A 288,358-nucleotide genomic window follows, 5' to 3' on the forward strand; every position below is an offset into this window, starting at 1 on the left:
CCGCGAGATTTATTGGTCTGTAACGCACGGCTTGCCGGAATCATTAAAGATCGATAATTTATAGCTATCAGAACGCTTCTGTTTTCTAGAAAACGATCACCCCGCCGAGATTAACGAGGCTCGCACAAAGGATACTTTAAACGAAGTAGAAATTTCGATGACCAGTTTGCGTTGGGATAAAATTGACGGAACATTTCTTAAGGGAATTTTGTATAAATTGCTTAGTTACTTAGAAATATATCGAAGGTGTGTATTTTCTTCAAATTTTCTTCCTATCAATTTTTACAGGAAGAGTAGTCGAATACATGCGATATGTTTGATTATAATAGATAGATATAATTCATGATTATTACGTACATATTATCTTGTGATAGAATGTTTAAACGAAAAAATCTTTGAATTTTACTACTACGGAAATATTATCATGGCAGCCATGCAACAATATTTTTGCAGGCACTTTTATGAACAGGTCATAACTTCTAATAAATCCATTATTTTCATTTGAAAAAGATTCAATATGTATCCGGAATCTTATCTAATAAAGTAACAAAACTTCAAATTGATACGTTAAACATCTTTCCTTAACAAGATTTCCCAAGATCGCCACATTTTATCATTGCCACGCGAGTCTAGCTCGTTAACAAAGTACAATCTCAAGTGTTGATACGCAATTCCTCCTCACATTTCCATCCCTATTGGGCTATTTAAGCTCGAGTCGACGTCGGAAGGATTTAGAAACATAGAACGAGGTTTTAGCATCGGTCGGACGATTGTACGTGCCATTAGATACTAGCCGTCTACTCTAGTCGGTTTTACGGTCGAATCGAGAGAGCGGACCCGATGTTCGATAAGTTTTTTCACGTAAAGCCATCGTCGGTTCGATTCGACAATATCGACGCGCGTCCTGTTTCACGAGAATGATCGTCCTCCGAACGAAAAATCAAAGTGGACGTTAAGATAGTCCGGCATTTTGTTATCTTTACGGCCAGCCAATCTGCCGACCATGATTCTCCATCCACTTGGCTGGTCTATGAACGCATGCAGGCGGGAAAACGAGCTCAGGTGGACAACGCGATTTCCAAAGGTACACGACGATACTCTCTGGTTCCCCGTAAACGTTTTACGACACCGAGTTATAATTATTTTATTATCGTCGATCGTAAACGATCGGGCAAGTGAAGGTAATAATATGCAGTAAATACCTTTAATGGACAGCCTGGGACCCGACAGGACGTGTTAAGACGTGGCCGCCGTAAAACAGCAGGACGTCGACATGTTTTCCTGCATCGATCCTCGATTCGCCTCGATTCAACTTAATTTATCTCGAGTCCTTGCAAATGGAAGGAGGACAGGGCTGTGCGCGCCGATTGTCGACAGGCGATTTATACCGATTTTCTTGGTAAACGCGCCGATCCATTCACAGCGAACACGCGGACCTCTAATGTCCTGGCTAATTAAGTACCTATTCGTCCTTCGAGAAAATAATTAGCTTTATGCTGCGAGGTGTGCAACGGTATTAAAAACATTCTGTAATATCTACCGAAAGTATAGAAAAATTCATAATTCGATCATTAAATTAAAATTTAACATTTTTATCTTATATAGATATATATAAAATTGATATATTATTAATAAATTATATATATTAATAAATATATATAATCTGTTTTTTAGGATCCGCAGAAAAATGTTGCACAAACCTGCCAAAAGTTCACGGTATGTGATTAGTCTTTATTCAATGTCTTGGTTTCCTTTATTTACGCAAAACTTGAACAGACGTTCGATCCGCGGAACTGCTCCGAGAACCCCTGCCGCTCTATTCACAATCACGGATTTGATTTAGCGGTGGAGAGGCAATATAATGTCTCTAACGAGAGTGTAGTATAAGGATAAGGGTAGGAAGCCGAATAGAAGAGGCGGCGAACGAGCTGAAGGAGGACAGCGCATAATACCATAATGCCAAACCAACACAGTCCCGCTCATCAGTATCTTTGATTAGAGGCTCTATCCTCCTGATTTGCTTCTAATAAACCCGTGAAATCGCCAGGGGTTCGTGCTATCCACTGGGCATGTGATTCTTGAGGATCCGCTAAGGAGGGTAACCATTTTTATCGATAAGCCCGGTATCATTTGAAATTATTAAGCAGCTGGAATTACACGGGGCGAAACTCTCGAAACGGAAGTCCGTGAATGGCGGATGAAACGAATCCCGGGTGGATCTGTTCTTCCTGATTACGCAAATGCGAGAAATTATCGATAATTCATCTCTACTTTGGTTAATTCTTTGTTTTGAACATGTTTTGAACTGAAAATTTGGAGACGTCTCAGGGACTTTCTACGTGTAACAGATTTATTAAATCCATTCGAATCATACGCGAAGACGCAGTAAAGAATATTCAGGGCGGAAAATACAGAGGAGTTGTTTCAAGCAACAGAACAAGAGTGAAAATTTCTTCACTGAAATTCTATCGAGAATCTACGGGACGTTGATGACAAGTTGACGAATTAATGAAGAACTTCATAAACTTTCAAACTAATGTTCCATAAAAGGAAGATTCAACACTGCAAGCATCGATCTGTTCCAAAATTTGTCGCAGCAGTATAAATTGTAACGAATGTTATGGACTCGAGGAAGAAAGGTTTCACATTTGATAAGCCCGGTTCGATTTAGGAATAGCCATCTACCAATGCCTGGCTGGCAAATATTGCGGCGGAAAGTTGGCCAAGTTACATCGTAATTTCCAGGTTGAAAGTTCCAATACGGCGGCCGTTTTTTCCGGCGCGTTTCGAATCTGAATCCTTGGAAAGCGAATGAGCCTCTTTCGAGGAGAGGGAAACGAAAGGAGAGTGGGTTGACGGCTGCTCGAAGGCAGCATTATATACACTGGGAATACCTCCCGCTGGCTGCAGAAATCACTGGCGGGACTTAATAAGCGTGGAAAGAGCCGAAGAGATAGAAGATAGCTAGCCGGATGATGCGAAAACTTTGCTATATTAGCCGCTTTGGCGATCCGTAGCGCTTTTGCCACGCCGCGGAAACTTGCGGGATACGGGCACGCGTACCAACATATTCTCTCTCTCTCTGCCTTTTACACCCGTATCGAACGCCAACTTCCCGTGGAATATGTTTTCCCTCGGACTTTCGACGAAGAAACGAAATATCGCCTTCCTGTATGGAGACCGAATATTTGTGCTTCTGATTCTAATCGAGAGGAAAGCCGCACAGAAGTTCCCTGTTTCGCTTTAAACCACCGAAATTAGTAGCTAGTCTAGTTCGTGGGATTTTCTTTTTGATTTCGTGCTTATCACGTTACCCTGAAGTTTTGTTTTGAAAGTAACTGAATATCGATACAGAGATCAGAGTATAAAAAAAATATGATTAGCGATGTATCGTAAGTAATACTTAATTTGTATAATCGAGCAGAAATATTAGACTACCTATCGAATTTAAAGATACTTGTTATTATTTTAATTCAGTTACTCTAACCATTAGGCAATTTCTATGTCAAAGTTTTAACAGTTCACGCGCTAGAATTCTTCTGATATCAGCGAATGCCCGAAAATATTTCAGCTAAAGCCACAGGAAGGCGTTACTAGCTGATTTTCTTCCAACTCCGGCAAAACTTGCGACGTGTTTCCTTGCTTTTAAATCCGCGAATCCCACGCGGCTCGTATTTAAAAGGTCACGAAAAGAGAGGAGAGGACGGGGAGGATCTTGACTCGGACCAGACTTTATCAGACGCCTTTTCTCTCTTCCTTTCTTTCCGTTCTTTCAGTGGCAAGAAGTTAATGAACGACAAACACTCTCGCTCTCAGTCTTTGATGCACTGGCGTCTTGGCCCACGCGTCACCATAATTACGTCGTGCACGCACGCGTGTCCCATACTGCGTGATCGGGGTGCTAAGTGCATTCGCAGCTTCTTCTAGCCTCGCTATTCCACCGATGCTGATTTCATTTCTCTTCCAACGATCCTCTCACTTACTCAGAATTTCATTTTCATATTTTTTCTTAAGAAGAGGTAGATGATATCTTGTATACCGAAGTACAATTCCAAAATATGATTTTTTACAATACTTTTTTGAATACGTGTAAATCAAAGACTAGCAATATTCGCGCAGATATTTAAACGACTAATTATTCGTATATTGGAAGCACGGAGACCGTAATGATGTTTCAAAATTTTAGTGCGACTTTTAAAAATATTCGAATATTCAATATTTTAATTTTTCGATATTTTGACCTAGTAATCAGTGATTCATATCTCACACCATGTAAGTAAATCTCAGTATGTCGTGAAATAATAAAGTGTTAAAGTGTCGAAGGCGGAGCATAATACTAATAAATATCAAACATCGGATAACCGTATACATTCTCTTATACGTAATTAAAATCCAATACTCGTAACACAATCGAACGAATAAGTAAAACAGTATGTATAACCAAAAAAAAAAAAAAAAGAAAGAAAAATTGGCAACGATATCATTCGTTACGATCATTCGAGATCAGTGCAACAAGTTACGAAGGGTATATCGGAATGACGTTATGATGTCACGATGACATCATTGTCCGGGAGATCTGCTGCCGCTGCACCGAACGGAGTCGGCCAACGCTCCAGACAGGATATTATCGCGGCAGTCATTCGCTAATTGATCCACCGTAGTGTTTTATTTTACGCCGTCCAAACGCGGTTCTCAATATCTGATTGATGCTCGGTTTAGAACCAGCTGTGCACAATATCGTCTTATCTGTAATTGCATTACTTCGATCCTACATTGTAATTATGCTTGTCGCGCAGATGTCTCTCTGCTACGTGGTTCATGCAAATTTTTCAGCTTGCAAGATTGAGACGTTTGAGCTCTGTTCATGTTGCATTCATTGAGAGACGATCTTCCGTCACGGTTGTTTCGCATTCGTTTCGATAATATCAGTTTTCTTAACTTTTTAATTATCGGCTACACGATGCATGTCACAAGATAGAATTGTGTCGTTGCAACTGTCTTTGTGCGTATATGATATGTATAAGGTGTTGAGTATAAGAATGTAAGATCTTAAGAGTTCAGAATACTTATTAAAACTCCGGAACATAATTAACGAGTAAAAAAAAAAAATTGTATGTGCGAGTATTGGCAAATGCCAACGTAACAAGTAGATAATCTAAATGTTTAGAGGTCTGTTTGAGAAGAGAAATCGATCGAATATGATGTTAATTTAAAAAGAAGATTGATAGACGCTTCATCTCGAAGCGGAGAAATGAGAACCGTTTCAGTGACGATGCTATTAATTCATAGAGTTCATAATCTATTAGTTACGTTAGCGGAGGAGCGTTAACGAGTGTAATGGCAGCACACGCCATCTACGTGTCATTTAATTCTGACACCCTCACACCATCGATGATCTCATGCCGCGAGCCGACTTGACTTCGCTTAATTGTTTGTTATCATTACCGAGCGCGTGCTATTGAAATTAATGTTGATCTGTCTCAGTTAACATGTGCGCTCCCATAAAACCTGCTTCCGGCGCGTTGGCCCAGCTCACTTGATGGAATTAAGCTGCATGCGTCTCGTGTCGACGCTTGTTCCCCTGAAATAACCAGTTTTTCGACAGGCATCCGCTTTTCGATGTTACGTTCACCTCGACTGCGCTCAATATGCTTGTTTGATTGGGTGCGTACGACTACAGTTTACTTAAAATAAATTACCTGAAGCAATTTTATTTTTTCATTTTATTTGCTTACAAGAGAAATGCAATTTTAATTTGTCTAAATTTTATAAAGGCAGCAATTCATAGCGGACTTCACCTTCGTTCTCCGTGCAGGAGTTTGTTCCCGATCAGTCAACTGAACCCTGAAGTCGTTTCTGGTTGAAGTTCATCCCGTTGATCTCAGAGAGAACTTCCTCTCATTGATGGACGATAAACGATTCTAATCTAACGAGACCAGCGAGCCAACGCATAATATGGTCGTTGACCCTCAGCCAATGATTCTGATCTCTCGACACCAGTGTGTTATTTGATCGTTTGAACATCGAAAATTGTAGAAATGCAAGCTATTGTGCGGAAGTAAATAGCTGCGTCTACAGAGATTCTACTGCAATTTGTGTTCATTTTCCAACTATGAAGCCAATATTTGTATTCATAGATATTTCACACTAGTTCCACGTTTTCTCTTACATTTGAATTAATTTACATGTTTATCCATTTGATTAAAAAAAGGTTTTAATTTATGGTATCGCACGAACATATAATATATTATACAAAATATATTGTGCTCAATGAGAATATTCATTCGACTATTATATTATCGTGCTCACTATAGTCGTTACTTTATACTCATACCTTTTTAAGTTGGTGATTTTGTAAAATATCAAAGCAACCTACATATTCTTAAGTACCACTTCGCAACCCATAGATAGAGGAATTCGATATGTATAGGTACAAAATTGCATAAAAGGACGAATATTATTCGACATTCGTCAAATATGTAGATACAGTACATACTCGTACACGATAGCTAGTGAACGACATTATCTTGAAGAACAGTTTTTCCGAAGCTGATAGGACAAACCTGATTGGTCTTGCAGAATCCAAGTACATATAATTTGCTTTTATGACTCGATAGCTTCGCGAAACGTGTTCCCAACGACGAAATCGTTGCCGGAGGAATCAGAAAGTCATTCTTGATATCGATCCCAGACGAATCCAAATGGACAACCCACTCGCGATATAATTTAATGATCATCGAAGGTTTTTCAAAGAACGTGGAGCAGTGTTGTCCGTAGCGCTAAAACCGGCTATCGCGATCGGACACGTCCGCAACGGACATACATAGTCGTTGATCGCAGTTTATTACGAATCGGGCACGGTCCAGATACGGCCGATCGTCGTTACGTGTGCTGCTCGATCGACGATATTATTACAGATTGCCTGAACGGCCTGTGAAATTCATGATGAGCCGTTTAATGGCTTTCGACAGCCGCGAAAATGATCCATTATGTTTCGACGCAGCAGCTTGGCCTTTGTTGATCAACCTCGAGCATCATCGATGCACGAGAGAGCTCTATTAAACTGTTGGTGCAATGCTTCCTTCATAGTCGCTAACAGTTCTATTCTGTTAACCTGGTAAACAGAAAAATTGAGTTGATTCGACGAAATCGTTTACGTAATTCAGTTGTACCTCCGGTATTTGAATTAATGGGAATAAATAATACGTAATTCGAATAGAAGAATGTGAAACTTGTTAAGATTTTCGAGAGCTTTGATACTTTCAAGAGTTATCGAAGCTTAGAAACTCGAGACAAAATTCAAAACTTACCGATAGTCTGCGGATATTTATGGAAATTCATTGTTTTATGAGCACAATTTAAGAAATAAAAACCTAAACGACGATTCGTTTCATCTATTAAATAAAATATTACAAAGAGTATTCCACTTTAAATACTTTATATAATATATTTCTACGAATTATATGCATAATAGACATTTTTATCTTTGCGTTTCTTATACTTACTAAGAATTTCAAGAGTTTTAAATATTCCGAATTATTTGAAATAATTTTGCTGTTTCAAATACACAGGAACCGCTTTGAATTTAAAATTCAAATGGGCCCGCCGCTAGTAGCGACGCTATAATTGTAAATGACCAATCACATGAAACGTCGAAGATGCGAAACGTCATTTCTAAGATGGCGAGGATATTGATGACACGTAGAATTTTCTCGCGATTGAATGTAAAATTTGTGACGTTTTTTTAAAATGTTCCGTGTATGACTATGTGTATATGTGTGCTTGTGCTGTGAGCTGATTGCTGCATATGGACTGATATTTAACCGATACAACGTGAAATATCAGGTACACTCTCTTTAATATTAACCTATACAGTAAAGGTTAGATTTCGTTGTCATGTTTATAAATGCAACATAAGAAAAATTAATACAATAAACATGTCAATGTATTATTATATTCATATCTGTAAACTTTTGCCATTATTTGAGTTTGTTATTGTTCAATTCTGCGTACGAAAATTTCTATGTGATTTAGAAAGAACATACGCTGTATGTACATATATATACATATTTAACAGTTCAATTATCACTGGACTTTTGATAATATAATTACAGAAGTGCAGATTCGATAGACAATTATTTCACTTGTCAAGTATTATAGAAAGCATTATACTTTGGATATTTTATATACGTTTTCATATTATGTGTATTTTGTCGTGTAATTTTGCACTTCCAAATTTCCTCTAAAGGAATACAAATTCGCGCTCTAATTATCACAATTGACGATTCAAATATGTTTGATAAGATCGATGGAGTGAAACGTTTCTTTCTTTATTCTTTCTTAGGATCTCTATCTATTTCCAAACTTTTAAGCGTTCCGTTTTTCTATTGTACTTTTTCTAGCGATCCATCTCGGTGCGCGCGCATAATTAGACTGAGTTATCGGCGCCAGATTCGGGGACAATGGCTGTATAAATATTCTCGTCGGGAGCGGTCCACGTACGTGGGCAGATGCGTCTTGCGGATACAGGGTGGTCCTGACTAAATGCAACGTGGATCAGAACAAGGCCGACTCGTAACGAGCGCGTCGCGAAGCGCCTGTTACGGCCACGCTTGATGCACGACGATCTGTCGCGTTTTTGACGCGAGTCGTTACTTGCCACTTCACAGGCCATCGCCGAATTCCCTTGCGTTTCGTGTACGCGTTGCGATTCCACGATCTTTCGTCGATCCTTGTCATCTAGCAATTCTTTTAACCAGCGAAATAATAGTGTCTCACGTGTCTTCAATAAATCCAAGATATTAACGGATCAAAGACCTGTGTAAGTTACTTACAGCTTAGGTTACTGTTATGCCTTACCATATGTTATGTTACGTAACTGAAATCTAAAAGCGTAATAGTTCTGAAAGAATTTATTTATGTGATGTAAGTACAGATGAATGCTCTATTTATCTGGATGTCTGAAGATAAACGGTTTATATAATAGACATTCATTGATTCTGCCCATTACGATTTTTTATTCAAATAGATGAATTCATTTGATAGAAGTTCAATTCGTCCTAATAAATAGAGATTTACTATAATTCTTCTTTATAGGATATTCTTGTAAGTAGTCCCGCAAAGTATTACTCTGTTTATTAGGGTGCTGAGAAGAACTTAAATACTTGAAATAGGTTGAAAATGATCTGCTGAGAAAACAATCGTTTACTAAGTAAGTATAAATTATCTAATATATTAAACACCATTTCAATACTACTTGCACTGAAAAAATCTAAGAAAATATAAACCTCATTATATCTGCGTAGCTCCATCGATAGCTTCACTACTTCTTAAATACAAGTTACGCTATCAAGAACTCTGTGTTTGCAATCTTCAATGTGATAAAAGCTATGTAAAAATCTAATTCCATTCTCGCAACGAGAACCATCAACGAGATAGTGAACTGATCGACACATGAAAGAAAGAAAAGCTGCAACCATTAATAAACGTGCAACACGACATCGTAGGTGAAATGGTAACTCATGCTGGGACCGGAAGAGGAACGTGGTTATAAAATAAATGTAACGAGTCCTGTTCGATAGTAAAAGGCTAATGAGAATAGGTGCGTGCGAATGCCGTGAGACAACGCCCCAATTAACATAACGCATCGTGCGGAGACATTTATTTATTTATATTCGTCTCCAGAGAGTGGTGGAGGCGGTTGGTGGAGGGGGCGGGTCGAGCTTTATTTATGGTCTATCAAGTTAATTAATAACGCTCTCTATCCTCCGTCTCTCTCGTTCTCTTCTCGGGCGTGTGTACGACTCGTCGTCGCATGGAAAAATTAATTCGGTCATTAACGGATCGTATCCGTAACAGTATGATTCGTGTCCCTCCTGAGTCTCCCGAGACGACCGAGAAAGATGAGTTCGGGTCCCATGGGCGTTTTCAGAAATATCGATTAATCAACGAAAGGGAGAGGTTGTGGATACAATTGATGGCTTCTACGGTCTCTATCGCTTTGCTTCGGCTCTGACGTACAATTGAAAAGAAAAACAGGCAGGATATGGCAAGGGACAAGATGATATAATGTGATACAGCTCGGGTAGATTATTAGTGGATTAATGAATGTTATAGAAATGCTTTTAGCATCTCGGTTAGTTGCATAATTGATAGATTTAATTGATAGATACGTATACCGATGAGATGCTGGAAATGAAAATTTCATATATACAGGTGATTCACTGTATTACTAGAAATTTATAAATAACAAGATACGAAGGATCTGCGGTTGATTGTCTTATTGTAAAATACAAACTACCAATTTCCAATTTAAAAAAAAAATGGATTTTTGATATAAAGCGTAAACGAAGGGAACAGGCTTGTTAACAAGTATTATATTTTTATCAAGACTAATTAAAAAAAGAAAAATAAATCAGGTGATATGGCAAAACGAATTAAGTAGTGAAATGGATATCGAATAATAATAATATATAATATAATAATAATAATTAAAAGATAAGATAAGATATATTAAATATAAGAATATTAAATAATAATAATTATAAACGATAAGAATAATTAAAAACAAATATACAATGTCTACAGATAGCCTTAATATTAAATACAAATTGGAAATTTAGAATTCTGCACGAACGTATGGCGAGGGGTAGAATTTATTTCGCAGGCGTAAAAAATGATGCCCACTAATTGCATAAACCAACAAGTGTAACCCAATCCAAAGTGTCTCCATAGTCAAGAGGATGGATAATTACCATGGTACGAGGCCCGAAATGCCGGTGTAACACGATCGGGCCACTTCTCGGGAAAGAAGGACCTTTTCAGACGGCCGTTTGAATTCGGCTGACCTTCCCTGTTCGAAGGATACTATCTCCTTTAAACCGTAGAGCCCTCTATAAAACAAAAGTCCTCGTGGCCTCTTAATGACCCGACCTAGCGTGTTTCTCGAGGTCGCGGACCACGAATGCGCTACGTCGTAAAATATCGGACAAAATCTTTCCATCGACGTCTTTCATCTTTCTTTCGACGACGTTCATGGCAAGATCTCTCACTTCTTTTCTCTCTATTTTCCAGTTAAACGAATTTCCATTAGAAACGATCGTTGGATCGTAATAAAAAATAAAGATTGTATAGTATATATTTATCGAATCAGCGACGTGTAATCGGCGTTTTGCAACGTTTCGCGTGATGTTTCATGTTATGAAACGTCATTTAAACGTGGAATGAAAAGAAATCGTGTATAATAGAGATCGTATGAATCTTGCCGGCGGAATAAATTCTGCAATTCGAGATGGAAGTCGTAACAATTTTTTCTCTTCGGATCCGGTTATTTTAGAGTAACGTTCAAACCAGCCGCAGAAATGTCGCACCTTCGGTCTTAACAACATGATAGAGTGCGAGCGACAGCCAACTTTATCATTCTTGAGCGTGGTGGGTGCGTTAACTGCGGTGCACGCTAGTATTTTGCTGGCCCTATTAATAGATACGTCTGTGTCTATGTAGCCGCAGCATTACAGATATTAATAGCCCATAAATTCAACGCTATTTCCACAGGTAAAAGTTGTACAGCAAAAACTCGCAGGCAATTCTTTGCTATTTCGCGGAAGCTATCGTTCAACTGATACTGACAATAAGCGACGTACGGACAAGCAAATTACATTTCTGACGAACTGATTTCTGATATGATTTTAATTGTTATTTGGTATTGAATAACCAAAATACTAATTATAATATCGATTATATTTCAAAGCGATCATTGAACAATTGTCTCTAAAAATGAAAATTTTTAGTGACGAAATAGCGAAGGATGTAGATGTTCTGCAAAACATAATAAATAACACGTTATTAGGCTTCAAATGTTTTTATGTAACATGCGAAAATAAATACAAATCACTTCGTAGGAGGACACTAACGAATGAATCTTTAGTAAATGCAAAGAAAATGCAAGTGTCTCAAATGACTATCAGCATCCAGCGTACTAGTACTTTTTAAACAATCAATTTATTATTCAATCAATTTGTGTAAAAGTAATAATCAAGTTATAGAAGGAAAAATCACGTGAAATTACGTAAGCGAACTTTGAATCCTATTAGAAATAGATAAATCCACAAGCATCGTATTAATTTACACACGAAACGCACTAACCGCCGAGCCAACAAAAGCATGAACAGCGTAAACAGATTTCACTGTTCATTAAAATCCCCCGATTACCCCGTCTCATTACCAAAAATACTCCAACGACGTACGCCAATTTCGTTAACAAACATCATCTTCACGCTCCTCTCTAATACTTTTCGCACCTGCAACAGGACAGGTCTTCGAAGAAAGGTCTACTGTTGCAGACATGTAGTCCGCGACGGAGGGGAACATAAAAACTCGGGTTGCTGGCTTTTCGATGGAGCGTCGCATTTTAATTATTTCGCTAGGTTTCGTGATGACGGTTTCGCGGGGGAGCGAGGAAAGGCAGGCAGAGGTTGTGCACTGGGCGGACACAATGGGGTACCGTCGAACGAAGGTCTCGCGGTTCTCTGCCGAGCCCTGGTATAATGTTTTATGGCTGCGATCAGCCGTAGAAGTATGAAGTGTCGATAGAGCGAGGCAGAAGCGAAGAGCGGCAAAGATCAAAGGGCCTATAGACGCCGCGTGGTAGCTCGGGACACGCTCACCCCCCTCCTTCCAGCTCTCGCGTGTTCTCTTTCTCCTTTGCCGACTGGATGAGCCTTCTTGCTCCATCCACATCGTGATTTCAGCTATTCTCACCGTCCTCCTCGCTCCTCACGAGACCCGCTCACTCCTCGGGCAAATGTCTCTCTCTCTCTGTCTTTCTTCGTTTCTTTTTTTTCCTTTTCGTTTTTTCGCCTTTTTCCCCTATTTGTTTCCTTTCGCGTTCGCGATGCTTCTTCCACTTCTTCTTCGCGACCGCGACCGCGTCCAACACTTTTTGCATCTTTTTCCCGAAGATTCCGTGCTTCTCGCGAGGCCATTGGTTGGTCATGCAGTTCTCGAAGATCTAAGATTCTAAATGGAAGAATTCTGAGTTTAAGTGGTTGTCAATGATAATAGTTTGAATGTGCGACGATAAGCGAGAAACTAGGAATGAGTAGCTAATATTCGATAGCTTTTGGATGATTTGTATCGTATTTGTATTTTAATATCGGACGTTTTTAGATTTTTATTTTGCTAATGTCGTAAGTGATTGGTGCATTAAGTGGGTTGTGAAACCTTTACGTGATTTATTCGTCGGATAAAATGATAAATTACTATAAATGAAGAATGTGGAAGGGTCAATTTGCAAGTTTGGATTGCAAGTTTGCAATCGCAGTGTGTATTTAACATACAGAATTTCTTTCTAGAAAAATGTTGCAAATAAGAATTGATTTACTCAGGAATCCATCTAGTAGTAAATTTTCAGAAAATTCCGGAAATATTACCATCTTTTAAATTAAGACATTTCATCTGTTTAAAAAACTTTCAAAAATTAACTTGCTAGGAAAACCTAAGAATTTTATTGTTAACAAAAAATTTGCAGCAAGTTGTAAGAAGGTTCTTTCAAATTTCGCCGAAGGGAAAGTTTGCTAGAAACGGTTGAGGAGTGGTAGAAGACGTCAGAGCTTCGTAAGTTGCGAATTCGTTCTGACGACGGAAACCCCGGCCTGAACGTCGCGTTTCGAAACTAATAACGGCCAATTGTCGGCGTATCGCGTACCCGGCGTAATTGGAGGAATAAATTGAAAAATTAGCAGAACGGCTCGGTAGCTCTGAGTCATCAGAGTCCCTCCAGATCCGCCGGTCTGCCGATAATAACAACGACTGGAATGTCAAACGGTCGCTTCGGCCTGCAACGAGCGGCCTAACTCCTTCATTTCCCCGCAAATTGCGAACCTCGTGTCCCCTTATCGGCGTCGCTTTGCGATCTGAAAATTTCATCTCGTCATAGGTGACGTGTAATTACAAACCCAATACGGATTATATACTTTGAGCAACCTATTTTCCAAATTTCAGTTTTATATCCGATTCGTCTGAATCACCTCCAAAGAAATTACCGACAATATAACTATGGAGTTTGATAAAATTTGTCTCCACTAACGAAACTCTTCCGATTATTTCATTTTATTCTCATTTTTCAAACTACAAGTTTTCCATCTGTAACCTCAAACCTTAAAGATATACGTAAAGTATTACATTTTTCTTAGTTATGTTCGTGAAAGTATGAAATTGTATAAGAATTTGCGACCTAATGATCACAATCAAAATTATACATATATAATTCTATCGTTAAATTTGAATTTCAGGTTTGCTAATCATCTACCAAGAATTCCATCTGGAAATAATTAACAAACTTCTTCCAAATTCCCTTAACCATATATGTAATTCTCTTTTGATTCAAACAAAAAATTCAAAGACACTGGGGACACTGTTTACCTTGTAAACAGTGCAAAGTCTAACCGCGAAGAGCGAAAGGGTCAAGAACCCAGTTGCTAATGAGCGGAGGAGGCATCTCTAGTCGCAATCGCATAAATCAGGGCAAAAGGGGCAGAGAACGACGAAGAGATGACAAGGGGAGGGGGGAGAACAACGAAGAAGCAAGTAGGAGAGATAGAGAGAATACGTCGGGCAGGTACGTCGTATACCTGGTGGGTTCAGGAAAACATTGACACGACACGAGGCAACGCACCCGTCCCGCCGATGACACAGCGGCGCACGTGCACTCTGAGTAGTCGGGCATAAATAATACAAGACGCGGACAAAGATGCCGCCCTCTTGACCATTTGTTTAAATTAAAATTATCCCTGGACCGAGCAGAGTTCGTCTCCTCTGGTGTCCGCACGCCGGCTCTTTTATTATAATTGTTAATGGACGCTTGTCTATGCTGCCCCGACCACCTCTGCACGTGGCCTATTCGCGCGCTGATCCGCTCAAACCTCCAATCTGCGTTAATTTGTTCGTTCTGACGCTTAATTTGATTTTTTGGCGCCTATGGTTCTTTTGCTATCGTAAAACATAATTTATAGAGTGTGCCTTTGACCATTATCAATCTGTTTGCAGAACGTTGTTTTTAAAACTCTAACGTTGTTACTGTTTAATGTTGTTGGATCACAGATGATCTCCTAGGGTATAGGTTGACTTGCATAATGGTTCCCAGTATTTCATAATAATTTTTTTACTACGTTTTATGCGACGAGATTTACCAATTGTACGTATCGCGAGAAACATACAAATTAAACTCGAATACCTTTGAGCTTAGAACTTGTCATCGACTCGAAGAACAAGAAAGCCCGAATACTAAACTTTCGAACGGTCTAAAACCAGTGTACCCTGTTAAAGCCATTATTCTTGACGTATCAACATATCAGAACCGTAGTAGAACCGTCATGCTGTTAAAATCGAGACTTTTATTGGCCGAGGAGATGGGATGCCCCGGTATAGTTATCGAGAAAGCTGATGACATAAAGATGGGCCAGGATCAGGCTGGAAAGGCAACGAGGTTGAAATAGAATCATCAGGAATTCCGGGCATGACCTTAAATCGACTCCCCGATACCAATCTCTATCGATAGCCTCTCGCTTCGAGGAATCAACTGGATCCTGAAAACACGATAATTCGTCGAAGACTTTATGACGGTCATTTCAGACGTCCTGTCGATTCTCATTCGTGGCTAATTGAACGTTTTCTCACAGGGTTCTAGCGAGCCAAAACAGAAACGAGTAAAAGATTCGTGACGTTCTTCGGATCCTCGAATCACCATCACATTCGCCGATCTGCTCGCGTATGCCCAAACTAATTTTCCAATTAGCAACGAGTGGATTAACACCGTTGTATAAAATTGAAATTCGAACGAGCATTGCGACTATCATATAGTGTCGCTATCTTATAACTGACTGCCGTGGTGCTGAACCACGTTAAAGTTTCCGTATATCTAACGATCGGCTAGTAGAAGCTAGACGCTATCGGTTAGCCTGGATCACAGAACAGTTTTGTAAAAACCGTGCTAGACCTGCTGGAATCTTTTTACACGGGGGAACACATTAAAATACGCAATAAGTAATTAAGAGCTGATGTTACTGTTAATTAAACATCGTTTTCGCTACGATGTTACAGAAAGTCAAGTCGACTGGAGTCTGAAAGTAATAAAGAGGCAAATAGGTAGTTTCTTGCGCCCGGTAATTATATCCATATAAATATAACGCTTCCTTCTATGGTAACGGCTGATGCAACATATTTTCTGTGATATTATTTTCATACAAAATTTCTATGGACGTCGAAGTCAAAAGTTATATCATGAATAATATTGTGTATTTCTAAATCCCAGTTATAATTGTCAATCTATATAAGTGAGACGAATAATAGAAGCGCAAAGAATTGGAAACTCGATAAAAGTAAATCAATTTTCCACGTCTGTGACAGTAGGCTGATTTAGGAATTTTTGTATGTTTCATCCTTATCAATTCACCACACTAGATCAGACATTTTGTCGAGAATCTAATTTGTAGGAAATATTTGTCTGATGATATAAAACTCATAAGCATAAAACTCATTCGTGCTAATGAAAAAAAAAAAATAGCAGACAAAATTATAAAGTTAAACGCAATATAATTGAAACTGTCTAACAACAACCCTTTATCGACGTAAACCGACGTTTCATTCAATATGACGTTCCCGCATTCGGCGAACTTAATTCCAGCAAAGCGTGGAATCTGTGGGAGAGATGCGGGCAATCGAGAGGAAGACAGCCAGAAAAATGTTCTTCGGAGCATTACTCATAGCCCATTGAAGGAACTATCCAAAGGCAAGCAAAGTCTTCAGAAAACACGAACGTTAACGTGGCCGTGGCCATGACGCATTGGCGCGCAAGAAAAGCACGGCGGGACGACCACGGAGAACAGAGTTGCTCGCGCGTTCGTTCTTCGTGGCTCGAAGAGTAAATAGCCCGACAACGGATCCATTCGAGGAGCGAATAAACGGGGGATCCAGTACGATTCGATTGGTCGTTTAGTAGAACGATCACACGCCTGTAAAATGCGAAACTCGTTCCTACAAGATCCGAACGCAGCACTACGCGCAATTTACCTCCTGCTCCGGAGCGCGGTAAAGCACTTTACACCGGGGTCTGGAGCGGTTTTATCGAATTCTGATCTCCTCCCGGTTCCTCTGTCCTTCACCGCCGTTGAATGTGATCCGACTGATAGGCAAACACGATGCCAGATGTTGGGCCAAGGCAATTTGCGCAACGATCGATTTATGACGGTCATATACGTGCACGATGTTCGCTGCTTTTCCCGTTTAATGGAGCTCCAATAAAGTCGTTCCTCGACGAGGCCAATCGCGAATTACAACGGGTCCTCGCGGCGATTGCTTTTTTCATGAAATTTCCAGAGGTTAGACGGAGATACCACTGGACGATAACAGCCGCAAATATCGTGTTTCAACGAACGTTGTTTATGAAATTTGAAAATCCCCGGGAATCAGGATTTTCGTTAGGTGTGTTTTTGGGTCCGATTAACGACGTGCTTTTCTGACGAGAATGACTGACAGTAGGGACCAAGGAATAAGATTTCAGAAAATATTAACACCGCAAATGGCTTCGCGTGTTTTCGATTCAGCGTCATTAAAATATATCAGGCGTTATCTTTCACAAAAGTTTTAATGAAATTCTTATTTATTGCAGAAAGCGTAGCTTGTGTTCTTAATCCACCACATGCTAACTGAATCATTTATGTTCAAGCTTCATTCTTTCGCTTTTCTAAACCTTCAAAAAGCATGAAATTTTGGGATACTCAGCAATGTCTTTATTAGATTACCATTCGTCGAATAAAACGTTTGAAACTTATTTCAGTGATACAGTAATTCCGAAGGAACAAATACAATTTTGAAATTTCGTCGGGATTATCTACGATCGCAAATGAAAGTCAAACTTTTTCATCAATCGATATCAATGTTCTCCAAATTGTTTCACTCCACTATTCGTTTACCTTCGCGCAAGAACTTGCACTATCTCTGGAGATCATATCATCGTTGTAACCGCGCGCTGTATGTTCTGTTAAGTAACGAGACAATCCCTCGAATAGCATAAAGAAACGTTCCACGCGATCATTCACTATAATAGGAGTTGGCGAGCACTGTTCGAATGGAATGATAGATCGGCATGGCGTTGATCGCATCGAGCCCGCGACGAGAATCCGTCAATGTCGTCGGGTGCGGGGAGTTTCCGTGGCCCTCCTCGTTTGACACGGATACCTTTTCTTTCCCCTTTCTCCTGTTCGCCTTCTTCAGAGACTTTGTCTTAGATGCTGCGAGAAGATACCGCGTGGAAGGTGTAATGGATCGCCACACGACCAGCCGCCCCAACCCCCGTAAGGAACACCGGCTGAGATCGGTCAGATTACAGAGAAGCGGGGCATAATGTCCAAACAGTTGCTCGTCAACAACCGTCTAACGGTCCTACAAAACGTCTACCATTGCCGATCGCGCGGCCGACAGTCGAATTCCTCGAACATCGGCCGATCGAGAGCTGAAATCTTCACAAACTGTCTTGGATACCGTTACGAGGCTCCACAACATGGGCCATCGTGGAAACAGGCGATGTTCGCGCCGATTCCAAGCTGCTCCGCCAGTAAACCAGATCCCCCGTGATCTGGAAACGAAAATTTTACGGTGGCAACCGTGGTTCGTGTTAACTGGCTCGTCTCTCAATGAGATCTTGGATTCCTCTGACATGACGGTAGGCTTAAAGGCTTACTTCGCTGAATTCGTATTGTGCGAACCATTGAGCAACTTAGATGAATCAGTAACAGGAATATTAGCTAAGTGCGACGCGCAGATTTCGATACAACTTTCTAGATTCATAGTGTAAGTTACTTCCAACGTATCTGTTTAATGCTACGACGATTAGTAACGTTACGGCCATTCCATATAAGGCTCAATCTTTTTTTATTGTTTATTTCTAGCGAAATATTCGAAGTTACTGAATTTTTCTACAAACATAACAAAAATCATATTTCATTAATTTTTGTCGTAAAAGTCGTACTCGACTCTAGTCGATAGTTATGATAATATTCAAGGTTCGAAACTAATGCATCTTGATTAGGACAAAGACCCTAATTTATAAAATGCTTCTACTATATTGCTACTATATGAGGGCCATCATCGACAAAGAAACACGACACCAAGCCGACTTAAAAACCCAGCGAAACCCCTTCGAGTCTAACGAACTTAACAGCAGTACAAACAGCAGTGCAAACATAACCAAGAGTCGATTTAGACTCGGGAAATTTAAGAACCTTCCAATCCAACGGTAGAGACATGGAAGCGTTTCAATCCAGTATAGGGCAGCTGAAGGGATTAATAACCAGGTAGAAGGTAGCGAGAAAATCAAAGCGTAGGATTGGTGTTCACGATGAACAGGCTGAACTATCCCACGGTCGAGCTTCTCCTCCCGTAGGATATTCGATTTCGGTAGCTGTGGCTCGCGTTCGTACGGACTCTACGTAGTAGGAAAACGATGGACGTGGATCTGCGGAAAGACGTGGCACGCCGCGCCGTGGGTGTGTGCGCGGATGGGACGAGGAGATCCACGAGCACACGGCCGGAAAAGGAAGAGGAGAGGGACTGGTAGAAAGAGCAAACGAGCTGTGGAAGATGAAAGAAGGACGGTGGTATCTCGTGGGTCGTAGTCGAGAAGAGCGAAGAAGGAAGAAATAGTGGTCGTGGGTCGAGGGGGGTGAGTTGGAGGGCGGGTGGGTTGGGGGGAGGCAAGAGAGACACAGAGGGAACTTGTTATGCTTTGAGAGATATGGCGGAGGCCTGCGGAATACATAATTTTGTAAAGACAAAAATGCTGCGGTCGTGCCTCGGTGGAGTCGCATTTTTCCTTGTTTCACGAAATGTTCAGGCTCGCCTTCCCTCCCACTCCCTCTTTTCCGTTCGTGGCCTGCTCCTTGTCCAAGCTTCTCCCCGCGCATCATCCCTCTCTCGTTCCTCTAGTAATGCGCCGCGGAATGAGAAACGTTTTGTAAAAAATGTATCCGCATCTTCGCAACGCCGCGGCTCTACCGTCCATGTCCTTTTCCTTCTTCCGTTCTCTCGTTCTCCCTTCCCTTGCTGTGTATGGGGTAACATGCTGCACAGAATCGTGCGCGTGTTCTTGGAACGCGATCAAATGAATTCTGATGCACTTGAAGCGTTCGTTTCGCTGTCGATGAGGGAAACATGCGGCACGGCACGTGCCATTCGACTTTTCTAATCTCTTCAATGGCGGAGCAGATTGAACACCATTGTTACTGATTGATCTTTATGGTGTAGAATTAGCTAATCTTGCCTCTCTCTTCTGTTCTTCGGATAAGAACGTGTGAATCTAGATTGATTTCCACCGATGAAATTTTTATATGAATTCGTGAAAATAATTCTTAGTTGTATCAGCCTTGAAAGTAAACATGTACTTCATCCAAATCACATCGTCGAAGTGAACAATTTTTATTTCTTATAAGCGGACGAAATTTCAATTATAGAGGGTTAATTATTAAAAACCGTGTTCTTCGTTTCAACATACATTACATAAATAACAATGACGAATATCACGACCAGAATATCCAGGTGATGTTCTTCCGTACGATACACGTAACGAAAAAGTGCAGCGTTGTATTGATAGCGCATTAAGATTTCAGCTTCTCTCACGTTTTCCTCGTTTCCTGTAGGTCGCGTGGGTCGGGACATATTTCACGATTTACAGGCTAAAGGACACACATTCCCGGACAATAATTCTCGAACTGAGATATCGGTGGAGTCGTAAAGAACGACAAACTATTGTCTTAAGGACAAAATGTAGCCAATAAGTGGTCGTGCCACGGAAATAGGCGAAACGCGTTTAACGGTCCTTTTCTGAGGGAAAAAAAATTTCCATAAACTCCGCCGATCCTTTCGTGTGATCTCCTAGTCCCTTCCTCGTCGTTGGAGTCTGTTCTCTCTTGTCCCCTCTTACTTTCACGCATAGTTGAGATCCCTAACTGATTTTAGTGGTTTCCCTTTGACTTTTTGACGTCTTACAAGGGCCGACAGCCATTCAAATACTTCTGTAACCGCGCGCGGGGACTGTCGCCGCCATAACTAACCTAGGATAACTCTCTGGGAACTTTGCCTCTCTTTCTCTCCGCCGAATATTCGCCATTGCTCTCTCAACTACCGCTCCTTTTCTGCATCAACTTTTGTTCAGGGTTAAAACGGTCCGTTTTGTGGTTAGGAAAACTGTTAGGGTACCATGAATTATTGGAATTTGATTGTCCTTAAGTTCTCCAGCAACGAAGGTTGGACAACTTTGGCAACGTTGATAGGATCAAACATAATCGTAGGGCTAATTAGGTATCGTTATGTTGCACTTAAAGTTGTGAATAATTGATGAAAAGTTCACTTCAGCGTTACACATGATACTTTTATGTTAAATTATGATTTAAACGTTTCTGTAGGTATATCTGTAGCTCTTGTTAATGTCAATGTACGAAAAATGTATCTTGCAATATGGTTTCTAAAAGTTTTTAAGTATATTTCATTCTTTTACGTACAAACGATATCGAAAATTGTGATATCGATAATCGAGCTTCTAAAAATCAGATTAATTGAAAACTTTTCGTCAATCGTAGCTACAACAATGATTTCCAAGGAATGTTATTTAACGAAACTTCTCATTACCGAGAATCTTAATACGTTCCTTCTAACTGGAGGAACCGCCTCAACTTATTGGCAGAAGAGCAAGCGCAATAATTCGAAACGGCTCGATCTTCTTCAAAAGCGGAACTTCGACGATCCACCGAACTACGGTGGAACTTTTCTAGGTCAAACCCCTTCGCGTTCACATAACCCACTTCCGTCCAGAGGTTTTCCAACCACTTATCCGCCCTAACACGACGGTTCTTTCAACACAGAGAGGAGAGGATAGACGGAACGAAACGAAGGAGACTGAAAAGCTGAAACGGGCAAAGTGTGTCCGTGAGATTCAGAGAAACGCGAGTTCGCCTCGCAACTGTGGAGTTTGCATTCTGGCACGTATAGCAGTTTTCAAGATGGGTATTTGATAGGATGTGGACACGTAGGCTATGTATACGCGGCGACTCGGTAGATTAGGATGATATAATTACAACATTAACATAAGTCACCGGACAGGCACGGCCGCGGAATAGTAATCGTGTCGAACACGTGTGCGCGTCATCGCTGTTTCGTTTTACTGCACTTCGTTTCTAGGGACAGTGCCGCCTCGACGGGTTCACGTGCGTTTTCGTCGGCTGGATATCCTTCTCTTAAATACCGAGATATTTATCGCGACGATTCGCGCAGTCGGCCACGGTCAACTTGTTTTCTGAATTTAATCGTTCGACCATAATCACCTACTATGCATAATTATTCATCAATTGGGCTTAACTACTTAACTTGATATCAAAGTTATAGAGAACCTTTGACAACGATTACTCGGAGTAACTTTAGCAAATGGGAGCAAAGACTGATCAGCCTTTTTCAAATTAATCGAGATACTGCTGTAAAATTTGGAAGATATATCAGAGAGGATTATTATTTTTGTATTGTTTAGTTACTCCAAACATACTTGTGTACACATAGAAAATTTTAATGGTTTAGTTTCGTTTAACATATTGGGAGAATCAATCGGCGTACAAAGAAACTTTGTCATTTTACGAGAAGCGCAGTCATCTTCTTTTTATTCTTTTTCTTGTGATCGATATCTTTGTTACATTATGTTTCTTCAGACCCTTCGGAAGGATATTCGTGAACCTGAAAATAGCGATGCAGGTGGTCGAATGGCATAATTCTATTAACGCAGCAAACATTTCAAACAAGTTCTAAAGAGAATGGGCATGATATTTCAGCCTTAAACTTGATCCGTAAACGCGATACGTAGCTCGAGCAGCAAAGTTGATACAAATTCTTTCATTCGATGAACGTGGGACGAAAAATTTCCGCGATTCACCGGCTCGTGGCCCGTTGCAAGCGCGGTCGAGCCTGTCGCGTAACAATTTCCAAATTGCCGTGAAATCCGCGATCCAAACGTTCCAGTGGAGCACAAAGAAAAATCCGTTCCGCAGCAACAAGCAACGAGCCAGAGAAAACAGAGACGAAAGAAAAAGGTGGAAGCGAGGAAGATAGAACGGAAGGGGAAAAAAGAGCGAGAGGAAGAGAGGAAGGAACACCATGAAATCAGGAACCTGACTGGGCATACAGCGTTCGGAAAGTTGGTGAACTGATGAAGCAGTCAGGCGATCATAAAAGGTAGGCAAGTTGAGCGTTGCCTGATGAAGAAATAAAAGTGTATACCTCCGTCTGGCCCCGCTTCCCTCTGTCCACGGTCCAACCGGTCGGAAGGTACAGAAAGCACCGAGATAGGGTTGCGGAGGCAGGCAGATTTCGCTCCCTCTCTCTTTTTCTCTCCCTTTCTGGGTTTATCCGAGTCACCGATCGCGTAGATTCCGAGAAGCAGCCGAAACAATATCATAACTCGTCGGCCCCGGGAGCCCATGGCCGTAAATAGAAATGCCTGATACCGCGAGAGAGAAGAGACTCGCTGGCTGCCCCGGCTGCTTCGTATTCCACCCGCGCAAACGGGGCTCCATGATAATTATGATGCGTCTTGGAGTCCCGCGCGATCGGTTTTTGATGTGGTTGAGCCGCCGAAACGGTCCCCGGTACCGGTTCGCCTTCATTCGTGATAGAAATTTCTGATCGATCTTCGCTAGTTCCACATTTTTTCGGCGGCTCCGCTTGAAATAGTATGGTTGGTGTTTCTTCGTATGATAAATTATTCTCTGAGGATAATGCCCTCCGATCGTTATCGATACGCGGAGGAGAAACTAAATGGTTTCGTGGAAGTACGCTGGCAAGATTTAACGATCGGGAATATTAGAAATCGCTGTAAAATATTTATTACCTTATTATTTTTTATATTAAGTTACACGCAGGGTTAATTAGTTCCGAAGAAATACATCGTCGTTTCGTTGGAAGAATACTGAAACTAGGAAATTCAATTTTTTAGCAACTCGATACATACCTGATAAGACAGAAACACGACGAATGTAATTTCAATCGTGATACAGTTTGATGTAGTAAGAGCAGTCGTGCAGGGATGGAGTTATTCAAAGGAAACTGGATCGTTTTGGCGATGCTTTCATAGATTCTGGTCCCTTTGACGATTTTATCCATTCTCTACGGTCCGAATCTTTCAACATTCGCCACGGACAGCTCCGGTTGGCTAGCTTCGGCTTTCAGGACGAAGAATAGACACTAGAACCACGGGTTGCGCTCGCTTAATCCGCGAATCGAAGCTTTCATGCATAATTCATGGCCGCGCCTTCGCATCCCCGCTTCTCCACGCGGCGTCTTTTGAATCGGAAACTTTTGGAATTCCCTTCCCGACGGGAAATTTATCGCGCTTACGGCATTTACGTCGCCGAGAAAACTCCGCGTTTTACACCTCCGTGCTGCCCCCAAGAAGAAGAACGATGCAACGTTGTATGAGATCTATTTTTCTTTCTTTTTCCTTTCCTCTTTCTTTTTAATATGTTGCTAGCAAAGCATTTTTGGCGCAAAGGGAAAACATTGTTTCGTTCAGCTGAAAAATAGAAACTATTTGGATAGAGTTGCTTCAGAGGTCGGGCCGTTTCACGGGTTTCTATTTTTTATTTTTTATTGCGTGTCAAAATGCGATGCACTCGCCCTAAAGTACTTGAACTTCATTTGAATAATTATGACAATTAATGAAACACGAACTTAGCATTGTATGCAGCTGATTAATCGTGTATTCTTACGTTTATTTGTTACAGCACCTTTGATGAACACCTTTTGGATTCTGACCAGTGAATGCGCAGTACGAGTAAGTAACTTGTATGTATATTTCTCGATTTACTTGAAGCTAAACCTCAAAACCTGTTAAAAAGATTCGATTTAACCACCGTCCTGAAACTCAAAAATAGAAAACAAATCATTTTCCATGTTTAAAAACGCTTTATTTAGCGTATCAATCGCTCCATATAACCTTTCATTCTTGTCACAATGCACATCGTAAGAAACGCAGGTATCGAACTCTAAAAGCTCCAATAAAACCATCCTAATATATTTCCTTTCTTTTTTTTTTTGTCTAAACGGCCATAAATTTTCAAATAACACAAAGCAACCCCAGTGAGGGTGGTAGGAAGGAAAAAAGGTCGTGATTAATATTTGAGAATTTATTGGATGACGGTGTTGGATGTGCACACCGCGTTAATCGTGGAAATCGACCCGAATGGACCGAGTACCGCGAGACTGATTCGCTGATACAATTTAGGCATGCGGGTGTGAGGCCTTCCTCCCCTTGACTCGGTGTCAATTTCAATTGTCCGTTGAAGAGATTGATACGGGCGATTTTGGCTGGCTGATAGCAGTGTCATTCAACGACAGGAGCACGTCTCCCATAAATGCAGAAAACGTCGTTTCTGTTCCGGAGGACTCGAGAGAAGTTTATGGGCACGTTTTTGGTGGCCGCTTTCGGGGAACGATGATTTGGGTAATTCTCGTTGGACGGAAGATTTCGGGGCCCGATTAAGCGGAACGACTGATGAAGAGACTTGGAAATCCAGCTCTCCGGCTGAAAGGTACTGCGTACTTAATAAAGATGATGACAGTCGCGAGAGCCTTTGTGAGAGCTACTCGTAAGGCCTACTAGGCTCTTCTTTTTCGTGGAACCAACTTGTACGCTTGAAACAGCTCTGGTAAATAAAACCGGCGATAATCTGGCCAATTATCTGATCTAAATCTGGCGAGGAAGTAATTTTTATTAGACATTCTCTCGTAATAATAAGCAGTTGGCCCTTGTACGTGCCTGTGTCTATGTTTCTTATCAAGTAAACTGATCTACGAGCGTGTAATAGAGCTGGATTCAGGATCGATCGGGAAACGAATCGGTGAAACGAGTCAATACTAAGTTCATTAGAAAGTTTTCAGGGTAAAAGCAGTGTAAGAAACTGTAAGTGTTTGTCAAGCCTCCATTCCCATTGTCAGTGAGCCTTTTTCACGAGCGTGGCTAATGGATTTATGGTCGCAAAATTCGCCGACCAGACATGTCTCGCCTTCGTACAATTTCGGAGACGATATTAGCATTAGAGAGACGAGCAAAGTCTGGCTGTGGGCAAGGTATGGCCCAGGTAGATCATCCTACGCGTTGCTCCAACAACGACAAACCACACCCGCCTTTGGACAATGGGTGACGCACTCCACCGTGCCCCGCTCGCCTCCCTTTTTCTTGAATTATGGCTTAGCTGCTCCTTTCGCGCCGTTTCAACTATCGTTCGACCACCATTCTGCCGATCGAAGATCTTCGAATTACGTATGCTTTTACGAAGTCTCACAGCACTGAAACAGGTAGATCTGTCGAGAAATTAATAGAGGTAGATAGATGAGGTTTATGAGTTTCTATTTATTGGAATTCGCGATATTAATCGATTCTCGGAGATGTTCTTATTATTGTAGTTTATTCCTTTCATTTTTCTACTCAGCCTTTATTTCTCTTTGTTTCAGGAGTTTATGATACTATGAGCTACATCTAGGAATGCGTGTAAAACAGATTTGAGAAACTTATGTACCAATGTTAAAATGCGGCATTTGGCTGGAAATTTAGAAGTTTCGGATCTTCACTATCAATAAATAACCGATCGAAGTAATTTTTCTGTCGACCTAGGAAAGGTCTAATCGATTCTATTCAGGACAATCTTTCAATACTGACTCAAACTTCTCAATCTTCTATTTCCAAATTCTTGCATTCTTTACGAAAAGAAGATTCGTAATTTGCAAACTTTGTGATATTCGTGCAATTACCTAGCAATAGAAAAATCGAATGTAATATTTAACATATGAATTGTGTACGATAAAAATGTGAATATTTCAGTATATCGACGCTTTAGCTCATCACAAATATGATATGTATTGGATGTAAATGAAGACGCACGGATTAATGTCTTTTTAATTAATCATTAGTCAAAGATATAAGGAATAATGTACGCCATGACAAATGTTTTTCTATAGCCTATGAAATAATGATAAATTAATACGTTGATAGTTGTACCAGGGCTCCTGTTGATTGCGCAATTACTCTGGCTGTGATTTAGCATCAGCGCAACTTTACGCTCATCGAAATGTCGTCAGGTTCAACTTATAGATTGTTTTGCATCGCTCGAGATTAATGAAGTTTCGTTGCCATTACATAATTACTGTAAAGATTTTTATTGTCCCATCGTATATCATAATCGTTGACATTCAACGAACACGTGCAAATCATATCTAAATGCAACTTGTAACTCTGAACTGTTTCTCGGATAAATTCTCAATGATTATGCAAGTTATATTTGACTTTCGAAATGTCAGGGAATGGAAGAAATTTAGGAATTTAAGGTTAGTTATATCAGTAACACACTGTTCTACAACTAACGATACGTTCATCGAAATTTCTTTTCCGACAAGCGAGGGAAAATTCGTTTTCTACAAAATCTACTGCGAATACCGGTAATTCTTCAAAAGAAAAATAAGCTTAGGAAACATACAGTCCACGCTATGTCAAAACCGCAAATGTGCAGATTTTCCCAATAAAACATAGGCTGAAGTCTTCCTTCCTCTTCCTTTAATTACATAAATTAAAATGGCAAATACGAAGTTACAACGATGATTACGCTATGAAGGTTCACTCGTCTTCAGGATTATTCGATTATCCTTTATTCAATCGCAAAGATCCACTAGCTATTTACATAATCTTCTATTCCTGACACCGATGTCTTACAAGAGATATGAAGACGATGCGACGTAACCTTCGATTTCCTCCAGGAAGTTGATCAAACAGAAAGAAACGCGAAGGGAAGAAGGAGACGAGGCTTGATTACATTGGAAAAACAATTTAGCATGAGCGTGCAGTACAGTGGCGCGCGGGGCCATCAAGCCATCACTGTCACGTCGACAGGCGACTATCCGCGATCTGCACAATAAGTCAATCAGCGGGTCGATCAGAAGTAGACAGACCTCCAGCCGCGCGACGTGAAACTCCTGACAAATGATTCTGCCGATACGAGGCTCGAACCGGAGCCAGTGACGTCTTCATATGGTCTCGCGGTGGCCGTATAGCCCGGTCGCTTGTCCGTCACACAAATCGCCTGACCAGCCTTCCAAGATGTCACCGATTTATTTTACGAGATGGCCCATCGTCCTGGACGCGCCGCGCCCCCTGTTCACGCTTGTATTGAGTCCTTACGCGACGCGTCCCACGGACTCCTGATATACACCGACACGTATCGATGCTTTATTGGGATCCATTACCTTTCTACGGCCGCTATAAGTCCTCTCCGGTGGAACGCGGCTCCGGATATCGGTACAGGTTTCGGCCTGGGCCCCGGGGACAAACCGGGGAAAAAAGGAAAAGAAAGTCATAAGGCATCGCAATCACGTTCTTCGCTCGAAAGATCGAACACTCAGATACAACCAAGATTTCGGCCATGCTTCCTTGCTTCTTCGATGATTCCGACTTCTCGGTTCTTTCTATTGCTGTACTATTTTATCTTCTCTGGCAGCGTCGCTTCGCAGGATCGGTTGATAATCTGTATGGAGCATTGTTTGAGATTGAATGACGCGTATGGGACAGGTGTTGGGATTCCTGAAACTGCTAGAAAGTTGGTGTTGTATATATCTAGATGCAGGGGAAATTGATTTTCAGTAGTGATATTATTCGGTCCTTTTCGGTATTTTCGGATTCAGTGGAAAATCCAGGGGAAGTAGGTATATTTCTTTATCCTCGACATTTGTTGCATATTTGGCATTTTAGATATAAGAAATACATATTCTCAATTCCTTATGACGTTTACGATGTGAAATTTACCTTGCGCTACACCGTCGAAGGATTAAATTGTTAGTTTAGAAATTATGTAAATGTATTGAAATTTCCCATAATTGCAACTATTTTCTAGCGTGATTATTCTTCGTTTTCTCTTGTGTCTACATATTTTAAAGTATCTAGAACAATTCTTCCCAAAATTTCAAAAGAAAATGTACAGGGCTGATTGTCTCCTATTAGCACAATAGAAGAGTCAGCCGGATGACAACTGCCCTTTTCCATAAAACCCAACCACTTTCTAATAGCACCAGGTTCTACAAGCAAATCGGTTGGCTTGGTCGAAGCGAGAAGCCTACTAAATGCAAGAATGCCGAGAAAGTGGTGAGGACAAAAGGTGTGGGACCGGCCAGGCAATTTCCTGGTAGCCCCAGCCGGAAGACGGTCCTTGGAACAACCCTTAATTACGGCCAGCAATTAGAAAATTGCGTCAGCCCAACCTAGGCGCGATTTATCATCATCTCTTTCGAACTATCGACCTGTCCGATTCCCCTGTCTGCCCTCAGCGTGTCTTCTCGGGATTGCTCTGGATTTCGAGTCGATTTTACCTGACCAGAATGAACCAGGTAGAGAGAGAGAGAGAGAGAGGGAGAGAGAGAGAGAGAGAGAGAGAGATCGGAAATTGCAAAAGTAGCGAATAGAAAGGTTTACACAGGTACGAGACCGGGATGCAACTTTCGTTCCCGTGGTAAGAAAAATTGCCGAACATATTTCACCCGTGCTTCCCGACGGGGCTCCTAACTCTCGATGGCCTGGCCGATATTCGTCCGGTCTTGGAGAAATAGATCGACGATCGGAACCATTATTCAGAGGCGACCGCTCGAAAACCAGAGGACGGATTATGCCGGTGGATCTCCGGGTAAATTGGATCGCATTAGATGCACGCGGGAATTAATGGACTGTGTTATCGAGGGAGCAGGTTGGTCCAAGAAGAATGTGTGACGAAAAAGTTTGAATTATTTGGAACTCGATGGCTTATTAATCGTGTAAAACTTGGTTATTTGATTACTGGTAACAGACTTGTATAGGTGAAATTTGATTTCTCTGATATTTGAATTTTATTATATTTTGTTTCATCGTTTATTAATAGGGCACATTATAGAAAAAGAAATGTATTATCTTTATTAGGAAGATTTATAATAAAAATATGAAAGCCATCGTTAATAATCCAAATAATTATGCGATGTTTTTATATGAGTTTAACTGCGAAAAAAGCGATATAATGAAGAAGACTCAAGACATTTCCCATTTCGTGTAGACAATTTATTAATGGAGAAATTATTATAGAAAAACTGTAACATATTCGTTCCAACAATTCCCAAATGTCAAATAATAATTCTCTATATTGCTTAAGAATATTTGTTAAGAATCCGTTGATTTCTTAATTCTCTTAGTAAATAAAATAAACGAGCAAGAGATATTCCGTGGTTCGAGAACTTCGGATCCTGAATCGACTGCTATTTTCCACAACATTCCTAGTCGGTCCATTATTTATCAAGTTTTGATATATTCCTATTTATTATAATTTATGCGCGATCAAGCGTGTCCAGACTGACTAAGAATACCGGTTTCTATTAGCAAGATTTAAATCACGATGTCTAGCGGTGCAATTTATCTCGACCACGATTCTTCTTCGTTTGAGGAGTATAGGTATCCACAAAGACAACTTTTATTGCTTTCTTAACACCTTCCAGATGCCCGTACACTTTTAAACAATTCGTATGTATATCTCCAATTCCCGTTGATTCCCAACGACTGCTGAGTCAACATATACAAATTGCTACGATTTCATAGGTGTCTATACAAAAACAAGAAACAGAGAAAAAAGAACAAAAAATTAAAAATGTAGAAGTCTGCCACAAATGATGGTTCCCAAGCAGTAATGTAGTTATTGCTGGGTTACAGTTGCTATGAGAGATAAGTGCATATCTACACTTTAATTTTTAAATGATACATTTTTACAAGTTATACATTACAGGAAATCTAATATACTTGAACCTAATTAATCAACATGTAAATGTAAATACTGCTCCTAGCCACTGTACATATCCTTATTATCTCTGCCCACGCGTAATTTTTCGCATCGACATCGTGTCACCAGGCCGTGTAGCGCGTCGATTTTCAATCTCATCCGGGTGCAGCGCGGCGGTGGCATCCCGGCTACAAGAAAAATTGATACGTGGGCCTCTAATGGCCCAACAAAAACGGACCCAACAGGGACGCGACAACAAAAGCGTATGCATATTATGAATGGATGGACGAGGCGAAGGAGGAACGGATGCCAGAAATATATTGCCTCGGTGCACCCACTCTCTACGAGTTGCACACGTGGTCTCGACACAGGGGAGAGAGGGTCAAGGGGGAGACAGAAAAAGCAGGGAGGAGGTGTAGAAGCGCGGAGAAAGAAACGGAGACAAGAAGAAAGAGAAAAAGGCGGGGTCCAAGGAAAACAACAGAGACAGAAAGAAGCAGAAAGGGGAAGAGAACAGAAGAAGAATCAGAAGAAGAAGAAGAAGAAGAAGTTGAAGAAGGAGAAGAAGGAGGTGGAAGTAAAGGAAGAAAAAGGAGGATAAAGTTGCGAAGCTCGCGCATCCCTCCTTTTATCTGCCTTTGTGACGAGGAACAGGCGAGGCCTGCACGACAGAAAATTAGTAAAATCCGGCGGGTAGCGCGTGGAACTGTCTGTCCTGGTGCCCAGAGTCGGATTTATAAGGAGCGAAGCCACGATTTATGCCGGGGCCTTGGTTATTTATCGATTTCGATGGTGCACGCGATATCGTTGCACGGATATCGATACGTTCTTGCCTCGAACTCCGGTCCTGCGTTTCTCTTTTTTCCTCTCTCTTTCCCACTCTCGTTCTTCCTTGTCTTTTTAGATTTTGTCTTTTTAAGTGATTTTCAGTTTTCCACGTGTTTTTAGAAAGTGCCTGCACGTTAGCGGAATACGGTGATCGAAGCGTTGAAATTTAGAAAGGACAAATGAAAAGGCCGTATATTCGAAGCAGAAAATTTTGCCGGCTGCCACGACAAAATCCTATAAGCTGTCTATCGCGTTTCCCGAGTTCCTCGGAACTTCGGATTTACTTTGACCCGTAAAATTTATCCGAAAACTCAGCGGGAGCTCGTATCGGGAAAGGAAGCGAGGAACCACGCAATAAGGAGATGGAATAAGTTTTCAGTCAACACGTTGAATCCCTAAACACCTTATAAGTCTTTGCTTATGCGATATCAAGAACCAATAGCGGATGCTACCTTTCCCCTGTAACTGTTAAAATTACGTACCATTGACCGTATTGTACAACCTAATATATCAGCTCCTGTCTTTCTGCCGTTCTAAACATAGAGTTCCTTAGACGACAAGAGAAACAAAAATGTATTATCGCAGAAATCTCATATCTTTTAATTGTGAACGATCGATGAACCGTGTCGTCGATTCGATTATTCGAGAACGATGTTCCACTGAAAAGCTAGTTGCAGACGACTGAATAACGCGGCAGTCATCTCTCTGTCCTTAAAGGCCTTCCTCTTCGAGAGAAATCGTCCGTCTACTTTTTCTACGATAGATTAATGCCATAAACGGGGGAGCCTCTCTGAAAGACGAAAGATCAGGCCGATTACCCACAGTGAACGGGGCGCAGTGTTAGGGACGGGAGTGGTTTGCCGTGCAATTATTAATTCCAGGAAATCGATAAGCTCAAAGAGCTCCTCCCGAAGCCGCGCTTGTAATTATTGCCGGCAGAGTAATAGGAAGAAGAAGAGAGCAAGGAGCAGAAGGCAGCCCTCAAAGCACAATGCCACCCTCTAATCACGCATCGACTTATCGACAAGGAGAAGACTGAGGGCTCATGTTTTACCTACACCTTAGGACGTCAACAGTTCTTCCAGTCTGTCTCTAATAGCCAACCGTTCGACCGGGCTCAAACTACAGGAAGCATTTTCTTCTCCGTTTCACGCCAGTTTTAAACGAGCCACGGACGAGTTTCAAGCCGAGCCATGCTTCATTTGAATACCTTAGACCTCCATCGATGTCACCTAAGTATGGTGAAATTTTGAGAAAATTGCTTCTTCTTCCATGGTATTGGAAAAGTGTATAATCGCTTTTAGATTTGATGTTCTAGATTTGTAATCGAATTCAAAGTTCAGCTTCCATGCTTTGAAAGAAGTTGGACGATGTTCAGGACATGTAAAATTGCAACAAGTTTCTTATTTGAGTAGAAGAGAAGTTTCTGGGAACTTTGGAAAGAAGTTTGGAAACGTGTGGCAAGAGCTTAGTAACTTGGTTTCAGCTAGTTAACCTTAGTTTTTGTTTCTAAATTACGAACGGCTCCGCACGTGTCGCGTTCACCTTATAATTAACAATTAGAGCATTTCTTATATTTATGAATATTCATGAGGAGCGATGCTAAACGGTAGTAAATTCGTTAATGTGATTTCGCGGAAATTTATATCAAGTCGTAAACATGTCAAAAATCTCGAGCTAAAATGGTGATACATTTATGTGCAAAAGATATTCTTGTAATTTTTTATTCTTTATAAATCGCCAATATCTGTGATATAATTTAAAATTATTTTATAAACTTACTACATTCATATACATATATTTCTATTACGTTTTATTGCCATTCTATTAATGTCCTATTTTCATATATAATTAAATTCTTTCAAAGTAATTTTTTTAACGAGCAGAAAATAATTTGAATAATTTTGTGCATTGAGATTAATTGCAGTGGACAATAACAATATATTTTCAGCCGCTCATTGTTGATAACGATGAACGTTAATTAACGGATCGATCGCAACGTCTCGTTAAAAATGTCCAAAGTAAATCTCTGGTTTATTATCCGGAACGCTTAGCTTTTTACGAAGCTAGTCGGCAGACCCTTCGATGGCTCCGCGCCAAGCTGTTACCGGGCGATTAATGCGTATTTGTGTGTATTTCGTAAGGATCCTAGAATCCAGTAACGTCAAGTTATTTTCTCCCCGGACACGATTTTTCTTCGCGAACACTTCCATAACGAATGTCTTTGCAATTATGATTGTCTGTTTTCGAAGTAAAATCTCAGCTGCCACGGTAGTAAATTTAAATAGCTCGCGAAATATTTTCAAAATGTACTAGATTATATTATTCATATTTACATAGTTGGAAAATTAGAATTCTACGGTTAATTATTGTAGGTTTTAGATTTGCGAAAAATTGGAGAATATGGGAGAAGAAGATAGAATTTTACAGAGCAATTCTACTAAGCTTTAACTCATTGTAAGATATTCTTTTTATATATATACTTCTAAACAGACGTATTGCAAACTTTCTGATGAATTTCTACGTATTAAAATTTTTAATTTCATACGTATATCTGAAGTAGGTATTTATATACACGTATATTTGGTCGTGCAGCTAAATAGTCAAACAAACTGATGAATAAATATTAATTAATATGCTTGGAACAATGACTCATTGTACAAGATTTTAATACAGGACGCGCCACGATGCATGCCTTGTACAGGGTATATTGCACATATTCAAAAGAATTGTAATAAATTTCTGCGACTGCAATTACAGCTAATTAATGACTTGTGGGAATGCCTGTTGTATAAATCATGCGTGTTACTGCTGTCGCTGACGGATGAATCATTCCTTAATATTTATTTTCGCTTCAAGGATAGGGTTGTAATCACCAAAGGAAATGAAGTTTGTAATTTTTAAACGAAACAGTGCACAATATTATTATTCCGAAACTGTTAGGCTATTTATTTCATAAATTAAGTATACGATGTGTTCCGGTATCCTATTAAATTTATGCTAGACTTTTAAATATTCTTAGGATCTCAGAAACGGATTTCGATAATTCTTGCTTCCTTTGTATTCACGTTTTGTCCTCTTGATACTATTAATCTTAGGATATGATCAACGACGAAAAGTATGAACTTTTATTCAATTATCTACATACAAAATGTACTAGTCGCATACGTAACTAGGAATTTGCAATTAGTTCACTACGTGTTAGATTGCAAATAAAATTTAATTCTGTTGTTTATGAAGTGCACCTCTATACGATGACTAATACCTCATTCTTTACATTTTCACGTTACACCCAGCATTCCGCTGAAAAATAGTTAATTGACTATGAAGTTACTAAAAACACTGAATATTACCCAAGAAGATAATACCAATTCCCATTAATAAAGATTCACACGGAATAAAAATTCGTTCTTACAATTTTCCTCGGATTAAATAACAATTCTACTAAACATTTGCGGTTCAGTTTTTACGATAAGGGGAAGACAAAGAAAAATAAAAATATCAAAGATCGGATATTGATAGTGCGTTTAAAGAGCTTGAAAGGTAGAAAAGAAACGGGAGGAATGTTACGATACCGGAAGCTGAGTGATAGCGGTTGCGATATCGGTCGCCGTACGACCTCTAGGAACGAGCCTCTGACCACGGTGGGCCCTGTTCTCTGTGGCTGTGGCACGGTGTGCCCTATAAGAAGTGATCGTTACTGCACGCCGCCCTATAATCTACACGGGCTAATGACGTCCATTACGTTACTGCGCGCCTCGGACCGCTCGCGTCGTCCGCTCCCTTGGCCACGGTCCCGATGCGCGACTCGGTGTGTTCTCGTGCCTGTACCACGGCAAAGAACACACGGAACACACGCTAGGATTTCGCACCGTTCCGTAGAGTAATTCTCTGAGAGCACAACGACACACGGGCCATGTGATTTCTCGAACGATTTCAATTTTCTGCCAACGCTGTATACGCTCCCCTTCGTCTCTTACAACCTCGAAGTCTTCTCGTTCGCGCCATCTCGACCTTTAATCGACTTTAGGTTGAAAACGAACGCCCTAACGTCGTTTCTGATCATTCGGTGAAGTTGTCTTTGACTCGCGCCATTTTTATGGCTCTTTTACCCCCTGCCGGCGGCACCTTTGCGACGCCATAATGGGAACCGCTGAACCTAACGCTTCGACACAAAACAGCTCGTTTTAATTCATCCGCGCGTCTGACGTAGCGTCCATTAAAGGCGGCGCCTTTCTAGGATCCTTTATATCCTTCCCGCTAGCGTTTCGATGGGAAATATCGCGCTGTTCGTGGATTACTCTACCTACGAAAGCGAAAGGGTGAAATTTCGAACACGAAGAAGGTAAAGAGGAAACTTAATCGTATTCCCTTCTTATCAGAACGACAACGTGGCTCATCCGGATTGATCGTGGAGCAACGTTCATGCTTCAACTGGAGAACAGTGTCTCCTTCCTCCTTCTGCCTGGCGCGCTTCGCTTCCACGCCCTATTCCATCGTCCCTCGACAGCCATAACTCGGTCGAGCGAAACAGAGGAGCGCGCGAGCGAGCGAGCGGAATCTGTGTGTGGCCGCGCGCAGGCATGTATAAATACGCGAGGAGAGCCGCGTATAACAAGTTATGGCAGATAAATTTATAGCATCTCCAGTGAAACGCCATTACTTTAAATGCACCCCTCTCCGTGCCGAGTGCGCTATCCTTCGCGGTCCTTCGTACTGGCTTGTCTTCCACCTCTGGCCGCGTCCCACAGCTCCGTTCGCGGTGTGTATCGGCTTTTACGATTTTTAAATAGCCCGCGCGAATACCTTCGACGTTGCAGGAACCGCGCCTTTTGTCCGGTCTCGATCCACGGATTTCAATGATCCCTATGGATCCCTTCCACTCTGCTCTCACTGGCTGCGATTTTACGGCCGGTGCTTCAATGCCGCTCCACTGTTACTGTATCTCGAACGCAGTTCCCAAGGGAACGTTTCAATGTGTGCCACTTTTTGCTACGTCGTAAAGAGTAATGACGATGATCGCGACTTCGTTGCGTCACAACACAAGCTGTTCCTTGCCTTGCTACCTTTTGCTTGTTTTGATGCCTCAGCATAATAGTTACACCTTCCTTTGATGATTATTCAGATGTTTAATCGGACTTTGTTTGAGTATTCGTGATAAAGAACTTGTAGGTTTTCTATTTATCTTTACAGGAAAATGATCAATTATTCGTAGAAATTTAGTTAGGTTTACTGCGATGTATTTTTAGAGATTTTGTGTTTATTAGTTTTTTCCCTACATATCTTTCATTCTAATTTCCTCGATAGAAATTTTTCGTTATAATTTGCAGTAGCTCTAACGTTGCTGTTATTATACAGTAACTCGCTAGAAAGTGAGTACTACACTTCGGAACCGGTCCTTGTTAGCCTTTTTCGACTACTGTTTATGGGTGACTTTGATCCAAACTTGATATTCTTTAAATATCTTTTTTCAAGAGGACCGCTACAAATAATTATGCGGCTTCTCTTGCATTTATTAAGATTCTGTTATACCGCAAGAAAATATTTCTTTATTTATGTATATACGCAAAGAAAAGTCGATTTTTAGTGTTTCAATTATAACATTAAGAAAAAAAAAAGAAAAAAGAAAAAGAAAAGAAAGAAGAAGAAAAAATAATATAAGTGTGCAATCGAAGAATAGTATAGGTTCAAAGAAAACTGCACAGATAAATTCGTGGGCGATAAGTCGAGAGGGTCGTGTCGTTGGTTGAAAACCCACCCCGTTCGCCGCTCTTCGCGAGAGTTCAAAGTTCAACCTCCATAATCTGGCCTAATCATGGCCCGGTGCCCCGAGTCGCTAACTTCTGTGACGTGTGCCAAGTCGTGGCGGGGATTCAGGAAGAGAGAGCGAGCAAGAGCTGGACGAGGGTTGGCGGGGAATATGGCGAGGGATATCAGTATCGCTGCGAGTAGGTTGCCAGGCGGGAATAAACCGTTTATCCCATATTATAATTAGTTAAATTCTTCGGGACGTGGAGGTGTCTTTACACGTCAGTCAGCTCACTTCGCTTCCAGGCTCACCCACCCCCGAGTCCCCATCTTTCCGCCTCCTTCTACTCTTCCTCCACCGCCTCCTCCTCCCTCGACGTCGTGCGATCATCTCCAACGCAGACGAGCCAGCCGTTCCGACTCAACTCGTTCGCCTGGCCAGGTCGAGTAGGGATACGCAAGATATTAAACTATCTGAAAATTAGTTAAATCTTGTTTAAAAGTTGGCCGGAGAAGTATTTGCTAGCGGAGAAAATCGACAGCGGCTGCTGCAATGCGGCGATCTGACGCGCGTTCCCTTCCTTTCGCCGATGTTTTGTTCTTCGATCTCCTGCCACGTGTTTCCGTTCATTCCTCGTTCCAGTAATTCTTCTTTTTATTTTTCTACGAAAGAAACGAAGAAGTTCAAAATGTCGATCTATACGAACTCGACGCTTTGCGTTTAGCTTTCGTCTCTTGACATTATTGATCGATGCGAATTGAATACTTCGTTGTTTGATTGCTTGCACGGCTATAGCGACGCGGGCTGTGCCTTTCTCTAAAGAAATGTTCCTCTGCTAAAGAAATGTATGCATCTACAGTGCTACGATAAAGCACGTTGTTTAGCTCTTAACGTGGCCATATAGATCGTCGATAATATTTTCTGGTTTATCTATGGCAAAAGTTTGAAAAGTCAGCGAAGAAGAGACGAGACAAGGGGAGAGCAGCTGTTTTCGGCGAGACGGCACGGCGGCGTGATAATTTATTCTAAAGTCGTAGCGGTTAAAAATCGAAGAGCCCGATTGGAATCGGAACGGGCGAACAGGACGAGCCGAGCACGCGTGTAATCGAGAACGTCCAATTCTGAACGAGAGATTAACACGGTATTATTATTCTGACAGGATTTTAATTTCGTCCGCGGCGAAGCGATGCCCCAGCTCGCCCGTGAGAAGTTCTCGTTCGGTTTTCTGTGGAACGTGACGCGCGCGCGGCCATCAACTCCGAGGTGGGTGTATCGATATTGACGAGGGTGCAGGGCGTGACGTTTCCAGCTAGAAAGGCCAGAAACACCCCTGACTGCTTCTCAGCGGGGGCTGCCCACAAATTATAACTACTCGACGTGATGCTAATCTGGAGAAAGTTTGGAAAAGCAGGCTTGATTGATTTTAATTTATACGCGTCGCCTTGCTCGACCAGTCTATGCTAAATCCTCGGAAATCTGTCGAATTCAACGCCATACGCTCCTCAGGAATTCGGACCAGTTTTTCCAACAAAAAGATCTTGTATCTATGCAAAACGCTGCTATTAAAGAAACCTGTTCTTTCAAATTTTCACCTAAAATGCTGATGCAGATACAGGAAAGTTTCTCTTATAATACAGTGATATGGAAAAATGGAAATGTTTCGAGTAGATATAAAGATGTTTGGTATTTTTTTTAAATTCTGTCACTGTCCAGTAAAGTAACTACGTTGTTCGATGGAAATATGTTGATTAACCTATAACAAATAAAATTGGTATTTTATATTATCCATATATTTTTTCACTATGCAATCACTGGATTAAGGAAATGCAAAGCAACTTATTACGCAATCTAACAATTCTCGCAAAACTAATGAAAATAAAGCACAAAAGACGTTAAATATTACAATAGTAGCCTCTGCAAGACGCTAATTCTTGACAAGTCGTCCTCGCTTCTACACCTCTGCGAAAGAGAAAGAAAAGAAAAGATTCGTTTCACAAGATAAAACTAACCACTATACGATGTTAATCTCATTGGAGCACGTATCGTGATCTCGGAGCGGCGATCGGTTGGTGCGAAACGTGTGATTCGATCGGATTTTCAGGTCCACTAGATGAGAACCAGTTCCTTCGGTAGTTCTTTCCTTTCCTCGCTCCTCGCATCGATAGAACTCCCCGTTGGACAAATCCGCACCCGCACGCAACGATCGGATGTGTGTGCAGGGGGACGCGCGCTCGGCCCAGAAAGTCGTCTGACAATGGCGAGTTACCTGTTGAACATACGGACAGGTGACACCCCACGTCCTTTATTCGTTGTATCCGTTGCGTCGTATTTTATCGCTCGGAAAGTTTGATTTCTCGTCGAGCGTGGCCTACAATAAAATACTTTGGTTGGCTCCCACGCCGATCAGCAGTCAAGTGAGGCCGGATTACTTTCATAAATTTCCTCTACCCCTCTATCGACTCGAGGGATTCGTCGATCGCGACTGGAGAACTACGAATAATCCGGAGGTGCACCCACGTGCAGCCGTGGTATCGTCCTGTCTTGGAAAAAAGCGAAGAATGAATCGTAGTACGTCGAAAGAAGGCGAAGAATAGGATGGATCGAAACGTCGTTAGGTTTTTCTTCTTCCTGTAAAACGCAGGAACAACGATTCAACGGTAAATGGTAGGTAGAATGAACGAAGAAGTTATGATTTATCGCATGAGTCATGCGGAAACCGAACTAATCTACTGTATCAAAATTAATATAAAGAGTGAAATTTGTTTGACTTTTGGACAGTTCGACATTAGCGCTGGAATTGTGAAGTAGTGGATTGTCCGAAAAGTGTCTTTTTTTTACATCTTTATACAAACATGAAACCTAATCTGTCGAAGGTTGTGATCTTTATTTTGATAGAACAAAATGGATCATACGTAATTCGATAAAATATAATGGAACGAAAAATGTTGTGCATCCATTATTTCCTTATAAAACGAAAGAAACTTTTCGGACGACCCAATACTATGGTAAGGTGCTGTGTTCCTCGTTTGATTTTTTTTTTTTTTTTTTAGCCATTTCCAGTTATTCGTAAGTGTCAGGTTTAGTTTTATTTGAAGAAGTTTTCGTGTCAATAAGATTATTTTTCAGCCATTTAATCTCCATGGATATACATTTTCATGGGTGAGATATTCGATCTTTTGGTAATAGATGTGTATCTTGATACTAGAATTTGCAGAGTTTCAAGAAATGGAAATATTAAGACAGTTACATCGATGAACTTTATCATTTAACGAAGCGTCATTTCACTAATTGAGAAATCGATTTCCAGGCACCAGTATAACGGGTTTATACTGATTTCATCACGTCCAATTATCAACGCCCCATATCGCATAAGTTTTATTGCGAGAGGAAATTTACGATCGGTGTTCGATCAGATTCCACTACATGGAACTGGTTTTATCGTTCTTATCAATTAGAAAACATGTTTTTGCATGTATACAATATTAGCATATTAAACAGGTACGATTGTTTCTAGCTTTGGTAATTACGTCTGTCTTCACCTCTTGTGTGCCGAGTTTTATTAAAACTCATCTGACTTTATTTTTCCAACCAATTTCCTCTGATACCTGCTCTGTCGATCATACTGATAAATTTCACGGTTTATGTTCCTTCAAATAACACGGTATGGCGTGTAACACCCGCCGCGCTTTATCTCATCTAATGTCTTATCCAAATAATTTGAATCGTTTTATTGCCGCACACGCGTATTTCTGAAAAGTACTCGACATATAACGAGAGCTATATGAATGATTTTCTAGAAAAAACAAAGTATGTACCTATAATAGTGTTTTGCGCAAAGTATGTCGGAGGAATTGCGTGTAGAATTCAAAATATTTTCTGTAAAGGTTTATTTATTTATTTTTGAATATTATTTCTCATCAGTTTTGAAGACAGGTCAGTTTTTACCGATTCTCTAGTTGTCATATTAAACAGGCTGTGTCTCATTATAGTTTTCCCACTCTATTATTTTCCAAACTATTCGAAACTATTTACCGTACGGAACATTATAATAGAAATATTGTTGTTTCGCTATCCAAACGATTACTTACATGTCACCCTCAATTTAAACTCTAGAAATTCTACTACACTTGGTTATGAAAATTTATAATCAGAGATTGTCATAATCAAAACAAAGCGTAGCATTAGGTATGATTCGTAGAAATCAAATTTTCAGTTCTTATTGTTTTAATTACCTTTTAATTATTTAATCTACTCCATTATTCTGTATGATTCTTTGGATATCGAACTGATGAATGATACGTTATCTTGTTTTATTCTCCAGAACTTATTCTTAACGTAGATTAATGTATTCTTCAAAAACTGAGCGATCTACCTCCACAGTACTATCGACCGTCCCGAAGCTATTCGTACACTATGCAATAAAGACTGTTATAAATTTATGGAATATACATAATTCAACATAAAACTAACATTTACATAGGAATGTGAGGAATTCCATATCATTTCCGCCAAGGATTCAAAGGCACGTACGAAATGGGGCCTCTAATCTGCACCGGAGCACCTTCGTCCCAGCGAGACAGGTACGAAGCCCAAAACGTCATGGGTTTCAGATCGATTCCCTCATCGATGGCTTCTCGAGTGTAGCCTTGGATCTGACGTTCGTTTCTACGAGCTAAGCCAGCATCGATCGAAGGTCATCCGATACACACGCAGCCGAAAATCGAATGCGTTCATCCAGCAGGTATTCCAATGAGGCAAACAAGTCGAAAGAAAGAACGAAAGAAAGGCTAGAAGTGGAGGAAGAAAAAAGGACACCGGGACGATGAGATGTAGACGGATGGCGTGCTAGGATCTCGTAGTCTTGTTTTAGCGTCTACGAACGCTACCAGAGATGCTACCGGAGCCCTTTAGCCGACGCAGGGCGTAGCCTGCAGGTCCGATCATTACCGACATTGTCCGCTAATGGATATTTATGAATGCACCAATCAACGCCGCCACTACCGGGCTTCAATGCAATCAGAATCGATTATATAGATTCCGGCCGCAGACGCAACCTTCGATCGTCCTTGCGGACGCCTGCCTCGAGCTTTCGAAGCCGGCCTTCTTACTCGTGGGCGGTCTTTCAAAAGCTTCGAGGAATCGGGAATCAGCGGCAAATTGTTAGCGGTGCAATTGTAGCGAACATGAAGCAGCTCCTCTTCTTCGCAGACTACTTGAATGGTATAGAGGAGGGTTGATATTCCTTCTTTCTGTCATTTTAACGGAGCAATTGAGAGTGATTCTAAGTGGAGCTTGTAATTTGGCTGTTGGATTGTGGATAAATTATGTTCGTAATCTGAATGATGGTTGATTGATGAATACCGTGTTTCTGTTAGTACGACGTCTTAGATCTTTCAAAGGTGCATTGTATCATATTACGTTGCTATGAGTTTCTAAATGTTTGCAACAGGAAATCTATTATAAAGTGTGGTATACCGTAACGTCTGTGAGGTATAGTTTCATCGCGTTTTAATTTTATGGTACAACTTTCGACGTATTATTATATTAATTCATATGAAATATTAGGTAACAGACACCATAGAGAAACTCATATTTTTAATTAAGAAAAAAAATATGAGCCAAGAATTACGACGTTTGTTACCTTGCAGCAAGTACCAAGTGACAATGACTGCAATATAAAAAATACAAGAAAATATATTTTTTCATAGCACTGTGGACTTTCCAGAAATACATAAACATTCCACTGGCAATAACAATAAGCATTTCTCGATATTCGTTCGAAGAAAACGCGCGTTGCGAAGATACCGGGTTTTGATCTTACCGCCCACGCCTCGGTCAAAGACGTTTTGTTTCCTGTCCTCGAAGAAACAAAGGGGCGATCAACCGAACTAATGAGACCCCATTCTCGGACCTGGTATATGTGACGTAATCGCGACGTTTTTAAAAAGTCACGAATGCGTTTGCAGTTCGGCACGCGGTGAATGCCGTCACGGGGCTTAACACGGCGTGACCGCAGCGTGTATAATATCGCATGTAGCTGGCGCGTATTGTATGTTTACGAGCCGGCCTGGAGGGCCAAAAGAGCAGCCATAGGCACGTCGGAGAAAGGTGTCGGGCAACACGTGTCCATATCGACAAGGATGTATCGACGACAGCCGCTGCCTTCGGCCATCCGCGTGTGGTCGCAAAGACTGCCTCCTCGCGAATATTCCTTGCCGGAGAATTTCACTTTTTTTATTCGCTTCCTCTCGCGTATCGGCCTCTTCTTCCTTGTATACCGTGCTCCATAAATACTGGGATCGTCTTGCAAGAAAACTCCGCTATGCTATCGAGTAATTAAAGCAGATTGATATTATTTGAGAGAAATCGCTAAGATATCGCCACGGTAACCATTAATGTAATATTAATACGAATGTATAGTGGGCAGATAATTAGTCGTGTTACTTCGGTATAAACTAGGGCCACGAGCGAGTCTAATGTGTCGTATAAACAGCAACACTAATTAATTGTCGGCGAGTAACGACGTGATCGAATTAATTATAATACGCCATTAACTCATTGCTTTAATGGTTTTTTAATGGCTGTTTTATTGCTGAATTCGTTGTTTAAGTGTTTAAGTACCATTGTATTATCCGTTTAAATGCATATACATTATTAGCATAATATTTATCAGGATGTTTTAACGTGAATTCTAACCCTACTACGAATCCCGACACTCCCTCCTTTCAAACATATCTTCGTTTGTTTGAGGAGAAAGTCTCCTCCTTGTTGTAGAAAACAAAGAGACGGAGCTGTATCGCGAAATTGAAAGAGAATATTTTTCACGTTTTATTCCCAGCCCGTTCATCTGTATATAACGTAAATTCTAATTCTACACCATAACTGTATTAAATGTTACTTCTATAAACTTTGTAACCAAGCAATAACGTATCAACATCTCTAAACGAGAACGTACCCCTATACTCTGTAATCTGAATTAGCCATAATTCGAAGTTTCTGAGAAAAGTGCGTAGCAGCAAGGCAAGCTGAATTTTCCGCGCAAGATAGGATGCACTCATATGCGTCCGCGTAACGACCGTTTCATGGGAAATAACGTATAAAATGAATTGGCTATAAAGTTGGTAGCTATGCAGCCAGCGAAGTTATTCGTACCCTGGTTCTACGTGTAACTCGTGTACCCTATAACTTGACACCCAAGCCGCATCGGGCCAACCATAACGCGCATACGCGTCCTTCCCAACGTATATCAGTATAATCCATCTTAAATCTGGATCCAATTTCCCTTGGACGCCGGAGTAAATTCGACATTACGAATTTCCCTTGGTCGCGATACACGTCGTGGTGCGATAATCCTGAAAATGAACGTTTCGTTCCGACCAATGGAACTGAAGTCGTTTTAACAGTCACCTGTGAGGCAGATCTCCGATCTACGACGCAACGCCGATAATAAAACATCGTTCCTATCTGGTTTGATGCCCCTATCGTTACACATGGCTATCGAAGATACGGATGCGAGAGAATAATCCGCCTTAAACCAGGATATGGAAATTTTAAACTCATCCTGCTATGGTGGATAGCAGCTTCTGTCGGATAAATTCGTCCTGTTAGACTGTGATAATATCTGTTGCAGGGTTTGCTTGAGTTTTACGAAATAATTGCTAGCAACGTTGACGACACGCATTATTGCGGGTTTAATTGTGGAAATGGTGGTCGCGGTAAGAATTGAGAACTTTGTAGGTTTTATCGTCTAGCATGTTATAGGTGTAGAGTGGATAATATTGAATTAACACGACCTTGGTCAATTTGTACAAACGATAAGAATTCTCCTCGTTCCAGTTAGCGAAATATCGTTTGCGTATATTGTCAGAAATGAAGGATAATTTTCGTTAAAAAGAAAGTAGTCCAAGTGTATTGAAATCTCACGATAATTTTCATTTCTTCACTGAAACTCTTCATCGAGATCACTGTCACAGAGAAACAACCAAAAGTACAGCATCCTTCGTACAGAATTTCACATATCCTAGCAACCGCATTAAAAGCTTAGTAGCCCATAATATTTCAGAAGAAAACGATAAGTCGGAAGTCGAACACTATCTGGCGAAAGGAAAGTGGAATGTCCAGAAGTGGCGTTGGTCCGAAAGAAACTTAAGAAAATATTTTAGAATGATCGGCTTAGATGGCACAATAGATCACTGGGTGAACAGTAGCAGAGGCCCATTGAATCCCTCGGTTTCTGATTCCTTTCAACGTGCATTGAACCTTCGCCCGGGGAAGCAGACGTGCTGCCGGTTTCCTCCGAGAACCGGCGCAGATACGGTGTCGGTCGCCAATGACGACGCGGATCGGTGGATTCTGAGGCAGTGGCATCATCAGAATGAAGAACGACTCGGAGGTGTCCACCTAACGTTACTAATGATCTCGTGGGCCCCGTAGAATACATATGGAGCGGCCAGTCTGAATTAAAATCGCTCCGGCTATAGCGACGGCAACCTACCCTTCTCTTCTCCTATGATTAATGGAGAGTTCACACTCAGAATGCACACACAGGATAATTAAGGGGATATATTCTGGCCACCGAGTCCGTGTGTTGTTTGAAGAATGTAACGGGTGACGGTATCGTCAGCTAAACATTCGTTCATCGATGCTTCTTGCATTAAACTTATCCACAATTATCATCAGTAAGAAACCGTTAGAAATTTATTTCAAGTTGGAAACATTTTCTAATCACCGTGTCGATCGATTATTTCATTAGCGTATGGACAAATTTGATAATTCTAGAGAAATGTCGTTATTTTCCTGGATAACATGAAGCGTGATTGGAATTGAAAGAGTGGAAGGTCGCAGAAAGACACCTTGTATACGGCGTTTGGGCGGCAAGCCTTAAGATCTGCCGCATCACGGTACGGAGGAAGGGTGCTCTAATCATTAATTCAAGGCTTAGGTGTAAACAAACGATAATTTGATAACGTCCAGAGACGGAGGGGCGTCTCTAACGGCTACCGAGCGAACGCGGAAAGGGCGGACGGAATCTTCTCTTGATCCATCCACGCATGATGCGTGTTGAGGCGGTACAGGGGTTTCGACCTGTAACTACAGGTGCTGCACTTGCTCGTTAATTATGTATACGACTTGCAAGAATTACGGTCGATTAATTTTCGCTGATGTCCGTCCTCTAACAGTCGCGTGCGTTCTTTGCAAATGGTATCCGTGTTCTTGTCCTACGATCGTAAAATGCCCCTCTCATTTATGCTGGATTATAGGGGATTCTGCATCCGGCGAAATGTTCGAACAAGGAAACGAGTACGAAGGTTCGAAGATTTTAAAAACCACCGCTGTTGTCGAAGGTTCGTGCAACTTGTCGATTTTATTGAACTTGAAATAAATCTCTGAGTTTAGAAGTGTGAAGATAGATAGCGGCCTTATAAAATAAACGTAAAACGTGATAATCGTCCTAAATCGTCGGACAAAAGGTTGATTTGTTAAAATTTGGCGATTCAAAGAAGTATTAATTAGATACGATATCTTACAATTTCCTAACTTATATCGTACGAGACAAAGCAACAAATATTTGCCTGCCTTGCCAGAATCTATTGCCCTCGTTGAAGAATAAATATCAAACAAATGCTGGATTAACAAAACTTGTGCAATCGTTGATACACTCGTTGGAACAATGGAAAGTTGCTCTTTAAACTGCATCCGTGTTCATACAAGAAGAAATCGGAAAAGTAAAATGAATTTCTTGGATGCACGTAATCCTTCAAAAGCCCATTTTACTCAAAAATAAGCCACGGCTACTCTAACTTACTACGCACTTAATCCTTGTAACCAAAAATGTATCTCACACTTGACGATCGCACAAACCAGAAAATTGAAAAGTGGATTCATCGGAACATCCAGGGACGTTGAACGCCAGCAGCAAATCCAATGGCAGTAGGTCTGGCGGAACAGGACATTAATTGTGAGGTAGGCTGACTATAGTAACTCGGCGCGAATTTATAACCAGCCTAATCTCTGACAAATTGGTCAGAAAAAATAAACGTCGTCTATTCGGTGGAACGTTGGCCTCGTGCGCACAACGTCATTGAACCTACCAACTTTCATGGTGCTGGAAACGTAAGAGGTGGGGGGTTTGGGGGGTTGGAGGTTGGCCCGAGGGGGTGATACAAGCCACCGTAACGGAAAAGGGGGGGAGAAGGAGAGATTGGGATGGCGATGCTAGTCCGGGTTAGTGGTGATGTGTACGGGAGCGAGAAGAGCGCCATTCTTTTGTAAGAAGCTCACATAAATTGCGACACCCAAGAGTTAAAAGCAGTCTTAAATTACGTGCCGTCGACTCCTTGATGAATTGAGTGCTCCCACCTACCTCCACCTCCGGTTCTATCCCCTTCCGCTACTTCCTTTCTTGACCTCTTCTCTAGCTTCCTTTGCCTAGTAGTCCGGCGATATTATACATTGTTTTTACGTTCCCCTTTATACCCTCGGTCCGACGTTCGCCACCCTAGCTTCGCCAGGTAACTAGAGCAACTGGTCGTAGTGAACAGCTCCTTTATACTTTTCAAGACTCACTGTTTGTACAGCGTACTCTCTTCGCCATTCTGCACACCGAGGTCTTACTCACTTTCCCTTAATGTCAACCAGTTTCACGTCACTAGAAAATTGAATAACCGAAGGTGAGCCGTAAAACGGGAGAACGAGATGGGATGTTGGTACCGGGGTCACTTGATGATCTGGTGAGACGGGATTTGAGAACACTTCTTAGGCAACGTTGGACGTGTTTCGAATATCTTATGGGAGATATTCATTGGTTTAATCAGTTCGTAACTATCTGCTCCGTTAAAGTGAACCATGTTGATGTGGAAAATGTTCATATGACGAATTTAGTGTACGTACATGTATAGATACAAGGGTCGTTCAGTATCGTTTTATGTCTATTTTGTATTATAAAATGTGTATTTTGTATTTAAACTAGTTGAAGGTTATAGATAATGATATTTACAATGCAGACAATTTCCATTGTTTTACTTGGATATGGTTGGTTTGTTTAGGTCTCGGTAAAGCTTTCTCACAGGAAAGACGTTCAATACTCTGAATCAAACTGTACGTAAATGCCATAAAAGAATAATTTTGTTAAAAACGAAGCGTTCTACGACAACGAAATAACTTGGATGGATAAGTGGAAGACAAATACCAACAAAGACTAATTAATAGAAATTGTAGGTAAAACGACAAAGAAGAAAAATGATGCGTTACTCGATCGAATATTTTATATATCTATGTACTAGATAATATACAATATACAATTCTATCCTCACATCGTTACTCATATTTTCGAAATTCCTCCACGACGCGAGCATTTCGTTCGAGGCCCGATTGAACTAGTTTCGGTCGGCGGTTGTTCAGGTCCCCGAATCCCGCAGCTCGCGGAACGCGTATAAATTAGCCCGAAATTCGCGTAAACAAGTTGTATCGCGGGCTGAATCGTGGCCACCAATCACCGCAGCTTCTCTTGTCCCGCCGACAAGCTCCTTCAGCATCGTTCTCTCCCCCTTGAAGCCGGCCTCCGCCGCCGCTTGTTCCGTGCCACGGCCTTGCTTCCTTTTGTTTTTTAATATCGCCGTGTATTTTATATTTCTGAAATCCTATCTGATCCTCGTCGACTGATTTATATGCACGATGATACACGCGTGCCGGCATTACCAACGAGGGGGCCCCTGAGAGCAGCCATCATATCTGGGGGAATCATCGGGCCAGCGCAAACAGAAAATAACTGGGTTACCTTTAGTTTTATTTGGCGCTGTGTGTTACGTTGCTTGAGAGAGAGAGAGAGAGAGAGAGAGAGAGAGAGAGAGAGAGAGAGAGAGAGAGAGAGAGAGATAGAGATAGATAGACAGACAGACAGACAGTGGAACGGGCGAAGAGGGGAAAGAAGGGGTTGACGCGGCGGGAGGGAGGACGCGCGGCGGAAGAGGAAAGGAAAGGCAGGGTGAGAGGAACAAGGGGATAGGAGGTAGATACGTTATTGTTCTTGGAATGATTCCAAATAAAGATTTCACCGGCACAGTGTGTAGAAACCTGAATAATAAAATTCCGACGATGGGCCAGCGCAGCGCTAACCTCCATTTAACTCAGCTGCCGGTTGCTGTGCACGGGTGTAAAGGCTGCCTCCTCGTAACAAATTGTCCTGTTTGGTTTTACCACGGGCCGCCGTCTTTAAGATATCAGAAAACGTAACGATCCGAGCAGTGCTGATGGAATTAGCACTTTTCAACGGGGACTTTGTTGTACTATTGTCTTATTTGTCGTCCTTCCATTCCAAGAGTTGCTATTTTAACAACTGGAATTGTTTATAGAATTGGATTTTGTTCTATCGTGTTTTGATGACCTGTCTTTATGGGTAATTAATTTTTATCGAATTACACCGAATAGAATAAATTTACTATGAAGAAATTTTTATGACTCGGAGTCTGTAGATGTTAAGCAGAATCCAGTAAATCTTTGTTGCTATCGGAAAAATGGATATTTCACGTGTCATTTGGAAAATGTATGTCGTAGTTAATGTGTACGTTGTTTGTGGTATAATTTGATTAATTTTTCCATTTGTTCACGATCTTCATAAAACGACCAAGAACATACCTGTCCAGGCCGCGAATATGCTTCATCGCTTTAAACATCTCATTAATTTTAATTAGTGGCATAAAGTAAACAATCGATTAGAAAATTACTGAAGCAAAAACTAATTTGTCAAATTTTTATCGCTGCCGTATATATTCGGAAATCCATTTATAACTTCCAAGAGTATTATTTAACAAGTTCACAGATGTCTGAGATCCAAGTTGGCACGTAGTTTTACGATATGCGCGTGAATCATGCGTTACTGGCTGAGGTATAGAAATTAAACATCGCGAAATTTTGAAATATTAAAATGAATTGTATACGTAATATTTTACAATACATAAGAAGATCTAGTGGGAAAATTATTTGTGGGCATACAGCATAGATAATGGAGGTTCCATCCTGTTAAATTGCGTTCTGGTTTGTTACAACGCGAAGAAAATTAGTTCTTCAGCCGTTCATGTTTCGTTAGAGATCTGGCATCATAAATTCGTTCTCGTTATCCTGTTTACAATGTACAGCCATACAGGGGAACAGGATGGAGTAATGATGAAGACATGGGTCACTTTGGAAGGAAAAGGGACGAAGGTATGGCGAATTAATATGAAAGGAGTTTTAAAATGGGATTTGCTGAGATTTACACCTTTTTAATCTTGATTATTTTTATACGAATATCTTTACGTACTTAAATCTTTCGAATACTACTCTGGATATAATAAGTAACGGAAGTGCAAAAATTAAAACATTGATTACTTAAGTTAGTATAGAATATCATAGGATATTGAATATTCATGTTGAACATTAAGACGGAGAATAGTAAGAAAATATATGTTTATTTTATACTGAATAAAATATAAATGTACTACTTTTTCCCCTTCTTTTTATAGTAGTAAACATAGTTTACTATGTATTGTACAGGATGTCTCATAATTTTCTGTGTAGCATTTATCAGTACATCCAATCATGAGAAAGAAGATGTTTCTCAATAAAATTATACAATTTAATACAGCAAGATATTGAATGTGGCATTTTCTGTTCATCTCATGTCTTCGTTATAACGTTATAAGTCTTTAATAAAACATTGACGGACATATTTTTGCATAGAATATTTATCGTATTTTCAGTGCTATTATATATTCACGGAAAGACGGTCCGTATAATAGCATAATAACACGCATAAATGTTATGATGAAATTCGAAATTTTATCCTTTGTCTTACATTTGTTCATTGTATATAAATAATACTAATTTATATACAGGTAGAAAATATCAAATTTTAAGTCCTTGATAGATATCTTCAATCGCCTAATCATAAGCACTTGTATCGCATAATCGAAGTTATCAATTTTAAAAGACAATAGTTTAGAATTCTTCAAGATACTTGGAGTATTTTAACAAAATTTATTTTAACAAAAAGTGTATCTTTCGAATAAAAACGTGCTATTCGTGTCTCCCAATAGCATTAATTTCGAATTAAGTAATAACGAAATTGACAGAAAATTCATTAGTCTTCAATTATAGAAAAAAGCAATGAAGGTATGACACGAGTATCTTTGCGAGATTGTACAAATTTAGATAAATTTACAAAATTACAATCTCCTTGCGCTCGATATCACTTTCGTTTTATTTAGATCGCCTTTTAAAAGAACGAAGAAAATGGTGGACACAGAACGAAAGAAGGCAGGAAAGAATATCTCGAGTAAGAAACAAAAGAAGGAAGATTGGAACGCGCGGGGCGTTGTTGGTTACCAGGAATGGTACCAGGGTACAGAGATCAACCTCGAACCGAGCACGTGATGTATGTCCCCGTCTTGTCGCCCAGATCCGCATCAAGTTTATATCATGGTAATCAAATCGCCTGGCATAAATTTTGCTTATGCACAGTTATGCGCGCGCCATGCGACCACGGCGAAATTGGCTGAATCGAAAGAAGTGCGAACTTCGTGACGATAAAGATCGACTCGCACCGCATAATTCGTGAGAAAATGTATCCAGATCTTCGGAACCGTATCTTCAAATATGATACCTACGTATTATCATAACGTGTAGTCTAATTATTCTTCGAGACTCTTCCTTAAATTTCAGATAATATCGAGATATTATTGTGGAAAAAAGAATGAAGAAATTCTATTCCTTGGTATTTTATAGAATTATCGATAAGTTATTTTTCAAATTTCTTTGTCAATTCTGATAAAGATTTTTTATTTTAAGTCGCTATATATTTCGCTTATTATTCGTTTACTTATTATTTTCAAGAATTACCACTGTCATAAACGAATGATTATACGAAGCTATCTCGTATACGTCTCTTCAAACATTACGATTAATTTGAATTTAAAACCAAACGCACTCGACAGACATTGGGATCGCATAATTACAAGAAAGAGATACTTCGACTCGCGACTGTTATAAATATTAATGGGAGAAAAGTTGGCACGATAGAATTTACTGATCTTCGAAACAGCAGAGAGGGGACAATTAACACCCACCGATTCACCTGCGTTTGTGTACACGCGTTCACATGTACCGGTGTGTATCGTTCGCGATGATCCCGTGGTCGATGGGGGCCTAAATCACCAACGTCTCTTGACTCACCTTCGTCACACCCAGGCGGCACCCAGGAATAATAGCGGACCGGGGCCGGAAGTCCCTCACCTTGCCGGACCAGTTCGTTCAGAAGAATCGACGGTTTCGACGCGTTTGTGTTGACTACGGTTCGTACACGTCGCATTCGATTTCATATACGAAACCTTTGCGCTAATGATGCCTACACGCAGGCAAAAAGTCGCCTGTACGTGGGCGATGAGATTTTCTAATTCGCATCTTTATGAGGGATGCCCGCGAGATGACGAAGGGGCGGGTTTTTAGTCAACTTCAATATTTATAACTTATTGTCTCAAGTTTAGTAGTCGCATAATCGAAAGGTTCTATTGTTTCTTCTTCGAACTAGCCTTCGTACTTTAAACTTTACGATAAGTTCGATTTTGTTCATCGTATTGTACTGGCAAAATCAGTTTGGTAGATAAAATGGTCATTATGGTTATTACGATATTAATGATTATTATTATACAAATTACTATCCTCTTCTATTACTATTCTCTGGCTCTCTGAAAAAATAAGTTTTGCGTTAGATTTTATACTTTTGAAAAACGTTTGTATCCCAAACGTAGATTCTCGTTTAATTTACGAGCTCAAACAATTATTTCTACAAGTACCTTAGTCTCTCGTTTCTTTCATTCTTTTAAGAATTTTTGTCCAGAAATATACGTATAGATATTAATATTGTAGCGTTTTACAAAAAAATTCCTGAAAATTGCTCATCTCGGATAAAATGTCCCACTTATCAGGAGAAAACAATTTGTGGTTGCTTTTGAAATACGACAACGTTATAAAAATCTACTGTGGCATAACCTTCTAAGTTCGAAAAGTCCTAGACAAGATACGAGATATTATTAATCGTAGTTAGAAAGAAGTTCGATAAACGGCCTTGAGAGGCTATAGAAATTGTGCGGGTATTCGCGAAAGGACAACGATTATAGGGTTCCCGTGGTCAGAGAGCATTCGATGCTCGATGCTGTAGGTACAGGCGACTATAAATCATAATTAGGCTGCAAGCGGTAGCCGCGAAGTGGCTGCAGTCCCATTAGCAGCAACAATGCAGCCAAGCAGCTTAAGACGTCGTTGTTGCCAGAAGAAGAGTAAGTTAGCTGCCCATTCAAAGCCAGATCGTATCGAGACTATAGAACAGGATATTTGCGAACGGAGAATAATGAGTGGAATGCACAATGGGTCGTTTTAAGATATTCCCAACCGAGGTAATTGGAAAATGCACGATGTCTTGAAATATAAAAATCGCCGATAATCGAACTGCTTAATCTTAGCGCGTTGATTGGTTGGGAAATGAAATCTTTGTCGATTAAAGTCTTTGCATGAAAACTGATAATGCCGTTTGCATAATACCATGTAATACTATGAAATAAGAATTTTGTATAGCATCGTGCCATTGAAATTAATCGTCAAGTTAATATTAAAGGATATTTGTACGATTGTTCCATCAGTCGTGGTAAATTGATCGCAAATTCAGATGTAAATGCAGCTTAAACGAAATGTTTATCAAACATGCGATTATCCCGACGGTAATTTAATTATTTCTCCGCTAAAAAGGGATAGCAAATAGCCGTTTTGTGCCGTGACTGCATTCAACACCCACGCACACAACGGTACGTCGGTATACGGTAGGTGTATGTGTCTCGGGTACAGAATGAACAAAATCGTGACGAAGCAAATAGCGACTTTTGTCCTACTGCTTCTCTCTGCAAACGTGCCGAGGGGTTTCAGAGTAAAAAGAAAGAGAAGAGAATCTATCACGTGTCACTGTCCATGATTGCGTTATTCGACAGGTAAACAGATCGATTTCTAGCTTCTTATTTATCGAAAGATAAATATAGAAGTACACAAATAAAAATAGAAGAATATACGTGAAAGAATATAAATAAAAATCCTGTGTAATTAAATGTGATGACGATTGATATAAGTTGCGATTTAATTGAAAGTAGGTAAAAACTAATTTCTTGGAAATACGATGACAGTGCAGAACACGTTCCACCTTTTCCCTCGTTTCACGAAGACGGGGAATCACGGGCTGCTAATTGGAACAAACCTGCTCGAGCAAGCGATGAAATTGAGCAGAAAATTTTCAAGTTAGACAAACCAGTTGCCGCGTAATCGTCGATTTAACAGCTGATTTTTTGTTACCCTCTTTAAGCGTGACGCGATTAAACAGGTACCTGCCAGCAATGATTAGGCATTATTGGAGCCCGGATAAAAGATGCCCAAACGGAAATAACTGTCCCGTTAAAAAATCCTTATTCACATTGAAATTTCTGTGCTGAAAAATGATCTATATTTATGTATATCATATTACAATACAATTTCAAAAATATTGAACACTCCAAATTGACGAATCACAGATACGTTATTAATATCGAACACGAAGGAAACATGACTCTTAGCAGATCTGATTGCGAGACATTTGGAATATTTCCACGTACGAGTGGACTTAATTTTGAATGTAAAGAATTTTGGACCACCAAAGGTGGTCGTCGGTTGAATGGAATCTCTTGTGAACACTCGTGCCGTTGATCGAAGAACACCCAGTCGATGTTATAAAAACTGAAGATTCATCTTTGAATACTTAACTCGACTATCGACGTATCACAATATTCCTCCACATTATAGACAGATGGTATAACCCTACAGAATACGCGTATGAAAATAAGAGAGTTCATAAAGCAGTAAAATTTTTTCAGAATAAAAATAATAATTTCTTTCACACTCTAAGAAACGTTTAACTTCGCTTTTATAATAAAATTCTTTAAAAGATGATTCCAGGCACCATATCGCGCGATAAACGTTACGGTCCATTCAAGAATTCTCCAATTCTCGCTCTCTGTTTATCACGTGATATCAATTTCCCAAGGTGCCTCGAGTTCGCACTTTCGAGCGATAGAAAGCTGCATGCAGTTTTGCGTCGATGCCAACCGTTTCTCTGTCAAATGACGAATGAACAGTAGTCATGACGAATTATTGCACGCGGTACGCCATGCATCAAGCTGCCAGCATTTGCCGGCAGGGAATAACGAAGAACCGAGTCAGCCGAGTGTCTTAAATTTCATACCAACACCTACTTGCCGAACTGTTCACCGACGACATCCCACCATCGTGTACGTTCGACATATCTGATCGTTGAATGAACGCAGAGCCGATGATTCCAATCTGCTGTCAATGGCGGCCAACCTTCGGCCGACGAACCATTTACCAGCCAGCGGGACGCGAGTGCTACTTAATCATGTTTCGAATAAGCGCACGGAAGCGTCCGAAGACGAAACCCTACGATTTGTTAGCCAACTGGAATCAAGAAGTGACTGCTGCTACCTTGAAACTGCTGGTACATGCTATTGTTTAATTAAACAGCAGACTGCATAGTGAGAAAATGTCACATGAGTTGTATTTGTGACGGAGCATCGCGCTTAAATTGAGAAATTTAAATTTTCTATAAATTTTTAATAATTAATTCTGAGATGTGTCTCTTTGCGTTCATATTTATTGGATTTATGCATAAAACAATTAAAAATCATTTTATCTTTAAATTAAACTGCAAGGAGAAGGACTTTGAGAGAAAGCTTTCTTTGTACAATATATTTTTGAAACGGTTTTATCTTCGTGAATAAAGAAGACGATGAATGATCTGTATCTATTATCTCAAATACGAAAATCAGATAATGACACAAAGAAGAAGAAGAAGAAAAAGATTCTACAACAAATATGGAAGACTACTGTTCTCCTTCCACATACCGATGTCTTCCACACAGAAAGATTTGGTAGTCGAGGACAGGTCTTCTACGTAGCTTCTTGAGGAAATTGTTGAACGATTGAATGGATCATGGAAAGGAGGCGGCCCTGACAAATTTTTCGGATATCGTCGATTTATCAAGCGGCAACGATTCCCGGGCCGAGGTGTCAAGACAGGTTGACATCGTCAGAAGGGGCTCGCGTTTCAACGGCAACGACGTCGAGGTAGACGTCGACGACCATTAGTCGCCGGACGATATACCTCTGATGTATTCCGATGTTGACGGAAAACCTGTAAAACGGCCTCACGCCGGCTTACCGGAGATCTATTAGCAACCGTTATAAATGGTCCGACGTCTCCGTCGATGTCACCGGTGTCGCTGAAAGGAAATTGACTACTCATCCCACTGTACACCCGCGACTCCCACGTTCCTCTCATTGCGCCGCCTACTCGAATCGCACAATTCCAACGGAAATCAAAAACGGTACACTGATCGTGAATCAGAACTCTGTACTTTCGGTCAACTAGTGCTGGATTACGTACGATGGTTACGTGGATTTTGGTAGCCGTGGCATTTAAGGGAAGTTTAAATGTGTAGAAATTGTACAAATTGCATACAATATGTAAAAATATATGCGAAGAAATGAAAGATATCCAAACATCCAAACATACATTATCCTGCAATTTGAATATAAAAATAGTTCACATTAGAAGAATCTCCCGCACTCGTTCAAACATTTCTCTATTACCTAGTATTCTTTAAAATACGCGCGTGAATAATCCATAACCGAATTATCGAAGGAACGAAACGAGACATCCTTGATCGGCAGGATCGAAAAGTGGCGAGCGGTGAGTCGCGCGGGAGGCTTTTAAGATTCCAGTAGCCGGTGGCGAGCCAATAACGCTGGCGTTAAAATATGGTAATCGAGCCGCGGGATCGGCATATCGACGACTTGACAAACGATGCGACGCCCGAAGCATCAGACCACCAACAGATCTTGCGCGCGCGCGCACGCTCTCGCGCCACCGAGCTCACCATTGCATCCCCATTCTCCTCTTTGCTGCTCCATCTCTCTCTCTTTCTCTCCCTCTCTCTCTCTCTCTCACTCTCTCTCTCACTCATCTCTGCTCTTGCTCGACCGACCCGCAATCATTTGTTATGTACGTGACTCGAAGCTGACTGCTATCCTGGCATTCTGCCATTCCTACGTCCTGGCTGGCCGAGTACTGACACCTGGTCGCATGAACCGCGATCAGCATGAGCCTCGCACAAGGATTTTGATGCGATGAGTGTGATTGCTTTCGATAGCCGTTGCTCTTTCGTTGGCCGAGGCAACTGCTCGTAATCTCGTGCATCCATTTACCCTCGAATCGACCACGGAAATAAGGTTCACTTGCAGGGGAAATCTCTGGTTTTGGAATTTTAACACGTAAATGTGATACAAGATTTATGAGATCCTTCTGGAATTGATTTATGCTTCTTTATGGATATAGATAATGGTAGGATGAGATTGAAATGAATTTATCGAAGGATTAATAGAGTTTTTAAAATCGTTCAGATAGTATCTAGATTATTTTGTTTATAAATTAGTTGATAGGGTAGTTTGTCGTAAGATTAAGGAGATGTAAATAATTCGTTGTTGCAAATGATGAAAGTGTATCGTCTTTTAGACTTAGATCTATGAGCACTGTCAAAAGTAATTTAATAATTGGTTATTTCCAATGATGTTACTAATAATATGTGGGAGACAAATACTTGAAGAAGTATTCCATTTTTGATGATAATCGAATGTTTCTCTTTGTCAGTAGTAATTCACGATATAACGATGTTATTTCAAACGTAGGAATTAGGGACAAATGTAGAGACAATTGCAACAATTCCGTTTCGCGTGTTCTGTCAAGATCGGTCGGAGGGATTGTCTGAAGGGCTCTCCGCAAATCCCTGAAGCCTCTGCCAACTGACCGCATCAATCCTATTACAAGACGCGCCTATCTCGACATGGATCACCATCGGTTGATCGCTTTTGACCCGATGCGTTTAGAGAATTGGGTTCTTGTCTTATTGGGTTAGAATCCCTGATGAAAATTACGAATTTCCTCACCTTCGGCTATTTTCTGCTTGGAAATGCATTTCGCTTAAATAAATATCTATAATACACGTGTTACGAGTATGCTTTCTAATAACTGTCTTAACTCAAGCAATCTTATCTAATTTGTCATTAACAAAGTTCTAAGAAAATAATTACGTTGATTGAAGAAAGAACATTCTAAAATAATAAATAATACAACAAACTACTAAACTCTTTCTTGACAATATTCGATACATCACAAGCTTGCAAGTACGACAGAGACATGTTCCATCATCGAGGAACGATTAATAAACCACTTTTCCAAAGGATCATATCATACTCCAGTCTTCGAAGTTGAAACTTGCACGAACCTAACTAAAAAACTCAATCGATTAGGCGAAACGGTCGAACGAATGTGCAAGAGTGTTTAGATCGTACGTCTTGCAGCTCCTATGGAAGAAAACAGTGGGTTCTATGAATTAATAACAAAGTGGTCATCTGGTATCAGACAGTCGCGTAGCCCATCTAAACGTGGCAGAAGATTCTAGCAAACGGGCGATTTCTGTCAGCGTGACGGTAATATTCTTACACGACGGTCAAACATTAAAATACAGAGAACGAATGTATCAGGGTAAAGTACAAGCACGCGGTGCACGTTGCTAAATTACGTGCGAGCATTTAGCAAGCGCGCCCAATAATAGACAGCCACGCCGCGCGCCGCTCTCTGGAACATCGAGACACGCACGCTACTTTCGTCGGACCGTTTTATAGCGTTGTATATCTCGAAACGCTTCATTACTGTTTACGCGACAACATAACAAACATTCGGCGAGGTTTAACATCAACTAACGCGATTTTACTGTGCCCTGTAGATTTGTAAAGTAACGTTGGATTCTTCGCGGACCACGTGGACACGCAGGGAGAGAAAGAGAGAAAGAGTAAGAGGAGGGGAAGGTTCCCTTACGAATGGAAAATTCTCGGAGGACGGTTCGAGCGGTTTTAAACGCGGTCCCCGCTGGTAATCGTCCAGTACGTTCGCCCGGCAGTAAATCTCGAAGAGAAACATTCGTTGAGACATGCCTGGAAATTCGATAATTCGAGCCACTGTAATGCGTGTTTCGGGCTACGAGTCGGGCATCGCTGAATTCAGAATCATGCCCCGAGGACTGTTTCGTTAATGTTCACGATTTACTGGCTACTTCCGTTCATAATGTTAAGGGCTGCGTTAAATGTTACGCTTTATTGGTCTTGTATCTTGTGGCTGAGTTGATTAATGCTTCGCCGCGGAAGAAAATGTCAATGAGTGTGCATTTGCAAGTCGTTCGAGGATAACTAGTGGAATATATTGGAGGGTTAAAGTAATTCGCAGTAATTTATAACACCGTGGATGTTTCTACTAAAATATGGGAATCTTTAATCTCTTCTTTTTTCTATTTGTCGTGAATGAGATTCCTTTCGCTTAGAAGTAGAAAACGTTAATTTCAATTTCGAGTTGTATTCGTCTAAACGTAGCAGCAAGTTATGAAATCTTTGGATGATTGAAATTACTTAGAGAAATTACTTAGAAATTACTATATGATAGATACTTGGGCTAAGATATTGATGAATTGATACGATGATTATAAAATGGAACTTCTTCGATGCTATAGATACTTGTGCCGATTGAACGAAACTCATTATCTTCACTTACGATCTCGTACATAGATACGAAGAGTTATAGACTCTTATAATAAGACTATAGACTATATAAAACTATAGAAGACTTTGACCACTTTATACGAAGATTTTAATGAAGTATCGATCAACAAGTGTCTTGCAAATCACCGAATAAAAAAGTTATATCAACTAAATTAAAAAAAAGTGCAAATAGGAGGAAGATAAGCGAATGGACCAGCACAGGTTGACGCGAACGAGCGAACGAACGACGAGTAACTTCGTATCATTGGTGCCAAGAACACCTCAGGACTTGGGAAAGGATTGAAGGAAAGAGAAGCGGGAGGATGGTCAAGTGGGAGACAAGACTCGGAGCTGTGGAGAACGTCTCCGTAATGACGGAGCATAAATAACTCGGACGTTTACGTGCGCATTGATTTAAGCAAACTAATGATTTCACTTTGACCGGGCGGCGGCAGAGTCTCGGAGGAACCACGGGTATGGCAAACTCCGGCTGTCATATTGACGTTTATATCTGGCCAGTATAATTTACATGTCTATTTATGACAATTATTGCATGGCCAGGTTCGCACGTTATTAGCTGCCATCTTGCTGAATCGGCCACTGTCCAAAATTATTGGATTCTTCATAAACGTTTTGTCCATTAGCACAATATTAATTTATGGTTTAGACTGCCTAATCCGTGGTTGTCACAAATAAAAAATTACTTACTTTACTCTAATAATCATACGCCAATAGCATTTATAACAAAATGTGCGAATCTTTTTTAAATTGTGCTATTCTTTTCTAATAACAAATAACTTATTCCGTAATAAATAATCCCATTGTAATATAAAAAGGATTTTTAATAAGGTAGAGCAGTTGATTTAGAAATAAATGGTTTAGAATATGAATCTAACTTAATATTTAAAATTGTTAAAAAACGTTAAAAACCTTCTACACTTCAGAAAACACCTCGCGACCTGTAGATTGGGAACCCAGAGTTTATGGTCTTTCTTATGGTTCTTTTCTTTAGAATTATCACTTGAGCGTTTACGCTGCAAACGTGCCGATTAGACTCCGCAATGCTGTTCTCGATTGTTTGCCATATTATTGTCGCAATTAACTCGATTCGGTTTTGGCCAACTTAAGTATAAAGTCCAGGCGAAAGCGAATAGCGACAAAGATTAATGTAACGTTGGCTCGTGCTTTGCTCAGTTATGTTGTGCGTGCACGCAAATGCGGCACAGACGGCGAGTCGTATATTAAGAGCAGGGGTGTTGAGGCTGAAAGAAAATATATTAACTTGTTAGGAGAAATAGTGTCACTAAATTCATACTATGAGTCCTTTTGTAGGCTATAGCAGGAGCGCATAAATCTCCTTTGCATTAACTTGGAATTTGCAGTTAGCTTAAATCGAGTATTGGTTTCCAATGATTTTAGTTGAATTTTTAATATAAGACAAATTCAAATATTTTAATTAGGGAACCAACACGAAGCAATTACCAAGTAGAAAGCAATAACGAAAAGATATCACAATCATCTCGAGAGGTAAATCAACCAAGAGGAAGCAGTAAACATTTACAATTTCTTAAAATTTAATTGTCTTTGTAATGAGACTGCGGGTGCTTAAAAATTCAGATTTTTATCAATAGAACTGAAGAATGGAAATCTAAATATTGATTTGTTCGATATATGAATATTAGAAGGAATTCTTGATTAATTCTTGGTATGAAACTAGTATGAAGCACTATGAATAAATGAACCGTCTGTCGAATAAATAATTGTTCGTTTTACTATTTTTGCACGCCTGTATCTTTAATTATTTTCCTATAGTTTTATGACACATAAATTCTACAATATTTTACTGTTTTTAGACAAATGATCTATTTGACAGATTATCTGATCGAACTTGGCGTCAATGACATCATCCAACGCATATCCGCGTACGATTTACAATACACTTCTATATTTTAGTAAAATAGTTGGTTGTCCCGAAATCGGAAGCTTTTCCATTAGACGCGGATGGAAGCTAAAACAAGAACCGAAGGAATTCCGACATTCAGCCCCGTCTAGAACAGTGAGAATATCAACTTAGACAAACAGTGGCCAAGTATGTGTATCGTGTACTGACGGATGAGTTAAGCCCCAGGCTTTAAGTCCCGCGCTTAGCCCGTCAATGTCATCTTCTCGAGCTCAGCCCCTTCAGACTTATCGGGCCGCGCAGTAAACGGACTGAATGTATGGAGAATCGCCCTCTAGCGTCGCGGATTTCCGCGTCGTCAAGTTAGAAAATCGCGAAAATGCCGACATTCGACCGCTTCGGATCGTTGACGCTGTCCAGGACAATGCCGAAGTAAAATGTCCGGTTGAATGCTCGCCTAAATTTACCCAACCGTGAAACGCCTCTCGATTTCTTCTCCGATCTCGTTCGACGTCAACCTTTTCGCGTCGATTCGCTTGCGCCTTAAATTCTGCTAATTTATCTAAAAATAGCAATGGCTTTCTTGATGAAAGAAGAATTTCTGCAACTGCTTAGGGATGTGGAATGAAGCATTTTTTATGTTTTATATTGAAGCTTGTCGAGCTTTGCCAATGAAAAGTACTCACATTTATTCGCATATTTGCGTACCTTGGTAGATGTTTTTGGTTGATACACCTCAGTATTTTATCGCAATTCTTTTTTTCAAATTATTTTACGTATATTAAATTGTCGATTAAAGTTGGAAATAAGAAATAGAATCTGCTAGGTTGTAAACGATAAATTGCAAGGATTTCCATAGTATTGTGATGGAAATCTAATTTGTGTGCATCAATCGAATATCTAATTGTGACCGTTCATTTTACCTACCCTTCCTTCAAAGGAGCACCGCCAGACGTACATTTCACGAGTTTCCGATCGGTCAACCTAGATGCATAGTAACACCCTGCTTGTCCATACGCTCTTAATGGCACAGTGTAATCTTATCGAAACTGCTCCGTGATATGAATATTCTATAGTGGCCGAGTATAGGTTGTTAGATGTTGCGTATCAATACAGGTGAATACATGTCGTGAAGAAATCTATGTATTAATGACACAAGTTGGCAATCTGCTTCTACGCATCTTCAGATTCCTCTTCAGAGTCTTCTGAACAGTGTACTTTATATAGTACGAGTATGTAGTATTGTTATATTCTTTAACATTCTAGCTATCGATTCATCAATAATTTATACACAGCTGAAATTCACAGACAATTATTATAAATGAATTACTGTACCTGTATATCTAGTGTACATTTACCATTAGTCTGTCATCCTCATTGGAACAAATACTTTTCCAAATTTGAAGGAACGAGCGGCTCGGGAAAAATGACAAAGACAGAGCCGCGACGCATGCTAATGCTTTCCAGCCACCGCAATCAAGTGCCTCTCGTCGAAATGATTAATTATTGCCTATAGCTAAACCGATGCAGGAACGCAGACAAGGGTGGCTCGAAGAGAGTGCACCACCTTCTGCCGGAGCACGAAGGACACGTACCGGTGTTACCACGGCACGCTAATAGCTTCGTAATAATTCTGATTTATGCGCCGGTAAGCAGGCGCGCCGCGTAGCGACGCTCGACGTCGGTGGGGGCGACTTCGTTTACACGTTCTTGGCTTTCGCGCCCGAAATATCCTTGCCCGCCTTACTACGAGCCGTCGACGTCTGCGCTATGTTGTATAGGGAGAGAAGAGACTTTCGCAGTCTGCGAGCTTTGTCTAGCTCGGGGATGAAAGTGCGAACGGGCCGAGCATCTTTCTTATACGATGCTAAAATCGTCAAACTGAATCGCCCAGACTCGTTTCTTCCGCTGAATCGCCACTCTTCTTCTGCAATCGAGCCGCGTATGATGTGACGTCTCCTTCGATTTTAAAAATTTCTATTTTTACTATGCTTGGTTATAGACGTTCGATCTTGTGGAATCTTTTTTCGACCCATGAATATTGGATTGCAAGTAGTAAATTGGACTTGAATAACGGGTATCTAGTAAGATTCTTCATGTTGGTTTTAATACGCATGTTGACAAACGTATCTTTTAATCTAGGCAGTTCAATTTTTTATTAAATTTATAAGAGGATCTATAGAGGAGAACTTTTTATGGAAATTTGTCGTTAACTATTATCCTTTGTTAGAAGCAAAGTTTAAGTTTAAGTTTAAGTTTCCTTTCGTTAATGTTTATGTAATTATTTCAACGTCTCTAGCTATAGTTATTCATATTGAATATCTCCGAAGTTATAGAACAAAACAAATTGTTAGAATTTTTAGAAATTTTTATTTCACCAAACTGTCTCTTTTAAGAAGTTTATATCATAATATATCATAATTTATTTTTAAATATGAATAATTCTATATTTACGCGATGATTATTTTACAATTCAGAATCATCATTTTACATTGTGTTCGTCGATTCATAAGCAGCTCTGTCTTTTGATTCTCTTATTCGTTGCGTCTGCACTCAACGTTATCTGCAGGATAGTCGAGGATTTGCATAAACTGATTGGGAGAGAGGGCCATCGACGATAGGTCGAAAATCAGTGAGCCGAGAAAGCAGAAAGTGTTTACCCAATCGCGTTCAATTAATCGCCAGCGGAGCGATTCGATCTTCCAGCCATTATTCAATTTCTATCAGACTGAGGAGTCCATTTTCACGGGCCATGGTGAACAGAGTCGAACCCGGGCACGCGATCACTTTCCTCCAAGCATGAATTACGCATGGAGCGGATGCTCAATCACACTGGAACACGCTAACGACATGCAAGATGACGTTCACCGTGCGTGACTTCCAGCATTCATTCCAACACTGTGTCATTACAGGTAGAGACAGTTGTCTCTGTGCATTAATAGATTTTACAATGATCAAACGTGATTGCTTGTAACATGGAATTTTAGCGTTTCGGTTACAATTTTATAAATGCTCTGCCTAGTTCGACAAAATTATGATGTGATGACAATGATATTATTCTTATATATTATTAGAATTATAAATGCAAAAGACATAGATAGCTTTTTGGTGATATTTCGATTTCAGTATAATGAACGATATCTGTTCTATGTGAAAATTGAATCGAAAACTTGCCAAAGCTCTTCGAGTTCTCGTCTAAAAACATATTAGAGAAGAAGCGAATCGAGATTAGATAATCTTAAGTTATTTTGAATAATTTTGATCGTGTATGCCAATTCTAAATGCAAACGATTGAAAATTCAAAATTAAACCACAAACTTATAAATCCTTCGAAGAAGGATGATCGTCCAACCCATATCAATCGAAGAATATCTTTTCTGGGATTCATTAAAAGACGACGGATGCAGCGCGTTTTCCTAGACGCCAGGAACGCCTCCATACGGTAGTTAGTCATTGGCTGGCAATTTATCACCAGTCACAGGATTCCGACGGTCTAAGCCTTACTTATTATGCGCGTGACTGTGCAGTCACGTTGCCGATTACATATAATTACGAACAGATTAATTAATTATAGCAACGTGGACCACCTGAACCTCTATAGATACATACATATACGAAATAACAAGTGTCTTTGATAAAGCTGATAACTCTTCCTTGAGAGACACAAATATATATATCCGATGTTTAACGAACAGAAGCTTTTTACACTTTGAAGAGAGACGTTTATAATACTTTTTGTGTGGCAATTACTTGTTGTATTCCATTGAGTTATATGTTATATGACTTATTATTATTATATTAGATATTATAAATTCCTCCTGCTTTTATATGTATTATATAAACGGAAAATATGGGATGAATATATGTTACAACATAAAATGTCATGTTAAATTCTCCCAATTAGTTACGTAGGCATACGAGTCATCGCACACGTCATTTACATTGTCACGGTAAAAACGAAAGGCGTCGATAAAATATTAATATTATCAGTACACTCGTCGTAAGTGATCTACGTACAAGACCTCATTTCAGTTCAGCTTTCGATAAAGCTTCATCTAGCGAAACACGTTCGTCAAACGTCCTTACATATCGACGTATTATACGCTACATTTAAATACGTTAGCACATGTAACACTAACTATAGACTCTAGAAAGACTAGAATCGCAAAGCAACTACTATTTTCCTTAGCCTTCGTCCTCGGCACGATACCAAAGAGTGCGTTCAGCAAAGAAACGCCCACGACGGTAGCAGCGCACGGAGACACGTTGAAACTTAGTAGCGGCGAGTTTAAACAGTTCTAGGCCGGCAAGTATTCAGAATATAAGCAAGGAACAACGTTGCAAGAAGCGTCTCGGCGTCGGTTGAAATTACTTTAAAATAGATAGAAAATAAAAGGACGAAGGATAGAGGGTGGTATGGGTAGAAGAAACGAAGCAAAGAGCGAAGAGAAGAGAAAAGAGACGAGGGCACGCGAAAGACACGGCATTGATTTATGTCTCCGGCGTGGAGGTGGCCTCTCAGCGGTGAGCTACATCTTAATATTTTCGTGGCGCGTCGAAGCCAATTGCTTTGGCAGCAGCTCCCGGCGGCCGTAATGAAACAACGCGCGGCGTGCCGTAGGAATAAATATCGCGACGATGCCGCGTATCTCTCGATTACCACTGAAATCCCTCCATAGATCCTCGGACCGCCTTGTCCCGTGGATGCATAACACGGTTCGCAGTGCAGTAAAGTAGCGTGGGTGACACGCTGCATGATGGACCGAGAAGCAGGTGCAGGCCTCTCGCTTTTACTCCTCCCGCGCGCCACCTCCGCGAATCCATACGCGGTACGCATTTATACGACCACTGGCGTAGCATGTCGGCCTTTGTCGCTTTGATGCGTGCTACTCCTTTATGGACTACCCGTATCTTTCAGCCTCCCGGTTCTAACTCTTTGCTGTTCAATGGATTCACCGGGCTTTCTTGTCCCGCCCCGGTTACTCTTATTGTACCAGCACAGGCCGTTTTCAAGAACTCCCACTCGATGTTCGTCGCGGTGTGTCACGGTAGACTGTCACGATACTGACTAGTCAGAAAAGGATCACTAGAAAGATAATTAGCGTTCGAAAATAATCCCGTGCGCCAGCTTGGTTATAAGAATACGTTGAATCGCAAACGGGTCAACACTGATAGATCGTCTCGTCTTAAATAGTTGAATACATGAAATATTATTTTTCAAAGCTTCTCTTGATGTTTAAAGCTATTTATAAGCTATTTATAATTTATGTTTGGGGTAGGAGGCCTTCTGTTTTTTAAGAAGCTACAAATTGTAAGTAGTAAAATGGAGAATGGATCGTAAATTTAAACGTATAAAAATTGTATAGAATATGCATAACACGCGAACGTATACAAAATATCTAAGGTAAAGTATCTGGCATGATATTTGGAGGGTGAAATAAGTTTCTTAATTTGCATTGATAAAAGCATGAATTTGTATGAACACTCGCAGTTTCTTAGATATTTGTTCAAAAGCTGAGCTAATTTCAATAAACATCGAAGCAAACCTGAAGCTAGAAATATATAATTTAGCAATAGTCGATCCATAGTATAATACTAAGTATAATACTATAATACTAGGCTTGCAAAAAAAAAAAAGAATACAATAACATAAGATAATGGAAAATATAATATAAATATAAACAGCAGGAGCGTTCAGATACAACGATCATCTTATCCTACGCCTTTTCAAGAGAACCTTGCGAATAGCTTAACGAAGAATCGTCGAAAGACGCGAGGGAAAAGGGTGACGAAAGGAGGCTCCGCGAACCACGAAGTGTCCAGGAAAAATTCTTTCCGTGAAACGAGGGATGATATGCTACTCGCGAAAGTACCTCTTCGAATCTACGTACTCAATGAGACGTGGAGAACGAGATGGAATAAACTTGGGCACCGGGTGGTCCGTTCTGAGATTTATGAATGGCCCGTTCTGGAACATTCGAAGGAAACAGTGCGAAAACTCGAAATGGATTTCGAGCTCTGCTCTCGCAAGAAGAATGCCGACTGATTCTGAATTTAGACAAAATACCTGCTTACAATATTATACGCGTGAAACGAGAATGCTTTGGTTTATCCTCACGAGACGTTCATCCTCTTTTACGTGCCTCTTTTTGTGTCCAATTTGACACTCCTTTGAGTTCTTAAAATTAACTTAGATATTTTTGAATTTTATAGCTTTCGTTATCAAGTAGGTATGACACGTGTGTTTCAAAATTATTTCTCACTCTTCCTACGATAAAAGTTACCCACAGATACGAATAGAATTATAGAAGTAATGTGATATATAGTTAGTTACGAAAGTCTTCATACAGTTCATCCTATGCTATGAAGATTAATCAAGAGCTACTTCGATGATAGAAGAAGATTCCCAAAAAATATTAACGTAAGCTATGCTTCTTGTAAAAATGGCACATTTGCTGTAAAATAAGACGTACGAGGAGTTGCATAAATAACCGTATAACGAACGACTTGCCACAAATAAGCAAATTTAGGTAAATAAAACAATCTAAGATAACGTAGAGAATTGAAGTGTCGCATTATCAAGCGTTGGCAGGAGAATATATAAAGTATACGGTTGAATAACTGTCGAGAATATCAATGCGGATCTTTCAGCATAAATACAGAGGCGAGTCGTTCTCTCTGTCCGAGTGTCTTTTATTCCGAGAAGTCTTTTAAAGTGCGCACAAGAACCGAGTCTCTGGAACCCTTTCGATGGTCCATGACACTTCGCGGAAACTAAATAGATCACGCGGAAGGGTAATTACAAGCGTCTCCGTGAAAAGGAAAGAAGCCCCGACGCTGCCTGGAAAAATAAAGAGAGAGAAAAAGAAAAACAGAAAGGAGAAAAAATGAAGGGAAAAGAAGGAAGAAAGACGAAAAGCCTGAGCGAGCAACGTAAGCTGAAGCTTCTTTGATCCTCCCAATGCGTTATGCCCGCCAATGATTTAAGGGCGCACTTCGTCGGTACCTGCGCGCGAGCGCGCGCGCTCACACTCGCGACGGCCACTAACATCATGTTTAATTTGATTTATCGACGCTATTACGCGTGATGAAAAATAGCTGAACTAGGTTACGGGTTTGGGACAAGCGTCGCGGGCATCGTTGACAAGCCGAAAGTAGAGAACCGTTCAGGAACTTCCGCGTCAGCTTTATAACCGTTAATTTAATCTCCGCGAAAATGATGAATACCGTGAGTTATATGATCGGTAATTAATGTACGTTATTAACTTGACTCTATTCCATGCTAATTCGGATTTCTACTCTGAAGTGGACCATGGCGGATGTAAGAATTTTGCAAGCTTACGTTGTGTTTGATTCATGTTTCGTTAATGTTGCATTATCTTCTTCGTCATTTACTAATGCCGTGATATATCAGCGAGCTAGAATATAAAATATGCAAATACGAATGGTATTTTACACAGTCAGATTTTATGACTATATGAACCAACGATGTGCTAGGATTTCGATAAAAGTTTAAAAGCTTACGAATAGATCAATAGATGCTACATTTTTGCCAGATTATTTGATCAGTTGCCAATGTGACCAGAATGTGCCAAGAATCGGTTGCAGAAGATTATTTTATAAAATCGACGCGGTCTTCGACGCAATCGAACGTAGGTAGAAACCTTAATAAGACCGTGAAGCAACAAAGATCACGTAGACGATAATTAAAATATCCTCCTCGGTGCTGTCTCGTTCGATGGTTTTGGTGCAACTCGTGGCTGGGACGTATTGAACGTGCCTGGAGCGAAACGACGTTGGTGATCCCGGGTCAAGCATTTACAAAACATTCAATCTGAATCCTTTTCCTACATATTATCCTATATTTAAATTTCAATAACTCGTAGAATAATATCATAAACGTTGAATAACAAACAAACACTAAAAATCCATCCTTTCGTTTCTTAGTTGAAAGGGACACGAACTTTTTAAATGACAAAAGATTAATGCATTTATGCCATTCCAAATTTGCATTCGAATCTTGTAAAACGAGACTCTGTTCCCTCATCTCCCTGTTCTGCATAGAAAGCAATATATATGTAGCAGTTCCAACAATGAAAACTTATGAATAGAGGTACTTCAATCACAAACCCAAATTAAAAATATCGGTTCTTCGAATATTGCAACTTTGAAAAGTGATTCTAACGTGCATGTTGTCTATTGTTAGAGGGAACTTTGGTATCGTTGAAAGGCAAATCGCGCGGTTAATTTCCATGGAGAACAGAGGCTGCGCTGTAACCGGAGGGCGAATTTGTAAGCGTGCATCATGCGACTTGGTCGTCCCTTCTCCCTTCTGCGGCGGCAAAGGTGTAGCGGGCGAAAGGTAATGGTCCCGGTAATATCGGTGCTGTGTGTGGGGCCCGAGTTGCACTACTAGTAATTGATTGGTCATACCCCCCGTACCATTACTCGTTCAAACTTCGCCTCTCTTGGTTTCTCGGCCTTCCGTGACCCTCTTTTTGTTCGCCTCGAGGTTCTCGCATTTTTCGACGTGGAAATCCTCCTTTGTAGCAAAGATTGCTTTGTTTTTCACACATCGAACGCATGAATTTCAGCCCGCCCGCGTAACATACGCCACGTATTTTGCATAACTTCTCGGGACTTCGATGATATGACTAGAAAAAAAAAGAAAAAAAAAAGAAAAAATGACGAGCTGAGCATTGTTGTTCGAGCCCTTGTGGAAGTTTTCAGGAGAAAGCAGTACTTTTAAATTTCTGAAAGAAGAGTAAATTGTTTTACAACTAGAACAGTAAAATGGCTGGTATATAATATAGGCATGATCTTAGTGGAAAGATTTTCAATAGAAGCAGTGTATAATTAGAATATACATTAGAATGAGTATAATAATAATGAGTATAAAAATATATTCGAGAGTTTCTGCGATAAAACGAAGGAGTGTCATCGTCAGATTCGCGTCTAATAGCTCCTGTCTCCTGCTGACCGGGCTTTGTAATTTTATTCACTCGAAGGTTTATCGTCATAGAGGTGCTTTCCTTATAATTGGAAGAATTTATTGTCCCTGCTGAAAATAAGATTATAGTCACGGTTCGAATTTATTCAGATCGTAAAGCGCTACATTATGTTATTTCAAAGGAAGAGTGCGCTCTTGCATGCATCTATTTCGAACTATGAGTGTTCACCATATCCACTGGTACTTATCACGACCAGGAGAAATATTGTCTCATCCGAAAGCGTTCGGATCGTGAGTTTTATTGTTCCGCTTGTTCTCTATGCCAAGTGTCATTTTAAATTGTGCCATTAACAGCTATAAATACCTTTTAAATGTTTCTATTTTGAGTGAAAGGCTATTGTGCCACGATAAATTATGTCATCAAAGGATTCCTTTGTGTTTTCGGTGATGGCGAAACGCTTCTCACATACAGACGGAATCTTTGTATTAGGAAATTTATATCGTCAAGCTTATTGATACGCTCATTGTCGCGTGTGTACTGTGAAATTTAGCAAATTACCTATAGCAAACGGTAAATTATTGCTCGTTTACTTTTGACTAATTACGTGTTGCAAACTTCTATTTCTTTTCATGTATTTTATTTACTGCTCGGTGAGGAAATCCTTCCATAACAAGTGCCATTTAATATTTCACCGATTAAATTTCAAATTCTACCTTCTTTCGTATTTTTCGGAGGTAAGTATCTTATTTTGTGAATTAATATTTTTCTTTTCTGTAGACGACAAGAATTTTTGTTCATCCTGGAAAATCTACCAGAGTTCGTCATATTTTAACGCCGCTCAATTATTATTTTGATTCTCGTCATCTGTATTTTCCAATCTATAACATCCTGCAACATGCTACAAAAGAGTCGTTATCGATAAAATAAAAGTGAATCGATGGTTGATCGTTGCATCGTTTGATCTATCTCCTTTCGCCGAGTGATTGTCGCGGGTTCTCAAGTCGACCGCCTCATAATCCCCGTAACACTTAGTAATGGCCAGTTAAAGAGCAATCTTCGGCGAATTCGAAAATGGCCATAAAATGGCCGGTGATCCCCCGCGCGCGTTCACGCGAGACTACATTACCGATTGTACGCGATAATTATAGAATAAATAAATTCACGTCGTGTTGGAATGCGTATAATATATCTACGTCTGCCAAATGGTACCGAGATACAGTCGTATATCACTGTGCGAGTTATAGGCTCCTCCCGGTAACTCATTGCCGAGCGTATGTCGTTTCTAGCAATGCGTTTGGCTCGCATCCACTAGTCTATGGCGCGTATCGTACGGTCTTCGGGAATCGATGGCATTTTAAACAGATGAAAATTCCTGAGAATTGGAAAACCGGTTCACGCAGATTCAACCGCCTCTACCATGTTGCGTGCGTGATTCGAAAGCTGGTGAATAATTGATAGTTATCGATAACGAAATCTTTCCCCTTCTGCTTTCTCATGTTGCGTGGAAATTGGTAGTAGATTGTGGAAATGACTAAAGTTATTATAATTTTAAATTTATAAACGTCCAAAAAGCGATTCTTCCAACGTCAAAGTAACTAATGGAGTCAGATTTTCCAAACTCTTAACTTCAGCTATTTTCAGAAATTATTATTGGCACCTCCACGTGTGAAAGTATTATTAGTTCATGAGTAACAGCGAATAAAATATCGAACAGAAAAAGAATTGGCAACTTGTAATAACCAGATACTGCTACCATCGAGTCATAAATCGTAACGTTTGGATTAGATTTGAGTTAGTTTATCGCGTAGAATGTGGATAGAATATAACAGAAATAAAATGTTGCCAATCTTTTGCAGGTAGCCTACATAATTTAGAACGAATATGCATAAAATATCACGAGTATCATCGAGCAGTGTACACATTTTACACACCTCTTTTAAAAGATGTATGGCGTTACTTAGTATTTCTCTGTCTGTCGTTATTGTACATCCGAGCTATCTTAGAAAGCTTAAGGTGTACGGAGAGTAGATTGCAGTTTCTCTGCAGCTATACATCTTGCTGGCCAGGCTTCGCGGTAATATAGAAATTCAATCGTTCAGGCAATTATGCGTTGCGGCTGTTATTATGGCTCCACTGTGTCCGCCGACCGGCCCATTCTTCGGCCTCGTCCGCCGCGTATATATAATATTTTATTGGCTTTGTTTATGACTCGCTAGTGTTTCTTTACTGTCTCTCAACAGCAAAAGCCTCTTCCGAACACCTACGTTGCACGCTATATTTTTTAATCCCCATTTTGTTAAATCTTGATCTTTGAATCGCCACTTGTATTTATCTTACGGTTCATTGTTGATATAGGAACGTCAATATTCATGCGAAGAATCCAGATGAACAACGATCATAATTTATTAGAGAATGAAATTAAGATTTTACTAGTTTGTAATGTAAACTAAGGGAAATAAGATCAATGTCATAGGATTATTCAAGTGGAAGGAAACTTCTTTGCCTTTTTTACATCCTTCAAAAATACATAATATTCGAACAATGAAAAATAAATAAATTTAAGAAAGTACGTCTTGTTTTTTTTTTTATCAAATTAAACACTCGTCACTAGACTGCAAATATTGATTGATTAAATATTGATTTAAAAAAAAGTGAGACCTAAGTAGAATTTTCTTTCACCTGTGAAATATTATGACATTGCATTATCTACTTTGAATGTTCTATATAATACGCGTATTGTTCACATTTGCCCACCTTTCAGTTTCTCATAAATGACTCAATGATTCACTTTTAGATCGCCCCTGCAGCGTTAAACAAACGCTGTTTTCTAAAATCTCCACTAATTGCTATAATCCGTTACTCACAATGGTTCCTACATGGTCAGACCGCGTGAGTATAGATACAGAGGAAGCTGTCAATGCATTTTTGATGGCAGCAAACTCCAACATATTGCCGGAAGCAACCGGAGCCCCTCACGAAACATTTTTTACGTCAAAGGGAATGGCAAATGAAATAACGTTTGCGATCTTATCTCGTCAGGTATTTTGTCCATGCCCTCCCGCATCAAAGGTTATGACCAAACTCCGACTGACGATTAAACACAAGTGCAGCAGCACGTGTGTGTACGTGATGTGCGTGTATCGAAGATCCATGTTTCGTGCGTGGGGTACGACCATCTCGACGTAGACGTTCACAATAGCTTCTGTTTAGAGTACTTATGGCCCGAAGGGGGTTGAGGGGCTGCCGGGTAACCCAAGTCAGCCATCTTATATCGAATAAATCATCGCGGACACGTCAGAGATATCATTGAGTCGGTTGACGGGTAGCATCGCCGTGTCCGATGCAACGGGTGTCGCAAGAGTATCGGACACGCGTGTGCCCGCCTCTCTTATCAGTAGATGATGCGGGTTAATTAATCGTCCGGAACGCGAGAACGTGATAATGGTTAGACTTGATGAACTTTATCTCGATAAATTCCAAACTGAATGGAATTCGTATTACGTTCGAGTATACTTAAGCGTGTACTTTGAAATTAATTAGAATACTTGAATGTTTAATTTATTAATTAATTAATTTATTAAACCGGTTAAGGGGTGGACTATGCAGCGATTGGTTTTACGAATTTGATATTTAATAATTTTTGTTGCTTTAATATAAAAATAACACATTTCAGTGAACTTCCATGAACACTGTCAATTATTATTATTAGATACTCTGTATTTTTGTAATTTAAAATTATTTCATTTAGAATCAGAGCATCTTTAAAGAAAGTTACGTTTAAAATTATTTGAAGAAAATTGGAATTAAGATTGATCGAAGAAATTAAAATGACTAAAAGAAAACGTTAGAATGACTTAAAGAAGAAAGATGGACAACAAAATTACGTTGCAAATCCTTCTTTCATGCTACTTAGTTAAATATATGTGAAGAAGATTAAAATACATTTTTCGAAAGAGTTTGACCCGTAGAAAAATAATTCAGGCAATACAGCACAGAAAATACACGGGGTATATTTCGAAGCGTAGTGTTACAATAGGTGGATAGTATTGCGTATCAATCAGATGCCGAGGGCCACATTGTCTTACGCGTCAGGCGAATAAAGGGGCGCCTGGCCCTTATGCTTGAGGCCCCGAGTGCCCAGCAGCTCGGGACCACCCGGACTGAACCTATAGACCCGACAAGGATCGTATTGACTCCGCACAACTCTGTCGAATCGTAGCCACGTCCTTGAGTCAAGTGGCTTACGGTGCATCTTGCTGCATCCGAAGGTGCCCTACGAAATAAAAAAAAGAAACGGTTGTCCGGTTCTTTCGAATATGACTAGTAGGAATTGTTAACCGTCGAATCAAGAAGTCCTTTGTCAAGATTTCGATAAATTCTCTTCGCGTGTGTCGTTCAAGCACTGGAATTTTCTAAAATAATATTGCACGACATCTTTCACTTTCACTTATTTTCATGAAATTAGATCTTCATCAATGTGCTCTCAATTAATTCTCCATATGCGAATATGTGGTTTCGTTTATATGCAAATCTGAACTTTCTAATATTCCAGTCTTTGAAAACATTTGAAAAAATTCTCGAATGTTTATCAATGTCTTCGATATATCGTATAATCTTTTGTTGGGTCAACGACAGATATTTGGAAGTTTGTCAATAAAAATGTAGATTTTTTTTTTAAGAAAATTCAAAAACGAAATTGGCAATTTAATTGAAGGTTAAAATTTCAACTAATGTTGCAAATAATTCTCAAAACCTACGCGTATAATTTTCAGTGTCTGAATACGTTCGAATCAGGTATAAATCGAGAACAAAATGGAAAAGAATTCTCGTAACAGCGTTATTCATAATGATAAATTTTTCGCGGACGAGTGATCAGTTGGTCAAAAGCTATCCGTGGACAGGAGTCTGCGAATGGAGAGGCCCAAAGAACCCGCGAGAACTGAGTACACAGTAGCAGACTTCTCATATAATGCGATATAATCACCTGGCATGACTACACACTATCTGATCCGCACGCACATCGAACCAGACGGCGTACGGTGATGGCATTGGGACCTCTCTTGTGCGTGTACGGAAATCAGTAGTCGGGCTGCGTTTCAATTCGAAGCGATCATTACTCACTGCTCCTGATATTACTTCAATTCAATCAGTGTCTTCCTACTGGCTGTGGCCTGGTCGACTCGTGTGCGGGTCTCCCGACGACATTCACATTCGAACACGCACCTATGGCCACGCGTAGTTCAACGCGGTCAGGTGATGAATGGCTTCGGCCAGTTCTGGAATGCGGTCTCGCGCATCGATGTTATTGGCTGATTTTTTGGTCGATCCCGTGGGCACAAACAACTGCGGGAACATCTTATCTCGAATACCTTACGGTTGCTCCAGCCAGACGCCTCCCTGTTAAATTGATCACCGTCAAGGTTCGTACGATTTCGAGAAATTCTGTAAAAAGTGTTTAGCGCTTCGACGCCGTTGATACGTATAATTTTACTAAGTGAGGTAAAGTGAGGTATGATAAGTCATAGATTGAGTCATAAGTAATATATTACTTTTTTGAGCAAATCCTCGAGGAGGTTTCTAATACTAAAAAAAAGCTACTGTTCATTGTAATGTATAAGTCATATGTTGATGACTTGTGCTTGAAGATCATGTACGAATGATGAATTATATACACAAATTATAATGTCTTTTGCATTGATTTACAAGCTGTTCGATATAGCCATTAAAAATATCCAGGTATTTTGGTAAAATTGGTGTTGACTTCCATTTAAGTAAAAACATATTTATACACACATGACTTTTGATTTTCATTATAGCGTTTTAGTGATAGTCATATATAGTATAAACCTGTAGTTTAATCTTCAATTTTAATAGTTTTTCATTGTTTATACACGAAGTATAAAATACCTCGTTTGACTGTGAATAAACGCAAGATGTCTGATCGTATGTCGAATTCTACTTGATTTCAATCAAATCTACTTGAATTCGTTGTGTTATACCATTGAAACCACGTTTACGTATCAAGTCTGGAACCGATTGTGATATTCTCTTCTATGAAGTAAAATTTCGCAGGTGAAACACAGAACTCTGAATAATCGTGCTTCCTTCAGTGACCCTCGTTCATCGTATCGTCCATCGACGTAGCAAGTGGATAATTCGAAATTGGTAATCACGCGATGGCGCCAACCTTTCCGTCAGCAATCTCCAGTTTTGTTATTCCTCGATACTCGGTCTTTCTCTTTGCTTCGCTCCTTGTTCCATTTCCTTTTCCTTAACCGAGCCCTTCGTCTCTCTGTTTTCGTCTTTCTCCTGCTTTGGTGCAGTCGGTGTTCATCTTCCTGGCGAGAAACTCGCGTTGCCAGTGTACACGGCATGTGGGATGATTGTGTGCAGAGTGGAACGTTCCGGTGCCGCGTCAGAGGTTTGTCTTTGTGATGGCCGACGCAATGTGCAGGGACGCGACCGGCTACTGGGATACGCGTTGAATTATCTACTACGATAGTCCCTTCAACTCGTGCCTCGGATACCCACGTTCGCTGCTATCCGCCTACTTCTCCTCCTACTACTTTGCTTCTTCATCTCGCGGAAGAATAAAGACCAAGAGGAACAAGGTCTATCGTCCTTGAGGATCCCCCGGGATCCGATACCATCTTTTGCCTCCTTTCAAAGCAAATGATTTCCAATTTTTAGATAATAATTGGAACAACTCTGTGGACTTGGGGAAATTTTATTTCGAGATATAGATGAAAGGTAATAATTTGAAATAGTGAATTGTGCTATTTCTATTTTAGGAATGACATACGCAAGCTAACTCTATTTTCTATTAATTGTATTTTTTCAAGTAGTTGCCTATTTTAGTTAAATCTTCCAAATAACTGTGAATTTTAATATTAATTCGAATCATAAAGTATCATAGTATCATATCTTACAGATATTCTCAGCCTATGGGTTGGAATAGGAAAAATTTAGCCAGGTAAATGAGACTAAGTTAACGCTTGTTAAATCAGTATTACGACAACATTTGGATAGATAAGATCTACCTTATACATCTCAAGATCGCATTTATCATCAGGAATTAGAACTGCAGGATGTCTGGAACAAGTTTTTGCATCTGGATCAGTGTAGCAACGTATCGCAGACAAGTTTAATTCCGAACAAGTGCCCACACCGTCAATTCGAAAAGGAAGATGCAGCCGGCTGATATCAAGTCCTGGCTCACGAAGGTTAGAGTCCAGAAATTACGAGGTCACGATCTAATCCTTCCGCGTGCATCTAATGTAAGTCTCTGGTTAACGATACCGCAACGACTGGTTTCTCGTCGCAAATAGATTGCACCGTGCGCCCAGACAATGATAATCGCTGCTCCTTCTGTCAGAGACGGATAGGAGCAATCGGTACACCCAAGTCGGACCGTGTGAATTTCCGATCAAATCGGTCTCCCTCGGATTTTTCATCTATTCAATGTATCGTTGAAACTTCTTTTGTTAGATAATTACGCGATCTTAAATTTATTGATCTTATAGTAGATTTTGGATTTTTATATAAGAAATATTATCTATTAGCAACGTTTGATCAATCGTTGGCATTCTTGACTTTTTTATCATTTATTTCAATGAGGAGCTAAAATTAATGAGATTCTCTGTAACATCTAGATTATCAATATTTACGTAAATTCATATTTTTGCGAATATATTTTAACAAATGGAATCCGGAGTATTGTTTTACCTACTAAATATTACATTGAGTATTATTCTTTGGATATCTTTGTATTGTGTTTTTTCCGAACATGCATTCTAGCAATATCGAAGAGCTTAATGGATATCTTGAATTGCATTTTTATAAATTATATCGTAGGTTTCGAATCGTTCATTGGTCTAGTTTCCTACGGTTTCCATCTTCTAACGATCAAAGATATCGAAAATGTTCGGAGTACAATAATACTTGCATCGACATTCAGATTCGCCAGATTTCCTGAGATCTCTGACTCCCTGCAACCGGACAATAAATGCTGCGGTAAGAACAGGGGGCAGTAGATTATTTCCAGTCAAATGATCAAAATTACAAGGTTCGCCTGATGATGTTCCCCCGGACGTTGCTAAGGGTAACCTCGACTTTACCCTACCGTGCTGATTTTTCTCTGTTATGATTGGTTAAGTAAACTTGCTGAAATCTCGTCGTCTGGAGTGAAGAATACTAAACACTGTGGGAAAACAAACAGTGATTATTATATTATCCAATATCATGCTCGCCGCTGTTACTTGCATAGCTTATTTCCTAAGAGATTCCAGAAATAACAATTCACTTTGCTGGGTTATAATTTGAAAATCAAAGAGAGTAGGGATCAACTGTAATACAAATCTAAAGTTTTACTGGGATTCGCAAAATTCAAAAGATAAACAAATTTCAAAAAATTGGAGATGTCCATTGACGACTAAGAATACTTGTGCAGTGCAATGATAGTAACGGAGAATCTTTTTAAAATTTCAATTCGGTGGAATAATTTTCTCTTGAAAATAAGATCTTATCATACTCTAATCATTTCTACTTCGAACAGAGCCGAACTTTCGCCACGATTTATCACGGATTTGCAACAATATTTAATGACGGTTCGATAACAGCGACCAGGCTAAATTGTTTTCGGGCAAAGACTTGCGGGGCGAGCAAAGGAAACGAATTGTAAAGAAGTCAGCATGGTCAGGACAGGTCCGATATTCTCGGAGATTGGCACCGACCCACGCCAGGAGGAATTACAAAATTAAAATTCAATTATACGCCGGGTCGGACGTGCGCTGCCGAGATATTTCCAGGAGTTTTCTCCAAGTACGGTTTCGAAAGACATCCGGGGAAATTGCGTCGCCCATTCACGGGATCCCGGATGATCGCCGGGAGACGTCGCCGGTACGGAATGACAGGAACAATCTGCCGTTGTCATTCGTTTCGTGCCTGATTCAAGGCATGGCCCTCGAAGAAAAGAAACGGAGAATCTCCAAGCAATATCGCGACACTTGGAATCGGCATTTTTCCAACGAACCTCGCCTACGATCGAAGCTTCCGTATGAAAAACGACCCATACTAATTTTTACCTATTTTAAAAGTACAGAAAAGTATTTTATGCAACATCTTTAATTCTTATTCAATATATTTCCATCTTGTCTATAATTGCTAATGTATCTAACAAATTAGAATATGCTTTTGTTATTTATATAGACAGTATACAATCGTTAAAGTTAGATTTGGAAAATATATATGTTCCACAAAAATCTGTACGACGATTGTCATATATGTATATAAAAGTACAATATACTCTGCAATAAAAATATCTTCTAGGAGAACTAGAATAACACTAAATAAAATTGTTTCACCTAAATACTTTGAACTCTATAGGGCAAGCAACTACCAACTGTATTAATAACTACAAATTGATCAGATTTTTCTGAACTATAGCAGATGCTTTACTATAATTGCAGTATCCACAAAAACAAGGTATATCTACGCTTTCTTCTTTAAAAAAGAAAATAAATTGTTTGCCTTGGTTTATGAGCAGAATACAGGAACGAAACATGGAAGTTACATCTGGCAATAATAGTTGATCGAGTATCTGAAGGATTCGACATCAAAAACCAGTGGAATCGACGAAACGCGGGCCAACGTAAACGGAAATACAAGTGGCTTCGGGCGGTCCGTTAATTATTAAATTCCAGAACGATCTTCGTTGAATGAGGGAGGTTTTGACTTTGACGAAACCGTAGTCCCGTCGAAATACTTTCGCCTCCTCTCCCCGCCGCCGCTGTTCACGGAGTCGCTTTCAGGTTCCCCTACGTTCCTGTGTTTGCATTTCGTTATATTCAATCGCGAACGGGAAAAAAGAGACGAGAACAATGCGAATTATGATATTTGTTTGCTCGGCCGGTCAGGAGAGTCCCTGGGGCGCGCGGCTCCTGCTAGAGGCCGAGATCGACCTTGAATTTATCTGCGCAAATCTGTACGCCGGGATGAATAATTATTGAATACGAGTAACATAAATATGATACACTGTGCACGGGGACTGGTTCTCGCACTGGGGACTGCCTTAAGGAACGTCCACACGAAACATGGAATTCGTTCGATTCTGGATTTTACGAGCGTCTCGCCTTTGTTCCATTGGGTTAGCTTATGGTCCAATTAAAAGAATATTCCTCCTTTCTGTGGAATATTCTTCTAAGTGGTTGAAAGTAATAATAAATGTAAGATAAGCGTGAATAATGTTTACTACAGTTTTGGAAAGCTATGAGAAATAAAAAATGTTGGTATAAATATTGGAGAAGATTTCGAAGAGATTCATTACTAAACCTAAACCAATATTCATCGCTCAAATTATAGTTGATACAGCAATTTCGATCGGAGAACCAATTCGAATCGGTCGAACGATTGAAACAGGATACCCGATAACTAATACAGGAATTGGGATCGTGCTCACAGGGGGTCCAGGCTCACTCTTAATAGCCAGTTTTTGATTTATGTCTAATTGAAGTTATACTACACTCGCTAATAAATTATATTACCTGTACGATGTTGCATTCTACATCGGTATCATAATTACGCCATTATACCTAAAAAGAGCAAACTGTTAAATTGAACGTCATTTCTTACGTAAAAGTTAATTCTGCTGAAATGAAAAAAGTTACTACTTACGTATAGTAGCTAGAAAAATACTTATAGCGTCCATATACCAATTAATTTATTCCAAGTATATCGAGTTTCATATCATTTGTCAGTACGTACTTTCATACGATTGCAAAAATTTAATCCTACGAACATAAAATGTGAAACCTGATAAAAGAAACAAACTTCGTTGCGAACTAAGGGTATGTGCAAATACTTCTTTTTGCCACTATATATAACATCCATAATGTACTAGTAGATCGTTACCTTACTAAATAACAAAATCGATATAAAAACGCAAAAAGTTATTGATTCCAATAATAGCAATCTCATAGGATATCAACTAGCGCGAATTATATTTTCCCCGATACGCGTTGATATTTATATATTCAGCATCAAGGTATGGGGTGGAAGGGAAAAGGGTGGATAGCGGGTGCAGCCGGTGTCTCGATAGTTGGAGGCCAGGAGTCGGGCAAAGTTTGGCTGTTCGTATATCGGATGCTCGCGGATTTTAATCAAGCAGCATCTGAGGGGGGACTTCGGGGGAATAGCCTGAGTCGCGAGATGGTGCCGAGGCACCACGGGGGTTCGACACGTACAATAACCGGCGTGAGGCGCGGGGCGCCTGTACCCCAGGCCAGCCTATATGTATGTTTATATACCTGGTCTCCGGCAGGCAGCTCTTCCCTCCGTTCATTCTTCCTCGACCTGGCGCCTTCTCTCTCTTCTCGCGCGAACACCTCTCGGAATCACCGATTTTATGGGCCACCTTCGACGTTTAATGAAGGAACTTTACGAGGCGGGATTTTGTTTTAAAGAGTGTATCCGGCCTCGTCGATAATTTTCGCATAACGACGAGCCACTATCCTGCCTTCTCTCTTGCCCCGCTGTGTGTCCTGTTTCGGACTGTTCCTTCCTTTTTCATTGTTCCTCTTTATATTCCTTTTCTGGGGGAATCGACTGACTATGGCCGTGTCTTGTACCAGAGATATTAAGAAAGATACGCGAAAAATGATATATAACGGGGGAAATCTTTCAGATCCCTAAAAACCTGTAAATTTATCAAATTTCCGTGGAAAATTATGAATTGGTTATTTCAACCATTCTGATAGTTCTCGTAACGTATGTCCTAAAAAGTAACGTATTTCATTTCTTTCGCTGAGAAATATGAATTAAATGGTATTCGCCATCACTGAAACCAACCTCGAATTTAGGCAGATTGCATTTTTTGATAGAAAAATGTTTTATTCGTCCAGGCTTATCAATTGATAGATTTGCCATTGTTGTGAAATCGCTACTACAAATTGCAGATTTTTCATTGTTGGATAATACAACGTTGTTACCGGTGCAAAATTCCAGCCGATACTCGTCGGCTGTATCCGAATTCAAATAAGTATGTCGCAGGACCGCTTATTTATTCTCGGGAGATCTCATAAATAATTCCAAGTTATCTATCGCTGCGTTCAATCGGTAATTACCCTAGCCTGGCGAGGAAACCGAGGCTTTCCCCGGGACCGCGCAGCACGGAGTCTTTAATGGCTTTCCAATTAATATTTCCGCTGCGATTCAATTAAAATTCAATTAATCAGCCGACCGAGTTCGGCCTGCCGCCGTTGCCTAAGTCGTGGAATTAAATTTTAATCTGTCCCATATTAGTTATGGATCTGTTTGTTGCGACGTGTTCTCGGTTGCTTGCCGGTTGCCGCTTAAGAACTAGATCATTTTGTATCTCAATGAGGGAGAGAGAGAGGGGGGAGCATGGAAGAATGGAAATTTAAATAAGGAAGAGGAAAGTATCGATGGAATTTGTATTTCATGAAATAGCGCAGAATCAGATTCATAAGAAAATTTAGAACAAGGAAATCATGAAGATAGAAGAATAGTATCTATTGGAAACTGGATATTCTTATCTACGTTATATGGATTTGTAAAATGTCATATAAATAGATCTTTTTCTTAATTATTAGGTCCAGAAACAGGCAAGAGAATTGACTATGTCGCTTCATGGGAAGATTAGTTATTTCACTAAATGATTCATTTTATACGTCCCATACGATATCGTTATTTAGAAGTGACACGCTCGATATCTGAATAATTCAATTATTTTCATATAAATGGTATCTGAAATGAAACAAATATACGAGAAAATTCCACAACAAGCTAAAGATAGAGAAAATCGATAGGAGAGGACAGAGGGCGAAAGATGAGGTTGGAAAGACGCCGGGCTGAAAGTGAAAGTAAACGTGTCGCTTAAAAAGTGAAACAAGTTAGAACGGAATAAGACACGATGGACGGAAAAAGGGACGAGAAACTAAGAAAAAGGAAAGAATTAAGAAAGAAAGGGGATGTTGTTGCAGAAGAGGGAATATCTAGACAGAAGGATCTTGGGAGGCAGAGGTCGTCCAAGAGCAAAAGAGAGACATACAAAATAGTCTGCATCCCACCCGCTGACGCTGTGCACAGTATCGAGCGTGCAAACAAATTGTCTTGTTTTAAAGGAGCAAAATCAAGCGTACGCTGGTCAAGCATACCGGTACGGTTGCTAGTATGTCGTCGTTCCTGGCGGCTGCTGATATTTAATACACGATTCTTTGCTGCATATTCATCGTATTGGCGCGAGATCCACGGGGGCGCGGTGAATCGTGTTCCTGGTAAACTTACACGGTGTACGCGGCAGTAAATATATTCCTGCATCGATATTTTAACGGCAATGCGGCGGCCACGTCTCCAGAAGAATTTCGAGGACGATCCTTAAGCTCCTTGCACAGAGCGATCGTGTTCCTTCTACGCGCGCTAACTGCGTTCCCACTGCTTAATTGTTCGCCTGGATCTTGCTACCATTTAATCTTTAATTGCCGCGTTAACGATTTACGATCGCTTAATGATCGTTTAACAGGGCTCTTCGAACTCGACATTTGTAAGAAATCAATTTCTTATGCTTATGCCACGGACGTAATTTACTTGTTGGAAGACTTAACAGGTACTTTAGTAGTTGAACATCTTTTTTAGAATTCCTATAGATTTCAGTTCAGACATAATTTTATATTGCACGGTTTCGAACGGTTATATGGAAGTTCTTCCACGAGGAAAATACAGACGTTAGACGTGCGTAAATTTCTTGCTCTTAACGCGAAGAGCTGAAAATGAAATTGGTTATTTTCAAAGATAGGTATTAGATATTGGTCGGAAGTGAAAAAAGTTATGTAAATAATCCAACAGAGGTGGTATTAAATCGAGCGAATGTGAAAAGATATGACTAAAAGATACGCCGTCTTCCTATTGCAGAATATTAAGTAGAATAAAACTGCGTAAGTAAGTAGATTCAGCCGTGGATAAGACTGTTCTGCAATTTCTCATGCGTTCAATCAGCAATTATTTATTCCCTTTCTTATACATCGTTTATATAAAACCTCCTTAATAAAAGTTATTAACAAAATTGTTTAAAAATAATCAAAAGCAAAGAGTATTAAAAGAAAACCTCACGTCAATTGATAAATAGCTACTTGACTAGAAACGATCCGAAGTTTTAGATTTTCAGTTAAAAATTTCATTCATAGGCGATTATGTGAACCATTTCTTGCAAAAAATACGACTGCGCAATTTCTTGTTTCAAGATATTTCAAACGTAACATCGACCTGTTCTCTTTTAAAATTAGATTTATATTATCTTGGAGTAGGGTAGCTGTAAGGAAAGTAGGCAGGAAGTAGCTACGGTGGAGTATCTTGGAGGAAAAATTGATCGAACCTGAAACCCGGAACTTTTATTCGCTAGATATCCGGGGGTGAGTGCCCCGTTGACTGTTTGCGCGATATCGCAGCTAGAAGCTTCTGACCCTCTCTCCAACCCTTTCTTGTCTGTCCTGTTTGGGTGCAGGTGTTCCGGAGGTGGTGATAACTCGACTCGATCCATCACTGCCTCGGCCGCCGGTCGAAGAGGTAGTCGAAGGTGGTTTAAGGCGGTTTAAGCTGTACGAACGGGACGTGCACGCGCGCAACCGTGTAGACACCAGGCCTTCATGCTCGAATTGCCTTGGTCGTTACCAGTACAGGTAACTAACTGCGTGACGAAATATATCACAGCAATCGATAGAGCCGGCCTCGACCCCAAGTCGAAGATCAATGCGACTAATCGTCCAAGTAACCCTTTCCAGATTATATTCTGTTATTGGACAATATTCTTAGAGTTTCTTGCGTTGGTCAATTCCTTCAAATTTTCAATTTGCGGTATGAATTATAAATAAGTATCGATGGAGTGTAATAAGAAAGTCCTAGGAAAAGTATCGATTAGAATATTTTCGTGTAATGCCAGTTGACGTTGTTTATGGTAGGTTTACGAATTTTTAGATTCATGACAGAGGCAATAAGATATGATACATTGTATTATAATTCGTATTATATCATTTAATCAATTGCATGCTGCCTGCTATACATATATGAATAATATTTATATGTTCAAAGAATAGTTTTATAACTATGCAATTGAAAACAGTATAGATTTTACGAAATATTTACGCAACATGGTAAAATGACAACGTAACAGGCAAAAGCAACAATGCACATTACACTTTCAGATTTCTAATTAGTATATATAATAATTCCTATAATTAACCATTAATCTGTAATTAAATTTCTATCATATATTAAATCAAGCAGGATGAAAGTCCCAGTTATGTATTCATGTTACAATATCAGAAGGTAACAGTATGAAATCTTGAATAAATTTCGCTCGTTACATTTTGTAACTCCATTTACTGCTTCACCTATTTATATCAGAAAAATATATTGTTATATATTTTTGACGAAGAATTTATATTAACGTTCGCATTGTATTATTCGCATAATCTATCGTGTTTCAAACGACAATCTAAACTCAAAGCACCTACATACGCTGATAGAAATTTACAGTAAAGAGTCGACGTGACTCGAATTTCACGGGCGTACGTCGAAGTTTTTCGTTGTTTCCACGCGACTTCGATATTTCCGCAAATTTATCGCGCAAAACTAATTCAAATTGCTCGCCGTTCCCGCGCCAGAATTCCGATGCGTCTTTGCATCATCAATTACGGGACCCGATGCGCCGGTCATGGCAGTTTCACCCGTGAAAATGCCCGTCCCCTCCCCTTCGTCCCGCGCGTCCTCTCATCCCTTGGGAAAATTCAGACGATTTTCCACGATCGTGAGCAATGTCGATCACGCGACACGGTCGCACGACAAATCCGTACAATAACCTCGCACCTCCGCTGCCACGTGAAATGTGCAAATGTGGCCAACCGACACGAATCGGTGCGCAAACTGGTTGAGTTACAACCACTACCGGTTATAAAGTCCAAGGAGAGACGTCGATACGTACAGTACAACGGGCAACTGTGGTGAGACTACAGGAAAAAGGGGAAGTGTATTACATGTACAACATTCGCGCACGGTATTTAAAAGAAGAGTCGTGATAGTGAGATAGAATTTGTAAGATAATTCGGACAGGAGTAAACTATGTAAATTGGTTACAGATGTGGTTCGAGTTTGTAAAACCAGTCACTGATATTCACTTTGCAAAACATGAGATTTTGATGAATTTTATAGTTAAAATTAGGTAAGTTAGGACAAGGTTTTACTAGGAGATGGCAAAAATCAGAATTTTGTACTAAATTTTGTACATGTATCTAGTTTGTAAAACCAGTCACTGATATTCACTTTGCAAAACGTAAGATTTTAATGAATTTTATAGTTAAAGTTAGGTAAGTTAGGAAAAGGTTTTGCTAGGAGATGGCAAGAGTTTCACAGAATTTTGTACTAAATTTTGTACATGTATCTATGTATACATAATTTTTAGAACGGGAATGAAATTAAAAAATTGGAAAATTACTAATTGATATGGAGTAAAGAAAAGTATTCTTCGTAATACGAAAGCTAGTATAAGTTTCTTGTAACATTCGGATGAAGACACCTTAATAATAATAATACCGTTAATGTACATGAGAAATGTTTAGAATCATATTTTTAACATATATGAAAACAATAGGTACATTATTTGTCAGTAGAATGTATAACAGTTTAAGCACAGATAATGAAAATCATAACTGAACGATAAAATGATGAATTATCAATTTAAAATGAATCTGAGAAGACGTACAATAGACACACAATTAACGGTGAGATACAGTAAACGCAACAATTAAAAATAAATAGGTTCGTTACATACGCGTGTAAATTATCGCGTTTCCTTTGATAATAACGACCTATATTACACAAGAATCTCCGACTGGTTTTAACAACTGGCGTACTCTACGCAATGGAAAAAAAAGAATTCTAATATTAGACGATAAATGTATTAAGAGTAATCTATGTAAGGAAAAAAGGGGTATCCTGTGCGTCATTGTGCGTGCATGCAAAAAGGGGGAGTAGGATGTGCATTTGCATTACGCGTACTGCGTGCATGAATGAGTGTCTGCGTAAAGGAGAAGGGATAATAGAAAGCCAACATGTGTATACACGATGCGTTCGAACGAAAGGAAAAGAAAGTATGTCGTACGTGTTACCTTTCGTTGTGTTAACGCCGACTGCATAAAGGAGTCCAATATGTAAAGGGTGGGATCGAAAGGGGGTGAAAATCGAAAGAAAGCACGCGTAAAAGAGAGCACGAAACACGGGAGAAGAAAAGGAAGGTGTGTAAAAGTCAAAGCAAAACGAGAAAGAGAAAGAGGTGGTTGTTAGTAGCCCCTGGGTAATATCTCGGTGCCACGCAATTTTTAATATCGAAGGGTGTTTTCTCACCTTCAGCACAAAGCTGGATGGCGGATTTTAAATTTAAAGGTCGCGACTCTCCATTATACCTATCTATCCGATATGCTAATGGCGTAATATGTAGTCACGAGGTCGATGTGATAATTCCATCATAGCTCAACTTCTTGGATCTCAAGAAGCATAAACAATACGTTCGTGTGGTAGACAGATAAGATAGCGGGGTCGAGCAAAAAATTTTACTTTTGCGGTGAATTTAAAAAGACACACATGTTATGGGGATCCATTTAATGATTTATTTGAATTTTAGATTCTTTTATTTATGATACTTTCGTGTCACCAAAAGAACTGATAGAGAAATTTGTTTAATATCGACACGAGATTCTTATAATATAATTAACTTTTTCAATACGAATTATTCTTTCGTATTATAGAAAATAAATTTTCTTGTCTCGCGCTTTCACTCTTAACCTTCTTAGCTAATCCTCAAACCTTTGCTCGAGCCGGAAAACTTGCTAATCGGTGCTAATACAAACTTTCTACTGCTAAGTGTAGATGACCATGCACAGATGATATAAATTTTCCTAGGGCGTACGAGAGTATTATGAAATATCCAGAAGAATAGTCAAATATTGCGATGAAATTGTCCAATATTACGGTTCGCAGAGTGTTTGCAACATGAAATTTGCGACGGTCTAAAATACAACGGACTCAAATGAAAATTTTCACGTCGGTATGCTGGAGATTCGGGGTAAAACGGCGGTTAACGCGATGCATGGAGTGAAAACGTTCTATTTAGCAATTAAGAGTAATACGCAATAAGGTGTAGAGTGGTGACCTATAAGAAAAATTAACTTTCTAGTTTAAACGACGACGATATAGCTCGGACTTCCTTTTCTCTCCCTTTTCTCGTTTCTGTCGACGTTGCGTGGCACGCGGGCTAATCTCGAATAAACTTTATGCACCGCAATTGTACGCTCCGCGACATTTACGCCTATTAATAGCGAGCGCTATGAATGTACATCAGAGGCCAGTTGTTCAAACAAACAGGGCTACTCGTGCAGCGCATTGTGTTTGGAACGCACGTGAAAACAAACCCGTCGACCTCGACAGTGTAATTCGGAGTTTATATTGCGAATGCCTAATGATTACCGAATCATTCGTGGGAGAATCACTTCATCCAAAAAGGAAACCTGTAAGTCAACCTTGATGCAGTTATTTTGATTAATCTCATATAGAAGAGTGGTTTTCAATGACAACTGTATTGAGTAGTTAGCACTGCAGTAATTATCACTGTCATTGACGTTTGTTTCGAATACAATGAGATTTGTAGTACTCTAATTATCAGAGAGACGTAACTTTCGTACTTATAATTATCTTCAGTTTCAAGATGGATATTATAATGATAGCGGGAGATAAGATTTCTTCTTTGTTAGAATATTTTATTTCTTTTTGGCATTTTATGTATTTAGCGATTATATGTAGATACTGATACTTATATAGGTATTGGGTTGTCCGGAAAGTTCGTTCCGATTTCTGAGGAAGATTCAAGCGCAGCATATTTGTATTTCGACATACGTTTATTGAATTGTACAGGTGCCACAACCTTTCTGCATCTTTCACGCAACTCAAATATTCTATCCTTCCAGAATCTCTCAGGTTTTTCGGCGAAAATCTTTTCAATATGATTTTTATATCGACCAAAGAGTTGAAGCTTTTGCCATTAAGGGAATTTTGTAATGACCTAAATAGATGAAAATCTGAGGGTGAAATGATCTTTAATAATCTCAAACAATAATGATTATAATAGTTCGTTCTCCTGGATATTAATTTTAATCCTATTTTATAGCTTGTTAGTGGTCGAAGCTTAATTTTTAATTATTAATAATGTTCAGACTCTCTTGAAATTTACATTATCTTACGTTATATTATTATTGTAGTAGCACTTAAATAACGTAGATATTATTCGATGTAATACATGCTGCTAACCGTCGAGGTATTTTATTATTAATAAGATTGAATTAAAGAAATTATAGTATCTAAACATCGTCGTTTAAATCTCTAATAATTAAAATACGGTATTAATAATTTCAATGGATCTGAGAAAACCTACTTTTGTAAGTAATACAGTTTTATCAGTGCTTTCCGAATTGTATGATCTTCGATTTCACTTTACGTAATTATTTGAGATGGAGTATCGATTTCAGGAAAAGATAAGGAAAAAAAGGGGAAGGAAATGTGTAATAGTACTTGTATAAATGAAGAACGTCACGGCAGTGTGACCTTGAATAAAAATACTATAGAGAAAACCAAAATGTTACCAAGACTAGTAAATTTGTCACCGGGAACGCATGAGTTTCTTTCGTCCTGCCTCGGTACCAGCCAACGATTGATTTACACGAGGCGAGCGCGGAACAAGTATTTATGGAGCTTATTTGTATGCACGTGGAAGATAATTAAAAATATGGCGCTCAGGTCAAGGCTTTGAGAAAAAGAAGAATGGAGTTGAAGCGAAGTTTGAGAAAAACGATGGAGTAAAGGGACGCAAAGCGGAAACCGTTCATGGAAAAACGAACACGAACGGTATTCAAATTTAAGGATCAAGATAATTAGGAAGATCTTTTATACATTTTTAACCGGAAATGGATTCATTTGTTATAGATAAAAATTGATATGAAATACGCATTTTAGAGTTTTTTTGAGCTTCGTAACGTTTAACTGAGAAACACGAACTGAAGGATATCCCGAAAGTAATTATCCTATCATTACTGGAATAATTTTTCCACAAAAGATTCTTCGCAATTTCATTTCAAATTTTTATATGCAAATGTACCAAGATGAAGATCGTATTCCACGTCAATATATTATTTTTAAAGAAAAGAGAGGAAAAAACGAGAATAAAGTCGGATGCGTACGAGAACTAGTAAAATTCATTTTTACATTAAAACGTAAAAATGGCGAAAAGGGAACGACGTCGTGCACCCTCTGTTGAATAGAGAATAACGTACAGGAAAGAGGCGCCACCCTCTGACTTCGCCGAGCTGGCCACACTTAACCATGAAATGGAAGAAGGATAGAGAGAGAGATGGAAGAACATAAACTCCCAGGAGAAAGGAAATTAGAATTGAATAGTTGATGAATTTTAGGAGTGAATTTTAACCGCTGATGCACGCGAGTGGTTAATTCGCGATGTAGTAAAACGTTTTCCGCATCGAAAATTCGCGTCCGATACTGTCTTAATCCACCTACGTATGTCGTACAAATTCCAGTAGTTACGTTTAGTGTATTGAAAATAACGATGCACAGTCGATAAATGAATAGGCACGTTATTAGCTGGAATTCGAATAACAAATATACGAAGAAGATCTTATTAACATATAGTTATTGTGAACCATTATTAACATACAGTCAAGTTTTGTTATGTATTTCTATTACAATATTTCTAATGAAATAATTTCTGAGTAATGTTAATATGATTATCTTAAAGTATAAAATATACGTATCAAGTAGTTATTTCTACATTATATTTCTCAAGATCTGTAACCATCTGTAACAGTGATGTAGGTACGTTTTGATCTTCCGCAGGAAATAATAACAATAAGATAATAAAAATACATGTTTGTATCCCAAAGGTCCACTTCTGAAATATAACGTTGCATTTTCTGTCCTATATTACAATAACGAATGCAGAGTTACTTCCCTCACACAGCTCTCCGAACCAAAATATAGTTCGGATACTGTCAATCCAACTTACCATAGCTTACGTTAAGAGTGAACGACACTTGAAACGCATTGATCAAATAAACAAAATTAATAAATGAATCAAGTCAGCCTGATTATGCGACTTAATGTAAGACGATAAAATTGAAACTGAAAAAGTCGGAAATTATTCGTGCAACAGGTATCTATAACATAAAACTACTACGGATACTGTTGAACTTACGAATATTATTACTTAATAAATTATCTCACAAGAAGCCTCAAATATAAAAATTCCGAAATAATAGCCTTCCAGTTCTTTCATCGTTGCTTTACACCACTGACATCACGTTCGTGTATAGAGTAACAAAATACAACGTTCAGGATTACATTGTTACGCTCCTGATCCACGTCTTCGCGCCTATGCACAGTGCCTATAATAAAGTAGCAGCGGGGCCGTAATACATCGCATATACGGCGACCAGCGATCCATCGTGGCGTGGAAGCCGGGCAGTAAGTAATTAGGAGCTGGGTGTGGATTGAGCTAAGGCAAATATTACGTACTTGCTCGCGTACTCCCTGATACATGCACGAATGCGCATTGGCGGACGCAGTCTGGAACAGACCAGCCGTCGAAATTACATATTTATGTGTATACACGTAAGTAACCGACGAGTCTACCTCTCTACGTGCGCGTAATTTCTACGCGCTTGTATTAAAATATAGATGTGTATTTGATTTCGCGTTTGTCGAAGAATGCGCGCGCGTGCGTGCAACGTCTGCTTGTGCACGTGGATGGTAATAAAATTAATGACGGGATCAAGCTCGATACGTACTTATAAATCCGGATCAGTTCTGATACTCAAGTTCATTTCATTCGATTCGAATACTAATATACGTAAGAAATATTCATATACAGGGTGTTGCATTTGTGCCTGATTATCTTTGCAACTATTCACTATTCGGTGAAATATTTCACATAAAATTTATTGTATTTAGAGGAACATACTTTATGTCGATCGAAGTTATTGTTTAAGCGGATGCGCTTCCGAGATTTTCGGATGATTTTTGTCATTTTAAGGGCAAATGTATATTTTCCTTTAGCTGTATATATAGTCTTTTCAGCTCGGGCAAATTGAAAATACTTTTCGTTATGTGTTACATCGTGCAATCTGAGTTAGTATTTAAACAATTTAGTGTTTAAATAGTTCCTTTCCTGACAATCATTTTAATATCCCATTTACATCCTTACACGTTCTTAATATTTAATTATTACCCTCAGTGTATATAATTAACGATTATTATCCCATACAGAAAGATCCAATAAACCGAATCAAACAAAAATATAGCTACCGATAAAAAGACGCGCGTATCCTCTTGTTCGATAATTACTCAATGCAAAAAAAGAACAAATTACCTCGAAGAAGACTTAAATAGTCGCAGGAAATGCTGTCGTTAACCCTTTCAGATCAATCAGCAGACATCCGGAAGTGAAACGAGCGACAAGAAAAAATCTCGCATGCCACGGTATATTTAAGACAGGACTACGTAACACGCATCCTGTGCAGGATTCTCGGCGATTTCATCCGGTTAGCGACACACGGTCGCACACACGCGACGCGCCGTTGAGAAACCGCAGCCACCCTCGACGTATCTATCTATTAAACATCGGCCCTGAGTTTTCTTTTCCCCCCTGGCAGCCAGTCGTCTCCACTCGACGGCCGCTCTCGCATTATCGATATTAAAGGAAGATACCCGTCTGGGGCGTACCTGACCGTGTCGCGTCGAGAGGATTAATTAACTCGAGCGCGCGACATCGAGAGCGGAAACCGGGCTTTTGTTCTCCGTCTCGCTCGTCCATTCACCCCTCTCTTTATCCAAGCTGCGGAGGATCTGCGCGTTTCCGCTCCCGGTTCGCGAAATTCTCCCGTGATTTTCGCAGGCTCGATGTCAGGGTCGGCACGCGTGAAACAACTGCACGAATAAACTCGCCTGGATAGAGCCGGATTTGTTGCTCCCTGGGACAAAGTCTCTTAAGGGCTGGTCGAAAATCCTGGCTACAGTCCTTGCTGTCAGTGATGGCTGGTAGTTGAATAGTCGTCCGTTGACGTTTCCATTTCCCTGTTGATAAGACTGGTCCATCGTCTATTATATGATACTTGGTGAATTCTATTGCTTTGAAGTAGGTGTCGGTGAATCGGTCGTAGGTAATGGATACATTGTGAATCTTTTTGAAAATTCTTATCAAATCTAAATGGAGGATTGTTTTATTTACAAATAGATATTTACAGTGTCCTCTATTTACAGATACTTATTTATAAACAGCGAAAAGAGTGTCGTACTTTGGATATCTTATGTGTTTTCACATATTATGCGCATTCTATGTGAAGTCCAATGAACAAGTGAATATGATGGATCTTTCCATAATTCTGGATGCTTCGTAGATTTTTTCTTTGATTAATTCATCTTTGGGAAACATGTTATATGATAACTATACGTAGGCCGGTAGAGAGTAGAAAAATATTAAAGCAAGAATATGAAGTTCTACCGATCTAAAATATAAAATTCTTTCAATACCAAATCGTTAAAATGACAAGAATCAAGAGGAAGATGTCACTGGAAGGATAAATGAAAGAAGAAACAGAAGAAGGGGACCCATAGAGATGTAGAAATCGGAGATTGAGAAAGCGCTATCAAGAGCCGGGAATGTCGGAAGAGGGCAAGATTAACGAAGGATACGAGAAGATGGAGAGAGTGGTAGATGGGAAAAGAGGAGTCTATCGAGTTCCAGCCCTAGGTGAAAGGGGTATCTGGAGCGTCACAACTCGGCCCCGTAAATCGGGGCAACGCAATAATTTACACGACTGCGTTAATAACAGCGACGACCGAGGAAATCGCGAGGAGGGTGGCCGAGGTGTTCTCGCTGAAGGGGTGGCGATTTATTTTATTGAATGTTAAATTTCATGCGGCCACTCCGCTTCGGGCCTTCGGCATTTAATTAATTCACGGGCCGCGATAAATTCTCTGTAATATATTTGATTAAAGGATAATGCCGCCAGTATTTCCACCCCCTGTACTCTTTGACTCGCCCTTCTGCTTTTGCTGCCAGTTCCCTCAGTGTTTCCACCGTTCTGTGTCTTCCCTACTACCTCTAATCCCCCCTCTCTCTCTCTCTATTTTCTTCTCTCTATTCGAAAACTAAAGCTTCACTTAAAATTGTCATCGCTATTTCGTTATCACGGTTTGTTTGACTTTGGATTTGCTAGGTACAACATACAATTTTTCTTTGTTTCATTAAATTGTACCACTTGAAACATAAAAAGTAGTTTTTAATCAGTAGTTTTGTTAGAATTCTATGACGTATAGGTCATTAAAGTAATTATTCTTATCGTAGGTATTGAATTACTATTTCGTATTGGAGTTTATAGCCGAAGATTGCAATAATACGACGTGCATTATAATCGTAGTACTTCATCTGTGCAATTTTTAATGTGTAAATTATTCTGCAAGGAACTATAACGTGCAATCTCATTCCGAAAATCTTCGAATTCTAGGGCTGACAATTTTTACAAAGGACTGACGGATCTAAGTAGCCATCAAGTGAATTAAATCATACGGAAATTGTTTTGATTAAACGCATAATTTTCATCCGATCGAAACAATTCGATGACTTTTCGATTCTTAACTTCAAGTGTCGTCGTCGACAGATTAGTCGAACGTTACACTCGCATGTCCGTGCTCCTAATTGACGTCAGAAATTGCCACCGCCGAGCAGAACTAATTAACTGACGTTTTCTGTTAATTAGATCTTTATACTTTCAGAGCAACGATGAAGAAATGAAACGCGTGACATTTACGGTGGCGAGTGAAATTCGTGCGGCTAGCAATTAGTCAAAGGAAACTGCAACGGTTGATTTCTGAAGTGAAGAAAATCCCGAGAAATTTTTCCTGCTCGTAAATCGAACAACAATTTACCGCTATATGTAAATCGGGTGAATTTTTAATACATTTTTGATTCGATCGATTTGATCGCCAAATTAGCGTTCTATTTAATCTCGTCTATGCAAACAAATTGCAATAATTCTACTTTATCCTATGATTCACACCCAGTGGCATTTATGTATCGAATTATTTGATAAATCATGCTGCATTGTCAACTGAACAAGTTTCGCGTGCAAGTAGTTCCTTTTGTCGGTCAAGTTTACAATTGACACGCTAGAAAAAGAGACCTTGCACACATTTTTAGATATACAGTGCATTGGCACGCAACAATATGCACTATTTTTGTACTAGTTCTCGTTGTAGTGACATGAGAAGACGACATGAAAAACAGACATTTATCCTGGCAGACGGTTCATACGTAAACTGCAGCGTTACAAATTCGAGATTTTATTGGAATAAATTTGTCGAAGGAAAAGATTTCTAACAAGTAGTCTAATGGTAAAACTTACAAAGTTGCGTGACTAAATAGTTAACGTATTACTTTTCCAAGTAACTGGCAAGCAAAGGCTTTCTTCTTCTCGATATTGAAACAAAACATAGTTGTTCAAAATTTTGTAGCAAAATGATCAAAACATCAAGAAAGTTTTCTCGAGAAGCAGAAACAATTCTACGAAAATACTACTAAATATTATAGGAATATTAAAATATACAAAAGACAGAAAAACATAAAACACAAATACGGAGCCAACGCTATTATTAATTAACATACGTTTCTTTAATCTAAATATTCCCAAAGTTTTGCAATTTCAATGAAACATTACTATTCAAAGTAATTCAAAATTCTCCCTATACTCGAAACAGGCCATTAAAAAATAGCATAGAAAATAGTGATTGCAATCATAAAGATATCTGACCGTTAACGAATAAGTGGCAGTGATAATCTAGTTTGCTCTGGTATTATTCTAATTGAATTGGAATTCAGTGCAATACCGATTCGCAAGTCGTGGAACAGGTGTTGGAGTTTGAAGCGGAGTTTGTACGAACAGGTTTTAGCGAAAGTCTTGCGTAGAGAGCAATTAAGGCGCGATCAAATGAAATTTTACTCGCGTGCGCTCGCCTCTGATTTACATACGCGACCGGGGCAGCCGCAGTATTATGACGTCACAACTGCCCCGACTATCGCGTGCACGCACTCGTCAAAGCGTTAAAGTATAGTTCGGCTGGCTTCTGGTGACGGTCAATAAGTCCTCAGGCTCGTTCCACATTAGGAAATCGATCGAAAGTCGGCGGTCTAAGAAGGTCGTGCTGACTCCTTGCAGTCCGTGTTCCCCTGCGTTTAACCTTTTCGATAATTCCTCTTGATCGTTTCACTATACAGCTTGATAAATAGGGGTTCGTGGAAATTGATAGATAGAACCACGATACAGGGTTCGATCGTTTGCATACCCAGTGTACAAAGTAATCCAATATCTAAATAGAAATCTGGTCGAAACCCTCCACAGCAACAATTCAAAGGGTTAAAAATTCGTTTGATTAGTCAAATGTCACGAAAGTAAATCCGTATTATTCATAAATTAACGAAAGGTAACTAATTAGTGAGATTGAAATTATTCAAGAAGATTTATCTATTGAAAAATTATTGAAATTATCAAACTGTTCCATTTTATTGCCATTAACTTATAATATTTGCATTTAGTGCTGTTTGTGCTTTATCAACATTTTCTGTAATTTCTAATATTAACAAAATAGGAAAATATACTACTATTTCACTCGTAACTGGGAGGAATTTTATAAAACAGAAGAAGGGCAGTAATTTTCGATTTCTTTTTGTTGAACAGTGGCCCGTCGTAAATTTCACGCTCGTGTCTTTCGAAGAACGAAGCACACGTTGCGAATCATGAAAGAAACAGCGCGATATCGTGAACCGTGGAAAATAATAAACGGTACAACAGCATGCGGGGCTATCGTTCAAGCTTGATAACGCGAACAACGTTTACAGTTTGCTTTTTCAATTACATACCGGAAGATGAATTTACATAGTACAAGTTCTCTGACTTCGACTTTCGGCATGTTTGTGTATCGTGTTGTGTATTGAATCGTTGCTGTAGGAACAATTTGAGGCTTTATATCGTTTCACTTTTAACTAACACAATCGATCTGTCCACTATAGTTCGTAACATTTTTCATTACCTGTCCTTTAAATATCGTTCTTTGACAAAAATGAAGTCAAATGAAGTTATCTTAAACTACGAAAGAATCCTTATTGATACGTGTAATTTTTCCTCTCAATTTTCTTGGAATATTGAAATTTCTTTTCTCGGCTAAAACGAAATCCAGATTCGGATGCTCAAATTTGAGAATCGCAGCAGAGTCAATCAAATGTATATAATTCATGGAATAAATGTTTTTAAAGTCCTCGACAATATATACAAATAAAAAAAAATGAAACAATGAAACATACTCTATATAATTTCAAAGTAAGTGCTTGGCTTTCTAACTTTAGTCGACAAGTGTATCTTGAGGTCGATTTCACCGGATCGATCGCTATGGTCGGGGCAGTTAGTGATTTTATAAAACGGCGTTGACATAATTCGAGCAATAAAGTGAGAACCGCTGCTTCGTGGGCGAATTTACTGCCGCGAGGTTGGCACTAATATAAAGGGGGTTGATAATGATCTTAAATTATCGATCCAATTGTTTATACGCCGGCGCAATTCTATTTAATGCTGCGAACCAAGCCGAGCCACCAACCCACTCGTTATTTTACTTGCACCTAACACCTTTCTCGTCGTTCCGTGCATTAATGTACGAGCATGCCTGCGAAATTTATCGCGTTATGCACGATTTCGGGCCAACTAATTCCCTCGACTAATAGTGACAAGTCTTGGGAATAATTCACCTTAATGATCAAAGAGTCATCTCTACGGTACCGTCGAACGAAAATTCAACCGAGATTTTCTGCTCTTTTCCTTCTTAGAAAGGTGTGTTTCTCCGGAACTTTCACAGGTTGTGCGTGATATTTACGAAAGTAAGGAGACAACTTTCGTGTTATCGTGTTTGCAATGTTTCACGTCGCCGTTTTACTCCATAATGCTTGCTATAACGATCAAAAACATAAGAGTAGTACCCTCATTCAATTTTTGTCGACGCATTTATTTAAAGTTAGATTTATTGTGAAACATTCTTATATATTTAACATTATCGTTGCAACACAGGCTTTCCTGATGAATTGATGGATAACATACGAATTATTTATTACACCACATATGTGTATATTAGAGATTAACGTTACAGACAAGAATTTGATGTAACTGATACGATCACTAAAAAAAGGAATAGGTTTCGTTAATTGAATTTTAATTAATTCTGAAACTTTCAGAAGAATGCCGAACTATATTGTTAATAATGAAAATGGAAAAGGAAGGCCGTTAATCTTATCAACGTTGATGAAAGATTGAGGGAAAGTATACATAAGAAGTAATAATTCCTAGTTTTAAAAGGATTCATCGACATGAATATCGGTTTAATGATTAGAATGAAGCGAAATAATAAACGAGTTAAGTCTCCGACCATTCACAATGTTCCAATTAACGTGAAAGTATGATTCGCTTTAATATAGAGATTTTCTTTGTTGATGTGCGCACACGAAAAGCACGCCGCTTGTAAATTCCATAACATGGAAGAATGACTCTTAAGTTCTGTTCTTCGCAATTAATCATAAAATCATAAAAATGTCTGCTATTTGCTAGAAACTACATCAAACAGTAACTTATAACGATTTCATCATCGATCATTTTTCAAATTCTATGTTTATTATTAGTATCACAAACTATGCAATTTAAGCTACTTTTTGCGAGATTTTCAGCAAAAAATATTAATATTTGTAGACACAGAAAATAATAGCGTGGATTGTCTCAAAAAAATTATTTCATATATTAAAATAGTATCCTAAAAGGATTTTGGCGTTAGACAATGTTGCATTGTTTAAAGTATGATTTGTGCTCGGAATTACACACTCGAAATCGATCGATCGATTTTTGCAAAACCACTGACGATACCAAAGGTATTACATAGCACAAATTTTTAAACCTTTTACTTTCGATAGAAAGCGAATATTGGTAGATACAATAAGTGTTATCTTACGTAATGTATAACAACGAACGTTCGCATAACTATATTTTGTTTGTATGTAAAACACTGTTCTGCATACATGAAACATTCACTGTCCTTTACACTAATATCTCATTTAGAATCCGTTTCGACAACGAAAGTGAGATCGTTTCGGCTATATATTTTCCAGTGAATGATTAGATAAATTTAGATTATTTACATAATACAAACAGTAAAGAAAGCATGAAGTAGATTGCGAAAAAGCATCAAATGGAAAAAAATACTATTTAGCAACTAAGTACTCTTAACGAAATAAATGCTTAAAAATATATCGCTTCTCTATTTTAATTTTCAAATAATCAATTTCTGAGATTCAGTACGGAAGCATGCGAATTAGAAAAGTTAAACGTTGTTTCAAGAACTCTGTCAGTCAGTGAAAATGATTTAAAGCACAATACAAGTGCGTCGATGCTCTCATGCATTGCTACTTTCACCGGACTCTGGAAAAACATCAAAATGAAAATTAAATTAATCATTGAGATTGGTTAAGTCAGTACTTTCGGCTTTCCAATGAAACCCCTGGCAAAAAAATGGGCTACCTTTATTTCCGCGAACGTTATGTAAAAATTCAGTCACTTTTACTCGAGGTGTTTCGACGAAGAATGTTAGAAGCGTTACGATTACTGTAAATTAAGTGCCATTATAATTAGACATAAATATTCCTGATAATATTATTAAAATACTTCTTACAATTTCAATGAAAATAGAAACGCGTCATTAATATAATTTTCATCGATTAACCCAGAAGAAACGTTTTGTTACGAAATGTTGTAAAATTTGGTGAAAATTTCAGATTGCATTTGTGTTAGAGAAGCTACTCAATTTCAGGGTATTTAATTTTAATATATACTGTATATTTTATTCTATCTAAAATATATATTCAATATTTAGAATTCTATATTTTGCATAAGAAAAATAAGAAACGTAAAAATATTCTCAATTTTCGAAAAACAGAGAAAGCTGACGTTGAATTAGCAGCGTACGCAACTAGTAAATTGCCGCATCAGGGAATGTCGCTGGTCCGGTATTAATTGGAAACGCATTAGGGGTAATGATCGAAGAATAGATTGTGATCTGAACGTGGCTAATGTGGATCTAACAATTTAATGACAGACGCCCGTCCACCGGCCATTATTTAACGAGTCCTTTCCCAGTAACGTGACTGGTCGATTTCTTAAAAGCTGAGCCTTGCTCGTTGAATTTCATGGTCATTCGTGGAAAATGATATTAGTTTACACTAACCGGCGACAAACCAAAAGTTTCGCGTCAATTTTCTCACTTAAAGACGAGATGTTTAGAAAAACTTCGTAGGAATTATAGTAGCACGTGAATATCTTTTTCGAGGATAGGTACTATTGGTTCGCTGTAACAGAATTCGAAAAAATAAAATCGGGAAATCAGTTTAAAATAAAAGATTCACCAATGAAAACACATCTTCCATTGAGTTAACATATCTATATATTCTTTGTGTATACTATTCAAGATTTAAAGAAAGATCAAAACAGCCCTATTTCGAATAGTTGTATCGATCTAATTAACGATTACAATCGGTTTAATTAACGATTACAAGGCTTTATAAATGTCACTCGTCTGGCAACCCACGATGCAATGAATATTCAACAACACAGAAACATATACAATAGTTGTGATATAAAAAGTAAAAAAATTGAATTCTTCCACGAGAAGACGGTGGAAGTGTGGAAGATTAAAAATTTCTTCGAATCGAGCACAGTCTGTTGGACTCGTCGGAGAATGCAAGTACTATTTTTGCGCATGTTTTTCATGTTACGCTAGACTAACTAACGATCCCTGATACGAACGGCGTGGAGATTTATTTCTCCTGATACCGTCTCCTAATTATCGTACTAACTTCTCGAGGCTGAGCCGAGGCTTAGCCGGCGCTCAGGAATATCGGAGTCCTTATGCGAATCGATCGGCGAATAAAAACTTCACCGCGACGCATTTATACCACTGCCTATCGTGCTGCACGCTTAAAATTTATTGCCCCGACGATAAACTTTTTCTTTTTTTTTTTTTTCAAATCCCTTCTTCGAAAGGCGTTAAAAAGCCTTTCAAATCGTCTTATCTCCTTCTGCATCCTAAAAATCTTGAAATCAAATCCGTTCTCACCGCAAAATCCTCTACACTTATGCTGTTTTATCTAGAAAAATAGCACTCACGCAATAAGACACACAAAAACTGCAAACTTATAGATAAATTATTATTAACCTTCGAGTCACAAAGGGGGAAGACATTCGTTTAGTTGGAGCATTTTCCTACGGAACACCTTGTATATCCATGAACACCATACCGAAATATTCCCTAAAAGTATAATTAGTTGCCATTATAAGATCCCTATCATAAATAACCTAAGACTTGGACACAGTGTCGTGTATCCTACATATGGCTACGGTATCTTAACGAAATATCCTGCAATTGGTGCCTAAACGCTGATGATACCGCGCCTAATCACGCAGTTAGACGTTGCTGGCTATCATCGTGCATCTATCAACCGGCAGAAAATAGAAAATCGCTACTACTACTGTCGACGACTCGTTCAGTGACTCGTGCCTATCACAAACACATCGATCGTACGATGCAGATAGGGTCCGTAGATTATCGTCGTTTGCGGTTACTCGACTGTAAGGAGCGAGTCAGAGAGATGCAGGTGTACGTGTCGAGCAGGCAAGTTCGATCACGGTATGTATAGTCGGTGGTCTCCGAGTTGGCGGGCTCTGGCGTCCTTTTAAATTTGGAGTACACGGGACTAAATCGATCGGGGGGCGAATTCCCCGCAACTGTATTGAGTAGTTTATTGCTTTCATGCATTTGCATGCTAAGTAGTCGCGTGCTTACGAGTAATACCAGCGTCCCTGATACCATACACCCCCGGTAAGAATGGCCTATCTAGCCTTCGGTCTTCGATATTGCGGCCGGTGGGACACTTATAAATTGAGATTTTATCAGACCGTAAGTCGGGGATTACGAACGGACCGACGGAAACGTTATATGCGCCGTGAGCGGACCTCGCCTCGTGTCTATATATCACCCGCTCCTTTTCCGCCTTTTTGCAAACGTGGCCGCGACACCACCTGCGCATTCGTCGGGACGCGGTAACGCGCGGCGTCCCGCGTTAAGAAACCGGCGGGGATAAAACTGAAAAATGGCGTTCTTCTAACGGCACACACTCTTGAACCGGGGCTGACCGTAATCATATATTTTAGGAGATTAGCCGAGTGTTTCGCGGCAGTTACGTTCAACAGCGCGAAACTACACGTCGATCTGTTTACCGGAACACTTCATTAGAACGGCGATTAGGCCCGCTTACGATCACCGATTTCACGCGCTCGCGTGTCTCCCGAGTTAAGCGTAGCGTTTTCTTGCTCTGTATCTACGATTGAAACTCATAATCGAATCGCTCTGCCGTATTAATCAGCTTCAAAATAGGAAGATAGAGAAAAGCGACGTTACAAATACTATTTTTTTTCATTTATTTTGAAATTTATTGTCATTTGCATACCGTTTTTTCTACGATAAACCAACTTATGGAAGTAAATCTTTTATTTCTTCAGGATCGAACATTAATCATTAAATGGATAATAAAATAGACTGTATGCATTTTGGTCTTCGGATGGTTCATTCGTCAGAAGAATACTTGGTCGATACTCGGATCCACGTAACATAGTCTTGTCTTTAAAATGCTTTTAAGTGCTGCATCATCTGTTTAATATTATTTTAAGCAAAGCATCAGTACATTATTCGTGTGTTACCCGATCTTAAGAAATTTTTTAGTTGAAGATAGTAGTAGGACTAGAATATCATCGATTGGAAAATTCTTTGAACTAAAGCTTCCAATATACTTAGGGATAGAGATCGAAAGGGTAACCGGTTCTTTAATTCTGTGATTTTAAACGAGCTTGAGGATTTGCCGTTCCAGGGAGAATCACATTGTCGAAACAAAGGTGAAACTAAACCGCAAAGAAGAGAATCCAATCGCTTCGTGTCCGAAACTGTCGGGACCACGCTCTACAAGGGTCTCCCCTTTATATTCCCGAAGGGTTGCGTGCGCTCAGACGCGATCGGAGGCACCGTAATTTCCTGTCATGTAATCGTTCGTTTCGAATCTTCAACGCTGCGCGGACTTTCTTGCGATTTCGGTTGAACGAGCGCCGCGTTTCCTAAGCTTCCGGAAAATTGAATGCTCGAAAGTAACAGTAAGTTCAGCGGCTAATCGTGCAACGAAAATCACTCCCTCGAATCCATAAATTGCATTAAAATAATACAGACAATGAATATTGAAGTTATATCTTTTAGAATGATCCTTAATGTGAAATCTTTCAAATGTTGCGACGAAGTCATAATTTATTTCCATATCTCACGCAGCTTGTTTCTATGTTGTTCATACATAATATCACGAACAGGTTATTCAATTTGTGTTATTTTACTCAAGTGTTATTTTAATGAACTATAATAGAAGTACGCGTTCTTTTCTGTTCAGTTCCGCGACAAATCTCTGTTTTGTAATTTCTGCCATTAATTAATTGTCATTTTCAACTTCGCAAGAAGCAATTGACAATCTTGAAATTAACTACGATTTCGTTCTTTCATATTTAAATATTTAAATAATTTTGTCTATTATTATATACATGCTTGAAACATCGTTATATAACATTAATAGAAAACCAATAGTATAATGTATTAAATATGACAGAATATAAAAGGTTGAGATGCAGGTGAAGGCAAAAGCTTGGAAAGGGAGGAAAGCAAGCAAAGCAGGTTAGAAAGTGAAACGAACGGGAGTGACTCACAGCGGTAACCTTTGGAAGAGGAAGGGAATCTTGAAGGTAGCTGACGTCTCGCTGGCAGAGCCAGAAATTCCAATTTCCGAATCGGAGGCCGGATTAACCCCACGGCATAATCGTAGCTTTATCAATAGGGGATCGTAATGAGTTCGCAGATAATGGCGGCCTATCAGTCTTCAAGCGAGGAACAATGATGGATGTAAAGCTGGTGTTTTCGTGCTCCCGCGACAACCCCGTGGCCGACATTGCCCTCTCACTTTTTGCTTCTTACGTCCCTGGGGCAATGCCGTTAGCAGCGATGGGATTTCCAGTTCTCCAATTACCCTACGAATATATAACGAGGCTGTTTAATAATTACGTATGCCTTTTGAGAATTTTTAGTTTCAACTTCTGACAAATTTTAGTAATTAAAGTTGCGGCTAGATATTTACTAACATGTATGAAAAATAAAGTGATAGAAACTGTATTTAATGACAATCTGGGAACAGTGACTCTTAGAAAACTCTCTTTTCGATTCTCGGCTCATTCTTTTAATCCTTCAATAATTCACTTCTTTTCTTTACCTTCCTTTTTCTCGTTTCGTTTGCCGCAATCATATCCTGCGCATAGTCTGTTAGAATAAAATTTTATATAAAAATATTGAATTCTAGGAATATAAAACGACACAACGATAAATTATCTAATATTTATCGTATCTAAGAATAATATAAAAAAATACAATTATATCGTATTATTGTCTTTAACCGTAATTTGATAAAGATGCTTAAGAGCGTTTCCGTTCTTGTATGATGAAGATTTTCTGAGTCAAAATATCGAGCGTCCAGAAGGTGCCTCGTCGTTGAAGAGAATCGTAAAACTCTAGCAAATTGAATATCCGCACGCCTATGGGTGAGGCAAAGAAAGAGCGGTCTTGTCTAACCGTAATTACAGCGGAATACACTTGAAAGTTATTCACTCCTGGAAGCAATGCAAAAGGTATCGCGTCGCATTAAAACGGTGGAAACGTTTGAAGAAAAGCGCACACTCTGTAGGCAGTTTTGTTAACGGGAAAGAGAACGAGTAGCAGAGAGACAAGAAACTCGGCGTCACTTACAGATTATAAAGACACCTGGTGTGCGGAAAGTTCTCTGGAACGAGTTTTATATTAATTTTTATTCTTGAAAGAGGGACAAAGAAAAAGGGAGAAGGAGAGCAACGAAGAGCTATCTTCCAAAATGACGACTCTTTTCGTCAAAGGGTGCACCAGAGAAAGAGAATGCTTCATCGAAGTCGAGAATGTTTCCTCTATTTAAACAATATCGGTATTTTTTATTACTCAAAAGAGCAAAATTGTGTCGAATACTAGAGTCGATTCGTTTTTAATTAGTAACTGGTAAAAATTGACAGAAGAAACAAATCAAAAATTCGATATAATTTTGTAAAAAAATATTTTCAATTATACATAGCTTCATAGCTTAACCATTGAAGCAACAATTTACTTTGCATTTTGACTAAATACGAAGTCATTTTTCATTAGATTACATCATACTTGAACAATTCTGCGTATATCGCAAATATGAAAGACGTAACCGAAAAAGACAAAAATACGCTCAAGAGGCACGCGGGTCCAAGAAACCCGGGTACGCTGTCAAAAAAAGAAAAAATGCAACAGATGTGTTCGAACAGGGTTGGTAGAGAGTGGTCGTGGATTGCCGGTATATAGAGAAGAAGAAGAAGAAGAAAATGAGGGGGAAAAAAAGGAAAATCATCGGGCATTCTTCAGGAATTTTCGCAGTCGAGCCGACAAAACGCGAATTCATAACATTTCTCTCGCGCAAGTGGTAAGAAGTCAACCCAATGAGGGTTGAAGTGGCGGCTGCAACGACGGAAGTGCTCCTTCCCCCCGTGTGCAGCCGCCCCCTCGTCACGCCGTTTTCCCCCTTTTTCCTTCATTTTCGATTACGCATGAGCGACCGCGTAAAAATTAGAAAGGAATCCACGAGAATGAGCGCTCGGATTAAAAGCTGCGGCGCGCTCGAGTATTTTCCCCCAATTCCCCGGCCCCTACGCTTATCCGGCACCCCTTCTGGCCTTCTCCGTCGGCCGCCGCCTCCACCTCCATCATTCCTCCAACCCTACGGTACGCACCCCGCGGACGCCAGCCACCCCCGGTCTCGCCCACGATCTCGCGGCACAAGGCGATAAAATGGGCCACTATGCGGCACGAAAAATTTTACAATCAAGCCCAGACAAGCTAGTCCTGCCGCAGTGGTGCATAGTCTGCACCGTTGCTTCTCATCGGGCCGAGATGCCGAGGCTGAGGTAGAGACGGGAGCGTTGCATAGCGGAGAGCCACTCACTCCACCGCACACGCCTCGGATATAATAAGTCACGTGACATTAATATTTGAAAGCAGTCGGTACGTGGATTGCATTCGGAGTGCCTCCGTTTCTGCCTCGCAATATTCCTTCCTTCCTTCCTTCCTTCCGTCTATTTCTTCACGAGCATTCACCCTCCACCTTCTCACGCTCCCTTTCTCTATTTCTCTCTTCTCCTCGCTTCTCTTCTTCGGCACTCGTCAAGCTATGTGCACCACCTTTGCCGCTGCTATCCGAGCTCTATCATCGTCCCCACGGAGCAGCTGCAATTCCTCTTGTTGTTCCGTATACTGGCCCCTAGACCAGCACGTGTTGAAGTCACGAGATTGATTCAAACGTAATGTTCAGTCGCGGTTTTGAAAACTAAGGCTAACACTGACGGCTGATAACGTCGTTATTCATAAGTTCAGGGAATTTTTATTTTCATATTGAGTCGAACAATTAAGTTCATGTTAGCGATATAACACACGATTAAGAGTTTAACCTTTTAGAAACCAGATGATCTATCTGGACAGAGGTGACTAACTGCACGAGTGTACGTGGAGTAATGCATAATTCTGCCAACGATATAGCGTGTCTTGAAATCAATCGACCAGAAAGCTATAAGTTTCTATTAGCGTAATAACGACTTAACCCAGATATCCGAATTCTCCGCTGTGTTTATCCTTTGTTTGAGATCTAAATCGCATGTGTTGATATTGTTTGTTAGTTTTCAAGCATGCTGAAAAACCCTCCTAAGCAAGAGTATAAGAAATATAGGAAGATTAAATTAGAAGAACATTTCGAAAGGATAGTAGTAAGATTTTTACTTCAGTGAAGAGCTATTTCAGTAACACCGATTATAATCGCTCCATCAATATTGTTATACTAAACCTTCTACTGTTATCTATACTAACTTATACTAAAACTTCTCAAATTCCTAAGATCTCGATATGCTAAGATTCTAAACCATTCGAACCTAAAATGATCAACGTATTTATCGCGTGTCTTAAAAGATAAAACATTGTACCGTCTGTGCAATCGAAATACTTGAGAAATCCGTATGAAGTCTATCGTACGCTCGTTGTCGATTGGTAGAAGGGCAAGTGGAGCGTTTTAAAAAATTAAGCCGGCGCATCCGTCACAGGAGAAAAGAGAGTCGGAGCCGAGCCGTTTTCCGTATGCCTCGTTTCGTGATATATTTCCGGAAGACGGGAGGAGGGGCGACGGTCTTAGAAATGGAATACTCCACTTTATGTTTTATGCGATAGATCAGCTGGCGCGGCTGTCATACGGAGCACCGCGTCCTGGGGATAAAGTAAGATAGACGGATACCTTCGTGTATGCGGATACGCCGCGGATAAATTCAACGTTACGTCCCGCGGCTTTGCCGTTTTACCTATACCTCCCCCTCCTTCTTCGCCCTCTGCATTTTCCCGGTATATATGTGCACGTTTCGCAGGGGTGCTCAAGCGTCTTGCACGAAAAAATGCGATCAAGGCGCTCCACGTGCCCGAAAATCCTCCACAAACTCTGTTTTTCGCTTCGAAGCGATTTCGTGTTTGAATAAGTCATTTTTGAAAGTTGTTCGATGCTTGGAATTTCCGGATTGAGTTCCTTTTGCAACGCAGAAAGGATCCTCTTTATCAATTACTCGTAATCGAACGTCGTGTCGTAAGTTTCATCGCAAGCAAATTTATCGTTCGGTTAATGAGTAACTTGTTAAGGCACAATATCACGGGCAGAGTAACGCGTGAGGTTTAATTTAATTTCTTTGTGAGTCGAACATTGCTTCCCTGTTTAAGAGCACATTCTGATCAAATATTTAGAAATAAATGTTAACACGCATAAAACAGGCGATACAGAGACCGCAGCACTGACAATCGAGGGGGCGTAACTCTGGAAGCTTAAAAAATAAGAACATGAAAGAATCGACGTAAGAATACAAAATGCGACAGTAGAACGAAGCAATAAACGAACGAATAACCGATTTACCAAGAAACAGAAAGGCTCTCTATAATGGGAGAATAATCGAATATAAGCAAGCACCGGATGGTCGGAAATCATGTCCCTTTCGTCGTGAAAGCGTCCAGGTATTTCATTAAGCACAACTCGTACATGCGTATAGTTGAGAGAGAAAGAGAGAGAGAGAGGGTAGGCGAACGTTTAACGAAATATCATCGCATATCGCACAAATGAGTTTCCTCTCCTCCCTGCACGGGCGCGGCACGAAAAATCTCGGTTTGACCCACGCGGTTGTTCCGCATAAAATGTATAGCTTAAGTAAATATCGGGGAAAGGACGCGAGGGTATGGAAGAACCGGGCCAGAAAGCGTGGGTGGGGGCGAGACGCGGAGGGATCGTGGAAATCGTGAAAAATACCGCGGCAGTCTCGAGTATCCTTTCGAGTACGATTAGCGTACTCGTGGCGGCGTTCCGCCGTTATCAATTCTCCGGAGAACGCCAATAAAAGAGACAAAGGTAGCGTCAGAGGGAAAGAGCCATGGAGGGAGACCACCGCGCTCTTCTGCATCCACGTACATACGTCATATTCGGGGTGAGTTTTTGCCTCGCAGCTCCCCGGAACACGGTCGAGCGAGAGGGAAACGGGGGAAAAACGGACAAACCGCATGGACAGACAGAGAAAAGAAACCGGTATACGACTGCCACTATATGCCCCTATGTTTTATGCATCCCTCCGTTGGAAGCTGCTCCAAGGTCGATTCCTTCGAGAAGCTATTGCGCCGTCGTTTTGAAACTACGTACGACGATCTCGAATTCCACCGCGTGTATTATGTAACAGACTTCTCCTTTCATGCCTCGACAGTCGGAGCAGTAATCGGTGTCGTTTAGGGAAAATTCTTAACGAATGTTTTCATTAGGAAAGTCGTACACATGTATTTGTTAATTCTTTGGGATTGAGCGATTTGAAATTATTCGATTATTTCCTATTCTGGAGATTATCCTGACAGTGTAGTTTATTGGTTAATTATTATGTACACGGATTAAAATACAACCGCGAGAAAATATTTAAACAGTTTAACTGTACCGTACGAATCGTTCATAAATAAGGAATCGACGTAAATGGTATTCAAGTGATAATATCTCAAGAGTTCATGAATAAAAATTACTATCTTCCTCGTGACATTGTTCCACTGAATCCGTAGATTTGCCAAACCTGTTCTACAGCTTGGCCGGCGGAGATCTTACAATTATACAGAAATCGGATATAAAACTCGTACAAGATTGGGTCAACTCGATCGAGGTTCAAGTTTGCCAAGCAGTTCGAAATTATAATAGCAGCTTGTCCGCCCACTTTGCCCATCTTCCATCGCATTAACAACAAGACGAAATCTCGGTTCACGCAAAAATCGTTAGGAACTTTATCGTATAATAATTGCACAGGTACGGGGAAAGTTTATGCTGTATAAATCGTCGTTCCGCGGAATCGTCGATCGTTAATACGCACGGCTGCGCTGGTCAAGCGGCTCGGATGATTTTTAACACGAAAAACCGTGATCGTTTTTGTTCGTTAGCCCGTGCCTTTCGATCGGGCTAAATTATAGACTCTTGATTACCTCGAAGTTCGGGCAAGAGGAGGCGAGCAGGGCGGGGTCCTGCAAGAAAGTCGTACACAGACCGCGGACCGATCAACTCCCTTCGAATTGCCAGGTCTGCCTGTTCGTTAGAGGGGCGAGAATGAAGTACTTCGGTGTAAAACGTTAGTTCGTGGCAGTCGGCCGACTTATCGGTCTTGATACAAAGTTACAGGTTGGAAAGGGGGATCGTAAAATCCTGCAGATTTTATTAATGTCTGCTGTCCCGATCCTTCTAGCAATCTGCATCGAAACTTAACGACATTGTAGGGAGAAAAAATACGTTGGCTTTTAACGATCGAATCCTGTCGATCCCCTTTTTTTTAGTGTCTGAAGTAATGTGAGAATCGTTTACGAGTGGGAATATTATGTGTGGCGATTTTTACAGTTTCGTGTGGTGTCAAGTGAAAATTTACGTTATTGTAGAATTGTGGAATATCCTGTAGAATACGTTTATATATAAGGAACAATCATAAAATCACTTAGTAATAAAAATAATACGATTGAAGTAAAAGTGCGGTAATAAAAATTCGCTGGTATAGCAAATAGAAATTGGCGTTAGGTTAGGAAAAGTGGAAAACAAAATGATTCGAGAGCTAAGTAAATTTATTTTATAATAATTTCCAATACATTAATGAGATAAAAGTCAACATGGAGGAAGTATTAATAGCACAATATGCAAAGAAAATTGTAAATAATTGTAGGTATGTTCCATACAGTATTGTGAACGTTACGAAGCATTTGAAATAACCGCAACTCTAACTCACTTATTTTTATTAATGTTTAAAAGTATCGTGTCATTTTATGTAACTGCCTTGAAAGTCGAACAACTAGCAGGCTCGAACTTTTTTGACTGTTTCGGTGATAATTATTACCTCTCGTAAGTTCAAATGGGTCGGGACACCTGATCTATAGATCCAGATTATTAGACGCGTGCAGCTCGGCATTCAGGTCGAGCACCTGCCTCACCTGTTGCTGCAAAACATTATCTCTCCGGCAGCGTTCCGCGGCACTCAGCGCAGTCATCTCTCACCGATAAATGACAGAAACTATTTCGTACCGTTGCTCCTTCTCGACCTGTCGTCCACGGCTTTTTCTCCCGACATAATCCGCTGGAACGATGGTGTTATGTAGAATGTGTGACGTCACGTTAATTATATGTAAACGTGTATACGATTTCAATGCACTCGAACCCATTTTGCAGGCGATTTTAATTTTTCAAGTCTCAGGGGCGTAAGATTTGCGTAAAGAAATACTTTGCGCTATTTTCTGCGTAATACAACCGGTTTAGCAAGCAATTTTTAAATCTTCGAAAGTATAGAAAGATTGCTCGATAGTTAGTGAATTATTGTAAAATAAATTATTCGTGCATTTTATGATACGACGATTGTAACAAGAAAGATTATAATGATTTTTTACTACAAAAAGGAAACTCACTTGTAACTTTGACTTTATTCAAGTGATTGTACGTATCTTACTTCTTTTAAATATTACACTATATTGGTTAGTATAATATTCTTCTTAAATTCGCGGGAACTGCTTTCTCATTTGATATAAGTATTATTCAATTTGCAATAAGAAATGACATAACGTTACGTTGTATCTGTTTTATTTCTAAAATACACTTTTATTGCGATTGAATTGGCATCGATGTAGTAAAAACTGAAATACGTTAAATTCGATAAAAAGTTGATCGAATACAACGAGTTTCTTATTCTTTGCATATCCGGATAAAATTTGCTGATGCTAAAAAACTTATTTACTTAGTATTTCTGTAGTTATAGTTAGAGGATGCTCGGAGAAACGGAATGTTCTTGGCACTGTCGTTAGTTGTTGAAGTGTCCGCTGCTGGCTGCTGCGGCGCCAGTTGTCAGCAGCATTGTTTCTCGACATCGCAGCTATTCCTTACTCTCCTCAACAACTTTCAGCAACACATTTCTTCGCATGTTTCTGCATCTTTTTCATTCTAATTTCAAAACTGTTCGTAACGTTTCTCAATTTTGTATCCTCGGATTTAAATATATGCACATTTCGTGCATTTAAATTTATGCACATATGAATAATTCGTATTATCGTTCGTTAATAATAGCTCGATATTTCTTCCGGCAGACAAATTTCTTAAATAAACGATCTAGTTATCCATCAAGACTTGCCCAACATTAAAATGTCCATTATCATTTATAAAAAATTGTTCGAAACAACCAAATGAAGACAGTGAAATTTTCGGGAAAGATAGATTCTCATTTTGATATCAAATTTTCGTATTAACTCGCACGCATACCGTGAAGTCAGAAAAAGCATCCTCTCTAGACTCGGACGTACATCGAATCAAGAATAAATGTCGTTCCAAGAATAGGAAACGACGGAAGAAAAAGTTCGATGGAAATCAACTTGACCTGGATGATCATGCATGTAACGATCGACTATAATGACGGTCGGGTTGGTGTAAGGGTGAGGAGAATGAATGAGTGGAGAGCGGTTTCGAAACTGAAAGCAAAAAATGCCGATAGCCACGGGTCAGGCTTCGCATAAAGACGAAATTGATTGATGATTAGGAGTTGATAATTAAAAGCGGTGGCCGCGGCCGGATTTTGTCGACTTTCTTCGGTTAGTCGAATACTATCGATTAGACGAACCGATTCTAAAGTTGAGAAAAGGATTAGACCGTGAGTTATTGTACCAGTTTGTTATCGTTCATTGTTCTTTATCTTCATACAGATATTTTTTAGTAACTGACATATTAGCACAGATGGGATTAATGGCGGATTATGCGTCGGTAGAATCGGATAGATTTAGAAGTTTGATAGTTTCACGATACGACGTAGAATTCTGATAATTTTCCTCTGCAAGATATTATAACTTTGAATTTCTAAGTAAATTTTGTAGAGAATTAGAGAAGTAGATTTTGAATAGACTGACAAATTGAATTTTCGTATTAACCAGGTATTGTTCAAAGAAGTAATGCTCGAAAGTTTGAACTGTCATATTTCATTTCGATTTTCGCGCACGATATTTATTCTCAATGTGTTTAAAACAGTAATAAAAAAGAAAGCAATCAATTGCATTAAAACATGGTAATAAAAGTACGTTTCACTTAATCTCTCTTTTATTTCTTTCTTAATTCACTTTACAAAAACACATTATAAAATATTGCTTGCATAGAAAACGTTCAGAAAGTTTAGATTGAATACTTTAAACAAAGATTTATGAAAGCAGTGTCTATCAAATCCCTACAATTAGCCTTTTCCTCTTCGAATTCTCGATTACTGCTTCGTGAACGATGAGGGCGTATCGTGTATGCGTAGTAACGGTTTTTGGTATCCCTTTTAATGGCCAAGAATTAGAGGATATGTGGGACCAATGGTTCGCGGACCATACGGTTATTAGAAATGCGAAGGGTCCAGAGAGTCAAAGTCTCTAATGGAAATATAATTGTCGTCGACGTTCGAGAGGCTCATCAGACATTGCCGCATCGAAGCAGATTCACGAAGATCATCGACAAAAAAGTACCAAGGGTGTCTCGAGTTGCATATTACAAAATAGCTGAAAGAACTCGAACGTCAAAGTCATTTAATCTAACTTCGTTTAGTCATTTCTTTCGTCTTTCTACCTTTTCCTATTACCAAGCAACAAAAACCATCGAACCAACCTATAAAATTAAAAATCATGCGTTTATTTAATTATCGTTTATTCGATATTTACAATCTTTTTGCTGCGTTAGGGGTCGCAAATGTTCATCGAATCGTCTTATTCCCTTAATAAATATCGCTCGTTGGGCAAGCATCGTGACAGTGTCGTTTCCTCGTGGTTGCCAGGCCGTTGCTAAACAAATTCGTTCTGCCCGAAAGACCGTATAAATTATTACGAAAAATTAAATTTATAATCGAGCAACTGACCTTCTATGCAGGACGGCGCTCGTCGGTACCGTCATTACGAGGCTGGTATCGTATCTTAATACGGGTTGGTTCATCGACCAGTTACCCTTATCGTGACGAACGATCGAGCTTTAATTGGCCGATTCGTCATCCCACGACGAATTTGATTATCAACGTCGACCGAGAAACTTATCGTGGCTAGCTTCTGCACGCGAATGACTCACACTTTAACACATATTGCGCCCCCCCTTCCAAAGTTTGTAGGAGATATTGTATATCGAATGGTCAAATTAAGATTTTTTTAAATTTCCACGTGTTATATATATTGTGTTTTATATATATTAATAAAACACAAGACATTTATTTCTTCCTACTATATTGTAATATTGAGAGTTATATCCATACGTTTGGTTTTTAAATTATATCAATCGCAGCAATATGTATAGTCTAGCGGATTTTAATTTGCTGCATTATTTTTCTAGATCAATCGGTATCTACTATGTATTAATTCCTCTATCGTTTTGCTATTTTAGTTAGAAAATTTCCTCTCTTAATATCCATAGCTTGTGTCTCAAATTCGCAATATATATTCCATTTCTTATGCATAGTGGCTCAATTTGAGACAATTAATTCCCTAACTTTGCAACATCCAATTATATTGTTATCGCATAAGTGTTTCATAAACGTGTTCTCGATATTTCCCTTTACCTCTTTATACACAGAACATATTACAATTCACCAAGTCTGAGCTAATTAGCACATAAAACGGGCGCACGAAATTCGTGTTTAATTAATATGCGAGGATTTAATTGCGAATGCGAAGAAATTAAGCAAAAAATATGCAAATGCAAAGAATGTGGAAATTCAGATACGTATAACGATAACATAAATCTCGAAGCTGCGCGTAAGGCTAATGTTTGGCATCGACATACTGAGAGGGAGCCGATCGTCGCGGCTAATGCCGATTTGATGAAATTATAATACCACGGGACCGTTGGACTGTCAAATGATCGGTCATTAGGTGCGCAGCTTTCAATTTCGGCACGCTCGACTGATGTCAATATAATAGTGCAATTCTTCGAATAGTGAACTCTAGAAGTCAATGAAAATTACACGTGTCCACGTGTAAAAGTTCAATTTGCGTATTATAGCTTGCTTTAACGACTATCGTTATTTGTTATGGAGATTTCGAAATGCCCATAAGTTAATGTTTGCTGCTCTCGAATGCGGTTATCAAATTTCAAACTATAAACTCCAGTTCGTTCGATTCTTCTGGTCTTCGCTCTGCTGTACTATGCAAATTAAATAGGCATTATTGCCGCACGTTAAAGTTCTAAAAGTTATAATGTACGGAGTGTCCTAGAAGATTGTTACAAGTTTGATGCAATCCATTCAGAAGATTCAGTGATACATTAAACTGTCTGTTAATGTGTGAATATTCACCGACATATTGTCCAATGCATGTATGTTTAATCCGCAGCGAGTGTTTAGTCTGCTATGGATTTATAGCCATAAAAGAATTAAGGAGTTGCAAGAAAACAAAGGCGCTTTGTACGTTGAGCAACATTGTATAACATTTGTCAGTTTTATGATTCAATATATTGCGATGCGATTTTTTTAAATAATAAAGTACATTTCTTGTAACTCTCTGACAGTACAATGTATCTATAGCAACAAAGTAATACACGTATCACTTCTGCTAACTCATATCAATTATTTATATTTCATGCATGACATTTAGTCTCATAAATACTTTCTTCGTCATCAAACAACACTTTCTACGTATTTTAACTATTGCCAGATTTTTTTCATAATTTCCACTGAAACATATTTCCTCTATCGACTGTAGCTGCTATAAGTAGATTGCATCAATTTGTCATCAAAGTTACAGAGACACCCCGTATAATAGCTACTAGCCAAACGCGATAAACAAAGCAACTACCAATCAACGGATAAAACCGAACGACACGGTGGCACGATTAAAATGGATCGTAACGAATTTGTAGCCAGGGCCGATAATTGGTCGGGACGTGTTTGTACGATAGTAAAAACCAGCAATCGACGACAATGGTCGTTTTAATTAGCACAGTCTGCATAGCAACTAGATCTTCATTGTCGGCTCTTTTCATTGCGATCCACGCTTGTGAGCGCGCAGTTCATAAACCGGCGATTTATCGCCGTGAAATTCGCGCGCCGCGTAAAACAATTCCGCATATAAATATCGAATATTTAAAGGCAGATAAGAGTGGCAATCCCGGCGGGCAATTAACGCTCGTGCAGACGCGACGCACGTGCGCGAGACCGTGCATTTTCGAACGAATCGACCTGCATTCGAATCACGAGCAAAGTTACTGCATTTAAGGGAGCATTAATCTGTTTTCGGGAAACCGCGCGTAAATTTCGCCAGCCTGCTTTTCCCTCCCTCTCCTCGGGCCAGCAATGAACGTCGCGGAGAGTTAGCTACGTGCCCGCGCCATACGTTCTTCCCTCCTCTTTTTTCCCCTCCCTTGGTTTTATATTTTTTCCTTCCTTTTTTTTTTTTTTTTTTTTTTTTTTTTTTTTTTTTTTTTTTTTTTTTTTTTTTTTTTTTTTTTTTTTTGCAAGCTGTATCAGTTGATATGCAAATGGTCGCGAGTCCATGGCCAAAGGCAGATAAAATATTTTATTCGCGGAACGAATGGCGGGCAAAGACCGGGGGAAAAAGTGCGACTCTCTTGTTAATCAATTTTTGATGGACTGGGACCCGCTGCAGCCGCATAAACATTCGTTAACGCTTGCAACCGTTATTGTTTGCCGGCGTTGATGGACCGCTGCGACGTTCGTCGTTTGAGAACCACCATTTTTTTTTTTCCACCTGGCTCTGCTTCCTATTTTCGAAATATTCGGAGAGCAGGCAGCTCGCTGAGAAGTGGACCGTTTCTATTAATTTTATATTAGATCGCTTCTATAAATTTTTACCGCGCACTTTGAATACCCAATTTTTGATAATCTGAATCAAATATTAGTAGGTATATACTGTAACACATAAAAAGGCAGTTAAAACTTTTGCATAATGCTATACGTAGTATCATCTGGTATGAGAGAATCGTAGCTCGCGATGCTTGCGAGTAACGAACGACATAAATTTCAGTTATCGTTACTTACTGTAAACAATCGCTGCGTTCCCCTGCGCAGTCGTAAAGCGTTGCACTTCGAGGCGATAATTTTTTATTCGAGTTTTACTCGAACAACGATGATCGAGCCGCGTTAAAGACGCAGCTCGCCTGTAAAATCTGAAGCAGGCCGCGCCCTATATTTTTTTATTAGGCCACCCCCACCGGCCAAGAAGATCCGTAATAAAGTTACGAAGTTATTTCCAGTTGATTATCGTAAAAATTCCAGAGCACTCGACGATATGCTCTTCTAGGACGATCAGTTAAAAAACGCCATTTTGATAGCGTTCCTATGGCAGATAATAAGTGGATAAATTTCATGGATCTTCAGCCAACGCTTATGATTACAGATCTTTATGCAAATTCGTGTTTTTGTAGAAGTAAATAAAGAAAATTGATGTAAGTAGAGACTTGTTTTGTTCGTTAAATATTATTAAGCGCATTTTGCTTTGAATATTTTATATGTTTTCCGTACATTCTAAATTTCTGTTAAATTCATAATTGTCGCGTTTCGATAGCGAAGAATTTAGAAAATTGTTTTAACTGTCTTAAATCTATAGAAAGGAATTAAGCAGCGTGATATCGTGTAGAATTCTATTGAACATATCGAAATACCGATGAATGTTTACGAATTAGGTATTTATAATTAAATAGTCCGTCTGTCGTTTATTGAATGTAACGAACAGGTGCTGGTGTCAGGTGGAAATTATTTCCGAGCGAAATCCTGCTGGCTGCGTATTGAAATTCGAAAATCGAACTGCTGGGTAAACCGCAGGTGTCCCTTCAAATTACACTTTTAATCGCCGTGCTCGAATTCGTAGTAACTTTTCATGGATTCAATAAGAACTAGATATACGTAGAGATATAGTTATTATGGGTATCCACCCGCCCAAAATCTCAGCAACTTAAAATCTCGTTTACGTTATTCGAACAATAGGAAATTTTCACACTCGAATGGAAGTTGGAAAATCGAAAATCCACGAAATTAAGCAAAATACCAACAATCTTTTTGCAATTATTCAAAGGATGAGAAGAATTTAGAAGAATGTCAATTTCCATTATACGAGCGATGGAAACCATCGTGTTCAAATGGAAACTGAAAAATCGGAATCTCCAAGAACAAACTAAACGAACAATTTCAAAAGCCCATTGTCTGCTATCCATTGCTCGAACAATAAGAAATCATATCATTCGAGTGTGAAGTAAGAGATCAAAACTTCCAGTATCTAAAAAGGGAAAAAACCAGAAACCTAAAATTTCTTCTCCATTATCCGAGAGATAGGGAACCTGCGAGTTCAAGTAGAAGCAGGAAGAATCGGAACTATCGAGAATCTAGAGAAAAAATGCCCTTAAATCCAAACATTTCTTTTCCATAATTCGATAGAAAACCTCGCCAGAGCCGAAGTGTAGGCCTCGGAATCGGAACTTCTTCTTCTCGGCACCGTTGAAAAGAAGAGAGCCAAAGGACCAAGGGGATCGTTGATTGCAAAATAATTGAACGGTCTGTGCGATCGGTCGGTCTCGAATCTATCGGTCTGATTGGCTGGAACCTGGGCCGGGCGCAGGGGGGCGCGGGTCTGGTAATGCGTTTTTAAAGACCAGTCCTTCGTGTGTGGACTTGAGAGGGCGGGAGCAACGCGAGAAGCATCGATGCGGCCGGGTTTCATCGTTGATGGATCACCGGCACCGATCGGGCACCTCCAAACTAATCAATAATCATGCTCCTTCGACCGGCAGCTATTACCTAGCCCGCAGCGGCGGGATCATCATTTCTCTTGGTCCCCCTCGGTTTCTTCGTCTGCGAGCGCGGAGCCGCGCGCGGAGTAATGACAAGTTATCATTATAAACGTATTACGCCGGGGCCTCGGTCGCTTCACCTGGTTCTCCTTCTCGAGATCTTTTCCCTGAACCAAGATAACGACGCTTCCGCGCAGATACCTATCTACCGGTTTCTACGGCCGCAGCTGATCGGTTGCTCAATCGGCCACGCTCGAGGGAGTACGGTGAGTTCGTCGAGAGACGATTTCACCTGTTGCGGGTTATCGAGTGTGATCGATATTATCGCCGACCGTAACGGTCTCGCTCGCGACGGGAATCCGCTGATCACGGGAACGCCCGAGTTTCCATCGATATTCATCATTAGGAACAGCTGGTCACGCGTGTTACGTTCCACCGATGCAAGCTTTAGCCTCTTATGTTTCTTTCATCGTCGTTTTTCAATCAGATTTTTCTATCGATAGAAAGTTCTTTAGGCTTGAGAAACGCCAAGCAAGAATCCTTTTCAACACGCGAGGTTTTTCATTTCGATTTTATATCGAAACGTTAACAATTCTTTATTTTTCGGAAAATCACGAGAACCTTTGTTTTCTTTAAGTTAGATAATATACGTATTCTTGACGAATCATGAAATTTTGGTGAAGTTATTTCTGAACGTAAGGCATTGTTGTTTTAAAACTCTGTTTTATCTGCGATTACGAAGGAGAGATGTTCGTAGGGTTTTCAAAGAAGGCGAACTTGATTCTTGGAACGAATTTGCGAACCACTGCTAATACACTGGGAGTCCCCAGAGGCGAGATGTAATATCGACTGCAAGCTAAAGAGCAGAGCGACTACATATTGCACTAAAGTGCACGCTAAACACGTGCTGCGCCTATGGTGTGTACCTGTGATAATTTGCAAGCAAAGCTAAGCATCACCAAAGACCGCCCCTGCTTGGGGATCGACCGCGAACTTTTTCGCGGGACGACAGTATGACTGAGCACGTACTTGTGTCGACTCGAAAGAAAATGTTCTACTATTTATTAGCCGGTTGCTCCGCCAACGTCTTATTCATTTTCAACTAGCATTTTCAGCCAACATTTTCAACAACCATCGCGATACCATCTGATTTTTCGAGTTACAGCGACGAACCTACTCTTACCTATGGAACATTCGTGTGTTTTCAAATTTTGTAAATGAATCCACATAAGTTGCTAGAATGTACTCGGCGATCCTTGAATTCTTCTGATAGTCATCGTTACATGTGTAAAGTTTTCAAGTAGGATTATTGTTTTCAACAATTATTGATAAAGTTTATGAAGAATTTTACATGTTTTTAAATGCAGAAATGTTTCTATGGAATCTGATATCCACTGAAAAATGGACCAGTAAATTATAGATAAATATTAAGTATGAAATAATTTGCAAATGGAAGAATCAAGATAAGTTTCTAAAAAGGTCACCAAAAAGACACAATACGGATTTACTTTGCAATATAACTAGCTAATAATTGTTAGCTGCATTTTGTAAACATAATGTAATATTTATCCTGAATCTACTAATTATCCAGTGACTTATGAAACGAAAACAAACGTTAAATAATTTCTATTTCGTCACAATGAATTATCAAACGATTTCAAAGCGGTCTTGATTTAACCCATATTAGAGTAACCACAAGCACGCCGAAAAGCCATAACATCTATGCACGGCGGAAGATATTATTCTGCAAATTTAACCGGTCAGTGATCAATCAAATTTCAGCATTAATAAGCGGCGGTCGTTTTCATTTTCCAGATGAGTAATTCTCCAAAGAATATCGTAGATAGCAAACAACATGGCGATCCAATAATACGATAATCCCGTTGAAAAATTAATCGGGCACAAGTTTAATCCTCTCGTTGTTCAACTCGATCGTTCAATTCTAATTATCTCGGGAAATCGGCTCTCGTCGCGAGACCTATCGGGAAAGCGGATCCAATTAAGCCGGAAACAAACATCGCCCATCCTCGATGGAAATGCACCGTGCGTCCCAATGAACCAGAGACTTTCCAAGATACGTGATAAGCATTTTTATACTACCCACTACCGAGCATAAGTATTTGAACATGACATTGTTGCACGATAATTGACCGATTGATAATATTAGTAAACTGACAAATTAAAAGTTGTAGATTTTATGTAAATTTCTTTTTTTTTTTTTTTTTGTCAAGTAACTGTTCAAGTAAAATGATCAGGTAATTTGTAATTTGCTAGATTTACTCGTACTATATTATTTGTTTTGTTATGAAACGTGTCACTGTTGCGCAAAGGTATTTACCTAATTTTAGCAATTAGTAACATGATTTGTAAAATTTGCAAAATGTCGCCAACAATATTAATTTTTGTTATATTCTCAAAGTTATTGTTGAAATACGTTTCTCTACCGTTAATTCCTTGCCTCTTGCCATAATTGCAATCAAATGTTCTGTTAGATTTATAACTTGGAACAAGGAATATGTACGTATTAGTCTAGCTCCATAACTAACTGTCAATATACGAGATATATTTTATTGTTCATCGACTAACGACGAATAAACTAGTCTGTCGTCAAATATAAATCGCCCAAAGATTGTTTCATAATCGAGTTTCACAAATTATGTGACGAATTACTTAACACGACTCGAACGTGCTACTGACTCAAACAACGCTGCATCACCCTATCTTACGTATTTGCAATAACGTGGAAGTCTGAAAATACTTATGGACGGTAGTGTACGTAGAGACGAGAGGTCGCGTGATTTTCATCGCTGCAGCGCGACAAGTGGAATTTAATTTAGCCCGGTGGCGGTGCTCGAATGATACATCGATACCCTTTGGCGCGGCTTGGATGCAAATCCGGTTCGGGAAACCATAACCACGAACGGAAGGGGGCAAACACAACGAGGGAAAAGCGTGCAGAGGCACTCTTTAGTGGCGTGACGGGGATGGTGAAACGAGGAAGGGAAATAGCTCGACATTCGATAGCTTATAAAGAGCCGAAGCGAGAAGCTATGACAAGGTGAAAATGCAGTAATAAAACCAGCGGACGGGCTTCCTCTGCTTCCTTCGTTATCAGTTCTCACTCATCCCCTTTCCAGCCGGGGCGTTGCAATATCGATGAAAGCTTGGATGTATTGTAAGCTCGTCCGCGAACAGAACCCGCCGCCGCAGATTCACAGGGAGTTGTCAGGGTATGGGAAAGCCATCAATTTCAATGGGCTTTGAAAACCGAACTACTTGTTGCATGCCCACCCCTCCCCCTGTTTTCCCTCCCTCTTACTTCTCCCTTTCCGGAACCGTTCGCTCACCCTCCTCTCGATACGCGAGCCGATAGCTTCCCCCGGGAACGATGCCTGTGAACCGTCCCGAACGCGTTTCCTTCCTCCGATCCCGGGACCCAACCCTCCTCTTTTCACGCTGAATCGTCCAACCGATATTCCTCACTTCGACGTTATCGCGCGCATATTACGGTCCGCGAAAAATGAGCGTCAATTTGCGAAGGTACTTGACAAGCACCTGTGATTTTCTTTAGAATCTTGATAGCATTTGATGTGAAATTACATCGATGTCAATACGAATTTTTATTTGAGCAACACATATTACCTAAATGTATACCTTTCTTAGAAAAATTCCTCGATCATATTCGTCTCAAGTAGTCATCATATAAAATATACATATAGTTGGTTGAGAATTATAATGGTGTAAATCAGATCATGGCTAATCTTCATAAAACAGAGCGTTGTCTGTTTATTATTACAAAATCTCATTACGTTTTTTCAAGTCACGAAGATGTATCTCGACAGAGAATAAAATTATAGCTTAATTAGTTATGAAACTAATGCACGGTGAAACTAGAAGGAATTTTATATTAAAATCCTCGAAATCTTCAACTGCTATAATTTTTAGTTCGCCATATGCTAATAGCGAAATATTTATAACTTAATTTTCTGACATAGTGATATCTATATAAATAAATCTCCCGCAAATAAGAAATATCTTTGTAAAAAGAAATACTCGAACTTGCCAGTGTATTATATGCACCGTTTCGGATCACTTATTATCGGGCCCTCCTAAGCACCTAACAGGTGACGATGAACTCATCAAGGACGCAGAACAATAAACTGTAAAACCCATAAAAAATGATGTCGAAATTTGAATATCTTGGCTCGTGCAAATACGAAGCAATCACGAAGCAATCACGGACCAATTAAACACACCTCTGCCTATTGGAACGAATCTGCAGTGCAAATGATATTATAGTTCGCGTGGAGGAACACGTGTACACACGCATAAGGCCCGGTTCGATACAGTTACCACGTAATTATAAGAAGCCACGTAGATCAGACTAGACAATGGATGATCAGAATATTCCCACGTTAGCATTAACAGCGCTTTTAATTCGCCCAAGTAATAGCACTGTTGATTATTCTGCTATCCTAGGCCAATTAACGACGTTCCGCGGCAGAACATCAAATCTACTCGGTCAGTGATTAAAAACAAAGGCAAAATCGCGACGCTGTTCATCGACATCCTGCAACCTGTCATCCCCCTCGTTACGTTTGCCTCGCGATGTATATCAGCATGGAATAAGGAAGATACCGTAACTTGTTCCAGTGAAACCTATTCCTGGATCGAGCGAACCAATTCTTCCAGACAATAGCGCATGAATAATGCGGACGCCTTTGCACGACCGCGACATCATGCGGTTCTTGTAGAAAAATGTCCTATTAATATTGCATCGATCGGTATTATCTGCTTTAATATCGGAATACTTATGACAGAATTATTACATTAATTTCAAGATCAGTCAGCGTAGTCGAAATGACGTTGCTAATGGTGACTGATACTATGAGTACGTAGTGTTACAGATAGATGGAATTTGGAACTTATTTGGAGAAAATGCATACTTGCAAGTTGAAGGAATTACGCATTGTGTGGAATATATCGAATTAAATATTTTACAGTGTCAGTTACGATAGACAAATCTTGGGGAATCAATTTCACAACGATCAAATGTGACAAATAAGGGAAAGTAAGTCGTCGAGTTCGTCGTCTCGAGACAGAAATTACTTTGTCGTCACAAAATTCAACTTTTACCCCCAAAAAATTCAAAAGTTCATTTCTTCCTGAACAACCTTTGTTAAAAAAGATCCAATGACTTCTGAAACTTGTATCAAACAAAAGGATCCTGTGTATTATTCCAGAAGGTTACAACCTATTAAATGAAAGTTAGAACCTATGGAAAAATTGACCATTTCAGCGTAAATAGGGCAAGGTGCCTCGATCACATGCGATCGTGGTTTTAGCTGGTTTTTGCTATGGACCAGACTGGGGGACATTCGATCGATGAGCCCGATTCGCGTACAGACTCGGTGAGGTTGGGGTGAGTCTTGGTGGGAAGAGGTTGTGCAGACTGTGGGGAAGCTTGTGCACAGTTCACCCCCGACTGATATCGAGGTGGTTACGCGAAGCTTCCACGTTAATCACATATCCACACACACGAGTACCCGCTGTTTGTTTACCCACTGACGGCTCTAATGAATAGCAAAATCGAGCCGCTACGTTACGCATCCTTTCTCCCTTCTGCAGCGATGGTGTGTTGTCTGTGTGTCCCCGTGCTTTCGTGTCGCCATTGATAACCTCCAGGCGAGAATTACGCGCACCGGTGCAACTATATTGGCCGCAAAGATGAACGGTCCCCGCTCGAAATCGCGAGATATTCCGCCGTTACTGATTTATTACCGGATATTCGGTTCTGTGCGTCGGTTTCCCGATCGGTCACGTTTAAATCCCGTGACTCGGCAGTGAAGAATCGTTACTTCATATTGTCACGGTGTTTCTGGATTTATAGGAAGGGTTAGCGACAATGGTACAGTGGAAGTCCATTTATTCGAGCTCTATTTATTGGACATTTTAATTAACGCGCGACTAATTGAACTTTTGCCGATTGAAACCACTTGAACTGAACCTGCGGTCTTATTATGTCACGAGAAGAATTAGTGAAATCTTATTATTTATATATGAGTTCGAATTATATAAGTTGCTGATCCTCCGACTGGTTCAGATAAATACAGTTTTACGGTACTTGATGACTTGTTTAATTGATACTTACGAGAAGAAATGGAAGAAAATATTTTGATACTTTGTTACACTACTTACAAATGTAAAATATATATTACTAAACAAGTAAATAAGAATACTATCAAGAATTATAAGAAGGAAACCTATCATGCGAATAAGCAAACCAGTAAATCCGTGCGAAGCGAAGCGGACAGAGCCGAAATCAGTATAAATCCGTTCCGATCGGAGGAAGCCAAAGCGAAAAGGGAGCCTCGATCGTTGGGAACACGAATCCCTCCAAGAATTTTCGCCAATCTTCCACTCAATATCCGGACTTTTATATCTACAAGGTATTGAGGAACGAGCCGGGTTCGGAAGAGAGGAAAAGCTGCCCTCCTTTTCGGATATTCTTTCAATATCGAGGGGAATCTTTAAGTGGCCTCGCTAGCAACAGGTTGTAAATCCGTTTTTTAAGGGATTCGCTGGCACCGTTCGGTTTGAGGTCGCGAGGGTGAAGGAAATTCCTTCGGGAAAGTTCCTCTTTCCTTCCTTTCTAAGTCGCAAACAGCTTCTCTCTTCTCGTCTAGACACGAGCCAGTCGGCCATCGCACGTTTTCCAATCACGCAATTTCCATCCCCTTTGACTGGTTGGGAAAACCAGATTTCCTGATACTGGGAACCACTTGTGATGAATGTATAGGAAGGATTGCCCCTCGAGCAGGATGTTCTTTTGTAACCTGACAACTTTGTTTAAACGGGAAACCCCTTGTAACAAACTGGAACGTGCACTAGGGAGTTTGATGTTTACGGGATCGTAAATTTTTTTAACGAACTCTCTTGCTACGTTGAGAATGCATCGCATTATACCTCGTGATTATCGCGAGGAGTGTAAATCGCGTTTCGGTTGTATGCGTTTAGTAGGTTTCAAAACGCAACGTGTGCGAAAAAATGCATTGTAAATATTCTTGTAAGTACTTTGTATATCAATGAGATGTTAATGTAGCGGCAAGTTAGTCTAAACCTGCTTTAAAAGAAGAGTGCGTAGGAAAAATGTTAAATTGAATAAATTCCACTTGGTTTTTCATTCCTTTGTTATTAAAAGTTACGTTTTTGAATTTATATGATATATGAAATATATATACGATTATGAATTTATATGATAATTAAATAATCCTTAAGAAAATGTGTTGCTTTCACAGCCTGGTTTATCTCAATAATGAAAGTAATATTTAAAGAATAATATTCAGATGACAACAAATTGCTTCAAATTCCACTTCTCCAATTGTTTTCGTAAAAACATCAACTTACACGTACGAGTATATTACACGAGATATCGTTGGAACAAAACTTTCTATAAAATATATGCTTTCTGCAGGTCGAAGATCGACACAATCGAGAAATAACCTGCCTGCAACAATTGCAGGTAGATCGGAAACGCGTTGCTCGACAATTCCCTCGGACAATAAGCATGAAATAACATTTAACTAGCCGTGGTGGCTTGACCGACAAATTACGCGGAATAATCGAGGAAAAGAGACTAAATCATCGGTATAGTGGAGGGGACATTGAAGAGTCCAGTCAAAGAGAAAGAGAAAGAACCTTTTGTGAGACCGGATGCTTGGCAATCATTTATTTTATATTAATCATAGCCGGGGCAGGAAGAAGGGCGGACGAGTTTTACGCGGCACTAGACACAATCCGAAAAAGCAATAGCTCGGTCAGGCAGCGGATGAAAGAATCTGAGCCGTGCTCGTTCGGTTTTCGAGCGTTGTCTACGAGAAAAGAGTCGGTGCATGTCATTAGCTATGATGGGGCACCCGGATGCCCTCCAAGGAGGAAGCCGCTTTCATGGAAGACGTGTACGTGGATTGACAGATTCCTGTGCGCCATTGTTGTCGCAGTCATGCCCGTTGCCCTCTTGGAATCGCTCCTCACGCGTGTTCCGTCTTTTGTACAACGATTTACTTTGTCGTTGAGATGTTGGCATTTTTGTTATTTAATATGATTCTTGAAATAGTGATGTAGACATGGTAACGTGTACGTGTGTGTAAATTAATAAATTCTGAAGAAAGATTTTCTTACTTTTTAAATATTAGATATGATTAGTAGATACTTCAGTTGAAATATTTTGTACATTTCTGTATAATATTTATCGTTCTATACATTTTTACACGTTTCAATTTCACATAAATGCATAAACGTCTGCAGTTTAATAATTAATTGAAGTATCGATGAATATTTATATTTTAGTTCTTAACTGAAGTACAACGATAAAATGGAATGTAGTCTTATTGAAATTCTATTAAGAGGACCTGATCGCGAAGTAATATTATGCAGGAGTTACGTTAATAATACATATATACATATATATAATAATAATAATATATGGAATGAGGAAGGAGCAATGTGGCTGAACAGTACGTCTCATTCTACTTAGAAAATACTATTCGTCCATGAAAGAATTTAGTTCGAAAGAAACGAGAATATTTTGTTTGACTGGGAATTAAAGTGACAATTTTAGTGGCATGGATATTGCTATAATTAACTTTCTTGCAAACATTTTTTTTCTTTCTTTTTCTTCTGTAGAAATAATACATTTTCTATGATCTGTCTTAAAATTCGTGCCTTAAACAATTCTTAACTCTTATACATATAATTTTCTACCATATAATATCAGATTGGACTACAATAAAGCATTCTATATTTGAAGGAAAATATATTTCCATAGCAGTCCAATCTTGTCATAATTAGTTTAATAAAATCAGCATAGGTATATCAGGAATATCCTAATTAACAGAAGTATTCGAATCGGATTTCCACGAAGGGAAACTATGATGGCATCGATTCCGAGACCTCGTTAAGGTTCCCAACATTGTGAAAGTGAAGGAGGAGTGGTTTTCTCGGAGGTGTCTGCAAGATTTCAAGGGCGGAGTTTCTGCCGCGATCGCAGCTTCTCCCGCAAAACCGGTCGTTATCCGTCGGTTATTGATTGGCCCTCGTTAGTGCCAGTTATTTGTTTTGCAGAGTGTGAGAACCGGAACTACTAATCACTTGTCTTTAATCCTTACCCGTGCAGACATCACTTTGCTGGACCTTCTAATTTTCCACCCGTTCGATGCAATTCGCGTTTTAAGTTTCTCTCCTCTCGCAGCCAGCAACACTCTACTACAACTTGAAGGTTGTTTCAAACGAATCTTTTGTACATCGTTTAACCGAGTTTCACGAAACACCCCTTTCATCAAGTGTCATTTTATAAAACCACTTGTGCTCAACCAGTTGAACTGTGCTCGATAAACTATGTAATTTGTGGCGTATAACGTTAAGTGTGTGATGTATAATGTGAAAAAGTAAGTTCGTTTAGTAATCCTCTTTGCATATGGAAGAACAAAAATATTTGTATTAATGTAAACTCGAAAGATTCTGAATATCTAAGATAGGAGAAAATATTCTTTGCGTTAAAATTATCCTTACGGAGACAAGATTAATAGAACAACACAAACACACATCTTTCTAATGAAACTGCTGAAAGTGTTTAGAGTACGAAACCAATACCACAATCAACTTATTACGCTAAACTAATCACCAACTCTTTTCTAAGCTTCTCGGAAATCGAATTGATCATGTTCAACTGTAAATTTCTCAACTTCACTGCGTACGATGAATATCCAATTTTCAAGAAGCAAACGATTTACTTCTATTTAATTTATCAGAAGGAAATGACAGAAATAAATAAATTCCAAGGTAGAATTAAAAAGTATTGTTCGCAACGTCAGTTTTTTCTATCCATAATCTACGAAGTTGATCGTTGTGGCTTTTGAATGTTTCATATAGAAAATTGCATCTGTGACAATCGAAGGATTAAGAAACGAAAGACACGCAATCTACCACGTACAGCGTCATGGATTTTCCAGCGTTTTGAAGCGGGAACACGGACAGTTTTTCTCACACTTTTCCACAGGGGCCCCGGTACTTTGCGTGGCTTCTTCAGAAAATTACTTCTGCCCGTGGCTTTAATGCGCGACCAGTCAGGACACCAGGGTGGACAGGATATGACCTCCCTGTAGAGCGTCCCTTCGCGGGATCTGGCATGTATGCCGAAATGAGCCCACTTTGACTGTTCAACCACTATTGCGAGCCAAGCCGACGCCGCTCATCTCGGAAATTACTTCCGCTCGGACATTGTTGTTGCCATCTGCGTTTGCAGTGTATGCAAAGGACTCGATTTGGCAAGGAAGGCTCAAGGAAACCGCTATCTTTACCTTCCGATGTTTGTCGTTCGTCTTTGCTCTTCGAAGTTTCGTTGTACGTTTCTTGGCGACTTTCATAGACATCGATACGTATGTAGGTGTAGGTATTACAACTTTGGAAGATTCATATTTTGGAACAAGTGGAATGAATGTAACGACAATTGTAGGAATCATTCCCTACACTCGTACGTTTTTATTGAAATTTAATCTGAATATAATCATGGCCATAGTCAATGGCAGCCGTTTGTTATACTTGTTATGTTCCGTTCATTGCGTGAAATAGTTCAGGAAGAATGGAAATTGTCGAGAAAGTTTACAAATAAATTGCTTCAATATTCTTTTCATTCGCTAGAATTTCTTATCCTTTTACCATTCTAACCCATCGACTGTGAAGGATGTTACAAAATTAAATACAAGCAGAATTGTAAATCGCGATGCCAATTATCAAATTTGACACTGGCTATCGAAATTACTCGGAACAGGCTGTCTGAAATCCCTGTATTTCGATGGAAGGCGTGCACAAGCAACAAGAACCGGTGGACATGATTCGGCAAGAAATTTCTCGGCCGTGGTTATGTCAAGAGGGACGATGACTGGTCGCTTTCTGATGCACGTGACTGCAGGACAATGAATCTTTTCTCGCCTCGACGACGTACCAATCACTGCCCTGTCACAATACGATCGACCATGATCATTCATGAATGAGGCGAGAGTGACGACGCGCGGCTACTGTGCGCTTGAGAAGGGATCCTCGCTATTCACAGCTTTAAAACGTAGTCACGATCTCGCGCGTGATCGTGATTTCGTGTTCTGGATTTGTTGCGTGGATCATCGTGAATCCTCGCCTACCGACGATGACAAATCAACCGACTCGATTATTTGTTGACTGGAACAAGGGTGCGATGAAATCTATTAGGTCGTCGCGTGAGCTGTTTGAGTCGCTTTTTATAATTAGCGTATAATCTTTGTATGTAGAAATTTCAAATAGAACTCACAGAGAATTTTTTCACACTCGCAGATTGCTGGTTACTTAAAAGGATCACGTGTAAATGAATAATTTACGAGAAATAAATTAATATAATAAAAACGAGAATATCGAATATTTTGGAATTTCCTAGTATATAAAATATTGAAACGATCGACGAGAATTAAAAATTGTAGATTTAGCTATCAAGTTAAGCTATGTAATTTTTTTAAAACTAAATCGACATCCTTCTTCTCTGAGAATAAGCCTTCATATTATGCTATATCTGGTTCTTAGTATTACGTATTGTTCAAAAAACTGCTTAATAATATTACGACTGAACTGACTAAAACAGAATGTAATAATACATTACCAGTGCCTTCCATATTTTCATTTTTTGATAGAAACTACATATTACGGCCACTACTCGGAGAAAATGTATAAAACATTAATATGCCATTTGGTCAGTTGGAAAACGCGCAGTCTTGTAGCGCGCACTTGGAAGCTGGGCAGAGCGAAGTCGATGCGACATGCTCGTCTCCCAAAGAAAGCAGGAAAGGCGACGCGAATTTAAAATGCATACACCCGGGGCCATAATTCGATTAACCTAAGCGAAAATGCACTCGTTTGTAGCGTGCATATATAACAAATGAAATCTCCTGCATAGTAATTCCATTCGGAATACGAAAGTGGAGGATGCGCCGCGGGGTCGTAGCTACGTACGACGTCGGACACGGAGGGTTGGAGGGTGGTCTGCTAGAGAGAGAGAGAGTGGGTGGCTGTGCTGGCGGTAGAGAGGGCGGATTAAAAATGTAATCCAATAATAACGCGTCTCTGGTGCCCGTGGAAGTACGTACGTACATATAGTATGTACCAAGATAGTGGCGTAGAAATAAGGGATGCACGGGTCGTCCAGGGTTTCTTCCTCAAACATAATTACTGTGTTCGTTGCAACATACAAACTATACATTTACACTCATCGATCGTTTCATTTCTTTAAATTTCTATCCCGAAATTCTTTTTTCTCTAATCAAAGATTCTCTTCTATCTCAAATATATTTTTCTGGTAAAATAAAATTTTCGACATTTTTTCTCAATTCGCGTATAAATAATTATACACTTGACATATGAATATTACAATTGTTAGAAATCGATTGTCAGAAGTTAGAGGTAAAGGAGTTCTGCGAATAGCAAATGCCCCGAGGAATCCAACGAACTAGGTACAGCACTGCGCGAGCATTTCCTCGTGCCTCGGCATGTCTATGTGCGGAGTACGTGCCAGCACCTACGTATATCTGTAATGCCGGTAGGTACACCCCCGGATGAATCTTGAGGCAGTGAAAATATCACGATGTCCGCTGCCACCGGAGCGTAGCTGGCCGAGGGGATGAGCTGAAACGGGTAGATGGAGTCCATTAGCAGACCAGTGAGGATGTGTGCGATTATACACCCCTCTCGACAGTCCACTCAATAATGCATCATCCTTCTCTATTCGAGGACCTCAAACCCCCGTCCATATATGACCACTCGGGAAGACTGTTCCTTCCCGGTACCACCTCCTCCTCACCCTCTTGCCTACCTCCTTCTCCACTGGTCACCACCTCCCTTCGAGCGTGGGTCCACCTTCTGTGCACGGCGCCGCGGCTGCTTATTACTGCCGCAGCTTTGATTTGCGAGGGGTGGCAGGGGGCTGGCGAGCCACCGGCCTGGGGCTGCTTCGTGTGTTTCAAAGAAAAACCACGCTCGCGCTACGTGCTTTCCAGATTCAAGTTTCGGTAATGGGCGACGTTGTTTAATACCAGTGGCTGTGTTTCGTTCGAGTCTCGCGTCAAAAATACTGTCACGTTTCTACGTAAGCCAGCTCGTTATTCGTTTAAGGACCGCACAAAGTAATTTGCACACCATTGAACCCGTCAATTCATAAATGACAATGACGAATAAAACAAATGTCGATAACATCGACCTATCGCCATTCGATTCTCTAGTTGCTCGTTTGCACCAAAAGAAAATGTAAAACCGCTACAACATAAACTATATATCGAGTTTAATTCCTTAATGTATGATCTCGCTTGAAAATAATCGATCCTCATTGAGGCAACTCGCTCGATTCGGCGAACTACACATCTCTGGCAAAATGCTCTCCAATGTGAGACGATACTGAAATAATACTTGATACAGCTGGTACCTGGAAGAGAAATTCGCTCGACTGAAGTGCTCCGCCTCTCCCCGTTGGCCCGCGCAGATTAACGGCTAATCCGTACAGGAACGAGGAATTGTTGAGAGAAAAGCAGAAATGCTAATCTCTCGATGGGTATCCCTGGGATACCTACGCACTACGAAGTCTTCCATTTTCGCGCGTGTCATGGTCTCGCGTGTCGGTGTCTTGGTTACATCGACGACCACCAGGATTCCGAAAGATACGTGTGAACGAACCTGCGCGAGTGTTTAAGTACGTTTGCCTCGATTGCGTGCGAGGGGACAGGGGCGTACAGGAAGAACGCTTCAACGCGTCGCGCAAATCCTTTCAGATCGTACTCCTATCTACCGAACGACATTTCCGCGCGGAACGTTTATTTTGCGGCGATGGACTTCCGACTGGCTCATATAATATATTCCATGATTTCACGGAATTCCAGCTACGCCCCGACTAAATGGAAAATCACCCGTTGGAGGGGATTTAAAGGAACACGCGGATGAAATTACGCGAAATTGATGTTGATCGTATGATTTTCTGCTGTTCAATTTCGTTGGTGGGTGATTGATTGGTGGATGACGTTTCTTTAACTTCATACCTTGAATACTTTCTTCGTACAAATGTGACGATTCTATCTTTATGTCTTTTGTACGAGAAGTACAATTTTATGACAACTTACAGCAAATCAGTTGAAAATAATTGATTCTGATCGCCAACTGGAATGTCACTATTTCTAGATGAATTGTACGCGTTCTTTATAAATATGTACTCTTTGAATGATGACAGAGATTGCAAGATGACTAACGGTAAAACATGAAGTATTATTTATCCGGACAAAATCCATAGGCAGGGAGAAACACAAGTAAAGTAACAAAATCAGTCACTTTCAGTATCTAGAAATGAAACTTACAAAACTGTATTGTTAGAAACTCGATTGAAAGAACTTATAAAAATCGCAAAAGTGGTAAAAGGGTTTCAATGAAACATTTTCTGACGGCTAGCAAACTTGAGGATGATTGAAAAGTGTTCGCTTTAAACCGATCAATAATTCTACAAAAGATTATCACAGACACCAAATACAATAATACTGAACAGCCGATGATTGAACACCGATTGGAAATTTAGAAAATGAATATTGCATTGCACGAATTATATTCATGAAATTCAAAAAGAAATACCTGGAACATCTTGCTAAATCAATAAATCCCTTAAGCCCCCATGACGGGGAACATTTTCTCCGAATAATCGCATAGGTTCGGCGTCGATCGAGGTAACATGTATAGCTTTCAGGAAAACACATTTCCTTTGTTAGCCAAAGTGCAGGCTCTTTGTCTTTCATCTTTCGATGTTGCCGTGCTTCCCCACATCCAATCAATTCCGGCTCTCTGAAGCTCTGGTGACAGACGTGGCACGACGAACACCTCGTGACTTATAATCGCATTTTCTCGGCTCGTCGCAGCATATGAGCAAGCAAGCGGCCACGCGGCGCTCACACGCCTTCACGAAGAACGAAATCAACCCCTCCGTTAATGGGCAACGGGAAAGCTTTCAGCTAACCGAGTCTCCTTTTGCCCATCGCGTCTGATCTATTCTTCGGCTAATCTGTTGATTATACGAGGCCGTCTGGCAATACGTTATCAGGAGCCCTCGCGTTTCTATATGTCTTTCTCGTTCACGCGTTGAAAGGCTAAATACGTATCTTCTGCAAGGAGGAGTGCCCTTTCCGAAACGCGTTCGTCTCCGGAAGAGATCACTTCGAACGGAGTTAATGGTGCATGAGAGCGAATTACTTCCGTTATTAGAGGCAATGCGTGTTGCCCGAGTGTTGCTATTTAAATGCGCGATACGGAGTCGGCTTACTCTCGAGTTTTCTCTGAGAACCTCACGTTAGACGTCCGTGATTATTCTCGAATGTTCAGAGCTAGGAGGATTTGCATGTGGCGCGATGGCTGTAAACGTAAGGACGTAGGATTGACCAGTTGTGCTTTTTTAGCGTTTTGGTTGGAATTTCTGAGATTTGATTAAAAATATTAACATCGATTAACACGAATCTGCTTGAAATTATTCTTTTTTTTTTATTAATTTTCTATTACTCTTTAAGTTACTTTCTAGACGAAAATCATTGTGAATTTGTTTCGAAAACAAGTAAAATTTCTGTACAAGTAAATGTCTACATATTCTCGATATTAGACCTTCACTGTCCTGTATGATGATAAATATCCAAAGTTTGAACACAACTAATAATCAGTCTTCGCAACCATTTCTTCGTGATAGCAATCTCTTTCCCAAGCATTCAGTTGACTTTCTTTCGCGTTCCAGACAATATCATCCTCTAAGAATCGAATTTTCCAATTATGCGTGAACTAAATAACCGCAATTCCCCGAATACTTGCTATATTCTCTGAAACAGCCTGGAATGCAGCAGCATTTCGAAAGGTGTTATTCGAAGGAAACGTGGGAAGTCTATTCAAGTCTGATCCATCGGCAACGATTGTTGGGATTTTTCTGTTTTATCCGGAATACCGTTTCAGGAAGAGGCGACCTCCTTAACTCACGCCGATCGCTTTTCCTCCTCCTCCTCCTCCTCCAAAGACGGTTGAAGAAAGAATAAGAACAGATCGTTGCTCTTTATTCTCCCTGGCTCGACGACAAACGACGGATTGCTTCAGAATCCTGTGCACAGCCGTTACCTGGAGTCCGCGGGGCAATTAGCTGGCAGATAGCATCGTAGGACCTAACCTACTATCACTTTAGTTTATTGCGAGTTATATTTCAGCACGTGGGAACCACCTACGGTTTTCAATGGGACCCCTGTGCGAAGAAGGTTGCCCAATGATCGTCCGATAGCGATTTCAGATCGACGGAAACCCAGTTTTCCATAAAACGCAACCGTTCCATCTAATTACTCGCTCGAATGCCGTTGATGACACGAAAGGGAAAACGCGACGCGGGAAACACCGAATGGACGAGCAAGAAACGTTTCGGATCAGGATCCGTAAACCGCGTACGGAGTTTCACACGAGTGCATGGAACAATCGCGTTTCACAAGAGAAGGTGGCCATGGAAGGGATACTGGAAAACGCGTACAAAGGGAATGCAGTTTAATGTTAGTTGCAATTTGTTTTTGCTGATACAGATAGGTGATTTCATGATACTGTCCTTTTTGAGTTGACCTATAAGTTGATTCTATATGCTCACGAAAGTATTGAGACACGTGTAGATGCCATTTATGAACACATCGTGCGTGTTATACGGAATATTTGAAAATTTTGTTAGCACTGTTATTTAGGCACGTTCACTGCTACTGTGATCGTCGGTGATCCACGTTTTACGAAATTATCTAGTGACAGAAATAAAATTAGTTTCTGTAAGAATTTTCAACGATGTGAATGATTTACATAACATTGGCAGAAAAAGAGCATAAATACGATACGATATTTTGTAAAAATCTTATAACATAGTATAGTACAATCAATTGCAGCTTCCAGGGCAATAATACAAAATTCACGCGAAACAAGAAAACGATTTTGAAAAAGATTAAACGTTCAAATTATAATTTGGTGCCCCTGTATTGCTTCTATAATTAGAGAATAGACAAAATGTTGAAATCTGGTCATCAACGAAACGCGCGTCAGAGATCCATATGCATAAGCTGCAAGAAGCTGTGCATCTAACGACTCGTTAGTTCTTTTATGTGATAATTTATTTATTTTCCTAGAGGAACGTCTAGCCGAGCGATTTAGACGCGGCCGGCCACAACGAGCCTTCGTTCGCTGCTAATTCTTGCTTGGCTAATTATGGAAAAATCTCCGGATCCCTTTACTCACGGATCGGTGGAAAACCATTAACGTTTCTACCATTCGGTTTTATAATCTTCTTCGCATTACTGACTTCCAGGAATCAGCTCCGCCTATGGAACAATGCGTGAAGTTCGCTCCGAATTCCTCCAAGCTATTGTTACTGTACCGAGGCTTAAAAAGGAATTCGTTCTGTCTTATCTACATTCATAAAAGTATTTGTAATGAAATAATAAGGAGCAATTAAAAGTCGCAACTTTAGCTATCGTTTGTGAAAATGTTGCCGTGTCTAGTACGGTGATTTGTCAATTCTTAATGCCACTTAAATTCACTGTTGTTTCGTTACGATGATTATAATATTGTTTGATATCTACGATTTTTACGTCGTGTCACTATAAATGAGAGAACCGGTATCTGTTGGCGAGAATCAGTATTTCAATTTCTGATAAAAATAATACTTCCTCGCGCGGGGTTGTAAAAATTGTACATCATTTTTTTTAAATATTAATATAGAGGAAATATTTAAACATGTTGCAATTCAAAAACTCTGATCGTTGAATGGATATCATTAACTATTATGAAATCAGCTGAATGATAATTTTAAGTATATTATTACGTTTGTAGTCTGTGCGTCGCATGTAATAAAATTGTATTTTTTAAGTAAATTTTTAATATATACATAATGCAAATGATAAGAGAAGAAATAGGAGAATCATATCGCGCGACAAGAAGAATCAACCTAAAGTACTCAGTCGGTGAAGTTGTTTATGTAAGATATGAAGTCTGAGCAAAATAACAAATGTATCAATAAGTTGCAAATTACAGGGTATATAAACTTCTTCTTTGTAATTGTACACCGAATAGGATGATCAATCGCCTTGTAATTCACAAGATTCGCATATACAGATTCATTTGTTGCATTATCAACCTTTCTGTTATGTACGCGAATCTAAAATTTCATGTAAAATTTCACCGATACCGATTCGATTTTCGGTCATTTTCCATAAACAAAGTATCCCTCGAACGTAGAACGTAACAGGATATCGTAACGAGAAAAGGCGAGGAGCTTTGCCAAGAGAAGAAGTGTATATAGACCAGACGCGAGACAAAGAGCCGCGCAGCCTGGCCGAAAAGCTGGCGTTGCGGCCGTTAAACGTGAAAGTCTTAAACGACGACGCGTTACTCGCCACTTCTTTTACTTTTTCCCGCATAAAGGGGCAAAATCTGAGCCGACGTTTCGCCTCACGTATCCGACTGTTTGTCACAAAAGGTAGCGTGGGCCGGGAGGCACGCGCGCTAGCGCACGCGCGTCCACAGGGCCACGCGGAAAAAGGGGTAGGAAAAAAAAGTACGCGGCAAGGAGGTGAAAGGCTGACGCTTGTATAGGAACAAACGAACGGACTGTGTCGACTTTTATGATGGACGTAATTAAAACTTTTAGAACGAAGCACGCTGGAATACAAATAAAAGGACATGCACGCTCGCGCTTTACTGCTCACTTTTGTATCAAGGCATCCACGATAAATGACACACGTGTACGTACGGTTTTTCACGGCGTAGCCCGGGCTCGTCTATGACTCGAAGCCCGCAAGGCGTTCAGCGTGTAAGAGACACTATAATTACGGCGATAATGACCGTGAACAAGAGACAGAGTTACAGCTGTCTGCCTCCGTTCTTGCTTCCAAGCTGCGACTACTGGCTACGATACTGGGTTACCGTTTGGGAAACGTTGAAGAGTTAATTGATGAAAAATTCATCGATATCAAACGACAGTTGCAAGGGTTGATCGTAATCGAGAGGTAGTTTTAGGATTGAGGAATTCTACATATTTCTTATGTCATTAGTAAAAATGTTAGGTATTTCAATAGTCCGTTGGACAAAAGAAATAAGAAGTACATTATTTTTTAACTTTTTCTGAAAATCAAAATATCCCCTTTCTTACTTTAATCTATAACATTTTGTCATGTAGACATGTATGTTCAGTTGTACATGGGTTAACGATAGAATGCTTCGCAATACGTGTTTTCCAAATTATCGCATAAATAAAAATTCTTAGGGTTTCAGAGTTTTCTACTTACGAGTTATGGTTTAATAAATATTCATCGGTGTTGAAATTATAACTAGAACAGAAAAGGATAAGAAAGCTAGCAAACTGTATTTTAACATATTTTAATCCAAGCATTTTAGAACTATGGTAGGTTGAAAAATGTCGCAGATATTACAAAAGATGATCCAGATTATAAGATTCATAAAATTGGCAAATTCGTCGGTGGGATGAATACCGTACACCTGGCGACACGAGATTTCCGAATAAATTCTCGGATCTCGGTTATTAAACGCAACGACAGCGTCGGCTGCATTTGCGGTTATCGATGTCGCCGGGGCGGTTATCTCGAGAAAGTTAAATACACGCGGCGGAGGTGCGTTGGCTTCTTTAGCGTTTACGTAGGTAATCCTATCTTACGTACAGGCCCGGCGATAAATCATCGAAGATGTAATTTGCCTGTGATAAATCGTCGGGGAAAAAGTCGTTAAGGTTATGCACGGGAGTAAAGTTACCGTCGTTAATATTAAAGTGGAATAGATAATATCAATGATAAATCATTAATTCGCTCGTCTCGTCTCTCGCTGGTGGAAGACGAAGGTCAACGAAACAAAAAATGTAGAAAAAGAAAGAAGGAAGGAGTGAAAAAAAAGAGGAGAAGCAGAAGAAGAGAAAAGGGAAAAAACGTTACAGCTAATTAATTCGCTTTATGTTCACCGCGGTTTCTAATTCTCACGCTTAACCGCGCGTCTGTGTATATGCAAATAGGAACACAAAAATCCACGAAGCTCGAGTTTCTCTTGTCGCAATAAGCGAATTATCTTTCTTGATCGCGTTCGTCGATGCATCGCCATGACAATTAATCTAAACTGTTCTTTGACTCGTCATTACGCCACTTTCCAAGATAATGGCGAAATTCGTTTCAAAAGATTCGCATTGATTTGCTAATGACCGATTTGCACAATCGACATTCGAACCAGACAATTGTACAATTGTATTATGCCTACGCCGTGAATATTCCGGCTCGTTATGAATATCATAGTAACTAATGTTCAACTCATTGTTCGATGATGTCACTGTGTATTTTCTGCCATTATAAATATCAATTTATGAAGCAATTAAATAGTTTATTTATCATTTGAATTTGCTGAGATTAAAACAGACGATAATCTTATCGAGCTCAGTTTGAACGTGATAAGAACGGAATTAGTAACTAAAATGAATCGATATTACAGGTAGCTTATATTATTATTAAACCATTTTAAGAATGACACTATACCAATATTTAATTGTAAGCGCTTATTGTTGAATAACGATCGAATAATTAAATGTCACAGAAATGTCTAGACAGGCAACTATTCTTTGCAATAGTTTTAAATAACTACGTTTCTCTGAGTCTTCGAACGAATCCATAAGATATATTAATTAATTTTTCCAATTTTAAAAATTGCAATACCAGCAATTACGTATTACGAAATCGAATCATGTCCTTGTATGGTATTAATAAACAAATAATCTTGAGTTTAAAAAAGGAATATTACGCGCGTCATTAACAACTCGTTAACATAGTTGAATGTTAATACGGTGTAACTGATATTAGTATTAACTGCGTAATTAAATGTACCTATGCGGTTAACCGTATCGCGGAAGAAACTCAACCGACCGTATGTTTCGCGATAATTTTGGAAAGTATATGATTCTGGTTCGTTAGTAAATCACCCGGGGATTACTAAAGACGTCCTTTTTATCTGTGATAAATCGCTTACCCTGACGTTGATATCATCGAGGATAAATCATTCATTTGTTTCGCGAATAGTTGTACGTCGGAAAAAAAGGAACCGCGGTCTATTAATACGATTAAAATTCGCACATTGAGGTTTCTAATTCTCACGCTTAATGAGCAACTTTGTTTCATTTACATATGTATCTATGCAAATTGATAGAATCCCGGACCTAGTTTAATAGAATCCATTGAAGTTTCTTCTTCCACCGATAACCGATCTTTGCTGTCTAAATGGATAAAGTCATTCCACCTTTGAATCGAATTAACTGTAAATCAGAATCGTTAACGAACAGTTACGCGCAGAATAAACTGATCAACTTACAATTATACTTCTTAATATAGAAAATTGTTTAATTGAAGCTGATGCTATCGAAAGTGAATGCTCGTTTTTCTAGACATTTTACATATCTCAGATGCTTCTCTTTAACGCTAATATTGAAACTGGAGCAGAGTTTCGTTCGCCTCACGAAGTTCAACAATTCATTTAGAATAAAGACAAAATAAAAATTCCGCAAAAGTAGTAAATTATTAAAACATTTTGACAATCACATTATTCTTGAAAAGTATAGTAAATAATGAAGGTAATCGTAGCGAGCAAACCATAAAACCCTTGCGATGCTAAACTGTAACTTTCACGGCACTAATTGATTGCAGCTAGAATTGTAAGCAATCAATCATTCCAATAATTGTATCTACTTGAAACGTGTCCAACGACAATGTTCGCAATGTTTCAATAAGACCTTTTCACTTCATAGAAACGAACAAGAAAACGTATGCTTTTGAATGATAATTTATAACGTGTTAATTCTGACAAGCGCAAATTAATAACAACGAAAACACGTGTATCGAAGTACGAATTCATTCATTTTTCATTGTGAACACCGGCTACTCGTTTCTATCGTCGAGCGTTTTAAACAATTTTTTGAAAAAGTACGTATCGTATCAGCATACCAATTTAAGATACAATAAAGATTGGTGAATAGATCAGATTTCGATACGCCATGGTGTCCGTGTAATAAATTTCAACCCTTCGCAACACCTGCCAAATACTACACCTGATACGTGCCTGAACGAATCCCTATTTCACGTAATAATTACATTGCAAATGAAGGTGTGCGCGAGTTCAGTCCAATTATCCGTCCTGCTGTCTTCATTTTGTTCGTGCTTTTGCTAACGATAGAGATACATCATTGTTTTCATATTTTCGCTTTCGTCGTCAACTTTCTACTAAGGTGTCCTGCGATAAGTGCAATGATTCCCGATGACTAAAAATTAATCTTTCTTAGATATTCGTCTAGTAAGATATTAGATCATTTTATAAGTAATACAATATTTTTGAGAACAGGGTTTAAAACTACAGACCCACCCCGACATTTTTTCTAGAAATTGAGAAATTTACTTAACCGGGAATTGATAAAAAATAGGGAACTCAAAAATAAAAATTCGGAGCGCCGGTGATCCATAGATCATTAATGAAACGAAAGATAATATTCTTGACGAAACAATAGAATTCATCGCGTGATCTAGAAACGAAATCGAAGAAGTTCCTAAAGCTGCAGTTGACACTGTTATGGAAACAATAATTCGAGCAACAAAGAGATGCTGAAGCCGATGATCGTTGAACTTGAAACAACCATGGATCGGTTTCGTAGTTAAATTCAGCGCGCCACAGGTGCCAGTTAACGCTTGTTTGCCAATTAATTTGGGTGACTTTGGGGCACACAGTTACATCAGCCAACGTCCGGGATCCAGGAAGATAGTGGTCCCGCGTGAAGAGCCGCGAGTTGATTAGGCCCGAGGAATAATTAGCATACAATAAGAGAGGCATCGGATAGATCGGAGGCTTGGGTAAACGAGTCAGAAAGTCGAGCCTACAGGCAGCACCCATCACTCCTCCCACCTGATATCAATCGCTCGCCATCAGCACCCCTGCCTACCTCTCCCAGAATTCCCTTTTCCCCCTTGGGCTTGCTCGTTCCATGACAACGGGCCTGGCCTAGCCGTTTGACTTAATCAGTAATCGCTAATTGCTCGCCTGACGCGGTTTGGCTTAACGGACGAGGAAACGTATGCAAATTGGGAGGAATTATCTCTACCGAACAATTAGACGAGTATTCTTACTCGCGCGTATAATGCTACTTCCGGTTGCGCGAACACCGATCCTCTTTGTGCCCAGTGCTACAAGCGGACTATTATCGAACCAGCCAGTTCCTCCACAGGGACGAAGGAACACTCTTTTCCTCTATCGATCAACACCTGCGTTTTCCGCATACTGTTACGTGTACGCACCTTTTCACCTTGCGTTTAGATTCGTGTTAGGACTTTGTAGGAACTACTAGAGTAGGAAAACAGGTTGCTGGGTTTAGTTCTTCGAAATTCAGGGATTCGTATCGATAAAAGGAACTCTATCAGGTGATTCTACAAATAATTCGGTATTTACTGTACATTGGTATACAGTGTACATTTGTATATAGCTTGTGTACATTTTGTATATAGGATAGTGAAAAATAAATAACTCTGATCGATAATTAATGCATTGATTTTCATGGGAATTTGAATTATAGATAATTATAAGAACGTACATTATATGAAAAAAGCGAGAAATCCAAAAATGCATAATAAATACTTGTTGCAATCCATACGGTATCTATTTGTATATATCCAGAGCAAAATACTCGTTATAATATTTAGAGGGTGAAATTAATTTGTAAAAAATGTAAATTTGCATAAACATCCACCGTGTAGTAATTAATCATTGACGTACTTCTAATTTTCAATCGTTTGTCATCTTCCTATTGACAAATAAGTCTTCCATTATTTCTTATCGTGTAGAATTCTACAGCTTCGAAGTCAGTTCTTCGGGTAACTATAATATTTATTCAATAGTATGAACTTGTAGTATATGATATATGAGATATGGTATATTATATATGAGTATAACAATATACTTTACCGTGCGTTTTGTTTTACTGTTAAAGATAAGGGAACTGCAGGGAAGAATCTGATGCTTTCGCGGTATTTAAATTGCGGTCGGAAGGATATTGCGAAGTTGGTTGGAAATTTGATAGGGTAGAACGAGAGTAAATGCGTTCGCAATGACACAAATCAATAGTGCTTGCAGATGACGTTGAATTTAATTAACGAATTTAGTCGGATTTAATTAACAAATTAGACGTTGTGTCCACGGTGAGGTATTCCATTGTTACATTTCCGGGATAATGAAATGAAAACTACGTAATGCAGAAGATCGATCGATAAAAGCTAAATTACCAGGTATAATATACCGAGGCACAAAATATTTCCAACAAACGGCATCCTTTATCGATTATGTCTCTACCTGCAAAACAAGCATCTTATAATTTTCATATACGCTTTCAGATTGATTTCAGACTCGACCGATACGATCATGACAGCTGTGTCCCATCACGGTGTCAATGAAATTTCCTATAATAAATCTTCGCATACTTTCATGAGCTAACATATACCTCGTATTTACACGTTGCACCGTAATAAATCCACACTTCCGGACAATAATCGAGGTATTAATAATCATTAAGTTATTAATACCAACATTTATAAACTTGAAGAATCGATATTTGCAGGAAAATTTGATATTCTGTTGGCATAGTCGCTCTCGTTCTCATTTTATACGTGTTCCACGTCAGTATCATTTAATTTATGCAAATTTGAAAGAATCCTGGAAGGTAGCTTCTCTCGATCCTGGACGTCGACCGATCCCCGGTACCCTTTTTCCCTCCGATACGGTATCGCGGATACTCAGGCTTGTCAGTTGATCACCACTGACGTCCGATGGCAAGCACGACAGCGGCGTGAGGGCATGAATATTCATCCCCCTTTCGTAAGGAAGGCGTTCACGGCTGCGGGGACGGGGATTTGTCTGCAGGATGGGCAGGAAAGGCGGTGGGTTGAGGGGGAGGGTTGAGAGTGGAAGACGGAACGTGAGAGAGCAGGAGATTGATAACGAATACGGGACCGGTGATCCTTCGCTTTTTCGCAATGTTTGCCACGAAACGGCCGGTCACAGCGATAAGCGAAGGGACGCGTCGCAATGCTAACTGCGTCGACCGCGACGCCGCGTTTTTAATTAATGTCGATAAAGTTCATCGCGGTGGGCCGAGAGACGCCCGCCTGGAATTATTCAAAAGCCGTCCGGCCGTACGCATACTAATTATAAAGTTACACCGACCTGACGTTTCTGTTTGCGGATCAACACGATCGTCGGCTAAGACCGACGCTTTTTCTGCCATCTCAAGAACCAGCATATGAACGCACGCGTGTATTTTCCATCTCATACGATATGAACGTTGGGTCTCGTATCTATGTAGCAATGTCTGGTTAACCCCTTGCTTTATAGTACTGTGTCGCTATAAGACATATCAATATGCTTGAGTTTAGCTTTAACTTTAATCTTGCCACAGCGAGAACTACTATTTCAAAATGTGCCTGCAATGTATACTTAATAAGACTTCATTCTCGAATAAATATCGTAATTCCAATTTTCTCTACTTTACGCGGAAAAGCACTTGTTCTTCTCTCGCCACAAAACATGTTAACGTATAACTGCATCGCACTGTATATTGCGAAAAGCATCATCGTTGTGTATCGAGTAGCACTGGCTGCGAAAATAGATTCAGTACTTGGCAAGAAGTGCGTTTCGTATCGCCTAATTAGATCTGTGTTAGATTTTTAATCTATCGTTAGGAGAATTCTGTTGAAAGATCCGGTTTAAGGAACTTTCGGCAATCAAACGGGTAAGGTAGATCCACAGCGTGTTAACCTCAAGTTTCGTCAAATTGTCGCGATAACAAAGAAGTACATTGAACGACGCAAGAGCAGAGATAGCTTCGAGGACAGATAACGATATGCATACAATGAGTTTTCCTAAAGCTGTTGGTTACATGATGTCTGCCAGCCGGCGTGCCTGATACCATTAGCTATGCTAATGGTAATTGCTCTTATAATCTGCGATATCAATCGGGTGCGTACATATACGGAGATACCTTCATTGAGTAATTACACATCTCTGAAGATGCGTCAGCTTGATAGGTAGACGAAGAAACGTTGCACGCGGATTGCGCGAATCCGCACACTTTCGATGAAAACATTATTACGAGCGTCACGCGGCTCAGCTCGCGATCGCGACTTGAAACGAAACGTGCTTGCTTATTAACACCTTCTATCAACAACATATTTAATAGCGTCCGCGCCTTTAATCAAAGTTATTACGCGTGTGTAGAACATAAAACGTCCCCTATATAATTTATTTCGTTAAAACTTATCGCCTAAGTATATCGTGCGTTTAAAACGAATTACAACTTATTAAAATTCCGTCTATCACATTAAAATAGGTTGAGACAGAACAAGTTCAATGATTAAGAACTTTGCTTAGCCCCGAAAGATCTATAGAAAATGTTTACCGCGTAAAGTAACGCGTCGCGTAGATTGAAAAAGTAATTTGACATGGAAAACAGTCTAGAAGCCGTAATTGCTTCGCCGTAATTAATATCTCGGGGTTAAGATCATCTATATATTACATAGGGGTCAGCTTCTAAGCAATTTGGCGCGAAATCACTTTTCCACGCATCTTAATTATTACCTCTGGCTGGCTGGCTGACTGGTTAACCATATTCAGAGAGAAGGTCATTACGCCTGACGCAGTTTTTACGATAACCGGACATGCGACTGGTAACGCGTTCCACTGAAGGAAAATTGTTTATGTGTGTTGTGTGGAAAAATCCAGACAGCGGACTCGAGCGAATTACGCTTCCTCTCCATGCTTATGATTTTAATGGTCGTTGATTGTTACCTTTATTTATAAGATAGCTTCGAGGCATAATTCCTAGACCGCAGCTCTAGCTCGTTACAATTCAATAAACCAACTATTTGACGAACATCTACCTTCTCGAATTATGGAATCCATGTTATTATACATTTTCCAGTTACGTGACTGCTTGCCAAGTCGATTCGTTAAAGTTTGATCTTCAAATGGGAATCTCGCGTGTTTCTTATATTTATTTTGTTGTTCTTCTGGTAGCATCGTAAAATATCTATTATTAAAGTAACTGAGAATCGTGAAAGATCGCGTATCTTGTATTGTCAAAATTAATTCTTGTTCTTTAACATAAAGTTTAAGGAAATATTATGTAACTTAGTTTGAAGTAGAGTTGTCTAATTGGAATAGAAGTTCGGAGTTCTAAAAGTTCAGAGGCGTTGAACCCTTCAGAGCAACATTGCAACAGTGGCTTAATTCTTATGCATTCTTCTTCTTGCAAAGTATAATCAAGTGACAAAAGATTTGACAAATACGCAACATGTAGCCAAGTGTTATTATGTAAAATAACGGAGTCATTTCTTCGATTTTTCATCTTGAACTCAGGAAGTTGTTTCATTTGAATTCAAGAAGTTGTAGTAAATGATGTCAGTCGCGGACCATTAAATAGTCAGCATGATCTTCCTTCAAGATGTAGGTAGCATTGTCTTGGAAAAGTGTTGTGCTGCTTTTGCCATATTTGAGGTATTATGCAGAACATCTACGTTTATTATACATCATACATAAAAATTCCATCAAGAAATGTTTACGTCCGTTTCAAAACGAAAGTGTAGAATACATCTCGTAACAGGAACTATTTCAGTTTCATTCAATTCATAAAGTCAGCTATATTAAGCACGCAAATACATGTAGTAACAAAGGATCTCTATAGTTTTCAGCTCGATGCAGAATTCATGCCCCCTATTCCAATCTTATCATCATTTCTATATGCTCAACATTTGTATTAAATATATATTGCAAACTAAATCATCGCGCATACACACACAGACTACAGATGTTTATACGATTCCTAAACACTGTTAAACGAGCGAAATATAAATAGAGATTTCTTTAAATACAATTAAAACAGTGAAACTTAAATAGACATTTGTTACATCCCTTAAATATTATATTAAGTACCTCGCTTTAGATATTTTGTATAATATTGATCATCGTGCGCATACTGTACATTTTTGCACGAACATGTACGATGGCTACGATTTCGATGCGAAACAGTAGCGCCCAAAAATCAATATTGCAAAACTTCCATTCATACCAAAGTACATAATCCTAAATTAATTCCAACTACGAAACTCCGAGTCCGTTTCTTTCTTATTTCTATTCACGACAAAATAGTTGCAAATTATTAATTCGAACCACAATCGAGTCAATTTCCTTCCTTGTTCCTGTTCTTAACAAAATAGTTTCAAATTAATTTCAGCCACTAAACTTCGAATCCATTCCTTTCCTTCGTAATGCGGTTCAACTACCTTCCACGCAACTAGAACACGTAGACGTTACAAATCCTCGAGGTTAATATAATACCACACCGAAAACAGAATTTCTTAAGATGAAGACATACAGCTGTCCCGATAACTCGTAAATGAATTCCAAGTTCTGCGGACCGTGACCTGCTATAAACGATAAGGTAATCAGGGACGTGGGCGCGTTTTCTTAAATGCGCGCGATTAGCGAGCACGTCACAACGCCTCTATAGCAAACGCGTACTCTCTACAACTTATACAGGGTTGTATATAGGAGAGGTGGAGGGTTGGAGGATGGCGTACGGCTGCGATTTCGATCCGATTCGTTAATTTGTGTGTTGCACACGAAGCGTTACGGCTTGACTTCCTTTTTCGCCCGCAGCTGGGGGGATCGCACGTTTTTTCCATAGGCGAGGATCGCGCGGTGGCATTAAAATACAATAGCTGACACAGTGTGAGCGCGCACCGCTCGTAAATAACCTTAATCGGGATCGCTAATTACAGATTACGCTCGCGCTCACGTGTGCACCCGTCCGCGGCGTTGTTCCCATTCTTGACACACGGGTCAGACGGACTCGTGCGTGTACACGCGTGTATACCTAAAGTTGCGTAGGCGCGCGTTTATGCGCCTAGCCGGACATTAAACTTCTCGAAAATCAAAAGGCATTCCACAAGAATCGTTCCTACTGGGGGAAACTAAATGGTAACTGAGTAACGTTTTAACAGACAGATATACTGGGTGGTAGGAAGTAAAGACTGTGACAGGGTATTGTATCGTACATTCTTAACAAGTCAATTTTCTTAGAAAATATATCTCAAAAATGCTCGAGAACACGTGCACCGCTTTAAAAATTAAGTATTGTGAACCTTTGATACGATTGATTTCCTTTTTTGTTGGATGTTCTTAGAAAATGTAACCTGGGGTATATGTAGGAAGATGCATGTTGGAATTGCTAAAACGAGTGAAGCTATAGTTAGAAAGGTGCAAGACTCAAACGTACAATTGGAAGGCTCATGGAAAAAGGTATTTTAAAGGCAGTCTTCTCAAGATCGTATTTTCTAAAGTAAATTTCGTGACATTTTTCAATCTACATACTTTTCTTTGTCTTTTTTCTTATCACATTAGTCCACGTGAGATATCAAGTAGATAAAGTATCGTACATCTTGTATTAATTGTTATAGACGAGTAAATTTAGTGCATTAGACTAAATATATTGATTTTAAAAATTATATCGATTGAGAATATCGTATTTTTTGACGCGTATTATAAGTATTGAAGCTTTATCTTTTTAACACCCTGTATGCTATTGATGTTACGATGATACGGTTACAATGTAATATGGTTTGTACGCTGTATCATTATTGTATTAATGAATCCTAGTGCTATCAATTAACAATGTTTTACAGCCACAGCATAATTATGATAACGCGGTACTGTAATAGCCTTCTGTTGAACGTTGTTTGCGCAGGACTAAACTCTGTGTCATCGGTTGTATGTTGTAGCACGAAGTTATAAAGACTAATGTCACAGTAGTGTAATATAAAGGTTTAACAGCTTTGGAGCGACGCTTTCTGTCTAGCATTCTTCGTGTATCTCATAGTAGAGATATACGTGTTAATTGTGCAGTAAAATTAGCATTGTAATAACATTACACTGCAACAACGGCATTATGTCTTCATTCTGTTGTCAAAATTAGCGGTGCCATTATTGCCGTGACATCGTGAAATATGCAAATTGTAATATGACGAATGTTCAATTTCGATATATCAAAGTTCACGTTTTTATCTATTTTCATACGGATTGTTTCCCGAAATAGAGCATCATGGAGAAATAATGGAGAAATAGTCTCCCAAGGAAAAATTCGTTTAACCATCTTCGTTTCTGTTCATAGGCTACCGCAATCAAATCTTGTCAAACACATATTTCATGAATTTTTGAAGAACCTTTATAATACTGTATTAATTTCGAATTAATAACAAAATGAGTAGAAATAAATTGAGACAGCGATTCCAATGTTTTGATAAACACGTTCATAAGTCGAGAGAGTAAATTGTGCATATGTCGATATGAGTTTAAACTCAAAAAGCTTTAAATCCAATGTACAATAATTGACCGTTGATAATTGATCTCGCAATTGAAGTTTGTAAAAGATATTTCCACAAAGACGAGCTTGTAGTTGAAGCTCAACCAAATACCAAGATGAACACACCTCGAGATACACGCTGGATAAACCGAATTGAACGTTTCGTACACGAAAGTAACGTGGCTTACCTACCGGTCACGTCCATCCGGCGATACTCTGCATAGATAGGGAAATTAATTATAATAAATTTAACGGTAACAAGAGCGTAAGAAGAGAAGACACTATGGCCTCGTATATATGTGCACGCGTATCATTTGTCTGGGATCGTCTCATGAAAGGGCAACCGGTGACCAGTGAAGAAAATAATCGGTAATTTAATGCGAACAGAGGAACGAAACTCGAGTTCGTAATTGATACCATTGTGCGGATACAGCGAATTAATTCGTAATAAGAAGCAATTGAGGGGCTGAGTGTGAGCATATCAGACCATAAGCTCTGAAATGTCAGGTTTATACTTATTTATTCGCTGATTAACGGAAAATGTCTACACCTTTGCAACGTGCTATCATTAGTCGTGTTAGGGGTCATCGCATTTGCGACTCTCAGTTATTTATCGCTTGATAGTTTGGTACAGTGTAATGGATGTCAATAAATTCGTCAATATCGATACACACAGTGAAAGAAACGAATTCTCGAACGATACGAAATTGCCAGGGGAGAAATCAGAGAGCGCGACGTAGTCTAGTAAAACAAATTAAAACGATCTTACACGGAACAGTTCCGGGTATAGTAATAGATCTAACACCCATTAACTCAACAAGAAATTTCCATAATACGAGTCTGCTATTTCTTTCAGATGAATAATTCAATACAATTTCGTTTACGGCACGAAGAGATCATTGTAAATTTCTTGGTATCGGGGCGAAAAATAAACCAACCGTTCGCACACAATGTGAAATTGATTTTTTATTGCTATGCACAATGGAAAAATTTTATTTGCCAGCGTGATTAATGGTGTTCAAAGCGGTTCTGCCAAATCTCGACGAATGCGCGGACTTGTAAGATGAACGAAATTACTAAACTACCATGACAAAATATCGATTTCCTGAGTAAAAAGAAAAACTTAAAAGACGTAGGTAAGACAGAGGGTTGGTTCGGTATATCTTCAGAATTGATGACTTTCATTTTCCATAATTGAAGTTGAATTTGTACAGTATCACATTGTAGTTAGAAGATAATCTTGTATTTTGCCAAAATTAAAATTCTGTTGAAATCCCAAGCTTATGTTTAACTTCAAACGTCGTTACGTTCGAAGCTTTCTTTTCACGTAAAGCTAATGGAAATGTACTCGTATGTAGATTAAGTTCAATACATTTTTATGTACGAAATGTAATATATTTTTAATGAAGAATCGTCGATTCTGGATTGGATGAAATGTAAAGATACAAAGGAAGATTATTATCAATTTCGAGCAAATGACGTAGATAATTTTTTAAAATAATCAATACATATATAGCAGTAGATCTTAATATTGTAACCTTTTAATTAAACATTTCATCATTTTAATTCGTACAACAGATAGATTACATTACATTTATGAATTAAAAAGCTAACTTTTAACTAATCCTCTTATACAAAAGACAATATTCAAAGAAGAATATTCAATTATTTAAACGCGTCTATGAACGAAATAAAACTCTTTACGTTTATCCAGTAGAAACTAATCTCAGTCCCAGTTCACGTTTCTTTAACTTTTTATTCGCGCAAAACAAGCAATCTATCGGATGGCAATCAAAAAATTCAATCTCCTTGGGCGTTCGACAGGTAAACAGCCAACCAATTACCCTGCGCTCGTCTTCGGTAGGGTGAAAAAAACAAGCAAGAAACGGTGGGCGGATAAAACGAGGGAAACAGAGACGGGGGGATCCTCAGACGATTCAACAGAACGCGACGCAATATTCCAAGACAAATCAAAGTAGGCATCCACCGAATGCTCCCGGGTGCAAAATGCAGATAGAACAGAATAGACGGAACGGCGGCATTCGCTCGCGGGTTAATGAGAACGGTCTCAAGCCCCGTTATAGAGGCGGCGTCGGGGAAGAGGCAGAGTCGCGCGGCACCGACAACAGCCTATACCAGGAAATCGTAGCAGCGAACTGAGCTGTCGCACCGATCCCAAGCACCGTTTCTCTTCCCTCTCCCTTTTTGTTTCTCGTTTTTCCTACTCGCCCGGCGCTTCCTTCCGTTTCCTCTTTCTTCCTGTCGCCATCATTCGGCTTGAATAATTGCGACGGACCGAGAGTAGACATTAATTTGCGGGCGATAATTTGTTTATTTTCCTCCAGTCATTCTTTCATTTCTGCGCGAGCTTTTTCCCGCGTTTCCTTCTCTTCCGTGGAAAGAAAAAAAAAATATATATCAAATCGTTTCGTTCTTCCCTTCCTGCGAGTTGCGCATACACGGCAATTAAGTTATTGGAGTTTGCTATCGTGCTCTGAATTGTAAATTGATTCTGAATTATACGTTCGATTATTTATTCGATGGTAATAATATTAGGGTGATTCAGAAAGGGTGTAATTATATAGTATTGCGTGTAATTATTCGAGAATGATTTAAATTTTTTATTTTAGTTTAGTTCTTTTTATTAAAGCTAACGGAATGGAGGTGGTATGATTTTTACAATACCTTGTTTATATAGTATTATTTAAGCTTAAATCGTTCAAGCAATGTTCACTGATCTTTGATGTCGTTCAAATAATTATGAGCGGTAATATGTATATTTCACGTAGAACTTACTCCATAATCGCTTGCTATAATATGTATTACTCGATGTTATAGTACGAAATAATGTATGATAGTTATATTATAATGTCGTGTTTTCTTTGCAATTCTTAGAAACATCAGATAATTTCCAAATGAATGGTAGGCTCAAACGGCTTTACATCGATCGCAACGGAAGTCGTACATAATAAAGTGTTAATACGCTTCCCCTCCGAATTATTGTATTAACTAATAACAGCATAAAATTGCTGTATCAAGTTCCCTAATGGTGAAACGTTGTTTAATTACCCGTTCTTAACTTAATCACAGCTCGAAAGATGCTGCTAAGATGAGTGCTAATGAACACCAATTACCAATTCGCCGGCTTTTTATGTCGGACAATTACCGTGCATAATTTCCCAGAAAAAAAAAACTTTAATTTAAAACACTGAACCGAAACAAAAGAAACAGATGATTGTGCAATCACGATTTTTGCATTTTTATAACGAAGCACCTATACCATAAAAGTGAAACATACGAATATGAAGATCTGCCACCAAACCCAAGAAGTTACTTACATAGTCTGACTCGTTACATTTACGTAGACATTTTTTCAAAAAAATGCTGTGCACCGTACAATGATTTAAAGAATCGTCTAACTTCGTATTTTGAAGATTCATGTGCTACTTTACCGATCCAATAACAAAAAAAGGAATAATTAAGAATCCTGTGTTAAGAGAAAAAGAAGCGAATAAATCGCATCAGCTCGAAAAACGTTAACATGTAATCTTAACATAATTAAATCTCAGTGTACCCCAAAAGAAACAACGAGAAAATGATTTTCAAGATACTTCTAACACGCAAAATAAAATAATTTCGCAATTTCATTTGAAAACTTTAACAAACGTCGAACGATTTGTTAAATCGGTAGGACACGGCGGAAGCACAAAGCTCGAAAGCCATCCGCAGCGATGAAGGATTAATTAGCAGTTGGTTTAAAGCAGTTTGCGGGCCGGAAATCAGAGCGTCAGTGAGGTGTCGGTGATAAACCTCTTGCGGACAGGGCGGCACTGTCTAGCTAAGGGTGGCTTTCCATGGCGAAAGAGAAAAGTGGCAGAGCCGATTGAGCGTGAGACCGAGGAAATTCCGCGTCAATTTGTCTATCGGTTAAGGGAGCGACTCGCGAAGGGAATCCAGACATTCCGTGGCATACCGAGCGTTTGATAGCATACACCCTCTCTTGCTCGACCCTTTCGAAGTCAAAGCATCTCCTCTGTCCATCCATTGACTAGAATTCCACCGGTACTGACTTGTCCTTAATCCTGTTCAGTGCAGCTCCTCAAGGATGTCCAAAATCTCGGATTGCCTTTACGATGTACCTGACTCCTTGATTCCTATGGTTGTTGGTCCGTTTTGATTTGCATTTAGCTTCAATGAAAATTTCCCCAAATTCTCCGATAAATTGGTATCTGCAGTAACATTAGAGGGTAGTTAAATGGATCGCGTTGCTCTGTTCGACTAGAAAAGAATAGCCTACCTCAAAGTGTATGATAAAAATAAGAATTGAGAAAGGGCGATAGTATTGTTGTGATTATTGTATTTTTCCAAGTCGAAAGAGGATATATTTACCTGGGCGAATGATCAAATGACGATTAACATTATTTTATGAATTGTCCAATATAATTATCTAGTACAGTTGCTTCGCTTATATCAGTTTGATTTGCTTGTACATATACAACTTTATTTGGGATTTCTAGCATTGTCGAGAATTCGATCAATAAACTGTATGACAAAGCGCAGCTTGAACATTGTATCTTGCACGGATGTTAGATACATAGAAAGAGATAGTATGGTGGTAACTTAAAAACCTGTTCAGAGTAACAATATCATCTAGAAAAGTTCGCAGACACTACGTGTATCTCTACGATCAATTTTCACATGAAACGTGATATCTCAGCAAGTTTCCTCCCAGCGGACCGGTATCACGAGGCAGAAGCAAGAAAAAAGAAGAATCGCGACTCAACGATTGCTCTTAAATCCGGATCCGAAGGAGCCTTGAAGAACCACTTGCCATCGACTCCTCGACTTCCACCCCATTTCCGACAATTGTCACGAACGAACGGGTATCCCTAGGAAATGAGAAAGATAATGAAAGAGCGTGACGTAAAATAAAATGTAAACACGGGGGTGAAAGACGAGGGAGAGAAGGCACGCGATACGGGACAAGGGGGAAAGAGGCGCAAACGGAGAGAAGGAAGAACGAGATGACGGGGTGACGGGATGACACGGGGCAGAGGGGAGGTGGATCGGAGGTACAAGGTGGGCAGAGGGATGAGGACGAAGAGGGGAAAAAACTGACGGAAGGAGGACGGAAAAACGCATCGACCAATAGTGCCCGCAGGCAGGCAACCCAAGAGCCGACCACTTATCTGTAGGAGCAACATCAGAGGAGCTCTTGGCTGCTTGGTTGGTTGGTTGGCAGGAGGCAAAGAAGTGCCTGGCATGAGAAGGACGCCGAACCAAAGTGAAGTGCGCGAGAGATACGAAAAAAGGGGAAGTAAGGGAGCGGGGCGAGTGGGTGGGACGACGGGGAGGCAAATGATAGCTCCTTAGGCAATTTTAATTTTGCAGAAATCACTGTTGGGCTAATAAGAATAAAGAGATCTTCGTGAAGCGCGTTCTCTTTCTCTCCCTCTCCCCTTCCTCCTCGCCCTTGCGGAATTTGTCTCGTTCGCTCTCGTCTCTTGTAACATTCTGTCTTCCTTCCCATTACTTCGTCTACCTTCTGCTCTTGGCTTCTCTCTCTCATGGCCAGTCGAGGGAGATACACTGTCAGCCACCAGCGACATTATACGACCGTGTCGACGACCCGTGTACTGAACTGCGTCTACCTTTCGTCTTTCTCCTGGTCTTCACCACTCTACGGCTCCTCTCTGCCGTTTTACTCCCATTTTTCTTTTTTAATCCCTTTCTGAAGACAGGACACACTGCAGTCGTAAAAAAATATTAATCAGGAAGGCCTCGCCACCTTTGCCTCAGCTCGACTTTCCGCCAGGCTTTACGTCTATATCTTAACACGCTCTTCCTACCGATACGCTTTGCTAATTGCTCGTAACAGGTCCAGGAGAACTGCCACTTTCTTTATTCTCTAAGTCATTAATTACAAAAAATGTCTAACCTCGCGTGTTTGTAAGATTGTAAAGTCGACGTTTTCTTAGTCGTAAACACAGAAGCTTAACATTTGTTCATCACTGTCGTCGTTAGTCAACATCCTAAACAAAGATCGTTCAACCATCTGGAATCGATTCAAGTACATCGTATCAAAGGGCGTTGATTTTTCGGAAGTTGGGAAACGTAGGGTGGTACGAAGGAGGCACGATGACGAAAGCTGTCACGAGCACGTACGTTTAAATATTGTACGGTGGTTCCCGGTTTCGGATCGCAGCGGATCCCGATGGTGGCCGTGTGTACGTTCAGGCGATCAGGAAAGCTCGCGTCTACGTTGAAGTCTAAAGACGCGAAGGGTTGAGAACGTAGAAGGGTTAAAGTGTTGGAACGGGCTGAGGGCTTGAATCGAAAGGAGGATGAGGAATATCCGGGAAGAAGGGCGGCGAGAAGAGACACGAGAGTCGTACAGGGGAACGCGCGCGCGGGTGGAAGCTGGGGGTTGCTAGCGGAGGCCGGCGCCTAGTGGGTGGAGGAAGAAGGGGCAGGAGACATATTTATTTGACATGCGACGCGACTGCACCCGAGTTTCATTAATTGAAGATCGCGGGAATGAGCACGGCAGACAGCACCGGAGCAGACACAGGCCCTGTGCACGCGCGCGCGTTTCGTGTCTTTCTCTCTCTCTTCTTTGTAGCCTTTCTCCCTTCCTGCCCCCCTTTTACCTCCTACCAACCCTCTGCCGCCCGTTACCTGTCTCTGTCGCATCAGCGCCCATCGTAGCCCATCTTTCCCTCTCCCCTCCTCTGTATATGTCTCGCCCTGTCTCCGTCGCTCTGTTTAACTCCTTCCTCTTTGTGTATGCATGTACTCGCGGAAACGGCAAATGAGGATTCGCCATTTCTCTGACATTCTAGCATTCAAGTTCGTCTCGATCTAGGCCATACAGAGAAGGCTCTCTCTGATGCATCCCTAGCCTCCGTCCCGGGCGCTCGTATGTTCCGCTAAAGAGCGCCCACCTATCCTATATCCCAGAGCCTAGGCTCGGCTACGGGTTTCGCTTCGAGCTGGGTCTTCTTTCCATAGGGTTCGTCCTCTCTCCGGATGAATTTAACGGGTGACGGCTGATGCGAGATCGTTACGAGTGGTGGGTGGACGGCTGGCTGCAGGGTGTTCGCTTTTTTCTTCTGTTTCCTTCTAACTCCACCTCTGCCTTCTCCCCGTGCCGCTGCTTCTTCCTCCGCCGCCCCCTTTTCCTATCCCTTTCGACGCCGTCAGCGCCCGGAATTTCTCTCTTCCTCTCTTCTCGTTTCTCACCGTTTCCGCCGGTGTTACGGAAACAGCAACAACGTTTTCCACGACGCATCTAGCAGCGGCTCGTTCGTTCGTTCGTCAGCCAGAGGTTGCTTCTCACACAGAGTGTAACGCGCGCGCGAACGGCAAACGGACGAGCATTAAATTCGTCGCTTTCGTTCGTTCACTGGTTCGTTCCGTCGAACGAGCAATGGGCCTTTGATTAAACCCCAGACTCGGATCTGCTCTACGATGAACGCGGCGGAGGCGGCGGAGGGGCGGCAGGGGTGTATTAGAGGATGAAAGGTGGTGGAGGTGGCACGGTGGTGGCGTGGCGATATCGGAGATGGCGGAAATTTCATTTACCCCTCGTAGAGTTATCTAAGAGCAATACCGGGTGGCCTTAATGAAACATTCAGTCGCGAGAATAGCTCAGCAATCTCGAAGGGTCGCGGCTAAGGGGGCAGCAAGGGGAGGATGCTCACCGAGCTGCCCCCGCTCTCTCTGTCGACCGATCCAAGCACGCGGAAGCGAGATAGAGAGGAATGGGTCTGATTCCTGGCAATGCAATTGCAGCTTTAAAGTGGCGTTCCCCCGTTTATTTCGACGGTCTACCTTCGTCCTCTCCCTCCATGTTGGATTCTCATTTCGGTCCTGGCCAAAATAGACCGGAGACTCCAGCCGTCGCTCTCGCGATAAATCCTTGATGAAGGTCAATTCAATAAAAGTGGATGTTCCTAGACCGATCGTTCCGCTTGGACGTTTTCCCCCGTTATCTACATGGATATTCCTCACCCTGGTCCTAATGGAATCTTTTTAATTTTGTCTACAATATTGGTATTAATTAATTTTTACATCATCGCTGTGTCAATGAGAGAGTTACTTTTTCGGGCTTCCAAATGTTGGAACACGAGAGAAGACAGTAACGGATTGCTGTTATTACAAATATTCGAAATATTAATTTTTTATCGTTTCACTTTATTCTTTTAATTTCGTTTATTACCTTTTTTGAATTTATCTTTTCACAATCATACCTAGTTACAATTCTATCTATGTTTTTGTTGATAATTGTCATTAAACGATTACCATCTCGTTTCGTTTAATTATTTCATATGATCAACGGTCCCATTACATTCTCTGGATCATTGTCAGGACAATCCAAAAACCATGAAAGAATTCATTATCGATACGCACAATGTCACATTTCTATTTCATCGGGGCGGGAAAATTCGTGGACGATAAATCAGCTATTCATAAATCGTTAAATCTACGATTCGTCATCACCAAGTCATAGTTTCACGAGTCATTCGCAAATCGTAAAAGCCCATCGAAAACGCAATCGCATGGCGAGCGTTCGCGGCAGAGGCGCGTCTCTCGGCGACTCGCCACCGTTATTTCTTTTATTATACGGGGATGAAAATGATGGCCGCCGGCGAAAACAGAAGCCGAGAATAACGAGCCGCGCAATTATTCCATAATGTAGTTCACATAGCTGAACTCCGAAGAAAATTAGAGAGGCACCCGCCCAGGAGAACGAACGAACGAGAGTTCGGCGTACGTGAGCGGCAGCCTGGGCTCGCAGAGAAAACGGAGGCAAAGACGTGGAATCGGTAACGATGAACGAGGACAGAGGGCGGCAGAGCAATAGAGAGACGTTGCGCCCGGACACAACTTTCCCGTTTTATCTCTCAATTCGCATTCTCAGAGTCGACGAACGTTTAAACTACAAGCCCGTGGAACCGAGCCTACCTAACGGCGGACTCCTGTGATTAAAACCCTCCCAGCCGCCTCCGTATGAGCCGTCGTTCGCGTCACCTTACCAACCCCCGTCCCTAAACTTCGTCCATGACTCCGACAAGCTAGGAACGCTGCCCTCCTTGGAACCTTTAAACGGGCCTCGATATAATTATTGCTCGACATACGTTACACCGCCCCGGCAGAATTACTACTACCAACCATCCCCAGGTTCAGAGATCATCCCTTTAACCAACGAACGCCTATGCAGAGCTGGCGCCGGAGACACGACGTTTGCCCTATGGGCTGGAATTGAAGAGCACAGGTCGCTGACGAAATTCATTCGTGTGAACTCTCGTTGCGACAACTTCGGGAATCTCCAATTAGTCGACGAACCCACGCCCCCGGGTTCCATGTTAACCACCTGCACGCTGGATCATTTAAACCTTTTCTTTCGCATCCGTGACGTTAGACAACTGTACGATAAACACAGGGGTTGAGTTTACATTCTGTGCGAATGCGAGTTTTCTTTTCATTCTGAGTTATTGTTAGGGCGATGTAGCTTTTTAGAGAGCACGTGATATGAAATTATCGAATGGAGAATTTGGTTTTTCAAGGAAATAAGGAAGTTTGTGTAGGTGCAGTAATAGAAACTTTCTTTCATATTTTTCTTTCTTTGTTTTTTTCATAGAGAAATAAACTTTACCGAGTGTCTAATGTCCGATATTTATATTGCTAGGTTTAGAGGAATGACATATCTAAAAATTCCTTGATTCACAGAAATCAGCTTCAGAGTTCTGTTCAGAGATCTGCAGATCAATAGAAATCTGCAAAATTTAACTCTAAAAGCGAAGTATTTTCAAGTATAATAAAATCATTATATCTCGGTTAACAAATTTGCACTATTTAGGTTAAAGTACAAAGACTACTATCTAAATTCTAAAAAAGATTTTTCACCTCTAAATGGTCAAATTATTCATAATTTGTGTGCTTCAAAGTAATTTTCCTAAAAAATGTATTTTTCCTAGTTGTGTCACTCTTCGAGTAAATCGGGGATATTTAATTTAAGATGCGTAACTATTTTGGAACATACTATGGTCAAATTCAGTTTCTAAAGACACCCTGTATTGCCGGGAAGCGGAAGGAAAAGGTTGGGGCAGATAGACGCTTATCGAAGTGTCCCAGAATCTGTCGTTTTGCTACAGCACGACGTGTTGCTTTAATCCTGCCGTGTAATTACGCGCGTCAGCTCACGAGCGTAGGGCAAAGCTGCCCGATTCGTCGCCGACGAACATCACACCGGTAAAGACGTAATTTTGTTTTAATCTGCAGCATTGGCGAAACGCATCGTGGCAACTACATTAATTGACTATCCTGACTTTTTTAGTAATGCGAATGAACATTGATGAGCGCGGAAAATACTGTTAACTTTTCGCGCGCGTCGCTCTCGTCTCTAATCTTTGAAGTAGATATTAATTTAGATTGTCTCAATAATGCATTATTGAGTAATAATAACATGGAATTTATGCAAAGTTAAAATATTTATTAGATCGAATTACTTACATTATTTTCTATTATTTTTTAAAGTATCACAGATTTTGAAATAACTAAATTTCTTCAGGTCAGATATTTTGTTATAAGATACGAAATTATTAAAGGTTAAAAATAAATCTACGTACGATACTTTGCTCTATTGAAAAGAATATAATTAATAATAGAAGAAAATAACGTTCTTCCCTTTTACAAAAAGGATTTGCGATAATTCGCACTGTCAGGATGTCAGGTCTCGGGGAATGCATTCTTCCAATTACAAGCAATCACTAGAACTCTTGATGGTTCCTTCCTTCGCGGACAGCTATTTTCTAATCACCCTTCTCGAACCGTCATCACGATCGTTCTCAATGCAAATTAACTCGTTTACTCAAGATTCCCGAGTGAACGCGACTTTCATGTTCATCTTCGTTCACTTGGTTTGTTTTCTGCCTCGAGTAAGAGCGGTGAAACGGGACGAACGGTTATATTCCATTTTCGTTACGTGTTTTTTCTGTGAAATTATTGGCAATTTTAATTTTGTTAAATTAAAAAATGGTGTTTTTCTGAGGAAAATATATAATTCGACCACTTGGCAATTAATCTTCTTTACTAGAAATGTTTAGAAAGTAAAACGAATTAATAGAATGAATGAATAACGAAGAAACAATATATCGACATAGTGAAAATAAATATTTCAGCAGACTGATGTGAAACTAACCATTAAGCTACGAATATTTCTGTAATTTGCCATAGGCACAATACCAAGAGGTGCAGGTATTATATAAACAAGATGCATAAAAAAAAAAGAAACGATGCAGCGTTTTCCACCAAAGTACCATCCGACGTGATGACGAATTTTTAAATGCACCATCCTAAGTTTGTATCATTTAATTAAATATCTTTGTTCGGAATTTTGTGTGGCCATTGAGTGGCGGACGGTACCATTCCCTTCTTTAGGAAATTCCGAATTACATGTCCTCCCTGAGCTGTGAACCTAATGACTCCGAGGTCAGGTAAAAAACCCCGGGAAAGGACCTGCCGGAAGGGCACGATGGGCAGACGAAACCCAACGGCTGGTAGGGAGAATCAGCAACGTAGGAGGACAGTTCATCATCAGACATCGTACCGTGCGGGTGAAATACTTCACTCCCAACAAGATCTTATCACCGCCGTGTTCTTAACATCACACTTTACGTTTATACAATAAGTGCAAATACAGTGCTGGATTACTCTAACACTCGATCTATTAAATCTCCTCCACCTTGAGCGTTAATTCATTCAAGGTACGCGATATCGACCGATCAGTTTGACCTGTCCGATTGCTCTTTAGTCAATAATTCCCAACAATCTTTGATAAAACGTTCTTCATCTGAGTTGGCATTTCCAATTCCTACTAACGTCGACGCGATGTTCCTACATCTGCAACGTACAAAATGTAGACGTCTCTTAAAAAAGCGTTTCTAATGTTTAACATTCTATAAAACTGCAGTCAATGAAATTTAATCAAGCAACCTTGAAGAAGCAAAGCAACCGAAACACGTATCGAGACCGCTGTGCAAGCAGATCAATGTACAAAGTACATATTTATCTGAAAGGTAAATCGGCTGCTGTCTGCGAAATAGCGGTCGTTCCGGGATCTGACATTGTTAGCTAATTGAAACGACGATACTTCTAAACAAGAATCTGAATCCAGGCAGCGTCTCTGTCCGAAGAACAATCCGGCTGAAGTACTCCCTCGCTAAACGATAGCTTTTGACGAGTGCGTAGACAGCATTATCAAAGACGCCTCATTCTTAAAGCAAGCATAATTATAGTTCTTCCGACAGACGGTCTGGTTACAATTCGTCCCTCGTTTCCTTCTCGATGCACTGAACACACTCATAGTCCCGTTTCAAACGACAAGTACCTTCGGATGCAAGGGATGGGAGGTGGGCGAGGGTGCGAGCAAGGTTTGGATGGTTTGCCGGGTGACTAGGGGGTGGCGGAGTAGTGGGAGCTAGGAATTTAGCAACGAAGTTGTTGTTCAGGCGCACACTCCGCGAAGACTATATGCATAGATGAATGGATGAATGGATGGTTGGATGCAGGCACGAGGAAATCAACCCTCAGAACGGGCATATAGAACGGTACAATTGACGACTCTTTAAAAGAATGCCCATACGAGGCTGGATTCGCACCCCCTCCGACACCATTTCCATCTCCCTGCCAACGAAAGACAAAACACTGAATCTTCATTCTACCGTATTCCGACACGCTAGCCTGCACCCTCTCCTCCGCATTCTCTCACCCTTTCCCGCTCGCGCTTACTTCCACGTTCGTTCCGCGACCACCGCCTCTTCCCTCTATCTATCTTCTTCAGTGGCTGGCAAACTCTGTCCCTTTGCTTTCCCTAAAGCAGCTCGCAATTCGCGATCGCAATTTTCAATTTCCGCCGACTTTTCAATTAGACTAAGAGGTGCCGCTTCTCGCCGCGCCTATGCCGGTTTCTTCACGGCGAGAGTATCCCATCATCACCACCCCTTCAAAAAAAAAAAAAAAAGAAAAAAGAGAGAGAGAAAAAAGACGGAGGAGAGAAAAAAAACACGAGCGAAAAAAGAAGATGCCTGTGTCCCTTCTCGTGTACCGAGCACACGGCGCATCGAGAACGCCGTAGAGGATTGAAGAGCGAGAATCCTCTTCCCGCCTGCTGAGCCGACCCGCTGCAAACCGAGATACAACTCTCTCTCGGTGGAATTAGTTTGTTGCAACCAACCTCCGCAACTTTGCTCAAGGAAAGAGATATCAGCAATCGGAACGCCTTTTCGTTCGTGGAAATGTCGCCGCGGATAAGTAAGACACCCCGTTTCTTTATGTTTAGCGTTGAATGGCGAAAAGAGGATTTACGTATGCGTGTTAATATATTGCTTCAAAGATTCAAAGAAGATTGTGTCACTCGATAAATGTACCGTCATTGGCAGCTCATCAGAGTTAGCAAAACTCTCATCAACTTATATATTGTGATATTTTTCAATGGTATATCTCCTTTCGCTGATTTTCCAAACTGACTCAATTCCCAATTATAATTACATATTTTGCAATTATTTCCTTAGAACAATAATACCTAGGTTAGTCAAACAAAAATATATTTTTCCAAAAGTGAGAGCGCTTTTATAGAAATAAGGATCTAAATATATAGTAATTAATAATTACCACCAGCTTTTCTCTGTGGTAATACTGAAAATGACCAGTCGTATTATCATTAGTACAAAACAAGAACAATCCGAACATCACATCGCAAGATGAGACTCCGCAACTGTTTAGTTCGCAGCCGTATCAGTTCTTCTGATCAGGAGCTGCCTTTCGGCGGAAATCAACGTAACTTTCGGTCGGCGATTGAAGCTATTGAAAAAAGCGTTCTTTGGGAAATCTTGAAGAGTCTGAAAACGCTAACAGACGAGCACATTTCGTTCGTGATTCCTCGTCGGCAGAGATAGGGACAGGGAAGTAATAGATAGGTTTGTAATCCATCGAGAGCTCGAGGCGTTTGGGAATGAGATATTTTGGAAGGGGCTGGCGATATCGGCAGTCGGCGAATGAAATGGCGCGTCTCTCGATCCTCGACGTGCCCTAGGGGGCCTGCTGCCGAATCGAGCCGTAATCCACCTTCTACCACCCCCTCGCAGGCTCACCATCCTCCTCGTTGAAGTTGTCTTCGCCGAGATGGGTCTTCTCTGTCACTTCGAATAGCTGCCGCTTTGATGCGAGATCTGTGTTCCTCGAACTGTCCGATTCGCCACTTTCAAACGTAAACTATCGATCCTACCTGTGTTTTCTTTTTCACTGTCCATCTTCCCGTTCAAAACTTGGATTTCTAACGAAATGGCCGTATTACAATAGAAATGATCTCTTCTGCGACGATAATTTCTCAATGCACGAGGATTTTGTTGGATTTAACAAATGGGAGCATCGAGTTGTTTTCAGAGTAGTAGTAATACATGTAAACGGAAGAGGAACTGAACTTTCATTACTAGTCAGATCGGAATTCGCCAGAGGAAGGTAGCCGACCCCCGATTTTAATGCCCGTAAAAATGACAACAATGACAGTCGTTCAGCTTCGCGTTCCATCGTCGTTGCGCCCCCGGCGAGAGTCCAACTGAATGGAATCCTCCATTCTCCTCATCGTGATAACCGTACCTTCTGCAATCTCGATAACTGTCCATGTTCATAGAGGCTGATACCATCCACGCTTTTTATTCGATCACGTAGCGGACCTCACACGCGTATCGCGAGCTTCATCGCGTAATGTCTGAGAGTGTTGTATGTAAAAGTGTTAAGCCTCCCCCTTTTCTGATAATTCCGTTAATAATAACGTCCAACAGATGCTAATTATTTGAAGAACCATAGGAAGTAAATGAAGAAGTCGAAGTAAGTTCTTACTCTAGAATCTGAAACAAGTTGATACAATTCTCATATTTTGAATACGTTCTTTAGCACTAATTCAATAATAACATAACAGAAAGTCGTCGAAAATTATTGTCTTCGCTAATAAGCACAATTATTCGTAAGTTTTTGACTCGAATGAAAGATAACAAGTTTTCCTGTATGGCGTTTAAAGTAACAGCAAATTAAGTTACTGCTTCTACAGCATAAGAAGAACACCAGTCTCCCATATATCCAGTATTAAAGTCGAAGATTATACGTGGCACGAGGAAAATGTTGTTGCAACAAAAAAATCATAGATCAATTCTTTGTTCCCGTTTCGATCACGGTTGGATCGTAATTCTCGTCAACATAAAGCCATCCATCCTACGTTTTCATCAGGTTGCGGCAGACTGGAACATTAGCAATTCCAATATGGCCGCGGGCACGCTTCCGAGAAACAATGTCGAAGATTACCGACCGTGCGGGAACGTCAGCGAAGCTGGAGCATTCAGTGAAGGCGATCACATTGTTCGACACGATAATATTTGTCACCGAAAATAACGCCGAAAAACCGGGAAGGAATAGAGAGTCGGGGCGTATCCATTGAAACGCAGACAATGCGAGAGATTCATCTGGCTGCCCGCTCGTTCCGTTCTCGAATCCTCTTCTGCCGGCCGTCCAACCTGTCACGTGACACGCGCCAAATTAAAAACTCGGTTTCGCTGTTCCTTTTGCCCGGCCGACATCAGATATCGAGGTGGTTTATCGAAGAACCAGAACAGTCTGGATACTCAATCCCCTTTCTTCTTTCTTCTTTTCGCTTTTTAACTTCCTTTCCTAGAAAAGATTCCATGGCCAACTAGTGGATTCGCAATTCCTAGTAACAGGAAATTTATTTTTTAAATAGACGGGCCAATTTGTTATCCACGACGCTGCAATGTTATTGCTTATTTCGGCACAAACACTGCAATTGTGATAGTTGATCAACAAATTTTGACTTGATCTTAAATCACGGAAACTATACAATAAGTTATGGGCAAGAAAGATAGTTTTTCGGTAAGAAGAAATGATAAAAGACGAGAAAGAATATTCTAACGATTAGTTCCCTGCATTTTGTGCACTTTTAACACCACACAAATTATCAAACCGCATAATAATTTAAATATTCCGATTAATTCCGACGTCGTCGATGAGTCTCGTTTTCCACTGGAAAATTCACCGCTAGTCATTAGCGATCGTTATACCAGTTAATACGTTAAGAAACTCTAATACTGTATCAATTTAAAGAACAAGGGAAAATAAATGTACATTAAATGATCTCAGTTGGATTTCTATCTACAATCATTCCTAAACATTTAGTTCTTGTAATCTCCGAATAGCGAAACTCATTAACCAGGCAATATTTTAACATCTGTGATTGCTATCGTGATCGGTGCTGAACGAAATATCGCGAATGACGTCGAAAAGAACAAAAGAAGGAATGGATATTGAAAAATCGGAGAACCGCACGTTAGAGTGATGCGCGAGTGCAGGTAAATCGTGGAGGGAGGGATTCAGGTATGGGTGGCTCACTTTATAAAACATTGGGTCGCGAAGAAACGTATGCGCCGAGGCAGACGAATAAAACGAAAAAAAAGAGGCGAAGCAAACGCGACACGGAGTACGCGTGTATTTTTTTATATCCAACAATAGATATTGCTTGCACGTCCGTAAAAATTCAGCCGTGACGCTGTACTTAGCGAAATGATCAGCGGGAACGGTAGGCAATATCGAAATTATTGTGATCCGCGGGAACCAGACAGAGAGTACAAGCAATCTATACTGAAACGCAGACATTATACTCGTGGCTTGGATTTGAATATCACGGCAAGCGATGTCACCGTGAGCTCTAATAGTTATTGAGAATGCATGTTCGCGGAATGTGCAGTCGGTGGGAAAGAACAATGCCAGATTTTGTTCCTTATTATTACTGTCTATGTATCTTAGGAAATCACGTATTCTGGGTAAACTAAATTTTTCATTTCTCGTATCGTCGAAATTCAGTTATGAGTAATTATGCTATATAAGAAAGTAATTTCGTTGGTATTCTGAACTAATTGAAACGTTAATAATTGATTAGTATCATTTGATGGGTTTAATATACACAGTACTGCTACTTTTTACTGTCTCCCTTCATTTCTTCCTTCTATTTCTTTCTTCCTTCTATTTTTTCTCTTTCTTTTTCTCTTGCTTCTTTCTCGTTCATCCCATTTCTAAAGTAAAAAGAAAACCGTTTAATTATCAGACTTCCACAAACCAAGCAACCTCCCTAATGCAAATTAGTAATTCTTTAATGCAATCAATATACACGTTCTTCCAGGTATTCTGATCGATATTTCCAAAATACCTTTCATATATCATACCTACATCAAAATTTTAAATCTCAATCTCGATGTTTCGTCCCACCTATCGTGCAGAAGAAATGACGACCCAATAATTAGGCCAGATCAAATGGAGTAGAATCTAAACCGGAGGATGCGAAGTTGCAGGAGAGAACCGCAGCTCGGCCGGCATTTGACTGACGGAAACGAAGTGTAAGGGACGACCTTAATCCCTGGCCAACCTTATTTTTAGGGCGACGAACTCGGATAGAGCCAGGGTAGCCTGATTGAGATGGAATCGGCGAATAAAAGAGTTGTAAATAAGAGATAAAAGAAGGTCGGGATGGAAGAGCGTCTGAAGTGACTGGTCGTGTCTAGCCGGGACAAAGTACAGTTTTATTGGCACGCAAAGGGCATGGCCGAGTCAATAACTCGCATTTATAGCTTATAAATGATTTCAGTCACCGCGGGGAAGGTGCATTAGTCCGCGTTTAGGCGCGTGACACGTGGTTACATACGCGATGCGTGAAAATCGGAACAGAGAAGGACTCGCGTGTCTGGAAATGCGCCACCTTTTAAGGAACTATAAAGCCAGCTGGCTGACTTTTTGTGGCTAACAGTTTTCTTGGCCCCGCGAGTCTGCTAAACATTTTCTCAGGAAAAGGCGGTAGTAAAAGTAGATTCACTTTTGGCTCGGGAAAACAAGGGTCCTGTTGGGAAGTAGCGTTTGTAGGTCGACGAGGTGACGAGTTAACGTACTTGAAGTAGTAAAGTGTACCTCCAAGATTGAACATGTCTATGTCGTTCACCGGTTCTAGGAAGTTTTCCATGCTTATTGTTATTCATGGTAGTATTATTCAGAGAATTATGAATCACAGAATAGGAATTTTAAGAATTGGCATTCTTAAAGATGATCGAACCTTGTGTGATTTAAATTTACATATTTGATTCATCTTATAGGATTTAAATATTTATTGTCTATAGTTCGTACTATTATTATTATTACAAAAAGAAAGATATTTTTGTACACGACTATTTTATATCAATCATGTGAAACACAATTATAATAATTAAACAATTAAAATAATTCAAATACCATTTTTTAAATAAATCTTAACAAGTATAATTAAATTAACGACTAATATCAAATTGTATACACGAATGTTATAAAGTTAGAAAGTTTTCGTTCGTCACCTACGCCTCTAAAAGATCAATCGGTAGAAATTCTGGTATTTTTCAAATATAATTATAATTCATAAAATATTTAGAAGAACATCGTTCCCGTGAGATCGAATTTCATATGGACGTCGAAAGGAGCTTCGCAGTCGAAGTTCAGAAAGTAGACGTCCTGCCATAAAAACGTTACGACCGCGTTATTGCGTACATATTTTAGTGGTGCGTGAGAATGCTAAGAAGCGGAAGTAATCATGCGAAAGGACAACTGTAAGAGGCAATAATACTCTCGTGACCTACGGACAGGGGTGATGTATCGTACGATAAAAGGCGAGCAGGTTGATGGTTAAACAAAGAATTCGTTCAGGGGAATGACGTAGACTTGAAAAGCGGCGTATTATAACAGAAACATCGTTTTATTTGGCTCCAGGCCGAAAGGAAATTCTCCATAAACGCTTATCTCGCTAAACGCACAACCAATTTCCTCCTATAATATCGTTTTCCGAGAAACCTTTCAAAAAATTAAACCAGGCATTCTATCGCAAATTTCGTAAATTCCAAGGCAACACGTATTAAAATCCGCCAATATGTTGCGTACTGAAATAGAAAGCGTGCTGAAGTAATTTCGCGAGGAACATAGACCTGCGAATCAATGAGAGTGATATAACAAGGAAAGTTAATTCAATTAATGCGCATTGCGTTTAACCGTACAATTCATTACACTTATTTTTGTTATATTATATTCACTTGCATGTAAAGTGTCTGTAGCTTCAAGTAGAATTTTTACCGTGATCTCTGATGATCTCTGATATTTGCGATACTGACGAAAAGTTGAGACGTATCGCCCTCAATGGCACAGCTCACATCTGATTGCCTTGATTTTAAAAATTTCATAATACCAGACTGCGCATGTGTCAAATCTTTGATTAACTTTAAGCGTCTTATAATATATAACTTAGCATTGTGCATTACGTATACTCTGTTCACTAGCTGTCTCTTAGCACAGCGATTGATAATTAAATCCAACGATACCTATTCCGATAAACGATTTCCCATAGAGTTCAGGATTTTTGTTGCACAAACCTGCCACTGCAACCGCAACCTCTATCGCCAAGAGTTTACACAGTTCTTATTTATTACACTAATTACGTGTTCATTTGTTACGAACTGCCTGCCAGTGTTATTCGAAAGTGAACCTCAAAATATATATAATCCAGGATCATCTATCAAAAAATGGGAGGAAATGGCACAGTATATGGAAGAAGTTGGGGCGGAGCCAGACGTCGGTCATCTTGGATTAAAAAAGGAAAAAAAGGAGCAAGGAACGTCAAAACCGAGAGGACCCCGAACAATTTCCATCGTACGAGCACGGTTTCGTTTGTCGGACGCTTCCAAAACACGACATTGCGTTTACACGGTGGGAAAGTGGACGGGACGGGGGAGGTCAGAGGGTGCGCGAGGGTGGCAGGACAGCGTCGTCGACGCGTGCAGCACGTAGGTTGATAGCCAAAAGCAGCGGTTGGCAGGACAGGGGAACGTGTCACGCGATCCGTGAGTAATTCGCACGAGCCGAGGCCCGAGCCTGCCTGCCTGCTTAACAGAGTGTTATAATCTATTTACGTTAACATTACCAACGTTTAACGTGGTTGCTCCGCATCCCCGGGGTCAGAGAAAGGGGTTGGTTGGGTAGGAAGGAGGTAGAAACAGCCGTAGAAGGGGTAGACCCGGTAACGTATCTCTCTGTCTCCCTCTCACTTTACTATGTCACTGATTCTCCGTCTCTCTTCATCTAGCCAACGTTTCCTGCCGTTCTCTTTAGCCACCTCTGCAGCAGACAGCACTCAAGAATTGTCGCGGCCACGTTAGGGCTTTTGGAAACAAGCGTTAATTCGTGCGGTCGCTCGCTCTCGCATTAATCGCGGCTTCGTGCATGCCTCTGTGCGTCACTCCGTGTCCCAGTTGCCATTTCGCCGCATGGAATCAAGTGTACCGATTGGAGCGATGCAACGAAAAAAGAAAAACCACCATTTGTTACTAGAATTTCGAGTTACGAATTATATGCTTTGACAGGGATGTCGTCGTGTTAGAGGATTCGTGTGTTTCGCTGTGAGAGAATTTGGGAATATTGGATCACAGAGATGTAATGTGTATCTAAACTAAAAAGGTGTTATTTTTTTCATGACCGTTAATACGAAGGTAAAATAGATGTTAAGGATTCGGACTAATTTAAGAGCTTGTGATTTTAAAATAGAATTGTATGTTACAAAAGCCGATAAATTTCTAAGAGATTGTAAAATTAGTGCTCGACGACAGTTTCCATCGATATCTCCTAACCCTCCTCGAATCCTGAACAAATCAAATATTCATCCCGATGTACCTGAAGTTCCTTTCTTCGAAATCGATATTTCCATCCACTAAAATATTCCTACGTACTGTCATTGAGATATCTAAATACTAAAGATGAAAATAAAAATTTTCCATAAGAATAATTCTACCTAAAAGTAACCGAGATTATAAACTTTTCACGGCTCTCGATGATCGCAGCCGACAGACAAGGAATGCCCGAGATCCAGACAGAGAAACGAAGTTATCGTTGTTCGTACGCATAATTTTCCTTTGTGCGTTCTAAATTCAATACACAGCGAACGTCAGAAATCTCGCGGCGGTTAACATAACGACAGCGATTATGGAGTGGGACGGCGCGCGGTAGTCCGAATCTCGCACGATTCGAGGCATATTAGCAGCACACAATGAGGCGCAAGTTCAAGTAACAGAGCATTGTACGGAAGCGGAGGCGGCAGTTGGTCCGTGAACGGATTACGGACACATTCGCGTTGTAGAAGGTACAAGGCTCACCGCCGACAGCCAGAGGAACACGTACCTCTACGTACGTTCCGTTTGAACGAGCCTGTAGGCAAAGAGGCCTCCGAGCGTGTACATCCACGCTCGGCATATGCACGACAATACGGGCTAAATGCCCAGCTCCAAGCAAACCGGCAACTAACTCCGCGAAACGTCCTGAAACTTTAGATGCGATTATCTGGAGGTTATGTCGTAACAATTATGGGGCTGCCACTCCGCGGAATCAGGCGACTGCTAACTTGTTTGCTGCGCGCTCACCTATTGTCCTTCTGTCACAAATAATTTTCGAGGACGCGGGCTAATGGACAAGGGAGCCTGCGCGTAGAAACTGACGCTGCAAAATCACTCATATATGACGTTCTTTGGCCTTCGTTCTCTTTCGTTTCGCTTATCAGAAGGAGAATCTGTTAATCTACGATTTTCATTGAATATAGTTGATTAAGTAATAGGCATCGGAAATTTGTTATCATAATTATCTAGGGAGTGAAGTGATCGGCAACAGAAAGAGTTTGTAGCATGAATAGTTTCAGTTGGAAAGTATATGGGTACTAGCTTTTTTAAATTATAAAGATACTTAAACAAAGGCAATTGAGTCGCCGTTAATGATTTCAGCAATGAACGCCAGGAACAGCAATGGACATTACATTGAGAAATAATTGATACAATTTTCGATAAAGAAAGTTAATTCCCTTTTCAAGGATAGTTTCTCTTTCAACCTAACATAACATGGTTCACATGAAATTCGAAAAAATCTCACTTCAAGTATCTGACTTTTTATGTAATAAATAATATGATACAAAATCACTCTTTTTTATATCCAAACCAGTCATGACAAATCAACTCTGTCTCTATCACAGATAATAATTATTCGAATCAGAGGGCAAAATTTACCTGTTCTGGGCGCTTAATTTTCCTTCTTATTGATCCCGCTAAAATACGGACGCAATGGCTGTAAAGCACAAAAGGTGCTTCCTCGGGGTGCGGGCGCGGACCGCGCGAAGAAAAGAAACGACGAGCTGGCACGTCGATAAAAATCCCTGTCCAGCGATTGTAAAATTTTATAGTCGCGGGGAATAAAGATGGTATCACGGGCGAAACCGGGACCTCCCGTTATCGGTACGCACGAGAAGGGGAGAAGTTTAATATTTGGCCGTCTACGGATTTCTGACGGGGCTGGGAGAGGAAGGAAGCGCCGGCCACTCAATGCGTTTGGGGACGATAAGCGAGAGAGAAGGCGAGAGGGAGAAGGGTGCCTGCCGGGCTTGACAAATAAAATCTGAACAACCTGCTGCTTCGTTGTTTACCGAAGGATACCTGCGGCATTAACGGTACAGGTGGAAGGGGGCCTTGCAGGGAAAACCAAATATGCGACGATAACAGAATGACTCCCAGGTGGTGTCAGCGATTTTTTCGTGGATCCACCGCCCGCTATCAACTCTTTCCGTGACGCGACACTGTAAACGTATGCGTGCATCTTACCGATGAATTTCTGCTGCTTCCGCACAACCAACACGACGTGATTGCTTCATTTTCGATGTTCGTTTCGATCTCGTTGATTTAGTGGTAATTACAGAAAGTCGATAAAGTGAGATACCGTGTCAATGAAGTTGTTGCACTTTAATGTCGACACACACTGTTTGTAACACTATTCTTGAAAGATAATATCGCGCAGATATTGTTTAGGAAAATATTAGTTCTGTAAAAATATATTGCCTAGCAATTTTACTTAAACGAGCCTCTCAGAAGCCGGACTGGTCAACTTCGCTTTTAATACATTTTTCGATTTTATTACTTATATATATAAGGCATGTGAGACAAATAATCGTAAGTACCATATTTGAAAACATTTGTAACATCATCACGATTTTCTACTTTTCAATTTAAGGAGTTGACCAAAATAGATTCTGAGTGATACATTTCCTATGAGTTTTCCGAACTACGCAATATTACACCAATAGGATCATCTTATACAATAATTTACCAACTAATAATATTAGTAAATTGACAAGTTGCAGACTACAGATTCCTTTCCTGTAATTTTATAATCTTCGCACGAATAAGATAATCCAATACATTATGATTCGTAAAATTCATCTGTGTCTTGTTGAATCACGCGAGGATATTTACTAATGCTGATAACTTATGACTTGTAAAATTCCGTCAACAATCTATTAGTTCAATTGTGTAGGATAATCCATATGACAATAGTGCAATCTTAAACAACTAAAATAAAATAGAAAAAACAGAATAAGTATACTTGAATATACAATTTTCCATTTTCGACGACGTTAATAGACGGTTAACAGGGAAAGGCAGTGTATTTCATCACCTAACCGCATTCATTTCCGGTTGGCGAAGGAGCTCGAAGACAATTCCTCGTGGCGCATCTAGCGTATCCGGGCGAAGAAAAACACAACCGAAGCCGGATGAAATCGGATGTGACCGCGTTCTCTTCGTATATTACGGCAGACTCACCCCTTCCGGTGAGCCTTTCGCGCTGAGGGCGATATGAGCAGCACGTGGCGCGATGCGGTCGTCGTACGTGGTGGCTGGTATGGTGGTAACGCGTACGCAGAGAGGAGGAGGGCCGTGTCGCAACGCGGCTGAGAATTACTCGACGAACCTGGCCCCCTTCGCGAATTATACGATTCACCTGCTTCCTATTTTACGACGTTTATATTACACCGCGTGCCCGAATCTTACCTCTGTCTCGCCCGCGGTCGCGGACTTTTCTTCGCTTTCTCGACGTTTGTTTTATCGTGGCCGAAATGAAGCTTTCGAAATTTCGGGAGCCAACGTTTTACCACCTTCACATTTTCACCCGTGAGGTCGTACGTGGAATAAATCTTACACAGCTGTGGACGAGCCTTGCTTAGTGGTCATTTGTTTAAGAAACACTAGTATTCGTCTTTTATTTTAGTTGTTGATTACAAGGTAATTATTAAGGAACCGATACGAAAATTGAAAAGACGTTTGGATGGTGATCGATTCAATTTTAAGGTATTTTCATATAGGAAATTATTCTTTCTTTATTGGTAGTGTATTCATAGAAAATTAAATCGAAAGCGAGGACACCTAATTTTGGAACATTTTCTAGATATCTTGAAATAATATTAAATATTCTAAAATCATGTTACTTCTATTATTTATACTTACTATTATTTATACCTCAAAAACACCAAGTGAAATTTTATGAAGTTGAACGTACAGAACACATGGTACGAATTAATCACCACAACTAATTTACATATCTTTTGTATAACATAGTATATCTTTGTGAGAGACTGCAAGAATACGTATGTGTTTCAACGGGAACTTGAAATACATTTAAATCAATTAACGTTATCTCAAGAACGTTCCACCGGTATTTCATGGAAGCAAAATAATCAAGTAAAAGATTCGAGTCTTCCAAGTCCTCTGGAAAATTATTTATGTTCTAAAAACCCTTGAAACAGACGGTAGTCGAGTGGCTGCTACCGGTCGTACACCCTTCGTCGTGCGTTTATGTATACAGACTAACGCCACGACCTATGACACTGTTTAGTCTAGTTCATGGTCGCCGACAAACAGGCTATAATCCTGCCTATTTTCGTAGACCTGTCGTGACAGATGCTCAGCGGTATCGACCCACCAATTACTCATGATACATTCCTGTTTATTCCAAAGGGAGATTGTTTAGTGTTTTCTGAGAATTTCTGGAAACACTTGACGAAGAAAGTGACCATTCAAACTGCATTTCTTATCCCCTGTGAAGCTTTCTTAAATAAAATCAGTGAGAAGAAGGAGTGTATTTTGGAGGACACGATAAGTCCATAGTTCACAGACTGCGTATAAAATGTTTAAATTAGAAGATATTTCTTAGAAGCTGGTTCGATTAAATCACGATTCGAAGATTATCATAGAAATACATTTTAGGAACGTTATGATATTATATACGATAAATGTGATAGAATGTGACAAGTAACAATTACAATTTATTGTTCACCTTGTTCTATAATCTTTCCCTATCCTCAGACAGTTTGTCATCCCATTCTCGAAGAATTCTCCGTTCAAGTTTCCAGATTTTCAAAAGTTGTCCATTAAGAAAATACTGTAAGCATTGAATATTTTTCAGTCATTGTTACACGCTTACAAAGTCAATGCGACGTTATGATTATTAATTTTACGAATAACAGTAAACTTAATATCTACGCTCTCAAAATGACAATAAATTTAAAGAATACGTTTCTGTCTGATACATTTTGGAAGAATAAAAATGTACACAATTAAGAGAAACCGTTCTTCTCTGGAGAAGATTTACCCACGGTACATGTATACAGGTCCGCTAATGCCTGAGACCGTATAGATTGTTGTTAATGGGAGTTATAAGGACGCATTAGCCTGATAAATAGTAATGGGGTTTATTGGCGGAAAATCAGAAAATATGAGGAGGTCGCGTCTCCCTCTTTTCTTGGCCCATGCCTGGGTACACGGCACGCCGTTGCATTTTCTTGGGGTCTGCCACGCCGAGACCATAAGCACGTATATATGGACCTGGACTTTATTATATTTGCTGACCATAAGGAGGCTTCATCGGCTATTTCCGTGAAATACGGCTTTTTGAGGGTTTCCGCGATCATTCTTCCGTTCCGTTGTTTTCGTGTATCCTTTCGTTTCTCCGAAAGATACCCAACACAAGAGCTTCCTTACAGTGTAATTAATTACTGAATGAACGTTTCCCACAGAATTAAATATCATAAAATCTAAAATAAAATGAAATAATAGATTGTAATTATTACAATATATATTTAATGTATTTTAATAATAATTTCAATAATTAGAATATATAGTTTTTATTTAGGAAAGTACAAAATATTTGTCGAAGAATTTTTTAAGAATACTCTTGGAAATAATAGTTGATGATTCTTTAAATAATACATAGTAGATATGGAGATGAATTAAATCATACCACCTTATGAGTGATTGATGTATTTCTATCTCATTTAAGAATTTCTGTAGACTTAATATATCTCGAATAGATTTGAACGTACACAAAAATTGAAATTTTTTATGATACGGCGAGTACGTAAAGAAAAGATCGTTAGCTATGGACGAATAAAATTTGATAGCGATAAAGGCAGCCTACAATCACGTTTGGGATATATTTCTTAATGAAACTGTATACATAAAAATGTGTAACCGAACCCATCCCATTACCTCTACAATCATCGAAAAATGAATATTTATACGATGTAATAACTAGTGTATCGTTCGATTTTTTTAAATTTCCCGAAAATACTTTCATATACATCCACCTTATTTTGAAATATAAAGTTTCCTACAAACATCATATATGAAGATTAATCAATAGCCATCTTTTAAAACATGCGATCTCAATCACAGGGAAATCTGTTCTACGGGTACAAAAGAGTTCGTTGAAATAATCGGGCGACTTTTTTCCGACGGTTCGCCCTTCAATACCGGGCAAATATTCACGTGGCGGGGAGAATCAAAGGTTGGTTTTGTACTTGTTCGATGATTAAAACGTCGTTTCATATCGGCAGCCGCGGCGTTATCCAACTCGGTTCGCTCGAAAAAAAGGGGGTGGTCCACAGGGATGCTGGCTGGAGCGGGGGTGGCGAGCAGGGGACAATTAACGTGCAGCGAGTACACAATACCTTTTCCCAAACGGCTCGATGTGAACTGCACACTTGTTGCTTATCTCCGCTTCGGCGTAGACATGTCTGTAACACGTTAGGATAACATGTTTAACATGGTAGATAGCTACTTATCAGTTGGTCTTGTTTGCCGCTACACCATAAAGCCCGTTATAAAGTCCAGACAGAGTGTCACGGTGTCCTATAAATTACTTGTACCGTTTGTTGAAAAACGCGCGCTGCTTGCGTTATCGAAACGACAAACCTCGTGGCGACTGAACCTGATTTCATATTTACATGGCAGATGTGGAGAAAGCTTTCTGACGAAGGTAACGTTCGAGGAATTTCGTTGCACAAATGATATAAGAAGAATTTGGCCTCGTTATGTTTGCCTGTATAAGTCTTAGGATCGTTTACGCCAGAGAATTACCTGCAATTACGTAATCTTATACTTGAATGATTTAAAGAAATTTGACGTTCCGTGCACGACGAAAATAGTATGGAGTTGGGAACTGATTATTTCTTCACTCGATGATATATGATTTAAATCTCGTTTTATACATCTCGTTCTGCTACAGAATAAAGTCTAGTTTCGAAGAAAATTCATATATAATACGACACATCGCTTAGTCATTCAACGCACTCAGTGACGCAAGTACATTTCCTTTCAAAGACAAGCTGTACGTTGATACGTTAATGGGGAATTTAACTGTGAAAAGATACGCGGAATGTAAACAATATGGAAAAATGTATAAAATATCTAAAGTGCAAGTATTATTTATTACAGTATTCAGTGAGTGAAACAAATCGCTTCTCGGGTTTCGTTTCTTTAATTGAATCCGCTAAAATATACATTTACATAAATATATTCGCATTTCACTGATGAATACAAAATTACTTACCACGACAGTAAAGCGCGAATGTTGATTCTAAAATTGGCTTGTTCGGCCAAGATACAAAATAAATCTTGATCTTCGCAAAATTAAGAGTAGGTACAACGAGCAAGTGAACCCTTTACCCCTGGCTTGTTCTTCCGAAAGACGGCGGCCGTATCGGTGGCTGTAATTCGGCACTGGTTTCATTCGCATAAATAATATCTTGGGGACTGGAGGTTCCCTTTCCTCGAGTGTGTACCCTTTGTCTTCCGGGTTAGAGGAACCGGTACAGCAACGAGTGGCCATTTTAACCCCTTTTCCTCGCGAGACATAAATAATGATCGTTGCTAATTTGGACCTGGTACAGCCCTTGGCCGGCGGCGAACGTAAACCGCGCAATTATAATGCCGCCACATTAGAATTTATACCGCTTGCCGGCAGCCAGCCTTCCTCCTTCGTAACCTTTTTCTAAAGCTTATGTCCTTAATCCAGTTGAAATATTTTTCCCGCAGCCGTATCGACCCCCGGATTTTCGTCAGGACTTAAGCCATTTAATTAAGTCAGGCCCACTGGTCGGTAATGTCGTTCGTCCCCGTTCCATAGGGAAACAACACCATCGGGAATGGTATCCTTACGCGGTACTCATGTTACATAATCAGAGAAAGTAAAGTCCCGATGGAAAATCTCGAAGTATTCTTCGGTGACTTTTACGGGGTAAAAGTACGTAAATTGCGATGGATTTTAAATATCATGGGAATTAAATAAGATGAAGGTGTTAAGATAGAGATACAGATAACAATTGTACAACAGAGGCAACAACAATAATTGTACATTTATTAAAATTAAATAAATTTCTGATTATCTGGCGGTGAATTTATTCTCACGGTGAATTACGAAAGTAAGTATTTACGAATCTCCAGTTCTGTAATTTTTAAATTCACGCTATATATTTCTCAAGTAAATAGATACATTTGATAGGATCTTTCAAATATAAAAATAAGCTACGGTTTAATTAAGCGTTCAATGTATATGAATTTTACCAAATAGTTGTCATTGAATATAACAAAACTAAAGATTTTCATGAAGTGCATCAAAGTTGCTAAATTCCTGCTATTTGACAATACCTTAAATATGAGGAGAATTATGTATTTCAAAATATTTATACGCGCACAAACATCGCTTACATATTTCTGATACTTTGATTATTTCTGGAAAATTCAAGCCCAGATTAAAACGAAAATATTCATTATTTAATTATATATAAATCTGTAAGTAGAAATCGATGTTAACGAAATAAGAGGAATATCAGTGGTGTAACAAATTCGACGTTTTATCTATTGTGAACTGCGAGAGAACCGATTGGATGGGGCGCGAGAAATTGCGATATTTCTAGTGTGTAATGCGCGGCAATACGCGCGGCGTTAAATCAAATCCAATTTGAGCTCTTGCGCGTTGCACACCGTGGCATAGAGTACCACCTGACAAACTCATTGGTCTGACAAATTGAATCATTCGCTGTTCAATCGCTTTACATGCACGTGTGTGTATGATCGTCGAACGTCTGTCGCGTTCGTTGTTCCTCGCAGCCCTGCAATTGCTGCAACGCCGTCGATACATCTACCCTGACTGCGTCTTCCGTTCCCTCGATCAACGTAAGTTTCATGCAAATCTCTGTTAATAGGATCAATTAAATGATTAAATGGACCGCCATGTAGATCGGTCTCAGAGTGACGATAAAAATAAAATGTATATATAACATGTAACTGGTATTAAAATGTTGCTTTCGATTTTTAATCCTCTTCGGCGCCTCTTTTTCGTTTAGTTACAATATTTGAAATCGAGTGAAATGTAAGTAATTAAAAATTGTATTTCTATAAATCGGCAATAAATTTGTTTTGGAAAATATATATATATCAAACTGGAAATATAGTAATAGTTTTATAACACTGACATTGTAACATTGTAAATTCCGATAACAAAAGCGTTCTATTCTCTAATTATACATCTTGACATATATGTATACAATCCAGATACACAGTATGTTAAAGATGTGCTGGAAACTAGAGTGCAACGACACTGATTAAAATAAGATGAGTCTACTTAACTGAACGTGATTTGTGTCAATTAAAATAAAAGGACTTATGTCGAAGCACGACAGGAAGTCAAACAGAAATAGTAGCAAAATTCTACCCATCATACATAATCATCTCACTATAAAACTAAGCAAATAACAATGATGCAATTAATACGTCAACTTCATGTAATTTTTACTTATTTTTCCGTAAAACAAAGAACCATTAAATAAACGCTGGAATTTTGGTAGTTCTACCGAGCATTTAGACGATTTCCAAGGAAAACAAGCAATTTTCCAAATGGAAGCGAAGGTTGTCGTTGCGTGAAATCCTTCCGTGGACCAATCGCGGGTAGAGAAGCGCACATGCGGAGCGCACATGCAGAGCGCATCGAACGCAGGATGCCGAGGCGTTGGCCGTGTGACGCGGTCACACGGTGTGTGACGTGTGAAATGGAGCACGGTCCCTCCATAATTATATGTATCCTATCCCCTATCTTCGATGTCGGTACGATCAACGTGCAACCGGCACGAGCGCAAAACGTGGAGAGTGCATTGATGCAGCGGCGCCTCCGGTGCACAGCGTGCATGTGCATCGCCCACCCATCGGACGTATGGATCGTTCCCCTTCATCCGCGCCACCCCCGATTCACCACGGATGACTGGTCCATCGTTTCGACCAGCAGGACAATCGAGATCATTGCATCGCATTCCCGTGTATCCGACGATTCGCTGAAATTAGTGGCCAGTGCTTTCGGTTAATTATTGCCATCCACCGAAAACATACGACGATCCGCTTTATTTAACGAAAACTTTGAAAAGTTCCAAAGTTTTGGGTGTAAAGAGGTGTTTTAATTGTTCAATCAAGGATTGAGCTACAAGCTTTATTTATAGAAGCTTTAATATTTGAATATTTCTATAAACTTTCAACGTATAGCTACGTCGTTTGAACATATAGAATAAGAGCGTTTTGAGACTTTATTAGTATAAAGTATGGTTAATTAATGTCATATCAACTACATAAATGTAATTAGTAATAGAGACTATTGTGTTTTCCAGATTCAGAAGACTAAATCCAGAAGATGGCAAGAAAAGAGAAAAATCAGGTCCAAGAGTCAGAATAACTGTTCAAGAAACGTGATTCTGCTTCAAAACAAGAGCTTCATTTCGACAAAAAGATACGCTGCAACAACAGCGACTACGCTTGAAAACAAGAGTTTCCTTCGAGCAAAGAATACATAACCTTATTAGGAAATGGACGAAATGCGCTTCGGAACTTCAGCGAGATTATACAAGAAACTGACCCACATTTCAATCGCGTAAATAGTTTTTTCTTCCTATCTTCCTATTTGTAATCACGGACACACGGCATTAAATGGACATTTAACTGACATTTATATACTTACAGGAAATTAACAAACGCAAAGATACATAGAATATGTTAAAATATGAAAAATATTCATAGCAGCAGTATGAATCTTTGTTTAGGTGCCATTTCTTTGAAATTGTGTTTATATCTATAAAGATACTCATTCTCTGATACTCATTCCATCTTACGATACTTTCTATGAAACAAGGAACAGAAGATCGAAATTCGAATGACAGGCCGAGTTTCCGAGGACGTACATTCGATTAACCGTAAAAATCACGACCAATGATGGCGAGTGTCAACGTAAGGGAGATAATGCCCAGATACGTATCGAGCAAGCGCTGCACGTAATGACGAGCACGAATGCACGTAACATGGATGCGCGCGATACAACTCGGCCCGGATATCGTAGTGGGCGCACATGTGCATCGGTGATGTTTCGAGCTAGAACGATTTCGGAGCGTCGAATTACGCGGCACCGGGTGCACGTGCAGTAGGCGCCTATTGCACAAATCACACGCATTATTGACTACCTTTGTATTTCTCCGGCCGACGCGCCATTGTCCGTGTCACGTGCGTTTCCTTCTCTAAGTACCTACTAGCACAAATAAGCCGAGAAAATTTGCTTTATGTACTTAGAATCATCTGCAATTTCAATTAACGTTTTAGATAGTTCTCTTCGATGGAATATAAATCCACTTACATATTGGACCGTCTAAACGAAAATTAGTACAATGATAGTAATTAGAATCTCACGAAAGTATTCGAGATCTGTGTGTAAAATTAATGAACACAGACTATTGAAATTATTTCAGAATACAATTGAAGGTATTACATTTTAATCCATTTAATAAAAATCCACAGGGAGCTACGTTTGTGTAGTTTTCAATAATTCACGAAATAGTAATCTCTAATTACATAATTTTCAAAATAAAGTACACAGCGGAAGTGTTGCAATTTTCAAAGAATTGGCGACCTTGCAAAGTGGCTCTCAATGGAGTTGAACATATATAGCAGAAGATTCAGGGTGGTCAGTGAAAGTGGTCCATGTCCCCAGTGGCCTCGAAATCTCAACTAGAAACCTCGGTACCCAAGACTGGCGCCAGACTTGTCTGCATCTGTTTGGGAGATGAAGTATCTGGCTGGCTTTTCCTGCCTCCAAATCCGTTGAGAAGTGTTCGACCTGCAAACCGGCTTCCGTTCGACCCTCCAAAGACGAACACTCGAAGGGTACTCGATCCATCGACAAACCTATCGTCCGACTTGCAAGTCACACAGAGAGACAGACAGCCGGTCGTGTTTTCTTTCGAACGAGATCCTCGGGAGAGGGAAGTTTATTTACGCGTATCAAGCCTCCTGCCGTCTTTACGATCGTCCACGATATGCTTCGTGTTAACCGGATCTCTGTTAATGGTTCAACGTGTTTTCACAGAGCAAACGGAAGCCTGCTGCCGTTCTTTACCATTTGACATTTAGAAACTGGGAATTATTAGCGATGTGCTATCATTGCAAACGATCGACTGTGAATAAAGTTGTATCTTGAAGTCGTCTTAGGCTGAAGCTTTAAGTATTTCATTTTGTTTTTAGTTTATTTGATTATCAATGTGCGTTGGGAAAATATACGTACAATACTAAAATTTTCAGAAATCATTGATCAAATTGAAATTATTTCTTTGAAGTAATTTCAAGAAGTAATTTCAAGAAGTTTTGGCGGTTATTTTCATTCATCTAAGCTTCTGTATATTAGGTTGCCCGAAAGTTTCTTTCGGTTTATGAGGAAATAATAGACGCACAACGTTTTTTGTTTTGTATTATTTTGTCGAATTACGTACGATCCATTTTGTTCTGTTGAGATAAACACCGCGACATTTCACAGACTTGGTTTCACGTTTATATGAAAGTGCATTGTTGTAAAAAGACACATTTGCGAAGAGAAGGCACTTTCCGGACTGCCTAATATGTACACCTAATACGCGTGAATTCAATTCCTTTGATCGAAGTATGAAGGAAAAATAAAATTATAGTTTGGATGCTGTGGCCACTATTGGATTGCTAATTAATTATGAATTAAATATTTATTTTCCTTGGTATGTAGCTATAACTCCACTTGCCACACAGGACTTTATCGAAGAAATATGTATGTATATAGAAATTACAAGCTAGTATAAATCGAAGTCAAGAGCTGCCCTAACCTGTCTCAAACGAGACAGGGGCTTCCACGTCGACTTAAGAAAACTACCAGCCCTTCATGGATGTTTCGAGTGGCTCGACTCGATCTGTCATGTTTACACGAGATCGTGTATACCCGATACAACCCCTCACTAAACTAGATGATGTTTGTTTAAAGTCCCCCAGCTCTTCTGCTAGAATAGACGTCGATTCATCGCATCTAAAGGTCCTCGTAAGCCTAAGTAAATGAAATTACTAGTTTGGAAGTACTAGCCATTCCGGGTTTTCGACGATATCAGATATCTTAATTTCTCATTTGCATCTTTTGATTTCATTTTATTACATTGCAAAAAGGTTCGTAGATTAGCTTTGGATCGGTAAAAGAAGATATAAACTTAAGAAAATACTGATCGTCACATTTACAAACCACGGTACAAAAACCTTCACTCAAGATTAAAGACCTTGAATTGAAAAGAATGTTTTTTATTCAGGTAGGAATTACAAATTTAAGGAAGAAATAAAATCTCTGGTTAGGGTATTTTACCAAAAAAAAAAAAAGTCAAAATAGAAATCATCGTCCAACATTTCCAAAAAATCTTTCCTTTGGAGAAACCAAAAATCATCGTAATAATTTTTTTACTACCTTATACTTTTATAATTGAGGATGATATCTAATGATTACTATGAAAAATTTGATGATGCCTTAATAAACTGAATACAATGCTGGAAATGATTACTGATACATTAATAAATAAATATAAATATATAAATTTCGAACATTAAAACAAAGATCCTATACACTATGTTGCTATGTTATGTATATATATTGTTATGTTAGTGCAATAATATTACTCAAGCAGTAGAAACTTGGTATAAATTTCAACAGCACGATCGGTACTGATTGCATCCATTCCTCTTTGCACACGGAATGCTATTCAGACGACTTTCTGTATTACTCCGGCTTCCTCGTGAAAACTTGTTAGACGTTGATCGCCTAGCTCGTCAGAGGGTTAACCTTCTGCGATCTAACTATGCCTCCTAGGCGATAGCGGTGTCAGATATTATCATTCAAATGTATCTTTCAGTTTCAGACTGGATACTTGTGAATCACTCTATATAATCGAAATACAGTGAGCTATTATGAGAATGAACGATATTACAGTGAACTGTTTTTATCGATAAAATCAGGATCCTGAACAAAAACAGATTCTCCAAGGATAGCTATCTATTTCTTCTCATGCAGGATATATATGTCTTTTTTTACTAAAGAAGGTTTGTAATAAAAGTTAAATAAATTGATCCCATATCACTTTTATTGAAAATTTCTTATTATTTGCAAAATTGATGACTTTTTAGATGTGTCTCAACAACTGAATGACATTTAAAACTCATTAGTTTGAAATAATGAAGTTAGAAGGTCATTACGATTATCTTTGAACGCTTGACCGCAGAAGACTACTGGTTTTATGCAAAATAACAAAACAAGATTGAAACGTTACTCTTTTCCCAATTGCATGTGTCGAGTGAAAGAGTTTCTTTAATATTACAGTACAGTTATTCGTATTTCAAAGAATCCGCTTTCCAGTAACACTTCGTTGTTTACGAATAAATATACTTTGAACGATACAAAGTTAAATTTGCTAAAATATTTCACAATGACTTTTCTGTTTATTTTTTATTATAAAACTCTTACACGAACATTTAGATATTTTTGTTTGAAAAAGGCACAATTGATTTACACTGAAATTCAGTGTGTAATGGAGTGTGGTAAATGTAAGAAAAGAAGAGTTTTGCACCAGTTATGGATTATTGTCCGTCGGTGCATGCAAATTGAGGTGAAACGCGATGCCCGCGAACCGCAACGGGGATAACCCACGGGGAAATTATTGATAATCTCATCAATATTCGCGTTATTGTCAGGCACAGGGCACCAATAATTAACGCGCAATTGGACGCGAGTATCGATACAACGCGAGCGATCTGCAACACATGTCGCTCTATTAATAACACCGTGCCCGGTGCTATCGATACCTCACTAATTCATCGAAAAGCAGATTTACAGGTCCGCCGCAGTTGCATCGAGTAACATGGACGTAAGTACTAACTGTCGAGTAATCATTTTATGCCTGATATGCAGCTCGAATAATCTACAGTGTCGTTGCTAATTGATCGTGTTGATGATTGAATAAAATCGTTATTGAAGATCATTATATTGCTGCCCAGTAGTAAGAGTTAGGGAGGTCATTTAGTTTATATTGTAATACCAATTGTTAGGCTGTTGATCGAGTTATTTCAATTTCGTGTGACAATTTTTTTATTAAAAGGGGCAAAGGGATTAAATAATGGGACGAAACTGATCAATAAAGGAGCGCCATTTAAGATAGAAAGAACTGTGAGAAGATCATTTATGGTCGTTGAAAAACTGTTCCGAGGAACAAATCCTGCAAATTTATCGAAACACTGTCCAAACTATACATTCAACGGCTACGAAGAAATTATTATACGCATTATATGTTATGTGAAACGTATCGCATTACAGAAATATAAAAATTTTCATAATATACGGAACCTGTTTATCGAAGAACGTATATCCAACGATGAATGTAATCCAGTTACTGAAACTTGATCAATTCATAAATAGTAAAAACTATAAGAAATATAATATAATGAAATTTTAAACGCATGAAGAGGAAGTTATTTACAAATTTGAGTAGTATGTATGGAGACCACCCAGCATTCCTTACCACATTTTAATAACAGAGACGTATGCAATCAGTTAGCATTTAAAGTAAGAAAGGGCTGAAGCAGAATCATCATCGCCGGGATGAGAAGGTAATTCACGAGGGTGTTCGCGATACGGCATTAAAACATTGCTTTATTACGTCCACCGTTGAATGTGTCAACGGTGCCGGTTTATAAGGTAAATTTTAATGAACTGGCATACATGCACACTCGACATGCTTCGACTCTGGCTCCGAGTCCCGGGCTCGAAGCGGTAAATACGTCATTAGTCAGCGCAAGCTCAGCCTTTTTATTTGTGTTTATTAATTCAACCATGGGATTGAACGTATCATTTATGCCAGTCTCTGAATTACTAATGCAAACGGTTACGGAATACTTGGTTCGAAGACGCGGCTTTTTGCAACGAGGGACCTCGCCTTCAACACAGGATGCACGCACTGCCAAGTAGCGAGCTTAACGTTTCGGGAATACTCATTCAGGCTATTAAACGCACGCTTGAAAGGCTTTATAAGATCTAATTGGAAACGAATTAATTCCTTTTCCTTCCGACGATTAGACGGAGTATCGTCTACTCGTAATTGGACAGCGCGTAATTTGACTCTGTGATCGATATCGTGTTCGATAATCTTTATGTTGTATGTAGGAGTAAAAAAATCTTTTTCGTTTAAGGATCGAGTGTATGATTATATAATGTGATTGATTATAGTCTTGTAGCAGAGGCTCAGAGTAGTTAGTAGCTTTTTATTCGACTTATCTTCTTGGAGCATTAGGCAATTTGAAACGAGTGCTTCGAGAATGAACCGAGAACTGCGAACTAAATACTAAATTCAGAAGAGCGAAAGAAAAAAAATTATTCATAGAGTATGATAAAAGGAAAGCGATCAGATTTAAGAAACGCGATTTTGTTTCAAGATAAATTTTATTCGAAGGAAAACTGCAAAATACGACGTAACGATCAGTCTGAAGCTTTCTTTCAATAATGTTCCAGTAAGTTTCGATTTGTACGAAAATGTCAGAAACGTCTCGTACAATCGAACCAACATCGTTATTATTCTCCTGTAGAATGGATATTATGAAACAGAGTATTACAAGTAACTTTTACAAATTACAAATCGTCGAATCTTCGTGTTCAATATTCTTAGATTATATTCAACGATAATTACAAATTACTATTAAAAAGTCACTGATTAAATGTTTCTTTGGATCATTGATCAATTACCAATTTTGTTACTAATTAATTACTAATCCAACTTCATCCGAAGCACGCGCAACTTTTCCGTATGAAACACCATATGTAACCAACACCAGTAGCCACCTTTCGAAACGCTGTGAGAGGAGAAGAGGCCTAAGGATCTGGATGGACACTGGGAGCCAGGTCACATGTAATCGTGGTCTGGTCGCGTGCGGATAAATCAAAAGTATGAAACGCTGCCGGCAGAATTTCGGCATATTTATGGCGGTGGCAATTCAATGATACACATTCCCGGTCGCGCGTAATAGTCAATATTTCCATCAGAAGCATACCTACAACTCACGCCCACGCCGACGAATTGGTGCAGCCAACGGTGCTTTATGAGAGTTCAGGACGCATTTGACAGCGCGATGCGCCCGGCCAGTTGTTGCTATTTATTCGCGCATTACATTACTCTGTTACCGAGTCGAGTGTCACCAGCTAATTTGCATTATAAGTGCCGCTGATGTTATCATCGCTTCGCTTATACGTTATGGCGTCGCTGACGGATCATCAGCGAGCCGCTGTCTCACGTGTTCGCGTGTTATCCCGTTTCTATGCCTGTGTGTGCGAAAAGTGTATTACCATGTGCAGCAGCCGGTTGCCCGAAACGAACCAGTAATCGCGGTTCGTTTATTCCCGGCTGATAATTACGCCAACAGGATCGTTCTATCCATCAATCCGTACTCTTTTTGTGAATTTGAGGAAATTGAGCGATGGTCAAACACGATGAATTTAAAGGTGCAGGAAAGGAGATACATTATTTTTAAGTTTTTGATTGATATATTCTACTTATTGAAATTTTCTCGGATGATTTCATATATCGCGCCGCTATCAGTAAATGTATATCAAGGTGGTAGCAGTAAGGTACTGTAGAAAAACTTTAAATTTTTTACTTATAAGATCGAGGCATAGGTGTGATGTATGTAGATTATGGATTAAAAGCAATGACTTGTTGAAATTTCTTTCACATTGTAAAGCTGTATATTTCTGAACATTTTAAATACGAGCCCCAAAAGGAAGGAGACGATATTAATTATATACGCGAATATAGTTTTGTTTTAGTCTATTGATATTTGTCATATTTTACCCCCCCCCCCTCACCCACTTTATCAAACGTACGATTAAAACCTGTAACTTTCCCGATAGTTGCGATTTCGACAGAAAAAAAGCGAGAAGAGATACGAGGATTATAGTACTTTAATTTCAACAAAATTTTATTAGGTATTAATTTACAAGCGAAAAATTACCAGTTGTAGATTGTACAATTCTCGCGTGCATTTTCGAAAATGAAACAAAAATCACAAGTTAAATATCATTAATATTATTACACCGTTTTGCAAGTACTTCAAAATAAATAGAGAAGCCGGTAGATCTCCAAAGCTCATCGTGGTTTTCGACATTTTTATCGATGTATTCAGGCGAAACGAGATGCATGGGCTAAAAATACTCGAAGCATGCTATCGGGCGACAGACAAATTGTCGGACGACACCGGTAATAATTACCACTAAATAATTTTCGCATAGAGAAGAGCCATCCAGCGGACCAGCGGCAGATGTAAATTCCCTTCCCACGTGGTCGTCGCCCGGCCCTATGAATTCCGCACGAGTGTCCGACCTTTCCCCGAGTATATGTATGTTGAGCAGCTGAAGTGGAGATTGAAGTGAAATATGAAAATCCGGGCAGCGCAACGCCGGTCGTAGCTGACGCCGGCGTTTTCGTATTGAGCACGTCGCGTTTAACGAGCCGTATAAGACAGAAAAATATAGGTAATGAACGTGAATACAGGGCCGGGACTTTTCTTTTAAGCCGCGTTCCACGGTATTCACTAAAATCGTTCCTCGTTCCCCCTTGGTAGAAAAACGTGGCTCACGGTTGGAAAACGGACCCGAATCGTGATCCGGTTGCTGCTGCACCAGCTCCTCGTATTCCTTTCCTTTTCAATATTATCCGGACAAAAATTCTCGCTCGCCTATATTTTTAATTAAAATCATTCCACACGGCTTACACGAGTATGTGAAACTTATTAATGAACTCCGCCGCGTATGTTCGTCCGCTTGTACCGAATCAGTTCGTCGAATTTTAGCAAGATCCCCCGCGGTATTCGTGTTTCATTCCTGCTTTTCAGAATGCCCGTATTTCCCTGGCAGTGAACCCACGAGAGCATCGGAAAATGTGTCCGCTAGGTACCATCCAGTTTTATCGGTGTAAATGAACATTCCCGTCGATGGTTGTTAACATTCCCTTCCAAAGAAACCGTGTATCTCTTAGCAAAAACTCTAATTTACCAACGTCCGTTTTATTTTGAAGGATTATCTGCAAGTCGTCTTAAGAGACTACATTGAAAATGGTCAGCGGCTACATGTTAGAAAGGGACGCACGTGTTCGAGAAAATTAGTGACGGCTTGAAAATGTAATCAGCTGGTGGTTCCCCTCCCCACTCAAAATGACACCCCCATCCCTCGTTTGCACGGGAACGCGGCACAATTATTATGTACACCGGCCGCGCGTACAATGTGGGTCCATTTCAGAGTGGCAATTCGCACGATACATTATCCAGTCAGCGCGATTGTCGACCATACGATTCGCAGTTTCGTTTCAGTCCGCGTAATAACGCTGGCATTTCGACCCTCGTTCCGCCGCTTCTGTAAGAGGGGGTGGTGTCACCGACAATATTTTCCTTCGACGAGAGAGAACCGTACCGATATTTCGCCGCGCCCGACCCCTTTTTTCCCGTTCGTCGCCGCGCGCCGCTCACGAAATAACTCATTTCGAGAACGCGCGCCAGCGTGAAGCTGTCGATAGCAGCCACGTCCGGGGGCCGCGCCACGACAACGTGTAAACAACCGCCGCGTCAACTTTATATTATATGTCGCCCAACGAGAGGAATCCGAATCGCCGCGCAAATCTGCCGGCTCGATTTTGACCGATCCACCAAAACGACTTTCCGTCCCGCTTTTTTTCCGCGGTTTCCTCTGCCCCATCTCGCCTCGCCACCCTCGCCACCGATTTGCGTAGATTCTTTTTCGGCATGCGGCCACGCGTGCACGTGAAACTGCCGATGATAGGATAGGGGAACCTCTCGACTCCCGGCCCATACACCTGGCAAGTGACATGAAACAAATCTACCGATACCACCCGGCTGTAGCTCACTTCATCGTCAGAGTTTATCGGGGGGTTGGTGCCGAACAGAAACCAAACGTTATAATGCCACCGTAAATCCTTGATTTTCACTCTGAAAATTTATGTACGCCGACTGGGGTGGTGACCGATACTTGTAAACTTGGCTGTTTGCTGAAAGTTCAGTTTTTTATATTAGTATAATTTTGTTGAAATGATTTGTAAGAGTTTACGTTCGTGTTCAGGTTACTTACTCCGTTACCAATTAACATTTCCAATATTATAGCGTTCTATATAAAGACGTATTTAATAGAGGAAAAATATTTGAATCCATACAAAGGATCAAAGATCGCAGCAGGATGAAGAACAGAAAAAGAGATTATTCTATAAAAATTGCTCGTTAAAAATAACATCATGAAACTACAGTTCTATAAAACATCTGAAAGACTTAAAAGCATCGACATAAACCAACATAAATCACGGAAATGTCTATGAACGTAAGATTTCTATTTCTCACGCTTGTTATTAGCGTTCCAGGTTGCTCGGTAGATAATGTCCTTCTTTGCAGCGATATAACAAAAATAATTGAAGCGAGGGTATCATTCAGGAAGAAGTTAAAAAGCAAGACGATGGAGCGTTCAAACGTGCCGCGCGAGGGACACGAGGCGGTCCCGCATTATCGATGTAGATCGGTTCGAGCGTGGCGCAAAACCCAGCGAATCTGCGTGACTAATTATCGCGTTCTCCTTCCATCTATCTTTACCAATCGCGTCGATCCGTGGCTGCCTGCGGCCGAGTCCCGACACATCCGTCTTACTTTCGCGAGCCACATCGCATCAATTTAAGTTTTTCTCGTGGCCAGTGGAAAAAACGGTGCATGATCTTACGATTGTACGCGCTTACAAAAGCGCCGACGCGCCGTTGAAAACGTCTGGATTCATTTGCCCCGTACTTTTCTTCGTCTCCTTTTCTGTGACTCCTTCTCCTTCTTGCCTTCGTCTCTGTCTTTTTCTTCTTCTTCTTCCTCTTCGTCAGCCACCACCCTTTCCCTTTCACTCGCGGCAACGATCTTTTTCTTGCTTGTCGATTTGACTCTTCGCGTTCTTTCTTTCACCGCGACGCGACGTTTGATGCTTCGCGTTCGCGCTGGTCATTCGATGCAAAAAGCGCATTATGAACCATAAATGCTAAGACCAGATGCTGAATCGCTGGGCCTTGATCTTTGAAAACGGCGCGTGTGTGCGCGTCGATCGCTCTGCTCTTCTTTCCCCAGTTGTGCCGGCATAGTTACCTTATCGTGATCTGTTTCTCACAGTTTAAGTATTATCAATATATAGTATCATTGATTATCGATTTACTGAAAATTTCAACCAATTTTGTGAGATTACACGTGAATTGTCGTTAGTAGGATCCAGTGATCTTTTCTTCCGGTTTTACCGAAACGGTAATGCTTTTTCACTCGCAAATCGGTGATTAGTGGAGGTCACGCTATAGCGGCCAAGACAGCAGAAGAGTAGGATCAAAAACGAGACACATTCATAGAAGCAAATTAGAGGGTGTTTCGAATTGAAGCGATGAGGGCTGTTCGATGCGGAAGAGGGGGTGGCAGAACGTGGAACGGGGGGACGAACAAATGAAACGAAATGTCGCTACTCTCGACGAGCAAACGAACGCAGAATAGGAAACGAGAGAGGGAGGAAGAGAGAGAGAGAGAAAGAGAGAGAGGGATTGTTTATCGTTACACCCTTCCGTCCGTCCCGTACCACTCCTATTCCCAGTTAGACTGCTTATTTGCCTAATTGCGTGGCACACCCGATAAATTTGGACAAATCGTCGCGTTGTAACGTTAATTTTCCTTTTTTTACCCTGCGTTATTCTTTATTCTATTGACTCGACTTTTTGCTCAGATACGATCAATTAGACTCAGGATTTGCAAGTCGATGAATTTCATGTAAAATAGTCTTGTGTGTATTGAGAAAAATTTTGACAAACTGACGCAACCGGTGATTGCAAAATTTATCACATGCTCTCTTATTATTTTCAAACTTATCCATAGTGCATATTTGACTTTTAATATTTAGAAAAATATTATCTATTATATAGAGATATAAGAATAATTGCTGTTTATTGTTACTTTTGATATCGAAGATGGCGCAGAACTATACTTATGCACTTACGTAAAGTGAAGATTTTATGTGATCAACTACACGTGTGTAATAACAATTTTCCATAATGTCGCGTCACGAAGCTGCACCAAGCCACGAGGTTCACCGGTATGATAAGAACTCTGTTGCAAGTGCGGTTTCTTCTGGAAGAAACCTAAGTGCTGATATTTCTTATATTTTCTATCAATTGCAGGAAGTTCAATGTAATGCGTGTGATTTACGTAACGGTTCAGCTACAGTTATAGAGTACTAGCATCGCGCTCCTCTATATGTATATACATGATTCGTGAGAAGTCACGAGAAATCAGATTGTCACGTAGCTATACAACCGCTGTCAAAAGTTTTCGATTAGAGTGTAAAATTTCATCAACAACCGCTAATGAATAGGTTCCGAATATTTGCGCAAATTCACATGTAAACTAAGTGAACATTTATCAAATCATAATAAAGTTATACACAAACGACAAATCAGATAAATATTTGTTATTCAATTCTAGAAACTATTCTCAACGCGCAGAAACCTATAACCTAGGATTTTTCACCAACGTTATCAATTAATAAATTATTGCACGAAATAGCCGAAGTAATATTTAAAATTAAAACGAAATTACAATTTTACAATTCGAGTATTGGAAACTTTTGCTAGCAACTGTACATGACGTTAGTAGCGAGCGTGTTAATTGGAATCGAACAAAAACATCAACGCCTGCAAATGACACGTTTAATCATACTACAATGTTCCTGAGATGATAAAACGAACCGAATTAACAATCAATTCGACAGAAAACTCTGCCGTACATCAGAGTCGATTGATGTAATGCATGCACACAGGTATGGGGTTGTAGCTCGATCGAAAAAAGATTCATCCGCAAAAAAGACGATTCGCGGATGCTCTCGTGGCTGAACCCATGAGCCGCGCGGCTCGTTAGGGGGTCAGGATCAATGGGTTCGTCGCGGTGCTCGTAATTTTATGGGATTTCATAACAACGAGCGCATCGTTTGGTATCGAACAGGGGGGATCGGTGAAGTGGAGAGAACGATGGGAGAAGTCGTCTTGTTAAAAGTAGCCCGCCTCATTGCCTCCAATATCTGGTAGGTACTGCTCTTCTGTCAGGGTAGCTCGAGAATCGAGCATCTCAATAGCCACTCGAACCTCCTACCATCCCGTCTTGTTACACGCGCGCGTGTACGAATTGGGAGCGCGATTTCTGCTTAGACTTGTAACCTTTTATACCGGTTGCCCCTATACACACGCAGAGATCGCGACCGATGCTTTTGATTTTATACGGAGAGGATATTACATTTGACGAAAAGCGGCATATACTTTGATGCGATATTGTCTTGCAACTATCAGTGTTGTATCATGAAACTTGTCTCTGGTATATAATAATTTTCTTCTCGATGGTCAGGTTATTTCTTTTTCACGTGTTTTAGAAGAAGAAAAGAGTGAAGGAAGATATCACTTGGAAGAAAAGGTAAATTCTCTCGTTTTTTAAAAATCTTTTGTAATTTTTGCCGACGTAATGAATAATTATTCATTTATTACTTATTATTTTCATTACTGACATATGATCTTAATGGCGAATTGTGAAGGCGATAGGAAATTGGATTTATCCTCATTGCACAGAATTTCTCGATTCTTCAAAAGGCAAAACCTTTTTCTTTTCGCCAGAGTACACCACATTTATATGCTGTACATTCGCGTACATCTGTCTTAAGTTTCATTGATAATATGCCATACGTCGGCCGTGAAACAACTGACGAGTGTCACATTCGGAAATCACGAAACGCTTGGAGGTAGGAAAAGAGAAGCCCATGGAAATTGATGTAGACGTATACGGACTGGTCCTTCGATAAACGAACATTTCTCTCCAAGGAACAACTTCCCCGAAAGAAACAGCAGGATCGAAGGGAGGCAAGGTTGTAGGAAAGGCCATCTTGGTGGACGAGTTTCAGGATTACGGTGTATCGAGTTAACGAGGCTACGGGTTTCTAATGGCCTGGGGCTACTTATTTCGCATATCAGGCGCTAGCCAGACCACGTAACGTTTCTATAGCGAGGGGGCGCAAGGCCAGCCAACACCTCAAGGCAAAAGCGGCCGCGTATAAAAACGTGAAATATCATGGGGCATTTTCTTATCGCTAGCCCGGCCATATGTAAAAACGAATAAAATTGTGGTAAGTTGCGTCGAGGGAACACGCTGCGGTCGCTTCAGGCCAGCAGACCGAATCTGATGCGTTTTGTTTTTGGTGAATAAATTTAGACATAAATCGTAGCCACGCGAAGGAACATATTTCTGAACCAACCTCTTACCGGTCGAATTCCCTTCCTTCGTACGACGAAATGTTGAAGGCGAGGGAGTATCAGAAATTCTACATTCCATAGCCCTAAAATTTGAAATGTTGCTAAAAAAAAAGATGCCATTTTTGACGTATTGCAATTATACAAATTCTTTGGCATTTTGTTTCAATAAAATATTGTTGATTATAACAAAATAATTTTGAAATATTGATCATTGGTTCATGAGCCAATGATACTTGATATAATTTAATTTGCTGTTTGATACTACCCTTATTTTCGCTTGGAAAGCAGCTCTGTAAAACTTAGGAATACAGGAAAACACGTAAACGTACCTAAGTTCTTGCTATCATAATTTTAACTTTCGCCGAACTATTAGCAGGCTACCTAATTAATATAATTTCGATTTTCCCAAGTGACTCTATCGAAACACTTAAAGAATTCTTTTCAAGACTCATATCTTTCCTAAAATCAACTAAGTCCAAATTAAAGCAATCCGCGAAGAAAACGCGATTTCACACTTCCAGCTTATCATCCGCAGCAAACACTCGTAGCGTTTCTAGCCGACTAACCCCATGTTCATCACACTCCATACGTTTCATCTTTACCGACAGCAAGTTCACCGATTCGAGCAACTTGCTCTGGCTGAAAACGCCAGCATCGACGGGTTTTTCGCGCGCAAGTTGCCAGCGTTCTCATCGGTGCAAATGATACGGCGAATCGAGCGGATTAAATACAGCGGAACTCATCAACAAGGACTACGGCACACGGCGGATAAATCGTGATTGCGTAATATCGCGCGAGCAGCATGCGCGAGTAGAATTGCGTAAAAGCAAATATGCAATAGACTACCTGAACGTCCTGTATTGTACGATTGTCTCCGTTCTCCTCTCGCCGGCGCTTCGCAGGAAATGCCTGCCTTGCATTTCCCGGCATTGTAACCACCCCGTTGGCTTCGGAGTATTGCCAGCCTCAACGTTTGAATTGCATTACCTATTATTGCTTATTGTTCGCCGCTAGCTTCGTGCGCCGAGCTACCCGTCTCTCTTACACCGACTCTCCTCTTTTTGATCAACCCCTCCTCTTCTTTCCATCCTTCGCCAGTTTCTTCTACCCCTACACCCCGCGAATTTCATGGAACGCGGTTGTTTGGGACACCGTAAGAGACGAGATGGAGTGTACGAAGTGGAATTGTCCGAAACAGAATGTGATTGGTCAGTGTGTCGACAGAAATTTATTAAATAATGCAGTTATTGAGTTCAGGATTTTAATTCTTATAATTACACGTGTGTATTTTTATTTATTGTGTAAGAAACTGGATATATTCTATAGGTTCTATATGCTTATTTTAGTATATATATATATCGATTTATAATAATGCCAGAAGAATTTTTAGTTTCGTTTAATATCTAACAATTTCTTGAGGAAAATATGTACAGATTTTGTATCGATTAGTTTCGTCATTAAAATATCAAGAAGAGAAGTAAAGATAAATTATGGTTAGAGTTTAGACGACAATCCACATAGAATTTACTATTTTGTTAAATTTTTGTTTTTATATGCATTCAAATTTCAAAAAGAAATATATCTTCTGTTTCTAATGAAAAGTTTCACTCTTGGCACACTCACATCGTTCGCCGTCTGAACTTCTCAATTCGTCCTTGCTCGCGTAACGAGACAAAATCCTCGAGAAGAGGACTTCAAATGAAACGCCATTGATCTAATTCACGAGGTAAATGACACGAGAAATATAATCTGTGCTGATGGTGTGCTTCGAACTCTAGAAATACCTTACCCTTTCTCGCTCACGGGAGTCGTTCGAACTCCTTGCACGTCAGTTTCTCTTTCTCGTAGTTTCACCCCTTTCGTCCGTGTCAGTTCCTGGGAAAGGCCAGGGCATTGTCGCGTTGAAATTGTGCGTAACTACGACAATAGTTCGGTAGAATTGGCGAAATTAATGAAAACTCGCGCGGGATTTTGCGAAGAAGGGGTGAAGAAAGGGACGAAATCTTTGGCCGGAATCAGATATTTCAAACGAAGAAGGAAGAGGAGAGGAAGGATCGGCTAATCGTGACAAATACTGATCCCGGATTGCCGAATTATAAACTAATGTCTTGAGGAAACTTTGCCTCCAATGGCTTTCTCCCCTTCTTCTCAATTACGAGACCCGATTGCCTTCTCCACGATCGAACGTGCTTCGCTGTCTCTGCTACGTGTAGTTTGACTGTTTTCATTTATTGAAAACCTTTTTGAGAAAATTCATGTGACTTTTAAGTAATACATTATCAAAATTAGTGCTTAATGATAGAAAGCAGTTGATATTAATAATTGTAAGTTCATCGATTCTCGATATTCACATATATAGAACTGAAAATACCATAAAAATGAATTATAAATTTATTCTATACCTAACAACAATCTAATTCATCGCATTACGTTTCGCAATAATAATAAAGACAGCTATTTCCAGTGAGAAAGAAGAAAGGAGGAACGTATAATTACGTGTAATTGCTATAATACTGCTAAAACTTACTCTCGAATATTTTAAACATTTTAAAAGTTAAATTTTTTAAAATAGAAATACAAAATTCCAAATATTTTAAAATATTTAAATATTCATTTAAAAATATTTTAAACGTGAACTGAGCAATTACAAGCATACGTTTTCTGTAAGATACAGAAGAAAATCGATGAATCGTGTATGTGGAAAAATTACACCGAACGAAAAGAAATATTCTGGTTTCTTTATAATGGAAAACGGACGCGAAAGTGGCAGCGTGTCGGGGTAGTTGATGGTATAGTTAAGGATAGGCGGACAGTAGCAATGTTGGCAGGGAAAGGAAATTGGATGATATTTCCCGTGACGATCAAACCTTATTGCCAATTGAAAGAGGAAAGTTCGCAGTACATTTACCGGGAAAATCAGCGGTTGCAAGGTGAACCAGAAAATGGTCGTAGCAATCCACTGTCGCGAAAATTTGGAACTCTTATTTGGACCTATGGATCGCAGGAAACGATAAATGAAATATATGAAACACATATAAACACAACAAAATCCGATACTTCATTAACGTCACTTTATTAATGGTCAGTCTGTACAATAATTTCATTATTGTTTGAAAATGTATTTCGATAAAAGTTTTGTTATGAATTTTAAATAATTATTCTGGAACATAATGATGGTTGAAATTATATCTTTTACATTTAAGAAATACCTTGAAGTTTCAAAAAGGAATTATACAGAACAATACACGATCGTACACTACATTATACTGAAATCATTTTAATGAAATAATACGAATTCCCTTTATATTCTAGAAAACAATTAATAAACGAAACTAGTACCTATGTAAATTAATTTAGAGTATCCCGAAGTGTATTACATATTTCTCTCAAATCTTTCATTTCGCTGGCATAAAACTGATAGCCCTCGTATTATTAGACTGTTTCGGATCGATCGGGCGGCCATAAAAATCAAACCGCTAATTTCCCCTCAGCGACGTAACGTTGATGTAATGTATTCTCGCGTCTCGTTTCATTTATCTGATCTCTCCCATTACGAGGTATTCCGAGTAATACCATCAGAGACTGAGCGATCGCGTGGAAAGGACTTACAGTTCCATTCCGATGTCCCTCGTCATAATTTCATATATCAGAATCCGTAGAAGGTTACCGGGGGTGGGAGCGACGTTTTCGCGAAAAGATCACATATAGGGACGCAGCCGGGGTATAATGAGAGCCAGAAAGCGTCAGCGGCATCTAATGTCGGAAATTATAGCATATTGCCAATAAAATCCCGACCAGGGTCCGCCCTTGTACGAGCCAACTAAACAGGTTTCTCCTGCTCTTCGGGGGCGGCGGGCTTATTGTAACGAACGTTGGAACCACGTTTTGCCATTACACAAGATCTCGTCTCGAGGGAACGACCGATACACCGATAATACCGCTAGTCGATAACTCGCTTACAGTTTGACGCTCCTTTCTTTCTATCTCTAATTCAAGTCGCGAACCAAGAAAAACGGTCCACTTCCGAGACACGTGTCTTTTTCTTTTTTTTTTTTTTTTTTTTTGGTGCCTTTATTTATACGATAACTGTGACACTGGATACATAAAGTAATATTACATCGAAACTTATTAAATGGAACTAAAGAACAAATAACCAAATGAATTGTATGTAATAAGAATAACAGTTGTGACATGTTTTCTTTCGGTTTCTTTATTGAAGCGATAACTGCGATACGTGATACGTAGAGCAATATCATATCGAAACACGCTAAGTAGCAGGAAACTAGAAAACAAAGTATCCAAACGAACTGTATGTAGTAACAAGAATTTGTAAGTAGTAAAAATAGTGCAAAATTGTAGGGAATAACAGATATGTTGCGAGTATTTACAGACACTTCAATTGCCTGTAAAATGATCTTCTAATTACGTATTATGCTTTACAACGTCAGTCTTGAAAGCATCGTTGTGAACACTGGTGTATTCACCGCAGGGTTGACGCAGGAGACAGGTATTCGCGATGCTTCTTCGAACTTTCATCCAACCTGACATTCTTCCCTGCCTTCCAGCATTTTTAAAACCAATACCGCAACCGCAGTGCACTTCAGAACAGTCGGAGGCATCGCTCTGGATCTGACGTGCGTCTACGTTCGAGTCGTTCAACCCCAAACTGCTCTCTGTCTGAAGCGTTTAAAACTGTAGAGTATAAGATAGGAAGTTACGGTTAATGTACTTTTAATATCATTATATCAGAACGGTTAATGCACTTATTAAAATATTAACTAATTAGATATATTTGAAATTAAAATTGAAAGAGAACAACAGGAAGCGAAGGACGTTACAAGATTTTATTTTAGAAAATAAATTTGGAATGCTTCAGACTAACAACAGACCGTTAGACCTTTTTACACAAAATTGAAATTCTATCCGTTGGTTACGATATATTAAATTTATAAATGCCGGTAATAGAGCAATTTTTTCAAAACATAAGGCGAGAAAATATTTGGAATATTTAGAAAGATAGAAGAGGATAAATTTAAAGAGATATCCGATTCTGAAAGGGACGATTAAGCGTCGGAAAAATATGAGCGGTTCTATAATCTTAGTTAGTATCGAGAAAAAGCAGCGTAAAATCACAAAAATTGATATTTCCTACTTTCCCTTTATCCTTTACTTATAAGTAGACGTACTGGACAAGACTCTTCTGTTCCATACGCACTTTTAGTATCGAACTCTTCATTTCCGGCTGATAATTGTGAATTTGAGAAATGAACATCGCGCGAATTATCAATCGAGCATTCATAAATTGACGGAGACAATTCTTCGTCATTAGTTATTCTATCAACAGACGACACTTTCAAATCTTGCTTACTACAAATAGTTAGTTTCTGCAATTGAAGAACCATCGATTTGCTTCGTCTTTTATTACACAATTTGCGATACCTCAAAGTGAAATTCGTAAAAATTAATTTCTGCAATCTAGTCAGCTGTTCCTTCTTCTTCTCAACTTCTATTCTTAAATGCTGTACCATACATTCGTACTTCTTTATATTATCATTCCTATGCTTCTTAAGCAAATCCATCTCTATCTCATTCTCACGCACCTGTAACTTTAACTTATAAAATTTCTCTTCTCTATCTTTATTCTGCTCGTAGATCTTCTGAATAATATTCGTCAAACTCGAACGAGGATCAACGATTTCGTTCTCCAATCTTTCTTCAAGATTCTTCCGTGTCTCTTCGAAATATGTCAATTTTTCTTTCATGCGACGCACGCTGTCGTTCGATCGAACGATCTCTCCGCTCAAATGTTTCATTCTTTCATCGTTAAATTCGTTCTGCTGCGCCATGTTGTTGAATTCCGTCTTCAACGAGACCAGCTCATCATCTCTGCTCCGAATTTCCGTCGACAGCCACTTCAATTTCATTTCCAGCATCGACTGCGTCTCTAAATGTTCCTGCAATCGCTCGCGATAATTGTTTCTCTCCTCCTGGCACTTTTCGAGAACAGTTTCGAGTCCGTTAACCTTCTCCTGCAGCTGCTGCACCCTGAACAGATCGCTCCGCGTTTCTGCCACTTTGTCGCTCGTCTCCAAACTCTTCGCCGACAGTTCCATTCCAGATTTTTCGATTTGTGGATTCTTATTCGCGAACGATTTCAGCGTTAGCTCGTGAACGAGATGAAGCATAGACAATTGATCCTCGAGAGAGGCACACTTCTTCAAACAAATCTCAAGTTGCTTCAGACTACGATTATCGTCCTCTTTCTTAAGCAGAAGCTCCTGAGTCAACTCGTTGATCCGCTCGTTGTACTTCTGCGAATCTATTTCCACTATTTTTATCAGCTTTCCGTTCTCTTCTTTCAGTTCCTTCGCTTTTTCTTCGCAACATAGTAATTTGCTTCTGTACTCCGCGACTTCCAGTTTATTGAAATCTGCGATTCTTCTCAAAGTCTCTATTGCCGATTTCAGGTCACTCACATCGCGTGATAATTCTCTGTCCAACGACATTTCTCGTTCTTGCTCGGTATAATGTTCCACATTTGTATGATTAGTCTTCAATTGTTTGGTTTGTTCGCACCCATCATCATAATGGTGGAACGTGGAAGTCGTTCGCCTGTAATTTTCTTTCGTTTCTTCCATAGTGGAACTATCATTAATACTCTGGCTTCTACAACTGAAATCGATACCAGAATCTTCTTTCACATTGCCACTGTCGCTGGATCTTAAAGTGTGTCGATCCAAGTCTGAGTCTACAGTATTTAAGGAAACGTTCCTCAGTGAATTCTTACTATCGTCATTAAAATATCGTTCCGCTTTTATATCCACGTGAGCTTGCGTTATGAACTCGGTATTATCGCTGTTATCGCTACAGAAGAAATCTTCGTTGCTGAGTGAATGATATTTTCGGTTCAAGCTACGGACATCTTCCTTTCCAGCACATTTCGCATCGTACTCGATCTCACATTCTCGAGTGTCGGTTAACTCTTTTCTCAGCAACCGCAATTGAAGTTGCAAATTGTGAATAAGATTCGTCTTTTCTCGTTTTTCATTTTCAAGGTCTTTCACTGTATTCAACGCCTCCTGCAGCGTGATTTTCGTATTCCTTAGCATTTTCTCTGTTTCCATCGATTTCGTCATAATTTTTGCACGATTATTGGATGCTACTCTCAAATCATGTTCCAAATACCAGATTTTGTTCGTCATTTCGTCAAACATACGTTTCAATTCGTCCATAAGCTGACTAGGGCCGTGCACGTCATTTTGCACCTTGGAAGATAATTCAGGAAATTTCATTTTAGCTAATTCATACACATAATTGAGTCTTCCATCAATTAACGAACAGTCGAACTTACATTCATTTATATCTTTATCCAGTAACTCGTTCTTGGTCCTCAGACTGCGCACCATTTCTCTTAAATCGACCACTTCCGACGTGATCATGGCATTTTCAGCTTCAAGTTCCTCGTAGGTCAGTCGAATTTTGTTAGAGTTGTTGTCGTCGTTCCTCTTTCTCTTTTTATTACACATTATACCATCGATACGTTCTTTAAAAAACGTTTCCACTTGGTTCACAGACCACTTCAACAAGTGTCGCCTCTCGTCCTCGATATCCTGCGTGCCTTTCTTCCAAGTTGAATCTAGCTGTTTGATAGCCGTGGAATAGTGATCTACCAATCCCTGCCTTATCTCAAATTCTCGATTTAAGTTCTCGCGTTTCAAAGCTTCCAGACGCTTCATCAGTTTCGCGTGTTTCTCTTGCAACTCTCTGTAATCGAAAAACGAATATTCCGACTGCGTTTCTTTCGAAACTTTCATCGAGGCGATCTGCTTCTTGTTACCAGTAGCTTTCATGGCACTCAGTTCTTCCATCAACTTCTTATTCTGTTGCTTAAGGGTTTCGTATTCTTCGAAGTCCACAGTGATGACTTTTCTTGGACTATGCGCGTCAAATGCCCACGTGGACGATTTTGGACTCCTTGGCGTCATCGTCGTCACAGAGAACGTGTTTCGTTTCAATATGCCTGGTTCGCTACATAATTTCTTTGTCATTGCTGAGAAATTTAGAGCACTAAAAGTTTCCGGAAAAGAATCAATTCCAATATCGATATTAATAATGAAACTGACCTTTTCTCGACCAGTCAAAACATTCTGAAGAATCCTGGTCAATTTCGACTCTCTAAAGGGACCAGTTACATTGTCACCGGTCGGATGATAGTCACGCAGAGATTTAAGGCATCTTCCAAGCACCAGCAAGCTATTATTTATATTCCTCGATTCTATTGATCCGCTGCCTCTTCCTTCTCCTTTTTTAAACTTTCTGCAACCAGCCACGTCGCAAAATGTTAACGTACTAACTCGAACTTCTTCCGGTGCGTTCTCCTTCTCATACTTCAGCAATTTTAATGTCAAAATAGTATGAGACTGCGAGTTCGTGATATTTGGTTCTGTAGAGATTACAGCCATTCTAGATCGAACGAAGATTAATAGCTGGCAAGCTTCTAATGCTGTTGTGATGTGGATAAATTTTAAACCATTCACGTAAGTAGAACAATTCCTTCGAGTTGTCACTTTCAGTGGTCGCCTTTCCTGATCGTCGATAGCTAGAAGATCGTACACGTTATCATTGTAGATTTCTGCAACGGACATCCATACAGAGGACATGCACTCGTCACTCCAAAGATCTTGTTCCTCCAGTTCAGGAATTTGAGGGTTCGAATTATTCAAAGACAACCGAGCCTGCGTGTATTCTTCCTTCGCGATTACATTCGGGTTTATTAAATTCGTTTTGTTGTGTATTTCAGAATTTCGTTCGTGCTCGTCTAAACAGACAATTCTATTGTCGTCGCTGATTTTATACCAAGGAGCCAAGGTGCAGTTAATCGTGGAAAATAAAAATTCGATGGCGCGAGGGATTACACCAGGTGAATCCGTTGATCCGTACAATGTATACGTTTTCCCAGAGTTAGAAGCTCCATAGGTTAGAATCGTTGAACTCTCACCGAGAAGAAAGTAAATCACTTGATACCGTACGCTTTGACAAAATAAATCAGCTTGAGTGGACTCTGAATCGAAAATTCTTGTAAAAGAGTACTTCTTATCTACGTTGTCGCCTTTCTTTACGTGAAGCGTCTTTAAACCGACCACTGTGTAGATTTCTTTGTTGGTTTTCGCGGAGTTCGGTTTTATTCTAAGGTACACGTTGTTCGTAGATAAACAAGTTGCTGATGTATAACGGGATACTGTGTTTTCGTTATTTTCTGAAGACTTGGCGAGATTCGAATCTGAAGCGAACATGTTCGACGAAATTCAGGAAATCTTGAACAAAGAAACTGGGATATATGTTACGATTTAAGAGAATGCGAACATACACAGTACGCTTCGCTATGTGGTGAACGCGTTTTAGTACAAGCCTTGCTATTCTGTTTCAAAAATTTCAATTTACGATGATCTTTACACGTCGGGTGATCGTTGATTCAAGAAGCTTCATAACGCTTCGATCTATTTTGGAGAAACTTCCTCAGTTCTGCTAGGTTACACAACGTGTCACTCTTACCGAATTAATACGCGTGAATGTAGTTTTAAGATAATTTCATATTGTAAATTGTCTTTTTTTTATTCGCGCGAAACATCTGCAATTTCTGGCGATACCGATGTATCGCGCTAACAAATAATTTATGAATTAAAACATTGTTCAGATCGAACAGAGAATGTTTTCAACCTCCTCCAGCAGGGCTGAGATTTCTCTAGTAGCTTTCACGATGCTCTTGTTCAAATCCAACCTTCAACTCACATCGACCACATAAATCTTCATCTTCGAAGAAATATTTCTTATTCGCCAACTTATCAGCAATCATAGATTCCACATCGTCTCTGCCAGATCCACCTACTTAGCATTACAAAATAACAAACGTGCAGAACATCTGTTGCTATTTCTGTATTTAGAGGTAGGATCACAAAAGCTATTATTTTATTCTTTGGATAAATCTATCACACCGTTTTGAGCCAAAAAATCTTTATTGCACTTTCTTACATGGACTAGGGATAAAAATAAAAGAATATCTTAAACATATCGATTAAATCTATCGATTATATCTAGAACTATCTTCTAGTTACTATTTACTGCAACTAGCGCATCTGCACATGGAAGGCGAGCGCGAACTCACGTTGTCATTTTCAACAGCGTCAAACCCTTCCAACTTTATCTCTACTCCGCATCAACTGCAAGAAAATTTTCATCGAGACCGATTATTCCAAAAATGTTCGTATTTGACGTACGAGCGCGTCATTTGGAAACCAGAGACATCGAGGTGGAAGCCAATCAGAGACGCGACCGCGTGCCTCGAAATATCTTCAAAGTCGGCAATAAGAGGCAATTTATACGCGTGTCGCTCGGCTCATTAACCGCAGCTAATCAAACAGTGAGCTAATAGGCCGAGTCGGCGGAGGATTCGAGATGGACCGCGCGCGATCCGCGAAATCCGGCGTAATCTCGGCATCGGAATCGTATCGCAAGCACAAGTCGGCCACTGTGCTCTATGAGACGTCTTCGAAGAGGCCTTATTGTGAGTCGCGGCGGTGTCTTTCAACCCACAATCGACTCCTTGTATCGACACGACCGTCTGACCGGCCTCTCTTCTGCACGCGCACCGAACCTCGCGTTTCTCTTTTCGTTTTCGCCGCTGAACCCTCTCGGTGTATATCGCCTCATCGCACACGCTGGCTCTTTCCCTCTGCCCTGTCTCGACTGGCCATGGCATTCCGGACGCTCGCGGTTCCCCGCTAAAGCTCGCCGCCATTGGTGGTCTTTTCTTTTGGACCGTTCGAACTTTCAACGCGCCACGCCGCCCGAACTTTCGCTACAAGAAGACGCCGCTTTGCAGTTTTCTCGGCAAAGGGTCGAGGTGTTATTCCAGCAGGCGAGGAATCGGGCTTCCCAGAATTCAAATGCCGGCCGACGAGCAACAAGTTGAATTCCAAGGTGCGCAAGTTTTCGATGTCCGAGTTATTCACTGAGTGGCTAAACTGCTTCGCTATAGAAAGAATAATTAATGCATCGTGTACTGGAGTTTTATCAGGTTCTCGTTTCCTTTCTTTTTTTTTTTTTTATCAATTTGATGCATTTCGTATGCATATAATACGAAGGCAAAAATGCACACAATGTACATAATATGTAACAAGTAAGAGTATATAAAGTAGTATCTATTAAAGCATTTAGTATACAGGTTCATTTTTCAATTATATTTATAAAAATAGGAATTTACATAAATATCCGCAACTTAGATATAGCTTCACCTCGTCATAAACTTCTTTTCGTATCAACCCACTCGTGTTACTAAATATCGTTGTACTTCACGTGACTGTAACACGACACTGTATATTATATACAACAATTAAACAATTGTAATATATTAACAAAAAAAAAAAAAGAAAAATAAGAGAAAGGTGTGTTAATTATTTCGTCTCACAGTATTTCGAAGCATCTTTAAACACTTCTATCCTAATAGATACATCGTGTTTTATCTCGTGGATTACGATACGATTTATGGTATAAGTCGTAAAAACATCAAAGAGGACGAAAAATGTATCGACAGGGGAAGAAACGATGATTCCTTACCTATGTTACATTCATGCACAGTATAAGACGTTGTTTGTGTATGAAAAATAACAGCCGTTACATCGCCCCCTTATATCAGGCGTTAATGTTTCTACGGTGGATTGATGTTCCACCTTTATGGGTTATTTATTTAATACTGACAAATTTCGCCTAGCACTCTCTCGCCATCGGGACTCGTTCGCCGCCGCCAGGCTACTTCTTTTATAGCGTCTTTAATGGCGCTGGTGAACGAAACGGCAGCCAGCGTCCGTGATTCCAAGTCCTCCCCTTCGAATATTACTCTTCGACGTTTCTTCGCTTACTGTTCGCGATATGTGAAATCTCGACAAGCAAATTGACATAGGAATCGTACTTTCATTCTTACGCAATTGATAATACACAGGGACTTGTTAGGTATACGTAGTGTATAGCACTGACCACGTGCTTACATTGATTAAAACAGTCAGAGCATCGTTTTTGATGTCATTATCTGTATTTTCTTCTTCATTTTTGATGATATGATCTTTATATCTACTTCTTGTTCTGTTTCATTTATGTAGTATTGCGGACATAAGGCCTAGGAGTTAGCGATACAATGTCGCGAGAGCCGAGGCGTCCTTCAATCGTATAGTTTTGTAAAAAGGACCTACGTGGCCTTGGCGGAACACGTACGTGGTAGGTCTACGGAAAGACAAAAGATAGGCGAGAGAGGGCAGTTTTAATTTGGAAGTCGGAGAGAATAAATCGAGAAGTCAGAGAGTGCGAGTTGCGTTGTAGAATATAGCGTTGCTAGCGTTGTCCAGAGAGTGTCGTCCGCGTGAGAGAGAACGGTGGATCCGTTGTGTTGAGAGTTGTCTAAATTGTAGCGTGTTATTGCGACTAGTTCATGTTAATCTACCATCGTTTTTCTGTCTATATTTGTACAATCCATTCATTATAAATAAGTCACCAATATCAGGATATAATAACAGTATATTCCATTGAAGATACTACATTTTTACCATAAAATGTATAGCATCTTCTTAACGTCGTAAGTTTGGTGTATAATATTGAGTTACTCTAACATCTCTTAATTTTCTTCAAAATGTTCAAAGATCTAAAGAAATTCTAAACGTAAAACATATAATATTTTCCATTCCAAGGTACCTAGTAGCCACGATTAATCCAAGACGTTACAATCGTTCTGTTAAACAACATAAACGAACGTCCTTATGTAGAGTCTATTAAACCAATAAGAATACCTAACTCTCAATCTCATCAATCTCTTGTCCATTGAAGAAGAAGTCTTAATTCTCGCAGCTCGATCTCAACCCAGCGTTAGGAATCTCAATCCGCGGAAGACGTCGGTCGTTCTCAAGGAGCTTCGAGATATTAGATTTATCCATTTGTTTGCCGAAAGTCTCATAAATATAAGCTCCCTTTGACAGCATCCCACGGGTCTTATCCGGCGCCATGATCTTGCGTGGGTGGCCGAAGAGAAGATGAAACCAAGGCACGAGGATAGACGAAAAGAGGGAAGGAAAGGAAGGCATCGGAGCGGCATCGATCCGAATACGGTTTCCCCGCTGCCATCAGTATTCCCAATTAACAGGCTGCTTTCATCGGGGTCGAGCACGAGGGATCCACATCCGGGCTTACATTTATAAATATGATGATCGTAAAAGCAGGCATTACCATTCGATGAGACGAAGAAGTCCTTTTCGTAGATTCTCCAACAGGAGAATACGGGTAGGAGAGAACCTTATTGCGCAGCAAAAGCGGCGAAATTGATGGCGACGCTCCGCGCTGGGGTGGAAATTTTACGGATCGCACCAGGCGCAATCTAAAGGGAATAATTAATGCTCGCTCCATAGCCGTGAGCTTATCGAACCGCCGTGATATTCGTCCGACTTGTGACTGATTCGCTCGTTACTTTAAAAATACGGCCTCCGAAGAATTTACTGCAAAATGCTTCCGCTGATACTTTAATGCCGAAGTATATACTTCTTGATCAATCGTGAAAAAAAGATTTCCGGATTCTCGTCTGTTTATTTATAATAGTAAATTCCCTTGCAAATTATCCTTTACATTGAGAATTGGGTATACTCTCTATATTAACGATATGTGATCAATTAATTTTGTTAATTTTTAATTGCGTTACTGTGATTTGTTAGTGTCGAAGGTCACCACTTTTAAGAAAACTCTACATCTGGTCTTTTTAGCTTTCTAAAGCACCGAATCCATCGACAGCGTATAGGCAACAGACTGCGACGAAGGCAGACCATAAACAGTCGACAGGCGACGTTGCCTTCGGGGTTTTTCAGTTATAGAGTAACACTGCAACAAATTATTATTTCATTCTTGTACCTTTCACTTCTGTATTTAAAATATATTTTTCTACCTTATAATTTATCCACGCGTCTCTCTCATTTTACATCTAATAACCTCGACAGCTAGAAACGCGCAGTTAACTATCGGATTTTGGATAAGACGAAACCTAATCTAGTGAAGATAATGAAAGAAATACTAGAAAACTAAAACGCTAAATCGTTTCAACAAATGAATTTTAATAGAATCTGTTAAATTGCACGGTATTTTTCACAAATTACGATAATTATCATATCGTGTAATACCATTCTATGTCTGCTATAATATACGTCGAATTATAATCTTAATCTTATAATAATAAGCAGCATTATCGTGTATCGCAAACGCGCAATAAATCATCGATAAGCGTTCGTTGAACTATAATCAGTGTTCATTAGCTGCTAGGAAAGCGCAATTCCACGGGGTTTCTCCTATGGGGAGATCTTTTCAATAACTCTTGGTCGGTCCTGGTAATTGGTGGCTGGTGATATCTCTCGTGGCTCCACTCTTCCTTCTTTCCTTACCCCGCAGCCCTTCGCACAATGTCGTATATAACAATATACCAGACTGTCTCGCCCTGACCACTATAGATAGAGAAACATTAAGTGTCCTGGGCACAAGCACGCGCCCCCAACACACAGCCATCGCGAAAGGGAAACGGATAGAAAGCTACGTATCGTCGACAACTACGGGGGATGTTGAAGGAACGGGTCAGAGGCGGTTTGTATTGCAGCCACATTGGCTACCGATGTTCGCTCTTCTTTCCTTCTCTGTCTTGTCGACATTCTCCAACCAGTAGCTCTCATGTCCACGATGCTACGAGAAAACAAATTTACATGTAATTTAAGGAAATGCGATATGGCGTCAGTGAGTGCGAGTATTGTTTACAATTAAGTAAAGTACGAGTACGAGTGTATCTGTATAATAATATTTTTAAACGTTCATCGCTGAATATTTAGGGAGGAAAAATTATTGGAAATTTCATTGAACCAGAAATTCAAAGATAAAACATATGACGGTAGGATATTGAAAGAGATGAAGATAATATGAAAAGAATAGAAATCGAAATATAGAAGATATATAGATGAAAGAAGACACCATGCAAGAGAGACTAATATATTGGATAAAATCTTAGTAAAGCAAATTTTCTGCTAAAGAATTTTTCATTCAGAATATTTTGCAATATTTCTTTGATAAAAAACATTTTAGCTAAAAAATATTCAACCTACAGATTTTATTATTTTTTTACCCAGATACATGTATATGAAACAGTAGGGTACAATGAAAACTTGAGAGCCACTGTTGGAAAAACAGTGGATTGAACAGGGTATAGCAATGGACAGGGGTTCAGATGGACGCACATTGGGTCATAAACGTTTATATTGCGCTCAGTACGCCAGTAATGCCGATATTGGCAAGTTATTGGTCCCTTCCTCGGACTCACGCCGAATCCACCCACCAACCACATAGTAACCGCAAGTTGAAACGTAGCTCCGGTAATCCGGAAAAATATCGCTAGTCGAACAGCGCGAAAAGTTTAATTGGAAACATCAGGGAAAGCCAAACCGCCAAACGGATAGAGAGGCAGAACCAGGTTGTTCGAACTGGTAGATTAACTAAGGCTGTGGATATCTTCTGGTCAATCGTATTTTTATTAATGGAAAACGTTTTATAACTGATGCGGAAGCGACTATATAGTGAAATGGACCAACGAATACGTATACACGTGAGATTTTAAGGGAGACGACAAGAATTATTATTTATAAAGTAGTAAGAGTTGAAAGCTACGTGATTTTAGTATTTGTTATAGTTAAAATAAATGATTCTAGAGGTATACATTAAATTATAAGGATACTACATATTTTTTCAGATGTATCGTTTCTAAAATTATTTTAACATTAAAATAACTTAGATAGTTATGCATACGTGTTGAAATCCAAATACCATCGTATCATTCACAAGTATCGGATAATTAGAAAATCACGCATGATAGAAATAGAAGACAGAGCTTAATAGAAACTTCGTTAGAAACTGTTACTACTTAAAAATGTAATTTTATCATCGACTATCAATTACCATTAAGCCACAATGAGAGGCATAATTCCTAGGTATTTACAGATAGATTCTCGTTAGCAATTCTTTAAAAAGCAATCTCACGCGCCAACACACTCCCCGTGTGAAAGGAAGCGGAGCAATCGTGAGAGCGACGACGGCAGGAAACGAATCCTCTTTTCCGGCGATACTTTCTAGACCCAATCAACTGATATCGCGAGCTTAAGCCCTCCAAGAACCGCAACTCCTGATACGGCGGGTAGTTCGGCGGGTGGTCGGGGCGGTTTGATCACGAGTTAGTGGTTCGAGATGGCGAGGAAAGACCGTGGAAGTAAGAGAAGCCCAAGCCGACTTTATGTCGGGACGTAAGCCGGTTATAGGCGCTGCCGATGTTATTTGATGGCCAAATGCACTCCAACAGCGTGAAGCAACCTAAACTTCCCCACCCTCTATCCGATCTCTATCGTCCGGCCAGCATTTTCCGGGCACCTTCATCCTGGCCCATCACCGCCAAGAAAAACTCAGTATATCAAGTTTTTAAGAAGATCCTCCTGTTTCGCGTTCCGTACTTTGACCCTGTCCCTGGCGTATATTTGCAAAATTCGTTGTGGCGACGACTGGTAACAAAGAAAATTGAGATTGCCATTCGAAAGGGGTAAGGGCTAATCAAATTTCTAGAAACTTTCGTAGAGTCACGCGTTGAAATGTGGAAACAGGAAGATGATACATTCTTGTAAATGAAAAATACGTATTTACCATGTTTAAACTATTTAACGATTATTAGATTTGTGACATCAATAAAAAGTGCGAATGAACGAGTATGTTCATGTACGTGTCTGTATTTATTGGCGAATATATCAGAAAGGAAGAAATAGATAGAAGGGAGCAACGCGAAGAGGGTGCGAGCAAAAATGGGCGCGCCGCGTGAAGTGGCAAACCTGGAAATATCAAAGAGCCATCGATAGACAATCGTGCAACAGGAGGACAAAGGAGAATCCGACAGACAAAGGGAGATGGTGGCGGAGAAAAGAGATCCACCTACCTCTCCAGCAGCTAGCAGGAGGCTCGTGCTTGGGCGAGCATAAAACGCGCCGCACATTTTCCACCCCCCGCGTATTAATACCTAACCGCGGCCGCAAAACTTAATGAATTCTTTAGCGAGATCAAAAAGAACCTCGGTTGGCCGATACGGCAAGCGGCATGGGAGCGTTTCCTTCTCTCTCTCTCTCTCTCTCTCTCTCTCTCTTTCTGCACTCTTTTTATTTTCTCTTCTTTTTTTGTAGCACGAGGAACGAAATTGAACGGCGATATTCCTGGTACGGTTTAACGACGACGAACACCCCCTGCCTCGGGCCACCCTTACACCCTGTGTCCTGTGTTTCCCTTAACGAGGCACGTTCCACCGAACCCTCGTTCCTCCTCCACCCTCTCCAACGTTCTTCTCGTGGCCGTTCGCAGATACGAGGTGCCGCCGCATTATGCTCGGTTTCATCGCCAGCAACGTCTCACGCATTAATGGATTCCTATAGCGGCCCGGCCGTAATGAACACCCAGTCTACCGTGGGCTGTCTTTTCATCGGGATCCGTTGCGCGTTTGGCGACTTACGTTTCATTGCCGGTGATACGTCCCGATAATGAGGTCGATATTTCGCCGAGGCGCGCGTGGTTAAACGACGGTGCCGCCGGCGTCGAGGGAATTTCACGTTTAGAGACGATAGAAATGGAATATCATTCGCCACGGAAATTCACTCTGTGTTGCACCGGACTCCGAATCCGCCCATTATTACCTGTCTAGACTCGGCATCTGTGTGATTTCGCGTCAACGGTTCCCGATATACATACGTAACACAATTTGCCAAAACGTTTTTATTTTAGACATTCCATTCGTTGTACGACACATGCTATATTTATTATATTTAATTAGGAGAACGTTCGTCGTCACACGTATGGAAAACGCAAAAGACTTCTCGATTTCTGGAAGATATTAAATATTAATTAACATAAAACATTCTCATATTACTATGCATACTGAGTATCTTTTAAATGTTCAAGAGGATTGACAAAGAGGATTTCAAAATCAAGTGGATAATTTCGACGGGGAATTGATTAACGATAGATTGAATCTTAAAATTGCTCCCCCACAAAAGACAGGAAATATGAAAATAAAATTACAGATATATCTCTGTTGCTTGCTATATACTTCAGAATAGATAACTCTTCCGATATGTTCAATTTAAAAATATTAACTCACCAATTAAAAGCCCGGCGTGATAATAAATTACCGCAACTCAGAAGTAATCAAAACATTAAGAAATTAGTCGCTATTCGAGGGAATTGTAAACCGGAAAAAGATAACAAGAGAGGTTGTACCAATCTCCTAAATGTTGAACAAAGAACGGTGATCCGGAGGCTGCGTGAATTGGCCGCGACTGCATGTCTTAAGGTGATTGGAAGTTATGACTCCTAAACCGTGCTTCTGGCCGTCGGAAGACTTCACACAGGTCAGATACCGCCTCGTAAAATGTTATGAGAATTAATGTCACCCTTCGTTGTCCGTCGATGCGGTGTCTTCGCCGACCGGTGTGTCCACCCTCGTCGTTCGAGCGTTTCCTCTTGCGACGCTGGCCAACGACGACGTCACCTTGGCGCAAACGTCCCTTTTGGTACGGCCAATTTCGTCGTTGCGGTGACCACAACTTTTGTGGCTAATGGAAAAGTCGATACCCGATTGCTCGACACTGTGGCATTAAGCCATCTCCGCCCCTATCGCTGCTCGGGATCCTTTTAGGCGCCCCTCGGCCGCCTGTTCCGCATTTTACGATTGCTCATCTTCAGTCAAGAGTGAGACAGTTTCTTTCTATTTACCATTCGCCCGGCTTCTCCTAAGTCGAACTTCTTCGAGGTTAAATGGTGTTTGATTTCTGTTAGCTAACTGTGTATCACGATTTTTGTATTGAAGTTACGCGAGAGATTTTTTGATACAGATATCGAAGATTTTGGTAACGTTCAGAAAATATTCTATAGGCATATTTTGTGAAATTATGAATAGTTTGTTTGGAAGCTTCGTGCTACTATGCACTTTACGCTATTATGTAGAATATGTTGTTAAATAGTCACTTGTACTATAACATGCATATGTATATAATCAGTTAATCATTGTAATAATTGTAAATATAAAATATATTAGGAAAGAAACATCAAAAGACAGAAACCTTTACGAGGTTTTACAAAGTTATAAAATCTTGATGAGGGGGGAGAATCTAGTTCTGACAATAATCATATAACTTTATAAATGATATAGAGAAACCAATCTCATTTTGACACCTGTTAATTTAGAAGATTGAATACTTATTTCTGTATTCAACATGACAATAGGTACAGGAAACGTGACACCAATTGCACCTTCTTTTTTGTATCGAAGCACCCACTTAGCGTGACGTTCGTTTCAGTCATGCGTAGCACCCTTCTCGTTTCGCTTTATCGCATTTCCTTTCGATGCTAAATAATAAATAATCACTCGACTATAAAAAGATCATTGTACTTGAACGTCTATTAAAAATGAATATTCAATTTCTCCGAAATTACCACGATCTCATGGCGAACATAAATTTAAATATTCCAAACAAAAATAAATTTCTAAATTTCTATTCTTTTGATCGATCGAAGAAAAACGCAAGATATTAATAGCCTGATCTGATGATACGCGGAAACGAAAAGCAGTGCGTCACAATTCGTGATCCTATAAAGATGCCACGCATCGACAATCGTTGGATGAGTGGCCCCTTCCGGTCGCCCACCACCAGTACGATATTAACTAGCTGTGTCGCAGCCGTCAGTTTAGACGATGATTTAGTGGATGCATTGATTGGGTCGATCACAGGCCATATCATCTCGTTTAAAGCCTTCCATCATCGGTGCCACTATTTATAGACCATATACGATCACGACGATCGAATCAATTTTCGTCTCTCTGTTCTCCACTTCACTGTAGTTACTTCAGTGTAGCTAAACAATATTGGACCGTTTGTCGGCTTGCACGAAGGCCGTAGCAGTTTATTCCTCGTTCCTTCAATTCCTCATGTTCTATTCATAGCTTACAATCTATTTTCTGGCATGCAGCGTTGAGAAATTTTTATCAAATGAAATACGACACGTAAAATCATTCGATCAGCAATGTTTCAAATGTTACTTTAGCATCTGCATAGTTGTGACTATGTACAGACTAGTAGCTGTAGTTGCAACTGTAGTTAGTTAACATAGTCGTAGCTTGAGAATGATAATCGTATTTAAACAAAAATTATAAAGGATAATAGGATCATAGGTCATAAAGGAAATATAAATTATAAAAGATGTTACAATTCTTCGTGCAGAAAGATTTGAAAAATTGTACGATTGTCCATTAGCAAGAAAACGATCACTAAAGCAGTCAGTATGATTATAAGAATTTGAAATAAACGTCGAGTTAATTTCGCAAAGTTAGTTTCATAGAAGAAATTACTTAAAATCGTTTAAGAGCAGTTACATCGAGATTTATCAAGTAATTTTTTCAACTTATTACACGTATTGTATAAAGTTCATTTTCGTATTATTTCAACGTTTCGAATATGCGTATATTCATAAATAGTTTTCCAATATTATCAATATAATTCTGAAATTTCCTTCTTGCTATACTTTACCCATAACAATTTGTAATAACGTAAGTAGAATAAGACCGAGCCTGTGTAAGAAAAATGTTCGCAACAATTTGTCACATGAAATTTCATAAAATAAATATAAAATCGATAAAGTTACCAATAATACGTATCATTGCCAATTAAAGTCATATTGCAACTCTTGAAACCGCGTCTCGGGTAACTTGGACGAATTAATAGGCACGTAATCGCGGAGCAAACGTTCCCATCGCGACCGAACTCTCGACTAAATTGCCATCAAATTCTTCCTTTGATTTCCGGTACGACACATGTGAAAATCCACGAGTCGATCAAGGGGACAGGTACAAGGATCGTATAACGCGTATAGCGTAAATCAACTGCCAAGCCGCAGAGCTAAATCTCCTTGAGGGGTGGGGGAGGATAGGGAAGGGGTAGCAGGATGAACGGGCCACTTCCACGGTAATTAATTAGTCCATCTCGCGAAACCGATGGCGAAACCCTTCGAAATCGTCGGCGAGGAGAAAAAGTTCAAACGATGGTCGCTTCGGCGAAGGGTTAAAGGATGGAGGAGAGGGGGTGGCGAAAGGGTCGTGGGCCAATTTAATTAGTAGAAAACAAAGGAGGCCCATACCTATCGGTATCGGGGACGCGACGTTTCCCATCGAACGCCTCGTACGTAGAACATCGGAGTACATAAATCGACCAAGCCACCCCCTTTGCTTTTTCGCCCGTTCACCCGCTTCTCCTCCCTTTCTCTCTCTTTATTACGCTTCGGTGTGGCTTCAATATTTTCAAATTAGCGCGGCGATGATTTTTTCCCCGACACGAGAGAAACAAAGCGTTCTTCGCTCACATTTTAATCAATATGTCAGCATGTCGAGCGTACACCCTCTATCGAACCACCTTCCATAAGCTTTGATTCTCGATAAAAATTAATATTAGAATTCGTGACTATACACGCGGAAAACATTCCACTCATTGTTTAAATGCTAACAGGGCGCGCTGCTTCTTTTGTGACCTTATTGATTAGCCCCCTTTCGTGGTAATGCATGATCCAACGTTGAGAAATGTCTGTAGGATGGATTCGATGTGTGGGTTGTTATTGAAATTACTATACACAATGGAGTTACAGACGAGGAAGTAACAAATATGGTAATAATTGAACCTCTCAGAAGGCAAACTGATCAGTTCCATCTTTTTCTTAGTTTCTTAATCTCATTACATAAGTACACGATTAATATCTAATTCTCGAGACACCAAAAGATACAAATACAAAGAAACACTTCATGTAACGTCATGTGACTCATTTTCCTGTACCGTTTAGTTTACGGAGTTGATCATTGTGACTTGTGAACGGCACGATTGATACTTTGGTACTGTGACATTTTCCAACCAATACACAGAAAGCTTTTCAATTTCCAACAATAGAACCTCAGCCTATTTTCGTTTCAATAATATCAAATAATTTATGGAAGATCACTTATTCGCTCTTTTGAATTGTTTTTCTTAAAACATAGCCTTCCTTGGCATTGTTATATCGTTGAAAATGAACAGAATACATAGAGAAATACCATCCGTAAACATTTCCCCCAATTTTTCCCCTTCCCAGCAAATAATGTATTTCACCTCGCTCATCGAAAAAGAAAAGATGGAGAAGGAAAGAAAAAAGAAATGAAAACTTTTCGTGAAATATTTGGTCAACAAATGTAAAGAAGCGGAATGCCGAATCGATTCTGCTCAACTTGCTCGGTTTCCTAAGAGTGGCACCGGGAAGAGGATAAAGAAAGAAGAAAACGCTTGGTTCCAGAGGTAGCTAGGCAAACGCGGCCAATAATCGCTGATAATTTATTAAGGGGGGAATGCTCGCGATCCGGCCTTCTGCCGGGCATCTGCGTTATTTAAGAAAATAAATATTTGATATCCCAAACAAAGGCTCGTCTACGGCGTCTCTGAAGCAGGAAACGGATAGAAGAAGAGGCCGAACCCTTGGTGAGGGGGGCAAAAGAGAGGCTGAAAACCTGAGGAAAGAGAAGCAGCCACAGCGGCTAAAAAGTGTCGAGGGTGGGTCGAGAGTCTCGCACAGCCGACGCGGAGGGCTTCAAGGAGAGGGGGTGGCGACTCATTGGCCGTGAAATATGGGGTAAAAGGTTCGATAATTGATTACACAGATTTTTTATGCCGCAAGAAGCCTTAATTCTCGCCGCGCCACCCCTCGATAATTCCGCGTCGGGAAAACCAGCCGACGAGCTTGGAATATCGAGTCCGATGTAAAACGATCTTCCAACCCTCCGGAGAATGTTCCAGTCTGTTAGGCTGCCATAGAAAAAAGCCGAGCCTCTACTTAGCCATTGGAACAAGGAGTGACGTAATCGCTGAGAAAAAATTTGTTTTACTGATCATGATGAAAAGCAACAATGTTTGCAACTCGGTTATTCAACAAATTTTCACTATTTCAACGTGACAATCTTCGTATCAAGAAGAAATGTTAGTTTCCATTACTCGAAACTCTTTACACGACAAACTATCCTCGCAGATTTTCAATTTAAAAGAATTCCTAATTCCTGTAAATGACCATCTCTCGAATTTTTTCTAATTGGTATATAAAACTAAAAAAGAATTTTCTAGCTGCAAGATTGAGTTTCTCGTATTCTACGCTCGACGATTGGTAGAATCGGACTTCTGTCGAAGTAAATCCGAAGAGTTTTCAACGGCATTCGTGGTCCGCGCTTCGCGCGTCAATTATTCACGAGGTACTCGTTGCTCGGCCACTCAAGCGAGCCTCGAACGTGCGAAAGGGTCCTCGTTCGTTATAGAGAGGGTGAAAAAGAGGGTGGGAAGAGGTGTTCTCTTTGACACAGCATTGATATAATATTAATCTAAGCGAGCAAAACTCAAAGGACAACCGTCTGTCTCGTAACGAGTCCTTGTTCCCTGGCGTACGAACTCATGGTAATACAGAAAGCCGCGTATCACAAAAGAGAATACGTGGCTGCGAAAACAAAATGAATACTGCGCGCGAGCTTTCCTGCGTTTAGACGCCGAGCTATGTACGAACGAAGTAACACCACATCTCAACAGTATCAACGGTGCAACGAGAGAGGAAATTATTGAGGCCATTACGTTCGGGCAAAAATGGAGGATTCTGTTTAAAGGAAAAAAGAAGATCAATATCGAAGCTCTTTACAATTAGACGAATAATGCTTGATCCTTTACGATGTTTTTGAGTAGTAAAAAAAAAAAATTTCACCCTTAAAGTATTTCATATTATTCAATATTTAGATATTTTATATTTACTTACAGTTTATAACGAAATTGAAATAAAATCTAAGTCTAAATTTCTATCGTTCGAATAATTCTTATTATTGAAGGTCAGCTATTTTCTAATTACATAAAGCTATTGTCAACCACAGAAATGAATAACTTATCTAATTGAAAGTTTTTCGTAATTTCTCACCAAATATTAAAAATTGACTCTCGTATCTCGACCAATTTAGTTGTATGCTGTATCGAAACCTTCTACTTCGAGGGAATAATATTTTTAAACTTGTAAATTTCATTCCATCGATTCTGTGTATGTAGATAGAGAATTATTTACAGGCTTGAAATGAAGGTATTAAGGGAAGAAGATAGCAGGCGACGCAAAAGCATCGTTGAAATACGCTGAACGCACGCGAGCGTTCCTTTGAACGCGCACTTGATGGCATCAGAAGTAGTTTTCAAGCTCTTTGTCGTCAATTGTCGTCCTTGGAGCCGGTGACAGGTAGCTTTGGTTTTCCTCGAATAGGTTGGCTGTTCCGCGTCGACTTCAAGTTCTACCTGAGTCGGAGAAAACGAACAGCGTGTAAAGTAATCTGCGCGCCACGGTTTTTCCTCCCCCGGCATTTTGCCGCTCGTTTTTCCGACTCTGCCACGTGAGTCTGCATGCGTGCACTCTCGTCTCGACTCAAGTCGTGACGTTTGTTTTTATGCTTACTTTACCGCGTTGAAAAAACATCGGAAAGTGGCTGCCGGGACGGCAGCGTCGAAAACCACCCCCGTGAAGGGGTTGCACGAGAAACAGGGGCTGAGATTTTTCTTCGCATTGTCACCGCGTCGAGTTATTTGCTTCTAGCGCCGCTTTGATTGTTCGTAATTGGGCAAGTTAATTACGAACCGGGAAAAGGCGAGATGATTCGTTGCTTTCCGAAAGACCAACCAATCTCGCTTCATCCGGCTGAATTACTCTTTTTATGGAAAAAAGAAATACGCGGTGATACGTTGATGATCGTTACAGCTATGATAATCAGTAAAAACGAAAGTTTCTTTACAGTTATCAAAAATATATGAATTCCTTTAAAAAGATTGATCTTGTTGGAAAAACAAGCAAAGCTTCTGGGAAAGTTGACTTTCATGAAGATACTGAACGTCTTATTTAAATCAAACCTGTAGACCATTTCCACTGCTGTTGAATTTCGAGATTTGCAACTTGACATGTAACAAATTGTACCATATTTGTTAGAAATAAGCGCTAACTTAACTTAATACTCATCATTTCAGTCAAAGCATATGCAATATCACTTATTGAAACTATAGAAAATGTTTTGTAGCTCAATTGTCTCACTGAAGCTTCTAAAAATTTCCTGTCTCTAAGTATGCGTGAATTCTGTACGAGAAAAATTAAGCTTTAAAAAGATTAACAAATCTTCTAACAATAAAAATTCCAATTATAAAAGGCGGATGATTAATTAGAATTAATTTAAATGAATAACAAATATCTGATTGATAAATGAATAAATCGTTAAATTATCGATAAATTGCCTGGTACCGTTTATGAGCTTTCAACGATGTTTACTTCTGTACTAAATGCCACGAGAACTTTTCATTAATACCCGAATGAATAAATGCCACCGTGTCTACCCCTCCTTAAATTCTTAATGCAGCAAGCCCGGCGGAAAGTACTCCGGAGCTTCCAAAATATCTTCAAGAAGTTTAAAGTCTTCCCTCGATAGTATGTAAATATTGTATGTAAAGCGCGACATCAAAGGGATTCTTCCGTAGTATAATGCCTTAAATTTCGCTGCGAGGAGAGATTAAGGAACAACGGGAGGGCGAGGATATTACAGACGCGTGTAACGTGGAAATGTCCATTCTTCGACATCCTGAGATTCATTACATCTACCCTCTAACCACCCCTAAACTACTCTATTTCCGATTCCTTCCCTCTTTGTAAAGCAACTGGAAATATAATATTCTCACATACACATTTCTTCATTAAGTATGGAGAATATATTTTTTATTCTAATGTTAATCTTCTCCGCTCCAATATGACGTTTTCATGCATAAAGAAACAACGAAAAGAGAAAGGAAGCTATGGTATAAATAAATTGGCAAATATTCGCAATTTTTTTTCCTTTCGAACAAAGAACTTTTGGTATCGGAAAAATAAACGTGTTTCGAAGTGAGTGGTTGAAAAAATTCCTAGCTAAGTAAGAAAAAACTGAAATCACCGCATAACAATTTTTCTGGGATCCTCCTTTACAATACGACATCGAATAGTAAAGAATACTTCAAACGCAGTTTCACGAATCGAGGAATTCCTGATGAATATTCAAGAATCTTGTCGGACATGTAATTGTCAAAAGGACGAGGATGGTCAAACACGCAAAGGAAGAACAGAGTTCGACGCGCGGCAAAGAGACCACAAAATCTCTGCTGGCATTCGTGCCAGGACGTTCGCGAAAACTTTGTTACATTTTTGGTCAGCTCCACGACATACGCCGGCCGAATAAGCCGGATCAAAGGGACAAGCATGAACGTAACAAGAGGTTGAAAAAGAGGTGTAAACGAAAGAGAAGCAACGTCGCATTCCTTCTGCGCTCTCCTGTAAAAATTCGCAAAAATCCTTTGACTTAGCAAGGATATCTAGAACGTCCGAGGATAATTGATATAGCGAGATATTATTATAAAAATAGAAGAGAAGTATAAAACGTACAATAAAAATATTTTGGCGGAATCAGAAGGTATGAAAGCTTTTCAGTTATTATACCCTTTTCTTTACTTTTGTCTTCATCCCGAGCATACAACTCAACTTTTACACATGTCAGTTTTCTAGATGACAGATCCCCAGAACTGTCAGTTCACGGATAACAGCAAAAATTTATTCCAAAGGCGAGCTATTCGCTAGAAATCGAGTGGCATGTTCGAATTTTTCGAATTTCACTTTTTAACAAATTTTCTCTTCTCAAATGCGTCACTTTTCTAACGAACGATATAATTACTCCAACCTCATAGCTGCCTAGAACACACACAGATATTCGATAAGTAAACTTCTTTGAAACCCCAGAGAAAATAGTTCTCGCAACGTATGCATATTCTAGACAGTACACCGTATCAAACGGATAAAACAAAGTCCGGAACAAAGTCCCTCGTCATTGAAAGCGCACAAAGTGAAACACGTAAAAGCAAAATCGTGCTCAATAAGAAGGACATCAAGAAACAGCTTGGTGAGTGAAAAAATAATTGCAAACGTGAAAAGGGAAGTTTCATCTCGCGACTTGGTCCAACCGTGTGTGTTTCCTCCTTAGAAGTGGGGAACAAGGTGGAAAGCGAAGAAAAAGAGCCGAAAAGCGTGGCCACAGGAGGGAAACAGAGGGAAAGAGTGGCAGGAATGAAGAGTCGACGCAAGCTGCCTCGCGCTAAACCACAGAGGAAACAAAAGGTGCCGCCGGCGAATTAAGAACGATATTTTAACGCACGACTTAATTGCATTAAACCGGGGGACCGAGTGGAAGGCCAGTAACAGGAAAAGACAGAGAAAGTGAAGAGGGGGAGGGGATAAAGAAAAAGGAAAAAGTGGTGAGGGGACGAGAGAGTTGGAAGAAGGCTGTCAAGAAAAAATAAGAAAACAGGGGGTTGGGAGGGGGGGTGAAGGTGAAGATGGAGGGGAAAGGGACGCGGGTCAACCTTCATGGGTTGTTCTATTTCGCGATTGGATGTGCTCTCTCGTGGTAATACGTCGGATTTTCAAAGTGCTCCTTATTGCAGCGCCGCGGTGCCCTTTGAGCCGAAACAAACAGACTGCTCGCTTTTTTTCGCGAAGTGGCCAGGGCGAGAGGTAGAACGGAAGAAACGGATTATGTTTTAGATTCCAACTGGAAGTTCGAGGTATAAGGAGTGAGAGAAAACGCCGTGGTGCAATAGGAGGCAATAGGGGGAATGAACGACGAAGAGGAAGCGGGCAAACGAGAAAAGAGGGAAAAAGAAAAGGAAGAGAGCCGAAAGGAAAGAGAGAAAGAAAGGGGCGGAGGTACTTCTCGAGACCACGCGAGGTATTCAAGGTAAAAGAGTTTTCTTGTAATGTTTCTCTGGTTTTTTGCTGAATCCCTCGTATGGGTGCAATGCCTTCGAAAGTCTCACTATTGTTTAAACAATGTATCAATGATGTCTCTCGCTTCATTCGATTCTTCCAGGAATATGGAACATGTACTGTGAGGTGACTTTTACAAGAAATTAGATGATATTGTCACATCGTGCGGGTCCTATATTGGGAGAATTAAAGAGCTTTAGAGGCGTTCGAGAAGCGTTTGATTAATTCATTATGGCTACCTGTAATTAATCCCCTCCTTTGTTGTAGTTTGTTGTGGAAAGAAATATTATATTTCAAAATAGCATTTCTCTTTCTATATAAAAACCTTGGAAATCTGTATGAAAGTTTTATATTTCTTACGTGTATATGAACAACAAGCACTTAGAAAAACTGAGATCAACTGTTCATTACTAATTAATCTAGCATTAAGCAATTTAATGACATAGCGAATAAAAAAGTAACGACTAATAAAACATAATAAGAATCCAGTTCAATATTTCAGATTTTTCGCGTTTAACTAAATTTAGGATAAATGATACAAGATCCAGATAGTATTCTTTTAATTTATTTTCTATACAATGTTCCTTACCAAACATTTACTCACTCTGTATCTAATTTGATATATCGACTATGATATACAAGTTTTATATTGAGTCACTTTAATTAGCGACTAGTTAAGATTTTAGTCTCTCATTGATATGCTACAGCTTACAGCTATAATACAGTTATAAATATGCTTAAAAACCACGTACTTATGCAGCCTTAGAGTGAAAATTCTTTTTGTGGTTTTCCAACGAGAGCGGTCCTTTGAAATATCTCTGACATACCTCGCAGAAGAAGCGATACTTGTTGTCGTGACACTTCAAATGCTTGTTCAGCAGATCTTTTCTCGCGAACGTTTTCTCGCAGTAGTTGCATGAGAATTTGTCTGGATTCACGTGAAACGCGTTGTGTCTCGACAAATTGTCTATTCTGGTGTACTTCTTCGTGCAAATATCACAGGTGAACATGGTCCGCTCCGAGTGACACCTCTGATGGTACCTTAGGTATCGTTTCTGCGCGAAAGTCTTTTTGCACGCGCAGCAAACCACCTGATTCGATTCGTCTTTCTTCGCATCCATGTGGTCGGCCTGTTCATCGCTGTTATTAAATTCTTGTTTACAGTACGGACACGTGTATCGTTTCGTTTGCTTGTGCTTCTGTATGTTCTCTAAGAACGTTGGATCTGTCATGATCTTGTAAAGGAAAGTGTCCTTTAATTTCTCATCGGAACCTACGCCGTGATTCGAATCATCTTCGTCCTGACAATCTCGTTTACACAAATTAAGAGCTTCTGATGGTTTATCCGAATCGTTGGTGGTCTGTGTGGTTAAATCGTTTTCGCATGGACCTGAATCATCTATGCTCGAGGAACCAGCCGCCGAGGAGTTTTCCAGATCTGTCTTTGGAAGTAGTATCTAGAATATATTGATTAATTTAATGATATATTAACATGGAAATATTATAATTAATTTTTAGATTAGGCATGTTTATTCATTAGCAGACTGTAGATCAGATCTTCTTTGTTTCAAAAAATCGTCCATACTTCATAAATAGTATAATGTAGCATATTCTCAGCACATTTTGATATACAGTCTCTAATATACAAACATCTACAGCGTATCAATTGTTAACAGAAATACATCATACATTGTTATTGTCGTCGTTACTAGCAGATTCCTTTACATCCTCGTTTGACTGCGAATTGGAGTACTTGCAGCTTGGACCAGCTATCAAACTAAGAAGAACTGAATCTCCTTCCGTCCTAGAGGTTTCGCCCTATAAAAACGAATTTATAGGATTTGCAAGAATTACACGATTGCACGATTTGCATAAAATTATACAATTTAAAAACAGTAAAGTTAAACAATATCATTCGGGTACATCGAGCTGGCACAAATTGTATAACGAAAATGAATTACTCGATATAAATAAACGTTATATTGTGTAACGTTGATATACTCTTTTTCTATAAATATACATTCTCAAAAGAATTTCTTCGTCTAAAAATTATAATCAACACCTAACGAATAAGAATTATTTAATAGATTCAAGGGAATGACATTACAATGTAACCGTTTATATTTGCGCCATGACTTTCAAGAGTGTGTTATCATGTCGTCCACGAATACCGATGTACACACACACATACATACACATAAACACAGCTGTCACACATCGTACCTTCAGTTTAATCGACATATCTAATACTTCCTCCGAATATTTCAAGGTCTCCTTGTCCTTCTTCTCTGCTGATTTCGATTGATCTTCTGATTTGATTTTATTCCCATTTAAATCACTCGCATCTTCGTTCGATCCTTGTAACCCATCTTTGCCAGCGTCCGACATATCTTTCTTGTCGTCGTTTGAAGATTGTCTCGTACTTTCAGACTTTACACTAGAAGTTTCCGACCGTGATTCGATGTTTCTGTTGTCTTGAATTACTCGCTGTCTCGGTACGGTTTTCACTCTCATTGTCGTCTATTGCGAAGTAAACCAACTGAACATACATCGATAATGTCAAAATACATCAGTATTGAAATCAGAAATAAATAGCAACTCTTTCATTCACTACAGCGTACAAATTGTAAAGATACTTAAAATATTAAATATTACGCGTGATAATAAAAATTGTTAATTGTACTATGTTTGTGGCAAAACACATTACTCTAAGATTAATCGTTGAAAATGTTAATTTACACGAATATGCAAGATGATTTACTTACGTAAGGCATCAGCGTCCTGCGAAATACCAGAATTTTCGTTCACCACGCGCAATTCCGATATTTTGATTCATTCACTACGTATCGAATTCGACGAATACGTGATCGAGAATGCCAGCACACGACACACATTTCACATCGCGTTGACGACAGTGACGGAGAAGAAACTGTGTTTAGTTGACCTCGTGCTGACTTTGATGGTTGGCACAACAAAGGGCGCCTGGCGGAGTCGCCGTACGAAAATCCAAGTTTGCAAACACGGGACTGCCTTCAATGAAATCCGATCTCCTGATCGATCCCTAATGATTGCTATAGCAATACTTTTTCTATTAACGTTTGCTTATATTTTTATTCGATAAGATTATCACCCGTTAACGCTAGAATCTCGGATAGGGTCTTTCCGATCGTATATTATCTTTCTGTTTTTCTTTAGGTTCCTTGATTACTCGATGATTTTTCATATCTTAATTGAATTTCGTAATTGTACTTTTATTTTTGAAAAAGATGAATTTGCAATCCTATACGAATTTTAATTTATACCTTTGTAACTGTACTTCATATAAATATTTTATTTTGATAAATTTTTTTTCATAATAATTGTAATAATAATTTCGTTAAAATTTTTTCATATAAGGTCCATTTAATCCCTATCTTTTTTATAATTTCAAAATGAACAATTTTCACTGTCTCCATTTCGAATAAATAACAAGAATGAAGGAAACGATTTCATTTCCGACAGATCCTAAGATTCCAGCTTTGTCAAGGTCGAAGAACAGACCGTACTGTATTTAAATATACAGTGAATACAAACAGTATCGACACACGCCCTCGTCTTTCCATCAACCGTTTTTTACTCAAGTTCTATGTTTCAGTTTCGCGGTATCAAATCTCTCTGCTCGTATGAGACTAATTACTAAATGATACGAATTTTAACATACTTGGACTTATTTATTTAATATGTAAATGCCATAATAAATGAAATGTTGTGCCAATACCTTTTATAGCCACTGAATACTTTCAAACTTCTCTTGTAAGATTCTAATTCGAGTTTCACAAGTAGCCATCGGTGTACGTATTACAAACGCGACATTAACAACATCTCACAGCTATACACCGCAGAACCACCGTCCACTTTCGTAAAAGAACAAACTTGTTCACTGTGAATCGAACGAAGCTATCGTCGTATCATGCCAAAACCGAAGAGTTGTTGAAATAAAGATAGAATACGAACTAACCGACGGACAGGCAGACAGTCGGACAGTGAGAGGATGGAGGCTGGACAAGGACGGGGCGGAGATGGGGTCAAGCATAAAATTGGGAAAAAAAGGCTGGATGTTTGGTAGGATGTTTCGTGTCCCCTCTCTGCACGTCCCGGTCGTTAATACGGCATAAGGAGGAAGCAGGGTTAAGCGAGGGTGAAGCGAGGATTTTTAATTGTAGTTCAGCCGGTATAACCCCGCTCGACCCGCCGGTATTGTCATACCCGAGCGGCGCTTTTCTTTATTTCCCCAGTGGCTGGATGAGGTTATACATTTTTTTAACTACGGCAATGCCTCCGTCTTCTTATTAGCAAAGCTAATTGGAAATACAAATGGTTATTCACGGTAAGAAGGAAGCCTGAAGACCGACTGTGAGAGCCCAAGTACTAACCGATGGAGGGCTCGGTGAACGAAAAAGAGAGGGACAGGGGAAGGGGGAGGAGTGAGGACGAAGAAGGCTGGTACACTTCTCTCCGCGTATTAAGCTTGTATTTGCCCCGGATAATTAGGACTTTTTCCCGACCAATTCGGATGAATAATTGATTTTGCTTCAGCCTGGCGGCATACCCCGTCGCTTCTGCTCCTCGTCGAATGACAATCACCCGAAGAAAAATACAGATCTTTCGGATGAAATATTCAGCGGCCACCAGAGGGTGGAATGGGTGAACGCGAAAAACGTCCCTGGTTACCACCTGGTTTATCGGTCGATCAAAATATTGACAGTAACGCTGAATAATTTATTGCCGTCGTGTCTAATGAATTCCTTTAGTATCGACTGATATACGTAATTACGTGACGAGGAGGGAAGATGAGTTGTAAATTGGAAAATCAAAGGACATTGAGTTCGATCGAGTTAGTAGCTTCGAGTTTGTTAAGTTTAATTTAATTTATGACTATTCGTGTATCATGAACTATTTCATTATATTTGGATTGTCAATCTCTTAATCGTTTATCTAGAAATGTTCTGCATTTGTAGCCCTGTATCGTTAGATCTGTGTGACATTTATTAATTTATTAATCTTTAATTTCACCTCTGAAGGTATTCAAATTACGAGACGTTGCGATTAACAAATTAACGAAAAGAAAGGTAACTCGAATCTATCTTCATTACAGGTATTTAATAATTGTAAAAGCATTTTAATCAATTACATCTTGAGGTTACTATGCATTTACTCAAAGAACAGAGAAGGCAAACAAATCGTTCTCTAGGCTATTAACTACATAAAGAAAAACAGAACCAAAGATGAAACATTTAGCACCGTTAAAATTACAAAATGTGAGTTAAATTAAACAGGAAAGAGAATTTGTTTGTGAAAATTCGTAGTACGTTATCAAGCGGAACCGAGGAAGGAATAGTCGGTCAAGCAGCAATCTCGCAGGAGCCTTCTTCCCGCCTGGCCACGAAGAAACGCCCGTGGGGCTCCGCAACTTTTTTTCATCAGCATTTTACGGTTATACTCGCGCATTAATAATGCACATGCTTAATATAAAAAGAAGCCCGCGAGTCTCCGTCTAATAAACTGGAAGAATGCTTTATAACCGGCCGCGGTTTCGGGTCATGAGGAGAGGGTGGCAGAGAGTTTGCTGAAAGCCGGCTAAAGGGGGTGGCTTTCTTCTTTATGCCCGTGGAACGGCCAATCTCTCCAGGACGCGTCGAACGAAAGTGGCCGAACTTCTCCACCCGCGAGCAGACAAATCGCCACGCGACGAAAGCGTCGCTCGTTACAGAACTTCCCCCTCGTTTTCTTTTCGGCTCCATTGTCAGGCAACTACCGGAGAATTATATTTTCTCGCCAGACTTTGCGTAGCAGAGAAAGAACATATTGCTCGAGCGTATCGAATATGGTTTTTGAAAAAGGATAGCGTGCCGATGATTGTAATTTAGTCATACTGTGATCGCTAGAAATTTTCGACATAGACTCTTTGTAATTTGGTTTACATGTAAGTTACGTATTAAGAAAACTTTTACTATGTAAATTTATTAGCATTGTATTCGAATTACGATGCGCGATATATTTGTTCAATAAATATTTTACCTTTCAGAATTCTCTATGGTCTCAACAGCATTCATAGTGAGATAATGTTTTGACCGAAAATAGTTGAGCTATGATTCGCACGGGGAAACGGTGTGATAAATTTTTGTATTTTATTTTTCGTTGAAGAAGTAGAACTAAAGCGGCACTTTAGTTATTAAAGAAATAAAATTTCCACAGAGAGGAATCTTGATTTCTTATATTATTCCTATATCTTATATATATGTGTATAATAATTAAATCATTGTACAGTTATCGTTGAACGTGTCCCGAATTTTTACATAGAATTACACCCGTTATTCTCGATAAAAGATTATATTTCCTGTTAATAATGCCTACTGTTTTGGGCGGTTAAAACGGAAAGTGATTTTTATCACGGAGCATAGATATATTTTTCTATCATTTTCCGGTGGAATAAATTATTCATGACAAGACAGTCACCTCCAGTTATATCATCAACGTGACGTTCGAATGTAAATCATTTTTAGCCAGGCAATTTTCATATTCATCTTATCCTCGAGAGTCAAATGAATTTTTCGTTCTCCCCGGAGCTGATTTCCGAGTTGCGAGCGAGAGGAGGCCGACACCAGATAGCGGAGGTGAGACTTTTTGAAAAATATGAGTTTAATAAAGAAGAAAGTATGATGTATAGCCCGCTGCCAAGGGAGAGAACTTACCAGGATCAACCGACTTCGATACCCAGATATTGTATGTGTAATATAAGCAGATGAAGGGAATTGCCGCGATGTACTGGGTGTCACGATATTTTACTAGACGTTCGACCGCTCTGCCCAAACATATTAAATCTTTCTCGTGTCATCTTTAACGATAATATGATTTTAATATTAATAGCTGATCTGTTATATATAAATCATTCCAGAACGTTTATTAAGTTATTCCGCAACGTTTTTTCAATTATAATTCTTCTACAGTTCTTAGTCTAATACATCTCTGTTGTTTGGTTATTTTATAAAAAGACGACATTTTAATGACACGATATATCTTCATCAAATAGAAAAGCACAGGGATAAAATCAGGCAATGGACATCGAATATGTTTTTTATCATTCGTTCTAGATGCTTCCCCTCCGTATCGTAGAATCTGAGAGGAATTTCCATGGAAATCGATGACACCATCGAAGACAGTTTCGGAGGAGAGAGAAACGGTGAATAGATATCCGTAACTTATCCAGATAAGGGGTTGTAAAACGATGTAGCTATCTGCCAATACGGTTTCCTCCCTCTTCGCGAAGGGAGTCGAAGGAAGGTCTTGCATCCAGGTTGCGGCCAGATATAGAGGGAGCAATTCGGTAGAAATTGATGCCATTTGAATATCGTTCGCTACAACACATTTCCAAGATGCTACTGTTTCTATAGCCGTTCGTATCGTTTCCCCAGATATCCATCTGTTTGTGAAGTATTTTCGACTCCTGGTTCGAGAGTGGTCATAAATCAATGTTTCACACAGTAGATAAGTTTAATATTTTTACAGTAATATTCTACATTTTTACCTTTCCTTTTTGCCATCTTTTCTTTCCCTTCGTATTTCCTTGTTCTGTACCTTGGCTAACAATTATTATAATAAGAAGACAATTCCCAAGATATCAATACATAGACTTTCATCCGTACGTAAGTCATGGGACCTTTGCTATTATTAAATGTAACCCTTAATAAAATACAATACAATTTAGTTTTCCTCGTAATTAGACTGCAGATATCTATGCAAATTTCTATATAGGTAGACAATTGTTTTACCTACTAACAATAGAAGAAGAATGCTATAACGAGTCTTAAAGCTTCGATATGTTGTATACAGAAACGCAGAAAAATCCGTAGTCCACTTACAACACACGCGGTTAACAAGCATCAGCTTCATTCTTTAATTACTATAGCTACTAATATCAGGGTATTAAGTGTCTCTTAACTCATAGCTGGTTATGTAAATCTGCACGATCCTCAGGCGTGCAGAAGCTTCGAACCATCGAAAACTACGTAAAAACTGCAAGTAGCATCAACTCTTAATCAGCGCTCCTTCTCACCGGTGCATTGCCGTTAATTTCATTAAACGCGGTGAGTATTAATATAATTAGGGCAATTAGGGAAGTCGGCACATAGAAACGATGTACGCATTGCCGGGCGAAGAATATCTCGGCTACGTGACACGGTAGCATCACGTAGGCGCTATCTACACCGTTGTTTATCGAGCGCACTGTTCCAGTCAAAGTATGTATACAGTGCTCAGTGCCCGTCAATGGCGTTTCTTAGCTTATGCATAAAGCTCTTTCGCTAGCTCCGTCGTGTTCCCGTCGGGCCTGCTCTCCGGTGTTCCTTGTCCCCTTCCCAGCCAGCTTCTCATCTCTCACGATTTCAGCCCTCTCTCCCACCCAACCCCCCTATTTCATCGAGGCTTCAACCCCTTCTTCGACTGGTAGCAGCGAGCGGAGCAAGCAGTGCGTCTCGCTCGCTCGCGAGTGTTTCTGCCAGGATGTATCGCAAAATCTATACCGCTGAGGGCGCGAGGAGGTGAGACGAAGGCACCCAGGACGGGGAGGGGGAGGAGCAGCCGAGAGTCAGAGGATGAGACGGAAGAGTGGGCGATGTGGCGGAGGCCAGGGCGGTTTTCGAGAAGGGTGAGCCCCGTCACATTTCACTACAGACTAATAACTTCTGAATATTCATTTCGTGTTTCTCCTTGCCTGCTTGCGTACCCGTAAGCAAGGCTAATGCGACGCTCACAACGCGCCAGACTTTCGGCGCAGTCAGCTACGTACACTGCCTGGCTGATTGTCCCATTCACTTTGTCGCGACTTCTGCGTTTCTTTTGCATTTCGGTAGAAATTGAAATCGATGAAATATAAAAAGTTTGTAGTAATTTTGCATAGGAAAGAAATTCTCCTTCGATGACATTATGTAATTAAATTTTAGTAAGCGAATGGTGATGGAAGAAGAATGAGATTTATTCTTTGCTTGCACAGATTCTTACTTGAAGTTGAAAACATGGAAGTCTGTACTAATTTTGTGCGCGAATTCTTATTCGGTGACACTACATAGTTAACTTTTAGTGGATATAGAAGAATATTTAATATAAAATGGATTTAGAAGAACATCGAACATATATTATTTGATAGCGATAATAAAAGAAATGGTAAATGAATATGAAGTTCAAAGTAGGATGCGTAATTAAAATATCCTTTCAGTTTCATGTTGCTCGTATATTCGTGCTTGTTTTCATATGTATCTAACGAGAAGATTTGAGATTCACGTTCTAGTTAATCTGATGCAAAGCTTACAAACAGTCAGTGGAAGTTATACACTTTTAAAGAATCTTATATACCTGTAATATGAAACTCATCGTTCTTAAAATACACATAGATATATAGGTAATATGAAATTAAAATAACGTAGAATTTCTGTTTATTCGGAAAAGTAAATCGATTACATAGATCGCACGAAATCTGTCGATTTCGTGTGAGGCGAGCTTAAGGAACACGTAACTCTCCTTCGCCGAAGCGAGAAAAACAGAACAGCTTGAAGGCGAGGGAAAAGCGAGAGGCGGTCGTCATGGTAACTATGAATTAAGTAATCAATGAATTATTATTGACATTGATGTTTTCGTCCGGCTTCTTACGATACTTCGAGTCTTATGAAACACGTTGCCCCGCGTTTCTGATTAATACGTCGAGAGTGTATTTTATTGGATTAAGAGGGAAGCTCAGATTCAAGTAATTTTTCCCTCCTTAATTACCGATTCGACAAACTGACTGATTCAACCAGCAAGACACAAATTTACCTCCAGCATTTGAAATATATTAAAATATAATTTAAGAATTGAGTAAACCATCGACAAATTTTTGTTCGAATCACGTACAGAAGATATTATCCAAAAAAAAAAAACATATAAATTAGTAATTTGTCGCTGTTAGATATTTTCATGTCGTAATAAAGTGTCACGAATTAGACACTATCAATTAATTAACAGATGTTCCTGCTAATTTCCACTCTCCTACTCCTCTCCCCTTCGCCACTGTCGTTCTTCCTTATCGACAAAGAGCCGTACCTAATTCGAAATGGAACTCGTAGAAAATGCGATAGGATGCTGGGGCTCACGAGGGTGGAGAAGAAAGTCAGGGGTGGCCGGAAGAAAGGCGTGCGGTGGAATGCTTTGGGCCAACGGAAGAGACATCGCGCCTCCTTCAATTCCGCGATCTCTGCAACAAATTAGCACAGACAAATTTCTCCCTTGCCTCGAACCCTCTGTCGTTTCTTCCTCGGTGCATACTTCGCTGAAATTTCCTCGTGTCCCGTCGCTTACCTTAACGAAACACCCAGCCCGTGCTTTTTCGCTTCTTCAGGGATCCACTGATTGGGAAACGTAATTTTCTTTGCTGTCGATGCTTTCACGATAGCGCCGATACTGCAGGTATTTTCTTGGTAAAGAAATAACTTGTAGAAATATCGATTACGCTATCTCCAGAAAGATGACAGATTATCATCCTTAGAAAATAAACATGAAAATATAAAACTATAACTAAATATACTACAAGCAATTGTTAAATATAATAGTTTTTTATTACAGGCCAATACAAAATAAAACTACTCAGTGATGCTATTGTTCTACACAACAGTTATTGATAATTAACTGCGTTCAATAATTACGAATAACTATTACATAATAAATCATATCCAAACAAAGTACGTAGATGAATTCAGAATACATTCAATCTCGCCCACTCAAAACCTTGGATGAATTTACGTTCTTCTTCCTCTTTAATATTAAACCCTCGACTTTTTCGATAATTATTCACATCAAACTCCCATCCCCACAAATATTAATAGCCAGGCAAAATAAAAGTATCGATTCATGAACAACAATGTTAATAACAAAAAGTAGTGGTTTTTCGTATTCGACCTGTTCGTTTTCATATTTGATTAGAAATTACTGAGAAGTTTCTTTAAATCAAGTTGTGTATTAAATGGCGACTTTACATAAGCAAGATCGAAAACAACCAAGACCTGGGCATAAAAGAGCCAGGACAAAACGAATGAAAATTTTACAACGACGACTGACAATCGTGAATTCGCCCCTTGCTGTTTCCTATAGAGCCCTGGACGACGGACCAGTGTACCAACCCTCCATTGTCTCCAGCGGCCCCCCTCCGGTTAGGAAGCGCGCGATAATAAATATAGAGAAAATGAAAAATTATTAAAAACTTCCTTTTTAGCCTTGGTAATCCTCGTCGCCCCCAGAGATGCCGCATTAAAAACCTGCCACCCCTGCTCCACCCTCTGGCGACCTCTTTCTCCGCCTCTGCTTTCTCCACCCTTGTCCATCCTGACTCGAGATCCTCGGGGTTGGGTGTCCGGACACGCGAATTATTTATACGTAGAAATCCTCTGACGACATTACCACAGTGTTAGCATTAAATCATAATGTACGACTCGCTGCGAACCACCGTGATTCGTCCTTACGCGCGTTCCTCTGACAGCGGGATCTTTTCCCCAGATTTATCGTGTTCTTTTTCAGCCGTTCGCTAATTTTCACGAATAACAGATTTTTTAAGAGTTCACCGGAAGATATTCGAAGGAGCAACGATTACTCGAAACGGACTATCTTCCGTTTGTTTTTTATTTATATATCGAGGAGCTTCCTGAAAAAAGGACGCACAAGACGAAACAGCGAATCGGGTAGCTTGTATTGGTTCATCCTAACTTATCACTATTGCGTGAATTAGTAATTGCAATAGCTCTTGCAGATCTTCTTTCTCTATTTATCGAATAAAGAAAAATTTCCTAATAATTGAACTATTCAGAAAATACACAAGGGAACAATTAATTACCTAATAGACCTAACTAAACAGAGTTAGAGGATCAATTGTGAATAAATTATATACATTATATAGCATTTTTTATATTAGTACATTATATAGTACACACGTTTAAAAATATAGTTCTAGGAACAGTTGTATAACTATATATGTATATATATAATTACGATATTTTTCTTTATTAGGTTAAATATGCATTTTGGATACACCGAGAAAATATCTTTTCAAGGAGATTACCTTTTCCAACGATGCTTCGTGCGAATAATAACGAAGCTCCGATACGTGTCTGTATTTTATCAAAGTGCATGTACTTTATCAGACACCCATTCGGCGGACATTTCGTATCTCCTAACATCCAGGAAGCGTTCCGTACATTTCCATAATTAAAAGGCTAGGTGATCAGCACTCGCAATAATGATTCCCTTGGCGTTCACAAAAATCTACGAAAGATTTATCTCGCTTCGGCCGTCGGTCCGTCGGTCTGAAAGAACGATACTTATCGCTGGATGGGGTGGTGGAAGGGAAACATGAAAATCCATATGAATCATCTGATGCAACGCTCTCTACATGCGTATCTCTTACGTCTGGGCGAACGGCAGAAGAACACAAAGCTAATGCAATTTTGCAATTACACCGAGCTCGCGCTCCTCCCTTCCTGTGAGCCGGGGAGGCTCAGAGGAATGTCGGCAATACCGCGAGAATATTTAAATTTCGTTTCGTTTCCGCGTCGTTATTCTTTCATCCACGGTCCGCCGGCTTTATCCCTCGTCGGCAATTAATTGGCAAATCCAATCGGCGCACGAGGATGCAAAGGACCTAGCCTTTTATACCCGCGACGTTAAGTTCCCGTTGGAATAGATTCCGCGATATCTAATTTTACTGCGTCAAGTATTACGTACAATTGCTCACGAAAGTATTCTAACACTTATGAAGGAGAACTTTTCTGTTCACAGCGTTATATGGAATATCTTGAGATTTCATTAAGACTGTAATGAGACACAACTATCGTCACTGTATTGGTAAAATTTGAAACCATTGTGAAAATCTACGTAGAAGTTGGAAAACATTTAATGCGAATGTACAGTTGTTATGAACACATTTTTATAAAATTAATTTATAAACACAGTAGAAGTATTTGGATACTTCACACGCGTTCTATATGTTCCTAAATCAACAAAATTCTCATAAATGCACGAATATATTCAACCTACTGATAGCTATACTTAAAGACACCGCATTTTGCAAGAACAATCCGTACGATAATAAACGACGAAGTTCGACATAAAGTTCGGAGGTAAGTAAAAATTTGGACGAGGAAACGATCAGCGTTCGTTGATCACCCGGGGCATTCTTTTAATTACGGTCCTCAGAGATTTAACATTCGCGCGTATCATTTTCCACTTGCGAGTCGCTTAATGCATCACGCCGCCGTCAAAATAAGCCCAGCACCGAGTAATAAATCCCGAGATTATCATGATATAATAGACGCGTCCGTGAAACATTCAGTCCTTTCATACTTCGTCCGGATCCAATTCTCCGTCCAGCGGAAAGTTTCCGAAGGATACGTAATAATCCTCTCCGCAATTCCGCGCGCTCCGCTCTTTCCCTCTATAGATAGAAGGGGCGTGAGAAAAGAGACGGCGCGAAAGAGAAGAACACGGGGAAGAGGGAAACGGGAGTAAAAAGGGAAAGAGAGAAGGACGAGGGGGTACGGCATGTAGGTACGGGCCGGCTGCTGTATTAGATTTGCTTTCTAGGACACTTTAATCAAAATGTACCTATGTAAATTTTTGAATACACATCCCTCGTCTCCCGCGATGTTTGTATAGGTCAGGCGAAGGTATTTTGCTGGCGGGCACCACTGTCGCAAACCGCGGCGGCTGCCGTCGCCGCCATTGCGTCCCCGTGAATTAAAGAATTTGCAATTCTGAAATTCAGGTGATCGCATACATACACACCATCCGGTTTTATCTCCTCGGCGGCCTTTCGTCGCGGGGTAAGTATCGACCGAGGCTGCCTCCGCTGGTGGACCTGCTGCCGTCCAAGAATGCGGATACAACGAACATCCGTTTCAACGAAGAAGCTTCTTCGATCTCCGCTATTACCTATCCTCTTTGACGATAAATATGTGCTATTGTTTTTAAATATACAAGTGTTAAGAAAATACTTCATACTGGATACTTTCGAATGGATACAACTTTATTCTTGTGAAGTTTGTGAAGAAGATAACGGAATAGTTTCAGGAAAGGAATAAATTTTATTCGATAGAGATACGTAGGAAGAAATTTTGTCGTATATCGAGCAGATAAGAGGTGTAATATTGCGTTATCGCTTTAAACGCCTGTAACGTTTCATATCGACGATTCGACGGTTCGATATCTCTATCCAAACGAGTATCGCGAAACAGCGAGTACGGGGGAGATGAAAGGCTGGCGAGCGACGAATTTCAAGATAAATTCCAAAGGACAATTACGACATTTTAATTGCACAATACCCGGGCATAGAGAACGTCGAACAGAGAGCAGAGGGACGAGAAAGGCGAGGTAAAAAGGAGAAGAGAGGCGACAGAAGAGGCAGGCAGCTCGGCGCTAGTGGCGGAAAAGGTGAAAGAAGAGAAAGACAGACAAAGGGGTGGCGTGTGGAAGTGGGGATGGACGGGCACAAGAAATGACCGACCAAGCACACACGCGTATAATTATAATAACATTACTTGACAGAGATGGCAGCGAGAGACGAGCCTTGCCGGACAGGCTCCGGCGAGCATTGAAATATTATACCTACCAAAGAGAAAATAATTAAAATTCAACCCTTGCGCTTGCTTGCTTGGCTCGCATACGAACACACAGAAAGAGACCACGTACGTCTCCCTACGCGTGTGAAAGTGTGCGCGCGCGAGCGTGCATCGACGTACTTACCCACGTATCGCACGGTAACCACCCCATCCTTCACGGTCGCCCCCACTTCTTTTCCAAGGATGGGGTTTCCCATATTTTTTCCAGCGCCGTAGGTACCAGGTATTCTAGAAACGTTTGTTCGTTACGGACGTGATTCTGAGCATCGTTCCACGGTAAGTAGAAAAATCTACCGTGCACGGTACTCGCGCATCGGATTATCAAATCTACTACACGTAATTCCTTTTCGCTTTTATTATGAATCTTTATGCTCGCGCCGAATGTAACATTAATTATTGAGAAAAATTTCCCGTCGTTGCTGAAAAATGTCTGAGGATATGCCGTGTTACTCGTTGATAAATAAAAACGTCTGATATACGTATACGGTGATGTATTAGAATACGCAAAATATTTCCTTTCAAAATATATTTGGAAATTGGTTATGGGCAAAGTTGAGTAAAATATAGAAGCATGTAAAAATGAGATATTTGCCCCAGATTTTAACTGTTCGAAAATGTTTTATGCTTTTATCTACAGTTTCAATATAAATTTGAAGTCACCGTATAAAGAGTCTAAGTATATCTTGAGAAGTTCTTGGTTATAAATTGAACTGTTTCATAGATATTTTGCACTTAGTGCCGTTACGAAGACAAAATTAACACTCTTTCACGCTCTTTCTCGTTTACAGTCAATTAGTAACGTTGTTTAAATATAAGTTTAACGATCTTCCAAATTTCGAATTATACCACTCGTAATTAGAAATTTTGTTTCAAAATATACCAAATGAAATTTCAACATTTTCCCAGATACGATACGATACGCTAACTATCTTTCCTACTAAATATGCTTATTAATCCTCCGAATTGTACAAATATAGATTTGCGTTCTTTCATTATGTTACGATGTTATTCGGACAATTGAAAGAAAGTTACTACTTAAAAAGTTGAGACACGGACCAAGGGCATAGAAATTTTGGGAGATTATATTTCAATCGTGTAATAAGTAAGTTAAGCATCCGCAGAAATTTGACGGTTCAGCCGAAAAGGGAGAGACGAAGCTTTGACGTCGCATAGCCGGCAAACTTCTTACTCGTATAAATGCAATACCGGCACTTCGGTCAAATATGCATTAATAAAGCCGTATTAATCTCGCAGGGAAAGATAGAGCGATATTATCGGGCGACGTCCTCGGCGAACGTCAGTTCACCTCCGTCGTAACTTTTTCATGAATAATCCCGGTGCTAATTTGAATAAATTATAACAGGCGGCGTTTGACCGGGCCCGAATTCTCTCGACAGTGCTATTGATAGCCGTGAAAACGGAACAACGGCCGAGGGTGGATTTCCGCGACTTCCATTAATTCCTTTGTCTCCCGTTTGTGGGCAGAGAAGTGATTTTCAAGGACTTCTTTTTTTCCTCTCTCCCTATCCGTGGCCAATCCATTAAAATATCAATTAGAACGTACCGGAACCCGTGTCGCTTTTTTCCCCAAGATCGATGCTTTTTCTTCGTTTGCCTCCTTGCTGACGGCGGAATCGGCTCAAGCAACTGTAGGAAACGCGTTTCCGCGCTGGAAATCGAGTCGGTCCATTGTTGTCGAGCGGGACAAAAAGGCAAGGAGGCTTACGGAACGGAAATAGGAAGTGCTTGCTGCTTACCACCGATACGTTCTTCCGCGCTGCTAAATAATTCAGCCTCGCTCTACCGAAATTTTCGCAACCGCTTAATCTCTTCTGGTTCGCTAAAGCTGATTATAACGGTTAACGAAATGCTTCAATTCGTCACGCTTTGATAGTAATTGAATTATTGTGTCGATCTTCCAGGTATAGCACACATGACCTATTCTATTATTCAACAATACACAATTTTCGAATAATATAATAAACAGTATTTATATTCGTGAATGTTTAAAATCCTCTTTTCTTTTTTGTCACTCTAATCTTGCGTGTAGTGAAGTAAAACGAAAGTGTAAAAGGGGAACCTGTCGTTCGGAGATTGCTCGATTTAGAAATCAAACATTCCAGTGCTCTAAGAATGCTTTAAGAATGCTTTAAGGACGCTCCAAAAATGCTTCGTGCTGAACGAACGAGATTGCTTCGTCCGATCCTTCTAACTGTGGATGGAGTGGGCGAATAACTTCATACAATATATTTGCAAATGTCTCTCCTTCTTTTTTAAATCATGCAACACGATGAAACTCGCAATTATAATTTCTAGCGAGCCTTTCGTTCATTTAGTCGAAACAGGTTGAATTAAAATTTAAAGCTATTCGTAGTCAAGAAAAAAGTATCGCAAGTAAAAGACAGTATCGCGATCGCGGTATTCTCAGGATTCCGAATTCCTTCTTAGCGATAGCATCTACGAAGCCATCGAACCACGAATGGAGGAGTCCCGAGGCGAATGGAAGAATCTGGAGTTGCTCCTTCTACGTGCAACAGAGAAAGAGAGAAAGCAAGAGAAAGTAGAATCGGTGTCTGCAAGTGTTATTTGTACCGTATCGAAGAATCCCCAACTTCAACTCCACCCCCAGAACCGACTCACCATTTCCCCCAGTCGTTTCGTTTCTCCAGCGACAAATAAGCAACGGAACGAACATGGCCCTATCTCGCACCAGCAACGACTCGTCTTGGAAGCACTTTAGATACTCGAGCCTTGATTTCGCATCCACGGGCTGAAATTTATCTTCTTCGACCCCGCCATCCTGCCAGGACGTCGTTTTAAATTCGATTCGGATTCTTATCATTGTCTGCCTGTCATGTTTTAATTGTATTTGTTACACGTTGTATATATGTATGCGCGTCGATTATGGTGATTAATGTATCATGGTCGTCTTTGAATATACGTTAGTATTTTAAGGGGTAGACACAGGGATAGAAATTAGAAAAAGATTGCACAGGTGGGTAGATTAAATAAAGAAGATGTAAGAAGGTAAATCGGTACAAAATTTTGCGTGTCTTTTTTACAGATGGTTTTCCAAAATTTCTAGATTCCATGGAATACGTAGTACCTTTAGATTTGTGAATTAAATTATACCAGGAATATTAAGAAAATTACGTGATTAGATCTACTCGTTTTTCTGTAAAGAATATTTAACGGTGGATTTCATTAATAACAGAAAAGGAAAGAATGAAAAGAATCATAAATCAGTAGATTGATAATTTGCAGTAGTAAATAATTTTACTTGGGTTGATCCAAGTCTAAAAACCAATATTTTCATCGAACTGTCAATAAAATAGAAAATGCTATCTCTTCATAAAACGATAGATCTTCCTCCAGGAATAATGAATATACATTTAATTGAATACCTAGAATCATATACATAATCCATTTTCGATCGCAACGTGAAACAAGGCGGCGGAAATAATGAGTCAGTTTGTATTCATCCTGTCATCGTTGGAAAGAATAAAAGTGCAAGTGGGAGACGCGAGTGACACGTTACCGCAACGTTTTATAGGAGAGCCGGGTGGATCGGCAGTATGGGGAAAATTGAAAATGAGCATAAAAAGTATAAGAAAGCGAGGCACAAGGCAGATTGCCGTGGAACATTCTTCGGCAAAGGGGCAATTCATTTTCGTATGCTGTATCAATTTCTTGCTTCGTCTCCTTTTCTCGTCGTCGCCCCTAACCTGCGTGCCTTCTCCCTTCTTAAGCATCGTCTTCCTTCGCCTTCGCGATGCTTCCAGCCTTCGATCTATACTCGTTTCATCCCTTAAAACTGTTAACTCCGGCAGACATCAAGGGGAATGCGAATTAGCTCGGCTGTCTTATCCGCGCCGATAAAAATGACGATGGAAAAGCGCCGAGCGATCTCGTCCCACTTTTCCAACCGATCTCTCTTTCCTCTCGTAAAACTTATACCTTAATCGATTCCTGATTCCCTTCCACTGTGAAAAAATTATAATGTCTAAATACGTGCGCCGCTTTGAAGACGCTTGCACCAGCTTCAGCGAGCGACAAAGGAATTTCATTTCAATGCGGTTGGATTTAATCTGTGTGGAACGCAGAATGTTTTGCACTTTGAATGCCACGATTGCTTTGCATTTTCCGAACATTGAAAATCGACCGTGAGAAAAAGTTTTAGAGAATCGATGGTACGTTTGATTGATCAATTTTTAATAAACCGGAGATATCGTAGGATTCGTTTAATAAGATCGTCAGATTGTACGTTGTACATACTATATTTCATAAAATAGAAAGAGCGACAATCACCAAAACGGCGTAACAAGGTCGATAGTATTCGGTGAACAACGAAAGATACAAAGTTGTCAATTCGAACCTCGTTAATATTAAACGTAGCATTAAATACTTTATGCGATTATGCTATAAATATAGAAAAAGTGAGGAATTCTTCAGAAAAAGAAGTAAAATATATGTTTTCAATATATTATATTACGCAAGAAATATTTGTAATATAATAATTACTATGAGATATGAAAAAGAAAAGAAAACATTTCGTAGCTGTTTTCTCAAACAAAGGTATAAAGGTATCAACGACGGAAAATCTGATGGAACAGAAGAGATTTCCTTGGCGTTTCGGTTAGATGAACACGCGTAACACACACGGGACCGGAGGTGTGGACGCAAAGGGTTGCCGTAGGAAAGTCGAGGTTCGATCGATCATGCATTATAGACTGGAAGCTGACAGCCGGTGATAGATCGTGGTAATTAAATAACTCGTTGCGATCATGCCAGAGCCTCGAGATTCGGTCGCGGCAACATAGAGGAAGAGGAAGGGGTCTAGTTACAGGAGGGTTCAGTAACATGTGCACGTCATTCTTGGACGGGGTGTAATTGACAAGGCAATTGATAATCGCCTTTGAGATGACAGTATCTCCAAGAATTAGTGCCACACGAACGTCAAACTTCTCGACAAATTGAACAGCAGATCATTAAGACGATGAACAAATGTTTTAACATTGTTAAAAGAATTTTAAGAATCCTAAGAATCTTTAAGGAAACCTCCTTATATTAATTAGTATGACATAAATTATCTATTTGTATGTAGCTCTAATTTTCAACGCTTAAATATTTTAAAAATTCTATCTATTTCTATATTTTTCCTCTATAATTGTCATTATGTTATTTATATCCTGTCGAAAGTTTTAAAGTAATTTTTGTTTTAGGAGAAGACTCCCACAGTGTTATAAATGTTCTAACTGATTAAAGTATCTATAAATTTGCAGAGCATTTAACAGAAGAAGAACATACACTGTGTAATAAAGAAAATGGAGATTTCCGTCTCAATAGCAAAAATAGTAAATCAACGTCGATTTTAAGACAAACCGATGCGATTCAAATATCTAGCATTTTTAATATTAAAATCATTTTACATTATTTCAAACCATTTTAAAACACCACTGTTCTGTATAAGAAGGGTAAAATGAAATTCAAACAAAGATAATCCAACACGCATATAACTAGAACGTCTCTTTGCACGCAAAGATAATCGGTTGGGTCTATCAGTTTTCATTAATACTCGTTTTACCGCAGGAGTTTTCATGGCTAGGAGCCCACACCGATGGTCAGCAGCTTATCGGGAAATCGAGAGGCTTGCCTCGGTAAGGCACGCACGATCTAATTAATAATCAGCGAGGCCAGGCTTCGAAGTCGAGCCGAGGCGAGTCGACTCGCGGTCCAGCGGCGTTTAATTATTTCGACGTGAAATATGTATGGTGGGTGGCCCATGGAAAGCGAGAAGGGGTTGCAGAGAGAGAGTCGAAATGGGCGTACGACGGCCGTGCAACCTTACTCTCGCCATTGTCGACGACCGAGAAACTGGTTGAAAGGGTTGGCCATGCGGTGGACGCGGCGCCGGTAGGCGGCGGCGAAAAATACTGGCTTCTATTTAATTTCATTTTTAATTTGAGGCTATATTTAATTAAGAAATATCACGAAACCCGATATATATGTATATAGACCAGCTACTGGACGAACGTGGTTAATTGTCGCTGTGTCCTATCCTCGCTACGATTGTCACGATGAAGCACGCGTGCTTAGGAGCGTGGATTAAAAAAACATACACCTAATTCGTTTCGGGGAATTTGAAGATTTGGCAATGGGGCAAGGAAATTTTCAAAAGTGTCGTTTTCGTGGAATATCGACTTAATAAGTTGTAACGTAGGTTCGATTCATCTGAAATTTAAGAGCGAATAGGAGATTCGTATCAAAATAAATATTATGTATGATGATATCGCTTTCAATTAATTCTACGTTCAAAAGTTACATCCATTAAACGAGAAAGGTGGAGATTTTGCATCGAGTATAGGACTTTTTCGTGCTTACGGTCAATAGAATATGACATGAATAAATTGTACATTGACATTGTAAATTGACATTGAATAAATTGCTTACCTGGTTCAGTGGGTGAGGACCGATTTTCTGTCATCGATGTCCTGAAACAAACACATACGCTAATGTTCAATTTCGATTTCACGATATAACGAGCAACATACAGCTATAATTATTACTGTTTTTAATGCCGCACCTTATCGCGGTAATAAAGGGATGGAAGAAGAAAAGTTCACTTAAACCTAACAATCCAGTTAATAGTTTTTAAGAATAAGCAGAAAGACACGAATACTTTACCGTTTTCAATCATCGTTGACCTCGTACTAAAAGAAAAACAAAAATTCGAATCATATAACTAGTTTGCAGGATAATTCCAGCAACACCGAAGCGTATATTACCGTAAATTCCATACATATTCCATGAGGATTGCAACGAGATCGTATCTCAGACCGTAGGAAAGTTTTCATTCAAAGATTCTGCCGGGAATCTTGATATTGGAGCGTGCAATCGATATGGCAGTCACGTGGAGAATGCGTCGAAAGATTCCCCAGTGAGGTTTTCTTATTCGAAGGGATACCTGCGATAGCGCAGTTTCCCTTGGCGCAAAGGGTGGCAGAGGCAGGGGGACCAATTTTCACAGCGGCGAGATATATCCGGAGGTCTCGGAGTACCGAAGGGTTGGCGGCAAAGATCACAAGTAATTGAATGGGGGTGAGGGGGTGGTCTCGCTCCAACCCCCGTGAGTGTTCAACCAATTAATCCACTTCAATCCAGAAAGCAGCCCTGTGAGCATCGAGGAACCTTTTTTCTCTCTCTCTATTACGCTGCAGACACGCCAAGATGTATTGAGATCGAAAGAGACACCATTGGGATTCAAAATATCTTTGTGGCTGCTTTCCATCCGATCCTGCTGCGCTTTTCATTGAACTTGAATCTTTCCCATTCGTCTGTATCTCGTTTGCCAAATATTTTGGCTGATATCGTTTAAAAATATATCGTAATCAACCCCATTCCTGCTATTCACCACAAAATTCTTCAGATTCTATTGCACTTGTGTTTCATTTTAGTGAACAACCCGAGTGAACTTCACTAGTGTATTTTTATTTTTCCCTCAAAATCTCTTAACTAATGTACAATACGGTTGAAACTGCAACATACGTTTCCGAATTCTCTCAGATTTTTCGAGAGTCCAGAATAGTAATGAAAAGTAGGCATAGGTACGAACAATTTTTGTATACTTACGATTAAAAGAAAGTAGACTTAGGATAAAAGACAAAGACTTCGGATTAAAAGAAAGAAATTCTCGTTTGGAGAAAAACCAGTTACAAGTATAGCGTAAATTATACAGCAAGAGAAGAGTACGTTGGAATATTCGAGAAAATCGATTCCACGAGAGCCACAGACAGCAAAAATCGCAAGCATACCAATTAAGGGTAGATATTACCCTCAGCTGCGTATACACGCATGGTCAGACAACAGTCGTCCCAGATTGGAAATCTGAAGCAGGAATTCGACGGGTAGCCGCGTCTGGAAACGTTGCGGTATCAAAGTGATCCCGCAACACCAATTAAGTCCCTTTCAAGGCAGATCGTAGGGATGGGTCAGCCAATAAAACAAAGTAAATCCGCGTCTGGTCTAATCTTATAGATAGAGAGGTACGCGGAGGGCGAAAGAGTTTTCTCGCCAGCACGTAAAGTAACGATTACCAGATATTCCTGAGATACGGCGGAAAGAGATTTTAACCCGGCCCACCGCAAATCCTGGATGTATCCCCTAATAATACTCAATTTTGCTGTGGATTAATAGCGGTTTACCCCCTCTTCCATCCCTTCGCAACCGAAAGCGTCTTTTACACGATCTATGACGCACGTTCCGAGACCCGAACTTCTATTATCTTGTCATGATTAAATATGTGCTAAATATTTCTAGTAGTATTTACAAATATGAAATTGTCATATTACGCTATTCTGTAGTATATTAATAAATGTCCGAAATATGGGCGATAGTCGTCACCGAAAAATTTGTGGAAATAAATATTTAAAAAGTTAGTAGCAATATGAACTTCAAGCGATGAGCGTTTACTATATTTACGTTATTAAATTTATAGAATCATTACTGTAATAAATATGCAGAATAAGTATATCCTTTTTTAAAACAGAGGTATGAAATAATTTTTAAGGTTGACATAAGCTTATTTTCTATTCTACTTCTTCTTAAATAGACAACTAAATTCGTAATGTTGCACCTATGCCTCTAGCGTGCAGGATAATCAAGACTTTTTCTTATTTTAACGAACACTGTACACTTTTAAACTTCGTGGTCTTACCTGGTCGAATTCGTCTCTCTTTTAACTCTCTTTTAACATATTTAGGTAACGGAAAACAGCACGCAACCAAACGATAATGTATAAAACGTAAAGTTACTAAGAAGAAAAAAAAATGAAATACTGTCATTCTTGTTTTGCTCTCATAAAAATACTTTACCAAATAGCTGTTATCATTTCGATGTGAAGTTTTACGCGGAGGACAAAGTTCGACGAAAGTTCTTTTATTATCGACAGACAACGTTGCACGAGCGCGCGAGCACTCGCGGAAAAGTCGAAGTTTATGGTTGGAGGTAACGGGCCCCGGTGTACAGATTGTCGAATCGAGAAAGGACAACAGGGGGCAGCATGCTAATTTATAGCACCCTGGCGCTCCATTACGAATATTTATCCGCGGTGAGTTTAATCTAAACTTGGAGAGTCCTCCTCGCCTTGCCCCGCCGTCACCTTCCTCGTGCCACCCCCTTTTCGAGGGTGTCAGTCATCTTTCTCCATCCACCAGACTACGTCTACTTTCTCCTCCTTCAAGGAGAAATCCTCGCCATCTTAACGACGTATTGTCTCTGCGACTTATCAAAACAATTCGTTCAACTACTATTTCATGGCCTCCGTTGCGAGAACGTTGTTTCATCTATCACTGATTAAACCAGCTTAGGGTAAGATTCGTTCTCTGCGTCGTCGTCACAAGATTCGATTGGCAGCATTTTTCTCGTTTCTTTTATTTTAGATCGTTAGTTGAGCAGACAGTCTTCGATTATATTTTGTAATTAATTACATTTGAATAAGAAAAGCGTTTGCGTTGCCTCGAATTTTGAACAATTATACTATTATTTTGTTTTGTAGGCGTATGAAGCGTTCTGTATGGTGTTTTTCTGTATGATGGCCTGCTGAAGTATTAACCGGTTCAATTTAATGGGAATCATATCGTTTTAACGTGTTTGTCTTTCGATCATTATTTTGTGCAGAATATTTCAAAACTTACCTAACGTACCTAAGTATGGGAACCACGTGAGAATAATTTTAACTAATTAAATAAATCATAGAATTTATCCGAAGGAATTTACACGCGTTTAAAGTTGAGCTTAAGAATTAACGCGAATTTATAAAGGACATTTTGATATCGATATTCCGTAAGCAAGCGCGTAATATTCCTGGAACAAGATAATCTTCGGAAGAGAGAGGCGCACGTTAATTTCGGGGCGCAGGGCGTCCCTGTTATCTCCTTATTCCTTGCCACCCCATTTTTCCGAAACTCCTTTGCATATTAACAATATTGCTCTTCGAAGCGATGGAGCGGTTTTAGGATAAAAAATTATGAGGACAGACGGGCCCCTCGTGCTTCCTTTCTTTCCGTTTCTTCGGCCTGCGCCTGTATTTTTCTTCATCTTCTTCGACTCGCCGTTCACTATCCCCTTCTCGCTTTTTCTTTCGATCTTCTCGGTCTTTTTTACGATACTGCCAATTACACGCCTGTTTGAATTCACTATCCGACCGAGGCGAACACCCTGATATAAATTTTTATCGCTCGCTGCGGGGTTCTGCTCGCTGCACTTCCTGTTCTTGCTTTACGACACTCTTTCACTCCACAGTCGACGTTCATAACTCTTATTCCCGTTCGCTGTGAGTATCCACGAAATACAAAACATATGTGATTGTATAAAGCTTCTTGGAGTTGCCTACTTAAATTTGGAAAATGAATTCCTCATTGAGCACTAATCAGACCACGCAAATTGAACTGCTAAATATTCCTTGTATTATTAAGTCTTGTTTCCATTTTCTCTATTGATATCCTAATTGAAACGAAGTTCAGATTAAAATCGTCTTCAATCTAAACTCAATATGATTGGATCTTAGTTTATTGAACTGAAATTCTACTATACTTCAACCATTCTCTGCATCGAATACCAATTTGACTCTTTAAAACCGTTCTAATTAACATTTTCGAATAATTGACGTATTAATCCGTGAAAAATTCCAAACAAAGAATTCTATTCACCAGAAGTACGATTATTATAAGGAAACTACTCTATTTACGCAGTCGATTGTTAAAAAAATTCCAGTAACATCAAAGAAACGAACGTTTCCAGGAAAAACTGTTCAGTCGTCTACCGATTTTTCATCCATCGCGAGCGTTAGTCTCTTTAATGCAGCGGGAACCCCTCGAATATGAACAATAAATGTGACAAAGTACTCGCGGAAGGTTTTCGAGGGTGATATTACTCTGTAATAGATATTACGTGTCTACCTGCTCGCATATTAGGTTTTAATATAGAAGATACGAGCGGCGGCACCGAATACTTTTTCCTTTGTGAAAAATTCACGTCGGCTGCAACTTTTAATAGTAATACTGTCGGTAGACACTTCGTCGAGCGTGCTGGATGTGCAAAAACGTGGAACGGGAACTGTCGAATGTGGAAAAGCTAACGCGATGCCTCCGATGGAACGTTAATATACGTAGTCGTAAGATTTGCCAGCTTCAAACTGAGAACATTTTGTTACATTTAAAGAGAAAGTAAAGAAACAGACTAATGAAAATATTAATTTGAGCAAAGTATGTTATATTATAAGTTACGCTAATCTAAGTATACTATACAATGGAGAACGAAATAGTTTTCCATATAAAAATGAATTAAAATTACATATTACAACTTTCGTATGTTTATTCTTCGATAGCACACGAATATCATTTTTATACAAGAGATTTATTAGGTTGTCCCAAACGTTTCTATATTCCAATAGACGTTTTTCCAATGTTTTGTGTTCCAATAGAACAAAATGGATCATACATAATTCAACAAAATAATGTAAAACAAAAAATATTGTGTATTTATTATTTCCTTATAAAACGAAAGAAACTTTTGCGACAATTATATACCTACTATATTCTTCTCAAAAAACATTTGTCAATTTTATAGAAACTACAAGATATTCAATACGAACATATCTTTCACAGAGATCACAAAAGTATTTAAATAATCAATTACCAATTACACTAAGAAGCAACAACATTCAGTAGGACTATCTTCAAAACTTAATAGACCTCTAAGATCACTATTCAACTTGTACACTAATTATACTATAATTTTTTACTAAACATACGTCTTCAGTAAATGACTTATAATTTCTATACAGATTTTCGAATTGGTTTCAAATTGTATCAACATAAAACCACCACATAGCCGCTTCTCGTTACGGTGTTAGTGGAATTCTAAAATGTTTCACGTAACACACACAACACGAAGGCAAAAGTTCTCTATAGTGTTGGAATACGTTCATTAGCCAATCTACGTACAACAATATTTATCCACTTCCTACGTATCCTTACACGAAACTAAAACCTGATGCTCCATTCTCTTTAAAGGAGAATGTCTAACGTGTCATTTTATCGATCGCGCATATTTCTAAAATTTCCATCGAGATTTACGCTTGGGGTAAAAAAATCCACATGGAGATCCCGGTGTAGCCCGGAATCGAAGCGCGAGCGGAGCAAAAGGGCGGTCGCCTGTGGCCTGGAACTTCAGTCGGTGTTTTTATTTACACCGCATTATTTACTTACCGTGCATCCTATGAACGAACGGCAGTATAAAGCGGTTGGAGGAGACTCGGGTATAAGCACACAAGCTGGTTCATTAGAGACATTTGAGCTCCTCGCGAGGATGGCAGCCTGAAACGGGTAGACGGGGTGGTTCAGGATGCAAGAGAGAACCGGGTGGCAACCGTGGGCTGGGTTTCAGGGGTCTCGCTGGGGTGGTTGGGTGGAAACAGACAAAATCAACAACGAGTAACGAGAACTCCGCGATATTAATCCACTCGTCGAGTTTTCAAACTTCCTACAAAGGCACCGCACCCCATATCCACCCACCCTCCATTCACCACCCACTCCACTAGCCTGCCAGCTTCACCTTTCTCTTGTAGTCTGCATGTTTGCGAACGAGACCATAATCAATATTTTATCGTTGCTTTGCGACAGATGCATCTCATTTAGGAGAAATTATCAGATATTTCTGCTAGTGATACTTTTCCACGTACAGTCCTGCTTACAAGCAATAGGGCACCTGCTCTCTTACAGAGCGTGATAATTCTTCCAGATTAATATATTCTGATTTAACAGAAAGAATAGTTTGTTTGGATATAGTCGACATATTTTACACTTCGAAGTTGGCGCGTGTGTATCGCTCGGCTGTCGAAATGGGAAGAAACAAAGTCGTTACGACGACTGCTGGTTACGACACGATACGTAACGACATGTTTGTAACGACAACAGGTGTCGCGATCAAATCAAATTTCGCGTCTACTGTAACATGTTAAATAAATGATTCGTTGGAATTTTGTATTTATATCTATTTTAAATACAAAATCGAGGAAACTATTTGGAAGAATTTGACAAAGAAATAATGAATTAACGATGACTGCAGTCTGTACAATTTCCTGGCTTGAGCATCGTTGAACAAATTTTAGATGAATCAAGCATCTTCCTCTATAAAATTGCTTCGATCCTTAATATGATAACTGTAGATTTCCTTCGATATCATAAAAAAGAAATAAGGTAAGATTCACGAGACCAGGAAGTACGATCGAAGAGATCGATCAATCAGAGGTCAATCAGTATCGTGTTAAACGAAGCTGTTTAAAACGTAGGTGAATAGTAGAGTTGTTTCGTGTCATTGACTTACACCACGATTAGTCATCGCAGTCAATTGACCCCAGATGATCGTATCGGATATTCTTGCACGGTCTCAGTGTCAATTATGGCACGCGCCAACGATTCATGCTGTTCGTGATCGGCTCGCGAACAGTCAGACCCGGTTACGTCATCATCGAATGGGCTTCAATCATTGAGAACGGCCGACTGATCATAAAGCGTTTTATTTTTAGTCGGTGTATTATTGGCAAGGATGTCACCGCATGGACGCGAACAGTCGAATCGAAATTGGTGATAAATGAGGAACAGATGATGAACACCAGATGATAAATTAGGAACAACGTGCTGCTTATATTAGTGAGCATCTACCAAGCTATTTATTTTTTAAATATTTATTTACATCATCTAAACTGCGCTCGCATTATTATTAACGATGGTCAGTACAGAAACATTTGTGTCTGTTTAATTTTAGTTACACACAATTTTAATTAAAAAATATTACATAATTAGTGTATTAAAAACAGTGGCAACCCCTTCCACGTTAAAATTTTATTTTAAAAGAGTACAGTAAATATTAAAATTGCTAAAAATTACTAAAAATTATACAGTCGATTTTTATTATTAATGCGGCTTTGTCTTCGGAATATCAGAGTATACCGCGTGGTACGCTATTGCAAAAGTTTTGTTCCCTTATAGCTGATCCAAGATTAATACAGAAATAAAGCTATTTTTCGTCAAGCATTCTTCAGAAATAATCGATAAACGAGAGTGTGGAAACGGAAATCACGTTCCGCTGGTGGAAAAAAGCGAGGAAATGTTCCGGCATCTTTCGCCGGGATTTGCGGAGAGCAGCGGCCGGAGAAAATGGAAGGAACGCCGAATCGAATGCATTAAGATAATTAATTATAAAATTCACGAGAAAGGCGAGATGAAAACGGAGCGGAGCCGCAGCTTACAAAAATATGAAGGCAAATCGAATAAAGTCCCCGTCTACGTTTATTCTCTCTCCTCCGTTTACTCAGCCGACCGAAGACGTACATCGGAATTAAAATGTAGATTCAGCAAAATATTTTCGCGGCTGAGTAACCGTTGAAGTATGTTTCTTACGAATTATCATCGTTTTTTTTACATAAAGTAAAATTTCCAGGATCTGAAAATTCACCGACCCTTCGTTTGTGCAATTCCTATCTGTGTGTTATTTCAGATTTTTTCGACGTTATCAAAGTACGCAAGCTAGAAAAAGGTAATTAGGAAATAGTCTCTCGTAAATATTATAAAATTATAAATTAAAATGTTACAAAATTGTTCTACGGAAGAAAAGAAATCAGTTTAGATGTCTCGTCACTCTTCGAACTCTCAAACCATTCTGTTTTTCCAATGTTCGTATTCTCGTAATTAATTAATCACATGTTAAAGTACGTTAAGAAATATATCTATCTCGTTTTATTCTTTTCAAAGTGTGAGCGTGGTTGCGACACAAAGATGACCTCTTTAATTATTTACGAAAGAATTCCAGCCGTTTCACGATTCTTTTATTTAGGAGCGTGAATCAGAGTCAAGAATAGCTATGATCGTGATATTACCAATTGTATCGGTGAATCGTCATTTAATTCGGAGCGCATAGCGGACAACTTGTTCATACTAATAACTTTACATTCTACAGCTGTCGCTGAACTTAATTAATCCATCCGCTTGAAGCGTGATCGTGGCAATTTTAATTGGTTACTTCTATATCGTACGACGTTACCACAGAGAATTGAAATTACCAAGGGTTATTCTTCTCGATCTGCAGATTTCTAATACCTTTAGGATTCCGTCTTTATAATAATTTTTCCATTGACACAACTGATCAATGTTTCCAAGAATTTTTCTTCTCGATATCTGAACCTTAGTCATTTCAGACGTTTGGTATTTCGTTCCTATTATACTGTTTCACAGATTTATCATTTTTGTTAATATTAGTAGTACATTTGTTTTATTATGCACACTATACAATTTTTATACGAAGTAATTAATCTAATTAAAAACGTATTTTCCTATACTATCCTTCCATTCTCAGGTTAATTATCTTTATCAGCTGATTTTTTGTTTTAACTAACTACGTACATTTATAAAATATATTTTCTGCTTCAATTATTTCACATCAATGATTTCAATGGACTTTTCGCGACCACACAAAATCAGAACCTCCATTCTCAGTTGCCAGGTTCCTCAAAGCTAGATCGTTGGTGAATTTCTTCTCGTCTGGCAAAGGGTTAATGCGTCCGATTGTGCCCTAAAAGGAAATCTTGAAATGCAATATTCTACAATATTCGCTGACGAGGGAACGATGGTATCTGAGAAAGAAAGGAATGGAGAAAGCGAGAGGAAGAAAGAGAGAAAGAAAGTCAGACTTTTACCACGACTCAATATTGGTACTCCGACATCGTCTTCCTATCTTCCATTTTCAGTCGATCTTCGTCCGTCCTTCGTCTTGGACCCGTCTATTTCTTCCACTCAACGGGAGGAAGTTACTTGACAACTGTTATTTGCATTTCTATCCTATTGAAGAAAATATCTAATAAAGTTGGTGGGGAAACGCCGCCTCGAAGAAGAATACCGGTCCCACCCATCGCAACTTCGTCTTCAGCCACCCGTCAGAATTCATACTTTCAAGCCATATTCCACGAGTCGAACTGTGCTCCATGAAAGTTCGAATATCTCGATGGACGGCTGTTAGCTTAGGGCATGATTGTAGTTGCAGCTTCTTCGAAGCGTTTCGCTCTACGATCGCAACGTTGGTAATTATTTAGCGAGCAGCTATGCTGTCGGTCTGAATTTCGGCCAATTTCAATTTTGCAAAAATCAAAGTTGCTATTTCATACGAAACACAGACAAATGAATACGAATGCACGGGGAACCGAGTAACGCTGCCCGATCTTGGTAAATTTATTTAGCTATCTCAGACTTCGTAAAATATATAATTTGTATCAAGTACTTTTCTGTCAGACTAAAATAATTTAAAAAATAGCTAAGAAACTGTTGAGTGATTTGAATTGTATTTGTATCTATTTCAATACAAATTGTAATTGTATTTGTAATTCTATCTAAATGCACGTAACCAATGTTTCAGTATTAAGCACACCTATTTTAACCAATACACTCTTGATTATCGTTCTTTCAGCATTCGCTCAATTTTGTTTAAATTTACACTTATTTAAGATTAGGTAACCATTGGGAAAGTGCGCAACAAAGAAAAAGATATGCTTGACACTTGGTTAGAAATGTTTAACAAAGAAACGACGGAATTCGTGAAACATACCTAACGTTCTTATAGTTTACAAATTAACGGAAGAAAGGAAAAGAGCGAAGCCGCGAATAAAAAAACAGGTCGTTTCCTGTAAAAATTACAAAACGTGGACCAAACGGAATATCGATGGTCGCGTCGGGATGCATGAATTTAATATGACTTTTGATACACCCCCGGCGCGCGTTAACAGCCTCGAACGTGGCGAGTGATTCAGTGATTCGAATATCCGAAGGAAGCTCAGATGGGGTTGGTGTAAAAAGGTAAACGCGGCGATGATCGCGTCCGCATGAAATATGTATTTCAATATAGGTGGCGCCGATATATATTGTCGGTAGCCCGACAGGGCTGTGAAATTTTATGTCGCATTAAAGCCGCCAATATGTCTCCGGAGCGTGAGCATAAAAATTGTCGAACGTATTAACGCCCCGTTCTCGAACGATCCTCGCGCTCGCTCGCGTTCCGAGAACACGGATTTAATAAAGCTCCGTGAAGAAACGATTCGTCTTCCTGTACGCGACGATATTCAAAAGCTCTCCTCGATATATCGGCGATCATTAAAACCTGCATTAATGCCACCAGATCGAATTGCTCCCCCTACCCTTTCTATAATGTTTTCTCCCTTCTATCGTTTATCGAGACGACGATGATTATGAATTCCTTAGGGACAGCCATAAATATATTGATATACCGGTATTAACGAATAGTTCGACGATATTACGGTTGCCGGATGGAAGGACTTGCAGTTGCAATTTCTTTGCTTTTTCATTTTTGAACGTAGTAAGCTTTAAATAAATTAGACGATAAGAAATATCGCTAAATAATTTCCCATTGTTTACGCTCTCTATATATTTCTTTTAAGTCAATCTTTGTATATATGTCTGCCTATTATTATTTGAACTTTTTAAGATTACTATTGGGATTTGGTTATTTCGCGACGAATATCTTCTTTTCTACAAATTTATTATCTCTTGGGTTTTCTTTTATTTAGCTTTCCATTGTATTTGTTGCTTGATCTCAAAAGAGATTTACGCTGTAAATTATAACATACAAGAGAGAGATTCAAATTTTTAACAGATCTCTCAAAGATTCTCCTTTAATTACTTTTGCATAACTCCCTCAAATGTCTTAAATAAAATAGCTGCTGTATATTTCACTGTACACCGTCTAATTCTAACGTAATTCGGACCTTCGACTTTGAGGACTGTCTTCACCCCTAAATACGAATTTTCACCAACAAAAAATAATACACGTCAAATGTTACGTACATTCTTCTAGAAACAAACAGCATAAAACATTACGTAAATTTCAGTGCAATCAACATATACAGATTGGAAACGTTTCTTTCTAAAAAGAAAAGAACAAAGATTGCCTGGTGTCTTAACGTTGCGTTTTAATTAAAGCAATAAGAGCAAGATAACCAGAGAAGCAGGGGAGAATGAACAAGGGATTCGTTACTATTTATTTCTAATTACCTTCGATTCCGTAATCCACTGGCCGGAAACAAACCAGGGATCCGGGGTTCCTCGATCCTTCTTGCCAGGCCGACTCGTAATCGAATAATTAAGCCGTTGATTGGAGCTTTATTACCCAATCCGCGAAGTGAGCTTTTATTGGTCCTCTCGAGCCGACCGTTGAGTATTTAAAAAGGGTGATTGCCTCTCTCGATTCGAGGGAAATCACCTGCGAGATTGGACGGTGCATAATGTATTATCCGGCACATCCCAATTTCTCGGTGCTTCATCGAACCGTGGAATATTTGCGACTTCACCGGCGGATAACGCGTTACTATACCATGAATCGTGGCGATCAAACGTAACGACTTCACCGAACGTTCCTATGTTCGTGGAAATGCGCGCCGAGCCCGGCAAGCAAGCTTGCCAGGGAAATCATTTCAATTGCGCGAATAATTTAAACGCGATGATGTAATACGTATATACGAATTCGAAACATTATTGCATGGTACTGAATTGAATATTGAAGATCTACTCATTGAATATTATGCGTGATTTATGATGTAGATACTGCACGTCCTTAGAATCTTCTAAAGCTTGAAAATTCAAATTATTAAAATTGCCAATTGGTCTCAAGATATTTCTTTCCTAGTTTACGAGATAGATGGAAAATAGTACAATAAATTTCCAATATATTATTATTTCCAAAATATTATATCTTTGTAGGATTCGTAAAATTGGCAAAATTAATATTCATTCAATTTTTGTATTAATTCGAGAATATTGCTACCTCTTAATTGATACGAGAAATGTGAGGTTTTCGCGGTTTAGTACTGCAGAATTTTAAGAATCAAGTCATCCAAATGTGAGAGCTGCTCTTCAGGAAGATTCGTTAAATTAGTACTTAAAATAAGTATAAGTAGTATCACGATTTACTTCTGACAAAGTTCGCTGCGCTTCTAGCAAAACATCGAAACACGCGTTCTATAAAAACACGGTTCGCATCAAACGTATCGGTTCTACAAATTTCCAATCAATATAATCAATATAAATCTGCTCCATACGCATTTTAACGCACGCGAAACAACCTGTGCGGATATCATCTTCTTCTACTCTCTAGACATCTTTATCCAGATTGAAAGATTCTACAAACCCCTGTATCTACGTAGAACACGAGTTCCAGGAACGTTCGCTTCCATTTCAAAGCTCGTTCAACGAAAGCATCGCGCAAAAGGAAAAAAGAATCACGCAATTAATAGCAGATCGTTTCACCGCGTTCTTCTGGATGGTATCCGATGGATAGAAAACGGAAGAGGGAAGAAGATCAGGAACGCGTTTTCAATAATTGTGCGATTTACCGGAAGAGATCGTAGGAACAACCGCCGCGCCGCCACGAAGGGCTGCGTCGGTTTTGTATCGTGACAGAGGGTGGCCTCGATGGCGGCATTGATTTTGCAATGTAAAACATTTCAGCGCAGCCAGAAGGGTGGAGATCCGGACGGGCGATTTCTACGGCCGGGAACGAAAAGATATTGATGGTTACGGGGATTTGATGGCATATTGCTCGACTCTGGATCGCTCTGTGATGTCTTTGGTAACGCTTTCCGATGTCGGCGGCGCGGCTTGTCTGCCTTGTATTAAGAGCTGGGGTGGCCAAGACGATTTCAAAGTAATGCGTCACTGTCAAAAGCAGCGAGAGCCACGTCGATTTGCGCCCTCGCTTTCTCAATGCGCTCTACGAATCGTTTCCAACGGCGGACAATTGAATTGCACTGTATCGAACGATGTTCGGTGAAACGTGATATCGACGCGATGTACCGTGGCTCAAGAAAGTATCCCTACACTTGTAGAGAGTCCTGTCGATGTATTAAGACTAGTCCTATGAATATATTAGATGTGTTACACTAAATATTTTAATATTTCGTACTGTAATTAAATCCGACTATCGTGATTACGTTGGTTAAATTTGAAATGAATCCGAAAATGTACAAAGAAGTTATTTATTACAAGTATACAGTTTGCAAGAATCAGTAAAATATTTGGGCGGTAAATTACAAAATTATTTTAGTAGGTCACGAGATTCAATGAGATCAGCTTCAACGCTAATTGTACGTTTAATATTACTACTGTGTGTTAATATTTTGTTACGTATGTGTTTGCAATAAATGCTTCTAACTTCTGTACATAGAATATCCAATTTATTACAGTGCTAGTAAAATTTCAAAATGTTTGAGAGGAGACACACACATATAAACGTTTCTTAAGATAAGTCTTCAAGCACTTTTATGAGATAGAGTTTTGAATTTGAAATTTTCATCGACAGTTTTTTCATATTAAGTAAACAAAATTATTGAAAATTCATTCTTCCTATACTCTCATTCGAAACATTCGAAGTACCTATTGAGATTATAAAACATTTATGTAGATCCTCTTTTAGATAAATTCAAGAAACAAAGATAGAGGTTGTACAGAACAATTGAGAGAAGAAGGTAAGATCGATCCGCAACATTTTCCATCGAATCGATGGAGATTGATTCGATGTAGGCGAAGGAGGAAAGGGCTTCGGGAATATAAAGATGGACCGGAAGAACGACGATTCAAACGAATCGCTGGTCCGTGTCCGGTGGGTGACATTTCATTCTTGCACGACCAAGAGGGCATTGTCTTGCTTCCCTATCAGATTCCCTCCTTTCTCCGTCTTGACTCGTCCCCTCGAGACCGTACGATTACTTCCTTTTTGTTTTCATTTAATTACCGATGTCAAGGGGTTATAACCGTCCGTCCTCCCGGCTCCTGCTCGCGGTGTTCCGCTCACTTTTTCCCTTTCTTAACCTTCCTCCATTATTCCTTTATTTATTCCAATTATCTGCACGACGTGAATTTGTCATTGCCTTTAATTTCTTGCTCCCATCCATCGCTCTGCCCTTCCACTAGATGGAATTGTTTTTTGAAATCGCATCGTATACCGATGAAAGTCAACGTGGGAGTGTTCGATCGAACCCCCTGTAACGAATTTGATTTTGTATTATTTTATGCCTTTATCACTGTAATATCTTTATCAATCGATCTATGTCAGATAGCATATCAATTAATGGTCTTTATATTTCTAATTAAAGTAGAAATCTGCGATCGATTATCTTGATTATGATTCATTTAGAACGCAGATGTTAGTTTTGTAGCCTTCCAAAATAATCTGCCAATTTTTCTCTGTTTGTTCTCGATAGAAAAAATCTCTCTGTGTGTACATTTTCAATATACTTAAATGGAAATGTTCTTTTATATCAGATGCTAGTCAGCCGTTGTCACGTCGACCATTATGTCACTCCGTTTCACCCTTCTCATGTCTGTTCCATCATTTCCATCTTACCGCTGGATTTTTCTTCTGTCTTTTCATCGAGAATCGCGACAGCAGGCCTCCTTTGTCGAGGAGCAATGTAAACTGTGGAAACATCGAATATGCGGTCTGACAGTAAAAGATGTTAGTGCTGGAACCGAACCCCTCGACGAAGGACCCTCGAATTCGAAGGCAGTTTCGCAATTTCGTAAATGGGCATTGTCAATATATCGAACAACATGGTGCATCAATTGTGCTCAGGGCAATTTGTGTCACTGTCGGTGTACTCTGAATGTTTGCGTTTATAAATATACATTTTCGTATACGTCTAGCGATATTAGTGGCATTGAAAATGAAATTAATATATTCAGTCGCACAAGATAATAACAATATATATTTTTCATGAGCCATCTTTCTTTAGATATCATTTTGGATCAGCAATTTAAAAATAATATTCACAATTTAAATAATATTTAAAAATAATATTCTTGGTCTACCAAGAAAGTTACAAAAAATAAATCCCGATCGATCGCAGATTACTTGGACAAATAAAATAACGCAAAATCGATATAGAAGATTGCACCCATTTAAGATTGTTCCATTCATATTGTTATTTGTAGTATGATAAAGAAGTTCAGTCGTTCGAAATTCACATAGATCTTATTTTAGTTACATTCACTTCTCGGCAATTTTAACAGGACCTACTTTCCCACAACAGCGAAGAACAAGAAGAGAAAGAGAAACAGAGAGCTGATACTTTGAGCGCCTTTCAGTTGATTAAAAAACAAAAAGGAGGAAAGAAAAGAACAAAAATAAAAGTAGACTGCATGAAAGCGAACAGAGATTGTCAGATCACACGAACCAACGTGTCGAACCTTTGGAAACGCGTCGTCCCAAGGAAAAAAAAGCCAGCGTGCACGAATGCAAATGGAATGGAGAAAGGGGTTGGTCCATCGCGAATAAAAGATAAAAAAGAAATGAAAACGAAAGCTTGCGTCGTCGGGTTTGGCGTCGTCTCACGTATGTGCGTTCAAAGTTTCCATTCCTACCCACTCCTTCGGTTTCTCTCACCCCCTGAAAGCTCAACAGCTTCGATATCAATATTCTAAAAACATCCTTTGTCATGTGCCATAGTTTAAAAAGGCACCGCACTCGTAATGCGTGTTCGCGTGGCTGCAAGACCGTTTGCAGTTTGCCAATCCAATCTTAACATCATCCAACAGGTACACAAGTATCAAGTAACTGTCTATAAAGTAGTTTCGATCTCTAGAAATGCCATTTCCTAAAATTCTGGTTAATACGCCTGAACCGTAATCGCACCTTTTCCTCAAACTGTTAATATAATGACATGTGTAATTTGGCAAATTTCTGCGACTTTATCAAGAGAATATATATTTGAATGTACAATATATGCGAAGATACGTTGGAAAATTTTGTATCGGATTTGTACGAAGTCTTTTTGTTTCCTATCGACGATGGGTATTGCAAAATGAAAATATCTCGTGCAATGAAAATTTCCAGACAAGAAGGAGCGTGTCATTTACACGGTGTTCTCGTGCTATCGTGAGTTACTTGCGAATTTCTCTCTTCAGTTTTCGCGTCTACCCTCCGATGTTACATCTTCGCCAACAAGGGGTGACGTTCGTGTAAACCGCGTGTACAGCCGTTCACCGACACCTGTTTAGTCCCTATGGACAATTGTATACATGCATACCGAAAGCTGTTGATTTACAACTATAGACGTACTTTATATAAATTCGATGCATATACAAATCTTTTTCGCGTCGATACTATAAACTTCAAGAAGAACGTAGTTTACAATATTTTTAAATAGAAAAATCGGGGAAGGAGATTTGATTACAGATTTCTAATAATATTTGAGTACATACTGTATCAGTTTATAGGAGTGGTAACTATGTTGAGACATGAAATATTCAGCAGATTATGTTTCGAAGATTCAATTCCCAGGATCTTGACAAACTTTCAATATACTCCGAATACCTTGTACAAAAAGAATTCTATGAGGTGAAATGATTAAACTTCGTGCATTTTAACCTTTTCGTAATAAACAAAGGCAGAAACCTTTTTCTACGAAAAATGATATAGAAAATAAAATGTATCGAAACAACTAATTCTATACTATTTACATTATTTTATTTATTTATATGACACATTCAGAACGCACGCAAACAAATTTTTCTCTTTTCCCAGCAACACGCCCTGTGTACGAATAAAAACGTTCGCGAGTCCTTCAAACAAAATTTAGAGCTCCATCATCGATCGGGGTCTAATTATGAACATGCGCGATATCCATATACCGCCTTTGTTTCTGCGGATCTGTTTCGTCTGACGCGATATTAAAACGAATAACGAGCTCCGGACCGGCGCGGCGGCTCCGTTGGATACTATCTAGGAAAACGATACGAGGAAATTTTAACATTCGCCCCCGTACATACGACTCGCGCGATAGCGAGTGGAACATGTGTGAGCAGGTTTTTTTCCACCTTTTGGCCGGGAGAATAATTAAAGGCACAAAAGAGTACGCCTAGCGAATTACTCGGCCGCTGCACCGCCCAGCTACCACGATTGGACGGTTATTCTCATTCCGAGATTCTCCTTGAACGCGAGGTCCACGTCAGACGCGGAAACGTTCAAAGGGTTTTCGCGGAGCGGCAGGAAAAAACTAATTAACTTTTCGGAATAATTAAGATAAGACCGTTGGAGATTCGGCCGAAAGCTCGCCTCTCTGCCCGGCTGCTGCACCCCGTTTTCCTCTTTATTCTTCTCACGCGAGAATAGCCCGAATCGAGCAGGCAACGTAGCTAACTCCACGAACGATGATCGGTCGATTAAAACGTTTGCATAAGAACGAACGACTCGTTTTAGTTCGATGAGATCGTGCTAAGACGAGAGATCCGAAAGAATCGTTTAACATTTCATTTAGATGTTCTCCATGGCTGAACGTTCCTTCTCTTATGGAATTTCAGCGATTCAAAGAGATATCTGCTGTGTTGAACGGACCGTATTAATCGTTTGCGCGATGAATGTTTTTTGATAATACGATCGATGGAAGAGTTTGGAACGCTTTCTGTACAGTGAAGCTTTTTAAAATTGGAAATTTCGAAAGGAGAGGATATTTGCTTTATTTTGATGCAAAGGTAAAATATTTGGAAACCATCTTTCTTCAGTTCTACTAAATTAGAAAATACAGTATTATTCTCCTTTTTTCTTTTGGTTTTATCGATAAAAGTAAAACAAGGCATCGATTTTATTCTGTTGAATAATATTAATGGAAGAACAGTGCATGATATAAAATTACAAATATCAAAGATCCAGATACTATGATCGTTAACGTCAGAATACTTCAAGTCCCTATAACCATACCAATTTTTGAAACTATGTTGAAATATACTTTAGGAGTATGTCGTCAAGACTTTAAAGAGCGAAGAATATAACAATCGATATTTCGTGTAAAATATCTTAAACGCGGCTTAATGTTGTTCGTGTTAATGTTGAGATATTTCCAGATAAATCGACGTTCCGTTTTAGCTGCAGTGAAAAGAGCAGCAAAGAGGAAGAAGTTCAGAAATAATATAACAGTTCCTACAGGGCGGAAATGGTATGATTAAAATATTGGATCTGCACGTAAAGGAAAGGGGCGGTGAAGTGTTCAAGTAAGAAAGTCTAGCGCGAATTTCAATAAAGGGTGCCATTACCGACTGGTAGGATTTGCCGACGAGCAATTAAAGATATTGCTATTGACCAACTCTCGATGAAGTTAAATTAAAGTGAAATCAAAGTTTCTCTGCCGGCAACGGGCGGCAAGGTTTTATTTTATAACTGTCGAATAAAAAGTCATGAAAAATCTATGGAACTTGTGAAACGCGATTCCACGATAATTTTAATCACTCTATCGATTTTTTATAACCTGGTGACGATTCTTCTGTTCCCCGTGTCCACAGTTGAACGAAGAACATGTTTTATCGATTTGTATGAAGAAAAAGAAAGCTTTAATCGTTTCTAAATTATTCAAAATGCTACGATTAATAAGTTGCTATTGGAATTCCTAGTTTTCTATTTTAGAACCAAGCGTAGCTCCATCCGATTTGGACGAAACAATTACTTGCAAATACAATATAATACAACGCTGAAGTTGACAGTTAGTGCTACACGTACGTGGATCTTGACTCTCTATAAAAACTTTCACTCTGAAAATAGAAATTTCGAAGGCTCGACTCGACTCGAGAAGCTGTAACAGGTAAAAATTCACGATGATTCTGTATCTCGTATTTCAAGAACGATATAAAAAATTCTCAAAGTAAATACGAGAATCAGTACTTAAATACTCAGATACTAACAGCAAGATTAATGCGAGTCATGATAACTATTCATTTCCATGAAACTCCAATCTACGTCAAGTATCCTATCGTATTATCAGAAGAAAATAAAGGATCGATACACCTTAGAATGTAAAGAATCTTGCAACACGGTTTTACAGAAGACGGCGACGTGTTGGGAGGTTGTAGTTCCGTGTCAGAGCCGCTAACGCTGAAGCTCGGTCCTCCGTTGATAATTAGCAAGCAAGCTGAACGTAGGACTGATAATTTTCAACAATGGTTCATTACCGTCGTTTAAATGTGCACGACAAGTGCATTCGAGTGGTTGAGCCTGGCGGCGCGGCCCGTACACCGTCGTCGGAAGTCTGGTAGCTGCCTATCTGGCTATTTCCATACATCTTTCATTGTGTTCTTTGTCGCGCCGAACTATAGATTCGCGGACTGACATTTTTATGGTGGAACAATGGGGGCGAGGCTAATGCCGGCGACAAGGAGAAAAAGTGGAGGAAGTCTATGTGAGCGAGAAAGAGAGGATCTATTGCTGTTCGGATGGAAGGAAAGGTAGATGACAGTATAGATAAAGACAAAATGGAAAAACGATGAACGAAAGAAAGAGAGAGAGAGAGAGAGAGAGAGAGAGATTGGATGGTTCGAAGGAGAGGGGAAGGTGGTGGAAAGAGAGAGAGAGAGAGAGAGAGAGGGAGAGCTGGTTCGACGTCAACCAGAGCATCGTTATCCGAGTAAATAGGCTGCCACTGTCGTCGACGGCCCCCGACGGCCTCCGAACACAATCCACGATTCGTATTGTTGTACTTTATTCCCCGAGTGGTCGAGGACCGCTACGAGGACGAAGTACGAATGTCTACAATCCTCTGCAACCGGTAACCTGCCTCAATCTCCGCGTCACCGACGACAGAACGAGAAACTACCTTAAATCCTCCGAGGAACCGGAATTGATAATTCCGCGGTTGAAAGCTTGCGACTCTCCTCGACGCTGCGAGTAAATCGTTGCCCCGGGATCCCTGCGTCCTGCCGCACGTTCTGCTTTTTCTTCGAATTTTGTCCTTATTTGCGGTTGGGGAATTGAAGATCCAATCAATGTTGGCAAGATAAGATACGCTGTCGGAAAATAATTAGTCCATTGGGTAAGGAATGGTATTTAGGTCAATTATCGGAGTCGTTCAACTTTTTATTTTTATTTTATATGGAAGACTATCTATTTCTAAAACTAGTTTTTGACAATCGATAACAAGTGCTGCAAAAGCATTCATATTTGATTAGTTGTCTTCTTTTCAAATAATTTCGTTCTGAGACAGGTGCGACGAAGTAGAATTAATTAAGTGAGAATGGAAATAATTTGGAAAAGTAAGTTATTGTGGTATTTCTATTAATTGCTCGTCGTGTACTGTACGATCGAATATTCGTACGAATCTTCGAAAACTCCAGCAGAAACAGTGATTCATACGTCTATAGCGAAGCGAAGGAGGAAAGAAACGAAAATCAAGGAAGCAACGTGGCGCTCTTTGCATTTCGTAAATAAATAATTAGAATCTCCCTTCAGCATCAGCGCTGCCTTTCTTTTTTTCGTCCTCCTTTTCCAATCTTCGTCTTCTCGGCTGGTGAATGGCAGTGATTGGCAGTTAATGACGACGCTTCACGGACTACCCTCTACACCTCTGATATCCAGCGTCCCCGTTGGGACAAGTGTCCCGAGTAATTTCTATCGAGTCACCCGTGATTTTATTCTGAAGCATCGCTTCACGAAAACACGGCCAATTTCGGCCTCGTTGTCCTTCCAGAAATCAATCGAAAACGACAGTGTAAGATTGAACCATCACCGATGCTGATTGCTGATATTGTTAAGTGCTGACGCTATGCTATACCATATGAATGGGCTAATGTCTTATATTGCAAAGCAATAATTTTTTTCTCCAGTAAATTTTTCAGATTTCTGTTTCGAATTTTTTTCTTTCCGTTAGAAACGCAATATGACGTATTAATAACATAAATAAATTCAGGAATGTATGTGCTGCAAATATTCAAATGGACGACGAAATTGAAATATACTTAAATCAAGTAAAAATGACTGAAGTCAAGATTCTAATTTTTTTCCTGGAAAATGTGTAACACAAAAGTACGTTGTACCGTAAGTCTGTTATTCGTTTGTAAAAGACCTAAGGAGCTTCACAAATTACACTTTTAAAAAATGTACCCATTTCCTTAGCCGTGTATTATCTGCCATGTAAAACATGTAATGTTACACGACATTTCGTATCACGAGATTTTCAGCAGATCTTCTACGATACACAGAAACGCAAAGATAGTGCAGGCGTTCAAACGTCTAAAACTGCGTTGCTCCGAGCACTGGCTGGCACTGCCTGTTTCTATTTACTTGCTTTTACACAGAGATCCTCATTCAGATCAAATCCTTCCAAAGTCTATTCGCACATTCGTACCCAATCCATGTAATCTCGCCGTGAAATTTCTTTCGACAGTCCGATTAAAAAACCTGATCCCAGAAATTAGAGGTTTGTACTGTAAGTACCGAAGTACAATTGAATTCACGTAAGGGTTGCAACAGTGAAATGAGAACCGCTGCCACCCTTAATGGCGCTGCGGTGCATCGCTTATATTAGCAACGAACGTACATAGTTAGCTTTAATAACGAGTATTATTGATTATAATATCGCATGATTGGTGCAATCACGTCACACTGCACGTATCAATGCGTGACATGCAACCGGCGTTTGAAGCAACCGATATGCGGAAACAGGGGTAGTAAAACTGCTCGTAACTCGACGACTCTATGCTTACGCAGAATTGATAATAATTGTTAATAGATAATAGAAATAATTGAATAGCGATTAATTTATGATTTCAATCTCACCGTTGATTGTGAAGATATTTTCTGCTATCTACTATCCACTTGTACTATCTACCTTTCCTTGGTTTTCGTGTATGTCATTTTTCCCTGTTTTTTAAACAAGAATGTATAAATCATTCACAAGTATAGGAGAGGTAAAAGTAAAATAATGGAGCTGTTTGAAAATTTGGAAGATATTTCTTCGTATTTTCGGTATCGAAGGAAATAGAAGCAGTTAAAGAAGAGGAGGATAAAAGAAACAGACGAGTATGGAAGCGAGAAAGCTAGAAAGCGAATGTGACGCCTTCGCAATCGTCGTCCACTCGAAAGATAGACGGGCTTCCAATAGCTTTCATGCAGCCACTAATGGTCGCCTGTGAGCTGATAGGTTGGCAAGAGACACAGAAAGACTGGGAATATGGATCAAAAGACGGGGGTAAAGAGAAAGAGAGATAGGAATAATAAAGAAGGATAGATGTACGCACGAGATACAAAGGGATTTCTCTTTCTCTCGTCTCTTCTTTCTATCAGCTGCCTCGAAGAGATCAGAGCAGACAGAAGGATAATGCTATAAGTCTTTGTTGCACGAACATCTCTTTGTATACGTGACCGTATTGTGCAGCTGGTGTCCCAATCTCGTGAAAGGAATCAAAGTGTGTGCGAGAAAGAAGGCAATTGGCTTGCTATATCATAAAACGCTACTTCAAAATCGCTGCATTATGCGATATTTTATTTTTGATCGCATATTGTAAAAAGAAAAAGAAAAGAAAATACACGTATCTGATGTGCACCTTGTTAAACCTTCGCGGTTTGTAATTACTTTTAAAGCTCACTTCAACGAGACCGAATTACATCGAAAGTAGAAAATAAAGTGGAAAACGCAGGAAGAGTAAAATAGAATGTAAGAGAGCAAAAATGTAAAATGTATATAGGAAATCGTAATTTAATTAGTATAAAATAGAATCACGAATAAACCATGATAATGAACTTTTTTGCTATATTGTGATATAAAAAATTGTAAAATATCATAGGTATAATAAATGCATAATTGTACTAATGATAAATACTGAAAGAAACCTGTAGCATACGCTTCAATTAGTATTAAGTTTCACTTCATAATGCTGCATATTAAAAACATCTCACGTATGTTTCTAACAACATACAGTACCATTTAAAAGTTACGAATATATCTACGTTATTCTATACTTGTAAGAAAAATTTTGTCTCTCACTGCATTCTACATGCTTAAACATTTTTTTACATTCGTCACATATGCAATAAAACCTTATTCCGATTATCATTTATCCAGAGATGACTAACGAAAGTGAGACGATGATCGCAAATTTTTAGAAGGTAGCATATATTGACAGAATAATTTGAATGACGTCGTACGTGATTATTTATCACTTCGCTGAATTACTTATCGGACTGTCACACATAGAAAGAAGAGAGCATCGATGATAGAATGTTAGCAGATAGGGACAGAAAGCAAGGGAGCGTCTTCCGTGGGGTGCAAGAAGTACGTGACAATAGCCAAAGATATTCGATGGCGAAAAAGTATAAGCTTAATCCTGCTGCGACAGCGATAGAAATATGGAACCATATTGTCTCCATATATCATTCAAGGTTTCTTCGACGTGTCCTCCAACCATACACTGCCACCTTCCTTCGGAGTGTGTCAGACTTAGTCGAGGATATAAGTGGATAATACCTGCTATTATTGCGGGGAAAAAGTATCTCCGCGAGGAAAGCTCCGAATGCATCTCACCGGGAAAACATCGGTGACTTTCCTCCATGGATCATTAAACTCCTGAGGGTTCATCTTTTTTATTTCTCAGCGAGAAATCATTAGATTTTACACTTCCGGTGAAACATAGAAACATCATTTACGTTTCACGACAAACGATAGACATAGAATTATAGCGGAGAAACGATGTTAACCAGTCAATTAGCTTGGATATCAATCAGAAAACCTTTTTAGAATTCTAGAAGTTAAAAGTTTCAATCGATCTCGTGCCTCACGAAGCGTAGTAAATACAAATTATTAGACGATAGAGAAAGGAATCTCTGAGTTCATAAATCATTCTCTACAAACTATCGATGCCAGGAATCGATCACAGGTGCCATTTTTCTCACCGAACAATTTCCCTCGATTAGACAAATTTCGTAGGGCAAAAACATTTCCCGAAACACTTTCTTTCCACGAAATACGAACAAAAAATTGAAAGGGTTCTGTAACGAGAATTCAAAGTGTATTGGATCGCGAATCTCGGTGCGTCGAAGAGAGTAAATTAGACTCGCGACTGTGGTTGCGCGTAGCAGCGATAACGCGCGCCAGTTTGTCGCAACAAACGTGCGCACAGAGGTTGGAAAGCGCGCGGTTCTCGCTCTCATTGACCGAATCTTAATTATTTGCAATTTTACGGACGGAGAATATAATTATAATACGAGCAAAGCTTCGTGTCGCCTAAGGGTTGCAGGATTTGCACCGTAGTTACCTGCCACCCCCTCCGCCCCCAACCGACCCTGACTCGTTTGCTGTCCCCTTTCCCCTACCCCGTTTGCCAGCCAACCCCCAACCCCCTTCCTGGCCCCTTGCTCCATGCTCTCTAGCTTGCACTCAAACGTTCTCTCTTTTCTCCGTCCCTCTTTCTCCTGCATCGTCAACGACCCTCCTCAGGACCGGCGGCGTACTTGCCACAAGCATTTCATCAGAAGCGCCGTGTAGTTCCACAGACCACTTAACTCATAAATGAGGGATTATTTCATCGTGTAATCGCGTATGGGCCAAAAAGCATTACAATTAACGCTAACCAACTCCGCGGCGACGCCGTCTACCCGCGGCGGCACCGCGACGTCAAATGGAAATGTGCCGCGGGGTTAACGTCAACGGAGACCAAGGCTCTCTCTCTCTTTCTCTCTGTCTTTCTCTCCTTCCCTCTCTTTCTCTACGAGAGTTGCCTCTTCGCAGCGCGCCGAGGATCGAGATGTTCAAATGGATTCGTCGTTACGCGGAATTACACGCCAGTAAATCAATCGTAATGGTCCGCGACGCGACCACGAGAGAAGATTCGGACAACGATTACTTTTGGAACTTGCGTGATTTCTTGTTGCGAGATCGTGAATATTCGTGGATGCGCGTTTCTTTTTACAAGCAGGGTGAAGGAACTTTGGCTAATACGAAGTACAAAAGTACAGTTGAATGGAATATGACAGAAAGTATCGCCACAGAAAGTATTGTACTTATTATAGTGTTTACATAGTAATTAATTAAATCCAAACAGATTTCTTATCGTTTAATAATTCTTCGATACTATGAAAGTGAAACGTGTATAGAACCTGATAACAAAATGTTTTATTAGAAAGTAAGGGCATGTAGCAATATTTTTCGCAGCTATAAAAGCATGGAAAATACAAGATTCTTAATGAAATACTCAAAAGCATCTTTCTTCCTCCAGTCAAAATTTCCACCATCGACCATAAATGCATTACATGTATAAAATATTCCCTCGTTCAAATCAACAACCAGAAGCTAGGCGAAACGAAATCCGTTCAATCTTCCTCCAGGATATTGGAATCTATATCGCACACGCTCACAGCTACTACTACACACACTCAGGTATAGACAGGTATCCAGAAAGAACAGTCAAGTATACGCGAATCGACTAAAGGGTGTATGATTGATCGCACCATGGCATGCCAGATAATGCAATTTTATTTCATTTGATTCCGTGGAGGTAATTGCTATTTTGGCGGGTCTGCCGCGCCGAACAGCCAACGCGGAGTGATGTATTGGCTCGACTCGTTGCTTCTCGTCGTCTCTTTTTCCCTTCGCGTACTTACTTCCTTTCTCCGATTTCTATTTCTCCTCGTTGCTCGTTTCCCTTCCTATCTCTCGTCGATCCATTTACCCGATGTATTAACTCGGAGTAGGATTATTGCACCGAGGGTGGCAAACGGCAGATCAATCAGGTAAAGGAACACGAAAGACAACGAAATCGTCCTTATCCTCGGAAAGATCCTGCAAGTTGATAAATCACGAGGTTCCTCGAGTTACGACACTCGATTCTAAGACTGGCTTAGATTATAGATAGGTACTTCGTTTCTTGGAACGTTTTGGGATGGTAAGCGGAAGATAAGATACGGTTTCGAAATTTAACGATGTTTGTGCTTGAATATCGTATCGAAGATTCTTAAAATAAAATTATCAATGGTAATATATCGGATCGAATTTCGTAATTCGTTATAATCCCGTATAATTCGACAAATGTTTGAAACATTAATAATAGGGCTTTCAAGGATAATCGTTTAGTTGAGTATTTAATAGTCGAATATCCGATTATCATACAATTTCTTGGGCAAGAAACAAATAAAAAAATTTTCTTTGCTTCTCGCGAAACACTCCATACATATGTATATCGTAATACCTAGTTTCAAACAAAGTTGGCGTTTGTATACGCCGATTTCTACGTGCCGTTGCAAAACACGCACAATCGCCCCATCGTAGATAGTAACTTATTATCAATGTTCCAACGAAAATTGCCAGGAACGCGAAAACATGTCTTAGGCTGTTTTTAGAAACAGCGAGAAAGGCGGAGAGAAAGAGAAACACGAGGGAGGCCTGTGTTTCAAGCAACGCGATAAGTTCGTACCGCCCCAGAGGAGTGGCATGATTATTACTATTGCTATTATTGTTGCGGTTACATCGACCACGATCACTCAAACTCGTTAAAACTTTCGGCATTAGTACCGACTTCAGCCTGCATTCCACCCTCCTTTCCGTGCACTTTCAGCAACCTCTACCGCCACCCCCAACCCCCGACAGACTCTATCGGCCACGCACGCCCCACATACACCTGATCAGCCGACGAATGGAAACTTGCTTCGCGATTTCTCGCGTTGAAAGACTTGTGCAACCGTATCTCGCGCTTTCGTAAATAGAAAAGATAACTGGCTCTCCCTCTGAAAGCGTTCGCCGTATCGTGCCCGACGTACTTATCGTTTCGACGCCGTATACCGAGCTTCCACTATTTTGCTTTAACGATTTCCATTTTCCATTGCTCGAAGAAGGTGCTCGTGCCTCTAATCGATTACCGGCCCTTTGTGCGACTTTACAACACCTTTTAACAAACGAGACTGTATGTGATCTTACTGATATTTGTTAAGCGTGGCGGTATGAATGGATATAAAAAAACAAAATTATTAACTGAAGAACTGAAAGTTGGGATATTTGGAAGTTCGAATTTTTCATATGTAAAATACACAAGATTGTTTCACGTAATCGTTGTCCTGAGGTTATAAGCGTGTGTTTCGAGTTTATAAAAAAAACGTGGGCGAAATATTCAACATTGGAAATCATCTTTTATCAATATTATCATCTCTGTTCGCGGTAACCTTAGTCGACGTAAGATCTGATAGAAGCGACGACTAAGATATAACATTTGCGAAAGAAATCCAAATAAAGACTATATAAAAGACGAATCTCTCATATAATACACCTTGGACGAAATGATTTTTAAACGCGCATTGCAATTTTAGAAAATTTCTATGAAAAATTATTACTCTACGTAATCCTACGATTACCCAACGAGTTGTAGAAACTTTTAAAGTTAACTCACGTTCTTCGAAAGATGTTAACTGAACCAATCGCGCCGAGAGTATTTCAAAAATAAAAATGGCCTGACAGCTCGATCGCAAGCCGTATATTCGCTTAGGAGCCGGCTCGCCTCGTAATTCCAGGTTTCGGCCAGATATATTGAACGTACATCCAATTCTTTGGCCGTTGTTCTCAGAGGACGGTGCTCGTAAACAGCCGAGCCTCGGCGGAACCATGAAGTATGAGGCTGGCGTGCGAACGTTAGAAAGTATCTAGGAATACGAAATTAATCGCCTGTTTCTCGTCTACGCTCGTGTGCTTGTGTATCTCTAACACAAATACGCGTACCTGTATAGGCACACAGATGCACGGAAAGAACGGTTTGCCCGCAAAGAGCCGTAGGGCGTTACGTGGAGTGGAAGCCGCGAGCTCATAGGAAGAAATGGCGATATAAAAATAGATATGAGCCGATGGTGGTTGGTGGGTAGGTGGTGGAAAGAAGTGAGACGAAGGTTCGTGCAAAAAGACACGAGTAACAGGGTGGAAAGGAGAGGAGAAGAGAAGGGAACACACCGGGGAATGTATGGAGATTTGGAGTCATGCGATTCAACTATAAAACTCGGCGAGTTTTGCAGCTGGCGAGGCGTCGTACCCACCACCCTCTACGCGCCCCTTCACCCCCTTTCGCCGTACCGCTCACCCCTTTCCTTTTCACCGTTCCACAGTTATTTACGGTTTGATTCGCCTTATCTTCTGTACCACCTCCCCCTGCCACCCTCTGCCGTTCCATTCTCTCGTTCCTCTCCTCGACTTTTATACGCCTCGAAATACCCGAAGGAAGATAGCCGGAACGTTGCTCGGGACACTGCACGCGTCATATTGTCTTTCCGCTGACCTATTAATTGTCGCCAATTCTGGATTTTATTGCGAAACACACAAATTATAAAATGCGTGTTAAAGAAAGAAGAAAAGCTTTCTCCAACTTTCGACTCGTCGTGCATATGACATCTGCACAAATGAAGTTAATTACGTTATCAATTTGGTACAGCATCAGCGCATTATAAAATCCAAGCATTCGCCTGAAAGTTGCAAACGCAATCGCGCAATGCACGTTGGAACATTCATTCAACCAGTAATTTATACGACAGTAGAAACAGGACCACCGTCGAGTCCTAAGTAGATCTGGATAATACATCAAAGCAGCGTGTCCATGGAGTTAATCAGAGCGTGGTTGTACCGCGTAAACGTTGAACGGGTGCTTCGCGCGATTTATCCGGTCTATTGAAACGCTGACCTTTCACCGATCCTTGCAAGGACGATTCAACTGGTCATCCAAGAGGACACAGTGTTCGTAGGGCGAAACACAGCGTTAACGGGGCTTTGAGGATCATACTGACTTGCAGTAGTATCCCGCGAACCAAGACGGTTGTCCAAATGTCGGGAATAAACGATAAACAGCCGAGAATAGGAGAACATCAGAGGGAAGCTCTCGTATCTAGCCGTAAGCTCAATAGCGTTTCTAAGACGCCGAGAGTCCTTCTAGCCTTCAGCAGATATATTCATGTATACTCACTGTGTAATTGAATGCATACACACCGCTCGCTCATCCGCACACCGACGCTCGATACATACACAGAACGATCGTACTCGTCGTATAAACGCGTTTTGCCGGTTGGATCCGGCCGGATCTCAATCTTACCTCGAAATGTAATTACGCTCAATGGACAGACGGTATTCCCGGTGACAGATAAAATTATATCGAATGGAATGGAATTTCACTGCATTGTCACTACGTGCAGATCCTCGTCGCTGATATCGTGCAAACGTAAAAAGAAAAACGAGAGAGGATTTACTTAAGTAGCGGTTAAAGGAAATGGTAAGTTTAGTCTAAATCTTCGAGTACGGGGAAAAAAGTAGCAAAGCTAATCAATAAGACTTTCGCATCTCAAAGTCGATAAGATAATATTGCTCATTAACGATTGTTCAGCCATAATGAAAGAATTAAAAGCATAAAAAGTGTTGTCCCTAGCAAGCACTAGTTTCGTTATCAGCTACGTTCGAAACATATGCAGCGAATCAATATTTATAGACGCTTGAAACTAGCACCTTCTGGTCTCAAGGTATTAAACTTCGGTTCGAAAACGAAGCGGTTTCTTGAGATCTATGCGATCCCGGTTTGAAGTGGAAAGATGAAGGTAGTGACTGAGTGCGAGGGAAGGAGATAGAAGAGAATGGGAGCTGCTTGGCACAAACGTTTTCGCTATCAGTTGGCTCTGGCAGCGAAGCCTATCCATCCATACTACAATGCAGAGATATTAATTATGAGATATTACGATAAGACCTGAACAATACACCCGTATTGAATGAGATATCCTCCTACCGTTCCGTCGCACGGAAGAGAGTGTCTTACCGCCCTCTTCAACGCCACCGGAGGAACACACACCGAACGCGTCCGACATACATCCTTCGTGCTTCTGCCTGGACGGCTGATAAGTGACTCCATGCACTATGGTCGATTATAGATTTCCCGAGATCGTTTAAACAGAATACACCACCCTAACACTGCGTTTGACGCACTTACGCTAGAAATATTAATTGCCGGTTGGCGATCGAAATGACGCGCAACACCCATCGTTTATTCGTTTCCTATGTCAAATTTTAACTTAGTAGTTCTCTCCCTAATCATTTATTTTCTCTTTATTTACTAAACATTTTATTCATTTGTATTTATTTATTAAAATGGTTGCCTCAGAGAAAAATAGAAAGTTGCGATCTGATTTCTATGGTTTGGGTCTATCGGAAGATTCAAAGCACAGGGATTCAAAGTATGCGAGTAATAGATTATCATGTAGCAGCGTTTAAAAATGAATTGAAAACACCAAAACCAGGATACCTTTAATAAAAAAATGCTTTACATATAAGGCTTAACGAAATTTGTGCATCGATGGATTAAGTGTCTCGAAAGCCAAAACTACAATAAGAATAAAAATACGTTAATGCTTCACAAATTTTACCATCTTTATCGCAAATATATCTTCTTCAAACATAAATTACCATTAAAACATTAACACGACGAAAGTTATAAACGATATCTACCCGCAACCTTCGGAAACTCTTACGATTTGTATCGTTATTTATATTTTGTATATTTTAGTTGTATATTTTGTATTATAAATTATTAATAAATGTAACTAGAGTATCATATTGTAACGTCGTATCGCTTACGTAAAGAATATTTGCAGGTTCGTACTAATCCACCCTTAAATTCTCTAATCCGAATACATTTAGAACCTCTTAAAACAACCCCCACGCTGCCGTCTCGAAAGGCGATTTCGAGGCTTACCTTTACGATAGATAGCGGGGATACTCACTGGCGAAATTACGAAACGGATCGATGGCTCGCCGTGGTAAAGGGTTCGTGATTACGCGGGGTTCGGGATAAGGACGCACTTTGGTTCCTTTTACGACCTCTTCTACTGTGGATTTACGACTTATCGCGCGGTGGAGAACGTTCGCGATCATCCATAGGACGGCTCTTCGAGACTCGAGATTCCCGGACACGATACGATGATGCGGTTCGTTGTGCCATGAAACCTTTCACATGAACCGGCCATGCATCTTGTTCCATTTGTTCAATCACCACAGAATTGTTCTATAACGTCTCTTATTGTTGGCAAACCGTAGATTATATTATCAGCGAGACGCGGCAGTAAAACTTGCATCCGCTTCGTTCTCCTAATATTCCAACGTTGAAAATGTGTCTTTCACTCAACTGATAATGCGTACCATACTGGTGTCAACTGCATACCATTAAACTTCAATAGTGTCTATTCTTCAATTGGTATTTCTTCTCAATCCTGTCATTTAATGGAAAATTTGTTGTACCGTATCTTATCTAGCCTATAGTTGTTTGCAATGTATTGTTTATTAGTATGCAGTTTTATAAATTTAATTTGCATGATATTTTGTATTACGTGCACGCGTTCTTTCAGGTCTACCGTGACGGCTTACGTTTTCTTCTTCCTAAGTAAATAAATAAATAAATAATAATGCTTTTAAAATCCTTATCTTATTCTCTTTTCATATAGATATGGTATTGGTTTAACTGGTTATTACGAGCCAAGAAGTTATTATAAATATAAAGTCTGTGTGTGCTCAAATCAATGTATGACAGAGTTTTATAAAAGGTTATAAATCTGGAGAAGATATTGCCATTGATATTATAATTGAAAATATTTCCGCAACTTTATGATTCCTCGAGAAACTATTCATTTTATTCGTTCGTTTCTAGAATACTTAGTTTCTTTCATTTCAATAATTTTTGTGAAAAACCAACCAAATGTCAGTAGAATGAGACCATACTCGGCAAAGAGTCAGACAAGACGAGAATCATCTTCTACTTTGAGCAGTTTTAAAGTCGTTTCTTCTATGTAGTTATCAAATACTTTATCAACTGTCAATTTAATATATTTAATAAATTAAAAAAAAGACAGAAAATGAATTAAAAATATTGAATGACAATATTATTTTTTAAAGATTCTGGATATTCATAATTTGGTTTACATTTTCTGAAAGCAGGGGAACATTCGAATATTTCGAGTGAATCTTTCTTCGTGAAATTCTGAAAATTGTCATCAATTTACCAAGGGATAACACCCGCTTTAATATTTAGGAACCCACGGATGCTCTACATTCCTTGATACTGTTGGGGTCGAGCTGAGCTGATCGTGTTCTTCTTGTCATTCCCAATCGAGCACTGTTTTCTCGACTATGGAACCAGTCGAATTCCTAAGACGCGGAGTACGTGGCCATTTTCAACCCCGATCCAATCGTAGCCAGGCAAACCCTCGTCTAACAGAGAACTTCGAATTCTTCTAACCGTCTCTCGGATTCCAAGCTTCTCCTACTGATTGTTGTTTTTCTCGAAGATAAACAAAAATCTTCGTAATTGCTCGACGACATTTTTAGCGGTATTTTACAATAAATTTTTATGACATAGCTAATATAGTATACGATTATTTTTGTTGCATAACATTCAAATCGAGATGACTAGTGGCGATTCCCACGAGAATTTCTAATTCCTTCGACCGCCATTCAAATTCCACGGTCTATTGAAAATACCACTTTGACAGAACTGGACACTCGAATACAATATCAGCAAACCAGCCACCGAGTTCTTCTTTCTCTGGCATTTAAAGTGAATAGCACGGATACCAGGCACCGACCCTCGGATCCTAGCACGTATTTCGATTTTCAAGTAGCAATCGGTCGTTCAAAGCTTTGCACATTAAAGATTGACTTGGCTAAAACAGCTTAACAGTAAAACTAATTCCATAATACGTAAAGTTTGAAACTGCAACTCTGTGCATTAATCCTTTACTTATCAAATATTTCTTCTTACGTGACAAATATCTTCTAAACTAAACTAACATTTTTAATAAATTTCAATAAATCAACAATAATGATAATACATCATCTCTGACTATTTTCATTAATAAAAATGAAAACAATGGAGAAATTGATAAAATCGTTCGAGATAACTTATCCTGGCAAGGATAGGTTCTATCAGACGAAAAGATCGAAAGCTACAACAGCTGCAGCCAGGATAACAGAAACTGAACAGGCAGGAGGTATCGCAATACTAGGAATTCGGATTCGACAGTAGTAAACCAGTACTAAATCTTGAACAATCAAACGTCCATTGTTTGCCTAGCTCTGTCAGTCGACGGAATACCAATTCTCCGGTACCCGGTGTTGGTATACACGTGGAGGCGCGGTTGCGCGCGGATACGCGCACCATACGAACCCCAAATCTCGCACGTACATACTACACGGCCAACTCTCGAGGACACGTATACATAGGTAACGTTATATGGTGCGTCTCCAACTTCTCTACGACCACACCACGCGTAAGCATAGCACGTGGTGCGATCACAATGGAGAATTTCACTGCTTTTGATTTGAAGGGAAACAATGGAGGCAGACGCTACTTACTTGCGCAGTTATTTCGGCAACCCTGCCGCTTATAATCTTCGCAGATTACCATGAACAGGGGAATCGTTGCGGTTTTACCGTCGATGTGTTTCGTTCGACTTCAGACCGACACATCGCTATCTCCACGATCGACGATTTTATATTTTTGATCGTCCGCATTTCTCCTCGTTACTCGATTTTTCAAATTTCTCTCTTTTATTAGATTCGGTGAAGTACGAAATCAAAGAGTTATTTGAGAAATTAGATCTGTTCGGTATTATGAGGACAGTCTTGGACAATAATTTATCTAACAATCTGTTTGTTTGAATTGACGAGTCACAAGTTGTAGATCGTTGACTTTTCTCTCGCAATTTTTCAATTTCATGGGAAATAGGTTCACGTTCTTCTTATCAAACTTGTTACTGTACCGCAAGAGAATTTCCACTAGTAATATTGATTCAATTGCGCCAGAAAGTCACAGGAGGTGGAGAAATCTTAAACTGAAATATTTTTATTCGAGGAAATATCTTCTCTACGACGCCGTATTCTTATAAATAGTTATGGCAATGAGTTGTTATCGAAGAAACTTTAATTAAAAATGAGTCTCTAAAAACGATTTGATTGGAAAACGACAAAGTCTGTGATAGAATCCATCCTCTCAGAATCAAAACTGATGATCCAGCCTTTTCTGATTTTATTCAGGCATTTAATTAGTTCAAAGAATTCCAAACAATGACAGATACATATACGTTTATAATATTTATCTATCATGTGATGTGATGGAATAAAGTACCGTAAATTCGAAAATAAATCCTAAAAAATAATATAAAAGATTAACATAGTCCGTCTTCCTGCATTTTTCTTAATCTTCGAAGTCTACCAAGAATTATCAAACCTACTGCTATATCTATTACTATATCTATACTAAATTACCAAAATATTCCATGTCAAAGTACCCAACTATTAAAACACCATGAGCCATGGCAACATCAACAGAGGAGAATCGATAACGTTCCCTTTTACTTTTCGGGAAACGATCTAATTCTCAAACCCGCGGAAATCAGGTTCGCGGGTCGCAGTAGCACACTCGAGGCTGGCCTTTGTCTCGTTTCGGAACTGGCACAGCGGGCAAGAAAAGGAGAAACGAAGAGAGAAGCCTGGTGTACGAGGGAGAGTGAGGGGGTGGTAGGTAGGAGAAAGAGCGGGGGAGGCTATTACGTAGACGTAATTCAAAAGCGGGAACGTATGCTTCATTTATTAAAGAGATTGCCTCGAAAGATTGCTGTTTCGCGCATGGCTACGTCTCTGGTGCTGGCTCGGCTCCCTTCAGCCACGGCCGCTGGTTTCTACACAGCCGTCATCATTATTGTGTCGGTGCCGCTGCAGCAGGCATTCGAATTACGCCGCGTTTATATTCAATTTGTTTCTAGAAATTACAATTTGTCCGGAATTGGCGCAAGACGATGCGGCAGGAATCGCGAACAGCCTCTTTCCGCGTACCTCACGACGGTTGACACAATCGTCCTTTCCCATTGGATCGCTTTTTGTCGCTTGATTTTCACCGGAGAAAGTAGCCTCGGACAAATAAAACTAGTTATCGAGTTTCGTTTTACGATATTCGTATTGGGTACACTGATTCGTGAAAATATTCGAACACTTGTGGAAACCTTTCACGAATATATTACGGGCGTTGTAGGAAACAGTTTGAAATTTCATTAGCGATGAAACCCAATTATCATGGTTATATTGACAGAGCTCGAAACGAATTTGAAAATGTACATGGAAGCTACAAGACAGCACAAACCTGTCGCAAACGAAATAATAATAATAATCCCAGAGTTCCTAATAAGTTGCTAATGATTTTTTCAATTTGTCCTAGTTTCTGCATAGTTATATACATGGTGAAGAATTGGACGAGAGTAATGTAATTTGAACGACGAATAATAAAAGAATTTATAAATTAAATTTTACAGATGATACCGGTGAATAGTATTTCATAAGAATGTAACTGAAATTGATTTTGCAACAGTGACTGTGTAAAAGTTGTTGAAAATGAACGTAGAATTAATATGACATATTATCCTGTAGATATCAAAGGTATTACGACTGAGCCGCGTCACTGAGCACAAATTATAAACCCTCGAACTGGGATAAGCTGCACGGAGACCGGTAACCACCTTGGCAAACGTCAGAGCTGCTATTACCCAGCAATTTGGGATCATTCGCAAGACATCAGAAGAACTGAGAATATACTTAGTTAACGTGCACGAATAAACATAATCAGACATGGGTCTCGAGGCCACTTGAGCGAACACTCAGATCCGGCTACCCTTGCGTGAAAAAGGGGGAAGAACAGCGAGCAAACGCAACATCGGTCTCGTTACAAGTCGAGGGGATGGTAAAAGATACTCCGGTTCTTTCGATTACACATTGCGTGCATACAGATATCGCATGTGCTTAATTCAAGTATGCCATACCGCGAAACGGGAAACTGGAAAAAAAAAAAGATTCAGATTGCACTCCTCAAACCTCTCGTCGAACCGATACGATTCGGCGGCAATGGTAAAATATCAAATAATTACCGGCAGTCATTTCGTTTCGTGGTCCGCTACGCGCAAGGAAATATACGAATACGCGCAATATCTCTATGAAAATTCTGTTGCCCGGGACAGATTAAAAAAGTTTCAATTCGTGAATGAGAGGTTCCATTGAGCCGGCGCCGTTTGACGTAATAAAAGGTCATCCGCCTCTAAATTGCCGTAATTAAAAATAAATTCTCAACTTTTTTACTCCGCCGGGAAACCCTTGGCCACAATTTTCACCGGATGTCCGCGGGATTTTACTATCGATCTCTCTGACACTTTCAAACAGGGCTATATGTATACACCCTTATTCTCGGTGAAACCGTTCGAGTCAGCCCGGTGTCGTATCTTACCACGCGTTCATCCCGTTCTTTTAAATAGGAACTTGCGAAATATTCATGGACGATATTCAAGCCCCATTCAAATACTCGTCTCGCACACACGCCCGTCTACACGCATATTCGACCATCCTTACACACACTTGAGCACACGTATATATAGTACACATACATGTATGGTTCGCGCGTAGCCACCCCTCCACCCACGAGACTCGACCGAGGCGAGGGTGTATTTAGGTTGGCGTACGTTCAGATAGACAGGAAAGGAGGGAGAGAAAGGCCGGAACGGCGTAGGGGTAAGGTGGTGTATAGGGGTGGAAGAGGTGGTGGGAGTCACGTTAACGCGGTATCCGCGGGTTTCGCGCTCTGCCCCATCATAAAAGAGCCCCCACCGTCTCTGAGCATCGGTGTATCTTTAGAAATATTGGTTAGATTTACATATTTTACCGTAAAGGGAAGTACCCGGGGCGAAGTAAAGGAGGATCGGTGTTTGGCGGAAGACGCGAGGAGGGAGTGGGTGTCGGCGATAGCGGCGGTGGCCGCGCCGGTGGATACTGGGAGGAGTTAGATGGGAATCCAGCGGAGTTGCTTGAATGCGGGTGGCTTCAGAGATGCTAAATATTAATACCTACTAGTGTTCCTTTTATGCTCTGTCTACCCCACTCCCAACCCCTATCGCTCTTTTCCACCGAGCACCCGCCACAGCCACCCCTCGCACGTAGATACGCGCGCGTACACGCTTTCTCTCTGTATCTCTTTCACAGAGAGTGTCTTCCCTTCTCTTTTACGGGTGCTCCACGCCGCATATCGTTGTCTCTTTGGACGCTGGCGAGCTGCCGCCCGCGCGTTTTGCAGACGTTTGCCTCCGGCTTCTCATTCGATGGTCCGTTTTCACGGCATCGTTCCGCGGTAATAACGAATTCGCGCACTCGATAATACAAAAGCTCTACCGACAATTTATCCTGCTGCTAAGGGGCTGCTTTTAGTTTTGTGTCCGCTTAGACCGCCTTCGCCAATTCCTTTAGAGAAACCTTTCCTTTAGAGAAGCTTTCTAGCAATTTAGCGTGGCTCGATTTTGCGAATGTCGAATTGTAGATAATTACGATCGCGACGGATATTTTGGAAGATGCAGAGTCTAATGGAATGTACGTTGAATCGAATAATATAAAATCGATAAACACGATAGTGGCTTGTCGACTAAAGTTACTGAAATACTAAAACGATTTGCTGATTAATTATGGTTGATATATTATTGAAGTAATTTAATAATTAATTATAGTTGATTTAAAAGTTTGAAGGAAAACACGATACTGCATCTGATCCTCCGTATGTATTTCGATGCAATCAAAGAACACGTTGAAGACGGCGCAAGCTGTTGAATCACCCGTTATATGTAGCTGACTTCAATAACGTGTCCTCATGCACGAAGGAACACAGTATGCGCCAATAGAATCTCCATATTGACAGCAATTACTTTTTCCCCATGTCCGTCTGCGGCAATAACCATTCTCAACCAAGGGTGATAACGGGCAAAAGGCAATCGGCAGCAGGTTTGTCTCTTTTTCAGCAGGCGAAGGGATGATTTAAAAAGGCGATTGCAACAAGTCACCCCCGCGTTTACAAAGGATGTACGAGTCGCGTCGAAACGCGACGCCCTGCGCGCGATTCAATTAATAAAATTCATCCGAATGCGTCCATTAATTTTTTTTCTTCGTTCACTGGGCCGGGAGAGAGAACAGAGCAAAGAAGGGTGAAGGGGGGTAAAAGGGTTTCGCGGGTCGAGTCGAGCGGTAGTCACGTCGTTTAAAGGAACTGTGTTGGGAGAGGAGAGGGTGGAAGTGGGTTGGAAGAGCTGCCAGTTTCAGGGGGTGGGTACAAATAAGGCGGGTCTTCAGACCTCGAGTATAAATAAAAAACGAACGAACGAATAAATATCCAACAAGGAGCGACAAGTCGAGTGGCGGCGGTTCCTGCCTCATTCCAACCTTCTTTCCCTCCTCCTCTTACGAAAAAGGGCTCGACAGCGACGACGACGGCCCCAGGGCCGAGAGAAGAAAGAGCCACACCGCAAAAGAACGTTTTAATTAATATTATTCACTTCTTAACTAACGATCAAAAGAGAGTGTGCCGGATGCTAAAGCTTTCCGAAGGAAATGGTTAAGTAAAGAGCTTCTGAATCTTCTTAGTCTCCCGCGTACACACCTATGAACTCGGTATGCACGAGTGTGCCCTTTGACGCTGATTTTCAAGTGGTTTCTTCTTAGTTAAAATAAGGATATCGTTTTGTTTTTCACTTACCTCAGATACTTTTCATCTCTTTCCACACCTTACCCTCATTCTGTAGGTGTAGCGCTCTCTATTCCTCGGCACGACTATCCGCTAATTCTACTTAACCGTGGCGTTTAAAACTGGCTAACCGAATTAATTATAGTTTCTTCTTAGTAGTGATCTAGTTTCTTTGGATCTTTAATCGAACAGAGACTTAATTAAAGATCACATTGGTCGTGAATACTATTTAGATGTTTTATTTTCAACGGTAAAAAACGTACAGGAACAACAATCGATGCTATAGAATTTCCAAAGGCCATTGTCAAGAATATAACTAAATCAAGCTTCCAGTATATATTCGGAAAATGGTGAGAGAAGTATGCTCGAACGGATGGATAGGGAATAATAAATCCGAAGTATAACAGCCCCCGTTGTAAATTACTAAATTGCAAATTGAATGTTCGATCTCATGGGCGGAATGATCGACCTATTGTATTATAGGTCAATTCCGAAGGAAATAAAACTGACGGTGCAACAATACCAGAAGCCAATCAGGCTCTGATACAGGCAACTGCAATATGTAGTCGTGAAACAATGACGGGACAACCGGCGCGGTTACCCATTTGAAAACAAAATAAAAACTGTTTCGAAATATCTATTATGTTCGGATGCAACTCTTCATGCCGAATTGTCTCGTGTAAAATCGAATCAGCCGCTGCACGAGTGCGTTCACAGGAGAAAATTCAATCCGCGAGGAAGCAATTTTCCGAGCACCGGTCCGCTGCATCAATTTGCGCGAGACGCCGTCTACTTGACAAACGATCAAATTCTCTATGCAAAGAAATCTACGAGGGATATTCGTTCGCTGCGCCACTTTCTTCTTTTTCCTCTCTTTCTCTCCACACCCTCCGCCCTCTTTCGACTCAAAAGCGTTCGCGATACTTTCCACCGTTGCGAATACATTTATACACAACGACGTGTTCGCTTCGCGTCATCTCGTATCCTACGGGATATTATAATGGCGCGCGCAACGGAAACCGACAGATGATACATGAAGACGTCAAACGCGACGTTTCGCGGCAACGTTTCGCCAAATGTAGCCTTTTCAAGCTCATCCTAATACGATCATCGTAAAAAGCGAGTCCTTGGTTGAAGATGAGGGTAAAGCAAAATGACATTCGACGTTAGATTTAGGTGTTCGAGTACTGAACTTACGTACATATTATTTTGTTATTATTGCTAGCGCGACAAGAATATTTTGTACATTGCAAAGAATATAAATTATTATCTTAACTTTTACTGTGTTTAATAAAATCACGAGAAGAAAGATTACGTACTATTACAAGTGCCCTTCACAAAGGGTCTGAATCTCGAAATCTAAAAGGGTGAGGACCACTCTTCAAATGTTTGTAATCACACGAAAGTAATTTTAGATGGCAAAATTGGATAAATCTAAACCTAATTAATCAATAAACGACGATCTACAAATATTCATAGATACTTTTCTTCACACGAATGTCACACTTTTGCATCAAGATATTAATTCCACAATAAAAAGCATAAATTTATTCATAAGCATTCGGCATTGTAAAAATCTTCCAAGCGACAATTTGCTTTCCTCGTTCCTTCCAACGAAGTTGCTTCTTCCGTGATTCAATTTTGATCGGCAGGAAATCGCAATGAACGCGATAACTGGAGTCTGGCAGGCCGAGGGTGGGAAAACCGAAAGGAAGAACGAGGCAAACAGCCAAGGGTTGGTGGACTCCTTTCATGGAGGTTGAACTGATTTTCCACTCGTGGGATATTCAATAAGGCAACGGTGAAAGGAAAAGCCTAAAGGAGACGAAGGGAGGACGCGGACGCGTTAGACACGCAACAGTCGAAGGCAAAAGATGAGAAGATAAGCCGATGAGTACATACGAAAGGAGCGTGCGTGTAAGCGTGATGGGAGCAAAGCCAGAAATCACCAGGCGATGTGTGTATCCAACCAACCCAACCACTCCCTATCGACTACACTAACCATGTGTATCTTCGTATATCCTCGAGTACCGCGAAGGGGTCTACAGTTGCTCAAGAGGTTTACGCAGCGACTGTCTTGTCCGGGGCCCTCTTTCGTTAATCGATGAAATTTTATTTACAGTTACTTCACGATTGTTCTTTCTGTTTGAAATTTTTTTTCAAATTAGATCAATATTTTCAAAGTTGGTATTGCAATCTTTAACAATTTAAGATACAACCAAAGATTTATCGTATGGCGCCATACAAAATCCTATCTTCCTATATTGAGAATTTTATTATTCCGAATATAATTATTCTTTGGACACGTAAATCTTTTACTTTGCGACTATCTACAGAAAAAGATAACGATACTTGATATAAAATTCTATTTATACAAGTAATTTTCGTTGAACGAAATAACCCAAAGATTCTTCGAGGTTCTCGACACGAAAAAGCTGAACAATTCGAGAAGTCGGAAGAGTGACAAGAGACCTGTCGTTATTGAACTATTGCAAAAGTCACAGGCAGCCGCCGTTTCCGGACTAGCTTTCTTTCTCCGTGTTTCGAGAGCATCATCAAGCGCTAAAGATGAAAGGTCGGAAGCGCATAAAAGCTATTCCCAAATGCCAAGCAGCCGCGATGTCGACGTTGGGAGCAGCAGCGTCAAGGCTGAAAGGCTTCGTCGCCAGCACTCGTCGGTGTACAAGCCACGGTCAGCGCTCGTATCAGCATCTACTTCTCGTCACTGCACCGAAACACGATGCAACCTGACGGATGGACGTGCAAGAAACGCACACACGCTATCCTATGCAGTCAATAGATAATACCGCGGGAGTCGAGAGTTCTGTGAATGCCTGGCCCGAAGATCAAACAGCAACCTAAACCGCTGTTTGTTTTTCATCACACCCCTGATCTCTTATGCAACCCCCGTTTTATTCAGAATTTAGGTTAGGCTGGCCCGATATGTACATATATACATGTACGCACATAGGCTCGCGTCGTTCATAGGTGCATCCATGTATAGGTACATATCGACTCGTTTCGCCTCCACGAACCTGCAACATCTTCCGTTTTCCTTTTACCAGCTATTCTCGTCTATCTTTTTCTCCCTTTCTTCTACCATGACTGTTCTATTATCCTGTTTCTCTCTCTCCGTCTCGTTTTCTGCTTCATGTTCTCGTTCCATCGTTTCGATCTTTCTTTTTCCGCACACCACCTTCTCTACTTCTTCTCGCTGTTCCAGAACTATCCTGGGATACATCGAAAGTCACTCATACACGTGTACGCGTACACGTGCTTCCACACATGACTGCAGTACCGATTCACCCTTGGGGGTCCCTGTAAAACAAACGCACACACAGTTGCGCCGGTGACACGAGTATATGGGATGTGTCTCGAAGGTACTGTCGTTGCAAATTACTTTGTCTCGCCTTTCTGCGGATGGCAACTTCAATTGGATCCAGGTGCGTGCAAAGAAATTCTGCCGATTTCTTGTCAACTCGGAGCAGCTCGCGTTTCGACGTATAGTTTCAACGAGCAAAGTTTAATAGCGTCCCGATGAAGCTTGTTTTATGTTTGACGATAATCGAGCGCTCTGATAAGCGTTCCATTGAACACCAGGTATGTAAGTTGAAAATACCTGAATCTTCGTGTCAATTTTATCCGAATCTTTCAGCCAAGTGGAATTAGCTCTTACATCTATCTTTACTATCGCTAGACTGCAAATCTTCACGTGACTTCATATTTTCCTACGAACACAACTGAAACTGTAATAAAAACTTGTCTCACCCCTAAATACGATAACGAGTACTTTACTTCGTGTACACTTTGCATATTTTTACATACATATTGCGTACAGCCTAACCATTGTCGCACACTTAAATTTCCCATAAACGCATAATCATCCACTTATCATCCTACATAACCACAGGTTTGGCAAATTTCTGACTTTGATCCGAGAATAAATCGAGGAAGCTTGCGATCCCGATTCACGGTGGCGCCTCGCGGAAAGAGTTATTCTCGCGCTTCGAAGCCTGTGGGGCTCACAGCTTTCCGCGTTATTCCCATACAGACGAAGTATCCGAGAGCATTATCTTCGTGCATAATGCATACACACCGGCAGCAGAAGCAACCTCCCCCATTTACTGCGGGTCTGGATTCTCCGCGGCCAGAGGAGAACGGGGTTTTGCCGCGTTCCCTTTTCCTCTCGCTTTTTCTCCATCCCAAGTATTTCATGTTATTTTATTGTGTTGCGACTCAATAGTAGCTTCCCTCTACCCTACCTGCTGTCCCCGTTACACGTAACGCTCTTTCTCCCTTTCTCTCGCTCTCTCTGTCTCTCTCGCTTTCGTTCTCTTCACGCGCGAGAGAGGACATACCGAAACGTATGATGGCGCACGAGTTGCACATATGCGCGGGAGGATCATACCTCCGCGGTGGAATCGCCGAGGAGTCGAGGGACGAGCGGGGTAGGGGTGCATGCAAATACAGCGAGTACTTAGCATTAAGTATTCAGCGCAAGGGGATCACGTATTATCGCCGACTCCCTCTACGCCATACGTTTATTTATTGCTACCCCGTATCTCGCGGTGAAAAACATCGCTTATTCCCTTCCCAGCTAATGTTCCCATCTTTCCTGAAGCTCGTCCAATTCCTTCTTTCTTTCTCGATCGATATCTGCGTACGTTTCTTACGAGATCGTAGACCGATGTTACACACAGAGCGAAGAAGAGAGATCATGTGAGATGCTTTTTGCTGTGCCTCGGTAGATCTAGAAACACTTTACTTTTAGCGTGCTTTTAGCGTAATTCTCGATGCGTGCGGCTGAACGTAGGATAAGGTTATAACGCGAGCGAAAACTACAGTTTACTGCCACATTAATAAAGTATAGAACCGAGTATCCTGTATTTGCAAAAAAGAAAAAACACGGAACAGGAGTTCTAGGAGGACTTGTACGATATGATCTTGATTATCGTCAAACGGTTGATTAGAATGATTTCGCGCAGTTACTAAATCATAATACATATTAACCGGATTCACGAATTTTCCTTTTACTTGGAGATCTTTATAAACAACCATTCCATAAAACGAATAGCTACCTTTATCGTTGGAAAACTACCTCTGAAGAAAATACCTCTGGCAACC

General features: G+C 39.9%; 2 protein-coding genes and 1 long non-coding RNA gene across 10 annotated transcripts; 1 reads left to right on the plus strand and 2 right to left on the minus strand.

The window, feature by feature from the left end:
• Window positions 1-7,689: 7,689 nt before the first annotated feature.
• LOC122570661 lies at window positions 7,690-186,314 on the plus strand. 8 transcript variants are annotated; one of them, XR_006317878.1, is made up of 10 exons: window positions 7,690-7,845; window positions 8,403-8,821; window positions 9,097-9,211; window positions 24,813-24,862; window positions 181,135-181,394; window positions 181,484-181,747; window positions 182,114-184,104; window positions 184,699-184,885; window positions 184,970-185,706; window positions 185,938-186,314. It is a non-coding gene; the product is annotated as an uncharacterized LOC122570661 (long non-coding RNA). The 8 variants fall into 8 exon arrangements; XR_006317879.1 differs by having other exon boundaries at window positions 181,484-182,272; window positions 182,502-184,104; window positions 185,938-186,313; XR_006317875.1 differs by having other exon boundaries at window positions 181,484-182,017; window positions 185,938-186,313.
• A 14,022-nt stretch (window positions 186,315-200,336) lies between these two features.
• LOC122570818 (kinesin-like protein KIF20B) lies at window positions 200,337-204,470 on the minus strand. The gene has a single exon (XM_043733675.1). It carries the CDS (start codon window positions 204,468-204,470, stop codon window positions 200,337-200,339), a length of 4,134 nt encoding a protein of 1,377 aa, XP_043589610.1.
• A 19,243-nt stretch (window positions 204,471-223,713) lies between these two features.
• On the minus strand, window positions 223,714-239,673 carry LOC122570686 (GDNF-inducible zinc finger protein 1-like). Its single transcript, XM_043733362.1, has 7 exons — window positions 239,398-239,673; window positions 237,958-238,061; window positions 236,821-237,819; window positions 225,930-226,235; window positions 225,388-225,684; window positions 224,854-224,982; window positions 223,714-224,621 (listed from the first exon to the last, which is right to left on the minus strand). Exons 4-7 carry the CDS (start codon window positions 225,936-225,938, stop codon window positions 223,917-223,919), a joined length of 1,140 nt encoding a protein of 379 aa, XP_043589297.1. The 5' UTR covers window positions 225,939-226,235; window positions 236,821-237,819; window positions 237,958-238,061; window positions 239,398-239,673; the 3' UTR covers window positions 223,714-223,916.
• Between the last annotated feature and the right edge of the window lie 48,685 nt (window positions 239,674-288,358).

The sequence above is a fragment of the Bombus pyrosoma genome, linkage group LG9, assembly GCF_014825855.1.
Source record: "Bombus pyrosoma isolate SC7728 linkage group LG9, ASM1482585v1, whole genome shotgun sequence".
Taxonomy (NCBI): domain Eukaryota; kingdom Metazoa; phylum Arthropoda; class Insecta; order Hymenoptera; family Apidae; genus Bombus; species Bombus pyrosoma.

Coding starts and splice junctions, on each gene's coding strand:
- LOC122570686 (XM_043733362.1), bottom strand. Junction 224,983..225,387: donor ATATGTCGATTAAACTGAAG/GTACGATGTGTG, acceptor TCGTTTTTATAG/GGCGAAACCTCTAGGACGGA. Junction 224,622..224,853: donor GTAACGACGACAATAACAAT/GTATGATGTATT, acceptor AATATATTCTAG/ATACTACTTCCAAAGACAGA.
- LOC122570818 (XM_043733675.1), bottom strand. CDS start 204,470: ATGTTCGCTTCAGATTCGAATCTCGCCAAGTCTTCAGAAAATAACGAA.